This window comes from Strix uralensis, chromosome 24 (assembly GCF_047716275.1).
Source record: "Strix uralensis isolate ZFMK-TIS-50842 chromosome 24, bStrUra1, whole genome shotgun sequence".
Classification (NCBI taxonomy): domain Eukaryota; kingdom Metazoa; phylum Chordata; class Aves; order Strigiformes; family Strigidae; genus Strix; species Strix uralensis.
This window is the reverse complement of record NC_133995.1, coordinates 7,029,798-7,305,824: the sequence shown is the minus strand read 5'-3', so window position 1 is coordinate 7,305,824 and position 276,027 is coordinate 7,029,798. Positions and strand designations below refer to the sequence as shown.

Genomic DNA, 276,027 nt, shown 5'->3' with positions numbered 1-276,027 from the left:
CCAATTCCAGTGTGTTAACATGTTGCTGTGTTATATCCATAGCAACTTCCTTTTTTCCCCCTGCTTTGCAGCCACATCTACAGACCTGCCATTCTTCTGACAACAGTTACCCAAAGTAACATGTCTGTAGTTGTCCAGAGGTAGCAGCCTGCTAGCTTGCAGACCAGCTGATTTAGGGTCATGTGGGCCTGCTACATGATGGAGAAAAGGTCACATTCCACACCTGCATTTTCTAAAGAAAGCTCTGTTGCTGGCCTCTATTTCAAAGGGCTTGGTTTATTTTCAGCCACAAGTGACCATGGAGAGTTCAGGCACAGAGCTGGAGGAGAACTCAGGAACAAGGTGTTTATGAAGTTGTTTCCTCCAGCCTTGTGTTTGACACTTGTGTTCTTGGCTGATCTTTTGCCATTTTGTTTGGTATTTCGTGGAGCTGGTGAAATCCACTTTCTCAGGCAGGTGCTGTGAAATCTTCCCCACTCAGCTCAGCCCACGCCACCGAGCCCTGGTCTCATCAGTGCCATAGAGCCAGACGTCCACGGAGGAGTCAGGAGGCTGCTCAGTCGTAGCTGGCAGTACCCTTTGCCATTGTAGAGAAGCAGTCCTGACCTGTAACTGCTTAATCCTGACCTTCAGTGGTCTTCAGTGCTGCCTGCTGAACCCTGTTCTGGCCAGTGCATTCAGTCCTCATCCGCAGCTCCTGTGCAGAGCTTGCTAGCACTCTGAAACTTCTACAGACACGTTTGTCATTTTAGTCCCCAAATCCAGGCTCTCACAGTAACTCTTTAAAGAAGACCCATGAGGTCTCTAGTGCAGCATTGATAGTCACGTGCCAACATCTCTCCATGCCCATAGCAAGGCCTAGAGGCGTGCTGAAGTGCTGCCCAGGGAACTATTTTCCTTAACTGAACAGCACAGGGAAGGCCATGTGTCAACTGAGTTGCTGTGCAGGGGGCTTGGCTCTGCTTTCCGGTTCCACAGCTTCCCAGGGCAGCCGGGACGGCAGAGATAAAGAGCTCAGCATGGTGGGGAAGGGAGTGCCCTGCCTCGCTCGGGGGAGAGCGCTCTGAGCGATTTAAGAGCTGTGATGGTGGGCGCCAGGGGAAGCTGCGGTCAGTGCTCAGCAGGAAGGAAAATGACCACATGGAAGGGTGGTTAATGCAGGGGGTAGGGGACAAAGGGTAAATGCTCTTTGTCACTGATGGATTTACCTGTGAGTTGGTCACAGCCTGGGCTGTGGGGTATGAGAAGCAACATGCGAGTGATGTAGCGTATCCCAGGGGGCTTGTCACACATCTTTTAATTTATATTTTTAATCCAACACAATTGTATGGCTTATTGTAGCCCTGTAAATGCTCAGATCACTTGAACACTGTGCCTGATCTCGTGCTAGAAATGCAACCACATGGAGGGGCCTGGCTGCAGTTCAGCTATTTAACCAAGCAACCAAAAAAGCTCCTTCTAGTTCATGGCAGTAATCCTCTGCTCAGTGACTGTGCTGACTGCATGTCAGTACTGAGGCTCTCTACACGCTTTCTGTCCCGTTACCACAGCTACAACAGGTTATTTTCATGTTTTCTGTATGGTGAAGATGATTAGAGAAAGGCAGCAGTGGATTATCATCCATCACAGCTTGATCCAATGGCCAGAGTAAGGGATATGACCTCCTCCAGAAAGCCTGTAGGAGAAAACCTGAATTTTTTTCCAGATTCTAACTATTTTGGCTGTACTGCAGCCACTACATCTGGCATGTGCATATGTAAACTTTACACAGACTAGCTCGCCTACTGATCTTAGTCTAGCTTCTGTATAGGTCTGAGTTCCACCTACTTGACAAGCTGAGTAAGTACTCAGGAAGAATAATTATTATTTGCTCTGGAGCACTTTTATCCTTCCAAGTCCACATGGATTTTCAGATGTTGTTACTACAGCACTGCCTAGTTGTATAGAGACATCAGAAAAAGTTCATCCAATGTCCTCTTTGGGATTTTGGGAAGTGAGAGGGTTTTCATGGAGTAGGAAATAAAGGGGAGTTAAGAGGTGATTTTCACTGATACTTCTTTTAATATCAATCTCTGCTCAGATCAGCCTTGTGGTATTAATGCTTTCTTAGCCCAATTTCTGAATATAAAAGAATTCACAGCTTATATCTGGAGCAAAGCAGAAAGGTGAGGCATGTCCTCGGTGCCTCTGTGACAGGTGTCCCTGCTATCGCTGGGGCAGCAGCTGCTGACACAGGAACCACTGGCCGTGTGGAATGCAGGAAGCGAGGACCTTCCAGCTCCTCTCTGCCAGATGCTCTCACGTGGCAGAAAGCCCTGGGGATGTACCTGACCTGTGTTTGTCGCAGCAGGCACGGCACGTGGGTGACACATGAACACAGTTGGGAGCGGTAGTTGGACCTTGGAAAAAAGGATGGGGATGGTTTTGTTTGCTTCCAGGCTGGTAAAACAGAACTTCTGTGGTCCGTGTTTCTTCTCCCAGATTGGGACCAGATTAGCGTCAGGTGCTGAGGGTGTTGCCTGCCCTCATGAACTGCTTTTGCTCTGGACTGACGTCTGTAGGGGTAAGTCATTATCCATAACCTATTCAGTCTGAGTTTGCCTGTTGAGATTCCTGGTTACAAGTAAGGAAGAACGAGGTTCCCTCCGAATCCTTGGTCAAAGGCAGCTGGGACTCCGTTCAGATCAGTGTTTAGATGTGACAGACAGCAGTGGAGCTGGAACAGAGAGCAAAGGCTGTGACAAGACACTGTCAAATTCTGTGTTAGATGGGGTTTTTGCATGACTTTGGCCAAACCACTTCATTTTGCTGGATTCTTCTGTGAAAAGGGCAAAATCATCCTATACACATTGTGGCCTCCTAGGCCATTACTGAGTGCTTGCCCAGAGCCAGGCAGCTTGGTAGTGCTAAAGCCACGTGGCTGCTGTAAAACAGCCACGACATTCCATGATCTAGCGTAGCTCAGTGGTGAACTCTTTCCTTTCCAAGCATTTTGTTGCCTTTGGTACCTGCTACCCAGCAATTGGAAACCCATTTCCTGCCCTTTCATCCTCCGCCTTTCTGATCTCCGCGCGTCAGCGTTGCTGGTGGGGATTTTATCTATTTCTGTTTTCTTGTCTCAGGCGGCTTTTGTCTCTGCGCTTCCACTTCCTGAGGTGCAGCTGGCCGAACTGTTAATCAGCAAGGTCACCTTTTGGTGCGCGTTGTTTTTAGGGGGTTGGGGGAAGAATGGTTGTTCCGGGGGAGATATGGATTTTCCAAGTCAGGAAGGAAAGATGAAGGCGGAAAGAGAGCCTTACAGACCAGGTTTATTTGGACAAAGGAAAACGGAGGCTTGGGTTGGAGGCAGGATTTAGAACTCCACTCCCAGCTCGAGTGTGAGCTGTGCTTTAGTTATGACATCATCTCTGTCTCAAGTTTTCCTTGATGTCTCTTTGCCGGTGTCACAGCAGGAGATCCTGAGCATTAGTCGCGTGACTGCAGATGCTCATCACCCCTGGACACACTGGGCTCAAGTAGGCTGTGTAGCAGCAGTTGGGCACAAAACCCAGCGCACTTGGCCAGTTGCTGTATCACAGTGAAAGCAGCGCTCTGCTCACCTGCTGCAGAAATTCGACTTTCTTAGAAGAGACACATTTGCAAAGGTTTTTGGGCCTGAGAAAGTTAGAAGTCCTAAGTGGGTTTATCTGAGCTATCTTTGTGCTGCTTTATATCACGGTATGTCCTGCTCTGCTTCAAGTGTGCCAAGCCTTTTCTTCCAAAGCAACAAGTACTTCAGGAAAGGAAGCTCCCCATGCTCGATTTTTAATATGAGCAGAGAGAAAGGAGGTAGCACAGCCCACATCTTTAGAGGGGTCTCGATCACAATGGAGCTCTTGCTGCCGTTGACCGTGACTACCGTCGTTTCCTTATTTTAAGAAAATGAAGTCACCAGCTCTAGTCACGCTTGCCTCAGTGTATCTGGGGGGGAAACGCAGTTCCTGCGCTGCCCTCCCTCTTCCCCTCGCACGCATGCTGGTGTCACGGCGACCGTTATTGGCTCAAGACCTGTCTCCAAGGCATGGAGCTGGGGATCACGTAATTACTCTGGGTAATAACTTGCTGTTGGCTGTTTCCTGGGAGGAAAGGAAAGGCAGGAAGGAAAACCAACAACTGGTCCAAAGTTCCACTCGTGCAAAAAAGAGAAAAAAAAAAAAAAAAAGGAAATAAAAGGAAAACATGAATCAGAAGAGCTGGTTTCATTCAAGAATACAGAATTCTACAGAGCAACGAGGCACTGCCCTCTGTAGCAGGAGTTACTGCTTTTTTGTGTATGTGTTTGTTGTGGGACGGGTTGGTGTAAAGTGATCCAGAGTGAGTCCATGACACTATTCCTGATTTTCTTTGCTGAACGACCCCAGAGACACCTTGGAGTCTGGTGGGGAGGCCTGAAAGCCAGCGCATACCGCTTGTACTGCGTCGGTGCTCCTGGGCCTCGCTCCCAACATGACAGCCAATGTACCAAAGCTGTGCTTAGTTAACGATTTATAGAGTCAGAATGACAAAATGACAGACAATGTACCAAAGCTGTGCTTAGTTAACGATTTATAAAGTTAAAATGACAAAATGGTTTGCTGTTGTCGCAGCTCTGTGACCTGTGACACCCCTCTCCCCAGGTGGGGAGGACACCTCCCGGCAGAGCGACGGCGGGGAGAAGGACGTTCGGAGCCTTTCCTTCGCGCACCGCGCCCCAGGCAGAGCCAGCAGCGCCCCGGGGAACGCCCCGAGGCCGGCGCGGGGACCGGAGGGCGCGATGGCGGCCGCCCCGCCGCTCCATGTGGGCTCCGCCACACGTGACCCTGCGCGGGGGCGGGGCCTCGCCGCTCCCCCGCCGCTGCGTGGGCAGCGCGCCCCTTACGGAGAGGGCGGGGCCAGGCGTGACGCCACGCGCGCCTGGCCAATGGGAGCGCCGCGCGGCGCGCTGGGCAGGGCCACCATTGGCGGGCGGTGATGTCAGGGCGGTGCGGGGCAGCCCGCAGCGGGTCCGGCGCAGCGCGGAGCGGAGCGGGCAGCGGGCGGCTCCGCGGGTGCGCAGCGGTGAGATGCCCGGTGCGCCGGGAGGGCGCGCGGCGGTACCGCGGGGGGCCGGGGCCGCGGCGGGGGGCCGCGGCAGCGCCGTGCGGCAGGGAGGGGGCCGGCGGCCGCGGTAGCTCCGCTCCGCGCTGTGCCCGGGGCCGCTGTCCGCGCCGGCGGGGCTGGGCCTCGGCCGGGGCCGCTCCAGAGGTGGTGGCTTTTGGGGATACGCGGGTGCGGGCCGCCCGCTCCCCCCCGCGCGCTCGCCCGGCAGCGCTTCCACCGCGCACGGGGCTCTGCGGCACACGGAGAGGGGACGGAGCCGCGGTTGTGCCCGGTGGCTCCGTGCGGGGCTTTGGCCTCCGGGCAGGATCCCGAAGGACCCTCCTGGGTTCTTGTTTCTGGGGTACGGGGAGCAGAAAGCGGCTCTTCCTCTCCCCCCCCCCGCATGACGCAGCCCCCCTGAGGTGCACGAAGGGTTGTGAAGGAAGGTTTAAAGAGTCAAGGGGTAGTACGGCTGGTGGCTGTACCTTCAGTGTATGTAGGGGGAAAATATTGTTGAATGAACTAGTTGTTACGCTGACTGCCACGAGACCCAATAGAATATTGGTTTTCCTCCCATGTATTTCAGGTGAAAGACAAGTTTTTGGAGAGTGACATTAAATCTAAGGCTGTCCAAATGCCAGCTCCCACCCTACAGCCTGTGCAGCTCAGTAAGTAACCTTAACGGAGAACTTGCTGTGACTTTAAATAAGAACTGTCGTTGCCTCATGCTGTAAGGTGAGAAATTCTTCTGGAAGACGAGGACGACAGTGACACTTGGAGCTTGCTGGTATTGCTGGCCGTTTGGCAGAGAGCACGAAACAGGCTGAAACAGAGCAAAAGCCCGCAGGAACCTTCAGACTCAAATTCTGCAGAGGGACAGTGCCACTGGAGAAAGTGACAAAGCCCTGGTAGTAAGAAGAGCTTTTCTGGATTTTATCATCCCTAAAAGCCAGTCCCTCTTGTATCTACTCTCTGCTGCCTCATCCCTTTAAGCTTCTGTCTTATTCAGTGGTCTTCATCTGGTTTTCTCTGCCTTGTGTGCCCCATCACAGCAGTGGTGCTGCTGGAAGAAGACCTGCAGAAAGATGCACTAAAGTGTCATACATCAAAGAAGAAAACTTGGATCCTGTCGTGGTGGCTGCTGTACCGCACAGTGCTGGAGAGGAAGAGAACCAGAGTGAATTTGCTGTAGTTCCCAATTCCAGCAGTGTTCCCTGCTAGCTCAGTGGTTGGTGTCCAACACTCCTGGACTTTGCTTGATGGGGATCTCTGCTGCAGGAGCAGTCTCTGCACTCAAAGGCAGGCGAGCGGGGATAGGAGAGGTCATCTCTAGATGCCGGAAAGGCCATTTTTATAAGCTTTTGGCAGAAGATCTTTTCTGGAACAGCTGCTGGCTGTAGGCCCACCAAGCTAAGGGTCAGGATAGCCTCTCTGCAGCATGTCTTCCAAGCCAGAGCAGAAGGAGACCCACCAGGCCAATGGGGCTGTGCTGCCCATTGTGCCCGTGGACTGCCTCACCAGTCCGGACCGGGGGCAAATGGTGGAGCCCTCGAATTTCCTGGGACCTGATGGTGACAGGGTAGAAGTGGTGGTGTTGGAGTCCCGTGCCAATGCTAAAGGGGTGCGAGAAGAAGACGCCTTGCTGGAAAATGGCAGCCAGAGCAATGAAAGTGATGACACCAGCACAGACCGAGGTCCTGAGCCAGCCTCACCTCTCAAGGAGACCTCCTTTTCCATTGGGCTGCAAGTCCTCTTTCCGTTCCTCCTGGCAGGCTTTGGGACAGTTGCTGCTGGAATGGTGCTAGACGTTGTGCAGGTAAGATTGATACTTCCCTGGCACGGCTCTGGGCTCTGAATCTGGTCTCTGTAGACCATGGCTTGATCCCAAGTCAGGAGGGACTCGAATGCCAAGGCTAGTTCAGCAGATAGCAACTATGAGGGGAGGAGATCAGTTACCTCGTGTGCTGGTTGGGGTCAGGGGAGACGGGGGGAGACCTCGGTGATGTCTGGAGTGAGGGGAGAAGAGGCTGCGGGCACCCCTGCCCTCCAGCTGCCCTGCTCCAGCTCAGAGCAGGAGGGTGCAGCTGGCACACGTGCAGCCAGAGCATCTACCTGGGAACTGAGACTGCCCTGTGCATCACAGCTTGAAATAAAGCATTTCCCTGATGGTGGCTGTAGACATCCCAGACACTAGTTCCACAGGTCCTGTGTCACTTTTTCATCTTTGATGGTTGCTGCACTGTCCCAGCACGCCGGGCTCGTGCCAGCCGGGTTAATGATTCTCCTGTCGTGGTGTGTGCGGGAAGCTGCACGGTGGCTCGCTCTGAAGGTCAAAGGCTGCCTCAGCAGCCCCTACGCTGCCTCCTCTTGCTCTTGAAGTGGCCAGGGGCAACTGGGCTAATAGTGGTTCCTCCCAAGAGGTGTGTGGAGGTGATTCTTAGGAAAGGCCAGCCAGAGAGCTGGCTGTTACCTCTGGGTAAAAACTGATGTGTTACCAGATGTGATCTCTCATTAGGTTTCGTGGCAGGTGACACTGGGAACCCAGCAGCCGTGCAGCTTGTTTAGGCTTTTTTGTGGGAAACGTGCCTTCACAAAGCGTGGCTCCTGCGCCAGTCTCTCTAGCATGTGTTCTCCAAACGTGTGTCTCCAGCAGCACATCAGCTGCTTAACCTCTTCTCCTTTGCTCTGAAAGACAGGCAGCACAGAGTTGTCTTGATACCCAGCCCAAAACGGTGACTGAGGCACAAAGCTCGATCATCTGTGCAGTGTAGGTTTATGAAACTATTTGGATGGAGGAGGCAGCCATTTTGGAGCTGTGGTCAACCAAAAATGCTCTGCTTGAAGCTCCTCTGTTTGCTTAAGTGGGGTAAACAAGCCCTCGTAGTGTTGGCATAGAAAGACTCACATGTCAGTCACTTGTCTGTGTTGCTGGCAGTTACGATCATCTCCGCCCGAGCTGTGTGCCAGTAGGGTAAATCAGGCTTTTTCTGTATTTGTGGGTGGTCAAGCAGACACTTCTCTTGCTTTCTTGCCCCTAATGGCTATTTCCCTGCATGCCTTTGCACGCTGGTCATCCTTACGGTTTCTCTTGATGCAGCCTGTTGAGAGAGCTGTGAAGTGACTCAACAGGAAAGGCTGGCTACGCTAGATGAATCCGAGAGAGATTTACTGGAATAATTTTCTTAAGCAGAAAGACATTTCAAGCATGTTTCCCTTCACGAAGTCCCTGTAAACTCATCCATGGCTCTTCTGGCAGTTTCCCAGGGCCAGTGATTTGAACCCGACCTAAAGCCTTTCCTGGAGAAGGAACAGCCCTTCTGGCCAGGGGGAGCAGGGCAGAGGTGCAATACTGCGGCAGAGTGCTGCGTTCTCCTGCCTTTTTTTTTTTAATAGAAATAAAGCTTCATAATTCCTCTGTCCCACAGCAGCTCAGCATGTGGCTGTGCAGCTTGTCCTGCCAACTCTAACTCCCTTTAGCCTTGGGATTAAATGAGGTATCTGAATGCCATAGGGTGGAAAAGGGGGATGGGAAGCGTGCGGTCTCGGCTTGCTTGCCTGCAGAGTCTGGGGAGCTGATTTTGATAACTGGTTTCCCAGCGACTCAGAGCCTTGGATGAAAAGAGGAAAGCATGTGGAGTGGGTAACTGGTGCACTGGGGCGGACTGGAGTCCCATTGCTTTGGATGTAGCCGTGGTTTGCAGTGGTTGGAGGGCTCCATACACTCCATTTCCTCTGTTTTGGATAAACAGACTAATCAGCCAGCTGTAATTGGTCTCCCCACTGTGAAAACAAGCAGCCCTGGCCTCTGGCCGTGCTGGCCCATTAATGTATCCCTATGAATTTGCCTCTCAGGAGAAGAGTTGGCCTCTGTTCCCTTTGGGATTGGAGAGACCTCTGGGCCAGGTGACCTGTGAGCATACCAGCTGCTTTTTTGTGTGCAGTAGAGGACTACTGGCACAGTCCCTCTCCCAGCAGAGCCCCAATTGTTGTCTTCCAGACTTGTCTGTTCCCTGGAGATTCTTCAGATGGGATGGACAGTGTTCCGTATGGAGGAGGGAATCTGCTCGTTCTCCTGCCTGAGCACCTCTGGTGTTAACATCCCTCTGGGGCGGGTGGGGAGTGCCAGCCCTGGAGCTGGGGCTCTCCTGTTAAGGCCGCTTGTTCCTTGGCATTTTGGAGGGAGGGTGCTGGCAGAAGGGCAGCGTGCGAAGCAGCCGCGCCAAGGCAGCCATAGCTCCAACCTGCAGCGCATCCCTCCCCTCCGAGCTGTCATGAATCACCATCCCGCTATAATCTGAGCGAAACCACGCTGTTACTCATAACTCGTGTAAGCCTTAACTTTGCACGTAGTGACTAAAAATGACAGCAGCTGAGTGGCAGCTGTTACCCTGGAAGTATCAGTTGTCTGCAGGTGCAAAGCTACTGAAAGGCGGCAAGCCTGGAGGAAACTGCAAAACACCACCTGGGGTTTGAAGTTTCTTCCAGAATCTGTGGCAGGTCAGGGTCTGATCTTCCCCCTCCAGTGCTGCACGGGAGAGACCAGCGTCTGGTGGCTCTGGTATCTGGGCAGATTTGTGTTCAAAGGGACCGCAGGCTTAGTAGAAAATGAAGCTGAAATAAATGAAACCTAGATTGCTTACAGTCTCCCTGCTCCCCCTCCCCAGAGGGCAGGGAGGAGGCGCTGGAGATGAAGTGCCTCTCCCTGTCATTCTCTTCCACAGCTCTGCTGAAAGCCAGCCGGGACCCCCCTTGCTCCCCAGTGCAGGGCGTTCCCCTTTGCACGGAGCAGACTGGACGATCTGGGAGAATCTTGTGTGCTGTGTTAGCCTCTGTCCTCGCTCTGAAAACAGCCTATTTCTGTGCTTGTCAGAGGGGCTGTTACAGGGGGGAAAGGGATTTTAACAGCTTCACGTCCTGAAGTTAAATTCATATTTCCTCTTCTCTTTCCCTTTTTTGTCTTCCCCAAACAGTCTGGCTCTGGTTCTTCCCTCGGAGCCACATTGTGGGCACACGGCTCTGCGGGAGCTTTCTTCTCTGCCGGAGCCAGGGAGGCCTTCGAGACGTACTGAATGCCCGTAGACCAGTGTTGTATAACATCTTATATTAAGAAAGTTGGCAGGAGCCCATGGGTCCTGCTCTTTGCAGTGAGCAAGCTGCTGATGTCTGCAGAAATCTCCTTGTTTTCCTTCCCTGAAGATGGTTTTTATTCCTTTATCCAGGAACACCCCTGTCTTGCTCAGGGAGCTGCTCTGGTTACAGCAGCTTCGGGCACCAGCTTGCAGTGCAGCCTCCTTTAAAGGTTAATTTACAAATCCAGGGTTGGGACAAGGTGAGGGAGGGCTGTGAACTTGTTCTAGCTATTGCCTGATCCTGCCTCTACTTCCACAGAAAGAGCCAGGAAACTTTTGCACAACACTTCCAGCCTGCGGTCTGACTAATGACGATGTTCCTTTCGTTAAGTGATTTTGGTGACACCCAGCGTGTCCTGGGAAGTGGGAGCGTGGTGCTTGTTGACTGAATTCTAGATACTGCCGAGGGAAGTCGTAGCAAAGGATTCACCGGTACAAGCAGCAGCAAAACAATCATAATGCTTGCCTAAAAATAGACCAAGGAGAGCCGAGCTTGCCTGTTCCTAGATGTGACCTTAAAGGAAGCACAGCCTGATGTGCTGCTGTGTCGGATGAAGTATTTCAGACTGATTCTCCCTCCTGCCCTGCTCAGCAGTGAGCACTGAACTCAAATATCCCCTGCTCGGAGAGTCGTGCCGAGCTGAACCCCTTCAGAGTGCCTCTGGCTGCTGTGGAAAGGTCTCCCAGGTCAGGTTCACTGGTGCAGGGTGGTTGGACCATGGTGGTTTCCTTAGGTACTGCCCGTCACAGCAACAGGGAAAGGACTGCTCATTGCACGAGGAGAGTCTGGAAACTGGGTATTCTCAGGAGCCTCGTCCTCCAGCAGAGAGGGGGTTGTGGCTGTGCCTCAAACAGCTGAGCAGCTTTCCTCTCTGCGCCTGGGAGCTGGAGAGCGTGGCTAGTTTGTCTTACCAAGCTGTCAGAAACGTTAAGGGGATTTTTATTGACTGGAAAACAGTTTTTTCCCTTTGAGGAAAAACGGTCCCAGTTCATCCATCGCAAACACTTAACCTGCCAGGAGGCAGGTGCTCACAGTTTTCTCACAAATCGGTTTTTCAAGTGAGCGCGGCTCGGATGTGGTATTGCAAAGGACCTGGCAGGAAACTGGAATTTGTTGGCTTGGTGGTGAAGGCAAGCAACACAAAGGATGGAAAAATAAACAAAAATCACTGAAGTCCTTCCCCACAGGAAGGTATTGGTCATGCAGGTAGAGTGACTTGTATTAGCTGTAAGTTGTTGGCCAATAGTTTTCCTTGTCCTGGAAAGAAATACATGTCCTGCGGGCCAGTGAGCCTGATGGTCTGACAGTGCCGAGGAGAGCGCTGCGAGGGATGGAGCCCGTGGCAGGTAACGTTTGCAGGAAAAAAGCTGCGAGAGCCGGGACTGTTAACATGTTCAGCGCAGCAGCCAGCTGTTGAGAGTGCGATTCCAGCTGTGCTCAGTGTCCTTTAAGAGTGTGGCAGTCAGGCAATGTGGGAAGCAGGAGTTATTTTGGACACAATGCCTTCTTGCAAAACATTCACTAAAATAAAGAATCGGGCAATGAGGTTTGTGTAGCTTGCAGGGTTTTTTTTAAATGCGGTTGTGAGGTTTTTCAGGGTGGTTTTGTGTTTTCATGGAAGCCAGCTGCTCTCCTGTAAGACTGCTCACCCTGCAATTACTCTTCCTTTTCTCCTAAATAACCATGGCTGCCTCTTCTGCCTCACACCCAAGGGAGCTGACTTGGCTGTAGAGAGAGTAGTCAGTAAATCTGTCAGTGATGTAGGTGCCAGGGGAGGGAGGGCACGCACCTCCTCGGGGAGGTAGGGTGGAACAGAGGCCACGGTGAGCTGCTTTTTGGAGCTGGCAGGATCAGGGAGCAGCAGTGCCTTGCTCCAGAATGTATCTGTAAGACACACACGTAGGGAATGGCTCTGAGCTGAGACTGACCGAATTTCAGTACTCAGTTCTGCCAAAAACTGGAAGTTTGGGGCAAAGTCTCTTCATCTTTTTCTATTTTGGCCTCTGTATGCATAAACATTTTGTCAGTGGTTAATCTTTGGGGGATTTTTAACTGAAAGCTGCAGGCTGAGATCCGGTTTTTAAGCTCAGCAGGAACGTGTGGTCACTGCTACACAAATGTCAAAAGCAGTAAAATTGCTGCAAAATTCAAAGTGTGGCACCAGAAGGGGAACAGGGTTGTCTCCTCAGGGCCGCACACGGGCAGTGCCAGGTGGCAAAAGCGGATGAGTAAGTGACGCTCAGTCCAAAGCCATGATTATTTTTTAATGGTCTGTCTTTGGTTTAATCTTGCAGCACTGGGATGTCTTCAAATACGTGACGGAGGTATTTATCTTAGTACCTGCATTACTGGGCCTGAAGGGGAACCTGGAGATGACTCTGGCGTCTCGCCTGTCGACAGCTGTGAGTATCCAGGGAGTGGAGGGAGGGAGCAGGATACTGCTTTGGGAAGGGGGGTGTGTGTGTGGTGGCTGGGCAGACAAAACTGTCCCAGCCAGTGACCCCAGAAACCAGAGCCTGGAGTTTAGCGTGCTGGGCAGGTGTGTTCATCCCACTGGACTGATCAGATTTGAAGGCTTAATAGTCCTTAAGCTTTGCTGACAGTTCACTTCCTAGTCGCGGCTGCTCGTGGGCCCTGAGGGCACGGTGCGTGAGCTGGCTGTGGCAGTTTAATGTCTGGAGTGCTCGGATCTAGTTTTCTTCATGAGGAAGCTGGGTGTGGGCGTGTTATCAAAGCAGGCTAAAACAAGCCAGGTTCAGGAAGGCTGGGTGATGAGAGAGCCTGAAGAGAGCTGTACAGCAAAGGCCAAAACGAAGGGGACCTTGCAGTGAGAGCGAGCAGGTGGATTGACAGCCTCTTGAAGTTGATGGAGAGGCATGGCTGGGCATTTCTCTTGCTAGAATTCAGTCCGATTCCTGTGAAACAGTGAGCTCCCTGTGAGAGATGGGGGCAGGCTCTGTTAGCGCCTCAGAATACTGTGTTAGTCCAACTGTAAATGAATTGCTTTGTGTTTAAATGTTTCTATAACACAGCAGTCTGTCTCTGGAGCTGAGCAGCACTGGAGAGAGACTGACATCCTCTCCTAACAGGGATAATAACACTCCTTCCTTCTGCAAAGCATCTTCTGCTTGAGCATGACAGCAAGCGACTGCCTGATGTTTCTGTGTTTCCCATGATGGGAGTACATACAGCTTTGAATCTTACATCTGCAAGGTGTTAGCTGCCTGCTGGCAGGCTTTTAACTCTGCTGTGCATTGCTGGAAGAGAGAGCCCTTGCAGCAAGCAGCCTGGTCTTGGCCTTGACAGTGCAGAGGAGCTGATGCACCTTGGCCCGAGGGAGGTGCTGGCTGAGATGTAGGGATGGAGGAGTCCTGCCTGGGTGGTAGCAGCAGGCGTAGCTAGCAGCGAGCTGCTTCTCAACATGCTCCCTTCCTCTCAGCCTTCCCCTTACTGGTGGCTGCAGGAGAAAGCACAGGAGAGTGCTGAAAAGGTCTCTCTGTATCTGCTCTCCTGGGTCCTTTCTTGTTCCTCCATCTTGAGCAACAGGGTGATGCCAGCTGTGACTCTGCTCCTCAGTAGCTTCCTGTTGGCCCCTGTGGCCCCAGGTTTCTGGTGCATTCCTGGATGGCAGCAGAGCCAACGTTTTGAGCTGCTCATCCAGCCCATGTCACCGGCAGCCCCTCTTGTCCCTCATGCAGTAGCTCCCTGTGGGTACCCTAAAGGATGCTGTGCTCCTCTGCTGAACTGGTGGCACTTTGACATCGTAATCTGTGGAGTCTGAGGTGGTCCCTGCAGTCCCTGGGGAGCAGGAAGGCCACCAGCATTTCCCTGGACTAGCCCTTGGCTTGGCCTCTGCACCCCAGCCCCTGCCTGCCGATTCCTGCCGACTCTGGGGACCATCTTCTCCTTGGATTCAGCCCTTGCCCGTCGATCTCTGAAGGAGCAGGGTGCTGAGCTGCCTGAGGGGTGGCCGTGCCAGCATTACCTGGCAATAGCTGGACTGTGCCTGCTCCCCCTCGGTGCTGGTCTCCTCTCCCCAGGCGCTGGGGGGAGGACAGAGCTGCTGGGAGGCTTCGCGCTGCCCTGGCCCAGCTGTGCTCGGGTGCCAGGGCTTGCGGGGACAGAGGCCGAGCGCTGCAGCTTGTGTTGCAGGCTGAGCTTTGTTTGCTCCTTCATTCTGGGAAACAAATCCCTTTGTTTTATTCCCTCTCTATTGTTTGGATCATGTCAGGATCCTTACTGTCCCAGACACGGGCTGTTCTCCCTCTTGACCTTGGCCAGCCTGCACTCTCTGAGCGTGGGCTGATCAGGGTGAGCGCTTGGCTCTCCTGGGACAAAGGCAGCACAGCACTTCTCCATCCTCTCCCTGTATGGGGCTGGCATGGAGCAACGTTGGGGCAGGCTTGGCAGAGAAACGAGACTGTGCAGAAAGTCACAGGAATGCAAAACTTTCCCCTATCTGCTCTGGTGGCTGCAGCAGCATCACCAGGGAACTGGTGCAGAGAGCACCCGTCCAGTTCTCCTGCCCGTCTGTGCCGAGCGGCGTTGGTGTCCTCGTGCCTCCTTCTGCCCCTCAGCTGACGACTGGGGGGTGGCATTAGCCTGGTGGGCCAACACCCAGGCTTTGTCCTCTGCTGTCCTTTGCCCTGGCAGGAGAGAAGGCTGTGCTGCCTCCACACGAACTCTAGCCTTGAGCTCTACCTCCTCGTATCTGTGCATAGTGGGGTAGGATGATCTCTTGGGTTTTCCTTTTTTTTTCTTGCTCTCTTCCCTCAGCGTGGGGGACCCACGTGCAGGTGTGCGGAGGGAGCTCCCCCCTGCCTAGGGCTTCATGGCGTGAGTCTCGTGCTCTCTCCACAGGAAAGCAGCCTGGAGTGGTTTCTCAGACCGCAGGTTTCTAATTAGTGCTGCATTAAGGCACCTCAGAAATTCCTTTCACAATTAAGAAGCAAAACTCTCCCATTAGTTAAAGGATTAAACTCCTGTTGCCAGTGACTACAGCTAGGTTATGTTAATCCCAACCTAATTGCCATGTGGCTGGAATTTTAAGGTCAGGCTTCATATGGAGCTCAAATTCCCATGCTGGATGTGCTCAGTGCTACTCCAGTCAACTTTTTGTTGGTTTTCCCCCATTCCTTCCTCCTCGCCACTAAACTGACCCAAATAATTCACTCTAGAGATGGGCACATCTCAGTGCTGGTTGAAAAGAGCTGGCAGTTCTCTCAAACGCATGCAGTAAGGAGAGCAGAAGGATTATTGATCACTGACTTCTTGGGTTTTTTGGAGACCAGCAAGGAAATTGCTGCTGTATTGTTGTGCAGAAGTTTTGAGTTTGACGCTGGCAGCCAGTAACTCCAGCATCCATTTACTGCTTCAGACTGTTCGAGCCTCCCCCTTGTTTCCTCCTCGTGTTCATCAGTGTCTAATAACACAAGACTGGATGTAAGCTTATACCCTCTGCTCGTCCATTCTTCCAATTTCCCATAAAGACCCAGAAGGTGCTGGGGAAGAGCAGGACCCTGATGCTCTGCCATAACCAGCAACCTGCAGCGATTCTGCTGGGTTATTTTGGATCATCCACCAGGGAATTAAAGCAACTTTCCATCTCTCCTGGTTAGTCTGATTAGCATCTCCCGCAGTTGTAGCGGTGCCAGATGACCCGTGTGCCATGGCTGCTTCCCGCTACTCGCTAGGTCTCCACGTGGCATTAGCCTTGTTTACTCAGCTTTTAACTGAAACAGTAATTCTTGCTGCCAGCTTCCTCTGCCCACGTGATGCTACTCTGGCCTTGGTCCGTGTCGGAGCTGGGGCACACAGCTGACCCGAGGGTCAGTGCCCCCCTATTTCCCTCCTGGCTGGCTGACCTGAGGGGCTGCATGACCCAACTGGGCCTGAGCCAGGCTTGGCTTAATCACCAGCGGAGTGAATTCAATGAGTAAATAAGCAGCGGTGCGTGACTCTGCGCGGGGACAAAGTATATCTTGTTGCTTTTGCAAGATTTTCATCAGACGTTCTGTTGACGTCGATTCCCCTTTACACTCCCTTCAAAACCCCCTCTGTAGTGGGTCTGGCTCCGCTCCTGCCGCGGGGGAGAGTGTCAGCCCGTTCCCGCAGCTGGAAAGGAGAAGGTGCTGCAGCTGAAACTGGGAACAGCTTTGGAGTACGAGACCAGAGTTAACTTGGAAGTGGCACTGTATTTACACAGGGTGTATCTAGCCCGAGTGACAGTCACAGACTGAGGTGTTACCGCAGAGCTGCGCCCCAGCTGTACACACTACGTGCAAACACAGACGCAGGCGCCTTTTCTACTGAATTGCTCTCCTGTAAGAGCTAAGGACTTGAGGTCATTGTTCTCTCCTGCTCCTGGCACAAACTTGCGTAGCTGGGAGGCAGGAATTTGACTGTTAGCAAGTGCAAAATGCTGTCAGTCTTCAGTGACATTGCCATGTCCTCTTGCAGGCTAATATTGGCCAAATGGATACACCCAAAGAGCTCTGGAGGATGATAACAGGGAACATGGCTCTGATACAGGTAAGAAAAAGTGAAAGGAGCAGAAAGTGGAAATACTGGTAGTTGGTTCAAGCCCAACTATGACAAGTGTCAGAAGGTCTAAATGCCTGGGGTTTGCTATCGACTGTCAATATTGCATGTCTAATGGGGAGGCAAATGCCACTTTTTTTGTCCCACAGTCATCTCGCCATAATGGTTTGTCCTATAGGTTAAACTTGGTGTTTCCCCACTGGATGTTAATCCACCTGAAATGGTACCCTGGGTGGTGTTTCCCTCTTCCCTCACCCCGGGACCATTTTGCTCTCTAGTCCTCTTGGTGACTCTCTAGTTTTTATTTGCAGGTTCAGGCTACTGTGGTTGGCTTCCTGGCCTCGATCGCAGCAGTGGTATTCGGGTGGATCCCAGATGGGCACTTCAGCATTGACCATGCTGTCCTGCTTTGTGCCAGCAGCGTGGCTACTGCTTTTATTGCTTCCCTTGTTCTGGGTGAGAGACAGACCCTACACACCCTCCACGCACCTCTTCCTAAAATGCTGGGCTCCCCTTGGCCTCATCCTGTTTTCTTCCTCTTTTTTGCTCTAGGCATGATTATGATTGGGGTCATCATCGGATCCAGGAAGATGGGGATCAACCCTGATAACGTTGCCACACCGATTGCTGCCAGCCTGGGGGATCTCATCACCCTGGCTCTGCTTTCAGGAATCAGCTGGGGCTTGTACAAAGAGCTGGGTGAGGAGCGACAAAAGGGTTTTGCCTCTCCCTGGTCCTTCCACGTGCTGCTGCATCTCCCTCTCATTTCACCCTCTTCCTTTACCCTTTCTGTTCTTGGGGTGTATAGGATGCCTGGCCTGGAAGCTACCTCAGTTAGTGAGACCTAGTCAGAACTGATAAGGGAAGGAAACGGACGTTCTTACTGCCTTGTAGCTGCAGACAGTCTTGGCAGTGATCTGCATACTTCCTTCTCACCAGGTAAAGTGGTAAGGGAGAGGTTGTCCCCTTCCAAGTGCCAGGGGCTTGACTGTGGCTAAAGCAGTGGGAGAAGGCAGCTTTGGATTTCATCTTTTGTACCGTCAGCACCAGCTGGGGATCCTCAGTGCAGAGCTGCAGCTGTAGACTCTAGACTTCCTCCTCCCTCCCCTCCACCTTCCTTCCCTGCAGCTGGGATGCAGGGGATGCGACTCAGCCAGGTTCAGCCAAAGGTGAAGCAGCACTGGGAGGTCTTGCCCAGGGAAGTGGGAATAAGCAGTTGAAATGGAAGAGATCTCACTTGGATCTGTCGATAAAGCCCCTGTGAGGACACCAGGAGAAGGAAATACCATGTCCTGCAGAGCTGAGGCTGGGCTGGTCTAGTTTGCCTTCCCTTACCGGAGTTTGTGACTCCAGGGGTGACAGCAGTCTGTAAGGCAGACTTGAGCTCAGCTGAAGTAGCACCCCGCCCCCCTGCAGCCGGATGTGGCCTTGCTATGTTGCTTCTGCTTATTTTTCCCCTCAGAGAGCAAAGCCTACGTGAATCCTTTGGTATGCGCCTTCTTCATAGCTCTGCTGCCCATCTGGATCATCATTGCCAAGAAGAACGCAGCGACTCGGGAGGTGCTGTACTCTGGCTGGGAGCCAGTCATTATCGCCATGGCAATTAGCAGGTAGGAGGGCGTGGAGGAGCTCCTCTCCCCCAGACACACATGATTCACCCTTGCCCCCAGCCCCTTCAGCCTCTTCGCCCTTGGTAGAATCCCAGAATCCTCTTGGTTGGAAATGACCTTGAAGATCCTCCAGTCCAACCATGAACCTCACCCTGACTGTTCCCAACTCCACCAGATCCCTCAGCGCTGGCTCAACCCGACTCTTCAACCCCTCCAGGGATGGGGACTCCCCCCCTGCCCTGGGCAGCCCATTCCAACGCCCAACAACCCCTTCTGCAAAGAAATCCTTCCTAAGAGCCAGTCTGACCCTGCCCTGGCGCAGCTTGAGGCCATTCCCTCTTGTCCTGGCACTTGTTCCTTGGCTCAAGAGACTCATCCCCCCTCTCTGCACCCTCCTTTCAGGGAGTTGTAGAGGGCCATGAGGTCTCCCCTCAGTCTCCTCTTCTCCAGACTAAACCCCCCCAATTCCCTCAGCCGCTCCCCATCAGACCTGTGCTCCAGACCCTGCACCAGCTTCATTGCCACTAACACCTGGTAGATTCTGGAACAAGAGGGAACCAAACCTCTTCTGCATCCCCAGTCCAGACTGCCAGGAAACTGGAGGTCATTCTGTGTTTTCTAGACAAAGACACGGGGTTCTAGATACTGAGGCACAGGAGTGATTAAGCACCTTCCTGCTGGAATCCAGGGCCTCAGCAGTGTCCCAGCTGCTGCCCAGGGAGGCTCTGGTATGGCCACGGAGTAAACACAGATCCCGTTGGGCAGTCCTCTGCACAGGAGCCCTCTCTGCCCTCTGAAGGGCAGGATTCCTTTTGATGACTATGTTGCCGTAAACTACATCAGGGAGTGTGTAGTCTTTGATGGGTTTTAGCAGCAATGAGACAAGATCCTGCTCAAACTGTCTTCTGTTATCAAATATTGAGGCTTAAAATCACGTGCGACAGCCGCAGCCATAGGTGCACGTTAGCAGGTGTATGTATCACCCTTGGGTGTGCACAGTTCACCAGAGAGAACCCTTGGTGCTCCCTGTGAGTGTTTCCTAACGAGCTTTCAGCACTGACCTCTCTCCCTCTGCAGTGTTGGGGGTTTAATTTTGGACAGAACGGTCTCAGATCCAAACTTTGCTGGGATGGCTGTCTTCACACCGGTTATTAATGGTGAGTTCCTTTCCCCTGTGGTATTGCAGCTCTTGGAGACTCTTGGCAAACAGTGGAATTGTCCTGTGTGCCTTATTTCAGGCAGATTAAGGAGACTAATTCCCTTTTGATTGCCAGTGAGAGGCAGTGGTTTGACTCAAGCTTACAGCAGCGCGGCTCCCCCTGGTGCCAACCTTCCACGGGAGGGCGACTGGCCTGGGAGGCTGTTGCTTAAAAGACACGTTTTCCAGGGGCCCAACAAAAACTGCCTTAATTTCCTGATTCCTCCTGGCTGGTGGAAGACCCCCATCTTCCAGGATATGTGTCTTGTGGCACCTGGTGACATAAAGCTTTGGATTTGCAACTCAGAGTCAGGAAATCTAGTTGCTTCTGGTATAAAGTTTTGACCTGCTTTCTGCCTAATGAACCAGAGAAACTTTTATTACTTTTTGCAATATGTAGAGTTAATTCTGAGCCAGTGCATCTTGTGCTAGTGGGTTCCACAGTTTTCATTATGCCTCGTGCAAAAAATACTTTTAAACTTCCTGTATCTGTTTTGGTGGCTGACTCATCATTTTTTTGTTTCACATATTTCTTCCAATCAAAGCTGTGGTAATAGAATTGCATCTGTTTTACTAAGGGGCCTAAGGGGAAACCATAGAACAGTGTGCTTTGTCTCAGCCCTTTACATCCTGCAAAAGTGGAGTTCAGGTCAAAAATAGACTGTCCTACATTATTCCAGCACCTGGCAATTCCAGATCTGCTGGCTGTTGAAAATAGCTCTTTCTCTTCAAAGTGTTTGAAGAGAAAGACATCATCTTACCGCTCTCTCCTCCTCTGCAGGTGTGGGTGGCAACCTGGTGGCAGTGCAGGCCAGTCGCATCTCCACGTACCTGCACATGAGTGGGATGCCTGGAGAGAGCTCTGAAGCAGCCCCCCGCAAGTGCCCCAGCCCTTGCAGCACTTTCTTCAGCTCAGGTATGCGAGTCGGGTGTTGAAATATATCGACTTCTGCCAGAGGCAGTTGGTGCCATTGGCTGAATAAACTTGTCTGGGACAGTCCCTGGAGCCCTGTCGCAGGAAATGGTGGCTGAAGTCTGCTGGGAGGCAGCTGGCAGCTCGCGGATGTGCTGGTGCTCTGCCCTGGCCTGCCCTCTAGAGACGGTCAGACTGGAGCAGAGCTGCAGTGTGACAGCACAGCTCTGCTGGAGGAGGAAAATGTGCTGTGCAAGTCCCATGCCCTGACTGTCTAATACTGTAAATCCTCCACCCTCTAAATCTTTTCCAGATGTGTCCAGGATACTGAAACCTGCCTCGAGGCTGCTCGAGTGTCGCAGCTCTGCTGGGCTTTTAGAGCTGCAGTTACAGAAAGCTTCTCACTTACAAAGGCATCCTAGCAGCTCTGTTATTTGTGGCAGTTGTGGGGCAGAGCACAGCCCAAACTCGCATTCCAGCACAGAGTGTGGGCAGAGGCTGTTACTCTCCAGACTTTCTAGAGAGGCTTGACAGCCTGCAGCCAGGTCCCGGCCTTCTGGGCCAAGGCTGTCCCTGAAGAGCAGGGAGGGGTGAGAGGTCTCCAGCGTGGTGGTGATCTGTTCAAAAACTGATCACCAGACAAGGTACAGACAGAGCTGTGAGGAAATTCAGTGTTCACAGTAAATTCCTGACAGCAATGTCAAGAGGTGGGACGTGAGTCCTTTGGGCAGCTGAGGTCTGAGAACAGCTTTTGCTCTGGGGACAGAATTAAGCTCTCCTACTAGGCTTGGTACAAAGAGTCCTTGGGCATCCTGACAGTCGGGTCATCGCCCAGGGTGCTGCCTTCCAGCCTAAATCTGCTTCTGATTTGGCCGCCTTGTCCCCTGGAGCCCAGGGGGGCCGCAGAGTTGCTGTGTTCAAATCCATCGTAAGCCTGAACTCCATCTTTGTTTCCTTGCAGATGTGAATTCCCGCTCTGCTCGTGTGCTCTTTCTTCTGGTGGTGCCTGGACACTTGGTTTTTCTTTACACCATCAGCTCCATGCAAGGCGGACACACTACGCTCACCCTGATTTTCATCGTCTTCTACATGACGGCTGCACTTCTCCAGGTAAGCTGGAGCCCCCCCCGGGCCGTGACCCCTCAGGTGGGAAGAAGGGGACGCTGCCGTGTCCTCTGCAGCGGGGCCCCGTTCAGCCACTCGAGCTGTAGTTACGTTGCTGAAGGCAGAGCGATACACCCTGTCCCTAAGTAAGAGATGTATGTGCTGGGGAGAGGTGTGCCAGGTAGATTGTATTTGTCAAATAAGCCGGTATCAAATTGAATAAACCCCTCTTTGTTGATACCTGTACACACACTTTTTCCTTCCTACCATTCTTGGCAAGTTTTGAATCTGTCTTTTGTCTCTTATAAGTCCTTCTGATAGCAGAAGCATTTACCTCGTGTGTGTTAATCTATCCTATAAGGTGCTTTAGCAATTTTAAAGCTGCTGGTGAGCAAAACAGGATGTGACATTTGCAGGGCTCCTGTGCCTGGCGTGGCTTGTGCTGCCCTTGCCCTGCCTCCCCCTGCGGCCGCTCTCGCCGGGGCCGTGTGAGCCCACCCCAGCGGTGGCTGCTCTGAGGGTCCTGCGCAGACCAGGGTGTTCATGCTGCAGAAATCCAGCGGCCGCTCGCCTGGCTGCCTGCGTCGGAGGGCAGGAAAGTCACTCGGGTTTGGGAGGTTCCTGCTGAGCCCAGCCACGCTCCCCCTGCTCACCCCCTCCGCTTGTGGAAGCTGTGCCTGGTTTCGGTGTCCCCTAAAATCAACAACCGAAGCCGGCGTGAGGAAATGAGTCAGAGCGTCCATCAGAGGCGAGAGCAGAGCGCTGTCATCCAGGAGGCTAAATTTAGGTGGTGAACTCCTGCGGGGTGCTTGGGCCCTTGGCGGGGGCTTCCGCTCTGCCGTGCGCAGGCCGCAGCCTCGGGAGCCGCCGGAGCAGGAGCTGGCAGCCGCGGGGCCACCGTGGGCCGACTGCCGCTGGCCTGAGCTCTGCTGCAGCCCGAGCGAGACCCTCCCAGCCCCGCAGACACCAGAGGCGTTAGCCACAGGCCTGTGGCCACTTCAAATCCTCATCCCAGACCTCAGGCTTGAGAGGATCCAAGGCAGATTTCTTGTGTCTGTAGATACTGATACGAGCCTCTCACAGCGTTGAAGCAGGCGGGGGAGAACGTCACACGGGTAGTTTCAGCTGCTGGGCTGTTGCTCTTTTATTTCTGGAAGCCGGGCGTTCTGTCCCAGCCCCAGCATCCTGCGTGCTTCCGAGCCCTCTCTTTGCCCCATATCTCTTCAAGCTTATTCCAATTAGATCTGAAAACCAAGATGCAAAATTTAGACGTTTGGGTGCTGGAGTTCTCCCTTCTAAGCCTAAATTTGATGGTGACATGTGAAGCTAAAGAAGGACAGGGCAGAGGCTCTTCAGGACAGGCTGTTGCTTAAACTGCAACAGGGGAGGTTCAGACTGGACACGAGGAAAAAATGTTTCCCAGAAAGAGTGGTCAGAGAGTGGAATAGGCTGCCCAGGGAGGGGGTGGAGTCCCCATCCCTGGGTGTGTTTAAGGGTCCTTTGGATGAGCTGTTGGGGGATGTGGGGTAGGGGAGAACTTTGTAGAGTCGGGCTGATGGTTGGACTCGATGATCCCGAGGGTCTTTTCCAACCTGAATGATTCTGTGACACAGGGGATTTGGATGCCCAGGGGCCCACCAAAACTCTCCAGGTTCCTCTTTGTGCTGTCCCAGTTGCTTTGGGGATGCAGCCCCCACTAAATGCCTGGAACATGGCGCCCAGCAAGGTGGTTCTGACCCCCCACCAGCCCCACTCCTCGGGGTGGGATTTTGCCTCTCTGAGCCCGACCTGCCCAGCTGGAGTCACCCCAGCTGATGCTCCACGAAGACTGGGCTCGCCGAGGTCAGGATCGGTGGCTGATGTGGCTCTTTTCTTCCTGCCTCCCAGGTTCTCATTCTCCTGTACATTGCTGACTGGATGGTGCACTGGATGTGGGGCAGGGACCTCGATCCTGACAACTTCTCCATCCCATACTTGACAGCGCTGGGGGACCTCATTGGAACAGGTCTCCTCGCTCTCAGCTTTCACGTCCTCTGGCTCATCGGTGACCGGGACTCTGATGTGGGAGACTAGCTCTCCCTGCTGCCCCCCTTCTCACAGCTCTCCTCCTCCTCCTCCTTTCATTTTGTTGTTGTTTCTTCTCCTCCACCCTTGCTCTTCTTTGCTTCCTCCCCCACCCTGTCTCTCTTGAGACTTCATCTTTGATACTGGATTCTCATTATTTTCAATGGGAAATTTATGTGGTTTATATTTCAAGCCAAGTTTGTACAGAAAATAAATCTAGTTTTAGGAAGGACAAAAAAAAAGTGTAATGAGACAATCACCAAGTGCAATTTCATAGCAGTTATGTCTGAACCAAGGCTACAGTGAAGATACTGATCAGTCAGATCATGCAGGGAGCCCACCCTGTCCCTGTCACTAGAGGTGCAGGGCTGCTTTTTTCGCTTCATAAGCGTTTTAAAAACTGGAGGTAAGGTTCAGATTTATTTTACTGAACAGGCACCTTCTAGCAAAGTACAACCTCATGGAGGAGGGCATGGGGTAACTCCTGTCTTCTCTGCCCTGTCGCCCTCTGCCCTTGTGTTCACCCTCTGAATCCCCTGCCCGTGCCGAGCACCCAAAGCACGCGAGTCTCTGGTAGAGGGATTAGCCGAGATGGTGAGGGAGGGTCCTCTGTGCCGAAACACCCATCCCTGTGTGCCCGCAAGGACAGTGAGTGATCTCGGGTTTGAGGGCTGCGGAGCCCTGAAATCTGGCTGTGAGCAGGCTGGTCTCTGCTGACAGATCTGGGCTCCTTTCGCCCACCCTCCAGCGGCATCTCAAACTTGTTCTGCCTCTCGCCGGGAGCCGGGTTCAGCTGCTGCTGCGTGCAGAGGGCAACGCTCTGCGCTCTGAGCAGGCCGTGAGCTCTCCCCATCCGTCCCTCTTCTCCCCTGCTGCTGGCCGCTCTCTGCCGGAGGATGCGCTGCAGCCGGCGTGGCAGCTGCGTGCATGGAGGCTGCAGCCTCTGCTTTGTGCTGGTGTGGGCACAGCACTATTCTCATGGCAGCCTGCTCAGTTCAGTTCATTTTCCTTTCCTGGAGGGGTGGATGGAAAAATACATCCTGTCTTGTGCGCTAAGATTTTTCAGTTGCTGAGTGCTGCTGACGGGCCCATTGCAGCTGGGAAGAAGCCACCTAATACCTCGCCCAGCTGAGCCTGGGGCAGTCAAACTTGGGAGCGTTAGGTTCTTGGTGTCTCTTAGAAGAGGGAATCCATGTCCAGCCACTGGATTTCTCTGCGTAGGCATCAGCTGGAAAACAGCTCAGCAGGCGCAGTCGGATTTCCGAAGCCCTGGTTTGTGGTGCAGCTCTGTACGGGGCTGGAACCCGCTTGCCCTTGAGCAGGCCTGTAAAGCTGGTGTCAGGGTTAGAGCCCAGCTTGTGAGCGCTGGCCGAGCGTGGGGTTCCCCGCCCTGTTTCCCCTCTGCTTTTTGTGCGTTTCAGCTCGGTGATGGCTGGGGTGCCTTCTCATCCACTGCTAGTGCGTGCTGGCAGGGCTCTTGTGCAGTCTGCAGCGGCGTGATGACAGAAAGCCTGGTTGGGTGATTAAGGCGTTTGGAAACCATCTTCCTGAACGCTGTCAGCACTCAACGCTTTTTAGTTTTCCCATTTGGATATAAATCAGTTCAGTAAACTGAGTGCAGTTTGATGTAAGCAGGTCTTAGTGACTTGGAAACTTCACCCAGTTACCAAGTTTAAATGATGTGCTCAGGCAGACAGCGCCATTAAACAGGCTCTAATGCACCAGTATAAACTGAACACGTGAGCGTGCATGGGGGGAGAGCTCTTAACATCTGTCAAGCGTGGGGAAAATCCAGTATATCCCATGGAGCCTAATGTCAGCGCTGCACTGCGCACAGCTTGGGGAGCTGCCCGTGTCTTCCCAAACGCCGGGGGAATGCCCGCGGTGTTCGGGGTCAGGATGCAAGGTGCTGCTGCGCTGAAGGGACAGCGAGGCTCTCGGTTTAGCTGGCTGCACAGGCCCGGGGTGCTGCCGCTCTGCTCCTGGTCTGGACACTGCCTGTCCTACTTATTTGCAGCTCCAGAACACCACCTGAAAGCTGCTGGATTTGTGGTTGTCTGCTGCTCCTCTTGCTTTAAGTGTTCCTCACAGCAGAACACGACCGTCCTGGATTGATTGGCCTAATTTCCGCCTTTAGGTTAACTTCTGTATTTCTCAGACAAACCAATGCTTGTCTTTTCCTTCTGGCTTTCTGTCCCCACAACGTTGGGCAGCGCTGCTCGGCGGGCAGACGTGGTGCTGGGAACACTGATCTTCATCTGAAATAAGGCTGGGCTGGGAGATCTGTCTGTTACTCTGCACGATGCTTGAACTGGCTGAGCTTTACAAAGCCCTGCCTAAGTGCAGACAGTTTTGCTTTTTGGGTGAGGAGCAATTCCTTGGGAACAGTTCCTGCCTCCCCCCAGAAAAGAGCTGAATGCCCCTTGTGGGCCAAGTCAAGACCAAAGTTAGTCTGGGATGGGGCATTGTCCCAACCTAGAGATCTGGTGGCAGAGCTGGTCCTTACTCTGGAGACGAGCGTGTTGGAAAGGAAGGTCGGGATTAGGGAGTGGGAAACCCGTTCCAGAAAGCCACGGGAGCAGATGTATCCAAACCAAACGGCCAGCAGGCTCTTGGCTCTCGAGCTCTCTGGGGTTGCAGGAGGCTCCTCTCCCCCTTCAGGGGCTGCGAGCTGAGCGCTGCTGCTGCTGCCTGCGCTGTTCACGGCGCTCGGGGGCAGAGACAGGACCCGGGCCCTGTCAGGCTGCTCCTCTCAGCCCCTCTGAAGAGCAGAGACATTATTTTTGAGATGGCTTTCCCCTTGCTGCCTCGCTAATGTAACGTCAGGCTTGCTTCCCCTTCCCGTCCCCCGCGGCAGCAGCTCTGAACTCGCGCTCTCCACCCTGGTGACGGGGCTTCTCGCAGATCTCGTTTGGCCAAAGCTCTGTTCAAAAACAGAACACAAAACCCTGCTGTACTGAAGTCTCAGCCCAGGGACTTCAGGAGTATTCTCTGCTGCTCACCTCATTTCTCTGCCTAACGTTGAGGAATAGATACGAGATTCCTTCCATTAACACTTAAGCTTTTATGTATATATATGAGAAACTCTCCTGGCCTTTTAGGTGTCACATCACTATTTAGTTCCCCGAGAAAAGATTCCCCAGGGGAAGAAGCTACCGCTCGTGTAAAATGAAGACCCAGAGGTGATTGAGAGCCGTCACGCTGCTGGGCTGGTGGTGTCCCTACATTTATAGAAGGTTTAAGGTGTGTGTGGGGAATAGGTCAGGGAAGAATCTAATTTAAAATTGAAGAATATTGATGGTCAAAAACTTTTCCCACCGGTTGCACTCAAATGCATGCCTACTATACAGCTGACTGCAAATGAAAAATACTGGTTTACTCTTTTTATTAAAGGAAAAAGACTGTCTTAATTATTTATAGTTCCTATAACTGAATTGACAGATGTCAACTTAACTGATAAATTATATTTGGTTAAATAAAGATGACATTTATTTATGTGGACTGTGGTGTCTTTCCTTCACACGCCTCTACTTGATTAAAGGTCTCTCTTCCACATTTTGCAGCTTATTTTAGTTTATGCTGAAACTCCTTTGATACACAGTGGAATGAGAATTAAGAAAATCAACTAAATTGCTGTTCCTGAAGCAAACGGGGCTCAGTATAAAGGGCAGATTTCTGGCTGGCTGGGGCTCTGCCCTTGCCTGGATCCCGGCAGGAACCGCAGGCGTTTGTCCTGGGCCGCTGGCTGCCTGCGGGAGCCCAGCCCTGGCTGGGACGTGGCCTCTGCCTGCGCCGGTTGGTAAAGGTACGTGGGGCAGGAGGGTCCTGCACGCTCTTGGGGGCACACGAAGTCCCTAAATTTGCAGGAATTAGTGGCCGTGGAAGGACTCCCCCCCCGCCTCCCGACCCAGCTGCAGGTTGTCCTGGTGTGGACAGTTTTCCAGCAGGGCCGGGGCTCCTGGCTGCTCCCCCAAACAGGGAGTGTGGGGGCAGAGTCCTAAACCCTAAACCAAAGCCCCAGCGAGGCCGGGGCCGAGGGAGCAGCCACCGAGGCTCTAACTCCTCCTCAGGACCCGTCGTTGTGGGTCCTTTCCCACCCCTGCTGAGTATCGGGGTGCTGAGGTGTGTTTGACTTTTCTGGGTGGGGGAAAGAGCAACGGGGGAAGCTACAGAGCGCGTGTTGCAGAGAGAAACGTTCTGGCATCACTGGACACCTTGAAGATGTCCCCGTGGTGTGGCATTGCTTTGAAATAGATACGGGGCGGGGGGGGGGGGGGGGGGGGGGTGTTGTCGGGGGTTCTTTTGATTTGCCTGCTGGTTGCAAAGGGGCTGGGGGGGGCAGAGGGCAGGGCCTGGGGCGCAGGGGTGCAGAGGACTGGGTCCGGGGGGCGCAGGGGTACATGGGGAAGGGTCCAGGAGTGCATGGGATGGGGTCTGGGGGTGCAGGGGTGCATGGAGCAGGGTGCAGGGGTGTGTGGGGCTGGAGCTGGGAGTGCATGGGACAGGGTTTGGGGGTGCGGGGATACAGAGAGCAGGGTCTGGGGGTGCAGAGGTGCATGGGATGGGGTCTGGGGGTGCGGAGAGCAGGGTCCAGGGCACATGGGGCAGACCCTGGGGGTGCAGGGGTGCAGAGGGCAGGGTCTGGGGGTGTCTGGGGCAGGGGCCAGGGGTGCAGGGGTGCATGGCGCCGGGCGGGGCAGGCAGGGGCAGGCAGGAGCAGGCAGGGGCAGGCAGGAGCAGGCCCCGGCGGAGCGGACTACAGGTCCCGGCAGCCCCGCTGCGGGCAGCGGTTCCGCCGCCGCCTCCCCCTGACCCTCACATGACCGCGGCGGGGCCGGGGCCGGGGCCGGGATGGGGCAGCGCGATCGCATGTTCAAGGTGCTGGTGGTGGGGGACGCCACGGTGGGAAAAACGTCGCTGGTGCAGCGTTACGCGAACGACAGCTTCAACCGGCACTACAAGTCCACGGTGGGGGGTGAGCGGGGCCCGGGGGGGGCCGGGGCGGGGGGCCGGGGCTCGCTCCTCTCCTTCCCCTCAGGCGTGGAAGCAAGAATTTGTGAAAGAAAGGGTATTTCGCAGCTCCTGGTGTGCTCGCAGCCCGCGTTCAGCGAGCCCCGGGGACCAGCCGGGGACTTCTGTCCCTCTCGGCTCAGGCTCGGGGTGCCCCAGTGTCCCCCCCACCCCCTCCCCCACCCCCGGGAACAGCCCCCCCAGCAGCGTTAACCGGGAGGGTTTGAGATGAGTCTCCGCTCTCCCGAGCAAAACCAGCAGCGTTGTTCCGAGGTCTGGTTAACGGCCGTGAAACCGCCGCTGGAGTATCGGGGGTGCTCCGGAGAGATGATGGGGGGAGCAGCAGCTTTGTGACAAGGAGGCTGGGAACAAGATCAAGCGGGATCGGTGGTTCTTTGTTTAACATCGGTGTAAATGAATAACCTGAAAGGAGCGGGAGGTGCCAAGGCATCACCCAGAAAATAAATCTCCCTGAGGACCCAAAATAGTGGGGGCCGAGCCTGGTTCCTTAAATCTTCTTATTCATGAATAAGAGGGGATGAATTAGAAGTTGAAAACACCGGAGAGGCACATCCCACTGGGGCAGAGCGCTTGGGCTGTGCCTGTACAGTCACTCCCAGCAGCAGGAGCTGCAGATGTTTTTATTTTTATTTTTATTTTGCTTTTTTTTAATTAGTTCCTGGCTTCGGTAAGTTCCAGCGCTGTTGAGCACGGCTGGCAGCGTAGCTGGACAGTTTTCCCCCTGCAGTGAAAACCTGATGCGTCATAATCTGAGAAAGACGCAGCGTTTCCCCTTTCGACTGCCTGCACCGGTTACAGCTGAGGTGTCGGTGGTGGGACGCGGCGGGTGTGGAGGAGACACGGGGCTCCACAGACCAGGGGCTGAACGGTTCAGGCAGCACAAAGACGGGTGACAGCACCAAATCCAACATTTTACTGGCATTTAGAGTCGGGTGAGGGAAAGCTCTCCAAGCTCTCCAAGCACTGAGGTTTCCAGCGGTTGTTCGGGGTTATGTGCTGGAGGAATTCTTACTCCTGAGCATTTTAATTTCTGCTTCCTTATCTCTTGGTTAGTGTGTCCAGTGCCGGGGTTGCAACTCCAGAGATCAGGAATGGGTGTCTGAGCTCCCTGCTGCGAACAGGGAGCTGTGCGTGGGGTGGTTACAGACCCTGGTGCTCCAGGATCCTGAAAAGCCCCATCATTCGGGGCAGTGGGGTCCACCCAACGCTGCGTTGGCTGGAAAAATTCCACCTTGCTCTGCTTCTGCCTGAAGAATTGCAGAGCAGCATCTCTGCTGCCCTTCGTGAGGGCTCTGACAGCAGACCTGCCAGGCTGGGCTTTGCAAGCCAGGGAGGAATGCTGCTCCATTCGCTGGGTTATTTAACTCTTAATCTGAAGTGCAGGAAGGGACAAGCCCAGCGCAGCATCCTGGGGAGGGATGAGATGCTGATAACGCGCTTGACTTCTGGTTATCTGAAGACATTTTGTGTGCGTGTGGTCATCCCCGCCGCAGGGCCTGGAGCGGACAGTCTGTGGAGCTCCTCTGGATTTAACACTTATTTTTCAGCTTTCTGCAGTGGAAGAGAGGGGTCAGCACTCGCAGCCCCTCCTGCTCTGGGTCTGGTCTGTGCTGGGGCGGGTGATGGTCCGGTACAAACTGCCGTGGCTGCGGGAGTGGTTGCTGGGTTGGGCTGTGCTGCTGTGGAGGAACAAGCCTCGTGGTGCAGAATGCCCCTAATTAGGTTTCCTTTCTTTTCGGGGGATTCTCTAGTGGATTTTGCTCTGAAGGTGGTCCAGTGGTCGGAATCGGAGACGGTGCGACTTCAGCTCTGGGACATTGCAGGTATGTTCACACGGACCACGAAGCTGCTCAGGAGCAGAATTTAAAGCTCTCAATGGCTTGGCCTTTCTTCTTTTTCTTTTTCTTTCTGTAGGAGTCTGCTACAAAATCAGTCCTAAAAGCATGTTGATTCAAGGGCTGGCTTTAGTGCTGTCTCTAGTTTGCACTAGTAATTTAAATATTTAATCAGAAGCCCACCTGCAAAGGACGCAGCAGCACAGATGATAAATCCTATCGAGCCTTTCTTTTCCATTTCAAAGCCAGAGCAGAGTGAATGGGGAAACGGGCTCATTTGTGGCTGGATATGTGACTTCTCAGCTCAGAGTCTTCTGTTCAAATCCTGATTTCTGACATGAGAGCCGGGAATGCCCGATCCTTGCGTGGAGCAGCTCCAGTGACCTCACGCTGCTCCGGCTGCGGGGATCGAGGGTGTGATCTGGCTGCTCAGTGACCGGTGCAGAGCCAGTGGATCCCTCGGGAGCCGTCACGGCAAGAGGAGACTGTTGGGTGCCCCCGAGGTGGTGGGGCTGGGTCGGCAGTGGGGCACGCGCCGCGGGACAGCGTTATGTGAGGTGAAGTGGAGGGAGGAGCACCCACTCCGGAGGGGCACAGAGGAACACGGTTCCCCAGACTCCCCAGCACCAGAAGACAGGTCGGTGCAGTAGCATCTTTAAAATGGCACCTCTGGATCTGGAGGGGCGAGGAAAACAGGGTTATGGTTTCCTCCGGTTTCACAGCTCAGACGCGTGCGTCTGGAATCCTTAAAAAGAAAACAGGAAGGAGAAGTTTGAAGCAAGAGGGTTGCAGCAAGAAACTGATTTCAATTTCAGCCCCGAAAAGGAGTTTTAAGATTTGGAAAGGAGAGGGGCCGCGCTGGTGACGGTGCTCTTGTGCCCTGAGCAGGAGGGGACACAAGTGTCGCCTGCTGCCTGCAGCGATGGTCCGACGGCTTGAGGTAACTCAGAGCTCTCAGATCTCGATGGTTTCAGAACCAAAAAGCCTGTTGACCAGCTCCAGGGCTGCATGGGAGCCCACGGTGAAGTCTCACCCATGTCAGAAGTGCTGGTTTTCACCGTGCCCCCAGCCCGTGTGACGCGATGCGGATGCTCTGCGGCGCGTCCCCGTCTGCACGAGCACAGTCACACCACGCAGCTGCACGGTGGAGTTACTCTCTGGAGGCAGTTCTGGTTACTCCAGGCAGGCCGTAAGGTGTAAACACTAATAACAGCGTACCTGAGCTGTGATGCTTTCTGTTCAGTATCGCATTTTTCTCTCCGGAGAGGCTGGTCTGTCGCGCTGTGCCCACACAGGCAGCAGGATGTGACAGTGCTGGTGGCACGGTCCTGCCGGCGCAGGGACGCTGGTGTGGTCGGGGACACCACATTTAAATTGTTACACCAGGAGTAACACTTGTGGGAATCTGAGTGCCTGGGTCAGAGCTGCCCAGTTTGTTCCAGCCCTGTGGCTGCAATGCTGAGGTGCCCCAGGCAGGACGCATCTCAGCGCCTGTATTTCCTCATTATTTAGGTGGAGATTGTTAGCGTCAAGCTAGAAAATGGTGTGCCATGATAAACATGTTGTTTGCATGAACAAATCTAAAAATGGTAATTCTGGAGGGTAAATTTTTCTCCTTTTGATCCCAAAGGGCAGGAACGCTTCACGTCCATGACGCGGCTGTACTACAGGGAGGCGTCAGCCTGCGTTATCATGTTTGATGTCACCAACATCAGCACGTTCAGCAACAGCCAGAAGTGGAAGCAGGATTTGGACAGCAAGCTCATGCTGCCAGACGGCAACCCGGTGCCTTGCCTGCTGCTGGCAAACAAAGTGAGCAGCTCTGGCCACGCTCTGTGTGTTTGTACGTGTGCACGTGTGGGTGCGTGGGAGTGCAGAATGGAACGAGACACCTTTAACACTCAGCCTTGCCTAGAGCTGTCCCGTAGCCTGCGGTCTTTTTAATCCTTTTCTTAACTCTCCTTGAATTTTCTTTCTCTAGCAAGGATTCTCCTCCGTAACTCAGACACTGGTAGGACTTAACGCGTGGATGGCGTAAGGAGATGTTAACAACTGCTCTGTCCTAGGACACAGGGCCTTGTGCCGTGCTGTCGGAGCTCGAGCTCTGTAGCTGCTGGATTATACAGCTTTTCTTTTTCTTTTTTTGGTCTTTAACTTGCAGTAGCCTGGGAAGGCTGTGTATGACACTGTAAAGTTTCTGTTCAGAGCTGCCAGAGGGATGTCTAGTTTTCATTTGGATGCAGCGTCAAGTTTCACCGTGTAGATTGGTTGCTGCCTTTTAATGATTTTTTTTTTTTTTCCATTTAAAAACTACCTTGATGTTCTTCATGTGCCAACATTGGCTCAGCAGCCCTTTCCAGATTCAGTTTGAGACTTGCCTGGTTTGAGAAAGCCTAAAACTGGAGATGACTCAAAAATGTGATGGGTGGGCAGCAGAGTGGCTTTTCTTCTCCACTTCTTCACAAGTAATGCTCTCCCCCGATAGCTGTTTTAAGGTACCGGGTTTGCCTGCATTAGGGAACTCTGTGTGACTGTACACACTGCAGTCGCACTAATACAAGCTGTTATGGGACAGGTTTTCTCACTGCCTCTTCGTACGTCCCGTCGGCATCAGCGTGGCTGCCTCGGTGGCACCACACCGGTAACACGTTTCCTTGCTGCTGAGAGGCTGGGCAAATTTTGGATGAGTGACAGTGCTTTTGTGTCCTGTGCTGGATTGAACCTCCATTCCGTGCGTGCTTGACTGAGGTGTGTCAGTATCTCAGATGAGATAAATATATTGTTGCTTGCAACATCCCATTAACAACCTTGCCCTAAGAGCTCTCTATCAGCTTGTGATCTGGGAGATGTGGAGGGCTGAGCCTACCTGCTGCCTGCCTGCCTGCCTGCCTGCACACGGGCAACAACTGGCTGAGGGGGAGAATTCCCCTCCCAGCTTAAAAATTAAAAGGCTAAACTTAAAGTGACTAATTCTTGTTTTACAGTGTGACCTTTCCCCATGGGCAGTGACAAGAGACGAAGTGGATCGGTTCAGCAAAGAAAACGGCTTTTCTGGCTGGGTGGAGACGTCTGTCAAGGAAAATAAGAATATTAATGAGTCCATGAGGTAGGCACCATGACTGGTGATACATCTAAGAGTTAATTCCCTCTTTCAGACACAGCCATCTTTGAGGTGAGGGGAGTAACAAATAGCAGCAATAATGCACAAGTAAATCTCCTGAAGGGAAACTGAATTCTGAAAGGTCAGAAGTTTTTCTCTCCTTGGTTAAGCTCTGACGTGCTTTTGGAAACAGAAATTCTTTGAGCAATACCAGGGGTGTTTTTTCATCTGCTGGCCTCTACCAGGAGGATGGGACTTCTTGTGCAAAGATATTAGAAATTCTTTTGTGATGCACCAATCCTTTGATGGAGAATTTGGCCTTTTCTGAAATGTATTAGACTGGGTATTCGCACCTGATCTTGAGCTTGGGCAGTTGATACCTAGGAAGCCTGTTGCAGTGTCCCAGTCCTAACCTGGACCTGAGGTGAGGTGGTTGCAGTAGGTGTTGTTAGTTATCCAGTCACTGCAGAGTCTTCTGATGCTGCCAGGTAATAGCAGTAATGCTGCTGTCAGTGCTACGAAGTTCCTTAACCTGATTTTTTTAGTCTTTAAAGTTCTGGCTTTTTGTGTCCTTCTAGAATGCATTGCTGTTTCTTTTTTGTACTGCTGAAAAACCATGTGGCCCAATGCTGCTTCTTTAAAAAAAACCAAACAAACACACAAAACAAACTCACATATGTTTGTCTTCTAGAGTCCTGATTGAAAAGATGATGTCCTCATCCACTGGTGATGGAAGTTCCTCTGCTGCTGGGAGTGGGGATTATATTAACATAAAAGAGACAACCCCACCAGGCTGGGCTTGCTGTTAGATGCACTGACTACACCATCTGCCTTGGGTCTAGCAGCAATGTCTTTTTATTATCATCATTTTTTCCTAAATTGGCTGTCACAGGTTTTTGGGGGGTTTTTTCATGTGATCGTGGACTGCCTTCTGTTTAGTGCATATTTGTCCTCAGCAGAGCATTGCTACAATGACTTGGGGTGAGGAGTGGAAAGAAGGGAGGAGTGAGAAGATTCCTTTCTTCCAGTGTAGTAGCAACTGGGAGCTCTGCTGCTAGTCATGTAGCACGGTCCGTGTTCAAGCACGTGGCTTGGATTAATTTTTTTTTTAAATTTTGAGCACTTCTTCTGACATGTGATGGCCTGTCTCAGGCAGGGCGAAGGATGTCGAAGGTATATTTTTAATATTGTTGCACCTTTCATTCCCCACCGCCTGCACCCACCATACACAGAGGCACCAGTCCAAAGCATTAGAGTGACCCTCATTTGATGCACACAGAGTTCAAGCGGTCTCTCCATGCCTGTGGATTCCAGGGTGGGAATACAGCAAACTCTTTACGTTATGCTCTGGAACTATAGACCTCTGCTCGCATGTCCTGGAGAGACCAACACATCCCGTCACTGCCACTGACCGTCCTTAAGATGTGAAGCCAGATGTGGATTAGCACAGTGTCCCATGTAACCAGACCTGTAAAATTATCTATGTGAATTTGAGAAATGGTGTAGCACAGCCCTTGCTGTCGTGTGTACTGTCTGTGGTGCTTAACAGCAGAGACTTCAAGTTTTTGTCAAGAATTGCCCAGTTGCCTTCTGTTCGTTCCTTCTCACTCACCCTCTCTCTAGCACAATCCTATGTATTCTGTTCTGCTGCCACTTTATTAGGGCACGGAGTGCTGAATGAGGAATAGGTTGTAAACTCCTTTGTATGACAGAACAACAGTCCTTTTCACTTTTTGAACACCCTGTATCCTACCATCTCAAATAGCTTTGCAGTTGCTGATGAATTGCCTCCCCACAATTATTCTGTAGCGATGAGTGAATTTGGTGGCAGGGATGGTGCAGGAGAGGCAGCGCTCCCAAAGCCAACCTCTGGGTTTAGTGGTGCGAGGGGGGAGCAAAGGAGAAGACTTTGCAGGACGAAAGGAAAGGAAGAGAACCGCTCCCCACCTGCCTCTTGGTGCCTGCTTTCCCTAGCACGTCCTCAGGTACTCCTTGGTGAGAATGGTTCTTGCCAACAACAAAAAAAACCTGGTAAAAGCACTCTAGATAGTTATCTCAGGAGAGTTAATAGGAAACTCAGTCTGTAGGGCTGGACTTACTGAGCGCTGTATGTGGTTTATTTAAGCGTTTGTGCTGTAGAATTGTCTTGCCCGTGTTTTATGTTAGGATTTGAACACGTGGTCTTCAATAACATTTTCCCCTTCTTGAGTAGTTTAATTTGAAAACAGGACTATAAATTGGTTTGTCCTGATTCCCGCTCGATTAGAACCGCTTTTCTTTGGCAAAGTATTCCTTCTGTCTGTCTTTTCTTACTTTATATAATCAGTGGAGGGAGAAGGTGGTAGGAACGGGAACTGCTTTCACTAAACACAAAAAATCCTGAGTTTTCATTCTCCGGAGTTGCAAAGGATTGATAAGTAAACAGTAAGGGCTAAGAAATTTAGAACTAGTGTTGTTGCATTCCACTGTTTTAATTAAAAGCTAAAATGTCGGGGCTAGGATTCTGTTGTGCAAATATTGCTAAATTCGGTTTTATAGGCACTTAAATATCCCCTTTTCTGTGCTGATGGGATTCACTGTAGAAACGTGTGAGGCATGTAGAACTGGTTAGCAACAAAATTGAACTGTCTTGTTGAATTTTACTTACTAAACACTGTGTTTAAAAAAAAAATGTTTTTTTAATCCTATAAATACTTCTAGTTCTTTATGGAACATGGAGAGAAGGGTCTAATGTTTTAAAGGATCTATCACAAAACCACAAAAATTCATGTGTTATTTATTGATTTCTGCACCTCAGAGCGTTTCAGCAAAGAGGTCAAGTGTTAGAGCTTGGAGAAACCGAGGCACGCAGTAGGAATCTCTGCCCAGGACCAACTAACCACTCAAGTCAGTAGGAGCTTGGCACTGAAAGGAGAATTTCTGTTTCGATGGCCCAGCTGCGAGGCCACGCATCTTTTGCGTGTCAGTTTGATAGGTACCAGTGCCTCTTTGGTGTCTGGACCCCTTAATCTGGACCTCTTTTTCATAAGTGCCTTTCAGAAACAAGCAAAAAGCCAAAGCAAGATCTTTGAAGGTTTTCTTCTATTATACATCATTTCTGTTCTGCCCAGTGGTTTCCGGTACCGGTGTGTGCCTTGGGGGGGTTTTTTCCACACTGCTTACTGCTTGTTAACATCTTAATAGATGCAGTAGACAAATGTCAAAAAACAAGCCTGCACAACAGAAACAGTCGTTGCTTGAGATGGGTATAAAAACCCAAACAGACAGGAAAACGATTTTACTGTGCAGATGTGTGTGTTTTTTCAGAGCTTGCTCTGTGACACATAAGGTGCTTAAAATAGCAAAGCAAAACAAAAAAACAACCCCTTGATTTAGTCCTGTAAACCAAACTGATTCAAAAGCCCGATCTAAACACGCTCTTTGCTGGGATAGGCAGTGTGAAAAGAACGGTCGCCTGTGAAATTGATTGTGCCCAGCTTGTGCTAGCTGAAATAATTCTAATTTTTAAAACAACCGAAAGGGAAAAGCCAACTTGAGTGAAGCGGTTTATGAGAAATATTTTAAACAAAGTCTTGTTCACGCAGACCGATCAAAACTTGAATCTTTCAAATATGAATCAGAAAAGCTTCGTCTTTATTCTGATGAACTATGATTCACTGGTGTTTTGGTCAGGAATGACCTGTTTTGAAAATGAAGGGACTTGATTTTCCCTTCTGCAGTGCCTACTTTGACTTTGTACTCTTAGTGTGACTCTGGGCCAACTGTACCTATTTCCCTCTCTTCCACGTGTTGTTTCTCATTCCTGTAACTTTAATTTGTGGTCATGGGCCTCAAAACCACATGAAGTTTAACGGTGTATTTTATATGTTGATGACAGCACACTATGGGTCCGCACAGCTGAAAATTTTTACTGCAATAGAATTTGAAAGCATGAGGGCAGACTATAGTTCAGAAGTAAGTCAATGATATCAAAACTTAGCTTTTTTTAAAAAAAAAAACTGCTTGCAGGTATGCAGAAGTATTTTAGAGACAGGGTTCTGATTGCTGTAAAGTTGCAGTATTACCATGTTTATATAAAGAGAAGAAACTGCTGGGAGGTTTTTCTCCATATCAATCAGTAACTAATGCAGTATTGCAAAAGTCTGAAATAAAAGTTTGACATTGCTTGTGTAGTAGTAGTTGTCGTTTTCCTGTCTCAACAGTCCTAACAAAGGGGTTCACAAGTTCAAACTAGAAACCGGCGTGCAGTCAGTAACAGGGAATGTGTAAAGCATACAGTGTGAACTGCCCTGTATTGCCAGCAAAACAAATTAGGTGCTTTTTTCACTGAAACATCTTGCCATCTCCATTATTGTAGCCTTACTGACCTACAAGCGGGACATAAGCATGCAAAACTTTCGCATCTGGCAGTGAGTCATAGTGGCTTTTAATCCAATATATCCAGCTAAGAGGAGAAAGAAAAGAATTCCTTGATGTGGTTGTTTGTTAATACACCTTCCTCCTTATGGCTCATTAATTCACAGTGTATTTTGGGGCTGGCTATGCAGGCAGGCAGTTGCTCTGAATGCCCCTCTTTCTTTCCTGATCAGCTTGATTTTCATGAGTATTGACTTGCACGAAGGACAGGGCACATCTGAACTGATCACAAAAGTGGCAGTAATTCCAAAGGAGGCAAATTAAGTTCAAGCAGGGCATTAAATGAACTCGAGTTACTTTTATAATTAGGTAAAAAGCTGACCATATTTGTATTGTCAAACCAGTCTTCTCAGATAATCCGACCTAATAAAAAAAAATTTTAAGTACCACTTTTAATAAAATGGAGGAATAAGTCTCTCTAAAGATTCAAATGCAAAGCTGAAGTGACTTGCTGTTGCAGAAGCTGCCATTTTAGTGGGCTGTGGAATACATTTGATTTTTCCATGGCAAAAGCAGCTCCTTTTCTACAAAAAAAAAAAAAAGAGTGTTTTGGGTTTCTAGGGAATTTAAAGTCTAAAGAACTCAAAACTTTTGCGTAAATCTGCTGACTAGTTGAGGGAAAAGTGGTAATCAGTACTGATAATAAAATCTATACCTGCTGAAATTAATTTTCTGCATTTCTTCGTAAGAAAAATACTGAATTTAGGGCTGATTAATGTAACAAAAAAGTAATGTGCTGTGAAAATATGATGGTATGTAGATTGATGATAAATCCCATCGGACTGTGATCTAATGTAGCCCGGGGGCCCTCTCCGAGCACAGTTTGAGCCGAGGTGTCGGACTGTGAAGGAACGATGCAGTAAATGCAACAGAATTTCCTGATGTCCCTGTGTCAGGAGCTCGGTGTAAACAGAATTTCCTGATGTCCCTGTGTCAGGAGCTCGGTGTAAACCGCTCGGGGCGTTTGGTGTCTCTGGCAGGTCTCTGTCAGCCCCCGCGCGGCCCATCCTGAGGCTCTACCCGTTTGTGTATTCGCCCCCGGCAGCCCCCTCTGAAGTCTGGCCCTGAATGGCACCGCGCTTGCATGACAAAGGACCCGAGAGCAGAGGAAGGGCGCTGGGATCACCCTGCCGGGCCCTAACCTCGCTTCCTAACCGTGAGAGCCTCGGCGCACCTCGAGGGCACAGCAGGCCCGCGGCCCGGCTCCTGCCCCTGCAGACACCCCGGCCCCGCGGGCCAACGGTGGCCTGGGGCAGGCTGCGGGGCAGGGGAGCAGCCGGTCCCTCGCCCTCCTCACCCTGCCCCGAAAACGGGCCCACCCGAGGGGAGCCCCCACCCGGGGGCCCTGAGGGGAGCCGGCGGGCTGCAGGGCCCTGTAGGCCCCTACCCCCGGGGCCACGGGCCCGCCGCTGGGGCTCCGCGGGCCGGGCGGCCGCGGGAGGACTCCGCCGGGGGAGTGGCGCTGCCGGGCGGGCCCGGGGACGGCGCGGCGGGGCCCTCGACGCCCCCGGGGCCGCTGCGAGGCGGCGCGCCGCTTCCCCGCGTTTTCCCTCCAAAACCACGCCAGGCCCCGCGCGGCGAATCTGCCGGTCGGGCCCCGCCGCCCCGCCGGCCCCCGTGCGCCGCGGGGAAAATCCGAGGCGGGTACCGGCGGGGGCGGCGCGGGGCCGGTGGGGCGGGACGGGGCGGCCCGGCGGCGGGGGGGGCAATGGGAACCGGTGGCGAATCTGCCGGGAGCGCCGCGGTCCGCTCTGCCGCTCACAGCAGCTTGAGCGTGTGGAGCGTCCTCGCCCCCCTCCCCTCCCCGCGGGGAGAGTGGGCATGGTCTGCCCGCCGTGATGGTTCGAACTAGCCAATGGGAGGCGGCGAGGCGCCCGCCGCGGCCAATGAGCCGGGGAGGAGGTGGTGCCAGCGGGGTAGGCTGCACCGCCCCCCGCTCGCATCCTCTCGGCGGTGCGAACGCGACCATTTTGCGGGGGGGATCGGCGAGCGGCGGCGACCGCGGCGGCGGCGGAGCGGTGACCGGGGGCGGGGGGGGGCCGCGCGGCCCACGCAGAGGAGCGGGCGTCTCCCGCGGCGGGGCGCGGGCCGGCGGCGGCAGCGCCTGAGGGGGAAGAGGCGGCTCCGGAGGCGCGGCCTGAGGCGCTGGGCCCAGGGCTCCCGCTCACTCCGGGGAGGGGACGGGCGACGCCGAGCCTGCACCAGGCGACCGTTTTTTTTTCCCTCCTTCCCCTCAGCGCTGGGCGACGTCCCCCGGGCCGGGCCCGAACCGCCGGGGAAAATGTCCAGGCCTGTCAGGTGAGTCCTTGGCGGAGCGCGGAGGCCCCGCTCCCGCCTCTCCTCCCACCCGCGGCGCCAGCGCTGCCTCCTTCCCTCCCTCCTCCCGGGCCCGGCCCCCGGCCGGCGGTGTAGGCCCTCCCGCCCGCCCCGCACCAGGCCTCGCCGCAGGCCGTGCCCGGGGAAGGGACAGCCCGAGGCGAGGCGGGCCGGGCCCGGCCGAGCCCCCGCGGGGCGGGGAGGAGGGGGCAGGCGTGCGGCGGGGTTCCCGCGGGGCGAGGGGCGGCTGCGTGGCCGTGGGGAGGAGAGCGTGCGCGGCGGAGGGGGCAGGGAGGCCGCGCGGCTGCAGCATGAGCCGTTTTCTGCTGTATTTTCCCACCCCCCCTCCGCTTTTTTTTTTTTTTTCCCGCCTCCTCCCCCCCCTTAGAACTTTCAATATTTATTCCTTCGCAAGGCGCCTTGCCGCTGGCCTGGCGCAGGGCGATGGGTTGGGAATGGGGGAGCGGGGAGGCGGCAGCGCGTTCCGCTGCGCCGTGCCGGGGGTGCGAAGAGGCGGCCTCGAGCAAAGGCTGCGTGTGCTGCGTCCCACATTTTTGTTGTAACGGGGGGTGTGTGTGTGTGTGTGGGGGGGAGAAGTGAATCCTTGCGATCTACCGCGACCCACTTCGTGCGGAGCGGGCGGGCGGGAGGCGGTGCTCGCCAGCAGGCCTCTGCCGCAGCCCCCTGCACCCCCTTTTTTTGGGGGGGGGGGGGGGGGGAAGGCAGCTGAGCAGACCACGCCGCGCGGGTTGGGGGAGGGGACACGCATGCAATGTGCTGTGACCAGCGAGGGTCTGGAGGAGAGGGGCTGTGCATGCGAGTTCAACCACGTTTAGGGGAGGAGTTGGGAGGAGCCGCCCCCTCTGGTGGGAACGGCGCTGAACACACGCCCTTCTCCTCCTCTCGCCTGGTAGCTAACTGCTCTCGCAGCGTCCCTTTCCCACTGGTGTTTCCCCCCCGCCTCGAGAGGGCTGATTTTAGGCCGTGGGGAGGAGGAGGAAGGAAACCGCGGGCCGTTTAGCTAAACGGGCTGTATTCTCCCCAACAGTAAAGGAGGTAGGTCGTAGTGTTCGTGTCTTTAGTTAAACAGCGTTGGACCTGGAGCGTGGAGGTGCAGGGGAATCTTAACTACGATGTTGAATCGTGATAACTTCAAAAATCTATGGCATGGAGAACTTGCCATCTATCTGAAGGTTTACTGGGGGGGGGGAGGAGTATATTCTTTTTTACTTTTCTCTGGAAAGTACTCAGAGAGTGAACTTTATAGAAAAGGAAGAGGTTTCATAAGGTATTCTTTGAATGTACTGAAACTTTTTCATTCTCAAGATACTTTAACTGGTTGTACTTTTATTGCCAGTAAGCCTGATCTAGGGTGTGGATCCTAGGTATTTTGGATCTTTTGGAATAATAAATATGAAATTAATTGCGGCTATAAAACTTACGTATATACATTGATAGGTGATATCCTTCGTATATAAGTAACACCTCTAATACACGAGAGTTTAAAAAAATAAATGGAAACTGGGAGTACTTTGCGAAGTAGGGAGGTTTGGCACAGTGATTAGTGAAACAGTTGTTTTTCATAGCTCTTTTTTTGACCAATAGTGTCTTCCTGCATGCAAAGGTTAAGGGTAAATAGAGCTCGAAGTCCCAGTCTTAAGGAATCGTCTCGGGTCTGAAAGGTGGATTAATAGGACTGGGTATAGCCTGCTCTAAGGCATCAGGCTTTGGCCTTTTGCAAGGCAGGATGTTGGACTCGATGGACTAGTGGTCTGATCTTGAATGACAGTGCTTGTGTTCTGAAATACAGTGGTGATGTGTCTGTGCTGCTCAGGGTGACACTTCGGTGTGTTCTGCTGGTGATTTACTTGCCAGCACTGGAGTCTTGCTACAGGTAAGGAAAGTGTTGTATCTTTAAAGCATAGCTTCTAAGGCTTCAGGTGCTAAGTAACTCTGTAAGCAACCATTTCTAAAAAAATAATTAAAAAAAAAAAAAGTCTACAATCCTGCAGTGTTGTGAAAGATCTGACTTGTCTTACCCTCAGTTGTCAGGCACTGGTCTACAGGAAAATTAAGTGCCAAAGTCCAGCAGGCTGTTAGTGGCAGAAGACCTTTTGGCACATGTCAGGAATAGATCTAGCAGTCTGCTATCTAGCTGTATTTAATAGCCCTTTCAGGGGAAGAATTGTAAATATTCAGTGGCTAGCACGTTATATTGCTCTACTAGGTAACAACTGGAGAACTCTCCTAATAGATTTAAATCCAAAACTTTTAAAACTGTATAAATTATATTTTTTTTCTGGATATCTTAGCTTATTGTTGGTAATATGGAAGTCTGGTGAAAGGTTCCTCATCAGAATAAGATTTAGTGTTGGAAAAGTTTTCCTTAATTCAGTGGTCTTTGAATTAATTTATTATGCCTGTTAGTTTCTAGTGAATATATGTGCGCTTAAAACACTGAACTTAATAAAATCCAACACCTGTCCCCAGTTTCTATTCCACTTGTCAGTAGAAGACTGCCTTCAGACTGAGTCTGGTTGTTGAAGCCAGTTTTTTAAAATTGTTAAGGAGCAGTAATAAAGTCCCAATATTTCCAGGCTTCACGTGCCTGGCACTTAGAGCCAAGTACCTTCTACTCAACTGAACTTCTCCTGGGTGGATAATGATGGTATCTGTGCTGTTGTAAAAAGTAAAGGAACTACAGTTGTTGAACCTCTGCATCTTGTGACTAACTCTTCTGAAGGACTGCGAAGAGCATTTGTAGCTTGTGGCTACATTATTATGTCCCTATCTCTTCTTGAATACAAATGAAATAAAACATTTTGAGTCACTCTTTTTATATACAGCATCAATTACTGTGTTGTGAGTAAGAATTTTGACTCTAAATTGGATGAAGCTTGCTTCTGCTTTCCCTCACTAGTTGCTTTCACTTGCTGGTGCTCCTTTCCTGCAGGCACTGCAAAATGAAATGGTGTGGGCAAGCATGGAAATCACAGGGGTTTTTGTTTGTTCATTTTAAGATTAAAGCCAGTTATGAATTGAGGTAGCTCAGCACTTCAAGTCTTTACGTACTTAAATTTTCTTTATTAGTAGCTCTTGAATGCCGGTCTTGCATTGGCACTACAGTGGAAGGGTGGTCCTTTGAAATTGTACTTGCAGGAAAAAAAATATATTTATCTATTAAAGATAACTTGTTGCCAGTGTTGTGCCTGGACAATGTAAAGTATAAACGTTGTGATTCTGGAAAACTTCCATGGGGTAGCAGGAAAGCAACGCTTCCTTGGGGATTGGCGTTTAACTTGAGTAATAATGTGTGGTAGTGTCCAGAGATAAGCTATAGACGCTTTCCAGATAAGTAAAAAGATATGATCTTTGCTCTGAAAACTTTGAGTCTACAGAGAAACAGAGAGCAAGGTAGAGGTGCAATAAAAAAATCAAAATACCAGGAACAACACAGGTTGCAGAATTGATTTTTTTGTGTGTGTGTGTGTTCTAGGGTTTGTTTTTTTTCCCCCCTGCTCTGCATCAGAACATTTCTATACTGTATTTTAAAATCTTCTCAATTGTAGTTAGGTTCAAATAGAGAATGGGCACAAGGCTGCTTAAACTGTTGCTGCATAAATCATTTAATTGTTTTACGGAGTTTCAAGTCATGTGTATCCCTAAAAATTCTGCAGATACCATGAGCAGTGCCTAGTCTTACAGAAGTTTGGAGTTACACCAAGTCCAGACCCAAACAATGACCTCTGTAATTGGGAACCTCTAGTCGGTGAGTCTTGTCTGAGTACAGTTGTGCCAATTTTTAAATAGACTAACACCATAGTGACGTGGTTTTAGGTCCATAAGTGTCACTAGGCTTCGATGTTTCAACTTCTGGTGCATAATTGTAAGTGAATGTTCATTTAAGGCCTCAGTCTAGCACTGCGTATTTGTTTTGCACAACTTTGAAAATACCTGTAAGAAACATTTCCTATCTATCTTTTTTTCTTATCTATGTATAAAAAAGGCACCAAAGGGGAGCTTTTAATGGCGATATTTATTGATAACATGTTGACCTCGAAGGGGGCCGCCTTTCCCAACTGCAGTGAGAACCAGGAAGTGAAGCTGACTGCTCTGGCAGAGCCCCGCCAAGCCTTTCTGCTGAAGAAAGGTCCAGCACTTCTCACAAATGCTTAGTTTGATAGGTATATTGGTTAAATGCTGTAGTTAAAAACAAACAAACAAACAAAAAATCTGAGTAACCCATTTAATCTGTCATTCGTTTTACCTGCCGTACTGTATAAGAGGCTAGGTTTTTACTTTTGCTGCTAATCATTTGACCTAAACATTCCTCTCCAGTGCATGAGGACATCAGTTACTAGCTTTTTGAAGACTGTTTAGCATTGCTTTTTAGGAGTATTTTTATTTTTTTTTAAACTTGGACTTTATCTGTGGATTTTAATGCTTGTGGAAATATCTGGGGATCTAAGCATTCCCTTTTAAAAAACCAGAAGCTTTCTAACTGGTTTTTAGTTTGTGTTCTGACATGTTGACTTACAAAGACAGAGCGTTTAGGGACCTCGCTAGCTGGAAATGGGGTATACTGTACAACCCATATTCAGTTGTATAGGCATTTGGTGATCCTTTTAAATGTTAATATTGCTTTTCATCATTTCAAAATATCAGCTGGGTAGGCATCAAGTATGGGTTGTAAGAATTACTGTGCATTTCTGAGTTCTTATTAAATTACTTGAGTATTAGTTTGCTAAGTGAGTGCTTCCAGCGTAACGTGTTGATGGCTTACTAGATGAGTTACTCTTTATTCCAGAAATACTTGACTGACAGCTGTTACTAAAAAACTTATGCTATCAGGATGTCTCTCTACCTTTCCTCCCCCAGTTCCTTCTCACATGCACACTTTAAATGCTAAGCTGAATTAACAAGTAAGTTATCTTAAAATTTCAGTGCGTATTTTAAACCAGAATGAACAATATCCATCCCAGATGTCTACTAGACTGTCTTTTTATGCTCAATCTAACTGAATTTAACAAATAGTTTATTTTTATGTCTTGTTGCTTGCCTTAACATCTCCTAGTTTTTGCTAGTGGCAAAGAAATATTATTCATGGACAAAGCCAACAATACTTTTTTTTCTGACTCTTAACTCTAGTGAACTTACCTACTGTGTTTTTATCACCTTGGTGTAATAAAGCATGCAGTCTCTTTGCAAACTCGTAGTTATTAAGCATTGCACATCAGTGCTGTTGACAGTTCTGAAGGAAAACATAAGTTGATCTAAATGGAGTGAATGATGAGTATAGAGCGAGGAGAATGGCAGATGCAAGAGCAGTTTGTGTGATGTTTCTGCCCCTGTGAGCTCTGGTTCTGTTGGGAAGACTTGCAAGTTTGTTTCTTCAGTAATATCAGTGTAGATATTCCTTCTTTCCTCCACCCTTCTCCTTGCCCTGCAAAATAAGATACAGCAAGCCAAACAGCCATCTCTTGTTCTCTTCTGCCATAGTTATTTACTTTCTAGCTGAAAACATAGGGTACGGTGCTTAGAAAGAGGAAGTGTTTTCCTTAGGGACAATGTTTGTCGTTAATGTTTTATTTGACTTGACTGTGTTAGGTTTTCAGTACCTGATTTAATATGGATTTCTGACTGAAAAAAGCAAGATGAAGCTGTGTATGACCAACTTACTACAAGGTGGCAATATTGCAATTTCCATCTTGCTTGTTAGAAAAGTGACATCAGAAACCATTGTTTTACAAAGCTGCTAGAACAGAATACATGGCAATTCTACTTCCCCCCCCCCCCCCCCCCTTGTTTATGCTTTTAGAGGACAAAACCTGATACTTATAAATAAGATGTTTGATTTGGTTTTAACTTTATTGTTCTTCAGATGTTTGTGGGAATAAAATTAATGTTTTCACATGTGAGATGGGTTGGGAGGCAATCTTCAGGAAGACTACCTGTTGGAACAGGAATTTGAGTCCCCGGACAGTAGGCCATAACAAGCCTTGCCAGTAGTTGTGTTCCTAAACTGGAATTTTACCATATTCGGACTGCGAGCGAGCGAGCGCTGCTCTGTAGCACGTTGCCGTTGTACTTTGTTCCACTCACGCGTACTCTGAAGCTTGGATGGGATTCAACCTGTAGAAATCTAATGTCTGGTCTTGCTTTCCTCTTGTTTGCTTGTTTGGGTTTTTTTTGATGGGTTGGGGGGTTTTGGTTTTTTTTTTTTTTAAGAGGCTTGGTGCAGGGTTGAAATAAAATAACTTTGCTCCTTCATCTTTTGAAGGCTGCTGCTGTGAGCCGTGAATAGAGGTACTTGTGCAGGAGGGCCACTTATAATTGATCTCAAATGGATCAACAGCCAGAACACAACAATGACTTTTGGGGTATCTTTCAACTACACAGTCTTATCAGCAACGCAAGGTGTTAATCACAAAGTGCAGTTCAGTTATGGGAACTGGATGGGAAATCCAGCAGCCGCGCTCTGTGGAGCAGGAGAGGGGAAGGGCGTCGTGGCTCGTGCGCTGGATGGAGCCTGTCTTGGCTTCTCTTTGCAGTGGTCCTCAGTCTGATGCTGGGTAGGTCGCTTATTCTGTCTCTTGCCTGACTTTTCTAGCTGTGGAGTTGAGCTCACGTGATGGTTACTGCAAAATCAAGTTCATCGTTGGCTTTGGGTCAAAGGGAATGTAAAAAGTGTGTGTGGAGGGCTGTCTGAATCTTGGTGCCTTCTTCAGCTGTGCCTCCTCCCATTGCATGTCAGCCAGCAGAGGTGGGTGTTTGGAGTCTGAGTTTGACTGAGGTGTTATCAGCTAGAACTCAAATATAATTCAATTACGTAGCTGTCGTGGTTCACTCAAGTAGCTGTATTACAAGGCAGTTATGTCTTGTCAATAAAGCAGTTGGGATAGGTGCTGAGAAAATAGCTAACAATTATGTATATTTTGGTTTTTAAGTTTCGGTAAGTTAGAGAAACAGATCTAATTTTGTTGGCAAGTGGGGCATTAGTGTCAGTAACAGCTGCTTGTGTAGTTTAACTAATTTTGTCTAGAATTGGCCATTGCATTTGCACTGTTAAATGGTATCTCCTTGCCTGTGCTACTTTCAGTTTGGTTAGAGAGCAGAGAAGGTGCTGCTGAGGTAAAGAAAGTATGGGTTCGTGCTCATTCACTGTCCAGAAACATAGGTTGGGTGAAATGCATATTTTCTTTCATTGTTGTGCTTAGTGATACAGATAAGCATTGTAACAGCTGTCTTACATCTTGTTAGAGCATCAAAGTAACTAATTGAGAAAGCTCCGAGAAGTCCCTGGTGAAAACTTAAAATGTGTTAGAAACAGGGATCACATGGGAAAACAAAAATGTTGAGGAGAAAGTATGAGAGCAAGCATGATCATACTGAGCTGTGAGAAGCAGAAATTCAAAAAAGAGCAGTTTGGAAATGTTCATCTAATTCATCATCATACTTGCGTACTTATTTAAGGCTAGGATTCCAGATATAAAACATCACAGCTTTGAGACAGGGTGTTAGGGGGAGCTCTGGCTTAAAGCTCAGGCTGATGCATTCTGTAAATGCATCTTAGGTCTTGGGGTGCAGATACTGCTTTGAAACAGTGCTTTCAGTACTATAGTGGTATATAATGATAGATACATAGCTTTAATAATGAAAGAACCACGTAGCATAGGTTAAGATGGCTCTTCCTCACTGAAGTCATGAGGTGTAAGAGAGTGCGACTTATCAAAAAGCACTTTCAGATTCTGAGGGTGTAATCCAGTCTATTATAATGACTCCTCAGGAAAATGCGAGAATGTACTGTGTGTTCATTTCTGACTTCCAAGGTGTAGGTGGTTTATTTATGAGAGTTTTCTTGGGATGTTTTGGGGCTACAAGTCCTGCACTGGAAGCAAGGATATGGCACTTTCTTGTTACTTGAAGAAAGCTTTTGTATGTCTGAGATTATGAATTGCTAATTTTTTTTTTTTTTTTCCCCCTGCTTTTTAACAGGAACAGGAAGGTGGTCGATTACTCCCAGTTTCAGGAATCAGATGATGCTGGTAAATGACTTTTTTCTTAACAATATAATCTTGGGCTAGAGCAGTTCATTTATTGCTTTGCATATTAATTGCTTTGCTTCTAGTCTCATCTTAAATTCTAAGGAGTTTCTGCTCTTCACAGTCTCTGAACTGTTAATCAGTATTTGAAAATATAATGATTCTCATATGTTTTGTATTAAACAAACAATGGTGATAGAAATCTTATTATTTAATGCTTGTATTGTTGTAGCGCCTTGAGGCTGTTGGCAGCAACTGTCTTCCTTGGTCTATGTTATGGTCTGTGGCAGAATCTCCCTGATGCCACTCTTTTTCTACAGTAAAATATGTTTTCAATTTATTTTACTGGACTCTAGTTAATCCCATAATATCAGGCATTTTTGTGAATTGCATCTAAAAAAAAAATCTTTATGTTCTGTGTGAATTAACAAAGTCTTTCTGGAAGCCATAGGGAATATGTTTTGTGTTCTTAGAAAATAGACATATTGCTACTGTTTGCTAAGTGAGGTTGCACTGGTAATTATTGGAAACAAATATGTGTAGTTCTTAATTGCAGCCCTGTTACATTGTATAAGGTATTGTGTAATAGTTGAAAAAGTTACACCGTGAACTACTACATAACAACATACTTTTTCCCATCATAGGACAGTAAATAAAGTGTTTGCTGTTAAAAGCATGTAGAAATAGGTATGGATGTTAACTTTTAATAGGTTTGCATAATAACTCTGTTTCTGACTAGCTGTAAAATGAGATACTGTGTCCTCTTGTGAGGTTTTTTTCTATGTTTCCTAATACTCCTGTGTCAGACTTGATTGTGTGCAACATTTTTATTGTGCTGTTGGCAGAAGAAAAGGTAAATCACTAGTTTAAGACAGGACTTTGCTTCTATAAAGTTTTGTTTGAAGCTTTGTGATTTTTTTTTTTTTTTGAAGGGCTTCTTTTTGATGTGCATGAAATGGTCAGTTTAAGTTATAGCTGAGGAAGTCAGTTTGCTGGGAACTAGGAGTTTGATTCAAAACCATTTTGTACTGTCCCGTCCAGATGAAGATTATGGAAGAGATTCAGGTCCCCCATCCAAGAAAATCCGTTCGTCTCCCCGGGAGGCTAAAAATAAGAGGCGATCTGGGAAGAATTCTCAGGAGGACAGGTAAAAGAAGCACTTCATCTCTTACAAACATGTCTCCAAACCATGCCCTGTATGTGAGGAGTGGTATCTTCTAAAGAGGGATGGTTATAAGTGGAATTCAAGGCCTGCAGTGTGAGATACAGAGCTCTCAGTCACAAAGCTTGCATAACCAGCTTGGACGTTGAGGTGGTTCTTTCTTATCCGAGTAGACAGAGAAATCATGTGTAAAGTACTTGTCACTAGTACTTCATCATTAAAATAGCTTTCCAGAGCTAGACAGTTGGAATGGGAAGGAATGTGATCCGAATTACAAAAATTGGCAACTAGTGCAATTATCCAGGTAAGGTGGTGACAAGATGCATTTAATTTTCCGTGTTTTTTTCAGTATGCTCAGAGCATTCCTGTGGTTAAAGATTAAATGGGATGGTACAGTGGCAGTTAGGAGTAGGGGCCATTTGTTAGTTTTGTGGGTCTTTGTTTCTCATTTCTGGTTTTGTGTAATTCAGAAAAAAAGTAACTTGTTTTGATAACGGAGTTGGTGCAGCAGTGTGAAAGGACTCGGCTCTAAGTGACGCCCTACTGAATAGTGAAAGTCTTTCCAGTAGCGTGAAGGTATCTTCCTTTTTACAATAACTATGGTCAGCAAATGATTGCCATAAGACCTGTTAAGTCCATTGGCTGCTTTCATGACAGACATCAGCTTTGGGGATGGAGGTTCTGCCAGCTGGTTCTTGCTCTGTAAGCCCGAGGTGTTTCTTTATTCCGTTGCGCTGTTTGCTGGAATATAGGTAACTTCCCAGCAGGTCTGCGGAAGAGGCTTCCCCTCGTGCGCCTGTTCTGTAAGTTGAAAGCTGAATGTAGGCATGGGAGTATTTGCGTGGTCCACCTGCTATTGTGAACTGAGAGGGAGAGACTATTTTCAGCCTGGCAAATGCCTGTAACACCTGAAATAAAAAATTTAATGGGTATAACATAAAAAGAAATTGGGCTAGACAGCTCCCAAAGCAACTAAATAGTTCACCTTGATGTCCTATTAGCTTTCAGGATTTTTAAGTGTGTAAGAACATTTCTGTGGGTCACAAACATCAGAGAGCACTTGCATCTAAAACAAACTCCGGTATTTAAGTGATTGAAATCCACAGCTGTCTGTATAAGACTGAAAACATATGGCCTGAGAGACTGTAATGTGACAAGTTACCTAAACCATGACTATGAGAGTTCTTGAGAAGTAGTGTGTGTCAGCTCCAACTGCCAAATCTGAAAGTAGCAAAGGTTTGATCTGTTGTATTTCTTGACCTTGGCAAACTCTGCAGTTCAGCCATTCCTGCAGCGTATGTTGTACATCAGTGGCCCTCAATGGAGTATTCACCATTCCTGTTTAAAGCACTTGTTCACTCTGATTGGAGTGCGTGTTCTTACATGAGGGAAGGCAAACCCCTTCCAGACAGTGGTAATGACTAATGATGGGGGACTGGAGAAGGATGGAACATTAGTACCTGCTTGATGGAGATACCCTTTGGTGAGGATTGAAACCACTAGAAGGGAGCGGTGAAACTCTATCAGATATCAGATAATTTGAGAGATTGTAGACCAAATGTGTGTTGGTTAAGTGCTATCTGTACAGAGAATGGAAGAGTCCAGAGAAAACAATGACATAAAGACAAGTGATGACTATAAATCTATTCGGAGTAAAACTTTATTCTGTTTAGAAAGCCATGCATTAGCATATAAAGTTTAAAAATTCTAACTGTAAAATGGAAGACATCTGGATCATTGGTAGGTTTCAGAGTGAAGTGCGTGGTTCATCTCAACCTTATTATTTCCTGGTTGATTCACTTGATTCCATGTAAGTTTGTGATTCAGAGTTTGAACATTATCTTTCCAACCATGATAACTACATATACAGCTGGGTAATCCTGAAGTATAATGTGGTAATGTCCAGGAAAAGTGCATATTCCCAGCCTAGAGATCAGTTTGCTCTCTGAAAATTGCTATTTTGCATACAGCAGTGACTGAAACCAAAGTTTAAACAGCAGTCAAACCCTGTCTGTCTTTAATTTTCAGTGAGGATTCAGAAGAAAAAGATGTGAAGACTAAGAAGGATGATTCACACTCAGCAGGTAACTAACTACATTGTACTGAGAGTGTATCTTCAAAATAAAGACCAGTTTGTAAGTTACAGGAGTAGGATTAGACATAAGAAAGAAATTGTTCTGACTAGAGAAGCATGCACTCTTCTAAAAGACTTATCTTAAGCTGGATGCTGCTTCCACTGCTGGTACTTCCGGCCCTGGTTTGGGGTAACATATTTTTTTGTGTAATATGATGCTGCTATAAAGTTTGTCTTCACAGGTAGATAGATGTATGTTAATCTCTTCCCTGTAGTTCTTGCCTATATTTCAGAAGAATACAAGAAACCTCATTCCTACCTTTTCTTTCCAGATGAAGATTTTGGTAGTGAAGATGATGACTTAGGAGCAGATGATGGCAAAGCTGACAGTGATTATGAGAGCTCTCAAAAAAGCAAAAAAGGAAAAAAGGCTAAACCAGAAAAGAATAAGAGAGCAGCCTCCAAATCCAGGAAAAGGCCTGCAGGTAAGGAGAGGGAAAAAAAAAAAAAAAAGGTCTGCTAGTCTTTGCAGTGAAAGATACTGCACAGGATCATTGTTGGGTGACTGCAGAAATGTGCTTGTTAGGTTGAATGTGACTGTGTTCTCGCAGCTCAGTTATTCAACGAGTGTCTTGATTACCTTTCTTGTGAATGACTTGACCTTTGTCTTGCCCACATGCTACCTCAAGACGGTTAGGTGGTCTGTATTCTGTACCTTCATTGTAACTTGGTGACTTTTGCTGCAGAGGACAGTGAGGACGAGAAAGAAGACCACAAAAATGTGCGTCAGCAACGACAGGCAGCATCCAAAGCAGCTTCTAAACAACGAGAGATGCTTATGGATGATGTGGGTAGTGAGGAGGAAGAGCAAGAGGATGATGAGGCACAGTTCCAGGAGAGTGAGTAAATGGGATTGTAAAAAGTTAAAATCAATGTGACATGGTTTAGTACCAGACAGTGAGTTTATGGGTTTGACTAGACAGCAAAGGGAACAGTTTACTTTTTGGTTGTGAAGACATAAGTTGTCCTTCTTAGTAACTTATTTATTACTGCGTATCTGTCCCAACAGACCAAGCTTACATTTTTCACACCTAGAACTTTAGTTCGATGTTTGCAGCAAAGATGTATGTGTCTTTATAAGTAGCCCTAAAGGATTATTGTAAAGTCCTTAGTGCTTTTTCCTGCTTCTTGCTATCCCATTGGTTTTGAGGCACTGATGCCACTTTCAGATGATGTAAAAGTAATTTATCCTTGATTGATCAAAGTAGGACAGTTTGCTTTGTAAGAAGAGATGGGTTCAGCTGGTAATGAACTGCAGTAAGTTCCTGAAATACTGAGTGCAGACGTAATTTCAGAATGGAGTAAGAGTCCCATTGAAAAGATGATCTAACTTCTTTCCGTCGAGAGATTCTCTTTATTTTGAGATTGGTTACTTATTAAGGAGATAGAGCACATTTTGAGGACCTTGGAACACTTGCCTGTTTTGTCATACTAGTGCTTTATCCCTGTGAGTGTAAAATCTTCTGCTATGGCAAATTTCTTTAGCACAGCAGATAGGTGGAAGCTTGTAAGGTCATAGAGCCCTAGTTACCTGTCTCTGCAGTTTAACTGACAGATCTCTCAGCTGTATCTTCTGCTCCCTTTTGTCCCAAAACTTAAATTTCTTTGTGCTTTCAGCAGATTCAGGAAGTGATGAAGACTTCCTCATGGAAGATGATGATGATAGTGACTATGGCAGTTCAAAAAAGAAAAATAAGAAGGTCTCCAAGAAATCCAAGCCAGAGAGGAAAGAAAAGAAAATGCCAAAGCCCAGGCTAAAGGCTACAGGTGAGTCTATGCAAAGAAAGGTGTGCAGTTTGCTTTGGAGGCTAGTATTTTCTGTTTCTGCTATAGAAGACTTGGTAGAAATCTTGAGGTGAGTAGGCATTCACGTATAATGTTGAAGGGCTAATTCATGTAACGTGTGTCTTGTCAGCAAAAACTGCACAGATTGCAAAACCCTTCCCTGTTGAGATGCTGCAGTCTGACTTTCTGTGTGTTGTAGCCAAATGATATAATTGGTGGGTTTGTCTGGGACTCGTGGACTTTGTGATGTTTTCAGGGTGGAGGAAGGTGGAGAAATCTGAACCACAAGAAAACGTGATGGATTTCTGCAGGAGGTTCTAAAATCATAGTTTGACAAGAGGCTAGCTATGTTAGTTTATGATGTCATATCCAGTAATTAGTAGGACTTGCAATTAAATAGTTTTTAAATCTCGTTAGCTAACATTTCAGTTCAGCTTTACTAATATGGAGTGCAAAAACCTCTGTGTGTGTGGTATGGTCAAAGCAAAATGAAACCTGCTACTGAAGTGTCTCGTAAATCCTGTTTATGTAAAGCCATATGACTTTTTTGTCTTTGTTGCTGATCATAACTTTTATAAGCTTTTTCTTTTTTCAGTGACCCCCAGTCCAGTGAAAGGCAAAGGGAAGGCAGGCCGCCCCACAGCTTCCAAGGCAACAAAAGAAAAGACCCCATCCCCCAAAGAAGAGGATGAAGAGCCTGAAAGTCCCCCAGAAAAGAAAAAATCAGCCAGCCCTCCACCAGAGAAGTCGGGGGATGAGGGATCTGAAGATGAAGCACCCTCTGGTGAAGATTAAATGGCAGTTGAGGAAATCTTTGTTTAAAAAAAAAAAAAGCAAAAAAAGAAAAAGGAAAAGAAAACATACTTAGGGGTAGAACACGGTTTTGGCTGTGGCTTGACTCATGGGCTTTGAATGCTGTCTTTACTTTCAGCTGTTTAATACAGTGTATCCTTTTTTTAATAAGAGGAAACCCTTATACAGTAATATTTTGAAGTCAATGTTCTCTGTTGGCCATTCCGTTCTCCCTCCCCCACCAAATCTGAAAGCCATTTGAGACAAATTAACAGACCATTTAAATATATATTTTTTTCAAGGGATACTGCAGTTGTGAAGCAATAAGGTTTGAGACTGATACGTGGAAACCATACTTACAAATCGTTAAATAGAATAGATTTCCCACTCCTGGTAAGAGTTCTTTAAAACTATTATTCTGTATTTGAATATGTGGAAAAAAATGAACCTATGCTTTAACAGACTTTTGTTGATACAAGTTCACTCTCAGAAAAAATGTAGTTGATATGAATTCCAATTGAGGAAGAGGAAACACGGGGAGGAAACCTGTGTTTCTTGGATTCAGGCACGTTTTTCATGGAAAGCAATCAAGAGACTTGTAGACGGTCTACTGTCTTTTATTTAGAAAAGACCCTTCAATTAGGATGCGAGATCTTTTGTCTTTGCTGGATAGAATACTATTCTGCTTTAGGCAAATTGCAGTCCATTCTATACAAATTCAGATACACAACCTACAAGCTTCTCACATCCATTAACTATTTTATTTCTTCCAAGGTTGGCTATAGATGGGCAGAATAGGGAAGAGAAATTGAAAACCATTTTTAAAACTCTGGTTTCCATTTGGTATTGTGGAAAATGTCTTTAAAGTTTTTCCAAGGAAAAAGATTAATGGGTAGCGTAAACCTAAATTCTTTAGCTTTTGGGGCGAGGGATGTCCTTTTATAAATGTGAAGCAAAGGATTCCTGTAATGCTCTGGTCAGTCTCGGATCCCATGAGTCACGCTTAAGTGTTTCTCTTCTCTCCCTCCATCTGTCCTCAGAAAGGCAATGTAGTCATACCTCTCAGCCTCCAGCTACAGTGTTGGACAGCAGACTTCCATCGATAGTGAACATCACCACGAAACCACTTCCATTTCTTCATCCTTCCATCCTACAGTGTGGGAGGCTTTGCTCCCGCAGCGACATGTCTGCTTCTAGCTGTTGGTCATCATTCTGCTCCCTAAGCCTAACGAGCGCTGAGTAGGGAACTGTGTTCAAGGATGAAGCTGGGAGGAAGTGGAGTCTGGAAGCAGTGTAGCAGGGCTATCGTTTTATTATAAAAGCAGGATGTCCCTCTAAATGCAAGACACTTGAGATGTGTGTGGTGGCATTTTAATGTGTTTTTATCAAAGCAGCCATATCCTTTTTTTAAACTTTAATTAAAGTACCCAAGCCTTGGTTTTCAAACCCTAATACAGAGGTTGCTGCCATGTTTGTTGGTGGAAATATTGAAAACTGGACCTGCCATTTTTCTTCCTCTCTTTTTTCTTTTTTTCTTAAACCCTTTGTGCTTTCTGTATGTTGCTCACAGTTATCTTATAGCTGACAAGCTTTGCTTCTTTTTTTTGTCACAGAACTACACATTTTGTAACCAGCCTCTTGAAGGTAACATAAGGCAGCTAATTAGTTGGATTTCTGGTGCACGTGCTACCAGGTTTTTAATCCTGTTTGGATTTTAGAGAGCTTTTAGATGTGATACACTAATATGACCAGGAAGGACACTTGGCTGAATGGCATAGGGAGCCTGAAGATGCTGAGCACAGTGTGGAGCCTAAAATGTGGAACGGAATATTAATATAACAGCCGAGTGATTGTCTTGTGTGATTCATAGCCATGGATTTTTCTGAGGCTGGTAAATTACTTTACCTTGGCTTATAAAAATTTAAGTTCTCTAACATTCTTTACTATAATGAAACTACTGTTGCCGTTACAATAAAGATGATCGGTGTTTCCATTGTAAATCTTTTTAAGTGGTTTAATTTTGCAGAACAGCTTAAGGCTGGAGTCTTGAAAAAGAAGTGAATGTAATCCCCTCTCCTCTCCCACACCTCGTCCCACCTTCCAGATTTCTGGGAGAGCAGAGTCTCTTGCATTCCCTCCACGCCTAGTCTGGTGCTTCTTGGGTAATACGGGAAAATAAATGGCCAAGTTTTAAAAAACGTTTGGATTAAATTTGGGGGTAGCATACACTTTTGTGAATGTCTGGTCCACATAGTTGATCCCCTTCAGTCCAGACTATGTTTCAAGCTATTCTTGTCTCTTGGGTTTTTTTGGTATTAAAATGAACAATTAAACGTAGAATACCTCTAGCTGATCTGGTCAAACAGCTGTTTCCTTACCCGCTAGACCAGACTTTTTTTGAAGAGAGTATTTTGTAAGTTCCACTTAAAATATATTTTTGGGTTTTTTTCTAACACAGTTAACTGAAGTTAAGGCTGTGAAAAATACGGTTCCATTGTTCTTGGTTCAGGTTTTGGACTGGATTATTTTATGCCTGGCAATTTTGGCCCTTTATCTTACAAAACTGTTCTGCTTTCTCATTTGTTCATCTCTCATGGCTGTTACAGGCTGCATGATACTTATTTTTGAGTTTGTCACAACCCAAACACTATGTAAATCCTGCACTACTACTGGGATTTTGTAACTTTTTCTATATCTTACGGTTTTGCTGATTTGTGCAAACACTAAGCCCTAACGATCTCTTGGTTACTCTGTTAGAAATACAGCAGTTTACATTTTTACAGATAGAAGAAAATTGCAAAGGTTAATACTTTTTTTAATTTTATTTTTTTTGGTACACATTTTTCAGTAGCAGCAGACTTAACATTTTTAAATGTCCTTTTTAATTGTATTAAGCATTCTGATTTCTTGAAGGAAAGCTGTAAAAATGCCTTTCTTTAGGAGCATGAATAGTTCTTCACGGAGCAGAAAGTTTCATTCACAGAAGAAGGCTTTGAAAAGATTGTCTTCTGTTACACAGCTGTAGTTTCGGAGCCTTTGCAGAGAGGTAAATGGATTTATTCCAAAATTCAGTTAATCTAGTGCTCTGCCCTGGTCTTACTCTTAAAATGGTAGTTCATAACTAACTTCCATTATATATCCTTTTGTACGTTCTGTTTCTGAATCCACACCACCACATTCAGTTTTGCAGTTATATGCCAATAGTACTGCCTTTAACTGGCCACAAGGCTTGATCAGTAAAAATCTGCGATTTCAGTTGGAGTTTCATACTAAAGATGATTTGCTTCAGTTTCTGTTTGATCAGCATGAGAATGCCAAACATGCCAAGCTAAATGGGTTTCAGAATGGATTGTGGGTGAGAGCAAGACTTAGAAATGGGGCAGCCAAGAAGGTTTTAATTTTGTTGTTTTAACTTCATCAAAGCAGAATTGTGTGTGGGGAGAGAAGCGGCACACCTGGGTGACTTCTGCTAGGGAACCTCACCAATGCCAGGTAATGGTCTGAGCGTGCTCAGCTCCTGTGCCACCACACAGCCGCGTCCGCAGGTGATGGACTACCACGGCAGTGGCAGAAGATGCGCTTGAATTCCTTTATTTCTTTTTTCTTTTTTTTTTTTTTTTTTTTTTTCCCCTCCGCTGGTGATGGTCACAAAGGTACAATAGACACTGAGGCACCCAGGTTAAGGAGGGAGGGAAGTAAACTGTAACATGCTGGAAGCTTTTGAGCTGTAGAAACTGGTGCTTTGCTTTATGTAATTTGTTTGTGAAGTGTTTATTTTTATAACAGATCATATTGTTGAACACATGGTTCTTAAAAACTACAAACTGATCCATGAGTTTAATATTTGAGAAGTGGACGTTCATCTGTTGGGGGAGGCAGGATATGAAAATGTAAGCAGATAGATATTTAAAGGGGCACTGTCACAAAATAGCTGCTGACATACAGGATATGTTAGTTTGGGTTGGGGGGGTCACATCTATATGTGGAAATTATGTATTCTATATGTATATGATCAAATAGAAAATTTTCCCTGAACTTTGAATATTTTCCTACAGTTTTGGGAGGTTTAAATGCAAGTTCTGCTAATGAAACCAGGAAGCAAAACTAACTGTTCTGCTCTTACTGTCCAAGATCAGGTTTTTTTCAAGTATTATGAGGAATATCAGAGCTCTGAAAGATGACAGTGTCCTTTCGAGACCTCCCCAAATCAAGTGTATCCTCGTTTTAGACTTCCCACTTCAGTAGGTGACTGGCATTTGAATGTCTTTTCATTGAACTCTTTCTATTAAAAACAAAACACAAATATTTCTTAAGTCTAGTCCAGTTCTCACCATGTGCTGACTCTTGTGTATCAACCACTATTGGAAGCGACTCTCTAGACTGCCTGCCCCCTCCAGCCGCGGTGAATCGAGTGGGTCCATCGGTCTGAGCATGCTCAGTGTGACTGCAAAACACCATTGTGCATATGCTTTGTATATTGGGGCAAGGGTTTTTTATATATATATTTTGGGAGGGGTAGTGGGTGGGATGGAGAAATACTCAATCAGCTTAAGCCAGAATAATGTGTGTAAAAGCCCCTGAAGTATTTTGTGTGTGAGTGCGCGGGTGTGAGTGCGCGCATGGGAGTGTCTGACATCTTATTCCCTTTGTGTTCTGAAGATTTGTGAGTTTTACTTTTTTTTTTTTTCCTGCAGAAGCAATTGTTACAAAAAATTGTAAATAAGAGCTACATAATTTTTGTTTAACCATGAACATCATGTCACAGCAAACCCTGAATAATCACTTTGAAGGTAGAGGAGGAGACTCCAGGTAGGGCCTTGGGCCTTTGGCTATCAGCGAGGCATCATTCTATGGTATGCAGTGAATATTTGTCTTGAGTATTTGCAAACCCCTGTTGAGCTTTTCTAAAAATCAGGCTCTTTGCAGTTCCCCTCCCCATCCCTTTTAATTTTTTTTTTTTTTTTTTTTTTAAAAATCTCAAGAGCGGACAGAAAAAGGGGCAGCTGCAAAGCGTGTTCAGTGCTGCTGGCCCCTGCTCGGGGGGTGTGTGCAGACGTGGCTGTCATCACTGGGCCCGACGGGGTTGGCGACTCTTGCAATACCTTGACAATACTGAGATCTACCGCATGGTACTAGGAGTTAAGTCTGAATGTAACATTAATGCTTTATTTAAAATAAAAACAACACTTTTTTTTTTAAGGGGTTGAAGTGAACATGACTGTTGACCATGTTCGTGAATTTATAGATGCAACATTCATTGGTAGAATTGTGTGATGGTCTTTTGTGCTACTTAATTTTACATATTCCAGTCTCTGTATGTACCTGCAAAGAAAGAAAAAAAAAAAAATAACAAAACCCTGCTTTGCTTTTATTGAAAGGGTTCCCAGGACTGCATACCTGCTCCTGAGCTCTGTTTTAAGTATGTGTATCCTTCGCTTGTATTTTGTATTAAAAAAAAACACAAGGAAAAAGAACCCTTTATTGTTCAGCATGTTGGAATTGTGTCCCCTCTTTTATTTTTCTCCTTTTTGGAATATATTAAGCAACTCATTCTTCTGTATCTTTTATTTTCTTTTGTAAACTTTTTGGTTTTGTTTAAAAATGGCTTTATAAAAGGGCTTTTATAACCCGTAAACATGACTTGTGTAGTTTTTCTGCTATTCAAAAGTATTCTTCTACGGTTGCTTTTTTGTTTTGTGAATGATAGTGAGCTGGAAAAACGTGTTCACCTTTCATGATGTCTGATGGTTTGGGGATTAATTCCTTTGCAGAGCTCGTGCATTCTCTGAGGAGGGGAAGTCAGGTTTTGGCCAGAACAGTTTTGGGAAGTACAACCTTCCCATTACTACCTATGAATTAAGGGGAAGATTTAAAGAATTAAGTCATGTTGGCTGTAAAGAACATAATCCTTGGTTTGACAGGCTCTTCCGTGAGAGTTGTGAGTTGAGGTTTTCAGGCTCCAAACCAATTACAGAAAGCGAGGATGGAGAGCCAAAGCCTTTTACTTGTCACGCCTCCATGAGCTTTCCCTCAGCAGTCGATAACCTTTCTATTTTGTCATACGTGTCCCAGCAGTGACAGAAAATGCCGCCTGTTGCCTGTGGGCACCCTCTGAGTGAGGGTGACCGTTCCTCGGGAGCCCGTGGGAAACCCCCGGCGGCGGGTCGCCGTTCCCGGTGCAGAGGAATCGAGGCGGGTGCAGGTCGCTTTCTCCCGGCGCTGTCCCGTGCGCGGAGAAGGTGCCACACAGCGGGTTGGCGCTTGGACGAGCCCGGTCCCGGCGGATCCCGGCCCGTTGCCCGCGGGCTCGGTGCTGCCGCCCGGCCGGTCCCGGGTCCACGCTGTGCCGGCAGGGGGCGCCGCGCCCCCGGGGTGAGGCGGGAACCGCCGCGGCCTTTGCCCGGTGTCAGTGGCGTCCTCGGCGCGAGAAGCCCTCAGATTTGGGCTCAAGCTCGTGTTTTGCTGGCGTGCGCCTGTCTGTGTGTTTAAAACCTTCCGGATGAGCACCTGAAAGGGGTTTGTTTCTCGTGGGGTTTAGGATGAAGCTGCTTCCGGGGTGCTGAGGGACCTGGTTTCCATCAGGGTTCGGTGTGGCAGAACACTCGTGACCTTACGAAGCGAGTAACTTTGGTGTGTCTGGCACTTGCCCCAGCTCAGCAGCACACTCGCCCATAGCGAAACAGCGGTTTCCGAGCCATTTGGTGCCGATACAAGCGGTTGCCGTTGCCCCCGGTTGCAGCCCAGGACGGTTCATGCTTTTGTTTTCGGAGGTGGGTTGGTCCTTGGTGAAATGCCGAATCCTGGTGCCCAGCGCAAAGCCCCGACACTTACTGACAGCCGTAAGCTGGTGCCTGACTGCGTGTTCTGCTTCTCTACCTGCTCTGTTTGGTTAATTCCATAGTGTAGAAAATGAGATTATGTAACGTAGGTATGCTTGGGGTTGGATACTGCTGTTGGCAACAATGCTCCGGGGTTCTGGAATGGAGTGGTTTAATAATGCAGCTTATGGCATTCCTCTCTTTCCTTTTTAAACATACCAGCCAATTAACCTTGACAGGTATTTCTACCTCACTGCTATGGCATCTGCATGGGTTCTTCATCTGGAGCAGCTGTGGAGTTACCTTCAGGTACTGCTACACTACTGCAGTATTAGGATTAATTAGTAGTTAGCAGGTGTGGCACTTCTTGTGTCTGCAGAAGTAAACATTACTCTAAGAAATGGTGCAATACTAGGAACTCTTTTTCAAGAGCTACTCTCTTTTTTTTTTCCCACTGCCACCAGTCTTTGACCATCCTATTAGTTTATGCAGCCTTTGGCTGCTTTTCTCCTCAGTATTGCTCCTTTGAACCCAGTGTATCTACTGACTGCTCAGTCCCGTAGGGAGATGCTCTGCCAGTGTAAGTTAAAAATTCCCATTGGCTTTGCAGTAGTACTTACAGGGAAGTAATACCAGAAACAAATGATTTGTTTTCACATTTAATGGATGTGCATCTGAGAAGTGGACACACATCGGGTTTTGTAACTACAGCAAGCGCTGCCAAACTGCGAGGGGGGGGGGGATAAGATTCCCTTGGCAAGGAGTATTAGCTGTCAAGTTTTAATCTAGCAGAGCTTTGCCTCAGGAATATCCTGTTTGTGTTTGTTTTGGTAGTATTTTGTTATAGGATGGAAATAAAGTCAGAAGGTAGAATTCAAGATTAGATCTGTTTTCTGCAGTACAGCTTGTTATGGGCCCTATAGGTGGCTTGAAAGAGTAAGTAAATGGGACAAAGTTGATTTAAAGAGCTGCTGTTCTGTTCTTGCCCGTCTTGCGTGTTGAAGGAAACCTAGAAAAATTGTGGCAATGGAGAGATTTCCCTGCGAATTCCCTGTACTTTAAAAGCATATTTTTATGTACAGTTTTGATGCAGCAAAGCACAAAGTGAACAGGTTTTTTTTTTTTAGTTCTTTCACTGGTATTGGGGGTCTACATACCATGCAACGTGATAAATCAAGATCTCACTAATAACCCAAACTCCTGTGGAGTTGGTACAAAGGCTATCCCGGGGGTGCAGGGTAAGGAGAAGGTAGAGCTCTGAAAGGTGTCTGTTCATTGTGCATTGATTGAAAAGCACTAAACATCTGTAACGTGCGATACGTTACACTTGAATTTGATCCGGGAGTGCTGCTTGTTAGTTCATAACCACATCCTGGGCTAACACACATCTCCAGCTTCAGAGTTTTATGTAGACCAGGAAATGGTTTTGTGTGTTTTGGGTTTTTTTTTTCCTCTTTCCATAGATGCAGGTCAAGTTCAAGTGCTGTTATCCCACTGTGGGCAAGCATCGGAATGCACTCTCCCCCCATGAATGAAAAGAGCAGCAAGAGATAGCTCCTTTTTAAAGTCAATGCTGAATTAAAGTCTTTAGGTCAAATTCAGCCCTTGGCCTTAAACTGTGGTTGCAGTTTGGTCTCCTGTGTCTGCATATTTTTTGATGGACAACAAATGAAAACAATCTTGCACAAAGTCAAAGCCATTTCCTATTCTGTCTCTTCAATACTAGTTCATTTACCCTTCAAAATTATAAGTTTTGTTTTCTATTCAAGGGTTTGCTTTGTATTTGCTTGCGAATTCTGGAGTTTGAAGAGAGGCTGGTGTTTTATTTGAATAATCTCATGTCTTTCAGATTGAATAACATTTGTGTTTTGAGTAGATAAGATAACAGTTCCAGCAGCAATAAATTTCCTGTTGTCACACTATCTTTTTTTCCTTAAGCATTTCTAACTAAGCAGTTGGCCTTGTTAGGAGGTTTCAGTTAGCATTATCAATTAGTGGCTTTCCTTAACAGTGGGGTCTGTTAGCTTTGTTCATTACAAACATTTTCAAACATTTTTGATTAATTGCAGTGTTTTATGTCTGAGAACTGTCCCCTTGTGAGATGAAGTTAGTACTGATTTTTTTTTTTTTTAAATTGTCTCTTTCTGCTTGGATTTTTTTTCTTTTTAGCTAAATGGTCTTCTGAATGTTTTATAAAGAGGATATTATTGTAGTCTCTCCTAAAGCATGTGCTGTGTTTCTGCTTCACTTCCTGAGAAATGAATGAAGGGAAGGAATAGTTTGAGTATAATCCTATTTATTACATAAAGCCATAATTTCTTTTTCTCTGAACTGGCTTTTTTTTTTTCCATTTGACTTCACTGCTGATTACGATATTGCATTTGAAACAGTTCTTTCTGTTCCCAGAAACAGTTCAGTACATTAGTTTTAAACTAATACGTGACACATTTCTCAAAAGCAAACTAGGTCTCATATTTGGAAGTGACTCAGGTTCTTTCAGTCTCATTCACATTGAACTGTTTTTGCACCTTTAAATGCGTAATACCACTTAAATGACTTTTTAAACATTTTTCCCATTTCCTTCTTTTGTTGAGCAAGGGTGCCAGAAAGAAAAAGAAAATATCCTTGGGTGCAAGTCCTTGTTCTCACTCTTGCATCTCCTTCTCCCCACACCACCAAGGGCTTTTAAGTGTAAAAGGCCAAGTTGCAGAGTTTAATAATTTGTCTTACCTCTTACATTTCATTTTCCCAAGACAATTAAATGCTCACATAAATATTCTTAATGTGAATAGATCACTTTGAAAAAGAGAATTGTTATGTGAGTGCTAAATATTGCTATCTTGGCTCAGATCTAAGGTGAGCTTGTTGGATATTTGTTTCTTTCCAGAAATATGTCTTTGTCTGCTTTAAATTCAGGGACTCTGCCTTCCGCTGGCCAGGTCTCTGCTGGACAGCTGTGCCGAGGGTAGGTGAGGAGGACAACTATGAAGTCAGCTTTAAAAGGGGCCCAAGCTGTGTTACAGCTTGGACCCTAAGACAATTTGGGGTGAAGAAACCATCTCCCTTACCCCCTGGCACATCTGGCTGGCCGAAGGATAGCTCTCTGCCTCTTAGTATTGTTCCCCAGGTAGAGCTTTATGTGGATGGCTGGAAAGAACAACTGAGACCAGTATGCCCAGCGAGTGCAGCGTGGGAAGTAGGCTGTAGGGAATGATTCTCTGTGCACATTCAGTCATTTTAGTTCAAACCCAACAAGGAAGAGGTGTGATCTGAATGTAGAACGCTGTACTAATTAAAAATTCCTAAGATTTTAAATGCTTGAAGGTGTTGCTGACACCAAAACGAATAACCAAGCTTTAAACATAAACCCGGTCTATCTGGTAGCGCTGGCAGAATAGCTGTTGGCATAACATACTTTAAAAAAAAAAAGAAGCTGCCACCTCCTTTTCCTCACTGATACCACAACGTTTCTCAAAACTGACTTTGATCTCCAGGCTTTTCTCTAAAGTACATGGACCTACAACAAGGAAGGGCTGGGAAATGCCATCTCTAGGCACATGTTGCATCTGCTCTAGGAGACTGTGCTTGCATAGCAGGTGAAAATCTTCTTAGTGTAGACAGAGTTTGTCCTGGTGTGTAGTGAGCCCTGATAATAAACTTGGACTCAACCTGCTGCTAATTACAGCACATTTCTTGCTGGAATGTGTCTGAAGTTACTGTGACAATAAAAAAATAAGAAAAAGGAGAAAGCCAGTTGAAACCAATTACTTGTGTTCTTGGGAATCTTCTCCACCTAACTGAGGAACAGACTTAATGTCAGACCCCTGCAGCCCTACCCTTTTGCTACAGCTAAATGAGCGAGAAGCTGCTCTCTTTCTTTGGAGCTGGGGGTCATGTGGTGGAAAAGTTGAGAAATGTTGTATAAAAGTCAGGAAAAGGAGGAAGAACCTCAAGGAGACTTGTCCTCATGAAGCTGACTCAGTTGCTGTCTGAATCATGTGCACCTCTCAGCATGTGTCTTGTCCCTGTACACAGCTGGAGCACTTGAAGACGTTCCTTCTGAATTTTACTGAGAAGTGGCCGTGGCCTATCAGCTGGTGACTTCTGAGCTGCCCTGCTGTAGAGGAGGCATGGTGACGAGCAGCGCTGTGTTAATTCTGGTGGCAAGGCTGGCTGATCTTTTCCAGCTCTCATGTTTAGGCTTCTGCAAGAGAAAAATTCCCCTATAAAAATTAAGGCAAGTGACAGCTAAATCCACTCCAGAAGAGGTTTCTCAGCTCCTTAAAAAAAAAAAAAAAGGGGGAATAAGGGGGGGTAATAGATCGCCCTCTGTAGTTGATCCCATTCTGACAGCACTCATTACATCAGATTTGAGCACTCACTCTACCATATGGAAAAAGGGGGGACTCTGTCTAGGACCACTGCTGGGGAAAGTCTCCAGTGATGTTTGTGTGTCTTGACCCCAGGCAATTCTTCCATTCTTCCTTTGTTAAACAAGTGATTTGTTGAATGCCAGTGACCCCTTAGTAAGTCTGAAGCTGCTGGGGCTGGGAGCGACACAGAATTGTCAATAATAATATCTGGTAGGGTTCACCATGGAACAATTTTTAACATTCAGGTCAAAGTCATCCCTAGGATTTACAATAGTGAGGCTGATTAGGAGGTGAATTACAGAGTTATCAATGCATGCTCACTATTAATTTTTTTTTTTTTTTTTTGTGTGGGAATAGCAGAAGCAAAGGAGCTGATGCCTTGGCTGGTTCTAGGGTACCTCCTTCCTGACTCCCAGTACTGTGAATAGTAATAAAAATTCTACAGGAATGTGACACAGAACGAAAAATAGCTTTTAGAGAGATTAAAGGGAGAGAAGGGCAAGACCTGTGAAGACACAAAAACCTGGGATGATGGTAAGCAAATGAGAGCGCCATGTTTGCCCTGTTCTGTCATTGTGAGATTTGAATGGAAAACTCTCTTATTATTCTTTCGATGATCCCTTTCTTCTAATTAGTGAAAAAGAATCAAGGTTCTCCCAGTCCTACAGGATCACTTTCATGTTTCTTCGCAGACAGGTGTATGGCCTCATTCTTCTCCATCTCTAGTATCTCAGTTCCGCTAAGGCAGGATTCATCATCCAGCTTATCTAACAGCTGCTTCCACCCAGTGCTTTGGAAAGGAGCATAGCTTGGGTGTCTTTCTTCTGCAATCACTTCCTGTCTGTACAATACAAGTATTTCAGAATAAACATGCTAGGAAATATTTGCACTGTGTGCTATAAACAGGGTGCACATTGTTTACCTGAAGCAAATATCTGCCCATCAATTGTGTAATAAAATAGTCAAGAAAAGGGAAATTTAAATCTTGTAAAGTTTCATAGATAATTAATCAGCTGGTTTGACAAGAAATTTATTTTTCAGTGAATACGGCTGGGGTGGTTTCTGTAAATACAGTTATTTTCTATTTCAGGTTTCCTGCTCCATCCAATAATGATGAATTGTGGCAGTTCTCTGCCTTCTTTATACTGCTCTTAACAGCCGAGCTGCTGGAGCAAATACCCCTGGAAATCTCTCCATTCTGGCAGTATCCACAACAATGCATAGTTCCTCAGCTCACAGATGGAGTCTGATCTCAGTTTAGACTGTAAAATTTATATTTAGACATATATATAATTTCCTACAGCTCGGTCAGGCTGGAGCTCAGGCCTCGTTCAGCGTGGCAGGCTGAAAGCTGGGGAGTGGGTTTGTGTCGGCGCGTAGTGTGCCCCGTATGGGCACGGGGACGTCTGCGTGGCTGCTGCAGTACCAGCCAGGGTCTTGCAGGTCAGTTGGCAGGGATGAGAAGCGTGAGTGCTGTCTGAACGTGGCGTGTTTCACTCAGGCAATCTGACTTTCTTGGCTAGAAGGTACCTGTTCCTCTGCTGGAGGGGTGAGTCTTCCTCTCGGCCTGTAGGCCACCATGTGGGCAAACTTGCCTCCTTCTTGTTTGTTTTACTCCCATCTGTCCTATCTCCTCCTATGATGTCAAGATCTAGGCCTAGGACCACCTTTTTGTTTTCTGTTGGGATATCTGCAGGGGGGTGCCAGCCTGTGATGGAGCCAAAGAATTACTCTGAATGAATTGACTCCCAAGTTCTCCACAAAACTCTCTGGCAAAGCTAAGAACTGTCATGCAAGCAGCAGGGCTTGCTGATGCACAAGCTAAGGACATCGTCTGGAGGAGTTGTGGCTATGTGAGAGAACCAGAGATGGGAAGAAAAATATTAGAGTGGGGCAGAAAAGCCAAGGGCAGTGTCCGAGTCTTGGGACACCTCAAGTGTGAGCTGAGTGCTGTGGCATGAGGTACTGCCTGGAGAAAGGGTTTGGATTTATCATCAGAGAAGGCATTTCTCATTGTTTAGGCCTTGCTTTATTCAATGAAATGGAACTTCTTATGTCGCTTTGCAAATAAGTAGAATTTCCTTAAAGAAATGAAAAGGCCCCCAGCTGGAACAAACCGCAAGACCTGCTTTTTCATCTAGTTGTCCTTGTTCAAGAGGGACTTGTGTTAGTGAGTTATTGTTCAGTCAAGGTCATCAGCCTCTTGCATACCAGGGCCCCTGGTTTCATCTGTTACCCACTTAACGTCCCAGGCTCCCCTGGCCACCGTGCGCTGCTGAGGCTGTCCTGGGAAATGGACTGGATGGCTCATGGGGCGCAGCATTTGCAAGCGGCTGAGCAAATGTGTTGCAGGGAATGGCTTGGAGACTGAATGGGAGCTGACAGTTTCCTTGGCACCCGAACCAGAAAGAAATCCGTCGCTTTGTCTCTAGCTTAGCAGAACTAAAGGGCAGCAAGGCGCAAGAGTAGCTTTAAGTTGCAGGTACCAAACACGCAGGGTGGGAACGAGCTCAATCTGTAGGCAGCTTTCTCTAACCAGATTTGAATCAAAATAGGCTATTTCACAAGGAAGACCCACAAATCTTACCCTGCGAGCTGGAAATCGTAAACTGACCCCAGAGTTGTCTGTTTTGCCCCATGACAGTGTGAGTCTGGGCTCCAGTGAAATAAAATTTACCCCCTTGGGGTAAGAGGGGGAAGGAAGAGGGCAGGATGGTGGGGAATGCTTGAGCTACATCAGAGGACAGTGGGATCCTTCCTGACCTGGCATCTGCCAGGCTGTTGCTGAACATACTGGCCAGGAAATTCTTTCCTGCCGCATTTGTAGGACTGAGGTGGGTGAGGAGTGATAGATTAGGGGAGGAGAGGCTGAGTGGTATCAGAGATGTGCTCTAGGTTGTAGAGTAAGGTGGTGCAAAGTGATCCTTGACTTGACAGTGGCCTTCCTAAGTGGCGCCTGGCTGTCCTTGGGGTGCAGAGGGTTAAAGAGCCTGGGGACAGGGGGGCTGTGCAATGCTAAGGATTAAAGTTCACAGTAGCCAGAGGTTCAGAGAGCTGGAGCTGCACTCCTGGAGTCTGTGGCTGCTGTCAGGTAGGGGACTGAAACAGAGCTGCGCTGCCTTTTCACGCAGGGGAAATTTGGGCTTACCTGCAGACCGGAGGTGACAGCACAAAAAAATAAAAAGCAAAGCAACAACGGAGGGAAGAGGATTCAGCAGAGCCGTTGTTCAGTTCCTCTCTAACTTCCCCTTAGTGAAGCTGTCTGGATTTTGTGCTGCTGTTGTGGTTGGCTGTTTGTCCTTGTACATTGGTAGCAAGGACGTCCCTCCCTGCCAGGTTCTGCAGTTTCCTCCTGGCCGGGCAAGGGGCAGCCACAGCTCGCTTGGCGGGTGGCACAGTTCAAAACTCTGGCTACGTTCTGAAAGGCAGGGAAGGCAACTGAGCACGTCATGCTGTGTACGGGGAAAGGAGGTTGGCTAGAAGAGGCAGAGGTTAAGAATGCAGCCCAGGGAACAGCAGGGGGAATGCTAAAATGTTTGTCCTGCACTCTGTAAATATAGCAGATATGCCCAGATTTCAAACCCGGTTTAGCAACGCTCGCATACACACAGTTTCACGGACAGCTTCTTTATTTCTGCATCGCCTGCAGGGACAGTAACGTTGACACTAAGCGGCAAACAGTGGGAGCCGTTCCAGTATCAATATGGATTTTGATGAGGGAGCAAGTTTGTTTGCTTGGCTGTAAAGGCCTTGGAATCCAGTAAGTGGTACACAGTGACCCCATCTCCCTACCAAACAAGAAAATCTCTCTAACCAAATACAGCCTTTCCCGTATGAGACAGGCTTCGCAGAGTCTCAGAAATCATGAGATTGTTTAAGTCTTGAGACTCCCAATTAAAAAAAAAAGAATAAATTAATTGCCTTCTGGTTTTGGCAGTTTATGGCTAATCGTGTTTCCAGGCTTTTCTCTACAACCAAAAGATGTGGAAATTGATCTTTTTCAAAAGAAAAAATGACAAAAAACCCCACCTCACTGAATCCATGACTCCAAGTGCTTTGAGACTAAATATCGTGGCACTTACGGCAAAACTGGAGGTGCTAAAAATTGTGCAAAGCCAGTATAGTGCTGATAGTGTCTTCCCTGCAGTTTTACCCAGAGAAAACCAGCTGCTGGCACCATTAGTTGGGGATAATGGTGCTAAGCAAGGAGGTAGTAAACCTGTGGGATGTTGCAGCTTTGCTGTCGGAGAGGAAGCAGGAACGTGTGCTGTTCTCTTCAGTCTTCAGGAGCAGGCACCTTCCAGGCTGGCACTACTCCCGCCGGAGGCAATGCCTCTACCAAGGAACCTCTATTGCCATAGAAAAGGCAATTTCTGTAGTTTCCCTGCCCCAGATTCTCCCTCCTCAATTACGCTGACTGTGGCAGTTTGTGCAAGCACAACAGCTGATGTGGTAGCCCTGCTTACATCCCTTGATTTTCCTACAGCTGATGTGTTGGAGGAGCCCTGGTGTGCAGCAGAGCTGGCGACCTGGCCCTGCAAAGTTCCTCTCGTGGTTCGAGGCGATGCCCCTGCTGTTCTGGGTACCCACCCACCTTGTCTCAGGTCTCGTGAGGGAGTTGAAATGCTCATTTTTGGCAGCCCACATTCTGAAAGTTTTAGCCTGGTGGCTTCTCCTGAAATGCTTGAGACAAAAATACATTTCCTGTTTAGAAAGAGAGTGAAGATAAGCCCTAAAGTGCAGCCGCCTGCTCTGGCTACCTCAAGTATAAACAGCCTGCGCAGCCGGGCGCTGCTTTTGTTTGTTCTAGTGGCTTTTTCTCTTTAAAGGTGCATTAGACAGAATTATACAAAGTCCATCTTCTGGCAGCATCACTCCCGACTGTCACGAGAGGCTGTCAGCTTTTCGGGAAAGATCCTTCTAAAAGCTCCAAATGTTCACCATGAATTCCCACCTTTGTTCTCGAGACAACAGCACTAAGCGCCACCAAAGTGTGTTTCTGCTTTGCATTTCCCTAACACTTTTCCACCTCGGTATCTGAGTGCTCTGTAAATAGTCACTCCTAACCTCCTTGGGTGGGGTGCTGAGGACGGGTTTATTTTCTGCTCGCAGAGAGCAAAAGGTTTGCATTGTGAGTCAGCAGACAGCCTGCAATCAAGTTCAGGACTCATGTTTTCTGTAATTAAGCACAAAATGGGTTTAAAGCTGCCTTTGGCCAATCTGGGGCTGTGGTGGCTTCCAGAGTAAATCAGAGCATCCATGAAATCCCTCTGTGCAGCAAGATTAAGATCTGTAGAGGAGATCAGGATTGTGCATTCTCTCTCTGCGTAGCTGCAGCAGAAGAGTCTGAGCCCAGGGTAAAGCTGAGATGGTCTCCTGCTCTCTGGCTCCTCGTTTTATTTGCCACATGCGACAGTGCCTAACCCCTGTCAATATTCTAGCTGATACCATGAGCTCCACTTGGCTGGGTACATGAGATTTAGATAAAACCAGGGCAAATCTATGCTGTGATCTAATCAGGCATGAGCAGCTGAGATGGCAGTTGACTCCGTGTTTCCCCCTTTTGATAAATTAATCTAGTTTGCAGATTCCCATGATGGCTCAATCCTGCAATGTTCTAAACCTTCTAGTCCTACTTCAACAAAATTATTAAATCCATTTATAAGCCCAGGGCTGGATCTACTGAAACCAGTAGCATAAACAACGTCAAGCTCTTATTGCCACGTTTAGGTATATGGTCTAAATTTTTGGAGTTACTGATCCCACAAAAGATCCCACCAGGCCCTTGCCAGCGTGCTGCTGGGAGCTAGGACTGGGATCCTCAGTAGCTGTCAGCGTGGAGCCCTGCATCAGGAAAGTGTATAATGTGCTCTGAAATCCCTGGTTGGTTGGCAGATGAGTTACAGGAGCACATAAGGCGGCTCAGGAAACGCCTGGTCTTTTGGTCTTGCCCACTTGTGGGGAGTTGTTGTCTGGTAGATGCGAGGTCTGTAAAGCTGTAGTGGAAGGAAGGAGGGCCTGAGCAGGGAGGAGTGGAAGTTCCACCAGCGCGTGGCTGTATTTTACTTCTCGTGGTGACACGTGCCTTCTTACCCTCTGGTAACGGTTGTGAAATGATGGTGGAAGGCCTCAGCTGAGGCCCTGTGGGCAAGCACCGGTGTTTTGGAAATCGGCACTCAAACACTGCATAGATGCATGAGCTGGTGAGAGGGTGTAGAGGGGAAAAGCTGCCCTTGCAGCTGTCCCTGCTGTGTTGGGGACCATGAAACTCAAATTTGTGCTCACTCACAGCTATGTAAGTGCCATCCCTATGCGCTGCCACCTCAGTCTCTCTTGTATATGTCTCTGGCTGTAACTTCCAGTGCTTGCTTCTCCAGAGGGGAGTCATTTTTGTTCATTTTTGTTTTCTTCTTTATCTACGCAGGACTGGTACCTTGCTGTCAGCTTAGGAAAAAGCATGGCCTTGTCCCAAAGAATCATCATGAGCAGGAGGCAGTAAATGAAAGCAGTGACGTTGTGGAGAGGAAGGGGCAAAAGTTGTGGAAAGAAAAACCATGTAGCAGAGCTCAGGGTTCCCTCGGCACTCCTTGTACCAGGAACTAATACAGGACATAGAAGTTCAGCAGGGAGCTAGTCCTGTACAGCAGAAGCCAGGTGAGATGAAGGCGTGCTTTGAGCAAAGTGTGAAAATGCCCCGCTGAAGAGGGAGGAACTAGAGCTGTGTTTTACCTGCAGCTGGAACCCACAGATGCTTTCCACTGAGGGGCGGAGTGTCTGGCTGGAATTTGAAGAGATTGTTGCAGTAAAGCTACATTGCACCAACTGGAGCCTTTGTCAACAAGTTGCCAAGTGCTTGTCAGAGTGCGTAAATATTGTTATCACTGCTTTATTAAAGGGAAAATGAGAGGAGAGATGGGAAGGGTGAAATGTTTGAGTAGCACCTAACTTTTATAGCGCCTCAATTTAAAAGGTCATAGGCGCTAGGAATATAAGGAAAGTAGGAATGAACTAGTATTTGATGTAGCAGAGTATCAGTTGTCCTAATCTGCTCTCTTAGCCATAGTTAAACCCACTTGCTGTCTGGTAAATCAAGAAAGTGTCATCTGCCTGTTAACAGTGCAAGTTCCCCTGCCTCTGGTCTGGACCACTTCTGAACAACCCCCGTCTGTCTCCAGGAGATATTGGTCTTTTGTACGGGTACAGAACTGTAAATGTTAATCTAGCTCATGCCTTTTGAGAGCAACAAGCGAGACTTTCTGTGACCTGCCCTGTCTCCTGCTGTTAGTACAGATGATACGTGGAGCTGCTGTTTTCCTCTCTGAGTCGCAGAGCTTCGCAGAACTCCCGGCCCGTTGAAACAGTGCCAGCACGCTGTGGCCTTCAGAGAAACGAGCAGAGCCTCCTCTTAGTGACAGCCCAGGAGCATCCACCACCACAGCCTGCAATTTCTGTTTTAAAACTGGCTGCTTGTGCCTGAACCAAGATCACACAGTGAGTCAGAACCAGGAATAGATTGGAAACTCAAGTTCATGCTGCTAGTCTAACCACTGAGCCCTGCAAAGGCGAGCTCCTCCAGCTCGGTGTAGGCACAGCATTTGGGAATCCACCTAGTGAGGGTCATACGCTCCAGTGCAAAAGAGGGAAGAAAAAAAGAAAAAGCAGCACTAATAAGTATTTAATTGCTTGTGAACTTCCCTGACTAGAAATCAGGAGCAGTTCTCCCCACCCAAATTTGGACTCTGGCGCTTTACCAACTTAGGTCATAGCCTAGCTCTTCAGCATTTTTTGTTGGGTTTGTTTTGGGTTTTTTTAGTGAGTTCCTAGCTGCATCTGGAGTGCCAAAAACCTTTTTTTCAGGAAACAGCAGTGACATTTCTCCTTGTCAGCCACCCCAGTGAGGGAGTTTTCTCATCAGTTCAAGTGACAACAAATGCAGGTGCTTCTCTGCTTTTCCTATGTAGGGTGAGTCCTTTCAGCAAACTTTGGGAGGGAACAGCTGCTCACAGTGAAAACAAGACTATCCTGCTGATCCAAGCTGAAATGTGACATGGAAATGGGATTTTTGACCTTGAGCGGTACAAAGTTGCTCAAAGGAGGGACCCTGTGAAGATTAAAAATAATTAGATCTTTCTAATGCTTCTGCAACTAGTAGAGCTGGATCAATACATTGCAAAACAGAGGGCCAGATCTTTAAATAGTACAAACCAGTACAAGTCTTTTGATGACTTATCGGCTGAAGAACTGGCCCAAGCTTTTGCAAATATTAATTTAAGAACAGCTGGTTTTGTCGACTGCATTCTTGTCTCATTTTTCCTATCCTCTGCTCATGAGTGGTCACACAAAGAATGGTATTTGTTGATGCAGATGTTTAAGGGAGGCTGTTACTTTCTGAGGCTTCTCAAGGGCTGGATGGATGAATAAGAGTATTCATTTTTCCTCAACTCAGGGTTCTGTTCTGCTATTGTTAGAGCAGTTAGATACCACTATAATGTCTAGATCTCTCTCTATAAGCATATATAGTCTGTCTCCCTCACATGCACGCACGCCATGTGATTTTAAGCAGTCATCTACCATGAATAATGTCCAGGGGCCAGGTCACAAGCTTCCCATAGCATGGAATCCATTTGCATACAATCCGCGCAATTACAAGTAATGAATAGATTAGTAAAACCAAACAAAACAAGAAACTATTCATACTGTGAGTAATTCTCGAGCAGAAAGAAGGGAGGGGGGAAAAAAGTAAAAAGAAAAAAAAAAAAAGCAGGGCTTTTTTAAAAAAGCGAGTTATTCGCCTTGAACGCCTGGTTCCCTCTGAATGACCGACCCGGGAGGGGGGCGGCCCCGGTGAGGGGCTGGGGCGAGCGGTGGCCGCTCGGCGGGCGAGGGGCTGCCGTCCCCAGCGGGGGGGCGGCCCGGGGCGGCCCCGCTCCGCCCGCGGCAGCGCATGCTCCCTGCCGGGCCCCAACCTGCCCATTTAACCGGCGGCGGAGGCGCGTTGGGCCGGGCTGAGCCCCGGCCGCCGCCGAGGTAGGGCTGGGGAGGGGGTGCGGGGGGGGGGGGGGCTCCGCGCCCCGCGGAGGGTCGCGGGGGAGCCCGAGCCGCGGCGGGCGGGGATGCGGCTGCCAAGTTCGGAGCGGGAGCGGGTCCCCCTTGGACGGGGCGGGGGGTGCCGGGGCGGCTCGGGGGGGTCAGAGCCGCGCTTGTGCTCGCAGCCGGGAAGAGAGCGCGGCTCTGCGCGGAGGAGGCGGCTGCACGCTCCGCTTTGGTCCTGCTGATGCTCCCGGCCGCCCGGCGCTAGCTTTGCTGTGGGAAAACAAAACAAACAAAAAAAACCCCAAAAAACCCGCGCATCGAGAAGCAGAGCAAGAGTGGCTGCAGGTAGGGCTGCCGGGCGGTGCGTGCTGCACCTTTTCGGGGCTCCCTGAGCTGTGTTCGTGCGTGGATGTGGCATGAATTTCTTCCGTACTTGTCCCTGTTACAGAGACATCTGCTGCGGCCAAGTTCGTTTTAAAGATTATTGAACAGGAAAAGAGTTTGCGAAGCGTGATGTGAGTGTGGACTTCCAGAAACCCTGAGGACTTGCGGGGACAGGTCAGTGAATCCTTAGGATCAAAGGGAAGTTTTCATTGCACCTAACTGTAGGCTCTGCTTAGGTTTGCTGCCAGGTTAACCTGTGTCCCCCCTTCAGCTGTAGCAGGAGTTTGAGGAGGCTTCTTAAAAGTGGTACCAAAATGTCATAATGTAGATATTCCATCGATGACTGACTTTGGCATGACTAGAGACTTTGGTGGTAAAATGCCTTAGTTGTTTATGTTAACATAAGCTAAAAGACTATTTGGTCTTCCAGCAGATGACAGCTTTAGGAGGAAAATAAAAACGCTAGAATAAACTAATACTTTTATGCTGGTCATAGGCAGACTTGGCAAGACGTTTGACTTTCATGCTTGTGTCTTAAAAATAAAAAACAATTGGAAGGGAAACATATCAGGAACAGCTTTCCTGGTCCTCGTCTAGATCTGTCAGACTCATGAGCAGCACAGAGAAAGTGCCCAGGCTTAAACCATATCCCATTCTGGCACTGTTCTAGTTCTAGATGTGGGCTCAAGAGAGCAGCGTTTGTATGTGTAACATGAGAAAACTAGAAATTTATAAAAATAGAACATGAGTAAGAACTTCAAAAGTACCCAAATGACCTGGGCATTGAAGTCATGCAGGCACTCCTGAAAAACGTGTACCAGCCTTTAAACTTTTTCTATTATTCACCCTACCTGCAATTTTCTTTCTTTTTTTTAAAATGTGTGATGCTACCTGGACTTTCTTGCATCATCCGTAGCTACTACCCTTCCAGTCGGTGGGGAGTGGCTGTGGTGGCGGAGCCAGGAATGCCAGATTCCCAGCCCCATGCTTGGATTCAAGGCAGTGCCTTAAACTCTGGAACTTATTACCACAAAATATTGTGGAAGCCAAGAGTGCTTGGCTTATGGGATTTGAAAAAAGGATTAGAAATTTGATATGGATAACAAGAATCTCCAGAATTAATAGCAAATTAAATGAGAGCTTTACAAGGAACATAAATCCCTGTATTTTAGGGTATAAACCAATCTTAGGATTTAGTAGGAAACTTCTCCTTGTAGGGAGATTTTTCTTGCACTCTCTGCTGGGGGTATATTCCCCTACAGCTTGTTACGTACGTAGCCTGCACAGCGTCATCGGTGAGAGCGTCTCGTCTTCTTGAAGAGGTTCTGATTAAAGTACCTGAACCTCAAGGTGTTCCCCAACACCGAGGTGTTGCTAGAAGGCCCATTTGTGTAGAAGCTGCCTAGAGATAATGGCAGCATTATCTGTGAACAAAGCAGTAGTCTTACAAGCTCTAAGATTGTCATCACTGTAATATCATGGAGTGGTGGTAGATACTGCGGTGTGCTCCGGACACACTCCACCGGCAGCATCTTTTTGAAGGTGCACAGTCAATTTTTGTTGGCAGAGAGACGTGCTATATCCATAGTGTGAGAGATTAAATCACTGGACTGATCACTGAGTTAGAAAATACAGCCTTTGGTCTGCTTTATCTTTGCCAGAGTCCCTAGAAAATATAGATGTCTAGCGTAAACTGTTGCTAACCTTTTCCCCAAACTGTTTATTTCGCTGGAGCACTTGAGTGGCAGTGTTCAGGGGGTGTGGGGGTGTTGGTTTTTGGGTTTCCCCCTAAGTTACACATCCCTGCTCTTTGACTAAAGCCTCCATATGGAATTTAGGGTGATGGCTAGACTCTTGTGGCTGGTGCCATTGTGGGTTCGTGCTCTTTAAAAAAAAAAAAAAAAAAAAATAACCTTAGCTGCCCAGTTTTGTAATGAAGCTGCTAGTAGAAGCTTTGTTCAGAGTATGGCCCAAAAAAGTTGGTCCTAAAAGCATCAAATCTGTTGTATGATGAAGTGACAGGGCAAAAACTGCTCTTCGAACGTAATCATGTGGGTCTCCTTGTGTGTCTTTTTGCAAAGCCTTTTTGGGAATATTGACCTGTCTCAGTGCCTGCATGACTCTGAAAGTCTTAACCCAGAGCCTTTTGCGTGGGATCTCCATGAAGCTCTGAGGGTTTGCAGATTACTTCTGAGGAATGTACAAAAGCAAAGAAGGACGTCATCGATGCTCTGTAAAAGTAGTCTTTATACGTGATATACTGTATCACGTATAAGTGATACTCTAGCTGATTACTCTCGATCTCTGGCTTCCGTAGTGCTACACTGACAAAAAAACAGTGTGAAAAGTTACGCCTGTGGCAGTTTCCTGAGTGCTCCCTTTCGAACTCCCATCGCTGCAGACAGTGATGTGGCAGAGAGCTTCAGAGTCCTGTTGGGTTTGTGTATCCTTCCCTGGACATGACTAGTGGCTGGTTTGATTCAAGCTGCCTGTTAGTCTGTCAGGTCTGGTACCAGGCTAGACCAGTGCTTAAATGACAAAAAAAACCACATGGCCAACCTGGCAAAGTGATTTGCTGACGGTCTCTCGTTTTCTCGGTGGCGACGTATGCTCGGGCAATTTAAGCATATTTCATACACAGCAAATGGCTGTGGTGCTAAGGCACTCCTCTGACTTCAGTCTCTTCAGAGGCTTGTACCACTTTGTCACAGTGGGGTTATAGAGCTTTTCAGAGGAGCTCTAAGTGGTGTGAGTAACGTCTGTTTGTGTTTTTTATCCCCCACCTTTCTCTGTGTTGCAGCAGTTCAGCCAAGGAGTGTCTTGTTTTGGTAGTTGACTGTTTTGGGTTCTCTTTAATGTGTGTGTTGCTGTCTCCTTATCTTGGCTAAGGCAACATCTAAACAAAACACTTGACCCATTGGGTGAAAGATGTGGAGGTTTGTGATGGGTTCGAGGCTGCGAGGGAGCAGGAACAAAAGGACCAGAGGGGTGGGGAGGAGAGCAGCTGCAGGCAGTGGTAGGGGCGACCAGGCAATAGTAGTTGTAAAGCCTTGTACCTCAAGAGAGGTATGGGTGGAGAGAAGTAAGATGGTATGGAGAGGGATACGCAGAAACCAAGAAGAGTTACATCTGGTGAATCTCCGTTCGCTTCTGCTGTTGCAAATAATTCCATCGTATGATCGTGACCTGTGGCTTCTGCAGGAGGTGGGAGGCAGTCAGCGTAAGACAGCTACTTTTAACTAAAACTTACCCTGGACAGCCAACCTGCGGAGGGAGTCTCGTGATCCTTCAGCCGTGCAGTTAAACTTGTGACCAAGGTTGTGCTATGAGTGGGGCAAGGGAGTCATGAGAAGCTTGTGAGCAGCTGTCAGTTATTTTCAATGTTTACTTGATTTCTGAATACTTAGTATCAGACATCCGTGTGAAAACAGGAAACTAGGGCTCAGCTGAGAAAGGGGACAGAGACCCTCATGGAGGAATCCTTGATTTTAAAAAACGGGGAAACTTTGAAACAGTCTCTGCGAGGTAGTCAAGTAGTATATTTGCTCATAGAAGGCTGCCTGTAAACATGGGTCTGCATAACATGAGGGAAATCTTTCACTCACCACAAACAAAAGAATAGGAAGATAGTAAACCAAAGGATTATGTTTGCAGCTCTGTGTCCTGATGCTTGTATTGTTCAGTCAAACCGCATTTATCTCTATCTAAGACTAACAATTGAATCCATACAGCCCTTGAAACCTGTTCTATTTCTTGTGCTGCTGTTGCTCTTCACTGCTGTTAGAATGTGCGTCTGATCTTGTATTACAGAACTGCAGGAAGTTGTTGATGTGTCCACCAACTAAGCTATCGAGTTGCTTGTTCAAAAAACATAACTAAGTGGAACTACAAAGTCACCATTTTATTATTATTTGTATGCATGCTGTTCCTTGGAGGTCCTCAAATTTGTGCCCTTCCTCCTTGTTTTCATATCCTAAAATGTCAGTTCCTCTTGCAGTTCAAAAATATTTGTTTAACATTTTGCCAGCCTGCATAAGAGGAGAAACAGACCCCCGTGAATATTGTCTGGCAAAATAAGAAATGTAATGTAGGAATGTGGTCCGAATGGCTTCTTTGTCTCAGTGCTGGAGGGTGGCTGGAACACACACAGCAAGAAGCAGGTGCTTGATTTGCAGCTCTGAACAGTTTTTCTCTCACCAGTACATGCACTAAAAGGAACTGCTGCTAGTCCAGATTTCAGGGACCTGGCCCTGTCTTAGGGAAACCTTGTTTGAGTAACACATGAAATCAGCTCTATCCATTTCAGAAAGAACCAGCTTCTGGTGACTTGCAGATGAATTCTCGTAATTGCCAGGTTTTGAGTACTCAGAGGGTGTAAGGATGGCCTCTGGCAAAATAATGAGGTTTATTTGAAAAAAGAAACTTAAAACAATGACGGGCATTGGGTTTGGCTTGTGAGGTCTAAGGTTGTTCTCTTCAATCAAGGGAGCAGATTTTTTTCCACCTTCATGTTCTTGGAAGCTAAAGTTCTCTCTGGTGGTTTGTCTCCAGGAGCTAGGACTTCAAGAAAAATGCAAATATAATGAGTGCAGTGACTCAAATCCATGCAAGTTGTCAGCACTCAAAAGGCATTAATGTTCTTGCAGAGCAGGCTAGAGCCAACTTCAGGAATTATGTGCACATAGTTGTGGATAACATCTAAATCTTGCTTTAGATTTATGGGTTAGGACTTCTGGTGAAATGGTGCATGCAATAAAATCCGTGGATCATACTTTCTTTACCAAACATTAGGAGTGATTCCTGCTGGGGTCTGACCTGCTACATCAAAGAGACCAGGGCAGTGATCAAACCTCAAATCTAACCCTATTCTGCCTTCTCTCAATTGCCTGCTTCTAATTTAGGAGCAATGGGCAGAGCTGGCTCTTCAGTTTGATTCGAAGTGGATAAGTGAACTCACTCAGTTCTCTGTCCTCTCTGCAGAGAGACCAAAAGCCTCTACGTCCCTCTGGAACCTGTGCGTGAGTTCCCTGCTGGTGATTTTGTGCTTTTTCCATCAGTGCTCTGTCTGGAAACGCTGGGCTGTACTCTGCCTCTGGAAAAGCATCTGCCACTGACCTGGGATGTTACGCTGCTCTCTTTCCCCTCTGCCCAGGGCCGGAGTGCCACTTCTGTTGTGATCTTCCCTTTGGAGAGGGGGTATCCAAAACGTTTCGGTGATCTATGAGGCCTGAGCTGATGGTGCTGTTGCTGCGTGCCCTCTGTTAGTGCTCTCCCTGCCCCTGTTGTGTACTAGTTACCACTGTGCTACCTGGGTCTGGATTCTGGAAAAAAATTCTTCCTTTGCTTAGAGCTGTGCAAACAGAATAAAGGATTGTTCTGGTTGCAGAGAGAGCTTCCTTGTAGGTCTGTGGCGAGAGGCAGTTCATAAATACAAAGAGATGGAGCACAAAGGAGCAATGAGATGACAGTGGCTTTCCAAGGCAGCAGTCTGTGCGTACCAGGTACTGGCTCTTGGCATGACAGGGGAGGGCTTTGTGCGGGCACTGTTGCTGTTGGACTCCAGAGGTGCGTTTGGGAATGTTTATGACAAACGACTCCTGTGTGCGAGGGGCGGTGGGAGCAGCTGGAGCAATGCTAGAACAAAAGGCTGCTGTGCTACAGCCAAGGCCGACTGAGCAATTAATGGGCCTGGAAGGGTGGCTTTTCATGAGAATTGACTAAAGCTAGGTTTAGGAGAGTGGCTAAATGTAGCTGGAGAGGATCTGACCATGCATATAAAAAGGGGAGCACAGGAATTACACAGGGGATAACTGGAGGGAAGGAAGGAAGGAAGGACACTTCCCAGCTATTAAATCTCTTAGCCCATGGATATTGTTTCAAGGGAAATTCTTGCAACCTCAGTGCTCAAGATCCATCCATCCAGGCTGGACAAATCACTGGAGAATGCGCTGTTGGGAGCAGTCCTGCAGCAGCCCCAGGGAAGATGATTCAACAGGGCCTCTTTCATCTTTGATTTCTGTGAACACAGTCTACATTTGTGCTGCCCCCAGATCCTCCCATTCATCACTGTCTGTGGCCAATGTTGATAGCAGCGTATAAGCCTTTTGGGCAAGAGCAGGGAATGCTAGCTATCCCCTCTGCTAACAGAAGACTGTAGCTGAGGCTAGTTAGCACATGCCGATGCACAGCCAGAATGGCCCGGGACGGTGCTGGTGATAAGCCTTTTCCCAGCTCTCACTGGGCAAAGCCAGCACTGTGCCTGCCCGAGGTGCCCTGGCTGTTTGCCCAAGGCAGCCTGGAGCGTGTTGCGGAAATATCAGAGGTCTTTCTGCTTCATTTGTAGCTTACTGAACTTTACCCCAGTAAATATGGGCAAGAGAGAGCCCAGCGTGGAGGGAAAATCCTGCTTCTACTCAGAGTCTGAAATGCATAAACTTCCATTTATCCTTTGCCATTACAGCAGACTTTTTCAGCGAGCACTAAGTAACTTCAGCACTCAGACAGCTTTCCTGCCTGTCCTCCGTGATAGATGCAGTCTGTATTGGAGCAAGAAACCAACCACGTGCAACAAAAAGCCTGAGCGCCCCTGCTCAGAGGGCTCTGCAAAATCCAGGGAGCTTTGAACCTGAACTCCATGCTTAATTACTAAAAAGCTAATAATTTAGGGCTGATGTCTTTCCAGGGCTCAAAACAGAAGTTAGGTTCCTGCTCATAAGGAGAGATGGGGTGGGGAGTGAGGGGGGTGGTAAAACTGCCTCACTCCGTTCACCTCCTGTAGAAATGGCAGCTTTGAGCCTTGTCTTTTGCAAAGTGGAAAACTCCCCTTCCAGATATTCTGTGCTGCTGTGTGTTCTGTGTGAACAGCTACAGCTTAATGTTAAATCCCTGCACGTTCGGAGTCCATAACACATGGTGGTGAGAATGGGGAAAGGAAAAGGTGTCTTAAGTTTCCTAGAAAGATCTTCAAGTGAAACTTATCTGCCTTAAAAAATAACATCTGATTGCTTCTTATCTTTGCAATTACCCAGACAATTTCAGGCAGAAGTGAAATCATAGAATCTCATGTTTTCAGACGCAGGCCTCATGACTGGTCTGTCATGATAAGGAAAAGACTCTCCGCTCCGGCAGCGATCTGCGGGCCCTCCTTAACACAGAGAAGTCGGTGTGCTGCAGGCAGAAGTCAGAGCTTGTGCAGTTTTTGCTGCTCTAGACACGTAAAACTGCTGTCCTTATAAGAAAGATCTTGGGACTTTTGACCTTAAAGCACCCCAGAGAAATCCTGTTATTCCCCGCACACATGCTCTTCACCTGTCCCTTTGGCAGAGGGTGCTGGCCCGTGGCTGGTGTGACAGAAGGTGCCTTGCTGACAGGCTGGCATAAACCCACCTCTGCTGGCCGCTGAGGGCCAGGGCTAGACTGGGAACACAGGTGGCTGGGGAGCCTGCAGCCAGGGTGGGAATGGCAACTCTGCCAGAGGGGCAGGCGGCAGGGACAGCGGCATCTTACAGCAACTCCCAGTCCAAAGTTTTTGGAGAGTTTTACTTTATTCCCTCCTGCTTTGAATGCTCCCACCATGGGTGGCTGCCTGTTCCACGCCCGCTCTTGCACCAGCTCTGATACGAGGAGTTGCACGATCTCTTCTCTCTTCTCAGAGCAGGGGGGTAAAACCCAGCCGTTCCCAGGAGAGCTGCGGGCTGCTGCCCAGCTCGCTTGCCTCTCATTGCACTCAGGGTCTGATGTGACTGATGGGGGTTCTGTGCTCACAGCTGTCTTGGGGCTATTCCTCACGCTGCAAAGGCTCTTTGTCTCATTCAAAGCCATGACCTCATTTTAGAGACAGAAAACAGAGAGGGAGAAACCCACCAACCTGCCAGCGAAGGTCAAAGGGCTTGCTGAGAGATATGTTAGCATCAAACTTCTCCGGCAGGGACACAAATAACTGGAATTGCAGACCAGAAAATTACCATGAAAAAATGGACTAACTACCATGTGATTACAAAAGAGCCCATTAGTTCTGTGTGTGTCTAGGATTCAAAGTATATCCTTTGAGGAAGAGCACAAGGTCATGCTCCCAAAACTTTTAAGTGAAAGGGACTGTGAAGTCTGTGCCTGTTGCCTGATGCTCTCCAAGGACTGCCATGTGTGGAGTTTTAGCTGGTTGCTCTCCTCCCTCTTTCGTAGGCCCAGACCTTGGCAAACGTTACTTCTGGCTAAATGGGGGAAGGTTAGATTTCAGTGTTAGGTCGCAGCAGCTCCCGCTGTGGTTAAATTTGTCAGACCTCTCACTGCTACTTTTTAATCAGGCTGTTGGGGTACTCTTTGGGCTAATGAACATCCCTTCAGCTCTCCTGCTGGGGCTTGGCAGTTGGTTTCTGCAGAGCTCCTGGCCACTGCTGGCCTGGGATCCGTGGTTCATGGTCTGGATTTGCAGTCTCATGTGTCAGTGCAGCTGTGGCCTTTGCTTTGGCCCGTGGTTTTTGCTGGAACTGTCCTCTCCACCCCAAGACTGGTCCTGACACTCAGCTGGCCCCATGACTGTCACAGTTTTCCAAATAAAGCCAGAAATAGTGAAGCTCTATCATGGGGTAAAAGTCCTAGAGCTGCCTTGGAGCCACAGTGTGCCGGAGGCAGGAGGAGCTGAAGTGCGGCGTTGGCTTGCCAAGGAGTCAGGCGTCCCGTTCTGCAGCATTTGTGCTTTGGTTGGAAACAAGAAGTTCCAATTTCACTTCCCATTTTCCCAGCCCTGTGAACAGGCACTGCGAAGTGGACACAATAAAGCAGCTGGGGTTCTGCCTTCCCATCTCTTCTGTGTAACAGATGGGGAACTTCTTCTCCTTGAACTCCGCACTAGCGATTAAAACTCAGAAGTTGTGTGTCACTGTTTTCAGTGTTAAGGTGACCCGTGTAGCGTGCAGTGGGACAGCCATGTCTTCTCTGTACATGGTAACAACCTCCCACCGGAGCTGGTTTGCTCTTCTCCTTGCCAGTTCCACTGTGTTGGGGTAAGTGCTTTACTATCTGCTTTCCCTGTTTCACTCCCGGTGATCGTTTCTCCCTAAGGAGGATTACAGTAACGAAACCTATGAAATCCCATGTGCTTGCTTGGGCAGGGCTGGTGGACAGACGACTTCATAGCTCAGAGTAGGGCAGTGATGACCAGCACAAAAGTTGATGTGCAATTTAGGTAGCTGCAGTGGAGGAAAATGCAGATACAGTGTCCAGGTCACAGAGTTTTGGGGAGCATGGTCTGTCTTTGGCTTTGCTTTGCATGTGGGGGAACCAGTGAAGGGCTTTAGACAAGCCCGATGTCTGTGCTGGGTGTTCTGAGGGGTTCTGAAGGACTGTCCGGCTGCTGGGCTCTGGGGACTCTGTGAGTAGCAGAGGGTTGGGGGCTCCTCCACGGCGGGGTGTGGACTCTGCCTTTGCAAGCCTCGCCTCGGATGAGGACATGTCCGTGAGTCCGTCCGGGCACAGCAAACGCATCCCAGAGCCTCCCTGCATGGGGGAGCAGCGCCGGCGCTATCGGGCAGCTCTGCTGCGGGGTCCCGGGAGCAGGGGGGGCTCAGCCACCTGTGGGAGTTTCAGACATGGGGAGGCTGCTGCCCTTTTTAACAGCGTCCGTCTCTTTTTCCTTGCCCCTCGCTTCCCGGTATTCCCTTTACAACCAGCCCATTGTGCTGTGGGCTACAGCAGCTGGGTGGAGTGTTTCAGGCTCAAGTGTAATTTCAGTGCCTTTAAAAGCCTTTGGAGGGCTTTTTTTTTTTTTTTTTTTTTTTTTTTTTTTCTGAAGAGGACAGCAACGCCAACAAGGGATAATTTGATGGATTACTCTGCGGGGCTGAGGGGCTCTCCTTAATCCCCTTTGTGGGCCTGTTTGACTAGACGCGTAGCAGAAGCCCCCAGCCTCAGGCAGAGAAAAGGCAGCTCAGCAGGGTAGGTTTTACACACTGACATATAAATACGGGTCCTGGTCATGTGGTGCCGGATATAATCTGTGCCCGTTACCACGCTGCGGAGAAGGGGGGCACCTGGAGGGGGCTTATTTTTTCCCTTTCCAGTTCAATTTACATTTTTATTCTTCTGCTAAAAATAATAAAAAAAGAAGAGGGGGTGGGGGAGAGGCTGACTCAGACCAAATGCCAGGGTAATGGGCACAGTATTTAAACACCACAAATGAGCTCAAGTGAAAAGCAGAACCAGATCATCTCTCATTTCCCCTCCCGCTTCAAAACAGGGGCTCCTCTCATGAATAAAAGCAAGAGCTTGGGTCATGCAGTAGCAAAGCAAAGCTGTAGCTCTGATGTAGAGCCAGCCAACCTTGTCTGGAGGTCTTGAGTTGTTTATAGCAGGCCTGACGCCGACTCAGGAAAGGGTGACTAGAAGTAGAGAGGCTCTTGAGAGTGGAGGCTAAAAATGCTGCTTCTTTGGTTGCGTTGTGTATGTTTAGGAGCGCGTAGGCTGCATGTGTGCTTCCTGAAGCTTGGTGATGAGATGCTGGTCCTGCGCAGGTAAAACGCTGCAAGACCATCCTACCCTGTGGCGGGCACAAGCAGTCCTGTTGCGGTTCCTTCGGCACATCTGAAGATCCCTCTGCAGCTGAGCTCGGCTGTGGGTTATTTACTGGAGCGCTCAGTCCTTCATCACATCACAGCTGAACTTGGCCCTCCTGTGCAGTAGTTTTTTGCCGTGTCCCTGATGGAAACGGGGCTGAGCTACAGACCAGCAAGGCAAGGTTTGAGCCCTTCAGCCTCAGAAGACTCAGTGCTCAGCTCTCTGCGTCCTGTCTTATCTTGGCCAGGGTTCTCCTAGTGTGGACTGAGCAGGATCCCCCGGGCAGGCTGATGCCTGTTGCTGCCGCTGGGTTAACGTGGCGGTGACGCCTGCCAACTGCAGGAGAGTTAACGACACCCGCTGGCATCGCGGTGTGTGCTGGGCTGATGTCTGTCCCTTTGAGAAGCGTGGCAAGCTCTGAAAGTGTCAGTGTGGCCTCCGCTGAGTCAGTGACCTTGTTAGTCAGACAGGCGGTTCCTGTTTGTAACGGCGAGGGGAGGAGGAGGAGGACAGGCTGGAACTGGCCACTCTTTGCTGCTCTATCTTTTCTGCTGGTCAAACAGGCAGGCACGGGAGCTAAGGCAGCCAAAGCCTGGGAGAAAGCCTCCTGCCAGGAGCAATTCCTTTGCCAGAGGAAGAAGCAGGTTGTGGGACAGGAGGTCAGCGGAGCCTGTGGGCTGCCCTGCTGTCTGTTTGATGTTCGTGTTGCAGATAAAGCGTCCACAGAGCTATTGGCATGGCTCCTGAAAGGAGTGTGAGATACCAGAGATGTGCAGGGTGAAGGGCAAACGGGACAGACCTTTCTCCACTCTGGAAGGCATCCTCTCTGTGTGATAGGCAGAGCGAGGACAGTGCTTATAGCCTGCCGGGCTGGGAAAGCATCCTTTCCTAACTCCCATTCTTAATATATATTTTGACCTTCTCATCCGTCTCTTAGGGACCTTCATTTGCCTTTTCCTGGTGCCTTTGCTTTATCCCATTGTTGACTGTGGGACAAACAGTGACCTGTTCCACATGCCCTTGCTGCTTACTCTAAAACTCGGAAGACACTCGACGTTCACTTGCACTCACAGATGCGCCTTTACCTGAAGGAACCACTGATATCAGAAAAAAAGCCTCCCAAAGCTTCTGCAGGTGTCAACCAGTCCCTTGGGCTGGCTCTGGAACAGCCCATCCCTGCTAACCCTCAGGACTAACCAACCTCCCAGGTCAGGAGGGCCAAAGGTAGCGAGAAGGTCACTGGGTGGCTTGTGCCCCACCTCTGCTCCCTGGCAGTCACGGATATATCCTGGTCGCTCTGAAATGACTGGCACTCTGTGGCTGCAGCAGCAGGAACTGGGCAGGACCTGAGATTGCATCTCAAACTCCATCTCGGTGAGCCCAGCCATCTGCAGGGAAGGTGAGTGGCTCGGTGGTTATGGGAGACAAGACCTTTGCTCAGCGTCTGGATGGGTGCAGTCTGGTTTAGTGGCCCACAGAAAGAGGGAGGTGCAGCCCCCTGAAAATCAGCTGCTAGCTGCAGGGGCTTAAAACTTGGCCCCTTCTCTCTTTGGCTTCTTACTGTCAATTCACAAAATGGAGATGGTAGGGAACTGCCTTCAGTGTCAGCACATCTGTCTGTTGGGCCAGGGATCGGTCTGTGCATCAGGAGAGCAGCGAGCACAAAAGGGCCTGAACTAAGCTCTGGCTTTTCGATAGCCCTGAAAGCAGGACAACTGCGTTGAAGGTGCTGCAACGAAGCAATTGCAGCCTGGCAGGAAAGAACCGACCCCCAGTCCTGACAAATTCAAATGTCTCCCTTTGAACCAAACTGTGTGGAAGGTCTTGTGAGCTGCTGTGGGGACCAGCCCCTTCCCGTAACTCTGGATGCATCTGTAACATTTGTCCTGGATTAATATACCCTGGTGTCTGGGCTGCTGGGCGCTGCACTGCGGGGTGAGGGAGGGAATTTCAAATGGACTGGGGCACCCGGGTCTTCCTTCTGAGGGGATTTCCACCCGCTGCTGCTCTTTCCCTAAGCCGAGCTGCCGAGGCCGATATAATGGAGCCCCTGAGCTCAAAGGAAACGCAGAGTTAATTCAGAGAGACTAAATAAATCGCCGTTCTCCCATCCCTGCTTAATGACCACTCCTCTCTCTCCACACTGTGAATGGGGTCAAGGAGATTTGGGAGGGGAGGGGGAAGGGGAGAGGGTCAGGAGAGGTCAGGTGAGTTTTCCATTTCATCCCGCGCGAGCCTGCCAGAGCTATTCTCCATGGTGTATTTCCCATTCAGCTGTGGTGAATGGACACTGATAGCTGTGAAAGGATCTGGCACTGCATGAACAGCCCTTCCCCAAGCACTTGCTCTTGTGCTCTCTCCCACCCTTTCTTCCAAAGGGCTTCTAGGGAGCGGGGAATTAATAACGTTCATAAAGAGCCCCTTGGAAGGTTGGAAATGTAACGTTGTGGTTATGAATGGAAACCCAACAGCTAGCAATACCCTTCGCCCTCCCCTCTCTCTGCTGCCCGGTGGGACAATAGGTCTCTGCATCCAACCTGCCGTGCTGTGGGGAGGGAAGGTGCAGGCTCATATCACCTGGGAACTGCTGGACCAGAGCAGCTCCCGCGGGGCTCCCCGCACAGCACCACCTCCTGCCTCCAGCGCTGGCCAGTACCAGCTGCCTCGGATGCTTCTCCAAAAAATAAGGCCTTGACTTTGCTAAGGCAAAGGCTCTCGTGGGGTGACTTTCTTCTCATATTTGACAGGGTTCAGGTTATTACAGAGCCCTGACAGATCACAGATAGTTGATGAATCTAATTCTCTGTTGTCTGATCATTACTGTGGCTGTTTGTTGAACTGTGGGGTAGTGCGTGACCATCATAAATCAGAGAGGCTGCTACCACATTTAATAACATCTCTTGTCCCTTCTGCACCCACATGAGAGACTGGAAGGATTATGGAGCAGCAGGATATGGATTCTTCTGAGGAATAGATGTGTTTTTCTCTGCCATGGAACTATACCCAAATTTTATTTTTAAAATGTCCGTCCTTCAGTGTCTTAAGCACTGTTTAGATGCAATTCCTTCTCAGCTCCTATATTGGAAAGACTTGAGGAGATTGAGAGGAGGAGAGACTTCTTTCAGCCTTTGCTTGTGCATGTCCATCAGCGCCCTGCACGTAGGACACTGTCCTCATGTGTCTGGGGTTTTTTTTTCTTGTAAAAGCAAAAGGTGTGGTTCAAAGTCCGTTGGCGAGGGCACACAGAGCAACGTCTGCGCCGGCTGAGAGAAAGGAAGTGGGAAGTGAACTTGTACTGGCAATGGTGTTGCTTTGTGTAAATGAGTCCGTACACCTGACAGCAGCAGTAAATTCAGTCCTGTTTCCATGTGCCTGTCTGTGCACTTGCTGGTGCTTTTCTCAAATTCAGATCGTGGGTTTCCTCAAGCAGGGCCTTGCTGCATCTCTGTACCACATCGAGCACAGGAAGACGTTTGTCAGAACTTATCCTATAGCCTGTGAACAGAGAACAAACTCTGAGTAGGGGGAATGTGTGAATCCAATGTGCTGGCTGAGAAATGGACTCTCAGAAGCCGCTTTCCCTGGCTTCATCCCTGCTCCATCCCCTTGCTCCCTGGTAGCGCTGCTAAGGGAGTTGCGCTCCGCAGAGGCAGACTGCCTGCCTTCCTCCCTGTCCTTTGGGGAGCTTAAGTGGGAGAGGGGAGGGAGGGCAGGAGACGCCAGGACTGCAGGAGATGCAATCCTTTCTGCTTTGGTTGCCATTGCTGAAAAGGCTCCTGTCCCCAGGTGGGTGGTAGAGAGCCCTCTCCTCTGGGGCTGCCTTTGTCCGGCAGTGTGCTGCTTTGCTCCTGCCCCCAGGACCCGCCCTCCTACCTGCCTGCCAGGTGAACCAGCCTCTCGGAGTTGATCTGTTGTTTCTCTGCAGAGGAAGGAAAGGAAAAGTTTGGTTTGCAAGCTTAAAAGTAAAACAGAAACCCTGAGTTTAAAGATGCTTTAGTTCTCCTTGGGGAGGGAGAGGAAGAGCAGAGAGAGCCTTAATCCTCAGCAGCAGATAATGTCCCCATGGCACGAAGGCTCCATGAGCAGCTGTGAAAAAGCCCCACATGTGGCTCCCTTCTGTGTGCAGGGAACCTTACACAGAAGGGCTGGTATGCCCCTTTTTGGGGGGCTGGCTGTTACCCTTGGCAAGGTGCTTGGCACTGTTCTCCGTAGGGAAGGACAAATACTGTCCCCATTGTAGAAGTTTGGGGAAACTGAGGCCAGAGGGCAAGAAGTGCCAGCTGTCACGCAGCTTTTTGGACCAGCCACCCCCTGTCTGACTGTGAAAGGTCTCCCCATCACAAATTCCAAATCCCCCTGGGCTGGACAGGCTGTGCCAGCTCACTTGAGTGTGATGTAAATGTTGCTGTTAGACCAGGATCTCCCAGCTAGGAGGTGGTTTGCCTAACTGACTGCTTCCACATCAGCACAAAGGTATAGAGCACCAGACCCAAACCAGTCCTTCTGCATAGCCTGCCAGATAAATCGTCCTGGAAGAGATTAACAGTTTAAATGAAGTGTTTGGTCTTGCTTCTGGGACTGTTATTTAGAGCCAGACTGTTACCTGCAAAACTGCAGGGAATATCTCATTGTCTTTAAAAAGAAAATAATAACCCCATGTCCTAAATCTCTCTCTGCTGGCTATTCGTGACGTACCAGCAGGTCAGCAAGGGGAAGGTGACAAATGTTAACATCAGGGCAGGGCTTTGGGCAAAGGTCAGGTGTGAGTTCAGACCTGGAGCTCCCTTTGGAGGTGGTTTGGGGGAGCAGTGGCCAAGCACCCCGCGAGCAGCAGGATCACAGGGCTGGTTCACAGCCCGTGTTTGCTCCGCACTTGCGCGAGGGGCCCAGGCACAGGTGTGGTGCTAATAACACACCAGAGCTCCGCGTTATCGGGAGACAGGGAGGGCCCTGAAACCAAACCCGCGTGTGTACCTGCGGCTCGGTTCCACCTCTGCTTGCCTGCGAACTACTGCGGTAGCTTTTCCTGAATGCTGTGTGCCAGGGCTGGGCTGGCTTTGGGGAGCGCAGCTTGGCGGAGCCGCAGGGATCCCCTCTCACTGCTCTGCCCGGAGGAGGTGAGTCCTGGCTTCTGGCTCCTGCGAGCCTCCCAAATCTTCCTTCTCCATCCCTCTGCCACTGTCCTTACAGATCAACGGTTCAAATGATTTTCCTCCTCTGCACGGGCATTTCCTTCCAGCTAAGCCGATCCATCTCTCTGTATTTTGTGAACAAAATAAAGTAATTGATGGGTACTGGGATAAAATGCAATTTAAACAGAAAAGGGTTCATATGACTTGATTGCTGTTGACAACTTCTCATCTCTGGCTGTGCGTGAGTATTGCCTCTGGGTACACCGGGATTTATTTGTTCGTTAAAGCCCTCTGAGGCTGTGGAGGGGGGAAGAAACAGATCTTCTTTTACCTACTGATACGAAATTCAGCCTCTCTGCCTCAGTCTGAGATTCTCAGGCAGTCAGGGAGATGTACAGATTCCTGCTTCCTCCCCAGTGCTAGAGATGTCACTGTGATAAAAGGGAGGAAAAATATTTTTTTTTCTTTGTGCGTGTGTGTGAGATGTCTTTTACTTAATGTTTGGGGTTTACCCTGGGATAAGTCCCCTTCTGTAAGCCCTCCAGACCCTGCACTACAGCAGTGGACATTACATCTCCCCTCCAGCTCTAGCTCTGAGTGTTGGTGGCTCAGTTAATTTTGTCATGTGAGTCTGCTTTCTGTAGCTAACAGCACCAAGGCTTGTGCTGCTGGAGCTGTAGGGCTGCAGCTTAAATTCCTGTCCCAAGGCTGTCAGCCAGCTGGGCACCCATCATAAACGAACAGGGCTGAGACATCCTGTGTCTAGCCCACATCTAAGAAAGGTGGTTGCTGCCCCCAGTTGCTTCCTTGCTGATCGAGTGCATCTGAAGTAATGCTGAGTGTATCTGGGGCCTCTGAGTATTCCTTTGAAGCCTTGTCTAGTGATTAAAGGAAAACTGTTGCTGTTCCCCCTCTGCCGTTAGCTTGCTATTTGACCTTGGGCAAGTCATTGAAATGTTCACAGTTGTTAAAAGGAGATATCTTTTGTGACAGTCCAGGTCTAAGTGAGTGTGGAGGGGGAAGGTGAGGGATCCTGGAAGGAAAATAATCTGTACTTATTGTGTGTAATTGGCAGCCCGTCAGCGCCTCAGCTCAGGAGTGCTGCCTCTCCTCTGCAGCTGCAAGAGGTGGAGAGCAATGCTGGCATCTTTGTAAAAACCTCATCGCCACGCTTTGAGCTTCACCCAGTCATCTGCATGTGGGTTATTTGTCTGGTGGAAAGAGGGGAAGAGAGGGAAAAGCGAGAACGCAGAAACTGTCCTGACTATACCAGTTACAAACACTTGTGCAGTGATGGAGGTCAAATGCCTGTGCTGTGAAGTTAGGGAACACTAATTTGCACCATGTTTGGTGGTAACGGGGAGTTTTATCTCTGCCCAGTGCAGCTGTGGTAAGGCTGTGGTCCAGCACGCGGCGGGTTCAGCAGCTCCTGCGTGCAGGCTTCGCATCCCGCTCCAGCTCTGCCAGGTCTGACCCTCTCTGGCACGGCCTGGCACGGCCTCCAGCACCGCTGCTGAGGAGGGAGGCGAGTGTTGGCCTGGAGATGTTCCCTGTAGGAGTCTTCTCTCCCCCGTAGTCAAGGCAACGAATTTAGAGGGGGACGGGGCTGCAAATCTGGATTTTAACCTCGTTTCTTCTGATGGCTTCACTCTCTGCAGTTTAACAAGGGAAAGTCTGCACCAGCTAGCTGCTCTGGCACGGAGGGGGTGTCAGGCAGGCAGGTATGCAGTTACAGCTTTCCCGCAGCCAGGGAGGGAGCAAGCGGAGATAAACTCCTCCGCCTGCGTGTCTCACATTCTGTTCAGCCTCCTTCATCCAAAGGACCCGAAGCACTGGGGGGCTGCGCTGTGGTGGGACAGGAGGCAGAACCTTCTGTGCAAATTCAGAGCACACTGCACAGTCCAGAAACGACTCATAAGCTGAAGCACATTCAGGCCAGTGGGACCTGTTACGCCTTGTCCCCACAGAGAAACTCGGTGGTGGCTTATTTAGGGTGAGAAGTTAGACCATGTGAATCCTGAGAATTAGACTGCGGTTTGTTTTACTTCTAAATCAATGTCTGTGCAGGAGCTTAATGTCACCCTTCTTGCTAACTCATTCTGCTTTTCCCAACGTAACTACAGTCCACCTTCCCGAGACGCTTTTAGGAAAACAGCAGCCTAAATGCTGCTAACCTTGCAGGATTTCTCACATTTGTAGACTGACATAGTGACAGGCTCGTAACAGGTTACTAAGAGGCATCTGCTTACTCTTGCCTTAGCTGCTTTAGCCCCTGTCCTGATGTGGTGGCCTCTCCCCTCTGAAGAAGGCTGGAGAGAGGGAGCATGTTACAGGGCAAATAAATGACTCAGACTAATGAGTAAGGTAATTGCTGTTCGCTGTTAGATGAGGCTAAAGTGGGTCAGGTTTGTTTGTGAAACTCCATGGAGGCACCATCTGTTCTCTGTGCCCTGTCTCAGGGGTTGGAGACAGGATTTGGGTGAAACTGCTTCTCTGGGAGCCTGCGGAGCAGCATGGAGGACGCCCCGGTCATTAGGCAGTGGCCTGGGTCTCTAGAGATGACCCTGTGTGACTGCAGGCGAGTGCCTGCAGCCCTCATCCTCAAAGGGGACTCTTAATTGATTTCACTGGGAGAGGGGACCCTAAATCCTAAATCCCCAACTGCCATCTATAAGATGAGGCTGGACAGGACACTGAGAGGTCATTAGACCTCCCTTAGCCCGAAGGCGGGATTGGATTTTCCCAAACCATGTGTGACAGGTGCCTGTCTCACCTGTCACAAGCCCTTGGAGAGAAACCTGGCACCAGTGCAGTCCGTGTCTTTTAACCCTGCCCCTCCCGCAGATGTCCCCTCTTCATCTTCCGGTGCCTGTCGGGGTGGGGACTGTCTCTTTTGGTGATGGTGTGTCTGTGTGGTACCGGGTTTTAGCCCTTTCCCCTGACCCGGACCCCGCTGTGTCTAACAAGCTCTCTCTTCTCTCAGACCACGGCATGTGAGCAGAAGGGGAAGCCTGGAGTGGGATCCCTGCCTGCCCACGCCCGGACTCGACACTGCTGGGGCCACATCTTGCACTAAGAGGAAGAGGAAAAGACGGTTCATTCCCTGTTGCTAAAAATGGGAGGCAGCATCTGTCCAGCAGACCAGGAAGGGAAGCTCCAGACCTTGCCTGTGGGGCATCCCTGGGAGCGTGGCAGCGACACAGCCCTTGGTCAGTAAGGGGTGTCGGGGCGGCGTGGCTCGCAGAGCCGGGGCAGCATGCTCTTCCACAACCGCAAGACCCAGCTCCTGCTGGTCAACTCCCTGACGTTCGGCCTGGAGGTCTGCCTGGCTGCAGGGATAACCTACGTGCCTCCGCTGCTGCTGGAAGTGGGTGTGGAGGAGAAGTTCATGACCATGGTTTTGGGTAGGCAGTTTTTCTCTCATCTTCGAGGTGCTTGTTTCCCCTTCGAATCTGGAAGGCAGGGGCAAATAAGGGCACGGAGGCTTGTCTCTGCGGGGTGGTTGTAGTGCTACTGTTATGTCAAGAGCAGCCTTGTGTTTGGAGGAGGGGGCTGTGACCCAGTGAAGCTTACTGAAACATCCCAGGCTTTTTTTGCAGCGCATACAGACCAGTGTCCTCCAGAGCTGTCCCCCTAACACTGCTTCTTTCTCTTTTCCAGGGATAGGACCTGTCCTTGGCTTGGTTTTCGTCCCGCTGATTGGATCCGCCAGCGACCACTGGCACAGCAGCTATGGCCGAAGGCGACCTTTCATCTGGATGCTTTGCCTGGGAGTCCTGCTGAGCCTCTTCGTTATCCCCCACGCCAGCAGCCTGGCCAGCCTGTTTGCCCTCAACACTCGCCCGCTGGAGATTGCCTTCCTCATCCTGGGCATCGGGCTACTGGATTTCTGCGGCCAGGTCTGCTTCACTCCGCTGGAGGCCCTGCTCTCAGACCTCTTCCAGGAGCCAGACAACTGCCGCCAGGCCTTCTCCCTCTACGCCTTCATGATCAGCCTGGGGGGCTGCATTGGTTACCTGCTTCCAGCCATTGACTGGGGTGGCAGCTTTCTGGCCCCCTACCTGGGAGGGCAGGAGACCTGCCTCTTCAGCCTCCTGGCCATCATTTTCCTCGGCTGTGTGCTGGCCACACTCTTTGTGACCGAGGAGGCAGCCACCCAGGCAGATGTTCTGGATGGCCCAGTGCTGAAGGACACTCCCCCTAAGCCCTCACCTCCAGCCTGCTGCTCTTGCCAGCTCTCCAGGAGCTCGTGTCTCCTGCAGGCCAGGCACATGACGCAGGCCCTGAGAAACCTCTGCACGCTGCTGCCGCGGCTTCACAGCCTCTACTGCCGCATCCCCAAGGTCATCCGGCGCCTGTTCGTGGCCGAGCTCTGCAGCTGGATGGCACTCATGACTTTCATGCTGTTCTACACAGACTTTGTTGGGGAGGGGCTGTACCACGGCATCCCCAGAGCCAAGCCGGGCACGGATGCCAGACGCCACTACGATGAAGGTGAGAAGTGAACCAGCTGCTCTGCGCCTGTTCCCTAGGACAGGAGCGTTTAGTGGGAGCTAGGAATGGGCTCAGTGCTGCTAGTAATGCCAGAAAACATTACAGGAGACTAGACTTTCTGCAGATGGATCAGGAAAAAATGTTCCCCCATGGCCCGCAGAGCATTGCACAGTGGACCAAATAGGGAAACACCTCTTTGTCCTCAGAGCTACCCAGCACAGAGCTAGAACTGGCAGTGCAGCCCTGGCCCGGGGCTGAATTGTGAAGTGGCAGAATGGTCTGGCAGGTTGCATGCTGAACAGGACTGATCCGGCTCTGCAAGCTGCGGTTGCCTGTGCCAGGTCCTTTCACTGCTCTTCCCTCCTTTTTAAACACAGGGTGATGGTGCTCCCCATCTCTTGGACAGCAGGGTCTGGAAAGCCAGGACGTGCTCAGTGGCAGTGAGGTGGGCTTTGCTGCCGTCTTCCTTTCATACTACTGTGAGAATCCCATCTCACATCTGTATCTGGAGAGCCCTCGAGCAGCCTCCACAGTTGTCACCCCTGTCTCCAGTGCTCTCTGACAGTGCTCACCGCTGGAGTCTGTAGCTGCCACGTCCCCATCATGGGATACTGCTCACTGCAGCGCGTTACCTGCTCACTGCTCTCCCCTCCTGTCCTATTTTGGCTGCTGTGCTGGGCCAGAGCCCTGACTCACTGCCTAGGCTTTCTTTTCCTCTCCCTGATCTAAGTCTTTTATTCTTGGAGGCACCTTCCTGGCCCTCCTCCTCCAGCTGTACATCTTGCCCTCTGAGTTTTCCACTGGCTGCCTCCGTGAGCTCTGCAGTACACTGCCTCTTTGTGCTGAGTGTCTGTTTAACTTAGAGGGAGCTTAATTATTATTTAACACTTGCGCTGTATAGCTTCCAGCAGGTCAGGACTCCATTGTGCTAGCTGTCATAGAAACATGTGTTGAGTAATGATCCTTGCTCCAAAGAGTTAATGGTTTTAATTCCCTGAAATCTGATAGATCTTTGCAAAGGGTAAGGTCCGGATTGCTACCGGATAATGCAGTCATTTAGTGGATGTTGTATACTTTACCTTGGCTTAAGCACAATTCTTTGTTCCTTGTGTTCTGTGGCTGGTTTCGGCATCAGATGACAACAGATCCTGGTTCATGAGCAGGTGACAGATCCTGGGTCAAGAGTAGAAAGGTGTGAACAACAACTTCCAAAGACAAGAGCAGCATTTGGATTTCTATCTCCTGTTGCCCCTCTGGTTAGACTGGGGTGCGCAGCAGCACGTGTAGGAGATACTCACTGCTGGTGGGGACGGTGGGAGCTGCAGTCTGGCTGGAGCAACCCTGGGGTACGTTAGGTGATGCTGCTCTGCCTCCTGACCCAGCCATGGGGTTGTCAGGGCTGTTTGTGGCTGTGCCACACTCTGCGTGGACTGTACTGAGTTGGGCGCTGCAGGAGAGGGAGGGAGGCCCAGAGGTTGTATAAAGCCTGGGTGCTGTCAGGGCAGTGTCTGTCACTGCCTCTGCTTACCTGCAGGTGTCCGGATGGGCAGTTTGGGCCTCTTCCTGCAGTGCATCACATCCATCTTCTTCTCGACAATCATGGACCGGATGGTGAAGCAGTTTGGGACGCGGGCGGTCTACCTGGCCAGCGTGGTGTTCTTCCCCGTGGCTGCCTTCGTCATGTGCCTTTCCCACAGCGTCATCATTGTTACCATCTCTGCTGCTCTGACAGGCTTCACCTTCTCTGCACTCCAGATCCTGCCCTACACGCTGGCATCACTGTATCATCATGAAAAACAGGTAGGGATCTGCTCCAGAGGGCTTTGGGCCAGGTGAGGACAGCCTGGCCAGCCTCTCTTGCCACATGTAGCTGGTACAGTCAGTTCAGCCCGTGGAAGAAAAAGACATGCCTATGTGCAAAGGTTTTCCCCACATGCTTCTTGTCTCAGGCTGTGTCTTCTCTGAAGATTCACCTGAAATGGAGGAGATAAGAGAGTTCAGCATCTCCTTCCTTAGGCATCCCCTGCTCACAACAAACATTATGCAATTTTAAAAAGTGGGGAGTGGCTAAGATGGGAGAAATCGGCTAGGATTGGTGTATCAAAAGGGATGTCCTGTGCTCATCTGCGTTCTGCATATTTTTAGGGAACCTGGTGCAGGTTAGTTATACCTGTGTGCGTTCTGCAACCGAGTCACATCTGCAGCACTGCCAACCAGAGGCGCTAAAAAACTCAAGACTTTTCAGCCCTTAGAGGTCCTGCTTTTCAATTTTTGTCCATAGCATGAAGATCAGTAAAATGAAAACCGAGGTTCTTCCTATTCCCCTAGCTCCAAGAAAAATAAACGCTGTGAAACTTTTGACACCAACACAAAAGCTAGTAATCCTGTCCCACAGATGTTATCCTTGTGGAGGAGTCCTAGGAGGTTCCTGAGTTGCACACTGGATTAATAGGAGTTTTTCTTGTGCTGCAAATGCAAAATTAATTTGTGGTTTGAGAGCAGCTCTTTCATCCCGATGGCAGGCGGTTCGCTATGCAGTGAAATAAGTAGGAGTTTTTACCACAGGCATCCAGATGTTCACATTGAACAGATACTTCTGACCAACCCATCCCAATCTGCACCAGACACCCTGTCAAAATAGGGGTACGAGGGAGTGTTCTGCTTTGCAAAAACTTCAGTTCAGCAGGGATCTCCCATGGACGTAATATCAACAGAATGAAAGCCAAACTCCACAGGCTGGGAATGTGAAGGCCACATGCCCGACTGTTTGCCAAAGGCCTGACGGGGAAACGCTCTTAGTACAATGAGGTGTGGGGTATAGCTGGGTTTGGTCTCTCTGTTGCCCTAACTTGAAAGTTCCTCCTTCGTTTACCAACTGCTTTGCAGCAGGCTGCAGGGAGACCCCCCAAGAAGTAGTCCCTAAAATGCCCTTTGCAGAAAAATCTCCATCTTCCCCATTTCTGTTCTCTTCTTTTTTCTTACCGTTGAAATCTGTCATCATTTTTGTTTGCCTTCCCTCGCTTCTGCTTCCTCTCTGCTCTCCGTTTTTAAATTTTTTTTTTTAAACTTTAAACACCCCTCCTGAAGCGAACCAGCAGAAGGAGCATCCAGAGTGACTGTTGCTTCCACCCTGCGCGGGATCGTTGGCGAAAGCCTGCGAGGCCGCCTCGGCTGGAGGTCCTTGCTCTGCATGGGCTCTGTAAGTCTCTCTGTTCTCCTGCGTGCCCTCCCATCTTCGTGTGGCCACTAAACCTAGTCTAGAACAGGAGGGATAGATCTGCGTGTTCTAACAGAGCCTGGAAGCTCGGCAGAGGCGAGGGGCACGGTGGGCAGTCACACCTCCTGCGGGAGATCAGGGAGAGCTGGGTTCCTCATTCCCACCACTCCCCATCAGCTACAGAGGGAGATTTGAGGCACCAGTGACTCCTGTGGTTGTATCCTGTGTTCCAAGGGGTGATTTTAAAGCGTAAGCTCTCACTAAGCTCATTCCTGTGAGTATGTGTTTAAGTCATTTTCTCTAGACTTAAACTCTCCACACTAGGTGGAGAAAGAAAACATCCCTGCCAGAACTCCCAGCTCTGCAGTCCTGGCCTGGGTCAGCCTAGAAACCAAGAAAATGTGGTGTGTGCCTTCAGGGCAGCTGAGCAGGCTTCTGGGAACGTCAGTGTGAAACACGAAGGGCTGGAACTGTGGGGGACATCCTAGTTCGGCTCACACAATGCCCTTTCTGTGCTGGGTTTTGAGTTGCTTTGAAGTCTGATGGCAATAGGAGGCACTTGGCAGGATTTTTAAGCTCCATGTAAGATAAGTGATGTCCCAGATTGATTCATTCAAGCGTAAATCGATGAGCTTAGGCAGAATTGAGGAGTTGAAGGGTATAGTGAGCAGCTGAGCAGAGCCCAGGTAAAGCTTTTGGAAGCCGATTGCTCTTTAGTGAAGTTCTTCTCTTCTGGTTTCTCTTCTCCGATTGAATCTGAAACTGTTTGTGCTACGGATCTGCAGCCATGGCCTGGGGCAGCGTGAACAGAGCGGGCTGGTGCTGACACACACTAGGGCAGGGCTGGGTGTAGCTGGGTGGCTGCCAGGACTGCTGAAAGCCTCACGATGGCCACAACAGAGCCCAAGTGCCCACGCTCCTGCACCAGTGGCTCCCTCCTGTTCATCTGTGCCCGGGTCCCTCCTGCAAAAGGAGGGATAGCTCAGGCAGGCCCCTCTGAGCCCTGCAGCTGGATACAGCGCTCTCTGCTCTCAAACAGGTGCTCTTTTTGCCTTCTCATTTTCTTTGTTTATTCAATCTCACCATGCAGATAATGGATTAACATGTCCTTCGTTATCTGCTCTACCTCATGCAGACCAGTGGTTGTGCATAATTGCAAATGCCCTGGAGTTTTAAAGCTGGAGCTCTGCAGAATTTTCACTGTCTGCACATGACTGCCCATTATTTGTTGGCATTAACCTGGAGAGCTTTTTGATCCAAATACTCCGTGTGAATACTGCTTGAGTGAGCCGTGCCCCAGAGATCTCACAGCTTGAGCAGAGCAAGGCAAAAAAGGGGTGAGGAGAAAAAGATTTTAAAATTTCTCTTCTTCCTGCCCCTCTTTTCTATCCTGAGTGAGGAGGCTTAGGTCAGGCAGATGAAGCAGCTCAGTTGAGGTCATGTATGCACGGTCTGCTGCAGAGCTGAGAAAAGAGCTCTTGCTGAGTTCCCAGCGCTGTGCCATCTCAGCTGGTGTCACTTTTACGTATCCCAGACATTAAGAAGCAGCCATGCATCCAGGGCTCTGAACTGTTTGTCTGCCCCTTGGGCTCTTCTGGTTTTGGGTTGCCAGCAGACACTTTATGAACACTTCTGTTTGCGCTGGAGTGGACTGTCTGGCTTTGTGATATGTCCAGAGTGGGCTCTGGCCCTTCACTCCTGCCCTGCAAGTGTGTATCGGCTGATTTCAGGATGGGCTGAGCTGTAGTTGGTGCCCAGATTCCCTGGGTGAGGAGGTGACAACCCAGGGCTCAGTGCAAAATGTCTCCAGGCAGAGCCTGGGCTGGCTTTGGGGTGCAGAGGTCTGCTGAGCCCCAGAGCTTCAGCGCAACAAAGGCACCACTTGGCCACATTCCCCCGGTGAGTCAGGGTTGCTTTGAATCCCGTGCCAGTTGGGAAGAGCCAGGCTGGCTCCTGGAGGCCATCTCACGTGGGCCAGGCTCACTGCGGGCGCTCCCCACCTCTAACAGCCTGACCCGACACACACAAAGCACAGAATGGTTTTGCTCTCTTGCACAAAAACCAGGGCCCCCTCTCCCCCGACCTCGCTTGCTGGGCTCCACCCTACCCACTCATTCCTCACGTGCCCTCCTTCTTTCCCCTAGGTATTCTTGCATAAATATAAGAGCAAAGAGGAGGAAGATGCAGCTCGATTGGACAAGAAATCAGCCTTCTCGAAAGGCCTCCTTTCCAGCCAGAAGCTTCCTTACCAGAATGGACATGCTGGGAGCCTCTTCTCCTCTTCCTCTTCTTCCTCCTCACCTCCAGCCGCCAGCTCGGCTCTGTGCGTCAGCTCCTCCTGCGACGTCTCGCTCATGATGATGGTGGGAGAACCGGACTCAGTGCCTCCTGGCCGAGGGATCTGCCTGGACCTGGCTATTTTGGACAGTGCTTTCCTCCTCTCTCAGGTTGTCCCCTCCCTCTTCATGGGGTCCATCGTCCAGTTTACGCAGTCAGTGACTGCCTACATGGTGTCAGCTGCCGGCTTTGGCCTGGTAGCCATTTACTTTGCAACCAAAGTTGTCTTTGATAAGAGTGACATGGCGAAATATTCCGTGTGACGTGGAAGGCATGAGGGCAGCGCACGGGTGCCTGCACGTGGCAAAACGAGATGTGTGTGTGTGTTCACGTGGCCGCTTGTGGGAAGCCTCGTGTGGCCCCTGCTCTCGCCACGCCGTTGCTGTGGCCCTGGGGGGTAGTTCTGGGGCTGGGGGCAGGAGAGATGCAGCAGGGCTAATCTCAGGTGTAAATATGAGGCATCGGGGCATTGCGCTTCGGGCCATCAGTGCTTTCCAAAGGTGCCTTTATCAAAAGAAAGCACTGCACAGCCAGCACCAAAGGGGGTTATACAGGGGAGAGAAAGGAAATGGGCTTTTCCTTTAATAACGGGTCATGTTTCTGAGCAGGAGAGACGGTGGTACGGGAAGGGGAGGGAAGAAATCATTGGCTCTCCCGTTTTCCAGTTATAGCTGTCTCCTCTTCCCCTGCTTGTTGTAGTTTTACTCAACTTCTTGAGCAATACTTCTGCAAATAGGACACTGGGAGGAGATTTCCTTGGAAAAAAAAAAGATGGGTGGCTAAGGTTTGGCCACGGAGCAAAGGGGGTTCATATGTGTGCACGCACGTTTCCGTCCTTCCCCACCTCTGTTCTGACTGGGAGAAACCATTTAGGAGAAAAGTTACTATGTCTTGTTTTGGAAAAACAAGTAACGTTTCATTAGGACCAATTCCAAAAGGTGACTTATCTTTTACCTATGTACCAAGTTGCATCAGATAGAAAGGACTTCTTAACTTTTTTTTTTTAATGATTGTTTTTAGCTTTCCTCACACAGTTCTCAGCAGCTCTGACCTCCCACTCCTCAGCACTCAGAACTGCCGCCTGCTCTCTCCCCTAACAGATCTAGACCGTTGTGCCTCTTCCACACCTGGCCCCCAAAAGATGCTGCCATATCCCAAGGAAAATCTATTCTTGGAGGGTTTTCAGTCCTGTGACAGTGAAGTAGAACAGGAAGAGCTCTCCTGCAAGGCTACGGGGGGACAAGAGTACCAGGCCTGAGGAACTGCCTGTCCGCTGACCACTAGTTGAACTCCGCAGCAGTCACTACCGTAGCAGTTACCTGGAGTTGGTCGCTGACTGTGTCTGTTTTCCCTCAAAGACATGTCCCCAAAGCAACCTTCTAGACCAGACTCTTCTTTCCAGACAGACAGGCTTTCGGCTGTGCTGGCGGGCGGGCAGGAGCGCACCTCGCAGAGCGCGCTGCACCCCGGTACCCAGCACGGTGCCTGAGTTCACAGATTGCCAGCAGAGGCTGCTGGAAACAGCAGCGTAAACAGGAGGTGGGCAGGGTGAAATGTGCCTGCAGCCACTCTGGCAGGGGCTCACAGAGCAGGGTAAGCCTTCTTCTTGGTGTGCTGGACAAAAGGAACAGGACAGACACTCTTGATGCTGTTTGTGCCTCTGCTTTGCCAATCCAGATTACATATTTAATATGCTATACTTGTTTGGGCTTTTTAAAATTTATTTTATTCCCAGCCAGGAGTCAAGACTCTTACCGAGGCACAGTATGAACAGAGTTACCTGTTAGAGCGAGGCAGGGTGCCTCTTGCTCCCGTAGCACTGGGTTGTTCAGACTGTTCAGCTCCCAGGTGTGAGTCCCCTTCCACTGGCAGAAGAGTGGCTGCAGCTGCGTGTCCTTCTGGCCAGTCCCATTCCCCACAGGAGCGGACCAGCTGGAATAATTCTGCTGGGGGCAGATGTCTACCACTCCAAGACTACCCTACACCAAGTAGGAGTCAAGGTTCTGGCCCACAGTCAGCTCTTAGACTTTGAAATGATCCAAATTCTGCCTACAATGCATAGAGGAAAGCAGCTTTGGAGGCTAGGCTGGGAGTACACAGGAGTTCAACAGTCCTTAACTTTGGCTGGTCTAAACAAAGTGTTTGTGACTAATTTTCTGTGGAGGTGTGTGGGCAGTGAAATGCTCTTTTGAGGTTCGGCAGAAGGGCAAAATGTTGCTATTTTTCCAAGGTCTTGTCAGACGATTTCTTGGCAAGGTCACTCCCCTGCTGTCTGCAGACGGGTCCAGAGAAGGCTTCTCCTAAGTTTTTTAAACATTTCTTTCCCGTACAGGGTCACTGTTTTTGTTTTATTTCTTCTCAAATTATATGCCTACCAGCCTCCCTTTCCCACAGCAAGGTTTGTGTGCTGAAACACAGCTGCTTTGGGGATGGATTTGGCAGCTGTTTAACAGCCTACGGAAACAGTTTTTCATCTGTACTTCCTACCCTGGTCTCTGTCCACTTCAGGCTTCAGGAGGAAGTCTTTGAGGCAAAATATTATTGCCAGAGGTTGGATGTTTCTTGGATGAATGTTCCTAGTGATCAGTAACCTCTGACCCGAGAGTTTTCAAACAGGTCTCTACCTGAGTGCTGAAGAATCCTTAATTATTTTTTTTCTTACATAAAGTGTGGGGAACCTTCACACATGGAGGCTGCTACAATGATAAGTGCTTTTGATAATTGAGCCATTTACTTAAGTGCCTAAAGAGTACTTCCACACCAGACTTGAGGTGTACAGGTTTGATGATAAAGGCCTTGAATGCTTCATTACAGACATCCAAGTGATAAAGCAGTGGGCTGGAGACAGCCTTGGTTTACAATGTCCTTTGGTTTGGAATGTGAAAGAACAAGATGCTGCAGTTCTTGATGCATAATTGTATCTGTCCCTCAAGAGGAGAAGACTTAAGCCTGCCAGATACCCCGACTGACCTGCCCTCCACCCGCTGAGGTGGCTTTGGTGTGGCTATAGCCCGGCTGTAGCTGGTGGACATGAGTAGGTTTGGGCTCACGGCACGTGCAGCAGGCTCTGTCTTGGCTGAGCTGAAGGGCTGGGGATTAGTCAGTGCAGGTTGGGTCTCAGGCCTGTCCTCCATTGACAGATCGAGCATGTCTTCGGCCTCCCTGTTCCTCCATCCCCATCACTGCACTGGATCAGGGATTTGGCACCCAGATCTCCTCAGCAAATCTGCTGTCTGCATCCAGAGTGTTGGCTCTGATCTGGTCCTAGGAGAGGGCAGGCTGGCTTTGTCCTGTTCTCTCCTAATTCAGATACGCTTCCCTTGATTATCCACCAAGAGACTCTTGGATTTCTCCTCTCCCCCTGGCACCCTTCTTCCCATCTCTCCATCTGGAGTGAAACCCAGCGAATTCAGGAATTGCTCCTTTCCTTCTTCCCCTCCTGTTACACCAGGAGAAGATTGGGGCCGTTTGCCCCGAGAGCGTGGCTGTTTGCAGGAGGGGAGGGAACACCAGTCGGGTCCTGGGCAGGTGGGGGACCAGGGGAGCCGCTTTGTGTGTAAGAGTTCAGCGAGGAGGGAAGACAAGGCAGCAGTGTCAGAGAATGGGGAGAGATCAGGGCGAGGGAGCGGGGGGAAGAGGGGGTTCAGGGGAAATCGGAGGCCTGTAGATGGGAGGGTATGGGGCACTGGCTGGAATGGGCTGGCTCTGCCCTGGACGTGGCCCTTTGGACTGCGCTGCCCGGGCGGCGGGTGGGAGCGAGCCCCTCGCTGCGGCCTTGCCCTGTCCGTAAAGCACCTCATAACCCTTCCTGCCTGCAGCCTCACGCCAGCACCGTCCCGGCTGCGTCGCAGGAGCTGGCTGGGCGGCCTGAGCTCAGGCTGGAGCTGGGCCCTTGGCACCTGCCTTCCCCCGGCCCGGAAGGGATGTTGCATTTGTCGTCACCGCAGTGGCCCTGTCCGTGTGCTCTGTTCCTACCAAAAGCTTTTCTTCCTAGTTGAGGCTGGTGCTGGGGCTGACAGGCATTTTCCAGAGTGTCTGTTGAGAAACTCCTTTCTTGGTGAGATTGTCCTTTCTGACTAACCTGGTGTGCTTCTGCTAGGGACAGCTGCTCTGTCGGAGTCACATACTGACCAGCAAGTTCAGGTAAGCGCATCCCCTCCACGCTGTTACTGATACAACCTGTGTGAGCATAAAAGTCTCTCCAGGACGTGATAATACCGTGCAGCTTACAGGGACAAGCTCTGCAGAGGCGGTGACCGTCGGGTGGTAGGTGCGCTTCCGCTTTCTTCTCACGGGTGAATCATGCTGGGCCTCTCCTTCCCTTCTGCAAGATTTGGAGAGATGGGGAGCAGAGGGGAGAAGGGAGAATGTCTTTTTAATGTGCGACTGGTGTGAGTCTCTAGGGAGGGTGTCTGGATGCTGTTTCTTCTTTTGAGATCACGTGCTGTCTGCAAGATGTTCGTGTTTTATTTATTCGGTAGAGTAAATATTTTGTATACAATGTAAGAGGAAGGCTATTATAAATTTTTATGAAAAGGAGGAAATAAAAGGTGTTTAAACGGGACAAGGGCGTGTGTCGCTGAAGGAGCGGTGGGGCGGGGCGATGGGCGGGGCGCGGAGGACTCTCGGCTGTGAGGCGCCTCCTCGTGGCGGAGCGCGGAGGGACACACGCAGAGCGTCTGCGCCGGCGTGGGGAGGACGGGGGGGGGCGCCGGTCCTGGTCCCTGTCCCGGTTCCCTGCCCCTGCCAGCACCGGCCCCGTGGGCAGGGGGGTGCCGAGCTGCCGGCTGCTGCCTGCGGCTCCCGGGCGCCCCCCCCCCGCCAGGCAGCCCGAGGGGAAGGACTGCTGCCTGCTGTGACCCCCAGCGATTCTGTGACATGGTGCCGGTCACAGCCCTGGGTGCTCGGACCCTGCACTAGCCAGTGCCGGAGGATTCTGAAGAGCCAAGACTTTCCCAGTCCCGACAAGGACTTTAAATATTCTTGGCGCTTACGCTAAAGGCCCTGACACAGACACGGGGCGAGGGGCACCCCGGCTCAGCAGTCGGACTGCCCTTTCCAAGGGACCGTGCACCTTCATGGTTGGCGTTTTTTATTGGTTTTCAAATGTGAAGCTTTGCTCCGGTCCAGGAGGTTTTGTTCAGGCTCAAAATCTCACGGTTCTTACAAAGCAGAGAAACTGCACTCCCTCCCTCAGGTTTGCGGGGCTCCGTGTAAGAGAAACTCCCTTCACCCACAGGGACACCGCCTGCCTCAGAATTGTCCCTCTGCTTGGAAATATCAACCCCAAACCGGTGTCACCGTCAAACCCTACAAGTGGTTTGAGAGAGCAGAGGTAAACGTGATTCCTCACTCCGGTCACTGTTTGCCCTGCGCACGGCGCAGCACGCTGTCGTTTTTCTCACTCTCGTGCTTTTTTCTGTCACAGGGCTCCGGTGACACCGAGAGGAACACGAGGTGCTTTAGAGTGACCCCACCAGAGGATGGCTCCCAGCATCCTGCGAGTCTGCTGCTTGCATGGTTCCGTGGGGCTCAGCCTAAACCATCCTAAAGCTCAGCCTTGTAGGGCCTCCCCTGGGAAGCCACGAGGAGACCTCACGCAGCCCCTTATCGCAGCAGCGTCAGGACGCTACGGCCCTGCCAAAACTGTTCCTGTGCAAGTGAAAACCGGTGTCCCAATGGATGCCGGTGGCCTGCCAGGACTTTTTTTCCTGAACTGCTGGAGAAATCTGGACTTTCCAGTGTACGTTAACGGCAAAGTGCGGCGGGGCCCAAGGACCCGCTCCAGCCGCCGGACAGGGCAGCAGACCCGGGACAACCTGAATCCAGGTGGCCCGTGGGCCCTTCCCGGGCCGGGGGGGCTCTGGGGGCTGCCCCAGTGGGTAGCCAGCGGGGCCCAGTGCCGGGCCCAGTGGGGGAACTGGTGCAGGTCCCGGTGGGGTCCCTGTGCAGGTCCCCGTGGGGTCCCGGTGTGGAGCCCAGTGCCAGCCCGGTGGGGACCTGCTGGTGTCCCGGTGGTGTCTTGGTGCAGGTCCCGGTGGTGTCCCCGTGCAGGTCCCCGTTGGGTCCTGGTGGGAGCCCGGTGGGGTCCTGGTACGAAGCCTGGTGCCGGTCCGGTGATGTCCCGGTACGGGTCCCAGTGGTGTCCCGGTGCGGGTCCCGGTGATGTCCCGGTGGTGTCTCGGTGCAGGTCCCGGTGGTGTCCCGATGCCGGTCAGGTGATGTCCCGGTACGGGTCCCGGTGGTGTCCCGGTGCGGGTCCCGGTGATGTCCCGGTGGTGTCCCGATGCCGGTCAGGTGATGTCCCGGTACGGGTCCCGGTGGTGTCCCGGTGCGGGTCCCGGTGATGTCTCGATGGTATCTCGGTGCAGGTCCCGGTGGTGTCCCGATGCTGGTCAGGTGATGTCCCGGTACGGGTCCCAGTGGTGTCCCGGTGCGGGTCCCGGTGATGTCCCGGTGGTGTCCCGATGCCGGTCAGGTGATGTCCCGGTACGGGTCCCGGTGGTGTCCCGGTGCGGGTCCCGGTGATGTCTCGATGGTATCTCGGTGCAGGTCCCGGTGGTGTCCCGGTGCCGGTCAGGTGATGTCCCGGTACGGGTCCCGGTGGTGTCTCGGTGCGGGTCCCGGTGATGTCCCGGTGCCGGCCCGGTGGGGGCCCGGCGCTGGCCGCCAATGGGACCGGCGGCCGGAGCCGAGCCCTCGGCGGGGCGGGGCGGGCCGGGAGCCGCCCCCGCGCTGCGGGAGCCGCGGTGCCAGCATGGACCGGAGCCGGGTAAGGGGGTGCGGCGGGCGCGGGGGGGGGGACACCCGCCCCGCTGCGCTCCCCGGGGGGCTGCCCGCGGCGGCGGAGGGGCGGCTCGGCGGGGGCAAGGTCGCCCTGGGGCGGGGTGTTTTTTGGGGTTTTGTTTGTTTTGGGTTTTTTCCCTCCCCCCGGGGATGAAGGGAGCCGCCGGGCCGGGCTCGGTCTCCTCGGCCCGGGGGGCTTCCAGCCTGCTCCTGGCTCCGTTCCCCGCGGTGGGGTCTGGGGGCAGCGGTTGCTTTGCTCACACGTGCTTGTCCTTGGCCGGGTGGGAGCGTGGGGCGTCCCTTTATCCCTACACGTGGCGTGGGCTGCCAGTGGCTGACTTGGCGTGGTGTGGTTGTCCTGAAAGGCTTCGTGAGCCCAGGTTCTGCACGGACACCCTGAATGTAATCCACGGCTCTGAAGAGGTTACAGGTGTTTGTTCGTGTTGTTCAGTCACGAGAGGAGAGTCGTAACCCTCGGCTGAGTTCCCAGCTCCTGCTTGTTGGCTGACCTTGAGCAAATTACTTTTTCTCTGTGTGCTCAAACTGCACATCTGCTGATTTCGTACGGTAATTGAGTGCTCTTAGGGATCGGAAAAACTGTAGGAGTAGAAATACAAAGTGAAGCTCGAAAACGACGTTGACCTTGCCTTGCAGTGTGCTTCGCTGAAGGCCAAAGTCAGGTCTCCATTTTCTTGCAGTAGCTTCTCTGGGATGACAGCACCGCTGACGTGCATTTTGCAGAAATGCCTTGGATTGACAAGGCACTGACATCTGTAACGAGTGTCTGCAAAGGCTGTAAGAATCGGAGCACACCTCCAGGTTACACATTTCCCCTTAGCACCGCTCTGCCAGGTAGGACCTTACTAGTACCCCGCTTAGATGGGAAATTGAGGACCAGAGCGTGCCAACAACTACCCCAAGGTCACACGAGAAGTCTGCAGTGGAGCAGGAGACCCTGCTCAGATCTCCTCAGTCCCAAACCAGCAGCTTAACCACAGGACCTTCCTGCCCTCTGGTTGTGCTTTTCTCTGTGTTGTTGGTTCAACAGAACTGTTCACTCTGAATTTACAAGGTATGCACTAAATGAGGCTCCTGAGCTGAGGAGTTCATAGTTTAATTCAGTTGTCCTGCAGGCATGCTGATGGGATGGAGAGTTCCTGAGCTGCTCTTTGAGGAGACCTTGTTGGAAAATCAGGTTTTAAGACCTTCTGGAAGAGGTAAACAGAAGTGTTTGGTAGCCAGAGGGGGAAGGCTTTTCTAGCCTGTAGAAAGAGGAGACGAGAGTCAGAGAAGCAGAGATCAGAAAGAGATCATAACATTGGTGTGGAGGAAGGAGTGGAATTGTGTGCTGCCTTGAAGGTGGTGGTTCAGAGCACGGATTTGTGTTGTGATGAAAACTGGAAGCCTGAAGGTTGAGGTTGGCCCAGACACCTTTCTTACCTCACGTGTCAGCAGCGATGGTCTCTGCTCATCAGGACTTGTTGATGCAGAGTTGTGCTGGAGCCAGGCTGTGGGCAGCACTGCAAATGGCCCCCAGCAATGTGGCGTCCTGCTCTTCGCAGATTTTGAACAATGTGGGGATTATTTCTTTTTAAGGGGAAGAGCCTTTATATCACATCCAGGCTGCTTCTCAAAATTTCCCTTTCCCAGCTCTCAGGACCCTGAGGAAGCACTGATAACAAGGACTGGCTTGACTGGTTTGCAGCTCTGCAGAAATCTCCTGGACTTACTCTGGAAAAGGTCCATGAGGGGCTTTGGCACAGGTGTTTTTTCTCTTGGAAACTCACTTTCTGCATTTAAGGTAAAAAGCAGAAAGCTCCTGCCCTCCTGGGCAGTTTAGGCGTGGCCAGAGCAGGGTGCAGCCTCGGGGCTGCCCTCTCGCAGGGGCAGGGACGGTGCACGGCCGGGCCTCTGGGGTTTGGCGGGTTGAAGTCACCTTCTGGAGACTGCACGGGTCTGACCTGGAGATACTGTGCTATTTCTTGCCTATTTTGAAAGGTGGTGTTTGTGTCCTCGAGGGCCCTGTGAGCTGACCCCAGACAGTCTGTCTGCGATGCTTTCTGGCGGTGTGACTGAGCTTGGGCAGACCTGCCTGAACTGGCTTTAAACTCGCCCGCTCGGGCGCCGGTAACCAGCGTAACCACAGCAGCGGGGTTGCTGGTGAATGCTCACCAGAGCCCCAAGCAGTTTGGCAGCAGCCACTCTCGTGTCTCGTTACCTGTTCCCCAACTAGTTAGCTTTAATCCAGCCATGATAGGTCTGTGTCAGGTTGTGGTTGTACCAACATTTGCAGTGTGGAGGAACCAGCACCCTCTCTTGGCTTTCAATTAACTCCTAGTTGTAAGCCACAAGTCATCCCCTCTGCCATCTAGCAGCACACATGTGCCCTCTGGCGTAGGTAGAAGAGGGATGAAGAGTTTCATTGTGTATTTTTACCTTAACAAACTCCCCGGAGAAGTTTGCTTCTGGGGGGAATCTAGCTCTTTGCAGCCTGTTAGCATCCTGCATAGGAAAATGGTTAGCACGTGTTTTTTTGAGCAACAGACTCTTTAAAAACAAAGGCCACTGACTAGTTTTGATGTTTTCTTTCTAATGCACAGTCTGTTTTATTCAAAGGTTGAGGTTTTCTTGTTTGCTTTTTAATTTGGAAATAACCTTGGTGGTGTTCCCTTGTAGGTGAACGAAGACTTCCCCAGCCTCAGGAGCTCCAGCTGAGCTCTTACCGAGGCTCCTGATCCAGCTGAGCCGAGAGCTTTGTGTGGGTAGAGAACGTGAGTCAACAAATGGTCTCTGTGAGTCACCAGGAGCTGCTGCCCTCCTTGACCAGCTCTTCCCTGCTAGAGAGCTCTGCCAGCGCTCTGCAACGCAGCATGCCACCATCCCTTCTGCCGGGGCACGGCGGGGAGAGGGTGTCCGGCCACCCCGAAGGCTCTGGCCATCTCCTTGCTGGCAGCACTAGCCACTCGGAAGGCACCTCGCTCCCCCTGTCTGGCACGAAGGGGGAAGACACAAAACCCTCAGTCGCTGTCTGCGAGGCTCACCTCAGGCTGCCTGACTTCTGCAGCAGCCTCTCCCAGGACTTCATTCCCACCCTGGAGGAGATTGAGGAGTTCCTCAGGGAGAAGGCTGAGTTCCTCAAAGATGAAGCAAGTGAGCTTCACCCAGCTGGAGGGAAGGTCGAGATCAAATCTGAGATCAGCTTAGGTAGCTCTGAGGGACAGCCTGTCTCCAGCGTGGCTCAAGAAGATGTCTCAAATGCTGCTCAGCCTGCAGGGACAGCGGATGGTTGTGACCGGGCAGTAGCCGCTGGGAGCATTCCTGTAGTCCTCCAAATCCAGCCTCTGCAGATGGACAGTGGCAGCCCGCTAGCGCAGAGTGCTACAGCTGGTGTCAGGGTGGCCCAGCTGGTAATCAGCTTGCAGGGCCAAAACCTGTCTCTCCTCCCTCAGGTCCAGCCCCCTGTGACCATCATGGACCAGAAATATGTCAAAATTGCCCCCCTGCCAGTCACCATGAGGCCAGGGGGGCCGGGGGATGTGCAAGAGGTGGAGGCAACCCCCAAGTATCAGAAAGCCCCCCCTTCCCTCGTCCGCATCCACAAGTGCTCGCACCCGGGCTGCGGCAAGATGTACACCAAGAGTTCCCACCTCAAGGCTCACTTCCGTCGGCACACCGGCGAGAAACCCTACACGTGTGCTTGGCCCAACTGTGGCTGGCGGTAAGTGGGAGCTGTGGGACTGTGCGAATGGGTGTCCCTGCCAGAGGCCTGCCATTGCTTGCCAAGATGCAGGAGAGCTCTTGGCTAGTGAAAATCCAGGATAAAATCACAAGTTTTCTTTGCCGAGTGAGTTATAGGTGAGAGTTGGAAGGAAGCCTGGAGGAGTAAAGTTTGTCGAGCGCTTTGGGCAGTTTTCACTCAGTCCAAAAGTGCTGAAAACCTCCAGCTGGGAAAGCGTAGCTGACACTCTCTGCAACACCTCAAATCCCCCTTGAACTGGATGCCTAAACACCCTCTGGCAATAGAGCTTTTCCAAGTGATGTTGTAATTTTGCAAGCTTTCTCTGTCTAGTTCAGGACAGAGTTGGGCTACAAAAAACGGCTTTTCCCATTAACATTTGTCCCAGGAAACAGGACTCTTGCTGCTTCCTCAGGAGCCAGCACATAGTTCTGTGTTTGTTCAGCAACTCTTTGCTTTCTCGTGCTGCTTGCCTGCCCTGGCTGCTTGTATCCCTCAGACACCTGTGGGCCTGTAGCATATCTCCATGTTGCAGTTACTTTTGTTTGCTCTGCACATGATGGTGGTTATCGTTTTCTTTCATCTGTGTTCCCTAAATTAACCTTGCTTTTTAATCTTGCTACACTTCTCTGATTATTATTCTGCTGTTGTGTTCTCTTCCTGGTACCGTGTACTTGTCCTGGGGGACAGGATGCTCAGTACAGCCTTTGGCAAGAAGGGCTAATAATCCTCAGGTCTTGCGTAGCACTTTTCATCAGCAGATCTCAAAGCATATCACAAAGAAAACTGGTGCTGGCAGCACTGAGCTTTCCTGGTTTCTTATGCAATGCTTTGGCATATGCCCGCTGCCTTGTTTCGCCGGATGGTGCGTTTTGGCTTCTGTCTCAGGGTGGTGAAACTCTGGAAGGTATGAGACTAAATGCCAATTTTGGGACTCCCTCTTGCCAAGCTGCTGTCCCTTTGCCATCAGCAATTGTCCCTCCATTTCATTACAACTGCAGTGCATGTTTATAGGCATCGGCTCCTTTTCCAGTACCACCCAGTACCACTAAACCCTCCCACACCTGATGCTCAGAACCTGGGGATGAGGAAGGGGACAACTGCAACCCCCTCAAGCAGCACTTTTCCTCCTGGGAAGGAGGAAAGGGATGGTGCCAGCCTGTTCGGTGGCATCCTGGGGGCTGGCCACTGAGCCGCTGTGCTCCGCTTCGCTTGCTGCCCTGCCCTCCCCCTCCGTGGGAGCAGTTACGCTGTCAAGTGATGTGCTCAGCTGGGGCTGGGGTTCTCCGGGCCATGCTCCCTTTTCTAGATGTGGCCCTAACTGTAAATACATCTGTCATTTCTCCTGTCCCTGCTTTCTGTGAGGAGCTGAGACCTTGAAACTCGCTTCTCACAATAAAGCTGGGGAAGAAGTCAGTGGTTTGCAGGGAAGACCTGAGGAAGGCCTTGGGACAGAGTTTGTTTTCACAGAGCCTTTTGTGAGCAGCCACAGTATTTACTGTACCAGGTGTGAGCTTGAAATCCTATCGCTGGGAGTCTGGGGTTACATCTGAAGTTCCCTGCTTTGTGCTTCTTTGCGTGGGCATGTTTCAGCCAGATGGAAAAACCCTTCCATCCTGATACTCCTGCCATCTGTGTTGGCTCCTTAGAGGCAGAACAGGAGTAAATCCTGTCCGGTCCTCCTCTCCAGCACTCCCCTGACACTTGGACATGCCAAGCTTGCTGCAGTCACGCCAGCTCCCAGGCCTTGTTGAGACCTTGGAGGTGGCACTCACAAACCAGCTGTGGGCCAACTTGCTGCAGGTGCCCCCGGGGCTGGATCTGTGTGTGCCAGGTGGAAAAAAGGAGGGAGAATTAAGCGGGGACGTGCATGTGGTTGAAGGGACTTTCCAGGCTGTTCAGCTGATCTGCCCCAGGTGTGGGAATCACACAGACAAGCAGTCTGAACACTGGGTATTCCTGTGGTCCCTGTCAACAGCAGTTTGCTTCAGCATGGAGACCTCGGCTCCTGTGCTCCAGGCTGGGTGCATTTGCTTTTCCTCCCTTGGGCTCGTATTGAAACCAGCTCACAGGCAGCTTCTCTCTCCCCAGCTCCCAATCCAGCCCAGGCTGACAGTGAAAACTCACTTCTGAGCAAGAAGGGGATGCTCAGAGTTTGCAGGGAGAACCTGTGCTCTCCCAGGAAAAACAAGCCTCCTCTCAACAGCGATGCTCTTGGTTGGATGTGGGAGTTACATCCCAAGCCTTTCCACCCAGGCTCCTGGGCAGGGTCCTTTAGTCACTGCCAGCCTGGGCTGATGCCCCAAAAAGCATCTGGCCTTGGGGCTGTCAGGTCCCAAAAGGCTGCAGCGAGTCTAAAATAAATTAAGTGGACATTGTCCTTTAAGAGCAGTGGAAAGAAATGAAGATCTCAGTGGGTGAATTCTTTTCCTCTTTCCTATCTCTGAGTCACCCCTTGGAGGGGTTTATTTCCTTCCATTCCTCCAGCCTGGGGTAGCTGTGCCTCGCTGGGCAATGGGATGGAGCAGAGCAGAACTGACCCGTCTAGGGTCACCCCAAGGGGCTGTGGCAGACACAGACCTCCGCCTCCCGTGTGCCAGGGTGCTCAAATTCCCTGTCCTGTTGAGCAGCGAAGGCTGGGTCCACCGTGCTTCCCTTCTCCTGCAGGTTCTCCCGGTCGGATGAGCTCTCCCGTCACAAGCGCTCCCACTCGGGTGTCAAACCGTACCAGTGTGCCGCCTGCGAGAAGAAGTTTGCCCGCAGTGACCACTTAGCCAAACACGTGAAGATCCACCGGGGCCAGCCGTGCAGCCAGCGGACGCTTCAGGGCAGCAGCAGAAGTTAAGTCTTTGCTGCTCGTCCTTGCAAGGCTGAGTCCAGGAGGCCCTGAAGCTGGGCAAACAGTGCAAAAACCACTACACTAATGACGAGGGGGAAATGACTCTCTTTAACAAATTATAGGAGATCCAGTGTTATCTGGGTGACCTGCGTTCACAGCCTGTTTCTGGTACTACTGTCCCTCTCTTAAATACAGGTGATGGAAACCTGAGTTGATTGAGGGTGAGTGTGTGTGTGTAGGAGCGTGGGGCTGGGGTAGAGGACAAGCTTTACAAGATCCCTTTGCACAGCGCGTAGGTGTCACCTCCACCCGTGCTCACAGCTCTCCAGCCCCGCCGTGAGGCATCCCCGGGGCTGCTGCAGAGTCACACCGGCCTCCCGAGACACCAGCAGCACTTCAGAGACAGCCAGAGAGGATTTTTGTTCTGGCCGGACTCGCTCAGAAACCCGGGTGTGTGAGCCCACCTGGCAGAACCGGGGATGGACGGGGGGTGTTTGGGTGTGGTGTGGGGGCTGAAGGCAGACGTTGGGGGTGGCTTTTCTGCTGTGGTTGAGGTGGTTGTGTTGTCCCTAACACTGCTTTTCTGTGCTGGTGGTTTTTCACCTGACTGGCGCTGGGTGCGCTGGCGTTGTTGGGGAGTGTGACGTCGCGGCTACGGGCGGGAAACGCATCTGTTCAGCTCGCTCAACGGTGTGCGTTGAAAGGGGATCAGGAGACATGTCAGCAGCCCCAGAAAAGTCCTTTTTTACATGCTGGCGTGAAAGAACAGCAGTATGGAGAGACACCGACTTGCACAGACCCACGGAGGAGCTGTACGCTCCGGGCAGGGGGAGCAGCGCAGCTCACAGGTTGCTTACGTCCTTTTTGTATTTGATTTCTGGTTAATTAAAGGCCAACTCCTTGCTACTGTGCCAACTTCCCGAGCTTTTGCAAACATCTGGGAGGGAATTAGGCGCTTGTACAAACAAAGAATAAGCGTCAGGAGTTTGAGCTAGGCAGCGTGCCCTTTCTACGTGACTTTGCCAGCATGTCTCAAGCTGATATTTAGCGCCTCCAGGCTCTTTTCAGCTCAGGTGTGCTCATGCTGTTCTGCTGTTACCCCAACGCTCTTCCAGAGTAGGACTTCACGCACTTGTCTCAAGCTGCCCTTGAGCTGGCTTTAGTGAGGAGTGTTGGGTTGTACCCAAAATAAAGATGGGGAAATGAGCTAAACCATTTTTCCCTGCCCTGTGGAGGGCCTGTTTGTACAGCAAAGAGGTTGTTCTTCGGTCCCTGCAGCCCTTTTCGAGTGATGACTCTGGGGAAGCAAAAAGCCAGACTGGTGGGGATGGATATGGTGTCCTGCTCTAAGGGTTGGTACAAACATCTCTGGATGAGACACCAAACTTCTGTGCAAGAAACACAAGCTTGTAAAGCAATCCATCCCAGGTACAGCATCGTCTGGCTGGAGGTGTTTGCTGCTGGTGACTGCTCCTTCCTCAGCACCTCTTCCAGCTTTGTTGAGAAGCTGCTGCAGTGTGACTTCAGGGAAAGAAGGAGCAAGGGAGCTGAAACTCCTGGATTTATTCTTAGTCTAGAATATTTGGGGATGCTCTTGAAGGAGATGCTGCTGCTGCGGAGATTGGAGATGGATGGGGTAGGGCACCTTCCACCATGGAGTTTCTCTGGTGCACTCAGGGCGCACAATGAACTTGTTTCTCCTGCTGTTTGTTGTTCCAGTGCTGCAGGGCCACGGTCCAGCCCAGGACCTGATGCTACGGGTCGCTATACAAGCACCAGAGAGAAGGGTCCTCTGCCCCCAGGCCTTTGGCCCCTATAAATGGCAAAAGTTTCTCTAAATTCAAAGCTGCAGCGTGCAGGAATGATGTTTCCGCGGAGGAGAAACGTTACTAAAGCTGGCTTGGGGTTTGGATTCTTCATTGTGAAAACAAGCAGGCCAGCAGCTGAAGGAAGGCTTGCTGGCCAGCTTCCAGCCGCAGCAGAGCGGGGAACCGACGTGTGGCTCGCCCAGCTGCACGGCTGCAGCGTGAGCCGTGGCTAATGGATCTGCTGTTGGGTTTCCAAAGAGCTGGCGTGCCCGGGTTGCGTGTTTCTGGGAGAACACCTGCATGATTTGCTTTCCCAGTCCCCAGGCGGGAGGGCAGGGTTTACAGCAGAACTAGCTGGAGCCACCGCTGCTTGACTTCAGATCCAAACTTTCCCCAAAGGTCTGCGACTGCTGGTTTCTGGATCCCAGCTTAAACTCCTTCATCCTTAGCCCGTAAGTGGGTAGGTGTGGGTAGGCTGAATGGAAAGTCGCTGCCTGCAGCAGTGGGGTTTCTTTCCTCTGTGTGCAAGTGGAAGTGTGTAAGAGCTGCAGCCCTCCTGTTGACTCTCTGGAGCGAGCTCTCCCCTCCGGGGGAGGAAGGCAGCTTTTGCAATGATTAGCTGGAGATCTGGGCCTGCCTCGGGGAGCGAGCGCTCTCCCAACGCACTGTGAGTGCTCCCACCTCTGCCCTGGCCTGGCCACGCGTGACCAGATGCCAGCAAGAAACACAGCCCGAGTTCATGTGATGCTGAACCTTTAACGGTGGGCCAGAGGAGACAGGTATGCAAGAGCCTATTTTGGGTTGCCTTTTGTTTTAGTGGACTTTTGCCTGACTAGGAATTTACTTCACACCCCCTTTGCTTGAGGGCTCTCTTCGGAGGCCACACGCCAACATGACTCATGCCCGTCTTGTGCTTTTATCTGTCCCCCTTCGCTCTTCTCCCTCACTCCAGACTCTTTCAGAGCACTCCCTGTTCATTTTGGACCTGCCCCATCCTGCCTCCCTCCGCTCTCAGCCGAAGGCAACTGCAGAGATTGCATGTTTCCAGACTGTGGAGCAAGAAGAGCTGTGCCTCATCGTTAGTCCGAGGCCCTTCTCTGTTCTCCAGCAGCTTATCTGGAGAACAGCTCCCACAGAGTCCACATTGGTCCTGGGCTGGATCTGCCACGGCAGACAGGGCTGGGAGCGCTGGCAGTGGTGACTTGCAGCGTACCTGGGTTGTTTTGCCATTCCTTTTAAACAAACCACAAAGGGAGGGGAGAGATTTTTATAAAATAAAATACCCTAGATACGTATCTCTTGAGCAATGCGTATTATAGTCTCACCTGCTTCCCTCTGGGGACTTTGGATGAGTGGCTTAAAAAGTTTACCGAAGGCTCTGTAATTACCTATCCTTTACTCCAGTGAGGATATTACTCCACAGCAGAAACATTTGTGGTGGAAGTACAGATGGATCTGTGGCATCAGGAGGGACGTGGGCCCTTCTGTCTTCCCAGGAACAAAAATACACTGGAGTTGCCAAGAGGTGACACAAACTGCCCTCGTGTCAGCGGGGCTGCTGGGTTGTTATAACCCCGGCTCCGTCTCAGACGGTGCCGTTAAGCGAACGGGGCCATGTGCCTGCCATGGTTTCCCTGTTGGAGGAGGAATGGGAGGAACTGGTTGCCTTGTGCTCGAAGTGAAAAGGCTGTCAGGTTGCTAAGCAGTGCTTTTTAAGAAATGAAATGCAAGCAGACAGGAGTTGTAGCAGGGCAGGACGTGGGAGAGCACAAAGAGAAATTCAGGCAATTCTAAATTTGCAGCTGGGGCTCTGGATATAGCAGTACGCAGTGCAGAGCCCTCCATCTTCGGCAGCGTGACAGCACTGACATCCCCAAGCTGCAGCCCACGTGGAGCTCGTGCTGGCTGCTCATCTGCTGAGATGAGATAAGGGCCAGCACAAATCCACGGCTTGGTTTAAGGCCCCTGTGGAAATATATCTCCGAGATGGATCATTAGGTTTCTCCTTTTTTTGCCCCAATAAAATCAGAATTGGATTTTTATTAATGATTCTTCCTTCTAGAATCCAGTTTTATTTGGGTCAAATGTAATTTTTGGCGTAGTTTCTCTTTTTCCTGGTGGTTAAGCAGCAGAAGCTGGCTTGGGGCAGGGAGCAGACCGGGGGCTGGAGTTTTCCCAGGACAGGAAAGGGCCTTTGTGGGTCTGGGACCGCACAGGCTGGAAAACAGGCAAACATTTGCAAGAGCAGAGAGGGTCAGTTGAGCGTTCCTCTGCTGCCTTGCCAGCTAGCCACCAGCTGGGCCAGATCCTGGCCCTGAGTAAGGAAAGGTGGGAGCTGGAAATGGGAAATGGGTGGAGGAGGTTTGCAGCCCTGCCAGCAAGGCACGAACCCTCGGGTGGCTCAGCAGCACTTCTGGGGCCTGAAGCTCGAAGCAAAAAGCCCAGGAGCCCCTTGCTAGTTTGCGTGTGTCCCAGGACGTGGTTCAAGCTCTTCTGGAGCCACGACTAAGCACAAAAAGCAGTTTCCTTGCAAAGAAGTGGGGTATATCACGGCCTTGTGCTGCAGCTGAGGCAATAGCTCACCCCTGATGCTCTGCTCGCCTCCCCTCGCTGTCAGCCGGTGAGCAGGCTCTGGGGGAGCTCCTGCCCTGGGAACAGAGGGGTTAAGGGCACAGCGAAGCTTAGTGAACAAAAGAGCTAAATTAAAACAGCTGCCTGCCTTGACTTGGCCTGGCCATGCTGGATGACTTACCGTCTCATAATCAGCTTTCTAAGGAGGCACCAGTCCGCTGGCAGGGCGGTAGGAACAGGGCAGAACATCTCTGGGTAGGAATAAGGCTCATGAGCGATCGGCTTTTGTTGGTCGCTTGCCCCGCGGGGCTCAGTGATCCTAACCCCAGGCTGGACGCTTGTTTTTAGCATGGACTTTGGACAGATTGTTTGCAGGGATGCACCTTTCCTAGGAGCTGCTCTCCGCTGCCTATGCAGGTAAAACACTTTGCTTTTTCTGGTGTTTTCTCCCAGCTGCCTTGCTGGGGGAAGGTTCTCGGCTGATGTGATAAATTCCCTGGCTGGAGCCCTGTGGGAGAGGATGGGGGTGACTATCTGGTCAGCTGTGCCATTTCTTGTCGTTTGATCCAGGAACTGGGCAGTGATACAGAAAGGGCTTATCCTTTCCAGCTTTCCTGGAAAATCCACCCAGATAAAGCCTTTTTTTAGCTTAGAAAGTATGTGGTGGGAGAGGGGGGGAAATCAGATATGTGATTTGACATCCACAGATCTGTGTTCGCTTTTGGAAACGTTGGCTTTTCTCTGTGAACTACACCAATCTCTCCCCAACTGCAGTTTCACAGCTCCTTGCTAAGAAAGCTGAGCGCACTGCAGTCTGCTTCTCACCTCTTCTATTTCAGACCTTGGGTTGTTTGCACAAACAACAGGCTCTGAAATGAAATTCTAGATGTCATTTAAATGGTCGCGATGGGTCCTGACTTTGCCCTGTTGTTACCAGCTGTGATGGTGCTGTTGGGTCGGGCCAGGAGGAGAACCAGTGAGGTTTTTAAGAGTTGTATTCAGGAATTTTATTCAGGATGTGGGAACTTCACAAGGGGAATTGTGCTTTTAGGAGGAGAAGGACTGTGTAGATAACATGGTGGAAACTAGTTTGGCAACGTTGTGTAATAACCAGAGATCCCCTGGTGCACGACTTTAGGGCTTAACTTCCACAAGCACCTGACGCCTCCTCCAAGCCTACCTGAGTCAGTGAAAAAACCCCAGCCTTTCTCCTACTGCATCCAGTTCCTCACTGTGTAGTGAAGTTCTCATGCAACTGGGAAATTCTGCTTTTTCCTGTAATGAAATACTGAGTGTTCCTTTGAATATTAGCAGCTGTTGTATGATGGGGGCATTGCACATCCTGTTCAGCAAAGTATTTAACTCTAGAGCAGTGAACTCCCCTCTGTGGCTGCCTGCTGAGGAGCCTCGGCCTTGCCCCAGTCATATATCTCCTGGGGGAGTGGAGATGGAGGCTCGTGGCCTGGATTAGCCACCCAGTGCCTGCTGTAGGGTGCTGAACTTCCTCTCTGCCTCTTATCTACCCTGAGCGTGCAGATTGCCGGGTCCTCGAGGCAGGGGCTCTTGCATTCACAGCCTCAGAAATAACAAGGGCTTGAAACCAGTGTGAATCTGTGGCTTTTTGAGAGCATCAGCAAACACCAAAGCAGAGGCAGAGCTGCTCTCTGCAGAGGAAACCCGGAGAGCTGAAAAGCCAGAGTGCACAAAGGCTTTATCAGGTCTGAGAAATACGAGATCATTAGCAGCCTGGGTGTGAAAGCGAACACGAGGTTGGGAACTGAGTTACTTCTCCATCTTCCTGTGCTCCTTTTAGCTTCAGCAAAGGCAGCCGGTATTTGTGGGCCCCTCTGTGCCTTGTAATACTCCGTGGGCATCCTGCAGCGTCTCTGGGACCTCTGTGAAGTGACGACTTCCCGCATGAGCAAGTGCCACCACGTTCTGGGACGCTGGGGTGGCGTCTCTACGAAGAGCGTTACGTTCACCTGGGTGGCAAAGCTTTGCCGTGGGTTGTGAGCGGGGTGGGAAGCTGCTCTGAACCAAGTGACAGCAGATTTCCTGCTGTAAATTTGTCAGTTGATGACTAGCACCATCTAGGCCTCGTAGGCAAACTAGCACTCATGCCCACTTTTTGGTAGAGCTTCTGTAGGGTAAGGGGGCAGCTGGCAGCCCCAGAGCCAGACCGTCCCGCTGCGAATCCGTGCTGCTACGGGACTTGTGCTGCTCCTGCTGCCTGTGACCAGCAACCCGGCTTTCTCACAGGTGCTTCTCAAAGCGAGCGGGGGGCTTGCCTTCCCCCCCTTCCCCTCCAAGGATGTCTTAGGAGCTGTGGTCTAAGGCGCTAATATTGGTAACTGAAGCCGTGGTGATCCGAGAAGGCGCTGAACATTAAGCTTCCTGAGAGCATCTCTCGAGAGAGCAACGAGTGGATTTTCATTGTGAAGCTTTAAAAACAACCAACCAACCCTTCCTTGATCTAAAGGCTTTTCCCTTGTGAATGTATCCTCTCACTAATGAGGCACGAAACCTCTCACAGCGGTTCTGCTTATTTCACGACTTTTGGATTCCCAGGACTCCTGCAAAGCTCGGTCTCAGAGTTGGGAGCTGTATTAAAATAGCACCTCCATATTCTGGAGCGAGGCCTCGTTAGGGTCTGATTAGCTGTTGCATAATTTTCTGGCTTTCCTGGTGCCTGTGCTTCCCTGCTCCCTCCCGTCACTCTCCCAAGCCATGATCACGTGATGGCAATGTCAGAACCTTGCAGTAAGATTTCTCTTTTTTGAGAAGTCAGTGCTTTTAGAAATCTCTGCGCTTTTCTGACTGACTTGTCCTGCATTTTCCTAGAACTGGCAGTTACGTATCACTTCATGACTTTGTCCTTGCCTCAGAACTTGCAAAATCTATTTCTAGGTGCTGCCATCTGATTAACCTTCACCAGAAATCCCAACTGAAATGTATTTGTTTGACTTCCTTTTTCTGCTGCCTCTTTCTCTTTAAAATGCCTTTGTGTGTGAGCTGCTTTTTTAAAAGGTCTTTGCGTATGAGCTTTTTCCAAATCCTGCCTTGTTGCCTGCTTGATTTTATTCCATCCCTTTGTCTGTCCTATATTTTTTCCCTTGTGATGTTGTCTAAGATAGGAACAAGCCCACGCTGGATTGCAAACCCACGGCAGGGGAAGCAGAACAAAGTGAGAGTTGCACAAAGTAGGAAATTTATTATCCGTCTAAAAAAGATGCTTTGATTGTCAGTGGAATTACCCCAGCTGATACAGCTGTAGCTGAAGCCCTTTAGGTCCTTTGGCTACTGGGGGTGGAGTGGGGTTGGTTTTTGTGTGCTGTCCCTCTTCCGCGGCAGCCTGCACTGGATTTTTGGGTTCAGCTCATGCATTGTTTCCTAACTGAGTGCTAAGGAAATATGAAGTTTTTGGGTGTGCTGGTAGATTTTGCTGATGGCAAGTAGAAACAAAGCCAGGGAAGAATCTGGAGTTGTGGTGGTGCGCTCAGAGAAGGAGCTCTGCTGTTTGCCTTGCAAAACATGTTCGGACCCCACTCGAGTCTGGCACGCGTGCTGAAACACCGGGTTTGTGTGATCACATATCTTGTGAAATGTTCCTTGTCGGAGCTGTATCATTCTCCCACTTTGCAAGTAAGTGATGCTCGGTGCCAAAGGAGGAAAAGATACTCAAAGAAACGGCATGGCGTGCGCCAGTCCCGTAGGTTGTTCATCGCCGCAAAGGCTGCAGGAGCTCTCGGAGAAACCAGCTGGGTTCAGGAGCACTCCCTGAGCGTGTTGGGCAAACCCAGGTGCTGATCCTTTCCCAGGGAAATGGATTTAGCTCTGTTTGAGGTACACACACGCAGATGTTGGCAAACCTCCCACGTGTGACTCTACAGGAAGAGTCTGAGAGAGCACAGGGCTTTTCTTTATTTTCCTCTTTGTTTTTTGATTCGGTGTGGGAGGAGAGAGTCCAAGCTCTAAACAGAGCAAGAGGTTAGGATGGAGCACAGCAGAAGAAGATAAGACGGATGGGTGCAGGGAAATGCTTGACCCAAGGCTTGTGGTGTTTGTTAGCAAGTCTGGCTCACCCGTGGAGCGTTAGTTGTGTTTGAGTCATCTGCAGTGCAGAGGATCAGGTAGAGGTGAAGAGGCTCCTGCTCAGTGCCATGGGAAAAGGGCCTCCTGAGCTCCGGACCTTTGTTCCTGGCTCAGTGCCTCCTGGCTTGGGCATTCCCAAGGGAAGAGCAGTACTGATAAGGTGAAGTGCTCTGTGGATATAATGACCGATGCTTTCCACAGGAAAAAGAAAACAGCACATGCTTTCATTTCAAAGGGGCTTTAATTATTTTGAAAGCTGAAGAAACTGACTCTGGACTTTTATGGAGGATTTTCTTGTCCTTTTTCCTTTCCTTCCCTTCCCCTCTCTGCCCAGTTTATCTTTTTTTTTTTTTTTTTTTTTTTGAAAGTGGAGGTGGGAAAACCAGAAACCATTCTCTTAATTTGATTTTAAAATGTGGTAGTTAACTTCTGAAAATAAATAAATAATGGTCAGCTTGGTTGAAAACTTCTTCTCTCCCCATGACAGAGAGCATGCTTTGGGCAAAAAGCCTGTACTTCTTCCCTGCAATTAAAAGGCATCTCAATTCCCTAAACTTCCTTGCTTTCTCTGCTTTCATCTCCCTTCTGATCCCCTGTGAGTGTGCAGTAAGTGCTGATAAAGGGTTATTTAAAGGTATTGTGCAATGCAACACTTTGTTCCCTCGTCTTGCTCCCTTTCACTTCATTTGATTGTCACTTGGCTCCATGAAACGGGACCAGCTGAAGGAGATGACATGGTAACGATACAGAATTTGCCTTCATAGAAACAGCATTAATTGCAGCTGGAGCTGCTCAGGGTTTAACCAGGCTCTGAGCTACAACTTGTGTGTTTGGGGATGATGGTACTCGCCCAACAAAAACGTACCTGGCTGCGTAGTGCTTTGGCTTGTCCCCCCTGTATCGAGCAGGACTCAGGTTTGTTGGAAGGCGGTTGGGTGCAATGTGCAGAGAAGACTTTGCTCTAACGCAAGGTAACCTTTTACCGGCATGTGTCTAGGAAACCGAAAGCTGCGTGTTTTGGCATGTGCAGTGTTTGACAGTGAAGCGCTGCTTAAATTTTTTTTTTTTTTTTTTCTCCTCTGCCAATGGGTGGGAATCTGATGGCGAGGCAGCGAGGGCTGTTTGCTCATCGGAGGGAAGTGGGAGAGTGCTGCCTTCTCGGCGCTTCACCTTCTGCTCCCGATGCCTGATCCAATGCAAAATAACTCAGCTCTCAACCTGGTACGAAGAGTGGCTTTTTTTAGCAGATCCCTCAGGACTGAGACTCCTCATCTGTCGGCCAAGGCAGCGTACCTTAGCGATAAACAACCTGACCGTGGAAGAGCGGTTTCCTGGCCCCTCGCGTGTGAGCATGGGCCGCTTTAATGAGCTTCAGTGTGATTAAGGCTCCTGCTGTGTGTGCAGTCTCCTGCAGCCAGCCCGGGGTTGCCTCTCCCCCTGCTCCGTCTGGGGGGAGCGCGAAGGCGTCGTGCCTTTGGCCACCGGCGCGTTGGGAGCAGCCGAGCCATGGAAAAGCTCCCGGGTCAGAGAACGTCCACCGCGCCTCGGCTGAGCCCCGCGGCCTTCTGCGGGGAGTCCATCCAGGTGGGTTTCTGGAACCAAGTGGCCTGGTGCCACCACGTTCCCCAGGGAGGGGACAAGCGCATGGTGGTGCCTTTCTCCTGGGAAGAAATATTTTTATGTGCAAGTTTCTCAGTGTAGGACAAATGAGGGAGCTCTGCTCATGAGAGCACGTGCCAGCGTCTGGAAGGTGATGGTGTTGGGTTGTCCCCTCTCCTCCCTCGCTTTCACCTTGCTTTGCCTGAGAAACTCCCCGGTTTTGCAGGATTTCTCTTTTTAATTTTTAAAAACATTTTACTGTTCTGCAGCTCGCTTCGTCCGGACCCCCTGCCCCTCCCGTGACGTGGCCCTCGCTGTGACGGGACCCCGCCGCTGCGCAGCCCCACTCCTCCTCCACGCACACGCACACCCCCTCCGCGGGCCGCAGCGCGGGGGCTTCCGTGCGACCCGTGACCCGCGTCCAAACGTCCCCCCGGGCGCAGCGCACGCTCCGGGCTCCCGGGGCCGCCCGCGCCGAGCGGGGCCGGGCCGGGCCGCGGGCACATGGCTGCGAGCGGCCCGGGCGGGCGCTAGGCCCCCGCGGACTACCCGTCCCAGCGGGCTTTGCGAGCGGTGGGCGGGCGCCGCCTCCCCATTGGTCGGCGGCGACCCCGGTCCGCGCGGGGATTGGCCGCCGTCCTCGAGCGCCCCGCGCCCCTGCGGGGCCGTGGGCGGAAGTGTGGGCTACGGCGGCCGCGGAGGCTCCGCGGCGGAGGGACTGGCGCTGCGCGTCCCGCCATGTAACGCGCCGCCGTTCCGCGCCCCCCCGCCCGCCGCCGCCTCCGCGCCGCTGCCCTTCGCTGCTCGCCCGGCTCCTCCCGCCCGGGATGGGGGCCCGGCGCCCGGCCCGCCGGGGGGGCGCCCGGCCATGAAGGGCGGCGGGGGAGCCGCTCCCAGCACCTGCCCGCCGCGAGGGGACCGCGACGCCCGGGCACCGGCGGGGCTCCTCCTCGGTGAGCGGGGGCGGCCGGGCACGGCGGGGCGGCGGTTTCCGGCCCGGGAGCGAACGGGCTCCGTCCTGCGCGGGGGAGGGACCGGAGCGGGACCCTGCGGGGGGGCGGCGGGCTCTGAGGGGGATCCCGGAGGAGGGGGCCGGGGGCAGCTCCGGGAAGTCGCCGCCTCGGGGGTTTCTCTCGGCGGAGGGGCCGGGAGGGCCCCCCCGTGATGGGGGGGGGGGTGCGTGGGGGCTTCGCCTGTGTCAGGAAGCCGAGAAACGAAAGCGGCGGCTTCGAAGGGCGGCCCCGGGACTTTGATCTGCGGCGCGGCCCGGGGCCTTCCCCCCCCTGCCGCCCTCCCCAGCCCCCGCGGTGCCCCCCGGGCTCCCCGCTCGGCGCTGCAGACGCCTCCCACGCAGGGCCGGAGGAGGGAGAAGCCTCCCCCGGGGCCCCTCGCCGTGTGCCGGTGTCTTCGTGGCTTGATCTCGGGTTTGAGCAGGCGAGCGGCGCTCGGGAGGGGTCTGAGCGCGGCCGGAGGGGTGTCCCCCGAGCTGTCGCCGTTCGGGACTGACTGACTTTGCCTCTCCCTGCTGATGGGAGAGAGCGAGAGACGGAGATCAAGTGGTTGGTTGTTTTTTTTTTTTTTCTTCCCGACTCTGCTGCTATTTTTTTAAATACTTGTGTACTCTTTGCGAAATGGGTGGATGCCTACCCACATCAATAAGTGAGTCCATGGAGAAAGTATGCAAATGCATGCTGTTACACTTTTATTATTTTATATGCATATACACACATCTATACGTGTACCTGTGTGCTACTTTCACAATACTCACCTTATTTTCACAGACTGACTTCTAATGGGCTGCTGCCTGCCCCGTTGTGTGTGTGGGGGATCTGGAGTTCTGGCTTCTGGGGTGTTGTTTTTAAGTAGCAGCTCCTGAGAAATACAGGAATCGCTTTGTAGGCAAGGGTTCTGTTCAGTGGGTGCAGAATCGAGTCATTAGCATTTCTTTATCTTCATCATATTCAGAACAAACACGATCCCTGCACCAGGCACAGCCTGCCTGACAAAGCTGCGTGTTCGTGATTTTTGTCGGCCTGTTTATTTTTAGGGTCTTAGCGCCTGTTTGTAGAGAATAGTTGTTCCATCGTCATAGCAACCAGGCTGAGTGTATTATAAACATTATTAAAGGAAACCTTTTCCATCTTAAATGAGACTTCCTTTTCATAATAAAGTTAGGATCAACATGAAGCATTTAACCTTTTGCTCAGGGTTTACTCCATAGTGTGATGCAGAGACCTGACCCCTTACTCTTAAACAAGGATGCTTTTACTTTCAGCAGAGGCATTGTGCCTATTGAAGCTGATTTTATCTGCTGTTGGTAAACATTCCCCTTAGCCCATTGTGGTGGCAGATAAGGAGGAAGCAAGTGTAATCTACTTAAGAGAGCAACTTCCAGGGAAATAAGTGTTTTTAAGGTTTACTCAGAAACAATCAGTGTCAGAAACCAACCCAGTAACTGTTCAAAGGCATTTCATTCTATTTGTCCTAAACCTTCCCATGTTCTCTTCGGTCTTAAAAGGGAGAAGTAGAAAAGGGAGACTCATCATCAAAGTACAGAAAAGCAGGGAAATGAGGTGTGCTGTCCATAAAGCCAGCTGCGCTGGGATGTCAGTCATCCTCGGCCAGGGATGGAGGATCAAAATGTTTGTAGCAGCTGAAGAAAGTACATGGACTGTGCTTTGAAACCCCTCTATTGGCTGCGTTCAAAGAGGTCAAACATTTTTAAGGCTCAGGGTGTGCTAGTCAAAGCCATATTAGATAACAAAGTGGGCACCATTGTCTCTATCAAGATTCAAAAACTGAAAAAACTGTTTGACTCATCTACTACCAACTTCTTCAGCCACAAGTGCGATGGGAATCCCGATGCTGCTGTTCTCCTTCATGGCTTGTTTGCTAATACAGAGAGGTGGACAAGACGAGAAAATGCTTACGAAGAAAAGGAAATACTCATTTCTCAGACAGGACTTAAAAAGCTGAAACAGTTTTCTCCTAAACCCCAAAATATTTGCTAACCCCTTAATTTCATGTAAAGTAACTTGATTTCTGAGCCAAGAACCCAAAATCTATTGCAGTGTTTGTTTTAGTAAGTAAAACTGTCAAACTTGGAGTGGGATTTAGGCAGTGAAAACTCTGGAGCAGCTCTTATCACGAGGACATCCTCCAGCATTTCCTTCCAAGGAGCTTCCTGCCTTGATAACATGGTTTTTCCTTCAGAACAAGCTGATTTTCCTGACTGGTTTGGAAACAACGCTGTGGTGAATGCTAGAGCCAAGGGGGAAGACAAGAATTTATTGGAGTTGAGGGTGGTTTTTTTCTTATTCTTGCCTGATTTTAGTATTCAGAGAAGGTATAATTTGTTTACCACTGTTACCAGCTGTCAGGGTTTGGAATTTAACAGTGGTGTTGCAGATGTAGAAGTCTGAATCTTTAGTTTAATTCCTTGTAAATAGTAACTTTGTTTTACACGCATAACAGGCTTTTAACTGGTAATTCACCTGTCTTTGGGAAGTCAGCTAACAAAACGAGTGTGACAGTAGTTGAAGTATTTTTACAATGCTCTGTGTGGTCTGGAAAAGGACTAAATACCCTTACAGGCTTCCCACCGTGTCAGAGTATGTCAGTAGTTAGTTACTAGCACCCCGAAGAGGCTGGTTTTTGGACAGTAGGTTTCATGTGTGTTGGGTAGCAGGCTTTTTCTAAAATGAATCAAAATTGATAAAATCCTAAAAGTAAAAATCCTAAAAGTTCGGGTGAATTGCAGTCCCAGGAGCTCGAAAATATTTTAGGAAAGGTTTGTTAGTAATGGGACATTTCATGTGCTGTGCTAATGAAACAGGTGGTTGGTTGTGTGTTGATAACCACGGAGTTAGATACTTCATCAGCAGTGTTACACCTCTTTGTCCCTGTACTAAAATAAAAGGAATAGGGCAGCCATTTCTTTATATAGTCGCCTGGACAAAGACACGATAAAGCCTGATCTGACTTTGAGGTTAACCCTGCTTTGAACGAGGCCTGTGACCTCCAAAAATCTCCTTCAACCGAAGTTATTTTGTTGTTTATTTTCCTGGAACAACTATCAAGGCCTTGTGTCCACAGGAATATTGCACAATGTAGGAGGAGTTATTGTCTACGAATTCCTTCTGTTCACACACCATGGCCGTCTTAAACTATAAAGAAACCATGGGAATGGTTTTGCACAGTAAAGTCTAAACAGCTCAGCTTTGCTGTGCGTCTGCGGAGTGCTCGTGTGCTGTACTCGCAGCAAGTCTGGTTTTCCTGGAATTGTGCAAAGACTTAAATTTGCTCACCTGCTGAACATCAGACTTGCACCATTAAGTGTGAGGTCCCCAAGACCATCTCCCAGTTACTGTTGCTGCTGTTTATGTTTGTTTTTTGTTGTGGTTGTTTTTTTAAGCGAAGTGTTTGTGGTCTGAGGTTTCTGTGTCACTCTGTGTTTACCTCTGTGCTGCTTCCAGAGTCATCCTTTGAGATGTCACTTCTGTGTCGATACCTGGACAGCTGTAACCCTGCCATTTAAATACGTGGTAGTGATGATTTTGTCCTCGCTGTGCAATGTCTGGGTGACATCCTTTCTGTCCTTTGCACCATCCCTTGTTTCTGTGTGGGTTCTGACGAGGCTGTAGACCTGACTGCTTGATTCAGTCCATCTGCAGAAGTCATCAGGCTGCAGATGCTTATAAGAGGCTGTTGGAACAAATTGAGGTGAAAGATGACTCGAGCTCTTCTTGGTGTTGAGTCAAAGCACAGGAAGTCTGCCAGAAGACCTTGAAGACAGGGATTAGGGCAGACCCCCCCCTGCCCTGGTCCTGCCTCTGCTGCCTTCTCAGGGCCTGGCTGGCTGCTGCCTTGCTGGGGCACAGTGAGGTGGCCCCTCTCCTTTCAGAGCACAAAGGGGTGAACCCTTGAGTGAGTTTTGCAGTAGTAAGTATAGCTGCTGGCCACGGGAAAGTAATTACCATATGCCACTTCCTAAACTGCTCTCCTGTCTGCTCTGCCACCCAGCGATTGCGCACTCTCCTTCCACAGAAGATGCAAAGCCTTGAGGCTCTGTAATCAAACGGGTTGCGTGGAGCACGTTGTGGCACAGACGCATGAGGAGAAGTCATCGGAAAAGATACATATCTCGTGTCCTGGCTTTTTGGTGAACTCAAGGCTTTGTGAAGTCAAGGCCTAAAACAAAGCTGCAGCAACATGAGAAAGCTCAAGTTTGCAGCGCTTGTATTTAGAGTACTGCAGCCAAATTCTGTCAGCTACTCAGTATACTTCAAGGGTCATCTGTAGGCGTCAGAGAAGATCTCAAGACAATAATAGTGCTCTATTTTAGCATACTCATTACAAAGTATAACTGCCCTCTGCCTCTAGCAACTATTTTTTCCTCGTACTCAAATGGTGCAGAAGTGGAAAGGCCGTCGTCATAAGCAGCAGTATTGCCTCTCCGCTTAATTCCCTCATTGTCTTTTCAAATTAGACCTTTTTCTTCCTCCATAGACTCTTATAAGGAAAATAACCTTCAGCAAAAAGATGGTTTGCTGTGTTGTGCTTGTAATTATTGGTGTATTCATCTTGAAGAAAAAGCAATCAAACTACTAGGCTTTTTATGCTGACGGGAAGCTGTACTAGGAGATTGATGCCTTTTCATGAAAGGAGTCGTAGTTTTGAAAGAAGTTGAAATGCTGTTTAGAAATTGTGAGAGAAGTAACATCTCACTATTGTTAGTGCCGAGTAGGAGTGGGACAGTGGGTTCCTGTCCTCATCCTGATTTCTTTAGTTTCTCTAACTAGTGGGCCTGTAACGTCTCTGAAGAGTGTGGGCTTTGCTGTATGCCTGAATAAAAAGGACAAGAGGATCTTCAGAATTCCTTCCAGTGTCAACGCAGGAGTGGGATGCTTTTTGAGTATGTGGCCCTGAGAATGGCTGTGGTGTGGACAGGAGCCTCTCTAACAGCTGGTCCCCCCCGTGCCAGGGCAGCTGAAGATGTTCTGCAAAACGTGGGTAGCGCGAGGAGCCTGAACCGCTGCTCAGCCCCTGTGGTTGCAAGGTAAAGGCTCATGAAAGGCATCCGCCGCCTTCTGCCCCAGGTGCTGAAGAAGGAAGAACCTTTTTAACATGCTAGTCGGTTCTTCTTGAACAAAGAGAACTGCGCATCTCGCCTATACTGGTTTTAATTTTACATCTTGTGTGATGTTTTTTTTTATTCTGCTTTTTCCCGAAGAAGCAACAGTTCTTTGATGTATTCTTGTGCCGTATCAAAGCAACTTTAATAAAAAAGTTAAATGAGATGTCTCGATTCATGATACAACGTTGTCTCCTGTATACATATTATACTTTCCCAGTTACAGCTTACTCCTGGACTCTGAAGGGGCAAGACCCACCTGTGGGCCCATTGCTTTGACCAATTTGGAGGGTTATTTTCAGGCCTTCCCTTTGTCTGTGCATAATCTTCAGAAAAACTCTCTGCTCCCAGTTCCGTTATCTCTCCATTGCTTCCTGTAGATGCGCGCAATAAATATTTAATAAAGAGGGACGTTAATTCTCTCATATGCAATAGAACCTATCCATTAACAATTCCAGAGTGCTCTCCGCTCCCGTTCTACGCCAGCCAAGGAATAAATGAAACTTTTCCACCCTGTTGTTAATGTGTGACATAAGACTTTTTAAAGTAGAGGGTGCTGAGGATATGCAATGTATCCACCAAATGATGGACGGAATCATGACAGCCATAAAGCCTGTAAATACCAGAACTATCGGGAGTAACTTGATCAATCTAACACCCTCATCCAGTCTGTAACTGCCCTTGGGAGAAGGATCCTTCCAGCCAGAAAGCTGCGGTATTTGGGATTAAGGCAGCATGAACTCTTGTGGGGTTTTTTGTTTTGGTGGTTTTTTTTGTTGTTGTTGGGTTTTTTGGGTGTTGTTTTTTTTTTTTTGGCAAATGCTCTTCAGAACAACACAGCTCATCCCTGGGAAAGGTGATTTTTTTAAAAAAAAAAAAAAAAAATTTGTATCTTCCATCATTTTGGTCACTCCACACGTTCCCTGTACTGCTGAACTTCGTGCTGTCCGAGTGCTGGTGTCTCAGCATTGTGCCTCTCCAGCTCGATTCAAACCCAGCTCTGACCTAGGCAGTAACGCCTGGCTGCCGCAGAGGTGGGTGAGCTTTGAGATAGCAGCGAGGTACTTCTTGCTGAAGGGAAGCAGCCCAGTGAAATAATAGCATTTAAATTCTGGGGTGAAATCTGCATGGAATTTTAGGAGGAGGAAAAAAAAAAAAAGCCTTTGCCACTCTGAAATTCTGCTGCTAATCTAATTTCGATGTGATTGCCTCCCATTGCATCAGTCAGCGCTATTTGGTGCAGTGCTGCTTATGGGTTTTGAAAGTGCTGTAGATAAATGTAGCGTGGGAATAATCACTCAACTTCATTTTCCTGCTCTTTCTCTGTTAACACATATCACCAGTATTGACAGCTCTGCAGAATGGTAGAATCAAGTCCTTATGTCTACACAACACCCCATGCATGTGCATCATCCTGACAGGATAATGAGGCTCCGCTTGCGATGCTCCGTGGCGTGCACGTCCTCTGCGTTGCCAGTAGGCAGATATGAAATGTTATTGGCAAATGCGAATACGAGTCGGAGGAGAAGTCCTGGAAGAGTTTCAATGTGGTTGCCTGGCCCCGAGTTCCCGTACGGTTCAGCTGGCGTGCCACGGTGCAGTGTGGGAAGAGTCTCAAAGCACAGTGTTCAGCAGCTGATATTTTCTTGGGAGTACCCAGCAATTAATTTGGGCAAGCATGGAGTTGTATGCATACGGTAATTAACAAGGAAAGCACCTTAGGCCAGCATAACAAGGTGGTGTGGGTGTCCTTCATTTTGAGATTGTTCCTTGTAATTGCAGCAATTTAACTGACTTGATCAATGTAACATCCCTGTGTAGTCATGTAAGCACGCCATTAGGCAGGTATTCTTAAAAATAGGTTAAATGCAGTGGGCTGTGCCCAAAAAAGTACCTGCCCTAGGGCACCTTATTTAAATAAGAATGTGCAGTCCTGTGTAAACTGTCAGCAGTAATCCTTTTACAGGGCTGACTAAATGCTGAAGCTCTGACATGTAGACCGTTCTCTTCCTTATATAGGGCTGGATAAGTGCTGGGCAGTAATGAGATTGGAATAAAAGGCTTTGGGAACGAAGATGAACTGGCAGTCCCGACTGAATCTTAAACTTATCCATCCCTGCGTATACAGGGACTTCAAACAATACGGGCGTGGGGCCTGCTTGCTGAAGTTGGACTTGATGCCTCTTGTTTTGGAGCTTCTGCTTGTGAATAGCATTTGGTCGCTCGGGCTGCAGATTCGCCCCGATGGAAATCCCTGTACTCCTTAGGTTTGCCTTTATTGAGGTTTGACTGTGTAGGGGGAGGAAAAAAAAAACCAACCAACAGTCCAGCAGTTACACACATCAGAACATTTTTGGTGTAATTCATCGCGATGGTTCTTATTCCAGAGTGGCTGGGTTTGTTTTTATTTCATTGGAGGAAGTCTAAGCTGCATTAATAGAAGCTGTTCTGTTCTGGAATAAAAGAATCTGTATGGGATACTGAATTAGTATAATTTTATCAGGTTTAATTCACAGTGTATCTTATATTTCCCTTGTGCAGACAAGATTATTAGTATTCTGCTTAAAAATATCTGTGGAAGTACTGTTTTGTGTAATTAGATATGGTCAAGGAAAAATGTTATTTCTGCTGCCTTGTCTGTCCTTGATGAATTTATACATCGGCAGCTTCAGTGCAAGAAAACCACGCTGGAAGTGCATGAATCAACTGACAGATACTAGTCCTAGAAAGTCTCAGCCTAAATGACTGATGTAGGTAAGACATGGCAGGAATCAAGAGAAAAGCAAAGGCAGCGTTTGAAATCATTTTGTTTTCTAAGAGAGTGAACAGGAAAGTGAAGACAGGGATGATATCTGGAAAAGAAAGATTTGAAAGAGAGGAGACTGGGGGTTGATTGAGAGGACTGCTTACAAAGGAGCGGTAGAAATATGAACTGGAGCAAAATTGAGTTGTTCTGCACTGGCGTCTTCACGTAGCTGAAGCAGTTACTTGATCTGCTCTGTTTTCTTGAAGATACCCAGCTTGGAGGCGGGTGCAGGTAAGGAAAGGAGGAGGCGAGTGGGTGGTTTGATTTTTACCTGGGTGTACCTGAGCTCTTTCTCATAAAGCAGTACAAGTCAGAGTGGGTGAACATGGAACAACTTAGAAAAAATTTTTTTTGGATAGTGACTCATTGCAACTTACCCAAAGTGACCTGATTTAGTTAAATGAGGCTAAATATAACCCATGTGAAAAGTACTGACATGTGGGAGGAGACGACAGCAGTTGGCTCTCAGCCTCTCTGTTCTGCAGGGAACATCTTTCACGACTGGTGACTAATAATTTTTACTCTTGCTGGCTTTGGAAATAACATCTCTGCTCCATTACCCCCTTCTAGGGAGACGAAGAAAATGTGCTGTTCCTAATCTGTTGCCTCTTATCTGCCTTTCTGAATTTCAGCTTACTGCTATGGACAGTGCTATCACCCTGTGGCAGTTCCTCCTCCAACTCCTCCAAGAGCCTCAGAACAAGAATATCATCTGTTGGACCTCCAACGACGGGGAGTTCAAACTGCTGCAGGCAGAGGAGGTGGCCAGACTCTGGGGAATCCGCAAGAACAAGCCCAGTATGAACTACGATAAACTCAGCCGTGCTCTCAGATACTATTATGTGAAGGTAACAAAGTCTGTAAATCCACCTCAGATCCTTATCCATCTTACCAGCTTCTGCCTAATGAGCTTTGCTTCCTTTTTCCTTCTCTTCAAGGGGATAGGTGTCACTTCTGTCTCCCAGACTTAAGTAAGGTGTACTAGTTTATGTTTAGAGGGCTTTTTCTTCCATTTATCATTGTGCTGCATTTCCTCCCCAGTGGTTATTTTGTAAGGTTCGAGATAGCTTTGTGCAAAATTTTATCTTCTTTGATTTATGTCTTTGCTAATACAACTTTGTCTTTGAATACTAATCCCCTTTCCAAAAATATGCGCCCTTGCAAGGGTTAAAATCCTCAGCACTCCAGTTTAAGCAACAGAATGATGATTGAGATGGTGGATATTGCACCACTTTGAGCTCCTTTCTGCAGTTGTCTCCACGAAGGGGCTATCAAACTAAGGATTTTCAGTGAAGCAGCCCAAAGTATTTTTCTTTTTCTCCATGTAGTCAGAATTGCACTTCTAATGGGGTCAGCAAGCTTAGTCCAGCACAGTAAGATCTTCTCTTGTTTAGCTAATGTCTTCTAATAACTTGCGAGAGCCTTTCATTAGTGCACAGGTAGTGTCAAAAAGCTGAACTAGAACCACAGTGTGGGACTCTTACCTTTGTTTCAATGAGCCATTTATCCCACAACTGTTACTGTGTGGGTGTACGAGAGAAAAAATAAAACAGAGTTTCTGAGGAACCTGTCAGCCTGTAGCAGGTGGTATGTTGCTTGGGGTTTATTATTGGGTGACACAAACCTGACTTTGTACTGAGAGGTCTCAGCAATAATAATCGTACGATAAATAAAAATCTTCTTAGATCCAAATTGTGTGTGGCATTTCACTTAGGAGCAAAACAAGTTTGACATATGCTATTTTGTGGTATTGAAATAGCTGATTAGCCTACATTCTGCTGACTCGTTCAGCCACTCATCTTATTAAGAATAAAGGTAGTTTGATTTGAAGTACTGGCTCTGAATTCTGCAAACCTGTAAGCTTTGATTCTGCAGGTTCTCCTGTTAGATTACACTTACTGTACCCAGGTCAGTGATCTTTGATGGGGGCAGTTTGTATTTTTTTGTTTCTTCTTCTTAAACAGAATTGCTTGGCAGTTTTAAGGCTGTTGTTAGTATATTTAATGTCAAGTTAAGTTCACCTGTTTTAGTGTTTTGTCTGCGAGACCTGGAAATGATACTTTGGGAGCTTAACTGAATTACAAGAATGCAGTGGGTTTTTAAAAAAGAAAAAAGAAACAATTTTTGATGAAAGATTACAGACTATAATTCCTCAGTCTATTTTAGGCAGTGTTTGTAGGAAGAAAATTAATCTGAAGAAGGTCTAAATATATGTATCTTCTTACCCACAGAATATCATTAAAAAAGTGAATGGTAAGAAGTTTGTGTACAAGTTTGTTTCTTATCCGGAGATTTTAAATATGGATCCACTTGTTGTGGGCCGTATAGAAGGAGACCCTGAAGTGACTGGTTTTGCAGAAGTTAGCAGTGCTCCAAAGGACGTGGAAAACTGCGGGAAGGAGAAGTCTCAGACGTGTGCTAAATCCTCCAGCCGCAATGACTATATCCACTCAGGCTTGTACTCCTCTTTTACTCTGAACTCCCTGAACTCTTCCAGCGTAAAACTCTTCAGGTCCATCAAGATTGAGAATCCAGCTGAGAAGCTGTCAGAGAAGAAACCTGCTCAGGATCCAACACCGTCTGTCATCAAGTTTGTAACCATGCCCTCCAAAAAGCCTCCATCTGTCCCCCTGGTCTCTACCACTTCAACAGTTCCTGCCACTTCCACTGCTTCTGCCACTTCAACCGCATCCTCTCTTCCCATGGGATCGGAAGAAACTCTCCAGACCTTGGAGACGCTTGTTCTGCCCAAGTTAACTGTCCCTGAAGCTCCAGCACCTTTGCCAAACTTAACCACCAGCTTCACCCCAACTCCACCCATATCCTCAGTTTCTCCCACTCTGCAAGTTCCTTCCACACCCCCCTCGCCGCCCCTGAGCTCTAATCCTGACCTGGACATTGACACGGACATAGAGTCCGTGACTTCTCAGCAGCTGGAGCAGGCTCAGAGCCTTCAGCACCAATCCCCAGAGCCCAAAGAGCAGGATTCATCTGTGCTGGAGAAGGAATTTGCCAATCACCTCTCCAGATCTAAAAAACCCAAAGGGCTGGAGTTGGCTCCTACCCTCGTCATTACAGGCAGCGATCCAAGTCCGCTGGGGATTCTGAGTCCTTCTCTCCCAACTGCTTCTCTTACTCCAGCACTTTTCTCTCAGGTAACCTGATTCCCTTCCTGTTTGGTTTTTTTTAAGTAACAATAGTGGTTATGTTGTATTTTAAAACAGTAAAGGCAGGCAAGTGGAAAATGAATAGTTGGTAGATTCGTATTTGGAGTTCTGAAACTCAGGATGTCACTCCCATTTTTTTAATAAAACATAAATTTTACTCATAATCGGAATTAGCTTCCACCCCAAAGTGTGCCCAAGTGGTACGTCAGCTGTACACGTGGGTACAGTGTTAGCATGTGGAGGCAAAACCCAAATCAGCAACAGCAGGATCCTTTGTAAATCTTGCCAGGGTGATACTGAATTATTTCAAAACCCCTAAACCCTGCCCTTATCCTTCAGGCTGATTCTGAAAATGCTTTACAAACAGAGAACCACAAAGGTGTCTGTGTAGCAGCTTTCTTTTGCTTGATTTAGTAGCCGTTTACTTAAGACCAGAGTATAGTGATTTAACAGCAATAGGAACAGCTGCTTAATTTGGTTGTTATCTTTGTGTGGGAAGGGAAAGCTTTTATGCCTCATGGAAAATTTGGAAGAGAACTGAATCCAACTAGGCTGTTAAATTGTTCTGTATATATTTAATCTTTTTCCTGTAATAAATTGGAATTAGAGAGAAACTGGAGGGAAACTGCTGATTGAAAACTGAAATGGCTGAAGGTGGGGAAAAAAAATCAAGGGGAGTTGCTCTTTTGGCACCCTGTGCAGTGTTTGGCCCGTGAACCTGGAACATCCGGAGTATTCCGAAGCTGGATGTAGATGTCTTTTATTGTGGCTTACGTTGTCAGTGTCGCCCAGACCGTGTGTGTGTACCCACTGTCTGCTCTTTTTAAATTCATAGACTTGAGTTTTCCGAAGTCCCTTGCAGGTGCTGTGCAGTGGATTGCAGGAGGAGCTGGTTTGCTGTGGGTTACAGCGGGATCTGGCAGCTGCTGGCAAGCAAGAGCCAGTTGCTCAGCGAGGGGAGGGAGAGCCCGGTCTGCTGGGGGCTTTGAAGGGAGGAGGAGGAGGAGGGAGGAGGCGGAAGGAGGCAATGGGAGTTCCTGAAATTTGGAGCCAGCCCTCCGCAGCTGTAGGGGCTGAGATTACTGCGGCTGGATTTACATGTGCTCTGTGTTATTTACGGTGCAGGTTTCCCACAGCTGAGTATCTTCCTGTGTTTTGCAGACTCCCATCTTGCTGACCCCGAGTCCCTTGCTCTCCAGTATTCACTTCTGGAGTACGCTAAGCCCAGTTGCTCCTCTCAGTCCTGCAAGGTTGCAAGGTGCTAACACACTCTTTCAGGTAAGTTCCAGCAAGTTTAGCCAATCTCTCTGTGCTTTTCAGTACCTTCCTCAGTAGACCTGCAGGAATCAGTTAGCCCAAATACTGATGTAGAAGCAAAATAGTGATCGTTATTTTCTATCCCCTCTTTTAGCTTTTGAGAGTGTTTAACTTCAGTGTTTATCCAGTTTTATTTAAGGGTATAGTAAATGTTGGTTTTTCAGAAATGTTTTAAATTAATAGCAGTCTGTGCTGTAGTTAGATTATATTTTTTTCGGTCTGTCCTTCCTGTAAAACTTGCCTCCCTGTAACTTTACTGGTTGAAATTTTCTGGAAATTGAATTTTGCTATGGTATTGGTGGCTTTAATCGTTTGTTAACAGTCTCTTCCGTTGAAAGACATAAATTAAACGTCACCACTAGTAAGAAGGAAGATGGTGTTTGTGATCTCTGTGGCAATACATAGCACAGTTCTTTATGATCTCTATGTGGTGTCTTCTGTTGTTTGGAAATTCTCAGCTTCACTGTTTTTAATAGACAGTGACATTAGACTGGACATTAGGAAAAAATGTTTCACAGAAAGAGTGGTCAGACAGTGGAATAGGCTGCCCAGGGAGGGGGTGGAGTCACCATCCCTGGATGTGTTTAAGGGTCGTTTAGATGAGCTGTTGGGGGATGTGGTGTAGGGGAGAACTTTAGAGTCGCGCTGAGGGTTGGACTCGATGATCCCGAGGGGCTTTTCCAACCTCTATGATTCTATGATTCTAATAAATATTTTTGTTTAACTAATATATTAGAAAAAAATTCCCCTATATTTTAAAAAAATATATCCTTAAGTTGTAATTACTCGTGCTCTTCCTTCACCTTCCACTTTGGAATTGGAATAACCGCATCTGTTGCCTGAGTCTGCTTAGGCAGGGGGTAAAATTTAACTAGTTGCCTTTTGGGATTGTATCTGTCATCTCCATGGAGATGAAGGAAGTAGCTTATATGTACCGTGAGAATAGGAAATAAACAAGTAGGTCTGAAAAGATGCTGGATGTTTTTCTCTATAAATAGCTGATAATTAACTGAGGAACAATTTAGACCATGGTTTCCCAACAACCTGTATTAAAGTCACTTATTAGTTCAGGACCTAGGCAGTGCTCAGTGCGGAGGTTACAGGCGGGGCCCTGGTGATGCTGGTTGTAGTAGCTGCATGGCTGCAGTCTGTGTGATGCCGTGGCATTTAAAAAGTGAATTACTTGGGGGAAGCCAAGAAGATTCTTTGAATGTTTAGGGTTTTTTTTCTTTGTTGTGTTTTGTGTTGGGGTTTTTTTTGTGAGGGAGCTCCTACATGCACAGGTATGAGAGGAACAGTAAATTAAAATTGCCTCTTCCCTAATCATTTTTGTTTTGTCTCTTAGTTTCCATCAGTGCTGAACAGTCATGGCCCATTTACTCTGTCTGGACTGGATGGACCCTCTACCCCTGGCCCGTTTTCCCCTGATCTACAGAAGACATAGCACATGAACTCATGGAAAGGACGTATTGGCAAGCAAGGGAAAGATATGACACTTATATTTAACCATGTTTTTTAAATGAGCAATTTATAATTCCACAGAGATTATCAACAATCATAGTTTTTGCCATTCCCAAATAAAATGCCTTTTTTGCAGAATTCCCTTTTTTGAAGACCCAGGTTGGGAATGTATATGCAAACGCCTTAATAGGAGCTGAAGCTCCAGTCTCTCCTCTTCCCTCCTTGGTTTGGAAGACTTCACTATGGTTAAAGGGAGTTTCAGTTGGTGTTGCAGTAACTGAGTCTGCACTGATTGCAGTAAACCCTGTCAGAGAAGTCTTTTCTCTGTGACTCTTGGAAAAACCCTCTGTTCTTCTGCTTCCTGTGCTTGGCAAGAAGAAATCTAATCATGAAAGAAGCTGGCATTCCAGGAAATGCTTGGGAAAGGGGTGTGTGCACTCAGCTTTGCCTTGGGGCCTGATAACTTCTGCAGCAACAAAACAGCCCGCGTCTTTTCTGCTGTAAAAACATCTTGTCTTTTTGCAGGGAGAAATTTTCAAGGAATATTCAATGTTTGTGTTACTGAGATACGGACAATTTTTGAGTGGCATTGCCTACCGACAGTCCAGCCCCTCCGAGAAGTGGCCTGGTTAGCTTCTGGGTGCTTCCCCGCCCTCCCTTCGCTGAGGAGGCGAGGTCTGGAGACGAATGAATGGTGGGATTGGTTCCTTTCAGTTCTCAGAAAGTTTGAATGCTGAAGTCCAAACATTTCTTGTGCCAGAGACCTGTTACAAAGCCTGTAATCTCACTGCTAGAAGATTGGCAGGATGGTGGATTTTACATGCGGTTTTGAGGGTGTGTCTGTATTTGGTGAGGTTGCTGCCTGATGCTGGAGTTTCAGCCCCAAACGGTGGGTGAGAACACTAACGTCCGAGCATTAGCGTTACTGCTCTTTTCCCACAGTTGAAGTGGAGAAGCGTCTCTTCTACCAGCTCTTATCTCAAGTTTTGCATTAGATCTATTGCTTTTTTAATTTGAGGAGGCACTCAGATCCAAAATAAGTAAGGCTCAGTGTGTACAGCTACCCGAGAGGGGTACCACAGCGTATCAACCTTACTGTAAATTTGTGCTTTGCATTCCTTTTCTTGGTGGCTGTGTGTGCAGGTTAATACAAGTTTCCAGAGCCATTTGAATCACTGATGAAATGAAATTTGTAGTTAGATTTTTACAATTCAGGAGGCCTTTTAAGAGAACTGAGGAATGAAAGGAGAGAGACTTTCCTCTCACGGCCCCTCAGAGGCTGGATGACTCTCGTGGTCGGTGGGTGCTGGGCCGTGTGCCCTTCCACTTTGGGCATCTGGTGTCAGGCAGCAACTTCTGTTTGCTACTGTGTACATTGAGTTGGTGACGTAAGATAATCTTCTCTGTAAAACACCCACTAGAAAAGAGATGGTGACCCTCTCTCTGCTTTGGCAACCTCACTGGCTGTCTTCAAAGTTTTAATGAGCAGAGGAAGATTGTACCTTTACAGCAAGAGGAGCTGACAGTGTACGCTGTATATATTGCACCTGTTTTATGGATAAGTGGTGAACTCGAGCTTTCCCGAGTTTTCCTTTTGCCACTTTTGCAGACTCTGAATTCACTTTAAAGCGTATGACAATACCCAAGACTTAATTTACTGCCGTGATGTTATCTTTCTATATTCTAGCATTGAAATATGTAAACCACTTAGTATGTTCCTGACATGACATCCGAGACAGGGGGGGTGTAACGGAGTTGCTTTTTTGGGCATTGTTTATCCAGAAAGTCCCCTGCCCGGTGGGAGATGGGAGAAGAGAGTATGCCTTCTTCTGGTGGAGGTAGCAGGGAGCGAGCTCATGGCGTGAACTGCCTTCCTGTTCGGATACGTCGGAGGCATAATACTGCTTCGCATTTTAGACATCAGCAGATGCAGGGTAAAGTTCCTGTGCCAGCGGCTCTTAAATGACAATGTGCAATATTGACCTTTTTTTTTTTTTTTTTTTTTAAAATGCAGAAAGCAAGCTGCAGATCATAATTAAGAGCAGGCATCTGGAATTTTCTGGTTTGCATGATGGCTTATTAGTCTGGTCTAGAAAATATATATAGCTATATATAAATAGCAGCACTTTTAATGGTTGTTTTAGGTTGGCCAATTTTATGCCCACCAAGTGTGTGGACTTGAGAGCAACATTGCAGACTAGGATTAGAGTTTAAAAATAATTAATGAGCACTAAAGACTTGCAATTTAATTGCTTCCCTTTCCTTGTCCCCTATGGAGAAAAGCCAAGTTTTATTTGTTTAAAAGTTGTGTATGTGCACACATGCACTTAATTATTTGTAAACTTTTTCACTTTCAGCATAGGTATGCAAGAGAACCAAATGCTGACATAGCTTGTCAGCTGTGCTTGGCCTGGTTTCACGCTCTTCTCCAAGTAGCTTTGTGAGATTGCAGTGCCAGAGCTGGTTGATGAGACACACGGTCGCCTTCGGGAGTCGCTTCTTCCGAGACAGTTAGCGTGGAAGAGCAGCCCGTGTGTGTTGGTTTCAATCTGGTAATAGCCAACTTCCCGACAGATAGCACTGAGGAGATGATTGCTTTTGCTTCTTAAGCACCTGCCTAGGAAAATAAAAGTCCCATATAGGATGATAATCTCAGGAGGCATTGGGAAAGCAAGCTGAAAGGGGAGGGGAGGTGGGAGAGGAGCGGCTTGCTCGCCTTTTCTCCATTACAGCTTTCAGGCCACTTAAGGTAATGTTATCTTGTATATATGCTGCTTCATTAAACACACATTTACTAACAAGTGTATAACTGCCAGCTTTTTTGGATCACATTCCTGACAGAGCACAGTGTCGCTGTGACTTCTTGGAGCTTGGTTATGTGAATTGCTGGTACTCACTTCAGGAGCAGTTTGCAGCTCGTTGCAACTTGTTTTTAATTTAGTGTAGGGAAAGTGGGGGTTAATATAGGCTCATTTTTAATTATCATGGTAGCAGTCTGTAATATGGGTATAGTACCGTGTTGGTTTAAAAAAGTAATAATGCAGCATTACAGAAACATTTTATTACATTACAATTGGTGTTGCTGAAGTAGCCATGGTATTGTTGAATGCTTGATAATATTTGCATCGGTTAATTCATAGATGGTGGTAGGATTAGACTGGATGAGCATGGAAGCTGAACATCTGTCTTGCTTCTGGAAATCTCTCTTACATGTCACTGCTGCTGTATAATAGTACTGCAGAGCTAGACACCTTGCACTGCTGTTGCTGTGTGTGCTATGTCTGGCTTTTTTTTTTGAGATCCTGAACTGTCAGGATGCCACTAGCAACACGTGCTGCTAGCAGAAACAGTCCATGGAAAGCAGAAATGTGTTAATAATACCCTCCGGTTATAGAACCATACTTGTTCTGTCTTACCTGTTTTCAGAGAATGTGATCCTCATAATGAGGGTGGTGGAGGAAGGTTGTTTTGGGGTTTTTTTGTTAACAGCAGCTTAAGATCTTTGTTTCAGAAATCGGTCTTCAGCAGTGGTGGCTGAATGTAATTCCTATGCACTGTCTTTGGCACATTCGAGTTGGGTTTTGCAATAGGTCAGGAAGTAATAAAATTCCTTGAATTTGAGAATTCATTGTTTTAACTTAGAGCATCCTAAGACTTCAGTATCCATATACTTTGGTATAGCGGAGCATGCATTGTAATACGAAAGGCTTTGGTTGTTCAGTGATTGGTTTGGGATAATTTCTCCCTCCGATATGTTTTCAAACCTCAGATATCTAGCAAATAGATTCTTCTTGTTTTTCATAGCGTTCATCTTACCCACAGCGAAGGCTGCTGACGCGCGTGTGTCCCTTTACACGGCTTTTCCAAAGGCAGCGAGATGCGTTCAGGCCGGATTCCCGCCCGACCTCGGCTGGCGCGCGCGGACGCCGGCCGGTTGCGCGGGGAGGGCAGGGCAGGGCAGGGCGAGCCTCGCGCGTTGCTGCGGGTTCTCAGGGGAGCGCAGGCGCAGAGCTGTGACCCGCTTCTGTAGCGTTTTTCTAGTGCTGAGGTCAGAACCCCCCCGTTCTGACAGTCCGGTGGCTACCCATGGTTTATTCGCCTATCTTTTAGTTACCTTTTGCTACCGTTTTATAGCATTTTTGTATGTACTCATGTTTTACTATACGATTTAACCTCTTCCATTTTGAATGCGTAATTGTTTACAAGACACATCTCAGTGTTGTATCAAGAGGCTATCTTGGTATTGTCAGCTATGAAAATTAACTACATCAGTAGTTAAGGAACATTGTCAAAGGTGACAGGTATTTTAAAACTTGATGTTTGAGTTTTGGGCGTCCATAACAATTTTGTTCTGTTTCGTTCCTTAGTTCTCCTGTGTAAGAAATACACGTACCTTCTGGCCTCTGAGGTCGTGGGTACGGACAGTTTATTTTGTCTCAATAATCACAGAGCATGGTGTGGCAAACAAACAGCCCGAGCCCCACAGGATCTTACACTTGGCAGATAAGCTGAAAATCATTAGAATTGTAATCATGTTGCTTAGAAGCTATTTGGGATGTTTTAATGAGATATAGTATGTCTTGCCTAAACAGGAATTTTTATGGTTTGATTTGAATTTAATTAAACAGTAATTGGCAATGGCTGCATTTAGTCTGAACAGTATTAGCAAATCTGCTTAATGTGGAGGCCTTTAGCTATTGCCATCGAGTTGAGTGGTGGTTAATATATGACCTGCTAAAGTTGATCTGCTGAAATCAGAAGCTGTCAGATGAAGATTAAAAGATAAAATGCAGTGACAGTTGTTTTACACCATCCTTCAGGACTATTACTGCAAAGGCTTTGTCTTGGACCGACGTCCGTGGACACGGCATTCCACTTTGTTTGAGCGAGTAGTATTGACTGCGTAGGAGCCCTTTGTAAAAGCTGATTCTGGACAGAGAATAATTTTTGAAAATAGAACTAAATCTTTTCTCCATAGCCTGCTTTTAGTCATAAGGATGTAACATAGGAGCTACAAAGCTGCAGTCATGGCAGTGCTGCCCTATTTCTGCAATCTGTGTTTATCATCAACAGACCTTCTATTGAAATTTCCTGACTGTCTTGGTGCCATCTAAAGCAGAAAGGCTAAGCTTTGGTTTGGGGTGGCTAGTGGATCTCGAACTGAGGAATATTGTTCTTGCCTTTGTACAAAAAACAAACAAAAATAAGGGAGAATATGTTCACTGCAGAACGTTGATTCTTTTTGGAGGATGCAGCTTTGCCGACTGTAACCATGCTTTGCAAAAAAAAATGTGACCTGCAAGGTAAGAAAGCTGGGCAGGGCCCAGTGTTTCTTCTTGAATGTGTGTGCTAATGTATTTCCCTTTTGGGATAGCAAGATTTCTGCTTCGTATAAATTATTCTATGAAAAAAAAAAAAAAAGTAAAACTGACTAGAATTTATTTTTGTTTACCCCCTCCCAAAGAATGTAGTAAAAGACTTTGACTGTGGAGCTGTTCCAGACATCTGATAAAAAGCATACTTTGAGAGCTGAAAACTTGTTTTTCGATGCATGGTTTAGCTGAGACTGGACTAGCTCTCTTCACGTGAACACACGTGTGTACACACGCTCGCTGCCCGGGAGGGTGTGTGTTCCTCACGCAGGTGGGCTCCCAGAGGTGTATAAATGCAACGCTTACCGTCTACACTCAGATACTGCACTGGGCAGTTGCCACTTTTAAATGTTTTGCACATGCTGGTGAGCTTTCCCAGAGCTTTTGTTTTTTGTTTTTTTAGAGTACTCAAATCAATTATACCACAGTGTGGACTAATTAGTTGCCAAAGGTTATTTTTAAATGCATTGGACGTTGTTGTATGCCGCATCTTAAATCTGTGTCTTCATGTGTCTTTGAATAGTTTTATGTTCATGGAACAAAAGTTTGGACTTCTTTTTTTTACTTAAAACACTTGCTTCTCTGTTGAGACCATGTGTTGCAGAAGGTTTTCATCTCAAAGTAGGGTTTTTGGCAGGAGGTGTAACAGGATAATTATGAACCTTCGGAAAACAGGGGTCTTTTACTGGAGACACTGAACGAACTGTAAAGCAGCGCAGTGAGGAGAGGGGAGGAGAGCTTGGAAGGGATGTGTTCGGAGCCCATTTCAGTCCTTGAGCAGTACATGCAGCAGTGCTGTGCTAATAACTGGAAGCTGTTGTTTTTTGGGTTTATTTTTGTTTGGGTTTTTTTTTTTCTTTTTCTTTCATTTGTGAACACAGGAAGGCTTTGAGGATGGCCTCTGCATGGTTCCTAGTGTGTGCTGTGTGCTGGGGGGGGGGGGGGGGCGGGGGGGGTTACAATACCTGGGTTTGCTCTAGGCTCCTTGAGATGTGTTGTGTTTTTTTTGGCTAGCATGTCTTAAATCTTCAGGCTTTGAAACTGCTTTATAGAATTGTGTTGACTTTTTGTTCTGCTGTTGTTCAGTTGCACAGAGTTTTATATAGATGATGTACTAGTTTTAACGTTAATTCTCTGTGAACAGGGTTGAGATTATTCATTGTAGTTAAAAAAAAAAAAAAAAAAAAAAGGTTGTTATTCTAAAACTCCCTTTTAAGATCTTGTTTGTATTCTGTTGCAGTGTTACCAGATGGCCTTATGTACGTCACAGTGTTTTGTGATAAGTACAGTAGCACATTTAATGCTTATCTCCCCCCCCCCCTCTGTTTTTATAGCTGAGAAGTATATTCTTAATAATAGAGATGAATAAATGGGAAAATTCTAGCAACGCGTACGGTAAGGATAATGGTTGTCTCCTCTAATGTATATTAGGACAGCTGGAATTAATCTGGGACTGAAACGACTCTGAACAGGGATCGTTAACCAGCATGAGACTTTGTCTTGGGAATGCTGAGAATCTCCGAGCCAGCCGATGGGAGTCGCATGCCAGAGGCTTGTAAATCAGATCTGTTGGCTTCGCCGCAACTGGTCCAGCTTCCACCGGCTGAGAATCTGGTCTTTGCAGCTTCTCGTCTGTGGCTCAGAGAGAGTCGGGGGAGGGAAGCTTGACTTAAATTTTAGAGAATTTAAGCAACCTAATCAGCTGTGGTAACGTGTGACAGTTGTTCTGTTTATTTTTAAAGTGCACATCTGTTTTGGAAAGTGACTTTCTGATGCCTTTAGTGTTTACTCCTCAATGGAATTTTTAAGTTAACCTGGGTTTTTTGCACATCAGCAAGATGATGTCTGTTATGCTACAGCAGCCCTGACATCTCTGCTTGGGGCAGACTGAGCAGACATTCATGTCAGTTAACTTACTCTTTATTGCTGGAATGGATTCCATTTTACTTCCCTGTAATTTTAGAAGAACCATCAGTGGTAAGAAGTGCATTGAAAGCAGCAGAGAGAACATTTTCAGCTACTCTTTCCAGAACAGAATTGCATTTTTTTAATATATATATATGTGTGTGTGTATATATATAGCACAAAGTCAAGAGACAAAGCAAGTTATGTTGTAGTGAGTGTCTTAACTTCCTACACTGGAGACTTTTTCTAGACGTGGTCTTTTAGAGACAACTGTAATCTTACACCGCTTTGGTGCTCTCATTACAGTTGGGTAAACTTGCCTGGGAGAGAATAGCTTCTCAGTCTAACTTTTTGAAAGTAATACCTTATAATAAGAGTATCTTAATGCCATTGTGTTTTAAAAAAAATGCTGGTATGTAATGCAAGTACATAAATAGCCAAAGTTTTCAGTAATTGTTCAGTGTTACTAAATTTGCTTTTATTTAACCTTCCAAGGTAACATATTAGGAAGACCTTCAGCATGTTGATATCATATTGGAAAAAAAGTCTGATCAACTTGATTATAGCAGATATGCAGTTATTTGAACACATTTCAGGTTTGAATACAATTTGGAGGCGAAGTTCGAAGATGCAAAACTTACTTTGGAGGAAGTGCACTGTAATGACACTTCAGAGTAACAAAAGCTGCTTTTACAGAGTGGCGTATTGGCAGTTGTTATTCAAACATAATGAAGGTCTTTCCTGAGAAATCAGGTGACTTTTTCTATTGCTTCAATTTTTGTGCAAAAAAAAAAAAAAAAAAATCAATGTATTGCAATCTTTTTTAAAAATGGGGTGGGAATAGTTAAAGAAAACTATTTTATGTAAGAACTGACAGAGGGATTTGCTTTGTATAATGCAAGCTGGCTTTAAAAAAGCATTGTAGCAAATTATTCAAGTCAATCATATGTTAATAGTTATGTGCAACCAGACATGCAAAACAATTGTATTTTTTTAAATAAATATTTTTAACAAAGTTTCTGATCTTTTGACTGCTTTTTTTGGTAGAGGAAATCGAAAGTTCCAGCTGCAGGGCAGCTCACTGTGTGACGAGGGGGGGGAGTTCATCAGCCCTTGCACTGACCTGTCTGTCCCCAGCAGCACAGGCACCCTCCCATCTCGCTCGAATGGAGACAGAGGGAGTCACTGGTGGGAGCTGCCTAGTGCTGCACCGTCGTTTTGCCAAAGCAGGTGCTATTCTCTCCTACTGAAAATTCCCTTTGGTGGGTAGCTCCAGTCTATATATAGTGCTGAGAGCAAGGCAGAGATTCGAATTGTCGAGTACACGTCTAACAAAAGAAATATTACTCTGGCACTAGCATTTAGCTCTGTGTTATCAATCTGCAAGGACATACTAAGATACTTTTTTTTAAATAGCTGTCAGTCCCTGGTGTGATATATATGTAATCTGAGTAGACTTCTTTCAAAATAAACTCCCTCATCGTAGTGTTTCGTGCTCGTTTCCTCTGTACAGGAATGGAGAGAATGCTGTCATGGTGGGAGGGGCTCTAGTCATGACAGATTGGGGTTTTTGCTGCAAATGGGGTTTGCAGTACACCCTTTTTTCATTCTGGGTATCTCAAAGAGAGTAACAGTGGCATCCTGTGGTGCTGGAGAAGAATTACAGCACATACTGCACAGGATGTGAGGCAGGAGGGCTTCTGAAGTCCCTGGATGAGCTCAGCCCAGAATTCAGCTGCATTGACCTCCCTCCTACATTGGCCTGATGTTCACACAGCTTTAGGTGTACAAAGTCAATCCTACAAGTCTACTCTCTTGAGACTTTTTCTACAGAGCTACCCCTGGGAGCTTGTGAAGATATATCATGGAAGGTAAGATCCACTACTTGGAAAAATAGAAATGCCAAAACCAGGTTAAGCTAAAGAGCTGTTTGATGCAGTCTGAGTTAAGCTAGAACTGGGGAAGGTAGTAGCTGATCATCTTGGCCAGAAACAGCTGAAGTTACCCAAGTCGAGTCATGCTGAGAATCTAGCAATCAATCACCTTTAATTAAACACTGCTTTATATACACACGTACATATGTACATCCACATACAGCAGTTAAAGCATAAAGTACATGTCCAATCACTCACTGAAGAAATAGATGTACGTAGCTTTACACTCTTCTAAAGCCAGTCCTTTCTTCATAGCTTGTAACAGGTCATGCGTGGGGAATGAGAGTACCTTACGGAAGGCACCTGGTATAATAAGTATTGCACAGGTTAAGCAGCTGGAGGCTGGCTCCCAAATACCTCTGTTTAAGCTTCAACTGGAAGCTAGAAATAAAACCACCCTAAGAGACACTGCAACTGTAGCAGCTAAACTAGTGACTTAAAGCAAAACAAACCATCGCAACTCATTCTTGACTCAAAAAAAAAAAAGCTAATGATTTTAATAATCAAGAGACCCTAGCATGCTGAGTAAGACACTGTCTTAGTGAACATATCTGATACTGTGTAATATACAGGAATCAACTGTGCAAAGAGAGAGAGGTCCTGCTACTGCTGCGCACTGGTGGGTTCTACCAATTGCGTCATTTTTCCCCTTCAGAAGTGTGCATGGAGGTGACAGACTCGAGTTAGGTGTTGCACAAAAATGAATCCAAATCCGGTATTGTGCTGTAAATTGTAGGGGCTCTGCACGTTAGAGGCCAAAAGAAAAAAATCTGTTAAGTTCAATGACTAGGCCAGGAGCTGTTCAGTCTTACATTCGGAAGAGAGAGAACCTCTTCCTGCCCCCCCCTCCATCCTGAATCCGTAAGGAAGTTCATCTGCAGGAGTAACTGTTCTCCCATCATCCCTGCCACAGCCTGTAGCCTTTCAGGCACAGGGTCTGCCTGATGCTTACAGTCATCTTTTTGGTGACACGGGCAACTTGTGCTTAGCTTGATGCAGTGTTTTAGGATGTTTTCTTGATTCTGACTTACCCAATCTAATGTGCTTTTGATTGCAGAAAACTTGCATGATTCAGTCATTAAATGTGAAATCATCCTCAATAGTAACGCTTAATTGTGTGTCGGTTTATTGCTTGTCTAGAGCTTGGCCACTTCTTTAGCGCTGATACTGTCCGGTGTCGTCCGTTACTGCTGGTTTGGCAGGTGAGGCATCATCCAGATCTGCAAAATTGACACTAGGTGTTTCATCTGAAGGTACTGATGCTATTGAGCTTTAAAGGGAAGGTGCATGAGCTCTCCCAAACACGAATGTTGCTGTTCTATCACCCACCCCACTACAGCTTGTTCACTTGGCTGGTCAGGGAAGAAAAGCCTCCATTTCAGGAACCTGGACAAGTTTTTTTGCCTGTCATGCAGCGCTCCTCTTGTTAAAGGTGCTTATAAAAACAAATAGCACAGGCAGACTGAGGTGAGAGGCAAGAGAAATCCTTTCTCAGCGAGGCTTTTCTCAAGAGCCCGACAGCTGCCTTTGGATGGCAGACCCATCGTTCCCTGGATTTCAGCCAGGGAACCGCATCGGGAAGCTTGTGCGGTCTGTGCAGTAGCAGGGTAGTGCTTTCACACGAGCCTGCTCTGTGGTTTACAGTTCCTCTGTGATCCACAGACCATTCCTACTTTTTCCCCTGCTTCTCCAGCAGAAAAGAAAGCAAACCCTGAGTTGTGGCTGCCAAGGCTTTGTGGGCAAGTCAAAGCAGGAAGAGGGGACAGGAAGCAGCAGTAAAATAAACATTTCCTTGCATTTTGCTGAAGTGCTGCACCCTGGTTATGTATTGGTGCAGATGCCACTCTTCCTCTCTTTATAAAGCAGGGCTGAGTGCTGGTGCTTTCTTACCTGATGAGGGCTTGGGGTACATCCTGTGGAAAAACAAGAGGAAAGCGTAGAAGGTAAAGGCCAAGCCTCCAAAGATCATCCCACAGACCAGGAAACTGTAGCTGCCCTGATCATGTATAATCTGCAATTGGAGGGGGAAAAAAGAAAGCAGATGTGTCATCATAGCACTCAAATACCTAATTAGCATTCAGTAAGAGCTTTAGTGTTTGATAGCTCAAGGGTAACGCAGGGCTTTTTCCCAGCAGCTGTCCAAAACCAGGACCAAGATTCCTACTTAAAAGTTCCAGTCAGTTTTTGGCATGCCTGGTCTCTCCTTTGCCTACACTTACCGATCCCACCAGTAACTGTAGTACCATCTCTCCAATTCCAGCTCCGGTCACTAACACGGTTGTGGCACAGCCTGTAAAGAAATGGTGCAAGTGATGTTGGCAGGGAACGGGTGAAACCACCAGCAGGATCAGCCTGTAGCTTCTTTAAACTGCTCTTTCACGGCTCTCTCCGTACAGGATTTACAAACACTCATGTGTGTTCCCATCTAGTGTTGAGAACGCCTCTTCTAACCTGCAGCAGTGCAGAAAGGTAAAAGCTTAAGCCAGAAAGCCATCTCCTGTTGTCTCTGTTGGCAGAGGTGATGTTGCTTCTTGCTGGAAAGGTTTTCTTTCTTCTGTATCACTGCCCCAGAGACGGAGGTTGGCAGAGACCTCCTGTAAGAGCTGGCCAGACTCTAGGATTTTCAGTTCACTGATAATCTGGGTGATGTTTTCAAAACTAGCTCCCTGTAAGCCTCTCAAGGAGACATTCTTGTCAGCCCTGAGAGCCCCACAGCTGCAGGAAACTAAGAACCAGCCTGGATCCCTGCCTCTAGAATTTATTAGTACAATGAAGCCGGGATTTGTGCAGTCTGGTTTTCTGACTACAAGCTTGAATAAACATTGTATTTGAAAGCAGATCCTTCTTCCAGGCACCCCTGCAGCGGGCAGGAGTTGCTAAGTGCGATGGTATCTGAGCTCTAGTCTCAAACACCCACCTGCTTTCAAAGCCTGCCAGGCGTGCCCGAATCCCTGCTCACCTTTGTACTGCAGGATGTCCTCAGTGTAGGCCAGCATGCTGGGGAACGTGCTGCTGAGGAACAGGCCCAGAGATGCTGTCCCCACAAACAGGAAAACAACGCTGTGGGAGAAAATCAGGAGCAGGAGGAAGCTTATCAGGACTCCAACCTGGGAACAACACACCCAGAGTCAGTAGGAAGGTAAATGCTGAGCTGTAATAGGCTCTAGATTTTAAGTTAATTTTTTTGGTAGAAAGGAGTCTGGAAAAGAAAATAAACTCTACTGAAAAAAAGGTTGCAATCTCTGAAAAACTGAACTGGCCAAGTAAAATCCATCTGCTTCTACCATAAAAAATTTGGTACTTTTTATAAGAGGACTTTATGACATAACTTGATACTTAAGCCTCAGCTTCATTAGGTAGAGACTTAAGATCCTATCTAAAAAAAAATACTTATTCTCTGCAGCTTTAAATACAATAACACTGCTACTTCCATAATAGTTACACGTCTCAATCACTAAGTCTTATTCAGCAGATTGAAGAATTGTCTCACTCTCAGTAATTGCTCAGAAACCAGTCACAGCAATAAAGCCAAAGACCCAACTAAACGTAAATAAACTTGCCCTCCCCTCTGGTTTGCCATAGTGTGCAAATAATAGAAAAAACACCCCCGGTGCACCGTTAGCCGTGGCACTGGGAGTCAGCAGAGGGAGCTCTGCAATACCAACACAAGTTACATTTTTAATTGTTTAGGCCCTGATTATGGGTGTGCGCGTGGACACAAGAGCAATTTGTATTCTAACGAAACTGAATTCAAACTGCAGTTTGCTCGAGTGCTGAAAGGACTCCAAGAGCTGCGGCACCAAGGAGCAAGCACTGCACGGAGGGCTCGGTGTCACCCAGGGCACTTTTTGTCCTTGGATGATACTGGATGTATCTATTTTGCCCTTGGATGATGCCTTTAAGGGGAAGTGAGAAGGCTGGAGGCTATTCCCTCTTCTCCCCAAACAGCAGCAGCAGCTACAGCAGAATCCTGCCCTCAGGTTTGTTCACAGAGCAGTTGTGCAGTTCAGAGAAGGGATTCAATCAAGGGGCTGCACGGGCCTGTCCACATCAGATAGCTGCGACGCATCTGGGGGTGCTGAGCCTTCCCTGCTCCCCTCCAAGCAGTGACCATGTGCTGAAGTAGGAGATTACGCTAATTTTAAAAACAATCATATTTCACTTGGCTGTATCTGTCAGTGTCTAAACGCAGTTTTTAAAGTGACCAGGAGCAAGATGCCGAGCCAGCTGCCTCACCGGCCTCCAAACATCAGCCTAAATCTTAAAAACATCCCAGTGTGAACCCTCACTCCTGTTCTCTCACCACCCTGTTATACATTCTTGGCCTCGCAATATTAACTGTGAAACCTGCTACCAAAATAACTTCTGCCTTAAATAAATTGTAAATTAACTTCCTTCTCACTTGTTTGGCTTTTTTTTTTTTTTTTTGTAAGAAGTGTGAATGTGAACAACTCCCTCCCTGTTGTCTGCCACATCCTTGCATGCATCTTTCTAACATATCCTTAAAGGATTCCTCCCCTTTGTTCAAGTCAGTGTGTTTTATTAATTTAAGCAACCTCACAGCACATCGGTTTCTTTGACAGCTGCTACAGTCTAAGCAGAGAATTTACTGAACTCTCTGCCTTCCCTTTCCCACGGCTAACACAGGCATTAATTTCCCTGTAGATGCCAGAGAAGCCACTGTGCCAAGTCAATAAAGTTGGCAGACACTTCACAAATCCAACGTTAGATTAACCGAGGAGCAAGCTCAGAGAAGCAGCGCTATCAAGTTGTACGTCCTGGCTACCTCGTGCATCGGCGTCAGCGCTGCAGAGGAAGGCTCAGGCGGCCCACGCTGGGCAGCTGCCTGGTGCAAACCTCCCCTGGGTACGGCCAGGGAGCAGCTGCAGCTCTGCACAAACCAAACCAGGCAGCACCTTGGAGGCAAGCAGAAGAAAAGCAAAGTAAAACCAGCCTTACCACATTGATGAAGACCATAGTTGCTGGCTTCATGCGGTAGGACACCGGGATGGAGATGAGCCTGCCCAGCGTGATGAATCCCCAGAAGAGGCTGGGCAGGTAGCCGGCCACTTTATGTACTACGGAGAGGGGCTCTTCCACCGCGTAGCTGTAAATGAAGCCCGAGTACTCTCCCTGCAGGGAAAACAAAAGAGCGTGTCACACTGATGTGATGACTTACAGGCTTTGCAACTTCAACTTCAACCTGTCCCTCAATCAGTCGCATTGTTGTGACAGTGCTGGAGAGCCCACCTATGGATTTGCTACCAAACCTCAATGAACCTTCTTCCCAAGGGTTTGCAGCTGGAGACAGGCTTCCACCAGAAGTAGAATACAGGACTTAAGCTCTCCTAAAAGGGCAAGACTTAACAGCATTCCCAGGTAAAATGCATGCTAAGCTCTTATCTGTCGAGACGCTCTCTTCCCTAGGGACTGTCTTGTCCTTTTGGAATCGCATACTCTCAAAACGTATCGCATTGAGAACTTGGAGTTGATCATCCTCGAAGATGGAGACCCTGGACAGTTCCCGTATCTGACAGCTGCTTTGTGTAACCCCGCTCATCTTTCAGGACCCTATTCAATGCCCTCGTAAGACCCAGCAGTATTTTACCATGAGGGGACTGACACAAAACTGTTGAAAGAAAAAGAACAGCCACTTGCTAGCCAAGAGCGAGCCTTCCTCGCCCGGACAGAAGTGCTACACACGGCGAAGCCCGAGTGACTGCGCCGGCCAGGGACATGCTGCCAGGCCACTGCACCATCCCCGCATGCTCTTGTCTTGGATTTTGAGGGCTCAGGAGACCCATCACACAAAGAGCCACCATTTCTTATGAAATAAAATGAAGCTGTTCTTGCCTCTTGGCTGAAGCGAGAAGAGACCTCCACTGTGTACAAGTAGACAACGTCACAACTCCAGCTCTAAACTGGCTAAGTTAGTAGCAGTAGCAATCTAGCTGCAACACCACAGAGACTAGGAGAAGCCACAAAACCCTCCCAAGAAGCGGGGCACGTATCAGCCCGACTGATTAGCTTTGAATGAGCTGCCTTTGGAACCAGACTGCTGCACCGGCAGACCCTCGGGTCCAGCCCACTGCACGCAGAGGACATGTGCTGGGTTTGGGCTGTTACAAGTGATTTGGAAGGAAGAAAGCCACAGAGCTTCGCTCAGACAAGATCCCTCTATCAGCTGAACTCACCACAATCCCATCAGTCATGAAGAGAACAAGAGCCCCAGTGATGTGGACTGCGAAGTAGGTGTAAGAAGCCCCTCTGAAGTTTTTGCTTTGGCAGCAGCTAAATAAGTCATCATGACCTGGTGAAAAACAATGCAAAGCAAACTTAGCTGGAACGTCCCCCTGGGGCTGGGTGGTTGCCAGCCCGCAATGGGGATTTGTTTTGTGCTCAGCTGCAGGACAGATTCATAGAGGACCGTGAAACACGTGGAGCACCGCTAACCTCTGCTGGCACCACCTCTGTCTTTACCTACCTCTAAACTTTGAGAAGGAAGACAGATATGCTTATGGGCTGCTGTCCACAGACTGGGATCCTAGCTCTCCAGGGTACTTGCTACTTCTCCTCCTGTAGTGCTTGTGCTCCTCTCTCCATTTAGGAGCTCTGTATTGCCGGCCCCGCTCTCACAGTCAATAGAAACAAGCCCATTCGACCATAGCACAGTGCTCAGAACCCCTTGTCCTTGGTACCACCACACAGGAGAGTCCTGCCCAGGAGAGCTCATGTTCCTCACATAAAGGTTACTTAACCAAATACACCAACTTTGGGAAAGAGAGCGATAAACAGACAGCTAGGGTCGCCTCCTCTGACTAGACCACTGGGAGCGACGGCCTGCCAAAGCTGGGGATCAGGACCCCAGGAATCCTTGACTCTCCTGTCCTCGTGCTCGTATCGCACCACTGTGGGACGTGCAAAGGGTTGGTGTTAAGGTAGCGGGAGTCCTGTGCAGGCTCCTGCGTGGGAAAGATGAAATTCTCACTACTTCTAGGGGGAGGGAAGGATTTTGCCAGCACAGACGTGTCTGTCAAAGATCGCAGCAGTCAGCATAGAGCCCTCCTGCTTCTCTAGGATTAATCTCAACTGCATTTAAGAGGAAGATGGAAATCTGAAGAACATGAAGCTCCAATGGGTTGTATGAAAACGGGCAGTTGGGTTGAGGAAAGAAACCATCAGTATCTTGGCTAAGGGAAGTGATATCAGATGAGCACCACCTTATCAGACTCCAGAGAACCCACTCCATTAGGGACACCTACGATCCTTCCCTGCAGCACCTCACCACATCTCTAACTGCTCCCCCCTTCAAGTATTCCCTAAAAATTCCTTTTATTGTTCAGGTAAAGCCATCTCCTCTGTAATAACACTAAACACTCCTCTGATAACCCTGAAATAGGATTACTTCCCAGATTCACTATTTCGCTGAAGAATTTACTTTGACACATTTCTCTTGGGTAGCAAAGAACAATGTTACTATTGTCCCCAAAACAGGGTGTAGTCACAAGTTCAAGAGCAAACTATTGCTGGAGTTTAACTTTTCCCCTCAAACAAGCGTGCTGTCCTTATTCCTTTCAGATTTATGAAAATCAGCGTTCTGCAGCGTGATGACCACTTTTAAACTGAACAGTCAGCGGAGCCAGCTTAAAACCTGGCTGAAAGCCAGAAGGAAACGAAGGGGCACAACTTTCAGGTGTGCTTAAACGACTTGGAAGCCCAGGTTTAGGTTTAGGACAGCTTAGAGAAAAGCAGCCTGGAGCCCCAACAGCAGGATACTAATCTCTGTCCATGGGTTACAGTCCCATCTAATCCAAGGGCAACTGGGCACCACATTGTCTGTTTGGGCACCTCTGGGTTACATTCACGTGTGCGTTTTTGGGAATTTTCCTCCTTAGACAATAGCAATGGATCTCACTAGTTAAACTCAGCAGACACACTCAGAAATACATCTTTTTCTCCCCCTGCTCACCCCCTCCCCGTTCCTCCAAACCCATAAGAGAGGTGCCTCCAGCTCACCTCCTGCTGCGTGGGGTCTCTGCACAGTGGTGGAGAGATCGTCCTTCTCCGCGGGCCGCGTCTCCATCGCCAGCTCATCGGCCGAGAGCAGCGGGTGGCTGCTGCTGTTGAAGCACGGCACCATCCGCTCCTTGTAGAGCAAGAAAAACACCGCGATGGGGACTGGCAGCTGGGGAGGAACAGAGACGGGCAGGTAAGCATGACAAGCCTCACACAAAACACTGTCTGCTTCCCCCCTGCAACAGCCTTTTAGGAAGCTGCACTCAGTATCCGCAATAGATGCGCCTGAATTAACCTCCAAGAGCAAGGACAGAGGCTGGCAATGGGGTAAGGAGCAGGAGAGATGGAGGCTTGTTAGGAGAGCTAGTAGGGAGGGGAGGAAAAAAGAAAAAAGCAAGTTGAGAGCAAAGACTCCTGATCCAAAGCACGGCTGGGACATCTCCCGCCAGTCCCTGGGGGATGCCAGGTGGGGTGGGGACCATTCACCTGGGACAGGGACACGAACAGAAGGCACCTAACTGCAGATCTCACAAAGCACCATACCAGCCCTGCAAACCCAAAATGTCCTGGTTTCCAAGCATTTGGCCACTTCTGCCCAAAGAATAAAATAATAAAGTAGCTTTTGCCTGTGGAGAGCAGAACAGTTTTAACAGGAGAGTTTCTGTGGCTGAAATTCTTTGTGAGGGAAGAGCAAGCTGCTCCAAGCCCTGCTTTGCCCACCTCCAGCCATTAGCAGAGGTTGCCCAGCATCTTGTAAGAGATGAGCTCGTGGTTCCCAGGCCAACAGCTACAGCACCGCTACAACCCAGCAGCTTCAAACAGCCCCTTGGTACCGCCTGTGCGGAGGGACCCGGGACTGCAGAGCATCCAGCTTCCAGGCACTGCCCTCTCGGCTGTCGCTGCCTTGGAGACCCCCGCTGCGGTCAGGGCTTCCTGCCTGGTGCTAACACACACGGTCCGTGGGCTTGTACCTGCCCACGGGATCCATCATGCAGCAGCCGCAGCATTGGACCCCCCCAGCACCACGCTCCCCCGCTGCCACACGCCTGGGGACGAGCCTACTCCCTGCGCACACCCACGACTCGGTGGTGCCTCCAAGCCCAGAGGGACTTGCTCTTTTTTTATTTTTTATTTTTTTTTTTTGAGAGAGAGAAAACAGAGGGAAGCAAATGAAGCCCTCGCCAGCCCTCTCTTCTCCTCCCACCGCAACCAAGTGGTGTTTATTCTGCAACAAACTGGGGTAGAAAGCCAGGAAATCCTAAGTGACAGCTCACTCTCCAGCCGCTGAGCGCTTGTTTTCTACATGTCTGTGAGCAAGTGTGAGCTCTAGCTCCAAATTTCCTGCCTTTTGTTGGCTCATGGCATGATTTAAATGTATGGAGAACTCCCCCCCCTCCCCGCCTCTCTTGCCTGAATTCGTTTACGAGGACTTCATTGTTCTGGAAACAATGGGAATAGGAACAGTTAGTTCGGTCCCATGGAAGAAAAACGCATTTGCTTGATAGTTCTAATCCTTCCGGAGGTCAGGACCAGATTTTATTCTTCTAAATTGCAGATTTTGCAAAAAATATACCCACGCAGAGGGACTGGCTGTACAGATAACGTCTCTGGGCACTTCCAGCCTTAAGGAGCACTCGGTGCCTATGTGGAAAAGGGCCCCAGCTCCAGCCTCCCCAAATTCCCAGTCAAACAATGGGCATATCCCTGCTCCCCAGATCCTCACCTCTAAAGCAAGCAGGTCCCTTTCTCTTTACCCAGACTGTACCATCTCGAAGCTGGCAGTACCTTGGGTGCACCAGTGCTCTGACCCCATCAGCCACGAGCTGCTTGCCAGCACTGGTCATTTCTGGTAGGAAACGCCCAAAAGCTGGAGACTCACCCATGGTCAAGTGCAGCCCTCACCCATGGGCTGCCACCACACCAAAGCAAACTCAGAGAAGTGGGGAAAAGCAAAAGATCAAGCTCAAGAGAAAGCAGGACCCAAGGGCTCCATCCTGAGCCAACCCTGTGTCCTGCACGCCAGCTGGCAAATAGCCTGGGGAGAGTCACCTGTGGCCACCCAGCCCCAGGAGAGGCCACCCATAAACCTGGGGTGTGTACAGGGGAGGGAGCATCCACGAAAGCAGTTCGGTTATTACACGGGCAGATGGAGAGGAGCAAACAGAGCCGAACACCAGAGCCCTGCCAGGGCACGTTTCACCAAGCAAAGGGACAAATCCACCCTGGAGGAGCAGCCTACCCTGACCACAGGACAAGGACAGCTCGAGGACTGTCCCTTCTGCTCCCCACATGAGCATGGCCGCTGCCGTGAGGTGCCGGGTGGGCGCTGAGCCCCTCTCCCCATCCACAGCTCCCATATACTCCAGCTGGAGAGGTGGGGTGGTGATCACGAGCCTCACTGGCCCCTGGACACGTGCCACAACACAGGGGCAGGGCCACCGTGCTTGGGACAGGATCTTGCTATGCGGCTCCTAAAGCAGCTTCGGTTTTCTTGGGACCGACACCCCGGCTGCTTGGCACGAGGCAGAGAGCTATCAAAGCTCACCCTGTGGGGAGCCCAAACAGCGAGAGCCCGAGATGAGCCACAGCCCCTAAAATAGGGACACGTGGTCCTCAAAGCACCTCCCTGCCCCACACCAGCCCCAGCCACACCAAGCTGGACACCCCCAGGCCCCAGCTCTGACCAGCCCTCCCTCTTGGGCAGGCAGAGGGTTTTGGTGCAATAACCATTTGCTCATGGGCTTTCCTCCCAGGGGAACCCTGCTTCGCCTTTTTCAGCAGAAGGTTTTTCTTTTTTCAAGGGGGACAGGGACATTCGAGGGTCCCCTGGGAGCCCGCACGGGTCGAAGGGCAAAGCGGGCAGTGAGAGCCCCACTGCCTGGGCCCGGTGCTCCAGCTCCCCTCAATGAATTCCCCGGGACAGTCCCCTCCCCCTGGCAGCTTTTAACCATTATTATAAACTCAACAAGTTGCTGCATCACGCAGTTAAGCGTGGGTATAATCCAGGCTCCTTCCCTCCAGTTTCTATTTCAGTCTCTCTCCCCAGGAGCACGGGACTGTTCCCTGCTATTGTACCCAGGCTACTTTTAAGCAACCTAAGCACAATGGAGTGTCCCGCACTTCCCCTGGGAAACCACCTTCCGGACAAACACATCCCTCTCGGAGGAACATTTTCCTGATTTCCAGCCCCTTGGAACGGGCTGGATGATGAAATTTCCGTTCTGTGGGAAACCGAATTTTAAAATATGTTTTTGTTCCAAATCTGGATGAAAAGCCAAAATTTTCTGTTAGAATGAAAAATTTTGGCCGGGAGTCATCCAAGCACTTCGTTTTGATAATACTGAACCACTTAATTTTACTAAAGCAAAACCATTTTGCTTCAATAACATTGAAACAACTATTCTGTCAGCTTTACACATTGCAGTTATGCCAAAGTCAAATTGAGACATTTAAACAAAGCAAGAAATTGAAATGAATCATTTCAGCTTGTGTCTTGTCAGAATACACACAGCCCTGTGGAAACTGGGATGGAAATGTCTTTTTCACCCTTTTATAACAAAGTTGCTGGTTTCCATCTCTACAGCTTACTCAGTTCGTCCACTTCCATGGGGTTTTAAATATCAATTATCATCGTCCTTCTCTGATGTTTATGCCTTAAAGAAGGGTCAGCAGTTCTGGAGCTGAGCTGCTCTCAGTATCTCCGGCCAGTGGGTTGGGTTATTTAGTTTAAACAAGGAATCAAGTCAGCTCCCTCAGCGAGGCTTTGGGGAAGACAATAAGCTCAGCTTTGGCAAGGGGACACGCTCAAGAGCTGCGTGTGCAGCGTGTGTCCAACTCCCTGCTCTGGTTTGTTATCTATCCCTCCTCCCCACACCCCCCAGTCTCCCCACACCCCCGGGGCTCCCTGCTGTGCTCCCGGTGAGCCTACACGTGTAAACCACCCACGTGTGCAAACAGCGCTTGAGCATGTAGTGATGCACAAACCCAGCTCCCGAGCTGCTGCTGGGCACAGCGGGACTCAGCCTAGGGGCCCATCCTGTGCCCAAAACGTCCAAGGGACACTGCTAGGAGCAGAGAGGGGTCTGGCAACCGCCCTCCCATCAGTGCTCCTGGTATCAGACACATTGTCATATTCAAAGCAGATATTAAACGCTGCCTTCCACACTAAATTAGTTTGCTCAGGATTGACTGGCAAAATAGATAACGCTCCGGTGTAATTAAAAGGACATTTCCCATGGCATCCGCAGAGTCAGAGGTAATTAAAGCCAGCTTCTCCTCCTGGGCAGGGAGCATTCTTTTGGTACTTCTGCAAAGCAGCTCATTATAGCACCTGCGCAGCTCTTTTGGTCACCTCTCCTCCTCACATCAGCAAGCTGCTGATGAAAGCCCCTGGATTGGGTGCACTGGGGTATGTTTTAGTTATTCAGCGAACGGGAAGACCAAGAGCACAAAGAAACCCGTTCCCTTTGCCTAGTGCGGACGGAGAGGTGGAAGAGCAAGGGCTGCTCGTTGGCCTGGGACAGGGAGAGGGAGCACCAGCGCATCCTTATTTTTGCAGAAGGGCAACAGCTAAACTTGCACAAGCAGGAGGGGTCCTTCTGACAGGACCACCCTTCACTTCTACCACAGGAGGTCTCCAGGTGAGTAAACGGGCCCCATCGTGGCAGTCCCTGCCCCAGTTTGGCTCTTTATTAGACAGACAATAGAGCCCCCTACGCAAAGGCTACTGCCCTGCTCACAGCAGGGGGGACCCAAACCCCCACCAGCGGGAGCTCCCACGCACGAGGCATAACCCAGCGCTCTGCAGGTTTCGAGCAGAGCTGCCCCCAGCACCCATCCCGGCAGGAAGGGCACCGCTCGCTGCAACAACATGCTCCGCTCTCATCGCTCCAGATCTACAGGGACAATTACACACACGCGCTCGCCGGGCTCCTGCCGCCGGGGAAAAGACAGCGGCGGCTCAGCAGAGGGACTGGGGATGGGCACGATGATGGCCACAGCCCAGCGAGGCCGCGCAAGGGAGCAGCGGTATTGAACCATGCTGGGATTTGGGTGTTAGCTGGGGGGAAGGAGCAGGGCTGCTTCTCCAAGAGCAGCTTGCTGGAGCTTTGGGACTCTGCAGGGCAGAGAAAGAGGATGGGCACTAAACCCCATCTCTGTCTGAAAGGGTGGGCCACAGGGCTTTTACATCTGCTGCAAATCACCAGGGAAACACAACAAACAGGCAGAGACATCCTGATCAAGCTTTTGGCTGCAGTAACTTGGCTCATCAGCGGACACTTTTCCACGAATATCGCTGCAAATCGCCCTCCCGTCAAAGCCACCCCCACACCACCGAGCTCCTCCCCAGACTGACCACGGAGGAAGACTCTGGGGCTCCGAGTGTAGCTGGCTGGTGTAACTCCTGCCCAGGGGGATGCTGGAGGTACAACCTGCTCCCAGAGAGATCAAACCCCCGCAGGACGGTACATTGACCCCATCATACCTGACGGTGCAGGGACCGCTGGCTCCGCTCCACCGAGCCCTGCCCTCCTGCCCCAGGAACCTGTCAGCAACTGGGCACTTGGCAAAAAATGAAGCTTTGCTGGGGACCAGCACAACCGTCCTCGTGCCTCCTTCCATCACTTGGGACCACCTCACAGGCACCAACACCCCCCAAACGCCACAGCCACCTGCAAAGCCAAGAAGCAGGGGTGTCCCCAGCAGCAGCAGCACTTACATTGATGAGGGCCATGATCCAGAAGGCGTAGGAGACACGTGTGACCACCATGCCTTTCATCGGCAGGTCGTAATGAGACAGGTTGCCTGGATGGTGCGGGACCAGGGACTTGCGGATGTGAGGGAGGTTGCTGGAGGCGTTGGCTGTGGAGTTTGAGAGGATGCAGTTGGTGTCCGAGAGGAAGGGGTCAGCTATCAGGGGGCTTAGCAGCGCTCCAAAGCCCACGAAGAAATGAAGGGCCTGCAAGAGACACGCAGGTAGAGCAGGGGGGTTTACTGCTCTTCTCTGCAGGGAGGCTGGCTGAGCCCCTCACTCCTCTTCCTCAGACAGAGGAGGAAGCACAGCCAGAGGGGACTCCACGCTCACCTGCAGGAAGATGGCCGAGTCCTTCTGGTAGATCTTCACCAGCTGCATGTTGGAGATGGTGTCGATGCAACCCATGGCCAGTCCTGCCACAGCCATGACCACAGCCAGGACCACCACATTGTGGCACAGAGGGATGATGGCAAAGACCAAGGAGATTGCCAGTGACGAGGCGAAGAGGGCAAACAAGGACTGAGCCAACCTGAGACAGGGAAAGAGGAAAGACAGAACAGAATTACTACCACAAGAACAGCATCCACACCATGGCCCTGCCTCCTGTTTCCAGCCCCAGGTCAGTCGGTGCTGCAGGCATTAGCAGAAGCACCCACAGGCTGGAGCTCCAACTACTGCAGCTCCAGCACATGCTCTGACAAGACAAGGGAGATGTTCCACACGCTGCACCCCCCTGCCTCCACATCACAGCCGTGGCCAGCCTAGGGCACTGCCATCTCCTGCACGGAGGGTGATGCCTCAAAGAGGCAGATCTTCCACCCAGCTTTCGTGGAGAAGAGTAACCACCCCTTCAAACCACTGTTCTGCACGTTTCAAGGCAGAATAAAGCCCGAGAACCTTCCCTTGTTAACTGGGCAGATCTGGGAACGGAAAGGGACGTGAGTACGTGCAGGTGAGGCCACATCATGACCTTTGAGCAGCTCCAGGGCATCTCTCACGCAGGGCTGTATCGCACAAGCAGGCATGAGAGCTGCTGGGCAACCCCAGTTCCCGGCAGGGAGAGAGCTGCTGGCATCCAGAGCTGCTGTGTCATCCCAGACCTGCCTGCATGCCCTGTCCTGCCTCACAGGCAGCACCAGGGAGCCGCTGTGGTTCCCTCTCCGTGCCCCGTGCTGTCTCTGTTTGATCAGCATCGTCCCTTCCCCAGCACGACAGGGCAGGACACAGCAGGGCTGCTGTTCCCGGCGCAGGCGGCCACTTTCCAAGCCACACGGTCCGTCGGAGAAGCCCAAGGGATGCGTGTGGTAGAGGTAAAGCTGGTGCATAACGTCTCGAGTCTGGCAGCGGCGCAGGCAGGCCTGCCTGAGCGGGGAGGCTGCTCCCGGGGCGAGCCGCGAGCCCAGGCTGGCACCGCGCTGCTCCGGAGCTGCCAAGTCTAAAGGCAGGAAGGAAGGAAGGAAACAGGGACCAGACAGCGAAGCACTGAAACCAGCAGAAAGATGGGACTACAGAGTCACAGCAGAGAGTAAGTAGCACAGGCACGTCCCTATCCCACTCTGGGCTCCCAAACCGTGTAGAAGCCTGTTGCAACAGCCAGCAGCTTGCTGTAATGAGTAGCTAATTAGCGATGGCAGGGCACAGCCATTCGTCCACAGCGAAGGACTGGCAATGCACGGGCACGTCCCCAGCACAGAGGCGTAACCAGCGAGCAAAACACCTACATCTCTGCTCCATGCTCTGCCCAGAGCAGGAGGAGAAGGGTTCGAGGCGGCCCAGGCTGGAGCTGCAGCAGAGAGCCTCTGCGCTGCACCACGCTGCCAGCCCTCCTGCCCTGACCGCTCGGCCAGAACGGCCCGGCCTTGGGCATGTCACTGCGTTTCTTCGTGGCCCTCATTCATCTGCAAACCCAGAGCGATCCGGCCCTCCGCATCCTGCTTGTTGCTTACACTGCACTTCAACGGCACCGGGGAGAAAAAACGGGCCAAGGGCACCGTCTCCTTTATTCTCCTGCCCAGTGGCACAAACCTGGCCGTAGCAGAGCCTTGGTGTGCTCGCATCGCCCAGCCCAGCCTCGCTCCCCCATCAGCCAGACCACGCTGGAGGAGACAATGTTTTGCAAAGCCGTAACTACTGATCTTTCTCTGACAGCAAAATGGGGAGCCAGCGTGGGATTTCTGGGGGAGGGAGGGAGCAAAGCAAGATGTGCACAGTCACAGCAGGAAAAACAACTAGCAAATAGAGAGAAGCAGCTCCGAGCCTGGGGAGACAAGGCAGCACTCCCCAGGGTACAGCAAGAGCCCGGCAGAAGGGAGAGAGGCAGAGGCACCAGCAGCTGGTGAATCCAAGGCCGGGAGCGACGGGAAAATGGGGAAAAGCAGACTGAGACATCCCAGAAACGCCTCTTCTCTTCTGCAGCCCTAGCAAAACAACCACAGCATCGCTTGTGCTTGGCCAGGGAGCACGTTCATTACTGGAGTTAAACATTAATTGCAGATGATGCTATGTCCTTAAAAAGCATTAAAAAAAGATCACCCCACTTTTCCCCAATGAGCAAGAATTCCCGCCTCCAGCCATAAGATGTTAATAACACAACTGCACCCCCCCCGCAAACACCCGCAGCCCACAGCCCAGGGTGGCACTGCAGCCCTGCTGCCCCCTTCCCTGGCTCTGGCATTAGGGGGGACCAAGAAATTGCTGGCTTCCCATGCCAGCTCCCCAAGATACAGTGGAAGGACACTGCTCAGCACCCAGGGAGGCACAAATGGGGATTTCTTCAGAAAAAAAAACCTGAAAGCATCCCTGAGGTACCCTGTGACTTTCAGAGGGGGTCCTGAGATTGCAAAACCAGTGCCCCCCTCCAAAGGGCTTAAAAAGCAACTCTGATGTTATGCCACAGTCCAGTTTCTGACCTCGCTGCCCTCCCCATCACTAACTGGTCCCCATGTCCCCAGCTGAGCAGACTGGGGGGGCAGCTGTGGCTGTGCCCAGCGCAGCCTCCGCTTCAGCAGCGTGTGAAACAAGTCTTGTAACATCATGGACTGTCTCGGGACCACCCAGAGCACATTTTGGCTCCATCACAAGGCTTGAGGGAAGGCCTGCAGCTCCCCGCAGAAGGTTTAGGCTGATCTCCTCCACAAGAGTAGGATGGTTAACGTTATCCTGTAGTCACAGCCAGCAAAGCTTCCCCTCTCCTTCCCTCACAGCATATACAAACCCCCACCTCGGTGTTCCTGTTGCAGCAGGCACCCTTCAACTTCAAGCATATTTTTCCTCACCCCAGGGAGCATTTTCTAAGTCCCTCACATCAAGAAGAAAAATGATAATCAGGCTAATTCAGACTTGCAAAACTGATAATTAAAAACCCAAAGCCCTAAGGGGACGAGGTGAGGACCTGTGGGGTAATCCATGCTGCCTTCTTCCTCCATCTGCCTTCAGGTACCTTTGTCTCCAGCAAAAAGCACTGGCTAGGCTTGGGGAGCATCACATCCCCCAAGGAGCTCACGCTCAAGTCACTCTGCTCTCTCAGCAACAAGAGGATTTATCTTCCCTCTGTGGTGAGAAGTGTCCTGCGTGCACCAGCCACGTGCTTGAACAGAAACCTTCAGAAGATGGGAGTCTGCAGGACAGGGAGAGAACAGGGTCACCCCCTCTCAGCTGACGTGCTGTGACATGCACAGGAGCCCAGGGGTGAAGAGGAAAGATGGGTGAAAGGGTCCCATCTCATCGGCCCTCCAGGTCCCAGCGTGGATCACTCCTTTGAGCAGAGGCAGCACAGCAACAGACCTACCAGCCCACTCCTCTCCTCTGCTAACACCAGCAGGAACAGCTCAGAGCTGACCTGAACATTGGGAGCAAAAGCAAAAAATACAGAAGGACACAAAAATGCAGTATCTGAATTTAAAAAAAAAAAACAAAACAAACAAAACCACCACACCGAGACACGGGTGCTCAGTTACTCTGGTGCTTCTGTCACAAACGTGTGTAGCACAACGGCGTGAGGGATTAAAATCCAATAAAATGGGAAAGGGGAAGGCAAGGGAAGCAAGAGGGAGAGCGGTGGGGGATGCAGGTGCCCAGAGCTCACCCCTGGAGGTTGCAGTGCCAGGTGCTCCACGGTGGGTTTACCCAAGAGCTCAGCTCCCACCTGGGTTTCTGGGTGTGGGCAGGGTTTTGAGTCCTCTCAGTGCTCCCACCCAACACTGCTGGCTGGATTCAGTCTCACAGCGTGTCAGGCGCTCTGAGAATCCAGCCCAGGTAATACCAGGAAACGAGAGTCTTCAGCACAGGGCATTAGGGAGGGCATCAGCTGCTGCCAGGGCTGTCTTTACTCGAGGAACCTCTACCAACACCACGGCAGCACCAGGGTGTGAGCCCAGGCACGCGCTCCACCTAACCCCAACCCCACTCACGCAAACACCCTGTAGAAAGCTGTATCCTCCTGAAGCACAGCTCGTAATTATGACCCAGCAAACCCCAAGGATGAGTTACCAGAGAGCAGCAGCTTGTTGTGAGCCCAAGCGTGAGCTTAAACACCGTGCCTTGCGGCTAGGCGGGGAGCTGCTCTTCCCACAGCTCCAGCTTTGCACCTCCCCACAAGCCAGGGAAGGACCACGAGGCAAACCCGGGTCTCCGGTGCAGAGCACCGCGGGCAGCAATTGCATGTCTACATCACCTGGGGAAAACTCGCAATGGCAAACTTTCTTCTTCCTTGAAATCTCGCACGAGAGGGAATTCTGGAGGTAGTTCTGGCAGTCCAGGCTCACACCGAGTTACAGAAGGGACAGATGCCATCATTCTGCTCTGTCCTCCCGGTGCTCCAGGACTCCAGCTGGGCCGAGAGAGCAGAGACTACGACCCGGCATTCAGCAACTTCTCTGGTGAGAGGAACCAAACCATTATTTAGGTCCCATCACCCGCTTCTGCCGCAGAACCCAGTAACAACACTGCTCTCCCTCACGAGTCCGTCATTCAGAGCAGACAGCTCAGACCAATACATATTTTAATTGAAAGCAAGCAACAAAATCTATGTTCCTCAGGCACTGGAAATTAAACGCAGCTTGCAGCCAGACTTTGGCTCGGCTGCCTTGCAGGCAGGCGACGCTTTGGGATCCTCTACCAGCAACTAACTGGAAAAGACGACCTGGCCAGTGCTCCTCCCTGCCCGGCACCAGCATAATTTGATTTGCAAACCCACAGCATGGCCCAGAATTAGAAAACCTTAGCAGGACAGCTCGATCTGTCCATCCCCGAGGAGGGGATAGCACAGGAGCTCTCAGAGTTAATATCCTCATCCAAACCCACACCTTGTACGCTGCACCGCTCAGAGTAACCTCCCCCCTAACGCTCACAAGCTACAACTATCTGAAACATGCCCTCCTGCCTGGCAGGGCTGCTGCTCCTCAGTGGGGCTCGCAGACAATTTGCAAAAGCCCGTTGCTCCAAGAGGCTGCGACCACAAACACATCCTGGTTCGTAACCACAGCGAGCAACAAATATGCTCTTTCCCCCAGCGTGCTGCTGCCGAGTTAGAAGTTTATAGGAGTCTCCGAGCACAAAACCTGAGGTGGGTCTGTGTAACCCACCGGCCAAGGGCAGGAGCTTTGGGTAGGAAGCTGACAGCAGGAAACAATTCTGCATTTTCCTTCACTGCTCCTTCAAACATATGTGAAGCAGACTGGGGGCTGGCAGAGGCACTGCCGGCTGACCCAGCAGTCTCAGATCCGTGTCAGACCCAGGGCAAAGCTCCCACGTGCCGTCCCCATGCACCCCACCTTGCATCTCCTCTCCCAGCACAGCCTGACAGAGAGCAGCTCCTGCTGCTCCACGAAGCCTCTGGGCTCTATCCGGACCAGGATGGCAATTTAACAGGTGCTCTAATGCCGTCTTCATTAGCCAACACTTGCCACGAGTCACAAGAGTTTAACAAAACATTTTTAAACGGGCGTTTTAAAGCAGCGAAGGATCCATGCAGCATTCTCTCATATACATGTTATACATATACATGACGTGGATATCAGAGACACGCGGAGCTGACACGTTACATCACTGCCTGAAGAATTAGTGACAATGTAAATATCAGCTGATTCTCAGCAGAGCATAGCTGTCATCAAGCCTCAAATCAAATGCCTGTTCGGCAATCTTTTGGATTGAGCCATCGCGTATTATTTATTTTAAACGCATCCTGGACAGAAGGTACACTGCAAATCCCCGTTGGGCTGTGCCCGGGGTTTCTCGCTGGCCCACGGGCTGCTGGCCCCGGCCACCCCGCACAGCTCAGGCACTGCCCCTGCCCTTGTCCCCCGCAGCAGCAAGACCACGAGGACCACTCGTGTTTGCCCAAACTCCCGGGGAGCACGGACAATGCCTCAATTTCTGACGCCGAGGTTATTAAAACAGGCTTCTAATAATATTTTTGCGACAAACAATCAGGTTAAGGAAAATACCCTCCGGGAAGTTCTGGCTGTAACTTCACGCTAAAGGCGCTGAGCTCCGGGGGAACTGGCAGCGTCTCTCCAAGGGTACAAAACCGGGGGGCAGCGGGGAGCAGCAGCCGGTTCCTGCCCTGGGAAGCCCCCCCCACTCTTTCCCAGCCACTCGGGCGAGTGGGGCTGTGGCCCCTCGGGACACGCAGGGAGCCCTTCACTCGGGCAGGGTTTTCCCACGCGGAGCAGCAGCATCCCAGCGCAGCCATGCAAACCCGGCGGGAGCGGGGAGAAGGGGGGGGGGGGGGGGGATGTTTGCGAGAGCTAAGCCCACCCGCGGGAGGTGCGATGAGTTTGCCAGGCGCCTTACGTCCTCTTGAAGACCCCTCCGAGGCAGCTGCCGAGCAGGAGGCAGAACTGCTGGGAGAAGAAGACCCAGGTGATCTGGGAAAGGGAGCTCTGGGTCTGGCAGCGCAGGTCCAGCAGCGTGGGCCCCAGGAAAGCGATGCAGAGGCCGAAGCTGAAGAAGACGCTCCAGTAGGTCAGGGTGGGCTGCAGGTTCCTCCGGAACCGCGCCGACACCCGCTCGTCCCACCACATCCTGGGCGGCCGCGGCGATGCGGCTCCCCCGGTTCCGGCGCCGCCCGGTCCCGCTCCGGATCCCGCTCCCGATCCCGATCCCTCCGTTGCGGGATGTGGCTCCGGAGCCCGCGGCGCCGCGCCGGGCGCTGGCTCCGCCTCCGGGACCGGGACCCACCGCCTCCTCCCGGGGCCGGGGCGGAGCCCCCCCCCCCGCCTTCATCCCCCGCTTCAGCGCATCCCTCCGGGGGCCCGAGCGCACCCCCAGACCCCCTCAGTGTCCCCCCACCCCCGGGGTTTGCATCATCCTGCTAAAAGTGGGGCAGCCCCCCCCCCGCCCCCCGCACAAGTGACACTGAGCTACGGCCACGGCAGCAAACCTGAGGCAACAGAGCCCAGGCACGGCGGCCCAGAAATCCCCTTTCTCTGCTGCTGACCCCCCTGGACCCATCAATAAGTGCAACAATTCCAGGCAAAATGCAATTAAAGTTGCCCCTTCCCTGGATGAGAAGCACAAGATGGCTTGGGGGGGGGGGTGTGCGCATGTTTTAAAGTCGGAGCGGTTGATGCTTACGCAAAAGGTCTCCTCTAGAGGATGGATTTATAAATATTTCACCTACTTTAGCTAGGAAAGACTGGCAATTTTTAGAACGCTCTTTCCAGGCAAAGCAGCATCGATGGAGCTCAGCCATGACAGGGCTGGCTCCAGGCCTGCACACCGGGTCCCCTCCCGTGCCAGCGGACCCGCACAGGTACTCACCCATCCTGTGACCCGTGCTGCAGGAATGCTGCTCCGGGGCTGGAGCTGCTCATTTCCACCTGGACATAGCTTAATGTTTAGCTAATCTAAATTACACCCGAGTCCTTGTTCTTCCCCGCCTGTGGCATCCGCTGGAGTCTTCCCAAAGTAAGGAGAACAGGATCACATCTTCTTCCACCCCCAAAGTGAACAAAGTGACCGTGAGCAATAGCTTAGAACAGGGGAGCAATAAAGCCCTGATTGCCCCTGAGGGAGAACTCCTGTGGCTGTCGGGCACCTGCACCTGAAAGCATTAAGCAATCAAAAAACCAGCTCAGCTGCCCGCAGGGCCGGAGCAATGTTGTTATTCTGTTCTATAGGGAAACTGAGGGCCAGAAAGGAATGAAGTGATTTACTTACAGACACGGAGTGAGTCAACAGCATGGCCGGAAATTGGGTTTTATCATTATGTGATAAACCATCTTCCTTAATAGCCTAGATGGCAGGATGGAGGGAGGGGAGGCTGATGCACAGGCCTGGGAGTCACAGCCTCAGGCTCTCCCTGCCAGGCAGTGAGTCGCTTTGAGAGGCCACACCACTGCAGACGACCTCAGCTTCTCTTTCCCCATCCCTAAGTGGGGACAAAACAGCACAAGGGAGGAAGGATTGTGACAGTAAAGGTCATCTCCTGCCCCGCTTTGTCCATACATCTCGTGCATGGAGCTGGAGTTACCTGATGAAACAGCAGATCCTTATCTTCCCCACACCAGGTGTCATGCCCCAAGAAAAGGGCTGACAGGGCTTTACCTGTGGTTCCCCTGGACCACATTCTTGATCTTGGTTCTCCCTTTACTGAGCAGGGAGTCGAGAGAGCTGCACTCTCCTCCTGGCTTCCATTACTGCACCACCATCACTTGATAGCATCAGCTCTCTGGGCCTTGACCTCCCCAACCACAAAATGGCTGAGCAATGCTTTCCCCACCCTCGCAGGTTCACTGCACCCACTCCCAGGTGAAAGGCAGCATCCAGGCACCAGAGGTTACCAATGTTAGTACAACCCCGACCCAGCTACAACAGCTGACCCCCCTTTGCTAAGCAATGGCCTGAATGCCAGCACACTTGCTTCCAGGAATATCAGGCCATTTTATCAGGGATAACACAAACCATGCAAGATATGCTTGCAAATAAGAAACGAAGCGTAGGTGGGTTAGTCACCATAAGAACACACAGATCCTTTCTGGCTCCACATACTGAAACCCAGATCCTCAGAGGTAGCTCATAAAAATGCAAGCCACAGGACTATGAGTATATGCAATACCAGAATTAGCTTCACGAGGAGGCACTTTAGGCTGTTTTCCAAACTGAAATCGATGTTGTACTTGCAATGAATTAAACACCCACATTTTTGCGCTTGCTGCAAACTGCAAAGTGAAATCATGAATGAAGGAATAGCAGAGCAGCATGATTAGAGGCAGCAGCGTCGGTCGGTGCGTGCCATTGCTGCTCAAAAAGATCCAACAAGCGTTTGAGAAACACTTTCCCCTTCTGCTTCCTGGGCCCTCGCACGTTCCTGGGGCAGCAAGAAGCACAACAGGGTTTTTTCACACTGTATCAGTTAATCTTTTCAGCTAGTGGAGCAATTACTTCCTTTAATATGAATAGTCCTGCTTTGCAGTGACTACTGCAAGGGGCTGCAACCTAGAAGCCAGATTTTGTTCAGGTTTGCTGTTGTGATGCTGACATCACTTCTCAATCTCAACACAGTGGGGAAATTCAATTCTAGTAGTAGGTTTTCTAAAGGTTTCCTCGGGGTGGAAACAGCTGAGGCCCCACACGTGGGCTTGGCACAGCAGGCGCCCGGGGACAGGCTCCTTCAAGGCTTTCGCCAGTGTTTGGGTTGGCAGCTGAGGCCAAGGGCCTGGGGCTGAGACACTGTCGAAGAGTTTTCTCCCTGTCCTCCATTTGCCAAGAGACCACAAAGGGCAAATCTGGGCTGACACCCTCTGAGACCCCAACACATTATCCCAGCAACCACACACGCCGGTGTGATGGGCCGAAGGGCTGCACGCACGTTTGGAGACGGGAGCACCCAACAGCTGTAACTCAGCCCAAAAACCCACCACCAAGCAAGCTGGAGCAGATAAGAAAATAACCACCTTGAACCACTAAACCTTACCGAGAAAAGGTGTGATGCTTCTTACAACAGAGGGTAAACTCTTCATAGGATGGGTTGGGTTATTCTAGGCTGTGTGTAAGACATTCAGCAACCTGGGCTGGGCAGCTGGAACTGCAGCACACAAGAGCTCTTCACCTCATGTATTTTGGGGTCAAGAGTTTCAAAACACACCGTGTGATTTGGAAAGCTTGGCTCCACTTCTAGGTCAAACATTAGCCTGAGATCTTGGCCCAGTTATTACAGATCCTGTAACACTTGTCTAAAAGGAGGAAGCACTCACCTACATGTTTTCCTACTGTCCAACTGAAATAATTCACACACCCACTGCGATTTAGCTGGGATCAATGTGCTTCCTCCTTTGCTGCTCTAGAACTGCGGCAGAGGAGGGCGGGAGGAGGCTGAGCCTCCTGAAACACACCTGTAATTACTGACACACAAATAATCTTGTTGAGGGCAGCAGAGATCGTCCCCACTTTGCAGATATACTGAGAGACCCGGGGAGCAATGGGTGACCTGGCTTGGGCATCCTTGTGAGGCAGGAAAACCCCCGTAAGGGACACGGGGCAGGAGGTCACGGCTATTTGGGTGGCTGGGAACATCCAGAAGCTGGTCGGGTCTGCGGGAGGGCTGGGACTGCTTGGTGACATTGCCCCGGCCCCAGCGCTGGCAGCTGCCACCGCCACCAGACTGGAGGAATGAGAGCGGCAGATGGAGGAACTGGTTTGGCAAACGGCTTGTTACTGGGGATCTGCCCACACCAGTGCCTGAATGTGACTCAGGCAGGCTGGGCGCTGGCTGGGGGTGCAGCCCGGGGAGGGGGATGAAGGGTGCAGCGCCCTTCCCTAAACCAGCCACCCATCGTCTGCGGGCCCACACCATGGCCCTGGCCCCAAAGATCCCACGGGTCCCCCCGTACCCCATCTCTGGCTCTTCCCAGGTCCCCGGACCCGGGCAGTGGTAGTTTCTCTTCAGCACTGATGGGCCAGAGGGCAGGAATATGTGAAGGGGGTTGCTGTGCTGAACAGCTCAGGGAGAGTTTCAGCTGTTAGAGCTGTGGGAAACAGGGCACCCCCGTCCCTTCCCCAGCTCTGCCCTTCAGCTGGTTTGCAACCATGGGCTGGGCATGTCGGCTCTGTGCTTTATTTGCCTGATAGGCTTATGGCAATATTTGTTTAGGGCCTTAGGATCCACACAAGGGACCACAGAAACATTTTCCTATTGTGCACCAAGTTTCTGAAGTCTCGTGTTTCAAGCCCCTGCAAAGGTCAGGTAGTGGGAAATTCCTTTTGTACTAAGTCTGCGTCTGGGAGTTGACTACAGCCAGCCAAAAAGTGCCCCGCTAGCAGGAGTGAAAAATGAAAGGCGTCCTGGAGCTGCACGGAAAGCAGCTGTGGGGAAAGACTCTGAGGGAGGGCACGAAGATGGCACGGCACGGCACAGGGTCCGGTAGCCTGACCCCCTGCACACCCACCACGGAGCAACACCACTCGGGAGCCTGCCAAGGGACCTGCGTGCCTCAGACATCAGTGCTACCTAACTGAAATTCGAAAACAAAGCAGATCCTTCTCCTACCAAAACAAGAGAAAAAATTATATCCTGTACAAAACTATCCTGTATTCAGTAAAGTTTATTGTCCAATGTTGGCTTTGGAGCGTTCACAATACAACTGTAATATAAGCCTTAGCAATAAAATGAGCACATCCACAAAATAGTCCATGTCACATCTGAAATACAAAAATTGAAATATTCTTATAAAACATTCAGACACAAGATTGATAGATGGATACAATCTTTTATTCTTTTTTTTTTTTTTTTTTTTTTTGTACCTTTCCATTTATTCCAGAAAAACTTTCTATAAAAAAATCATTGCTTCTTTTGGAATAAATCTTTAAAATCATTTCTTTTAAAATGCATCTTTCATTTGTACAACACTAGTTAAATATATTATTGGTATTCTGCAAATGAATCACACCAGAGAACATTCACAGTATGTGTATCCTGGCCGCTTGGATCTATTTTTCTTGCTGTAGGACAAGCACGATGCTGAGGGTGAGAGAAGGTGATGAAGAAGCCAGAAAGTGGGTTTTATAGTGTTTGTGCCCAGACATCGCTAGTGGGGGGTGCTAAGGGGACATTCAAATGAAGTTTTTACAAGACTCGAGCGTACAGAGACAGGACAGCGGTGCCAGGCCAGGCAGAGGCACAGCTTTGGGCAGGTGAGATCATGCCACTTTTATCCTCAGGGATTTCAGGATCAAGACCTGACGGCCCTGGCAGGACCCGCTCGGCCATCGCTGGCTCCGTGCTCTGCACAAACCCGGGCTCACGTGGCTGCACGACGCCGGATTTACGCAGGTGAAAGCAGAGTTTGGCCACGTAAGGCTGGGCAGGCTCCCACCCCCAGGTCCGGTCCCTTCCCCGTGCCCTGGGGCACCCACACTAAACCTTTTATATTACTCAGTCCAGTGGGTTAGACTCTCTCTAACCTGCCTGCTCCTAGCCTGCTCGGGGAGCTCTGGCTCCTTGTTTTATGCTCGCTTAATTTCTGACTGAAGAGTAGTCATGGGAAAAAAAAAAACAAAACATTTGAGAAGCTTGGGAAAATGGCCTTCTAATTCCTTTTTTTTTTTTTTTTTCATCATGTGTAAGGGAGAGGAAAAAAATCCACTTATTTTGTCCTTAGTCTCCAAGACACAATGTAGTTTTGTTATTTAAAATCTTAACACAGATCTGGCAATGGGTTGGGCCAGGAAAGGCGTGTGCATGTGTGTATAGAGAGAGTGAAATTAAATAGCTCTGCCTGTAAGTTTTATTGTCGCAGAACACAGACCTTGCTTTACACATATACTTACATTTCTTTAACTAGCTATCAGCTGGAGAGATGAAAGAATACAGCCTTTCCTGAGGGCACAGCCAAAACTCCATTTTCCACCAGAACTGGTAAAAAAAACCAAATTGCAAGAAAAATGTCTGGAAGACAAAGCAACAGTTTCCTTTTGTCAAAACTCCTCATCTGCAAGGAGGGCCAGCTACTCCGCAAAGCGGTGGATGGGAGAACCCAGGAAACGAAAAAAAATGCCGGAGAGCCACAGACATTCCTGGCATTTTCATTAGCGCTACTTTAAAAATCCAGCTTGGGAGCTGGCTGGCGCTCCAAGAACTGGGGAAAGCCTGCCCGGGGATGAGCTGCGGGAGCAGGCTGGGGGTGATGCCGACGCAGGGAGCGATGCCATCGGCAGTGGGAGCCCCGCTGCAGATTTCCTCCCCTTGCAGGCAGGGAGGAGCAGGCCCCCGCTCTGCTTGGGGCTTTTATAAACTGGGGCAGCCACGGGGTGTTGGTCCTCATAAACCCAGCTGGACCCCGCGGTCCTCGGGGGGACCATAACACCACCCAGGAGATGGAGAAGGGGGATTTGGCTCTGGGTTCTAATCGCTGCCAACCTGCGGCTCCTTTTCTTCGCAGCCGGGAAGGCTTTGGCGGGGAGCGTGCCGTGGGAGATCAGACGCTCGGGGCTCTGCCAGCTGACACGTGCAAGCACAGCACTGTAAATCAAACCTTGCTCAGTGGGGCACCAAATATTTACACACACTATCGCCCTCCGGAATAGGAATCAAATATCCACTAAATGCAGTGGAACAAAAGGGGTTATCTTAAATTTGGGCTGTTAGTAGAGCGCAGGGCTAATAAATAATAGTGTCTCCTTTAGGGAGGATTTGTAGGAGGAAAGGCAAAGGCTACGAAAGAATAAACAGCAGCTAACAGGCCCTTTGTCTTTGCTATCTGATCCCAGGTAAAACAGTCCTGTCTACACAGTCACTGCTAGGTCTTTTCCCCAATGTTTCTCCCCATAGGTGACCTTGACCTTCAGCAGGAATACTCTTATGGAGGGGGGGAGCTGAGACCACACCGATCTGGTCTGGCGTGGTCTGCCTCTGTCCTCCCAGCGTGAAAGCGGGACGGCTCAGCTGGGCACCCTCTGCCCCAGCGAGCTTTATGCCCAAGGCAATCTCAGTGGACGGGGATGGTAACCCCGAGCAAGAAAACTGCACGAAGACAGGTCAAACATGGCCTGAATGGGCTTCCAAGAGCAGGTGGAGGGGGTTCCTGCTCCCCTCCCGGTCCAATCTGTGCTCACAGACCGTGGAGGGGGCTCTGCCCGTCCCGGGCACACCAGCACTCTTTGCCCCGTGTACCTGAAGGTGCTGCCGCAGGGGCAGAGGAGCTGCTGTGAGCGGGTCTGCCTGCCTGCGAGCTGCTAATTCCTGCCGGGAGCTGGCTGCCCCGGGAAGTGCGAGTCTGCACCACAGAGCCCTGCCATGCCAAGGAAATTCCTGTGTAAAATGCCTTTGTGAAAGAAAAGATGCAAGTGCGAGAGTTCAGACTCACTCCAGCCAACACCTCCCTTTGTGAACCTCCCGACCGAAAAGCCCCACGCAGCAGGAGCCGGGCGTAGGAGACCGGGCAAAACGCTGCCCCGACACCAGGGTGAAATGCGTCACTGGTGGCTGATGGCGGTTCATGCTCTTCCCTATCAAATGGAAACAATTAATGAACTATTCAGCCTGCTGTATGCTGGACACACTGAGAAGGGAACTGAGCAGGGATGGGCAAACCTCAAACAATGCAGACGTCTGGATGCTTGTCTAGGACAAACCCGAATTAACAGCTTTGGTCTGATGGGGGAAGCTCAGAGGGAGCATCGCATCGAGCACTGGCACAAGGAGGAGTTGCCCCAGAAGCTTTGGGGAGCTCCAGGGTCTCCTCATTTATCCTCACGCTTTGTATTTTCTGAGTATCACAGAAGAAATGCTGCACAGCAAAGCAGAAAACAGAGCCCTCACTCCCTGCTCAACGGGGAAACAGCGGCACGGAGAGTTACCGTCCCCTGAGCAATGCCTCCCAGGCTGGGAGTGTGACGGGCTCAGACAGCAGTCCCAGTGCCAGGTGACAGTCACAGCACCTGCCAACTCCAGAATCTCCTGGCCACATCCACGGGCTGGAGGACCGGTGGGCGAGAGGACTAGTCATCCGGGACAGCCGAAAAAAGAATGTGAATATTATACAGTAGAGAGACTTCTTGCAACGCTCACACACTTGAAGACGTTTCAGGCTGTTTGCAGGCTGCGGGGGAGAAATGCAGCAGGGCCTCTTTGCTCGGGATGGATTTGGCACGTTCCTGGAGCGTACGGAGGGGAAAACGCACCAGGAGCAGACCTCAGCCAGCAAAGCACGCTCAGATCTAAGCACGCACCTTAGTCCCGCGGCATCGATCTGAGTCAGGGCTGGTACGATCTGATGCTGGCTACAAACGTAGAGGCCAGGCGACGAGGTTTGAGGGATGATTTGCTTCTCTCCGGGTCTATTTCTGGTCCCCACAGCTGAGCTGTGGGAGGTTTGGCACTTCTCCCCCTTCCTCTGGGTAGAAATGCACTGAGGTGGGTGTGTGCAACACTTTGGTACGGCGAGGCTGCGCGGCTCGGGCTCTGCCACGTCGCGTGGGGCTCAGTGCCGGGACGGGGGGGGAGATGCGCTCCCGAGATGCCGGCTGGGAACCGCATCCTGCCCCTTGTGACAATGGCAGAAAGGGTGGCGGGCTGGGGGGGTGACAGGCTCAGCGATGACAAAGGGGCTCCTCAATCGGTGCCTGGGAAAGGCTGGCCAAAGGGCTCGGCGCAGCAACGGGAGGCAGCACGGAGCCGATGCTCCTCTGCCTCCACTTCTGCGCAGCCCTCCCCGCAGGTACCTGCACCCTGGGGGGGTACGCCAGCCCTTGCTCTCAGCTCCTGGGGAGCAGCCAGCTGAGCAAATTTGGAAACACAATGGTGGCAAGGAAGGGAGATGCTGGGGGAAGCAATGGGAAGCCCCCTCCTCCCAGCTGCTCCATCCTTGTCAGGATTCAGGTACCAAAGATGAGGAGAGAAAAAGGGGTTGTGTAGGCAAATAAGGGAGGGCTGCCCCGGTTTCCGTGCTTCAGGTGCCAGGCTGGGTCATGCCCCTGACTCGTAACGTGGCTGCAGTGTCTCCCCAAGAAATAGGGGGTGCAGAGCAGGTTGTCTGAGCAAAGGTATGTTTTTCAGAAATGCCCACCTGGGCCAAACGCTACGATCCACAGCCCAGGTTTGGCGATAACCACTCTCTGCTCACAAACCCCCCGCCGTGCCCGGCTCCCCACCCTCCACCGAGGGCAGTTCCCTGGGGCAGCACACGATCCTGCGCTCCGGGCGATGCCCAGGGCGGTCCCTCACTAGAGCACCTGCACAGAGGGTGGCAGCTCACGTCTCATGGGGACAACATGAAAACAAGAGGGAGAAAAGGCCACAGGTCCATCAAGAGCAGCTGTTAGGGGCTGTGGTTGTGGGGACGGGCCGGGGAGAGCCTGCGGCCACGGGCGCTTCAGCATCGTCCTGCTCGAGTCAGTAATTCTGTGGTGGGTCAGGTGGGAGCGTGTTGCCGTCTCCTTTCTCAGTGCTTTGATCTCCATGGTGACAAGGGGAACACGAGATCCAAGTTTAAAATATACTCTGTCTCCTGTTCTTCCCTCGGGCTGAGGAAGAGAGAGAGAGAGATGGGTCAGAGAGGTTGGACAACAAGCGGCACTTTGCAGCGACGCTGAGCCCTGCGGTGCTCTGGGTTAGAAGGTTAATGAGCCCACGGCAACCACAGGGCACCTAGATGTGACTTTGGTACCATGGCAGGTGACAAGTGAGGACACCCCAGGGGTAACTCGTGGACTAAAGCAGGGAACAGGAACCAGGTTTGGCTTTTTCCTTCGTGGGACCCACTGATAGTAACCCCAGCGCCAGCGTGGTCTGTGGCACAACCTGGGAGAGGTCAGTGTGATTTTCCCCAGCCCTACCTGACTGCTGGAAGGCTGAGCCTCGGTAGCCAGGGTCCTTCTGAAGCTGGATCTCTTTCAGGGAGAAGATGGAGACGTCTAGGCAGAGGGGGCAGAGAGAGAGGGGTCAGCCCAGCTGGCTGAGCCGGCAGCGGTTGCAAACCCGGAGCCAGGAGGGACAGCACTGCACCTCGCCAGAGCTTTTCTTTCACACTCCTACTTCTACTCTACACTGTCCTACCCAAACTGTTTCTTGCTCTCACAGCCACCAAGCTCCCACCCCTCCCTGCTCCAGGAGCACCTCTGAGTGAGCAAAGACAAGAGGCCTCTGAAGAGACCTGGCTGCAAGCCATCACCCTCTGCAGAGCAGCTCTTTGCTCCACATCCCCCAGGCAAGAGGTCAGGGTGCACTTACTGTCAGGCAGGAGGTGCACCCGCTCTCCCAGGCTCTTGAAGTAAGCGTGCCGCAGGGCTGCCTCCGCCGAAATCCGGCCTTTGGCTTCGTACTGCACAAAGCCCCAGAGAAAGGCAATTACATCCAGTCTGCGCGTGCCAGACGGTGTTCAGCGGGCCCAGAGGCCCCGTACGGGGTGTGGGTGCATCCCTGCACCTCCGCACACGTAAGCGCCCAAGCGATTTCATGTGCTGCGGGGGTGACAGTGTGCCCAAACGCGGTGCACACCGCGGGGTGTGCCGGCAATTCCCAGTGCCATTTGCGTGGGCACAAGGCACAGCACACGCTGTATGACCGCAGGAGTGCACCAGACCTTATGGATCATCAGGTTTGTGTCCTCTCACTTGTGTGTGAGAGGACACAGGGTGAAGGATGGTTCACCGTCCTTAATGGGAGGTGGTTTGGGACAGCATCTACAAGGCTATAGCTGCAGGGCTGTGGCTTATTCTGCAGGCACAGCTCCCCTCCTGCCTGGTTCCACACCAGTGTGAGGGCAGGCAGAGTACCTTCACTTCAGCAAATCCCTTTGCCATCCACCTGGACTGCTCTACCACTCACCAGGAGGAGGTTCATCAGCAAGTCAATGCCTTCGGAGTCCAGCCTGAGAGAAGGAGGAAAGAAAAAAACGGAGCATTATTGCACCCAGAAGATGTTGCAGCCGTCCATGCAAAGGCCAAGTGGCAGCTGGGACCTCCAGTGCACAGCTGCATTCAGAAGCTGCCAGCACCACGAGGAGAAAATGAAATCGGTGTCCCCAGGCTCCCCTTTACAACCAGCGCAAGCCCACCATGACTTATGTGTCCCTGCTCGAGGAGGTACCTTGGGGCATGATTTATTAACGCCTGGGCTCGGTACTGCGTGAAATTGTAAGCCTTAAACTCCTCGTTGGATGTTATTCCAGGCCAGGTGTCTTCTGTTGGGGTTCCTGGGAGGGAGAGAGAGGGAAGCCTGTCATGCTCGTTTGGCACAGAGAGAAGAGCCTCCCACGTGCGAGTGTCCGTCCTGCCCAGGACAGAGGGCACGGATTTCCCCAGCGGGCTGGAATTTGCCTGCGCATCCCACGGGGCAGCCGCGGGGCAGCTCCTCGCCCTCGCACCTCTGCTGCCTGCATGCCTGGAGGGGGGCTGCAGGCAGCCCCTGCCCACGCCTGCCCACACCACTGCAAGGCTTTGCCAGCCAGGCTCCCTCCAGGCGCCCGAGGCTGCGCTTTGCCACCGCTCCTGCAGTCAGGCACTGCCCTCGCGTGGGGATCTGGGAGACAGCAGAAGACTCACCCAGCAGCCTGAAGATCAAATGCAGCTCCTCCTTCACCGTGGAGCCAGGGAACATGGGCCGGCCGGTGACCATCTCGTAGTGGATGCATCCAACACCCCTAGAACAGCAGCAGAGGATACTCTGGGATTAGGGAACTGGGCGGGGGTTTAGTCTGGAGAAGAGGAGGCTGAGGGGAGACCTCATCGCCCTCTACAACTCCCTGAAAGGAGAGTGCAGAGAGGGGGGATGAGTCTCTTGAGCCAAGGAACCAGCGCCAGGACAAGAGGGAATGGCCTCAAGCTGCGCCAGGGCAGGGTCAGACTGGCTCTTAGGAAGGATTTCTTTGCAGAAGGGGTTGTTGGGCGTTGGAATGGGCTGCCCAGGGCAGGGGGGGAGTCCCCATCCCTGGAGGGGTGGAAGAGTCGGGTTGACCCAGTGCTGAGGGATCTGGTGGAGTTGGGAATGGTCATGGTGAGGTTCATGGTTGGACTGGAGGAGCTTCAAGGGCTTTTCCAACCGAGATGATTCTGTGATTCTGTAGCAAAGGAGACGCCCTGTGGACACCCCACCACCCCTTGGCCAGGGCTGAGGTTTCTGGAGAGGGAAAGGAGCTCCAGGAGCTGTATCCCCTCTCTGCTACAGGTAACCACTCACCCCTGATGTGGGCAGCATCCTCCAAAGACCCTGAGCCCCAGGGGAGACAGAAAAGAGCTCTGGGAGAGCCCACCACCCTCTGGTGTAACCAACGCTGTGGGCATGTACGGTGCTGCACTGGCAGACAGATGGAAACGCCCAACCCACCGTCTCGGAGACCCCGGGAAGCTCAGTTTGGAGCTGTGGCTCACCACATGTCGATGGGTGTGGAATACTCGGTAGATCCCAGCAGGACGTCGGGGGGCCGGTACCACAGCGTGACCACTTCATTGGAATACGTTTTCGTAGGGACTGACTTGGCTCTGGCTAGTCCTGAGGACGAAAGGGATGGGCATCAAGGAGCTGCACCTTCTCGCAATGCCGCATCCTCCCCAGAGAGATCCACCTACCGAAGTCAGCCAGCTTGAGCTCTCCTCTCTCGTTGATGAGCAGGTTCTGGGGTTTGAGGTCTCGGTGCAGGATCTTTCTCCCGTGACAGTAAGCCAGACCACGCAGCAGCTGGAACATGAAGATCTGTGGGGAGGAGAAGGGGCTGGCATTTAGCACTGGGTCACGGGCACCAGAAATGAGCCTGTCTCAGGGGCTCTCAACTTCACGGCCAGGAAAGCCCCCTGGAAGCTGGCCTGGGGTGAGACGCACTGTAGACAAGTTCAGGCTCATCACCAGCAACCCAGAAAAGGGGCTGAACAAAGTCTGCATGGACAGTAATTTCATTTAGGGTGGCAGTGACTTGAGAAAAGCTGGTGGAGCATCAGAGCAGGCTGAGAAAGGTCAACGAAGAGTCAGAAAGCTGAACTGAAGAGAGAAGGGGTATCCAGCCTCACCCAACCCTGCAACACCCTGGACTGCCCTCGGGGTGAGCTCCCCACAGGCGGGGAGGGGCGGGGGCAGCACCACCTTACCTTCACGTTGTGCACACTCATGAGGTTCCCACAGTTATCGAGGTACTGTTTGAGGTCGTTGTCCTGCAACGGGGAGAACACGTCAGCCTGTCCTGCCCTCGGTCCCCACCACCCACCTGCAGAAAGGCAGCTGTCCTCACCGTTCCCACAGAAAGGCCCCCCCAAAACCCACCAGGTACTCGAAGACGAGGGTGAGGGAGCGCTCTGTGTGGATGATGTCGTGCAGGGTGACGATGTTGGCGTGTTTCAGGTTCTTCAGCAGCGACACTGCAAGGAGAGGAGACGGTTGGGGCAGCAGGACCTGGGGCTGCCCTCCGTGTGACCGCAGGTATCCGTGTCCTCCTGCACCACCCGACCCAAATCCCAGCATCGCTCAGGAAGTTTGTGATGGGGAAAAGCCCCTCCTGCCCTCACCTTCCCGTATGGCCGTGCACGGTGCCCCTTCCTCGTGCTCCAGGCGGATTTCCTTCAGGGCAACGAGGTTTTCGGTCAGTTTGCTGCGGCCCTTGAAGACAGTGGCATAAGTGCCCTGGGTGGGGAGAGAGAAAATACAAGCCATGCAGACCATTTACTGGGGTGGCACAACACTGATACACTCCATAACATTTGGAGGAAGGATCATTTGAAGCTACAGGGCCAAGTCTGAAATCCACAGAAAGACTTGGTCTACAGATTGCTAGATATTGAAGAAATTTGGCTACAGTCTGCCCTTTGCACTTCAAGCTGCCCTTCTAACTTAATTTAAATCCTTACAGGGGTTTCATAGTCTACTCACCTCTCCCAGTTTGTCCAGTTTAACATAGGTTTCCAGCTTCCCAAACCCAATATCTGACTGTAAGAGAGAAAGGAAAACATCACTGGGAGGGATCTCATCCAGGGATGACTTCACCTCTGGGGGGAAGATCGAGGACACTGGACAGTAACAGCTTTGGGGGCAGATCAGTCAAGGCAGGTGTTTGCATGCAGAAGCCCAGCTGATCTAATACATAAAGTCCATTACTTTCCTGGAGAAGCCGTGCAGGCGACCAGGCAATCAATCCATCAGAAAACCTTACAACCTCAAGCAGAGCCTGCCCGGCTGCCCCTTCCTGCTGCCAGCCCTGCAGTGCCCTCTCCTCTCACCCACCACCCCGACACAGGCCGAGTCGGACAGGAGCTGGGCTTTGCAGAGAGCCGATGCCCTCTCTGTGGGAGAAGTCTCGTGGGATCCTGGCCCAGCTCTTTTCTCGAGTGCTTCCCGACGTCCTGGTCTTTGCTGTGACTCCAGTCATTTCTCTGCCTGCTCTTCAAATCAAGCATGAAAGGGACATTTCCCCATTTGGAACAGTAACTCTTTAACACATTGCTGAGACCTGCTCTCGTGTGCCCAGTGAGAGAAGGGCAACCCCTGCACGGCCACAGATTTAGGTGTCACTCCTAGCAGAGCCCTGAAATTGTTCTGTGGGGACAGAGACACCCCCTCAGTTAGTTTGGATGATCTGTGCGCCAGCACAGAGGATGGTTGCCAGCACAACAGGGCCCAAGGCCCAGGGCCAATCTTTGCTCCTTAAGCTTAATAAACCAGTGTAAATCTCCCACGAAATATGTTTGCATCGGTGTAGCCCCCAGGCCAGCAGCCAGCTCTGACTCCAGCCCAGCGAGAGGCTCCCCCCAACCACCCCAACACAGCTCCTGTGATGCCGCTCGCCCTCCGCAGACGGAGCTGGATGTAGAGCTCGCAGTCAGCAGGTAAAGACACGGGCTGTGCAGGGAAAGGGTCCTGGGGGGAGGCCCTGAAGGAGCCCCCCGCACTGTGCCCAGGGCTCTGCCTGGAGAACCAGCAGCCCCAGGTCTGGGTGCTCTTGCAGCCCCTCCCTGCCCTCCAGATCTGCCCCACGGGGAGGCTTTCTCCTTGCCCCAGACACTGACCACACCACCAAGCTCTCACACGCTGCCACACGCAGCAGGGAAGCTGCTTTCTTGCTCACGCAGGCTGGATTTGGATCGGCAAATCCCAGTGGAACACAGTGGGTTTTTTAACTCCGTTTTGGCTTCCCCAAACCTTCTGTGTACTCTGGGAACAGATGTGTCCTGAGCAGGGAAATGTGGCTGCTGCTCTCTGAGGTGCTGTACACCCCCAGAGCCATACTGCGAGGTCTGCAGGAGCGTGCCTTATTCATGGTGGGGACCATGAATATTAACAGCACATTGCTCTGGCTGTGTCTGTTTTATTGATTAGGCAGAACAGGCAGGTAAATGCAAGCTCTCCTGGCCTCCTGCCTCCCCCTGAACAGGCACGCCAGAGCTGAAGACACCTGCTGAAACCTCGCTGTTGTATCTGCGTAGCACTGAGCACTCCTGGGCAGCAGGACACGTGCTTGCACATTTGTAAACAGGGCACCGGGTTTTTCCTCCTACATGTGCTGATGCTCTGCAGTAAAGAAACTGAAACGCCAACACTAATGCAAAGTCTAATGTATTATTTATCAGCATTTGCATTTCAACTAGCAGAGGCTCCAGCGCTTGCTAAACCACAGGAGGCTTTCCACCCCCTCTCCTCTGGAAGGAGCCAGGCCAAGAGGAAAGTCAGGTATGAGGTGAGTGAAGGAATGGGCAGGCCTGGGGATTTGCACAGCAGTATGCAGATGTGCATAGGAAGAGATGCAGATGTGCACGGTGGGGGGAATGTGTGCTGCTGGGAGTGGGCAGAAAGGGATCTGCACAAGCAGGGGAAGGGGATGTGCATCTCCACGACACAGGGGGACAAGGGAGCTGGCACAGCAGGGCATGGCTGCATGGGTGGGTGACAATCAGCAGATGCATCTGCTGCAGGGGACTTGTATGCACGAAGCAAGATGCTGGGCCCAGCCCTGCTTGCTCTGCACGATAAGACTTACGAGGGAAGCCCGTCGGGACATCCTGCTGAGGGGCTTGGGGAACTCCGGGCTCTCCATCTGCAGCTTCTGCAAGAACTCAGGGGGCAGGCGGATGTCCATGGGCAGGGAGAGACGTTTGCTGACATCCTGCGGAGAGGGCCAGAAGAGCGGGGGATGAAAGCATCTGATGAAAGGAGGCCTGTGAGGAGACGTTCAAGGGGAAGTGCTCTCTAACCAGAGCTGGTATTAACGGTGAAGCAATGCGGGCAGCATCTGTGGGACCCTTAGTCAAAGGAAAAGGGAAGGTGTGTGTGCACACGTGTGCATGGGGACGTGTGCTGGGCTTTGTCAGGTACCGTGGCAGTCATGCTGAGAGCACCCAAGAGGATGTCAGGGCTCGTGTCTGAGACTGCCAGGTCCACCCAAATCAAGCACCGGCTCCTCCAGCCAGCAGGCAGGTGACAGCCAGAACTTGCCACGTCCCTCCTGCCCGCTCCAGCCCGCAGCAGTACTTGCCTCCATGGAGAAGCGGCGCTGGTTGTTGTTGCGGTAGCGCACGGCCATCGGAGACTGGCCTTCCCCCTCGGAGGGGGAGAGGGGGCTGGTGTCTGCTCGGAAGTCCCTGCCCAGGTGTCCCAGTTGCAGGTGCCCTTGAGCCAGGTCTGAGGAGAAAGAGAAAGGGAGTGAGCTGCTGGAGGGGTAGCAGAAGTGCCAAGGCCCAAGGCACTTGCTTTGGAAGAAAAGAGAGTGAGAGCAGGGTGGTCCAGAGATGCCTGGGGCTGTGGGAAATCTTCTTCCTTCTCTCTATCCAGAAGGCAGAGGGAATACCTGCTTTTTGCTCCAGACTCCTGGTGCATTGCCACCCGCACAGCTCTGCTCAGCAGCCCCCCCAAAGCGCCCTCATGCAGCCCCCTGAAATGAGGGGGTGGACAGGGAGGGGGATGCAGAGAAGGAACTGCTTCACACCCAAACCTCCCACGTCCCAGTCCAGTGCTCAACCCGCCAGGCAGCACTGCCGAGCAGCTCACCCCTCCGCAGCAGCACCACGGGGTTTCACACGGGTGAGCATTCCTCTGAACTTCCCAGCCTTATCTCCACTAACGTCCCATTAGACAAAACACGATTTGCACTTTAGGAACACCTAGGCGCCTGGCCGTGGCTCTGGATCCCTCTGTGCTAGGTCTGTACAAAAGCAAAACAGAAAGAGAGCCCTGTCCCTGGGGAGCTTACAAACACACGTACCTCATCTGCCTCAGGAACCACCAAAACTAACAGACATCAGGGTGCTTTCCTCCACGGATGTGACCGTTTCTCAAAAGGTGTTTGGGATTAAAGGCTGCAGAGTCACTTACTGCAAAACAAAACACTCCAGGCTTCCCTGCCCCAACCTGCTGCACTTAGCCAAACGCGCAGTCCTGAGAAGCACAAAAGCTCTCTTGAAAACCAAAGCGGCTCAGAAAAATAACTCTTCTCTCGGGAGCCCAGGTGTGAAGCCTCACTGAGCCCAAGAAACCCTGAGAAATCAGAACAAAATAAGCCATTGAGCTCCCTCTGGTCTCCAGTTTGAGGCTTGCACCTCCTCACTCTCTAATTAACAACTGGTTGGTAGGAGTAGTTTGGCACGCACAGACCCGGGCAGCAGCACAGCAAAACACTGACAAGTTCAACGCAGGTCGCCTGGACCCCAGCGAAGTGGATTCCCCCGATTCACACGGATGCTGTTTCCACGGAGCCGTTCAGAAGGAGGCAGCGCTAACTGGGTGTGCTGGGAGAGAGGAGAACCACCTCCCCAAGGGAAGGATGCATCTCCCTCTGAACAGGTGTGGGGCCGAGCAGGGATGACCGCTTTGTCCCCTTGCCGGTGGCCACACAGCTCTCACCCTTCTTGTCTAAACTTTGCAGCTACGCTCCAAGTTAGCAAGGCCTGCAGGGTCCAGGGGCTCTGCCATAAAGCACCGGAGTCCTCCATGCATCCAGACACCCTGCAGTTATTTCCACAGAGCAAGGAGGAACACTGCAGGAGGGAACCCCCCCAAGGAGGACCTGTGATGCCTCAGGCTGAGCCACTGAGCCCTGCCCCTTGCCAAGCCCTTTTCCCTGAGCTGCACAGAGATGATCCCCTGCTCTGCCTAACACAGATTTCTGCACACCCATCCCCGTGTGCTCCGGCAGCCAGCGATGATCTCATTGCTGAAGACTGGAGAGGCAGGGCTGGCTTTCACGGGGTGGTGAGCAGGGCTGGGACCTGGCTGCAGTTTGCTCATCTGATGGATGAGAGGTGGCAGGCAAGTGACCTGGGAAAAGATGCGGTTTCATGCCATGGTCACTGGGGGACCAGGGGACCCGTGAGCTAAGGGACACGGGGTGTCCTCGATGGACAGCCTGCACCCAACGGATGGGCTCAGCCCACACCACTGGGCTCGGGAGCATCTGAAACCGTGCCAGGAGTTTTTGGGCAGACAGGCAAGAACAAGGCACAGAGTCACCCCTTCTCCCAGGACCGCTGCGGGACTCTGGTCCCTGTCCCTTTCTGGCCATCTGTTTGTGCAGGAACAGTGAGGAAACGTACCCCGAATTAACCACAGGTATGACATCAACGTGGATCAATTAAACTGGATCAAATCTTTTTAACTTTCTCACTTCCTAAGCAAATTATCTGGAAAAAAACCCAGAGCCATTTAAAATCTGACTGAACGGAGATCAACTAATCCACTTTAAATGATAGTTTGGGTGAATTTGTGCCGGTTCCCATAGATAAATGTGCCCAAAGTCCTGCAGCCTGCTCTGAAAGGTGCAAACCAGCAGCACTGTCTCTCTGAACCAGCAAAAAACCAGGTAGATTAGTGTCAACCTCTCATCTACAAGAGCATCAGATGTAAGGCCAGAGGTAAAGCGACAACCTGGACATTGTAGCGCTTGCAAAGGGGAATGGGATACACCAAAGATGTGAACTACCACAGGATGGGAAAAGCACGTGAAAATACACAGAAGACTTGCAGAGAGGAGGGAAAAGGTGTTTTGGCTGCCCTGAGGCCAGTAAGGGCCCAGTCCATCCTGTGCTGTCACAAGGTGCCCACAGCACCCGGAGATACCGGGTCCCGCAGAGATGCTCTCGCAGGGCTGAGGTTGCCCCCAGGCTTGGAGGATCTTGCTGGGTGCTCATGGGAGAAGACATGAAGCTGTGGGCGTGCAAACGTGAGGGCCTGTTTGATTCTGCTCGGTATTTCATGTGGATTACGGTGAGCCCTGACACTCTGCAAATAATGAGGCTGCATGGGATATCAAAGCAAATTAAAGTGAGACCGCAGACACGACGGCTGCCTTTGACGAGCCTCCTGCCTTTTTTTATAAATATATTTAAACATTGCCTCTGCCAAAACAAGCTTTGATGTCCCAAGGAAAGGGGCCAGAACCCTTCACTGCCTGCCTGACTTATAACTTTTAATTACTTTGCTAAGTGTGAACTCTCCTCTCAAAGCTCTGTTACGCTCACGAGGCAGGGCTACACTCAGATCTTGGATTATTCATCCTCCTTCCTCTCCCTCATCATCACTTCTTTGTGGCCCTGCACTCCAAAGGCCAGATCTGGCACTGATTTCTGCCATCCCTAACTGGGAGTTACACAGGCTTTGCAGCCCAAATACTGAGATATTTGGCCCTGGAGGACAGAGCGGGTAGTAGCTGTTTTGGGGCAAAGCCTTGGCATGGGTACGAGCTGCTGCTGAATGCCACCAGCTCTTATCAAAGCAAACGGGAGACAGCAAGACCTGATAGCTCTGAAAATCTGGAGTATGGAGAGCAATGGGTGACTGGGGAAGCCCAGGAGGAAAGGAAGGAGCCTCCCTGCCTACAGCCTTAATGTGAGGCTGGAGCAGCCGTGGAGAAGTTTCCCTGTCTCCGAGGATGTGGAGATGGTGCTGGTCTTTGTCAAAGGTATCGGATATTGCAGAGCCCAGCCTGGGCTCTCCTTATCCCAGGGGCTGTCTTCCACCTCTGCTCCTGCAGCCGAGCAGCTGCCACGGCCGAGGAAAGGCTGTGCTGCCCGGGAAGGGATGCACGCAGGGTGGAGGGACATCGGACCCCCCCGAGGCAGCCTGCAAGGAAATTGGGCTCTGACCACAGGCACCCCCTCTCCCCTCTGCATTGTCAGACTCCGCCAAGGTGACATTGCCTGTGATGGGATGTGTCCAGGCTGGAAAGCTGTTTGTTTTTCCATTTGCCAGCTCTGCTTCTCTCAGGCCTTGTTTTATCAGCCTCTGTGGGTGAGGTCATGAGAATTACGGGATGGAGAGGACAGAGCTGGGGATTTCCCACCACACCACCAACAGACGAGGCAGGTTTCTACCCACGAGAAGGCCTTGCCTTGTCCTGTTGCCAGAGTCAGAGCAGCTCTGCACACGCTTGTGGAGCATCTACTGAAAATGTCTTCTGGCCTCTGCATCACCCTCCTCCCCAAGGACAGGCGGAGGCACTCACAGCCACCAAAGTGTAAGATTTGCAGCCTGCCATGACCTGTGAATGCTGATAACCTGTGATTTCTGATGCTGGAGGGAAAATAAAAACTGCAAGCAATTCCCCCAGGAGCTGTGTGAGGTGATGAAAGAAGAAATGATGTGCTGATCTCTGCTGTGATTAGCACTCTTTTCTGGAGCCAGTGATCACAATGCCTGAACTCTCACGGGTCATCTGCTCTCCAGGAGAGAAAAGACCACTGCAGGCAAGGCTGCCTGCCATGCAGACTGCAGAAACAGCTCCAGGGGCACATCTGGAGATCCTGAGCAAGGGAGGTGAAACCCGAAGCAAAGCTGTTTCATGGGGAAGAGAAGCAGCACAAAAGTGACTGCCGTGGCTCTAGTCTCAGCTCTGCTTTCTGCACAACTGTAGCATTTTGCCTCTCTGCACTTTGATTTCTCCATCTGTAAAAGGGAGGAGACCAACACCCCAAAGAGAGCTAAAGTCAGAGCCCTCTCCAGCCCAGGCAGCTGCCACGAGGTCCAAACCTCACCACCCAACCCTGCAAAAGAGCAACTTGCACATGAACCCCCTTCTCATCCCCTCCAGCACCACCGAAACGCTCCTGTCCCCCTACACCTCTGCAGCACCGTGCTCCCACGCCATGCCCGAACGCCTCCTCACCCTGGGGTGCTGGGGCTCGTGCCCCGCCGCTCTGTCCCCCTCCACCTTCCCTCTGCTGAGCCCCTGACAAGTCTTCTTGGCACAGGGCTTGTGGGCAAAGAGCTCCCAGCCAGGGGGGTTTATTAAACGGCTGAAGAGATGCCTCAGACAAATGTGGTTGTCAGGGCTCTTCATAAACAGCCGCCGCAGCCTGCGGGAGATGGAGATTAAGGGCACTGTGGAGGTGACTTCTCGGGGTTGTTTACAATCCTCAAGGGAAACTTAATCAAGAGATCTCGGGCAGGAGGGAGCAGGCTCGGGGTGGTGGGTACGGCGGGGACAGCGCGTTTTGCCTGTCCGGCGTGGGAGAGGGCTCGGGTGCAAGCTGGGAACCGTGCGCCGGGGAGCGGCGGGACCAGGGAGGGGAAGCTGGGGCAGGGGGCCAGGATGTGCCGCATCCAGGACGTACCGGCTGGTGGGGGCTGGCACTGGGGCGTCTCGCAGCAGCCCATGAGGAGCTGTACCCCCCAGGGTGGTGCTGGCAGACCCCGAGCCCCTGATGCATCCCCAGGTCCAGGCAGGAGGATCTCCTAATCATACCACAGCACAGTCTAGTACTGGTCCAGCCTCCACCCACGGGGTCGGGAACACCCTCGGTTCTGGCCCCAGGCTCAGTCTGCTCTGACTTTGCTCTTATTCTCTCCTGGCTACCTCAGGATCGAGACTAAAAGCTGGGCAGGGAGGAGGGGGGGATAGGCAGATGCTGCTTGCACTGGTTTGCCATTCAAGGGCAAAGGAAGAACCGTGACCGAGGCTTCATTAAAGCAGAAGAACGGGGAAATCGCCTCTCCGACAAAGCCTCGGTTTGGACGGTGGAGATAACAAGCCCTGGCTCAGACATCCCAGAGCAGAGGTCCCCCAAGGAAGGCAACATCAGGAGCAGCTGTCAGCGCCCTTAGCCTTGCACCATTTTATCCCCACAGCTTCTGCACACCTAATTAAGGGCTCAAGTCTAATTATAGCCCTCACTGGTTGCTAGGGTGTGAGGGGCGGGGTGTGTGTGTAGGAGCAGGGACGGAGGTGGCGAAGAGATGCTGTTCAGGGGAGCCTGGGTGTCTGGAGGGGTAAAGAAGAGCATCAGGAGCTGCAGGAGTGAGGAAAGCCAGCTCTAAATTGGGTTACTGCATCTCTTCTTTCAAGCAGGTTAGCTGGCAAAGAGATGGTTCCTCCCTGCTGAGGCAGATGTGAGTGCCAGGCAATTACATCATGGCCTAGCCCCTGCTTGCAGCAAAAGTTTCTAGAAATTGTGGCTCCAGGGTGAGGGGAAAAAGAGTTCGAACATGACCTGAGTGGAGCTGAGGGCACCAACACGTGAACGGGCTGGCCTGTGGCAAAGCGAGTTGTTTTGGGAGGAGGCAGCAGCAAACGCGTGACATGATCGCCAGGAGCGGGTCAGCCTTGCACCCGCAGCAGCGAATTTACCCTTGGATGCATCAAGTCTAACTTTATCAGGTTCCCAAACGCCTGCCTGACAGCAGCTCTGCCTGCTTGTCCGTGCACGGCTGGGAGCTGCTCCCGGTTTATGCCCCGAGCGTCGCCTCTCCCTGGATATGCCCATAGCGCAGACAGCAGGGCCTGCCCCAGCCTGCCGGAGGCAGCTGCTCTGTTTGCAGAAGGGATGTGCCCTGTTCTGCTCATGGAGGCGTTAACCCTAAACCTCCCGGCTCCCTGGGACCTTGAAAACTGCGCCCCAGGAGAAGGCAGCGGATCCAGCAGGAAGGGACGGTTCAGCGAGCCCCAGATGCTCCCCAGAGCAGAGCGAGCTGCCCCTTTGGCTTCAGCCTGTAGCCCTGGGGAGGGCTCAAACACCGCTGTCGCTTTTGGGCAGGAGATCCCACACTTTCCCACCCTACCTTAACCACAGATGTGTCATTCCTCTCCGTTTTGTGCAAATACCTTTCCCTCCTCTAAGGCTTTCCTTATGCAAGTATAAATCTCTCTTCAGAGCAAATTTAATGACAAGGTGTTATTAATCCTGCTGGATAGATGGCGGAAGCAACGCAGGCAAAGGGGCAGTAACTTTCCACTCATCAACCCACCCAGAGAAAGGCTGGGGGGGCTGGAGTGGAGATGCTTGGTGGCAGTTCTGACCCCAGATACTCCTGACCAGCCCCAGCACCGCGGTGGGGGCCCGGGGGCTTCTTACCTTCATTCCTGCGGTTGTTGAGCTGGTTGAACTGCTCTGTGAACTCCGTCAGTGACTCCTCGATGGTCTCTGTCCGAGGAACTGAGAGGGAAAACCTCCTCTTGAAGTTTTTCATCTTGTTCATTTTACCTTGTGCTGCGAGGGACAGCAGAGCCCTGCGGGGAAGGGGAATAGAGCAGACTGAGAGGGCTGGATGGGCACAGGACAGCCCCCCCAGCCCCCCAGCTCTTTGGGGCTGGCAGCACCCTGACCCGAATTTCCCCAGAGGGGTTCCTGGGGATTGCTGCTGTGTCAGAGCAAAAGAGGAGCCCATGTCACCAGGAGAACCCAGTTCCTCATGTCTTTAAGAGCTGACTGTGGCCAAGAGGTGCAGGGGGCTTTTTCTGAGCGAGTTATCAGAGATGAGCCCAGGGCAGGGCTGTGCACAATCAGTCACAAGTACCAAGACAGGCTGCGCCTTGCAGCATCCTTGGAAACTCCAGAAACAGGGAAAAGCAGGGGAGAAATAGAAGCAAAGCAAGAAAGATTAAACAGTGATGGATGGAAAAGATTCAATACCACACTCCTCCCTGGACAAGGAGGAACCTCCCTCCTGGCAATTTGGTCTCTGCTTTGCCCTCAGAAGAAAGACTACCTGAGCCCGCAGCAAAATGCTGAGTGGGGCCAGTAGCAGCCGCGGGGATCCCCAAGAGCCACAGCAAGGGGCGATGCTTCAAGCTCACAAGCTCTTGAATGACTCATCCTGTGCGGGCATTAGAATCGCCTTAGCTGGGGATCTGATTAAAGCAGTAAAACCCTTAAAGGAAGGAAACCCTCAAGGGGCACATGGCGAAGCGTGCTGAGTCTGAGCAGCCACACGAGCAGGCTGAGGGAGCTTGCTCTGGGTGTCTCGGAGCCACATGCCACTTTGCCTTGCCTACTTTGGCTCTTGCCAGTCCCGTCTGTAGCTCAGCAGCGCAGATGGGACCCGGCTGCACGAGCTGTCTGGGCACGGCTTGGCCTTTAGCACCAGCCCCGCTGCACGCGGGCGTAATTCTTCCTGCCAAGCACAGACCTAGCAAACAGCCGACGCTCCCTGCTCCCTGGGTGTGCAGACACCAGCGGCTCACCCAGAACCAGCCACAGCTCTGCCCATCCCAGTCCTGGGCTCACAGAGGTTTGGGTCTATCCCTCTCCCCTTCCCAATCTGACGAGCGTAGGGCTGCTCCTCTACCAACCTTTATCGTCTCGACCCTCTAACCTGTCTGGCGGGGGATTTTCCATTAACAGCACTGGGCTCCTTTAACGCTACTCTCACCCGCCAGCCCAAGGAGGGATCTGAAGGGGAAAATCATCCCTTGGTACCAAACAGGCACCAACAGCTCCACAGAGCAGCTCATTCCCACACCGACACACACATCCCACCACGCGACTTCTCCTGCATCCCTGGAGCAGGTCGGCCCCCCTACTCCTGGGTGTCCCTCTGAGCAGCCCTCCTCCCTGGCTCTCCCCACTCCCTCCCAGCCCCCTCCGGGGCTTATCAGCACAAACAAACGGTGATCACATTCCAGACTGATGCGAACAGACACAGCATCCGGGAGCTAATGCATCGCGTCGCCAGGGCAACGGGAACACTTGGGTTGACATGCCTGCATCTGAAAGCTTAAAAGATTATCCGTCAGCAATATAAACACTCCGTTTGGGTGTCTGCCAGGCTCTGCTGTGAGGCATGGCACCCTGCTGTGGGTGCAATCCCCTGAAAATCCCTGGGATTCACCTGAATGCTGGGGACTCACACCCCTCAGCCATCCCCACTCAGCTCCCACCTTTAATGCTGCAAAACCCTAAAGCTGAGGGCTGGCCAGCGATGCTTGTGCTCCTGGAATCGGGGCTGGGGTACTTGGCCGGGGGTGGGAGGGGCGGCTGGAGGCTGCTTTGAGTTGCAAAGCGAGGCAGGGGGATGCTAGACACATCCACTTCAGGCTTCAGACATTTAAATGTTTTCTCAGCACTACAGAAACATGCTTTGACAACAAAGATGCTGGCACTAGGGAATGCTGCATTAACAAAGTCTCCATGCTGGTGCTTTCTTCACAGCCAAGAATAAAGTCTCCAAGCAGTGCTGTTCCTTCTGAAGAGAAGGCAAAGCTCGATACTTACTTTGGAGACCATTTTCCCAGCCCATGGCTCTGATCTGGCTCCCCACCTCGCAAGCTAAGCAAGTTTTAACCGAGGCACTGCTGGCGTGTGGAAACGCCGCCAGTGTTGCAGGCACCCGAGGAACTGAACCGACCTGCAGTGTTTTGCTCCAGCTGTGCGTGCTGACACTGCTGAAGTGGCACTAGGAAAAGCTACAGAGGCTCCTGTGCTTGGCACTGTTTTACTCCCAAACAGGAAACAGGAGCTCAGGGGAAATCCGTGATGCTCCCAGCAGGTACACCAGAGGCTCAAACAAAAGACAATCTTTCCTCATTAATGTTAAGATAAGCCCCAGTGATTATTCTTTCAAAGGAGAGCATAAGCAGGTTTCCACGAATCTCTGGTGAAGGTTACACTGCTGAACAGCACTCCGGTAGCATCCCGAGCCACCCCTGCACATGTCCATAACACAGCAAGTGCAAGGACACGCTCGCAGCAGCAAGCGCTGCAATTACTTGACTTCAAACCCACCTGAAGATACCAGGTTGCCTTCACCAGAAACTGTCAGGGAAGAGAGAAAGAGCTGCATGAGACTGCCCCTTGCCAGTCCCCCAAGGCGCTCAAATCACACCTTGGAGAGGAAGGCTCTGTGTTTCAAGAGAGATTGAGCAGTGCTGTGCACCCCTAACAGTGGGTGAAAGAAGTGTACCCACATGGTGGATAACACACTTGCAGGATCAAGGAGAACAGATCCCAACTCTGAGCATGATCCCCTTTCCTTCCCTTTCGGAAAGGGCACCCCACCTGGGACTGGGAGGGACTGGGATGGAGGGCTGGGGGCTGCTGCAGAGCTGCTCAACCCACCACCCCACCTGCCATGCCCAAAGGACAGCGGTCACCCTGCTGCGCTGGGGACAAAGTGCCACCCTGGCAGGGAGTGGCACGGGATGGTCAGGACAGCAAGCCACACCGCAGGCCCTGAAGGTCACGGGAAGGTGCTGAGCGTGAGCTGCTGAGCAATTCCTGCTCTGACAATGCCCCACCAAGCCAATCCATAACCTCCAGAAGGGCCCTGGACTCCAGGACCAGGAAAGATACAGGGAACATAAAAGATGCTCCACCTTCAGGTGAATGAGGAAGCGGAGGAAGGGAAGGGGTCTTTCTTTCCACCCCGCTCCCTGTCCACTCACCCTCCTCAAAACCGCACAAATGGTTTAGCAGGCAAACAGCTTCGCACCGACAAAAATCTGTGCTCCGCAAATCGCAGTCCAAATCCATCCCCTCCTTGCCACCAACTGGAGTGCCAGCAGCTCCAGGCTGCTAAATATAAACCTCCTCGGAGAGGAAGTGGGGTGGGGGTAAAAATAGCACCGACACTGCTAGCTACCTCTCCTGCTATGCACAAGCCTGCCCTGTGCTCGTTATCTTTATGGCTTTGTGCAATTGTGGCTGTTTTTTCCAGCTACACCTGGACCTGCTTGGCATCTGGTGATGGAGTTCACATTAAAGTGTTTTGTCAGCTGGAATTTATGGGACTGTTCTTGTCCTCAGCCCTCCGCTCCTCCTGGAGAGGATTTTGTCCCGCCCTGAGTGGCCATTTGGATCCAGGTGCCCTCCAGCTGGGATTTGCTCCCCTCCTGCGAGCACAGCACCCCACAACTTGCAGCACAGCGCAGGGGGCAGGGCTGTGGTGGGTACCCCTCCCTGCACACCGCCCTGGGCAGCACCCCGGGGTGCAAGGGGCTTCGTCCACCCTCCGGCTGCATTTCTTCTGAGGGAAGGCAACTCCTTTTTACAGCTAAACAGAGCAGCCCAGCCCTCTCCCCTGGCATGGATTTCACAGGAAGAATTGCTAGCGACTGCCTGTTGTTTTCCACCCTTTTGTGCACTAAAGGAAGTGGAGGCATTTATTGACTTTCTGAGAGAAAGTGCCACTCGCTAAGCAAAGCAATGACATCACTTGTTTTACAGCCTGAAGGATCTTGAAGGGAATTACAGCAACCCCTGAACTGCAGTCATCTCTGGGATGGAAGAAGCCGGCTGATTACCATGCAGAAACATGACGTCGCACGGCAGAACACGACGGGAAGACGCAGTCAGAAATGGCATTAAGGAATTTTTGCATCAACAGGCAAAAACGAAATCACTCGGGTTGGAATTTGGCCAAGGAACAGGGATTAAAGCCAGAAGTGTGAATGATCTGCATTTACTGTAATATAGTCAGATAGTAAATACTTGGCTAAAACACTTCAAAGAGCCCAAAGCTGAATCCCGTCAGGAAAGCTCATCACATGATCGGGACAAGATGTTAACGATCCTTTAAACACTGCGTTCAAAGGCTGCGCTAGCAATAACCGCGCTATTTTTCAGCGAACAATTCCCATAGGCATTTGGGCTGTGACTATCCACATGAATCTCTCTTGCATTTGTACAGCGAAACCTGCTGGCTCTCTGCTGTGGAATTCAAGAGACAGGTATTTTAGGCACAGACAAGCCATCATCAGCGTACGAAACTGTCCCCTTTCTCCTTCAGCATATTGTAGGGGCTCGGAAGCAAGGCTTTCAAGCAATAACCACTTTATTGCTTTTCACAAATGATAAGTGGCTCCATTTTTTTTCTTACCATTTTAACAGACTCCTGCCCGCATTTTCCAGCTGAAAGGGTGGAAGGCTTGGAGGGAATAGCATGCTTTTTTTAAGCTTTTTTTTTTTTTTAAAATCCCCAGAGAGATTAACAGTTGTGTTTACAAGGCAAAATGAACAGTCCTATTCAGCAGTTACGGCTCATGCTTCTAGCTATTAGGTAGCATTGATTCACTCCTGCAAGTATCAGAGAAATGGTGAATTCTGCTCATAGAGCCTTATTTGCTCTGCAAACACAGCTATCATGCAACGCTGCATGTGGCTACGGGGCTAAACAAACAACGAATCGAGGCACCGGTTGAATACGTGCCCCTCCTCACATCGCAAGGCGTGGGGACAAAAGTCAGACCCAACAAAGCTCCCCAGAGTGGCCCACGTGCCAAGCAGCCCTCTCTGCTGGCCAGCAGCGGGTCTCTTCTGGCCAGCTGATGTGCTCCCTCCCCAGCTCCAGCGCAGAGGAGAGGCAGAGAAAAGTACCATGAGCTGCCAAGACTGCAGCGTGCAGGCGATGGGAAAGATTTCGGCCCCTCCACGGTGCACATTCCTGTGCAAACAGGAGCTCAGCACAAGCTGAATTCCTCCTCTGCTCCGAATTTCCTCGGCAGGGCCAGAGCTGGGTCCTCGGGCGGTGTACGGAGGGGGACGGGGAGAGATCTGGGGCTGTGCTGGGGAGTCAGAGGGAAATCACAGCGTGCTGGGGATGACTCTAACATACACCAGGGGCGATGCTGAATTTTCTGCAGCAGCTGGGAATCCTACTGCGGCAAGGTCAGAGGGGCAGGGAAGGATGTCAGCCCCCAACCACCAAATGAATGTCTCTGGGGCTGCTCAGCTGTTGGCATGAAACCCTCCCTGGGGTAACAAGCTCCCAGTTGCTCCCTCCCCATGACAGATGCTGCAAAGCACCGTCCGAGTGCCCGGGTCGATTAGTTCAGATGGACAGAGGCTGCTCTGAGCTGCAGCAAGGACTGGCACGGCCCTAAGAGCCAGGAGCACGTTCTGCTGAGCAGACCCTGCCCATCAGACAGAGCTGTTTGCACAATTACTCTCCCCAAAAGGTGAGGGATGAGGGGAAGAGAGCAAGGCCAGTTCTCCTCCCTCCACATCTGCCTCCCACTCAGGGGGTCTGACATTTTCCTCCTACACAGGGAGCAAAGCCCCTGCCAGGCAGTCTAGATCCTGCAGGGAAGGGAGCACAATCAATTCCTATTAATCTACTGGAGCCCCGTAGCAACAGCAAGACCATCATCCCAGGGAGCGACCGCGCTGGCCATGACTGAACAGGGAACTTTGGGTCGGTCTATCCTCATGCTGCAATTTTCTTTCTTCTGTACTACTGGCTTCCATGATTACAACAAATGCAGCACACCAGGAATGTGATTATGGCAGCCAGGAGATCACTGTCCTCCCTGCACATGTCTGCAGTTCAGAGGAGGCCTGGGAGGAAAAATGATCCTGTAGCAAATGTGCAAGTCTGGCTTCCACTCCGGCTCTGACCCTCTTGGCATGCCTTGGTTTCCCCAGCTATAAATCAAGACTGGTGACGCATCCTCCCTCCCAGTTTGTTTGCATTTGTGAGACCCTTGGAGGCAGAAGCCTGGTTTGTGGGGTGTACAGCGCCCAGCACGGCAGGGTTCTATCCCTCATTTCAGCACTGCAATTATGGCCATGGCAAACTGTTGTTAAGAAACGACGATGCAGGCAAAGCACAAGCCACGTGGAGCACATACAGATCTCTGAGACTCAGACACGAAGACAGCCTGGGAAGGGTGAATGCTATGGAAAACTTCCTGCAAGCCCAGCCTCTGGAGACGTTATAACCTGTACTTGATGCACAGGTGAGAGTGGGAAGGAAAGTCATTTTGCTAGATGTGCATTTCCACTGTCGGTCATCCCAGTCCTGACAATGAGCCCAGTAACAAGAGCACACAAAGGAGGTTTGTTCTGCCTTTGTATATTTTGCCTTTCTCTGTGTCCACAGCCCTGTGCAGTGCAGTCAGCAGTTCTCACTTGGCTCTTCCCTTCCTGGCTCTTGGTGAGATCAGGGCAGCTCTGAGGAAAGCATTAAAATGATGGTCATTATTCCAGCAGCCTCAAAACACTAGGCACTTATTCGTCAGCCGATACTAACCTGAGAAAAGTGTCCAGTGTTCAGCTGGAACAACAATAGACTGCTAATAGCCAGTTTGTCCACCACAGACATCCCAGTCATGGGTGGGAGCTCAGTGCCCACATTGTCTGCTGTGCAGAATGTCACCTGAAGGTGATGGTGTCAGTGCTTCTATGGTACGTTCATCATCTTCAGGGGATGAGTGGTCGGGACTCGCAGCTGCTGTTGATCAGCAGATCCCCTGCTCCCACCCATCCATCACTGCTGCTCTGCACCAGAAGGGCAGGCAGCGGGAAATGAGTCTCAGCAAAAGCGCACGGCTTTTCCCCCTGGAGCCCAACACAACTGCGTTTGGCTCGGAGACAGCCACTCCCTTTGATACTCAATTTTCCTACGGCAGCTCTCTAAGTTATCGAGCCTGAATTTAGGGTCGCTCGGGAGTTCAGGGCACGTGTCCCACTGGCAGCGTTCACCGTGACGGCAGCACTGTCTCGCTCATCCGGCGGTGCCAGACCACGACCCAGAGACCTGGGCTCTAATGTGACGCTTGGGAGCAAAGAGCTGTGCTGGGATTGTCGGGGCAGCAGCCCTTTACAGCTCAGGTGTGAGGGGCTGCTCCTTGACTGCATGATATTTAGCCGTTCTCTCCCCTTTTCTGTGACTCACTTCCTCCCTTCACCCTTTTATTACACAGCAGGCACAAGCAGCATGTGATACCAAGCTCCTAGCACAGTGAGTAGCTACTGCAATATCAACACACGTAATTACCGAAGAGGAACATTACCAGCAAAAGCCAGCCTGGTCCTTGCCTTTTATGACACTCAAACGATTACTGACAATTAACTAACGCAATCCAAGCTGCATCCGAGGCAGATTGGCTCTTCCTGCTACACGGCAGGGACCTCGCGGGGAAGCCCGCCTGCTCTTCACAAACCCCCCCGGAGACCCGATGTCCTGTGCTGCCCTCTCCCAGCATCACCTCCCGGTTACCTGGCTGGCAAGTCACGCCCCAAAAGTGACAGAGGCTCAAGCACAACCAAGAACATGCTCACGGATCCCGCTGAATGAAAGACACTCCGGAAAGACAAACCAAGCACTGTCATCCCCGCAGCTGGCAGCCGGCGTTCCCAGGTGGCTGGGAAAGACAGCGAAGAGGGTGCCAGCTTCCAGCTGCCAAAAAAAGTCATTCCCAGCAACACAAAGCCGCTTATTTTCTTTCGCAGGAGTGTTTAACCTGTGGCTGAGGCTGTCAGCACCTGCCCTCCCTTTATTGGTAGATGGAAGGAGGATCCACCGTTACGGGAGAAGATCCCTGGTGCAGGAGAGACCAAGTCCCACAGAGCCTCTCCCCCAGCCATGTCCCCAGCACACCCCGTGAAGCTGTGCGAGGCTGTCATCCACACGCCCACACAGCATGGGGTATGTAGAGTCTGCTGCCTTCTTAATTGCTATTTTCTTTCCTCCTTTTCCTTTTTTTTTTTTTTTTTTTTTTTTTGTAATTAGAGCTTTCGTTCTTTCTCCAGCCCACACAATGCTCCCAGAGCTGCAAGCTCGCCTGTGATTGCCATGCAGACAAGAGCTCACGGAAAGCCAGGATTCACTTTCCCTGCAGTGGTCAGGAGGAGCCAGGAGAGGTTGTCTCCCTTTCTCTTTAACAGAAAATGCTGGAATTTTCCTCCTGTGACCCATGATTTCATCTTCCACCCAAGGCCTCTCTTTCTGGCACGTGAGAACAAGGCTGAAAGGAGGGTATTAGTGTGAAATGAGGACTGGGGGTAATTCATTTCTTCAGCTGCGATGTGGAAGGCAGACCCAGGAGTCAGCTTTGAGCTGCTGCCCAGGGGTGTGATCACAGCTCGGCGGGCATCACGCTGCCTCAGCTCCGCAGGGACAGCTGAGCAGAGGGATCGCACAGCCCTGCTGCCCGGGTCCCCTTTCTGAAAGCATTCCTAGGGAGGGTATTTAAAGAAACAGAAATTACATCCCGTACACCTGATAGTCGCGTGGAATTTGTGAAATGCAGCTACCTCTGGTGCAAAGAAAAGGAGGGGGACAGCAACCAGCACACAACGAAAAGGTGAAGAGAAGAAATGAAAGCCAGATCCTCATGAAAAGTCTTACCAGAGGGACCCTGGTATCAAAGGATCTTGACAGGACTGAATTTCCCAGAAAAACAGAAAACGGTTTTAATATAAACAGAAGCACAACATTTATAAGAAGCAGCACCACCACAAGCACTCAAAGCAATTAAGAGCTCGGCTCTTTGCCACGCATTTTCTACGAGACTAGAAATGCACGGAGTCCAGCTTGCCTTGCTCTACCCTGATAAACCGCACTTACGAAAGGGCTGAGGCCTCTCCCAGTTGTGCTCTACAATCCGTAGATACCTGGATTTCTATGCCACCCGGCCCTGGCAATGGGAGGATGAGCTGGAGAGACTGTGCAGACAGCTGCATACGGGATTAACGCTCCTTCCTTCCCCAGCAAGCTCCCAGCTCAGATCCAGCAGCTCCTTGGAGCTGACACTGCAAGTAAACCAGCCCCCCACCACCCTTGGACAGATCTTTCTGCAGCAACAGGAAAAGCCATGAATGAAAGGGGACGGTGTTCCTGACCTACTTCTCCCCACTCCAGCAGAGTTCACAGTACCAGCTACGGGCTGGGTTTCTCCCCAGGACTGTGCTCTGGAGCAGCGGTACCACTGTTCGGCATTAGGCACATAAAACTCTTTGCAGCAGGGTTTTAAATCTGTTTTATTTAAAGCTCTGGTATAGTCACATGGTGGTAAGGTAGTGAGCAAACACTGCAAGTCTACTTCCCTGCCAGGGATTGCACTAATCTGGTATTTAATCTTAAACCAGTCGTGCACCCATCCTTGGAGGGCTTTGCGCACGTGTGTGTAAGTATTTCTCCCTCAGATGTGAGGGAATTGCAGCCACACAGGTAGGGAGCATGACGAGCCAACGCTTGAGGAATCAGAGGATTTCAAAGCACAGCACAAACTGTAATTACTTCTGGCATCCCCAGCTCCCCCATAATGGGAAGGGTAACGCTGCAATATCTTTTATCCAGACTCTTCCTTATCACGATTCCCGCAGTGGTGCGCAGAGCCCCAGCCAGGGCTGCGATGTGCAGGTGGGCAGCCCTGTGATCTCTCTGGCTTGGCTTTGCTTTCACCTCACCCTCGCGATGGGAGAGGGGATTGATTGCTCAAGTCCTCGCTCCAGCTGGCGATCAGGGACTTCTGCTCTACTAAGCTGCTGTCAAGGCTGGAGGAAGGCAGAAGATTTAAAAAAACCTCCTGAGCCAAGAGGTGGCTGCCAGGGATCCCAGGGTGATAAGAGCGCTGTTCTGAGGCAGCAAACTTGGCACTGGCAAGAGCTCCGTGTTGCTGCCGAGATGCCAGGCTTTGAGACAGCCTCACACCAGCACGAACAGCCCCCAGGGATGGTTCTCGCTTGCTGCAGGGATGGTTCTCCCTTGCCTGTGCACATGCACTACCGTGAAAGCCGACCGTGCTTTGCACGACTTGTGCCCTGCTGCTGCAAACTCTTAAAGCTGCTCCTGTACAGACAGATTTCACCTGCTCTCCCATCCCCTGTGCTCTCTCTCCATTTCAGTGTCTGAGTTTTTCTCCATAATCCGAAAGGACCCAAGTGCCCCTGCCATTCCTCCTCTGACTTCTCAGATCCCAGCGCCGATACCGCCGCCAGTAACACTACACTCCTTATTTCTGCACATGAAGCACTTCCATTTTGCAAAGAGCCAGAGGTTAGGCAACACACTGAAAACCAGACATTGTCTGGGCCACATGCAGGGAAGGAATAATGCAGAAACAAACACCAAAAGAGATTTTCACAGTAGCAAATGTCTCAGGGAACCACTAGCGAAAGCAAATGAAGCGGATCCTCAAACAGTCCTTCAGTTTTGACTAGCACAACCAGCATTAAATGAGGGACTCCCCCAGATGTATGGCAGCTCCTGAGATCCGGGGGTTGCCAACCAGCTTGGACGTGTGCCCATATGGCAAAAACCTTCTCAGTAACTGTCTTGCCTCCTCCACCAGCTTCCTTAGAAAGAGCTGGGAGAGCAGAAAGACAGGAGGCTGGTCTGAGATGCAGAGACACTCCCTCCCCTTCGCTCCTCATCCTGACACCCTCGGCTGTACCTCCCTCCCCTGGGCAGCCCGGGACAGGGATCTGCTTGCAGATCAGACTGTCCTGCTATGTCTGTGCTGCACCTCCTCTGCTCAAGAAGCTCTTTATCAGGTATTTTGCACCAGCAGCACCATTTTCCATAAACACAGGGATGCTACAAGGAGGCTGTGGGATTGCCCAAGAGCCCAGCCCAGGCCCTGTGATGGTGCAAGCTCACCAGGATCCCAAACCCAGTGAGATGCTGCCTTCCAGGAAACCTCTTTTCCTGAGAGAGCAGCACATGCTTGCAGGGCATCCTCAGCCATCCTGCCTGGAGACACCCACCTCCCTAATATCCCCACCCCGCCACAGCTGAGCACCACCACGACTACAACGTTTTCATGTTAAACCAAACACGGACACGTCTGGATACCAAATGGAGATATCCTAGATGAAACATGTATAAACAGATTAAGCATGCCTCAGTGCCTGCAAACCTCACTTCCCTATGGAGGGCAACATTTCATGCATATCTGGGAACTCGGCAAGCACACACTGTTTAGATAAACCTTGTTCCTTGTTAAACTGTAAATAACATCTGTTTCGCCAAGCCAAGCCCCAGCTCGCTGCTCGGTGTCCTGAAAGTTGCAATGTCAGTCATGGGAATGGCAGACAGAGCAAGTATATTTGGTGGGTTTTAAAATAAAGAATTTATCTCTTTTTAATTTTTTTAAAGTTCATTTCTCCCCTTCTGTCTGCACTCCCAACCCACCTCCCCCCTGCACGTTAACAACTATCGCAACCCTCACTGCATACTGGTTGAGTCCCCCCCGCAGCTCTGCTGTCCTTGACAAGCTTGATGGGTTTCTGCACAAGCCTTGGAAGCTGGGGGAGATAACAGAGCCCAGCGTGAGATAAACAGAGTGCAAGAGAGCGAGGGCGAGCAATCTCTCGCAGGGAAACACACGGTTGGACTCACCAGTCCTTGGACACTGTTAGGAGGAGATAGGTGCTGGGCTGCAACACGCGCTGACCACGGCCTGCAGCCCACTGCCCTTTGGTACGACATCAGAAACACGCCTGGAAATAATTTCAAATATAGCCCCCGCCCCCAAATCAAAACACAGGCGTATTTCCATGTGGTTTTCAGTAACAGGCCACGAGAGTCAAGGAGACAAAGCTCAGAAAGCGGGATGAAAAGGGACTACATCAAGCAGGGCTGTTCAAAGCCCACTTGATTGTCTTCAATTCTACTCCTCTCCTGCCTCGCAAGCTGATAAGCTGTATGCTTCATAGGAAATGCTCGAGATAAGAAAGGATTATAATCCTGAGACCCAAAGAGACAAGAGATTTGGCCTACGTTCACACAGCAGAGCATCACGGCTGAGCTGAGGTGCCCCCCCTCTCACCACCACACCAAATTCTTATCTGGTTTAATACTGGTGGGGTTGCTTGTACACACTGCAACGAACTGCACTTGCAATGCTGCTATCATAGTGCGATTAGTTGCACAATTAATCGTTAATAAGAAGGGATTGAAAGGGATTAAGTACTTAAATAGAACACATGCTGCTAATGGTAATTTATAAAAACACGCCTTCTCCCTCAGATACTGTGTCATGTTTTCCTGGAATGAAAATGACTCAATCGAACCTTTTCTCTGCACCTCCTGCACAGAGGAAATACCTGTTTCCATCGCTGCGCAGCTGCAGCCGGGGTCTGAGAGGAATTCAGCAGCAGGACGGGCACCTCTGCGCCTCCCAGCCACGGCTCTCTAGGGACCGGGCAGCAACAAGAGTGATGGGAAAGCTCCTCACGGCTGCTGCTCTTTCCAGGGGCTTTGAGAGGTACTGCGAAAGCAGGAGGGTGACGGTGGAAGGGAGGGACGCGAAGGTGGTACTGGGAGGTGTGTGCTGGAGTGTTGTGATGGTTCCTTTCATGGAGAGAGCAGTTTGGGGACGGAGAGGCACTCTCTGCATCTTTGTCTTTTGGACAAGACACAGAACAACCCCTGGGTATGACCAAAAAGAGCATTAAACCCACTAGTTCTCCTTCCCCCTCAGACTCCCAGGCAGGTAATATTGCTTCTCTGTCCCACACACACCAATTTACATTGCAAATGGTGTTTGCAAACTCCTGCCTAAAACCCAGGTCCTAGGAAGGCTGCCCAGGTGCAGCCAGACCATCCGCAGCCTTTCTGGGACCCTTCCAAAGAGCTGAAATGGCTCTGGGGCGCCTGGTCCACACAAGGAGCGCTGGGCTCAAACTACCACTCCTGCAGCTTCAGGTCCCCGTGTCCCCGTCTGCCTTCAGCTACAGGCACAGCAGCAGCTCTTGATGCAGATGATGATTTGTGATGGCCCCGACAGCCCATCCTCCCCCACCTCAGACCCACGTCAGAGATGTTTTCTGCCTTGAATCAAAAACCAAACCGGCGGAAAAACAAACCCCTTGGCTCCTCTGACCAGGGCAGTCTCAGGCATCCCTTAGAGGTTTCTTGCCTCGACCACACAAGCCTACAGTGAGACTTGGCCCTGCAGAGGTTTCCGCTGCGCTGGGCAGCATTTCAGACTCTAGCTCTTCCTTGAAAAAGAAAATACGCCAGCTGATGGACTGAGGTGCTGTTCTTCGCTCTGTCTGAGGCGCTGTGAGGGGTGACATGGGCTCTGCACTGTCCCCCGGGTCCCACAGACCCCCAACAACAGTCAGCTCTGCTCAGCACACCCACCCCGAACGGGCCACGGGGACCGACTCCATCAGCTCCCGCGCAGGAGGTCCCTCAGTCCACGGCACGGCGGAGCGGCACGGCTGGCAGAGCGGCTCCCCGGGCTGTGCCGAACCTGCTCCTGGGATAAACAGAGGCTTTCAGTCTCCAGGGTTGCTAATTCACCTCCTCCGGCCAGTGCCACGCTCAGGAAATGCACAGTCTCAATGCCTGGATTGTGGAGGCAGATGGCGAGGGCTGCAAAGGCTCGCCCCTAGATGTGGTCTCCTCCAAGCAGGACGGGGAACATTGGCAGACCTGCAAGAGAGGTTCTCCTCGCAGCCACAGTCCGGGATGGAGCTGTGCCCTGTTCTGGACTAACACTGGCCTTCAGTCCCCTAAATGCAAACATGAAAAGCAAACAGAGCCCAGGAGTATCCAGCCACAGGCTGACTTGTTATGTCCCGTCCGAGAGCCCGATGGGCAGGGCTGTTAAGTCAGATACCACCACGATGGCTAAAATACAAAGGACAGATAAGAAAAGGCTGGGATTTGTGAGATACGGCTTGTTCCCGACTGCCTATACTTCCTGTATCCTGCGGCACACTGATTACTGTGCAGTAATTAGTTAATAATTACAAGCTGACCAACCCTCAGGAGTATCTGTAGCAGAAGGAGCAATACATGCTTTAGGCTGAACGCAGATTTTCCTTACTGCTTCTCCCTTGCCCTTAAATCACTGCTCCAATTTGAGGCAGGGAGAACAGATGCCAGAGAGGTTATTATGCCTACAGTAACACAGGAACAGTTCCTGGCCCTTCTGTGATCACTGTTTGTTCAAGGATAGCCAAGCATTTCACTAATACCAACTGTACCTCAGCCTAGCTGTGAATTTGGCTACTATCCCCCCTCCAAGACGGGAAAAACAGAAGCACAGAGACAGGATGGGACTCACCCAAGGTCAAATAGCAAGTCAATGGCACAGCCAGGAAAAGAATCGAGGAGATCTGGCCCTGGATCCTACCTCCAAACCACTCCTGCAGCACCGTTTCCTTCAGTCTGGTGTTTATAGATCACTGCTGCCCGGATCTACTGGATCGGGACTGGATCCTGAATTTCTGAAGCACGCTCTCTGCCAGGTCACTGGCGATGCTGGTGCTGCAGAAATGAGTGGTAGTTTCTAGTTCCCTGTGTTATCAGGGTGACAGCAGAGATGACACAAGCACATATTACAGAAGAGATCCTACTACAAAACCAGAGAGGATTTGTGACACTCGCAACCTTGGCTGGTGACAAAACCGCCGTGTCTTGTGCTGCTGCATGTCCACTGACTTCAGCGGAGCAGTGCTGATTTATACCATTTGAGCATCTGGTGAAGTAAGGCAGAAAGTGGAATTTAACCTACTAACGTGGGCAGATGCAATAGGAGGACGCATTTTCTGGGTGAAAAGAGATCACTTCAACTGCTATTATACTCTTCAAACCGTATTTTTAAAGTCCAAAATAAAAGAAACCACAACAAAGTGCTGTTGAATACCCCTGTAGGTCCCTGGCTGCATCTTTGGGTATCTACAGCTCAGCAGCATTTGCTCCAGCACAGGCTCGGTGCATAAGCTGCCACTCTAAGAGGCTTTCCACCAAATAATTCAAGTCATGCTAGAAGGCATAAAACCAAGCTCCAGGTGATATTCCATGCTGGAACACAGAAAAAAACCCACCACCGACGAATTGATATGCATGTGCATGTTCACAAGCGCAGAGTTAACGCTCTTGTTCACAAACCTTGTCAGGTTTAGCCACTAAAAAAAGATGCAGCTTCAAGAGTGGGCAGTGCTGGGGAGAAGCGGGTGCAAGGGAAAAGCAACAGTGGGGGGGCTGCAGCTAAATCTAACTGGGATCATGAATCATAACCCCCGAGTGACCAACATATTAACACTTACAAATAATCAAATAGACTGAGTAAAAATAAACTATTTAAATCAAAGCAGAGAAGTAACAGAAATAAATGGAACGTTTGGAATGTTTCTGCTTCCCAAAAAAGGGACATTTTTATTTCTTCAGAGGTTTCAGTGTTTATGGTCAGCTTCAACAGCCTCTCCTTTTTAATTCAGCAATTCAATTAAAAGTCACCAAAACAACAGCAGCACCCCATGAAACTGGTCAAATCCAGCCCCCTGCCCCACTCTGAGGTCCCCAGCTGGGGAAATTTGGGTTGTTTTAAAGGAAACAGCTGAGCTTTTCAGAGGTTGGGGAAGAAAGAGAAGGAGGGGGAGAGGGTTCATGGAGAAGTCTTCAGTAATAAAAACATTACTGCATGGCAGGTCATGAGCAAAAACTGAAAGGGTGCCCAAAAGACAAATAGAATTCGTGTCACCCCAAACCACAGTGAGAGACGGGCTGTTAGCTACACAAAACAGCACATGTTGAGAGAGTATTAGACCTCAGGTTTGAGAGCCAGTGCCATCAGTGATGGGACCTTGCCAACACCAGGAATATGCTCCTTGCCTCAGTTTCCCACCCGATAAATTCAGATGATAGTACTAGCTCAAGGGTGGTGTGAGGGTGAATTGTTTGGGTGTAATTAACAAAATTAAAAAGTAACAAAATAATTGGATTGAACGCACCATTATTTGGCAATGAAGTGTCTTCACTAGCAGCGCCCTTCCTTCCCCATGCACTAAGGAGAGTAAACCCAAGAGCACTCCGACCTGTCTGCTGCCTTCTCTGTGCAGCCCAAGCAGTAGCAGCTCTGATGACACCCTGTGTCCCTGCAGCGCTGGCAGAGGTGACTGGTACCAGGCACTGTATCAGAAATTCGCTACTCAAATAATTTATTATTTTTGTTATGGTACTGCCTGCTGGCCCCAGAGATTGAAGACTCGCTATGTAATGAGAAATTGTTCCTGCTTCAAAATGCCCCCGATTTAAATCCACAAAGGAAGGTAAAAGGGAAGCAGAATACAGTGCCAGGCTCACAGCGGGTCAGCATCAGACCCAGGCTGTCTGAGATGCTCTGAAATGTCTCCACCTGAGCTGCTCTGCGAGACCTGGCTCCCAAAAAGCAGTGAGCATCCATCTTTGAAAGCAGCAGGTCAAACACCCCTCCGTTCCACAGTGTGAACACTTTCAGAGTCATTTATCCTCCCAGCACCCTGGTGCAGGAGGGACGGTACCTGGTATAAGACAGGAGCACAGAAAAGCCACAAACAAAAACAAGAGCTGGTGCTGGCATCTGAATCCAACTCTCTGAAGCAAGTGCCCCAAAGCCTGGAGCATCCTTCCACTTCGTGAGCTGTATTCCTGCAGGTCCTACCTACACTTGAAATTGTGGTGCATTATGCATTCAGCACACGAGTGAGAATTTTATCAAGAGGCCAGCTGCTGCTCAGGTGTGAAAAGAAACAGTCAGATTTTCAGCAGAGATCAGCCCAGTGGGCAGGCATGCTGTGCTGAAGATACATGGACATTTCCCAGTGGGAATGTGGCGTGCCTAGCCTGCCTGCAAAAATCTGCCCTTAATTGTGGTGGCTTGGATCTCATCTCTAAAACAGCGAGGAAACCCAGCAGGCAAGAGAATACAGATCTCAAGTTGTGATTGGAGATACAGCAAGAATAAGCCGCACGAAAGGAGGGAGGCAAAGAAAGAACAAGAGAGATGAGAGATTGCGGCGTTGTCAGAAGCACAGATGAAGCCCGGCCATCTCTGGAGGCTTGCTAGCTCTGCTCTGTGGCTTGAGAATCATTTCACACCAGCTTCTTTTCCAGCCAGGCTGCCTAGACAAAGATACGAGCTGAGACTGTGAGCTACTGAGCAAACAAGCAGCAGATGAGCAACACTGGCTGCAGGCAAAATGCTACCTGAAAAGAAACCTTGATTAGAAATGTAAAGAGAGAGCAAAAGATGCTCCATCTGATTACAGATCACTCTGCAAAGTTGATTGTTCACCAGATTGTAATCTGGGCTTTCGCATCTACGTTAATCAACAGGTTGCTTTCTACTATCAGTTTTCCCTTTACAAACAGCAGAAGCAAGTTAATTTAGAGAAAAGCAAACCCGGCAGGTCAAACCTCTGCGTGGTCAGAGTTTGCTGAAAGCAGCTGAAGGGCCTTTTTAAAATAGAGACTGTTTACTGTTTTTCTACCTGTAAAGATGTAAACCAAGACCACGCCATCAAGCAGAGCTGACCTTTCAGGGTTTCAGTACACTAATTACACAGAGCAGAACTCACCCCAGGCTGTGTTGGGATCTTTTCTGAACTCTGTAGCTGGCCCCGGAGTCAAGACCCCCTGTCCTCTTGCCTGGAGAAGCTGCTTTAAGTTTGCCTCAATTTCCCTGAGCATGGAAGGAGAATTTGGGAGGCTCTAACTGAATATAAACCCTCCTGGAAACTCTTACTATTATTTGGACATGACTCTAAACACGTGTCCCAGATTTTCTGGAGATTCTCAGACCTCCTGGCCCAAACCTCAGGTCTGTATGGAAGCCAGAGGAATGTCTCAGGGTTACAAGGATTGACCAAACATTCATTTCTCTCCAGAAGGCCAGACCAAGGGGATGGTCTCAGTGGAAACTGCAACGTGGATATTTTAACGTGTACACAACAGAGGGAAAGTACATACGCAGGTTTCTGTCTCCCCAAGTGGCAGGGCGCAGCACAAAGGACAGCGGGAACGGAGGGATCCTCATGGACTCGGGAGGTCAAAACTCAATTCCCTCTGCTACCACAGGCTCCCTGGAGCCCCTTGAGCAAGGCATTTTCTTTCCGCTTTCCCATATGCAAAATGAAGCTGCCTTCATCTATCTTGTCTAGTTACAGTGCCAGCAACAGAAGGCAAAAGCTGCTCCTCCCGCACCCGTGCTCTTGGCACAGCAGGGCCATACCCCAGCCTGTGCCTAACTGTGAAAAACAAGACAGCAACAATGGCAATAAATGCATACGAAAGGCAGCAGCTAAAGATTTAAAGCTGCTAGTTTGGAAGCCAGGAAAAAGCAGCCGGGCGCGTCAGCTGCATTTCGGTCACCTGTAACGTATGAATACGTGACACCATCACTTCAGTCTTTGTCACTGGTTTGCCAGCGCAGCCTGAAGGGTCCATTCAGGGCACCACAAAGAGCGTTTGTTTAGGGAAAGGGGCCTGCGCAGCATCGAGACAAGTATTTGAGTGCGTCCCCGCCTATCTCTGCCCGCATCCCAAAGCTCTACAGATCTCTGGGAGCAAACCTCTGAGAACAAAGCAAGGTCAAGTGTTAACAGATGGGGGAACTCAGCCACGGGGATATGGTGATGTGTCCAAGGTCAGATAGGATCCGTGGCAAGGCCAGGGACAGATCTCCAGAATCCTGTTCTTTAGTTATAAAATTCCCTCTCTTTTCCAAGCAGGGTAAGAGAGGAGGAACTCCCAGCCATTGCTGGGGAGGTTGTTCCACTACTCATGTATTAATTGCCCTCATTTGGACATAGTACCAATACTTTCTTGCATTAATGAGCAAGTCTGGGCTCTTGGAAACAAATCTGTGAAATCTGCAAAACCTCCCATCGAAAATGGTCCTGCCTGGAGAATGGGCACCAAAACTTGCACAGCAGTCTTCTGGCATGACAAAGAGAGTCTAAAAATCAACAAAGTGGGAGCTGGAAGCCTCACACACACGCACACAGATGAAGTTTCGTGGATGGGGTGCCAGCTGGTGAACCAGGTGCCCTCCTCCTATTCCTGCCTCTGTTCCTTCTTTGCATCAGGCTCTTGGACATGTCACGTCCCATCGATGTATCTTCTCCAGGGAGGAAAGGATGCTCTAGACGACAAACACACTTTGAGATCTCAGCATGCCACCACTGCTGAGTTCCCGCTGACACTAACTGACCAGTTACCTAATGGCCTGGTGTTTGCACCAAGGGAACCTTTTCAGAATCACGGGAACTGGTTTTCATGACCTCTCCACAGATGGGGTGACCCAGCTGCCCCGTCAGTGCCTTGTGAGGCTGGAAAACAAGACTCTGCTTGCATTTCCCACGTTTCAGCTCTGTGTTAGCACACGTTGCAGATCTACATGTTGCCCCATTACACCACCGAGGAGGAAATTAATCCTATTTCCACGCAGGAAGAGGGTCCTGTCCAAAAGCACTTGCCCTTTCACAAATCTCATCCGGAGGCACTAACTTTCAGCGTGCCGCTCATTCAGAGCGATTCCCCTTCAGGCGCCTTCTCCAACCCCCAGCACGCATCGCATCGTTCATTTGGTTGATGCAGAGCACAAAAAAACCAACGCCAGCAGCCCCAGGCCTGACCCTGATGCTTTCTTCTTTTCAGAGCTAATGCCACCATTGTGCCCACCAGCCAGCATGCTCATTCCGGTTTGTTTTCACGGAAAGAAGAGCCAGTTTATTAAAGCCTGACTTTACAGGAGCTAGTGTTGGCGTGGCAGGGAGACCCGCTCTTAACGGGCGCTCTTGTCTGGGGAGCTCTTTGCCAGCGAGGAGGGGGCCAGGCGTCCTGGGGGCAAGTTTTCCACACCCCTGGGAACTTGTCAGAGCAACAGGCATGTTGGGGAGATGTAGCTGATACCGACAGCCACAAAAAAATGCAGTGCAAGGAGAATGCCATGCTGCCGGCCAGCCAGCAGCAGGGCTCCAGCCTGAGCTGGGGAACCCACCAGCCAGACCCTGGGTGTCTGCAACCCCCCTGGGAGCTTTCAGGCTGGAGACAGAAGGGCCCCCCCAGGTTCTTCACAGAGGGACCCCAAGCCAGGGGCATCTAAGGGCACGTGTTGAAGTTGATAGTGAGTGAAGGGTTGACCAGGGCTCCCTAAACCACGTTTAGGACCAAAAGACACCAAATAGCGAACAGACAGGTATAAATTCTGGCTGCGCTTGGTACAGCGCTGAACCCTCCCTCACCGATTCCCCAACTTCAGCTCTCCCCTGCCCGAGCACTTGCTGCCCAAACAGTCCCCAAAAGGCAGCGGCAGTCCCCGACCAGGCGCTGCCGGGCCGGCGGGGCTGCGGGAGGGGAGGGCAGGGCAGGGGGTCCCCCAGCCCCCGCCGCCGCCCTCACCCCGGCACTCACCGGCCGCCGAGCAGGTCTCGCCGCCCGCCTTCCTCCTTCCTGCCGCCGCCGCGCCGGGTCCCGGGGAAGGGCAGGGGCGGCGCTCCGGGGCCGCACCGGGGACGGGGCGGGAGCGGGGCCGGGGCTGGAGCAGAAGCGGGGCCGGAGAGGGGCTGGGGCGGTACCAGCGCCGGAGCGGGGCCGCGGCCGGAAGGGGTCAGAGCGGGGCCGGTGCCGGAGCGGGTGCGGTGCCGGTGCGGGACGCGGCGCGGTGCCGGTTCCGGTGCCGGAGCAGACGCGGGGCCGGGGCCGGACGGGGTTGGAGCGGTGCCGGGGCCGGTGCGGGACCCGGCGCGGTGCCGGAGCAGAAGCGGTGCCGGTGCCGGAGCCGGTGCGGGTGCGGTGCCGGAGCAGAAGCGGTGCCGGAACCGGTGCGGGACCCGGCGCGGTGCCGGAGCAGAAGCGGTGCCGGTGCGGTGCCGGTGCGGGACCCGGCGCGGCGCTGGCTCCTCCCCGCCGCAGCCCCGGGGCTGAGGAGCCCGCTCGGTCCTCGCAGCCGGGCCGGGGCCGTACCGGGAGCGCTGCGGGCAGCCCCCGGCCCCGCTCAGGCTGCGCGGCGGAGAGCCCGGCTGCTCTGCGGGCTGGGGGAGCCGCGCACCCCCCGATCCCAGCCCCAGCACACGAGTCAGGGGAGTTCCCTCCCGCAGCTCTTCCTCCTCCTCCTCCTCCTCCTCCTCCTCCTCCTCCTCCTCCTCCTCCTCCTCCTCCTCCTCCTCCTTTTCCTTGAGGCTCCCGGCAGATGCGGGGGCCGCCCGTGAAACCGGGGCCACACTCGGGACCCGGCAGGGACCCGCGTCCCGTGGGCAGCCGTGGAAATACCAGCCCCTGTCACTCCAGCGAGGTTACGGATTTAGCAGCCGCTTTACCACCGTCCATTCCAGCTATTTATTGTCTTATATTTAGCCAAACATTCTCAGTTTGCCAAAAATAGACCAGCCATGGAAATAAATCAGGCAGACTGGAGGTGCCAACATTGTCTGTCTGAAACTAATTAATTTCTTATATTCCCAGCTATATTAATCCTCGCCTTCCCTCTACAGACCATCCTGTCAGTAGTTTTTGTAATTAGTGGGTATTATGCCTAAATCTGGGGGATGTGCAGGAGGTTCAGTGTGGCGGGGGAAGGCAGAGGGATGCCAGCAGCAGAACTGGGCAGGGAAGGCACAAAATCTGGCTAACCCAGAGTGTGGAGAGCGGGAACCTGGAGGATGCAGCAGAGCTGGTGAGGAGGAGAAAAGGCAGCACAAGCTCTCGGGGGAAATCCTAGTTCAGGGAAGCATATAGGATCTTCTCCTTTCCAGACATCTGAGATTCCACAAGACCGTCCAGAAGACACAAATTCAGGCTTTCTTAGTTCTGCTGCTGACAGAAGTCCTTTTTACCCCTTTTTGAATGTGGGAGTCTCAGGGGACTTACTGACTGTCATTTCTTATCTTAGAACCTGTTCAAGCTTGCTGGGAGGCACTTCGAGGAACAGGGAAGTGGTTCACAGATGGAATTGCAGAAGTGTAAAAGCTGAGCCCCCGTGGAGAAAAGGAGTGTTTCACCAGGATCCATTTTGTTTGTTCACTTTAGCCATCCCATGGCAACACCTAGCCAAGACCTTGAGCCCTTGGTAATGCTTCTCTGCTCTGAGTGGGGTAAAACATTCGACACCAGCTCTTCAGTCACCTCATCTAGTGAGCACGTGAGCTAAGACTCGTCTGAGCACACGGGGCTGAACGAACGGGCTCTGAACTGGAACTGCCCCTCCAGAAGCAGACGTGGAGTTCAAGTTTGAGGCACATTGCCCCAGCTGGGGCGTGATGGCTTTGCAGCAGGGGTAAGACCCAGTTCTCCACGACACAGGGCGAGGAGCTTGTTTCTCACTGCCCTCAGCAGCTTGTTTCTCACCTGCATCATGGGGATTTGCATCCTTCGCTCTGCAGGGCTCAGGGAGGAGCAGCAGAGGATAAGACCCAGAGGCATGATGTGCAGGCTGGCCCTTGGCTCACGTGAACGACTGCCCTCCCCTAACCCCTGGTCAATGAGTACCTGGTCATGTGGGCTGCAAAGTCAGCGGCAGCTCCATGTGACATTAGCCATCATGCTCCCTTTATGCCACTGGTGGCAGAAACTGGCACATTTTCCGCAGCCCGGCGGTCCTGCCAGGCTCTGGCATGCCTCTGACTTCCATACTCACCCGTCTCCTCTGTTTAAAGGGGAGATGTCTCCCGGAGGAGAGATGTCTCAGCCACTTATGTGCCATTCCCAGCACAGTGCAGCCCTCGGCATAACAACCACTGCCACACTGCCGTGCCACAGCTGTGAGACCACCTAGCTGTAAATCCATCTTAAAACAGAATGCAAAGGAGATCCCCAGCAAAAACTGTGGCTAATGAAGGAGAGGAAGCCCCCAAATTGGAGATGGACAGAGAAACTGGCTCTAAGAGAAAGTGATGTGCAAGGAGCAAGAACATTATAAGTAATTAGTGGACAGAGACACGAGCTCAGTGGCTGTGTCACACAAGCTGCTCATTGGTGTGTAATATTCCTCATAAACATAAATTACAATAATCAACATGCCAAGGAAGGGATTGCTGTAAGCCTGACAGGGCTGGTTGTGGGAGGAGGATGTGGAGAGGCAAAGCAGGCAGCTGCTGCAGGCAGGGATTCCTGGACACGTGTGTTGGAAGACTGGGTGGGAGCGGAGCTGCATTACGGCATGATGGATGCTCACCAGCACGTGGGACAAGAGCACAGCCCATCTCCCTGGCAGCCCGACCTGGTACTAACGAGACTCTACACTGTGTAATGAGGCTGGGTCCGTTCCACCAATAACAGCCCAAAGCAAACTGTCCCTTAATGTGTGCTCTGTGAAGGGCAACACGGGCTGAGGTCGCTGGTGTTGAACTTGGCACCCGCCAGCCGATGCCTCTGCAACAGCGAGCAGTGGATTTGCAAGGCAGTGCCTGCAGGGCGTTCTTCAAACATGCCAACTGAATGGCTGAGCAGAAGGCAGGCCTGCTTGTCTTTTGTGATTTTTTTTTCCAAAATTACTTTGGGTTCTGGGGTTGTTTTTTCCCTTTTGTTTTGTTCTGGTGAAATCACATAGCCTCGTGGAGCTCCAGGGGAAATCAGGTGTCAAAATGGGCTCATTATAGTTGAGAGTAATTTTTTAAAAAATAGCTCTGGCTGGGAAACTACAAGACTTTGTGGAAGTCCATGGTTGTGATCACTTCAGCTCATGCTGGGGGAGACTTTGCTCAGCAAATCCTTGTCCTGCTCCTCCAGTTACACAATTCCTAGCGTGTCCCTTGCCTGGTGCAGCCAGCGGAGTGCTGGGCTGCGGCCCACAGCTGCTCTCCCTTTTCATATAAATCACCTCTTTTGAAGATACACAGGCTGTGCTTCCTCACCCAGGGCCTGTTTGCTGTCACCTTCCTGCAAACAGCACCTCAACCCAGCTCCACATTTGGCCAGAGGGAGGGAAGAAGGGAAAGGTGTGATGGAGAGAAGGCTGCAGCAAGCAGAGGGTCGAGGCCTGACGGAGACTTGGGGGCTCACGTCTGCCTCCATCCAGGGGACACGGCCGGCTGGGTGCTGCAGCCGAGCAGGGCTGGGGTGCACATAACCTGGGGTGATGGCTCTGAGCACAGTCCTAGGACTTCCTCCAGGTAGAAGCAATCCTGGTTCTGCTGTACACCAGGAGATCACGCACCCTCCTTGCCCCTCCTGAAGAGCCACCCCAAAACCACAGCGGCCAGAGCTGCTGAGCCGGGCTCTTTTGCTAAGCCAGGCGAGAAGGGTACCTCTCCTTCACAGCAGCATGCAGGCTGGAGTCATTTTCAGGAGCAGCAGGGAAGGCAGCAGCATCCTGAGCAGCATTTTAATCACAGACCCAAGGGGTTTGCTAGGGCTGCTCCTCTCCAGAACCTTCCTTGTCAGCAAACACCACTGCAGAGATGGGAGAGAGGGGCCGTGGGGTGCCGAGGGGTCAGCGCAGCCTCGGGGTGGTGGGGAGAGCAATCCCAGTCCCATGGCCAACACAAGGGCAAGCACAGGGTGCGAGAGAGGTCACTGTGCACCCCTTGTCCCTGTGCAAAGCTGTTGGAGGACGGGGCTCTGGGAGCACTGCATGGACTGACACAGAGCTAGAGCAGGTCTTGTAAAACTGTGCCCTGCCCCAGGCTTGCTCCCTGCGTGGCTCCTGGCCAGACACATTAAATCCTCCCGTTTCTCCCTCACATGGTGAGGCCCCGATGGGGATGCTCCATCCAGTCCGGGCACCAGCTTGGGGAGAGAAGAGGGAGAGTGCCCATGGTGGCTGTGGGGACAGCCAGAGGGCTGGCAGACCCGCCTCGGGAGGGGGCTAAGGCACTTCAGGCTGTTTAGCCTCGAGGACGAAAAGCTGAGCAGAGGTGATAGCAGCCTCCGAATGCATAAAAGTGGAAGGAGCAGCCTGTCCTCTGTTACAGCCGTGCCAAGCGTCCTTTGCAGACAGGTATAAGGACACATGAATTTTGCCGTAAGCTGCCAGCCCCCCTTTAGCACCCATCCCCGGCTTGGGGCAGCCCTGCCCGCCTGTCCCACTCCAGGAGCTCACCTACACCGTCCCCAGGCTGGAGGGGCTGGACTCAAAGCCCAAGTGGGGATCCTTTGGATGTGCTTAGCAGGGAGCCGAATGGAACAAAGATGTCAAAACGCACTAAGCAATGACATGCCAGGCCCAGTAAGAGCTAGTTAAGAAAGATGCGGCCTCCGAACCGTGCTCTACGCAGTAGGCATCACTGTCTCCCTAGAGAGGTCCGGAGCTCCAATCTGCAACCCAGCACTCTCACATAAGAGTCCTGGCAATCCCAGTACATATAGGATGTATATTAAACCTGACAGCTTGGACCGGAGCATTAGAGAAACGGCAGCAACATGAATGAGCTTGACTTCTCAGGGAAACGCAGCTCCAGGGGGGTTTCACCTGTTTTCTTCCTGCAGCTCCCTCTGCCTCGTTCCTCTGCCGCACAGAGCAGTGTCTGAGTTGCAGATCCCTCCCCATCCCCAGCAGCTCACAGGCACGTTTTCTCTGCTGCTAAACTCACATGGACATGCATGTGTGCTGCTCCAAGGCAAGCGGCTGTGTGTGGGTCTGCGGGGAATATTTTACAGTCACTGCATCCAGGCAGCAGTTCCCTTCCCCACTGCCCTGACATTCAATAGTAACACAGGCACCGACTCATGGAAAGAAAATGTGTTCAATGCCTCCCCTGCCCGTGGACAGTTCTCCCTTGTACACACGCAGGCATGTGGAAATCATTGCCCGGAGACCAGAGCTGCATTTCAGCAACAATCAGAATGCTTCAGTTTAAAGGCTGGCTGCTAAGTTGAGGAAAACTGGCAAATGGACCCATTGCTTGACTGCCCAGCCTGGCACGTCAGGATCTGCTCACAGCGAGTGCTGGAGAGGCCAAATGCACCCACTGCCGTCGCTGGGAGGGTGCTGCTGCGGCATCGCAAGGCTCAGCGTGTGCCTGTGCCTGTGCACGGTGCTAACAAGGGGGGACATGGCTGTAGATCACCCTTATTTAACAGCACCCCCAACAAGTTACGTCTCTGTTGGGCATCTGCAACTCCACCGATTCAAAATGCAAACGGGCAAGACGGAAGGAATATTGTTATTCCCATTTTACAGGTAAGTGAACTGAGGAGCAGGAGAAATGGCGACAAGTTCAGATCTCCTTGTTAACGCCGACTAGAGCTTGTTCCCAGAGTTCCTCAAGGTCCCACAGCAAATCTCCAACAACATTCATAACCGATCCCAGATGAACTACTACTCTTGTCCCACGCAAGAGTTGACTATCTGTGAACATCAATCACCCTGAAACTAATCTCAGTGTAAATCGCTGCATAAATCAAAGTGCTACATGCAAAATAACGTCGCCATCCACAAAGTGCAGTTGGCCAAAGCACGGCTGACCATGGCAACCATCAGGCCAATTCCAAACTGGTGAATCCAGCAGCAGCTCCTCTTACTTTTGCCCATGGAGCATCACCATAACAACAGATCCACCAATCCACACCAGAGATTCATGCACTTAGCAACCAGGAGCTGCCAAATTATAAAAAAAAGTAAAAATTATGCACAAAGTATTTCCTCCACGATGCTGCTGTAGGTGTGCAGAACTCCAGCAGCACAGTGGGCAAAGCCAGAAAAATGCACAGAGTGCGATGGATACCAAAACTTCTCCCCCAGCAAGTAGCTCTGGAGCAAAAGCATCACTGGAAGGTGAGCTGGGCTTCTGGTTTTGGTGTTTCACTTAGGGCTGCGTGCACCCTCCTCCCTGTTACACAGCAGAGAGGGGAAGCCTCAGTGCAAAGGTAAGGCTGGCACGCAGAACCGGGGCTGGCACCCACTAACACCACTGATCTTCACCCAGCCGTGGGACCTGGAGAAACCAAGCAAGACTGTGCTGTGTTAGAAGGTTTCCAGGGGGGTTTAGCAGTTGCTTCACAGGGGTCAAAGCATCTCAGCTCTGCAAAGAGGAGCCCAGGCACCAGCGCTGCTGTTCAGAAGTAACCGAACGCTGTCCCCAAAGGAGTTTGCTCCTGTGAGCGGACCTTGTCCTTCGTCACCCTGTGTGAAGCAAGCGTGGGGAGGAGATAAGTTATTTTTTCAGAGAACAATCCACCTCTCTCCCACTGACTCACTGACAAGCTTCCCCTTTCCAAGGCAGTTCACGGGGTGAGCTGTAGGCTGAACAGTCAGTCCTCTCTACTGGAAAGAGGTGAGTAAGTGCACCAAGGGCTTAAATCTCTGCTTCCTCATGGGAGCAAGGAGCACCGGGGTTAAAGTACTGTAGGGGAATGTGCCTGGGCAAACCGAACAGACCAGATGCTTCTCTTTGCCAGCGTACACCAGAAACACCAGCAAAACGTCTGGTGCTTTCCTGCTGACAGAAAGTGGGAGTCCCTACTTGGACCAAGACCAGATGTACAAGAAATACCCAGTGATTAAGAACAGAGCACCAGATGGGGTTTTCCAGCCCAAACCAGTAAGACCCCTATTAGCAGGATGCAATCCTTTGGCCTAGGCAGTGCTGGAGGTCTGGCTGGAGAATAATAAGGACTCTCTATCCACAGGGATGGATGGAAAGGGAGGAGCCATGGCAGCGGGCTGGCACTATTCATCAAGAACAGCTTGGGTGGCACCAGAAAGGGACTCCCTCACTGCTGACTATGACAGCCTCAGGATGCTAAGCCAGGATTTGCTGCTTGCCTCACAGTCTGTTAGCTATTTTCAGCCCAAATGAGGAATCCAGCCCAGCTTTGGCTTCCTAAAACATTGATGCAGGCAGAGACTTCAGCGGGCGTTGGAGAGATGATAAATGCAAGAACATTTCCAAAAAAAAGAGCCAAGAAAGGGCTTGAACTGCAATGCTGGACAGACGCACAGTGCAGCACAGAGCAAAGCATCCCTGAGAGGGCAGGAGTGGAAGGGCTATGCCCAAGAAAGATGCTTGGCTTAGCTGGGAGTGGAGTGGGCGCAGTCCCACCTTCACGCATATGCTGGCCCTTGTGCCAGCCGAGCCCACGGGTCTATCGAGGCTGCTGGAGCTGATGTTCACCCCACACCGCCTGCTAACCAGTCTGACATCCCCCACCGCTGCTGTTATAATTAGGGAATGGGAGCAGATGGCAGCAGAGTTAGCTGAAAAGAGGAAAATCTCATACACAGCTGCCACTTGCTGTGCGCAAGTCCTTCCCTCTTAGGCATGTCAGGAGGATGACAGCTCCTGTGATCTGAGGTGCTGGGGCACGGTGCTGCAGCAGCAACATCCCCAAAATACTCCCAACTGGGGGCTGGGGGGGCTGGGAGGGCAGCCACGAGCCGCGTGGGCCTGGGGTGTGAACCACAGCGCGGTCAGTGACCAGGCAGCGGTGGAGGGGCCGTGGGAGCTCCCGCAGGTCCCTGCTCCTCAGCGGCAGCTCCTGGCTTGGTCCCAGGCGGCTTTGTGGAAACCTGCACTTGAATGCAACGCTGCTCCAGTCTTCTGCCTCCGCCATCAACATTTGCACGCTGCTCTGTGCTGCTTCTCCCCTGGGAGAAAACTAAACTGGCTGGTGCAGGCAGGGCAGGCGAGGACCTTGCCCCCTCCTTCCCAGCTAGCAAACACACGTGCATCAGCAGCGAAGGTTATGATGGGCAGAGAGACATTCCTGGAGGTGAGACTCGTGGGAAAGCATTGCAGGACAGCCTGCACCCCAGGGAAAACCCCAGGCATCCCAGGGATAGCACAGAGCACCCTGCAGGCACAGCACAGGTCCTGCTCCTGGCTCTGCGGGGAGGGGAGATAGGCTGCCCTCCCCCACCGGGGAAGGGCTCTCAGGGTGCAGCCCAGAACTTGCTTTAACTGGTGCTGAGGCATCTGCTCAGGAGAAAACCCCCAGCGGGCTGGTGGCAGGCAGCTCCCTGCAAGGCCGCCTCTGGGGAGAATCTACAGCACAAGCCTCTTGCTAGCTGAATGCACCTATTATTTCATTAGCGCTGTTAATTCCCCAGCCAGTCAGTGCTCTGATGGCATGTTGAGTCTCCTCTTCTGCTCACACGCTGCACACCTGCTATAAACACAGCCTGAAATCATCTTCCCTGACAGGCTGCAGAGAAACTTTCCCGCTGACTTCTTCTGCCTGGAAGAGGCTCGAGATTCATTCTGACAGATGCTGAGCGCTCTGTGGACAGGGCGGCCGCAGCCCAGCATGCTCCACGGATCCCAGCCTGATCCTGCCCTCAGCTGGTCTGGTGTTTCTGAGCGCTGAGCCTCCACAGTGTAGGGAAATCCTCGGTGTCTGCACAGCACGCCTGGGAGCTGGGGCTGCTCACCCCATCACCCCGTCCACAGCATCACCAAAGGGCTCCCGGGTAGGGAAACGCTGCCTTTGCAGACATTTCTAGCTCTGGGGTAAAGCACGAGGTCGTTCTGCTGTGCACCACCCCTGTGTACCAAATAACTTGACCAGAAGCCTTTCCAAATCCTGAAGCTCAGACAAAGGGCTCTGGAGGTTCATCCACTCATGGTGCTTCATACAATCTAAACGCTCTGAACCAGAGCAGGGTGCCCTAGGACTGGAGCCTGCACTTGGTCACTTAAAGCCCTGCAATACAGGCAAAGAGCCCAGCTCTCCCCAGGCTCCAGCAGCACCCATGAGGCCTCACAGCAGGACTTCAAAGCACCCCACATCTCCTTTGGCAGATGGAGAGCGCTGGAAGCCGCAATGGGATGGTATGTGCGTGACCCCGTAAGGCCTCACTGCCAGCGCAGCTCTCAGGAGGTTTCAGAAATCAGAACAACCCCAGGGCTGCATTTTGCTCCCCCCTCCCCTGTGCCGTGCCCTGGAGAGATCCAGCACTGACCCACCATCTGCCAGCACAGGCGTTCCTGCAGGCCTGATGCCACCACTTTTGACTAAGTAAGGCACTTCCAGAAGAAAAAAAAGCAAAATACAGGTTTAAGGCAGGACTGTTCTGGATAAATCTGCTCTCTTGTTGTCTCACAGATTAAATCAATTAGCACCACAGAAGAGGTCTGCATTTGCAGATGCTGAGGCTGATTCTCCTTGTGCTCATGCTGATTCAAGTTGGGAATAAATAAAGTCCATAAAACGACTTTGATGTAGAACGGAGAGTGAGAGGAAAATACCAGTTCTGTTACTCAGCATACAGCCTTCACTCTCTTGGTTTAGTGCTACTCAAAAGCCCCTTGGGTATAACCAACTTATTTTTAGCTGTTTACTTATTAAACAAACACAAGGGAAGGCTAAATGTCAAGGCATTTTTGCATACCGAGCTGGACTCTGCACATTTATTCTGTCAGGGATGCTGGAGCAAACTACTTCTTTGCTCTGGAGCTGGGGGTGGAGCAGAGCCAGCCAAGGCATGTGGGTCCTGCCTAGAAGCTGGTGCTGCTTGTAACCCCCCCAAACATCTGGAAGCCAAGCACCTCCTGACTGTGAGATCATCTGTCAAAGGAGTGCAGTACACATTCAGCTGGCTGTATATATGATCTCCTCCCTGGTTTTTACCATATTTATCGCCTCCACACCCGCAGCGAACAAGGAAACATCCAGCTCCAGTGTCACAAGCGGAGGAGAGGTGAAGGGACTTGCCCAAGGTTGACGGGATCGTGTGGCGGAGCGGAGCACTGAACAGGAGCCCTCCACAGCTGTTTCACTGCTGCTAAGTCCTTTATCCTCTCCATGCCTCACTTCTAAAATATTTCAGGGCACTGTGTGCTTTCAGCACAGGCACCAAGGTTTTGCAGGAGAGCGGGGTACCAGTGCGTAGGCGGGTGGCCATAAGGAATGATCTTCACGGGGGCTCTGTCCCCAGCCTGCTTTGTGCCAGACCCTGGCTGAGAGCGGCTGAGCTCTCTCGGCTGGGGAAGCACCAGCCGGCGTCTCCCATGAGCCGAGACAAGCTCCCGGCAGGCTGGTGCCGGCGTTCAGCAGCGTGCCAGGGATTCCTGCGGGGCCAGGAGGGCTCACCGGGCCAGATAAGGCACAGCTGATCGGCCGTGACTCAGCACCCCGAGCCCGTGTCAAGCATGATGAACAAGGGCTGAGCGCAACGCCATGCCAAGGGGCAAACCCTGCTCCTGGCTGTGTTACCTGGCCACGGCCAAGCCCACAGGGAAGCACTGGTCCTCCCAAGCAGGCAGAGGCAGGTCTGGCCAGACTTGCAGCCCTGGGGCTACTGGTTGGACTCACTGGCTGTGAGCAACAGGACTTGGTGCGTGGGGAGAGAGATAGACGAGCATCAGGAGATCTGTGTTAGCCCTCCTCTGAAAGGGGAGTGGGCTGCACGGAGCTGCCACAAATCCACGTGTCCAGGAGCTTTGTTTAGAGGAGGGAAAAGAGGAACCCAGTCATCTCTCCAGGACGTCTGGGCTCAGCATCTGGGGTGCAGAAGTTACACACAAATGCCTGCCAGGCAGACTATCTGCATGGAGCAAGCATGAGCGGTCCAGAGCATGGTGCATGGCCCTGGGCGGTCTGTTCTCCTGCATTTCTGCCCCTGAGGTGCAGAACACAAGACATTTTTCCCTGGGTAGTGGGCAGCTACCATCATGGATAATTATAGGAGCCTTTTTCCTGGAGAAGGGGATTTTACCCTTGTGACCTGTGCCCCTACTTGAACCCTTCTCGGCTCTTTTCTCCACGACACAGCCAGCTCCTTGGCTGTCCTGTCCCCCCTGCTGAAGTCAGAGGCAGGTTGCCCCCACGCTCCGAGGTCATCGCAGGAGTTTTTGGAAAATGCTTCCACCTCGTGGCCCTCTGGAGAAATGACTGGCTGGGAAATGCCGGGCTGCACCCATGGAACCCAGCTGAGACAGGCAGAAACAAGGCCATGCCACCCTTTCTGCTCGCTCTATTGCCTTCACCCAGGCTGAACTGGGGCTCCCAGTACCTCTGCTCAGCCCTGGCACTGCCTGGGTGCTGCTGGCAGCGCAGACCACCCTCCAGCCATGCACACACCAGGCAGGGTGCAGGCAGCGGAGCCCAGGCTTCCCAGCACCCAGGGACCAGCACTGGTGTATCCCGCAGGATAAGCATGGACTTCTCCAGGGCTGAGGAGGAGCTAAAGCAGCCCACGGTCTGTTAAAACACTGTCCTCGCAGCCCACGCGTGCACACACGAAGACACACAAGTGTTTGAAAAGCTCAACCTGGGGCACTGCAGCTGCCAAAGCAGTTCTGCCCGGGGACAGCATCACCACTCCTGCTTCCCCCCCAGAGCCCGCCTGCTCAGGCAGGTGGGGTGGGGAAGGAGTGGAAAAGCCTTGAGCTCACTTTGGTAAGCGCCGGGCACCTTGTGACATTCAGGGCTTCACCACACAATCTGCCCTGGCCCATGGGAAACGCTGCAGGGAGGGGGCATGACACCCCGGGGGGGGGTCCCCATCCTGCTTCTGCCACGAACACCCTCTGAAACTCTGGGCAAGTCCCTGCTGCTCCGCTGCGGGAGCTACCTGGGCTTTAATGCTCCAGGAAAAAATCCTCAGCTCGCACACACATTTCCTGCTGGGACACAGAGGTTTTGGCTGGTTATTGCACAGGATCAGGATGAAACATCTGCAGTTTTCTTCTGGGCCACAACTGTTACACTCGACATTAAATGTTTCTAAGACAAACGATCCTTCTCTTGCAATTCTTGGGCGACATCTCATTTCTCCCATAAACCGCCTCTCGTCCTGCTGCCCGCTAGCGGGTGGATTTTGGAAAAACACAAACCTGGCAGTGCTTCCCCCCACGCTGCTACAGGAACCAGGTGGGCCTTTGGAAGAACACTGTGGTTTAGGGCAGCTGTATCTCTCTGAAATATCCCCACGGATGGACAACTATCCCTCATTTCTGCCTTCTCAGCAAGTGCTATAGAAATCCAACTCAATATGTGTATTTTAGAGGATGCAACTCCTCTTCTAGAAACAGTTTTCTCAAAATTAACTATAGCTGAGCTGCAACTCTCCTGTAGCTTGCAAGGCTGTAAAACTCCTGCAGGTGGGGATGCATTGCTCGACTGCCTGTCCAGCAGCAGACACGGTATAACCACGTTATCAGTCACACGAGCATCAGATTTCTTGCATTACACTGCAGTTTTGCAGGAACTCACCATACTGTTCATCCAAGCGCTGTGCTAATGGGATCTGTCCCTCACGAGCAGCATCAGAAACGCCTGTTTCTCAGCTTTACCTCTTCTTGGAGGTTTGCCTCTAGCCAGGGCACCAAGGTTTTTAACTCCAGGAAGCAGTGTCCCAGGTCCAGAGGTGCTGCCAAAATCTTCATCCTGTGCATGAAACTAATATCAAAGTCCTTAGTTCCCACACAGCTAACGTGATGCTCTTGCAACCTCGGGGTCTACTGAAGAGCAAAACAAATAGGATTTCTCTGGTGGCATCTGCTGTCCTAATGATCCCCTCTCTGCCTGAACAAAGGTGAATGATTGAGTGTTTGCTAGGCATGGGCGAGACTCAGCTTTGTTTTGTAACAGCAGCAGCGTAAAGTGATTACATTTTTAGTAGTTTTTGCTTTTGTTAAAAAACAAAGCCCATGAAGACAGCAAATCCATTTGCCATGCTCCTTCTGTGCAAAATGCAACGTGATTGTTCCTCCTAATGCCAGCGAGAGGACCGGAGTGCCATGGCGATGCTGCAGTGAGGCGGCAGAGCTGGATTTAGAGGTCGGAAGCACAAGCACATCCTCACCGAGGCAGCAGCTGCCTCTCTGCAATCACCCACCCACCACAAGCTGTCAGGCGAGGGGCTCCCCACTCTCCGGTCTGCCCCTGCACCCAGGACCACACGCAGAAGCGGTGGGGCCTTGCTGACACGAGGTGGGGTTACAGCAGTGACGTTCCTGCTGCGCACAGTAGAAGCCTTTCAGCAGAAGAGACAACCAGGCTGCTTGTTGCCTGTCTGTGTTCAAACCATCCTGCCCCAGCCTCAGTTTGAACAGTCTGCAGAGTGAAAGCTCTTCCCGCAAAGAATCCGTAATTAATGCAGAAGAGTGAATAAACCTGCGGCTGATCTGCAAGCACAATAAATGTTGTTGGAAATGGTCTCTGTAACCCAAGAGACACAGCGTGGCAGGGATTTGTCAAAGGGGTGGAATAATTTCTCATGTTATTAGGGACCTCAAATTTTGTAAGAAAAGTGGCTGGGGTTGCAGAGAAAGCTTTCCCAGCAGAATCCAAGTGAAACTCCGCGACTCCACCTGTGTTTGCAGAGAGCCTGAGAGCGCGGCCTGGCAGAAAAGCTGGATTCTCATGTTGCCACTGATTTAAACATTCAGCTATTTCACTTGGCAAGATCAATCCTGCACGGGGCTGACATGTAACAGGTAGGCAGGGTTTGAAAAGGGATTATAGCCCGGCTCCTCTTCCCAGCAACAGATCTCACCTGCCATAATGTGGGGAGAGGCAGCTTTAAAGGCAGGATGCCGATGTCTCTGTCCTGGCTGGGGCTCAACCGAAGAGCTCCCCGTTAATGAGAAGGAAGTAGGGAGCGGTGGAATCGGGAAATGCTTTGTTCAGCCCATACGGACAGTTGGCACGTAAGGATCTACCGGGGGTTAATCAAAGGCCTGCTAAAGCGCGATGAGAAACCTGCCAGTCGCCATACGAACCGCCGTCCTGAGGAAATTAAAAATCGCGCACCATATGCCGCGCGGCACGGGGAGGGAGCGGGGTGTCTCGGGCAGCGTCTGCATCTGCCCGAGCGGCCCCGCGGGGGGGCCGGTGCGATGTGCGCTGCCACGGGGAGGGTCATAACCCAGCAATAACTCGCCGCCTTCCCCCGCCTTCCCGGCACCGAGCGGGGAAGGACAGTGACGGGGAAATAAGGGGAACCGAGGGGAAGGATGACACAAGTTCAGCCCAACCCAGTGGCAGAGCAGCCGGAGAGGCAGAGCCAATAGCTGCTTTTCATGCTCAGTGAGTCCGTCCACCTCCACCCCCCCTTGAGTCCTTAAGTTGCAGCTTTTAACTACCTCGGTGTTCAAAGAAAATATGATGCTCAGCGTGAACAGAAGGAAGAGCCTGCTGACAGGTAGACAGCATGGACACTGATCCTGGCAGGGCCGGCTGCTGAGAGAGGTACGTGCCTTCCAAGGCAGGGATCCGAAAGCAATCACATTTGGGATGCAAACTCAGAGCAGACTTTAATTTTCCAGCAGGGGGAATATGGAAATCTGGCTCCCTCGAAATGATTCATCCCCCCTTCCCACCACCGCCACCTCCCCTCCCCCTGCATCCTCTCCCCATCCCTCCCAGCACAAAGCACTTTGCTGCAGTCTTTCCATCTGGGTGCCTTCATGTTGGGTGTCTTAGTGTTCCCGCAGGTGCCGAAGTCGGGAGCGGAGGCTGAGCGGCACCCGGGGAGAGCGGCAGGAGAGAGCGGGTGGTACCCACGGGGTTGGTGGGCTCTGGACCCGGGGCACTGGCGGGTTGGCTTGTGCCAGACGCTGAGCAGGGATCCCGGCTGGTAAGAACCATCCCTGGTGAGCCAGGCACTGCCCTGCTCAGCATGCGATGCTCGGGATGCCACCAGGGGCTGGCCCGAATGGGTGCTGTTGCCCCTGACAAGTTTTGGGGATCCCAGGGGAGGGAGGGGAGCAGGGGGAGGGAGTGAAGCAGAGTTGGGGTCCCCCTCCTGGGGCTTTACACTCAAAGAGAACCCTGAGCCAGCACCGCGGTCATCTCAGCTGAGGCCCCTGCTCTGAGCAGGCACCGGTTTGGGGAGAGGGGAGGAAGAGAGGCCTGGCTGCCTCTTTGATGTGCTATTGCTGGTTGCACGAGCCGGGGCTGCTGTGCGCTGTGTCGGGGGACACCCTCTCCTTTTGGCTGGGAGGGCATCCCACCTGCTGCGGGGCTATTGCGGCTGAAGGGTCGCCGGCAAATGTCTGGTGGCACCTCTGTGGGGAGGCAGAGGGAGGTGGAGATAACACCGGGGTGGCAAAATCCCTTGTCTGGTGGTAGAAGAAAGTCGCTTCTCTCCCATCGCTGTGGGGGAGGTGTTCGGGGCTTGCTGCCCCTAAGATTTCTGTGCAATTCGGTCTCACGTTCGTAAACACAGACCTGTTTTCTCAGGCATGTCAAGGAGAATTAAAAAGGGGGGAGCTGTGGGGATCCCCCAGCCAGGATCTGCCTTCCTCCTGCACAGCTCAGAAGAACTTTCTGTGGCCTTGAGAAGAAGAGAGCAGCCAGTGCGTGCGTTCGCTGAGCTCAGCTTTGGTCTGCCCCATCCTGGGGAGGGGCAGGGTGCTGAGACCAGGGCTGCCCTCAGCCCTATTTTCCTTTTCCACCCTCCCTGGTGCCGGAGCTGGTTCCCGTGGCTGTGCTGGGATAAATATTGTCTAAGAAACCCTTTCTGGAGATGATGCCATCAGGTGGCGCTTGGGAATAGGCAGCGGCACGGTGGGAGTCCGGAGAGCGAACACTTGTTGCTGTGAGCTGCACATTGCAAGGGCCATGGGCAAACGGGGCACCCAGAGCCACTGGCCACCCAAGCCCACGCCTCCGGCCCCGCCGTCTGCCGGGAAGCAACAGAGAAAGGGAGGAAAGACTTTCTGCAGGTGCTGGGAGGGATACGCAGAGCGGTCGTGGCTGTGGAGATGGGAGGGTGAGCGTGAAAAGCTCTTTCACTCAGCTCTGGCACTGAAAAGTGTGATTTTAATTATAGACTATTTCTTCAGATTTAGCCTTGTCTGGCGTGTGACTTCAGCCCTGTAACCTCCTTGGCAGGCTTTGCTTGTGCAAGTGGCTCCATGCACACGGTGTGACACGGGTCTCTGGAGAAGGCTGCGCGAGGTAAAAGTTTCTGTGCTGTCTAGAGAGCTTTTGTACGCTCAGGAACACTTTCATGGTCAGCCAGCTGCAGGCGGTGCAGAGCAGAACGTACCTCTTTTGTCTCGATAAACGTGCTGCTCCTGGAGTGGGGCTGCCCCAACCCTATAACGCCCAGAACAAAACCTTCAGCTGGGCCATCCCGAAGGTCAGAGCAGAGCTGGGCATGGGCACCCGCCCGTCCCAGGGCACAAAGTGAAGTTCTCCAGGAAGGGCTGTACCTAGCAAGGTCCAGTGCGGAGCTCCCCGGGCTGGCACCGGCTGTGGGAGCCCGCAGCGAGGCACAGCGCTGCCCAGACTTACCCGCTCCATCCCACATTCCACCTCCCCGCACCACGGGAGAGAATTGGCCCCGCTGCTTGGGGACAGTGTCGGGCAGAGGCAGCGGGGTGGCAACCAGGACCGAAGCAGGTGGCCACCTTCCTGGCTGGTGATCTCTGGCTTCCAGGGTCACCAGGGGTTTGCCACCACCCCAGGGCAGACGCAGCCCGGAGCACAGCCCGGCCCTCCCAGCCTCAAGGATAACCCTCCCGCTGGCCTCAAAGGCAAGGCGTGCTTGGGAGGACAAAGAGCAGCATTGTAACAGATCATGCCTAGAGACATTATTAGGTACATAAGTTGTTTTTGGAGATCCCAAATGCAGTAACATTTTTGCAGCCTAACTTAAGTGTACAGAGAACAGACAGAAGTTGAGGAAGAAAAGAGCTGCTCAGGCTAAAGTAAGAGCATCCACACCAGGGTTTGCATCCAGTTTCACTAAACTAGATCCAACGCAACTTCCACTTGGAGACAAAAAAATCACAGGCGCGATCCCAGCTCAGAGACTAGATGAGACAGCGGGAACGAGAGGCTTGTCTGCCACAGCCAAGCTGTGCAGCCCCCGAACCAGCACCTTTCGGTGCTCTCGGTGTGGTTCAAGCCACAGGGCAAGGCTGCCTTGCTCAGGCAGCTCTCGTGGATCTCCAACCCCTCCGGCGTGGCAGGCGGCTCATCCCATGGGTGCGAGCGGGCTGGCGGCACCGCCCGGGCTCTCTGCGGGGTGCGATGTTACCAGCAGCAGCCCCGGTTCCAGCACAAGGGAGCACGTCCCCTGTTAATCAGCATTTAATTAAAGGACATGCTGACATTTGGAAATCAGAAACAACTCTCCTGTGTGGGCTGCCTCTTTCTGCTGCTCGCCTCTTCTCTGAATCACTCCCTGACATTTTGCCAGATTAGGATGTGACTCTCTCTCTCCCTCCTTCCTTATAAAAATAAATTGAAAAGGAGATGCAAAGCCACCGCTGCTCCTGAGGGAGAGGACTTAGGGGACGGGGTTTCGCTGGGGAAAAACTCCCATTATTAATGATGCTACAGTGGTGTCCTACAAAGACCCTGCCTGTGGGGCAAGTTTTGTGTGGCAGGTTTTGTGTGGCAGGCGCTGCAGGGAAGCTGAGGCAGGGGGTACTCACCGTGCTGGCATGGGGGAACTGGTTCCCCCTCTCCAAAACCACGCGGAGAGTGGTGCAGGCACCTCAGGTCTCCACACCAGCCCCGGGTGATTTGCCTGAAGGAACCAGAAGCAGAGGGTGTGAATGTTCTGCAGGGAAACAGGGAGTCCCTGCAGCAGCTGCCCAGTGGGAGCAGGGGGGACCCACAGGTGGGACAGGACGGAAAGCTGGGCTCAGGGAGAGGTTCAGCATCTCGGCCTCGGAGCTGCTCTGCTGACAGTGTCGCTGCTCAGAGCAGGAGTGAGCAAACCCAGGCTGAGGGCAGGACCCCTGTGGCCTGGCATGTCTCCATAGGGAGCCCCGGGCACCCCCTCCTCTTGCAGCCAGGCCTGGGGGACCCCTCTCCCCATGTACAGATCCCCAGGTGGGACCCCCCTTCCCCTCACGTTTCCACCCACCTGCCCCTCACAGCCAGACCCATGTGCAACCCCCCCGTGCCTCCTGTGTGCACCCTGTGTGCACCCCCCATGTACCCCCCCTCCACGTGCTGCCCCCCCACCGCACAGGGTGGGTGAGTGGGGCAGCGGTGTCCCCCAGCCCGGGGTCCCTTCCTTGCCCTGGATCCAGGGATGGGGGGCGATCCCTCGCCCATCCCTCGCCCCTCGCATTACAGGAGCTGTAGCAGAGCAGCATCCCGCCTGCGCCGAGGTGCCCCCCGCCTCCCGCACCTTCTGCTGCTCTTGAAACGGGGCCAGCGATTCTGTTTATCTGTTAGCCCATGCCAGAGCTGGTAAAATGCAAACAGCAGTGAGGGATGGGGGAGGAGGAGGGGTAGTGGGGGGGAACCCTCACCGTTCGCTTCCCCTTGGCTGCTCATTTCAACCTTCTTTCAAGCAGAAATTACTCACATTAATCAAGAGTGAGAATGTGTTTGCAGCCCTGCAGATTTGGCAGCACAGAATCAAATTCCATCAGTAGCAGCAGGAGGACGGGAGCCTGTATCTCTGCTGTGCACAGCCTAATAGAGCCATTGCCAGAGGAAATTGGATCTGAGAGCTCCCCTAAATTAATCTACCCTTTAAAAAAATGCCAGGAGATCTACATGACAAATGAGCGTTTGCAATGGAAACTGATGCAAACATCCAGCACATCAGATCAGGATGGATCTGCCCCTCGGCCAACATCTGCACAGGGAAGAGGCACACGAGCAACCCCAATGACTATGGGCTCCCTGCAGCCAGGTGGAGGAGCCCGGCTGGGCAATTAGGGCCACGAGAGCTGCTGGGACAGGGGAGAGGTGCGAAGCGAAGGCAGGAGAGGTGCCAGAGGTGCAGAGCTGAGCGGGGCAGCCAGGAGCATCTCTGGAGAAGCCCAGCGAGGCAGGGCCGGGGTCTGGGAGGAGCGTGGGGCAGTACCGGGTGCTGCCGTGCCAGCTCCTGCCGCCATCACGCCGCGATGCGGGGCCGGTAGATGCTCCCGGGCTTCTGGCTCTGGCGTGCCGTGGAGCTGGGGCTCAGGTGCCTGGGCTCGCTCCGCTTTAATAGAGCTGCTGCTGCTCCAAGGTGATTGCTACTTTATTGGCTTATTTTTAGCCGCGCGGCCAGGCTGAGAGTAAGATGGATGGGTCTTGTGTTGGGCGAGACTTTTGCTTGAAGTAGGAGCCTGGGCACGGGGCGGGAGCGACTGCTTTGGAAGCTGCCTTGAAAACAGCCAGGGCGAAGCTCCTTGGTGCAGAGCAGGGAGTTTGCTGGGCCCCTGATCCTGCCCCAGGAACAGGCTGTAGGGTGGGCACAGGCTGGGCCGGGCTGGGTGCGAGGCTGGTATGAGTTAGTGCGGGCTGCCTGCTGCTGGGCCGTCACCTCCAATGAGGGTCCCACAACACACTTTGCTTGAAACATCCCCCGGTAAAATCGAAAGACCCAAGTGGTGGTCAGGGTCTTGTCTGCCCTGAGGGTCTCCCATCCCAGGGGTCTGTCTCCTCACCGGTGTTTCTCAGGAGGAATCAGAGAGCAGGAATTTAGGTGTTTAGGTGCAGTCAGAAGCTCCCCGGGGAAGGGCTGATCCCTGCAGCCGGGCCAGGCAGTGCCGATCAGGTTAACCCCTCTGCATCTCCCACCCCTCGCTCTCCAACAGCCCTGCTCCCACAGGCATGTCCCCTGCACCCCTCTGTCATTTTTTAACCATGGACTATTGAAAGCCTTAGCATCTCTGCTCTGCTCTCAGCAGCACCCGATGATTGAATCTTGACCTTTATTTCCCAGGTTTATTAACTCCCTGCCCCTGTACGTGTGGACTGAGCAGGGCCAGGCGGCGATGAGACAAGGAGCATTTCCAGTGCTGCCTCGGGACTGCCGGGAGTTTGCACCAGAGCAAAGCAATGCCCGGCTGGGCTGGGTGTGAGGGCTGGCTGCGTTGAGGGCTGGCTACTGAGCACTTTGGCCAAGCTGGTCCAAACTGTTGAGGAGCCAAGCAATGTTCGTAGCACACCCCGTCGCTTCTCTCGCTCTAGAGGAATGTCCCTGCGGAGGGAAGTGCCTTGCTCTGTGCACAGGACACCGCATGAGAGTTAAGTTTGCAATCTAAGTGGGGTTGTGTGATTGCAGCTGGGCAAATAAGGCTTTCCACGGTGATTTCTGCTTCCTGAATAGATTCACTTCCGTGGGGTTTTGTTGCAGGAGGTTTGTTCGGTTGTCTACAGAAAACAAGTGGCCAGGTGTCAAGATATTATGGCAAGGGGAAAATGAAATACCTGGGTAGCCAGCTAAGAAAGAGTGTGAACTCATTTAAAAAATCATCAAGCATGGGCAGAGAGTGTGTGGCAATAACTGGGTGTCTCTGCTCCCCGCAGCACCACGGGGACCCGTGCTGCCCGGGGAGCTGTGCCCGGGGTGCCAGCGCTTGTGTGTGGCACACAGCCCGGTGTGCCAGCGTGCCCCGGTGCCCACCCTGCCTGCGTGGCTGCCTGCCAGCGTGGTGGGAGCTGCGGCCAGCGAGGCCGCAGGGAATATTGATTAGTTTTACAGTGTAACCTGACAGAGCCTATTCTGGTGATGTAATGAAGACGGATGATCCCATCCCCTGGCCGCGGCGCTTTGGGGAAGGGGAAAATTATTCGCTGCATCCTGGAGGGATGCTCTGCGGTCCTCCATGCCTCACTCCTGTACCTCATCTAATTTCCACCTCTCTCACTGGTTTTTCCTTCTTTCCATCCTTACGGCTCTCTGCCTTCCCTTGTCCCAGCACCCCACTGCCTCACCCCACTGCACAGATCTGGTGCTCAGGCTGGGAGGCAGCTGAGCCCGGTCCAGACCATCAGGGGTGCAGACCTCACCGCTGGGACAAACTGGGAGAGGACTTGTTGCAGATCTCAGCTGCCCGCTGTGGAAAGCTCTGCCGCTGGGGCTCAGCACAGCCAGAGGCATGATCCAGCCTTACACCACAGCTCACCTCTCCCTCCTCCTCTGCTTTTGTTCCCTGTTTCTCGTTCTTCACCCCCTGCCTTTGCTTCCCCCACGAGCACCCATCTGCACGTGCGTCTCCTCCTGGGGGCTGCTGCCACAGACGAAGCAGCCCAGCAGCCCCGAGCATCCCGGCTGCCCACCCAGCCTGCTGCAAACACATCCCACCTCCAAGATGGGGGGAGACCTCCACAGAGCCACCCCACCAGGAAACCCTGTGCATGAACCCAAAGCCTCATCCCAGGACCTGTTAAATGTCAATTAAGTGCAGCTCTGCGAGGTTGATGAGCTCCTTTCACAGCCTGATCTGGGCATTTTGGAAACCACAGGCTGTGCTTTTTCCTCTGCTGACCAGCAGTTGTGAATCCATCTTTACAGTAACACCAGGCACAAGCATTCACATGCCAGAAGGCAGTTATGTACAGTCATAAAAATGATTTAAAATTGGTCGGGGTTTTAAAAGGAAAAAAAAGAAAGCTCATATATTATCAGGTCTTTATTTCTCTTCTAGCTTTTACCCTTTAGGATTCATGTTTTCAGGTTTTTCTCAACAAACAACACAGTTGGAAATGCTAAAGCGTTTTTATGTAAGAGCTGAGAATCCTCCAGAATCACAGGGCTGCGGGAAGAAAAAAAAGTACCAACTGCTGTAATGCACGAGATATGATCTCCAGCGCTGCCAGCACCCTCTGCAAAGTAACCATCTCTACTACATCTTCAGAAACCTAACGAGTCGCATCGCTATCTTCCGTCAGACCCAAACCCCATCTCTTCACAGACCCGATGTTCGGACGGGATCCGCTGCTCTGACCGACACGGGGGTGATGCCCAGCGGCTCCCTCACTTCCAGCTGAGCTCCAGCCTAGGAAAACCCTCAGTCCTGGAGTGAAGATTTCCAGGGATGCAGAGCCCCAGTGATATTTGCAGCCTCTGTTTTAAAACTTTGAGCCTGTTAAGGCTGTTTTGGGGTGGGATCTCTGGCGTTCCCATCTATGCCCCGTGCACCATCCGGCCAAGTTCTTTGAGGTGATAAATAAATTCTTGTAAAACCAAGGGGGAAATCATTCTGAAGCAAACATGTGGCACCTTTCCAGCCTCATGAGTCTGCTTGGATATTCACAGCAGAGCTATTACTCTTTTTCTCAGCTAAGGGAACTAATTTCATAAGTAGTGCAACTGCACCGTGAGCAGAGAGCTGGCCGTGCTGTTAGGGAGGAAAGGAAACCACAGTGCCCTGTAATTTTGAAGAAAATACATCTAAAAATAAGGCACACCAGACACCTGCCTGGCTGTTACTGGATACAAACACGCTAAAAACACAATGATGAACCTTTTTTGCACTCTGCAGTCCTTCCACTGGCACTTCACCAGCTGCTTTTGGGATGACTTTTGGGGCAGAGCTTTGGAGGGCCCATGGAGGCCAAACCCCAGGCAGTGAGGAGCACATCCTCACGTTTCACAGCCACCTTCTCCTCCGGCTCCCAGCTCATGACTTCAGCCTAACATCTGGCAAAGTTGCGTACCACGGGCAAAGCGAACATCGCTGCTTATGGTAGGCCAGGCTGACAGTTCCTGTGAGATCAACCCCGCGAGCATCATTTCTCGGTGATAGCTCGCTCACAAAGGAAAGAAATGGAAGCAAATCTTACATGACACATTTATTTTTGTCATCTATTTATTAGCTCAGAGCAAAAGTCCTGCTGCGCTGCATTATGGGGATTATGCAAATGAAGGACATCAAGACAATTAAAAAAAAGCCCAAGTGAGCACAATGTCAGAGCTGAGCAGATGCTGAGAGAGGGCGCAGCCCTCCCTGGCCGCTCCTGACCTGCTGCAGCCCAGCAGCATGGCTGGACCACCAGCTCGGGCAGCCCCATGCCCAGATCCAACGTGTCTCCCTGCGCAGATGCTCCTGCTCCTCCTCCAGCTTGCGCAGACAACGCAGCCGAGCAGGTCATTAGGCCCGTCAGTTAATGAGCTGCCCGGCACATCTCCCAGCGTGCTGCCCTCCCATGGCGCTTCGTCTACTGCCCCTTCCCTGTTCGGGGTAAGGATGCGCGGGGTGGATGCTGCTGCATCCTCATCCCATTGCAGGCGCTCGCTGCTCTCACCTAGACCGATGCAGCCAAAATCAGTGGTTGGACTAATCCCAGGCAGAATTTGGATTTATGGCGTTGCTGAGGGGGCTACCCACAGGGCAGAGAGCATCCTTGCCCCCTGCAAGGGACCTCCCAGCTCCCCAAGGGAGAGCAGCCCAATGCCCCACGTCCCGGCAAGAGGGGACCCGGCATGGGGTGAGGTAATGCCGTGCTCACATTCAGTCAGGCGCTGCCACGGGAGGAGGATCTGGTTCGCTCCACGGGTCTGAAGCCTGGCTAAATCCCCACTGAATCACCCGTTGTTACACTGACAGCTTGGGATTTATGAGAGCTAAAGTGGATGGATAGCAACGAGCAGGGGGGAAAAAAAAAATGTCCCAAATCTGACTTGTCTTTGCTTCTGCAAACCCTAGAGGACTTGGGATGTGAGTTTGGGGATTTAATCCTGTCTGCACCCCTCTATTTTGAGACAGAGATGGAGGGAGAGCTCAAGGCAGCTGAAGTGCATGTTGATAGCTGCAGCCAAGCGCAGCTCCTGCCCCGGCAGCTCCTGGAAGTGGAAAAAAGCCGTTTCCCAAATGCTTGTGGAAGAGCACAGGCAGGCTGGTGCTTGGAGACATGGAAAGATGCAGGGAACAGCCAGGGAAACACACTTCCATCCTCACTCTGCTAATTACACTCATTAGAGAAGGAATGTTGCCTCCGATTTTGAGCTATACCAGCTATTTTTAATTTCCCTGCCTGCTGAAAGCGCACACCGGAGCACTCGGGTGTTCTTTTTTTTTCTTTTTTCTGGAAACGGGTATTTCTCCTCCCAGGTCAGAGGCTCTTTTGTGTCTGCCTGGCTGGGAGATGGGGCGAAGACAAAGCAGAAAGGAGAAAGCGGGAGAGAGGCGAGATGGGGAGAAGCAGCACCCCTGCCCCGGCGGGGGGCACGCGGGGGGCCGTGGGTACCCGGCATCGGCGGTGGGTCGTGCGGGGAATGGGAAGCTGTCGGCGGAGCGGAGCAGCGGGGATGCAGACGTGTGCGTGGCTCCGCGACCCAATGGGGAAAGCGCGAGAGACGGGAGATAATTTATGCACTAACCTCAGATTGGGGTTGCGGGCGGCCGTCCCCAGCCGGCGTGGGAGGGAGGCCTCTTCCCATCGCCCCTTCCACCCGCCTCCTCCCACCCTGCAACCACACACAGCCACACAATCCCCTTACAATTAGGAAGACACCTATTCAGCACCGCTCTGGCATTGCTGGGCTTTTGTTCCTTCTCTTCTCTGCTGGCAAAGCTCTTCTTCCCCTCCGCACGGCTGTGTGCAGCGCTCGGCGGTTTGTTAAGTTGCTTTTCATAATCTCCACCAAAGAATTGCAGTCCCGCTGAAGTCCCGCGATTGAGGCGGCGGGGAGGAGAGAGGAGCAAAAAAAAAAAAAAAGGAGGAAAAAAGTAAGACAGCATTTTTTCTCTTTCTTTCTTTGTTTGAAGTCTTGCCTGGAGGAGTTGTGTGTGTGAGAGAGCGAGGCAGTGAATAGGAGTGGGGGCAGAGGCTGCATGCTCAGTGTACGTTGGGCATTTGTAATGAGCCCCCCCCCCGCCGACACCGGCATCCCTCAGCTCCCCTGTGCATGCCTTACCTGCACAGCTCCCCCCGGGACTGAAACTCTGCGGGCAATGCCTGCGTGTGAGCATCCCGAAGCAACTCAAGTCCTTTATCTGTTTATTCTGTATGCTGGAAATGCGTTAGTGCGTGTGGATGTGAATATATATATATTTACATCTGTTCACACTGTGTTGTAGCTAATGTGTGGCGTTTGCTTGCAGTTGTTATATTGTGGGTATATATGTGATTAGCTGAAAAAACCTAAATCTCTTTGTTTTAGGTGAGAATAATCACCAACTGGTCAAAATTCATCACTATATGAATGTTTGTGAAGATGTGTGTATATATACTCATGTGCATTCACATGACTTACGTTGACACACAATTACATGCAGCACATGTTAACGTACTTATCGGCTAAATTACACGTGAGCTCTTTAACTGTTGGATTTCAAGATGAAGTGTGCACTTGTATGAGTGTTCTGGTATATGAATATATCTTTGTGTACATATGTGATAAGTTTTTTGTCTTACTCAAGTGCCACACATGAAGCGGGGGTGTTTTTGTAGGACTGGGGGGGGGGATGTGTGTGTGTGTGTGCAAACACTTTTGCAGTGTTTATAATGTGTATAAAAATCTGTGCATCAGCCCCCGATTGCAGGCAGAGAAACTCCGCCTGGTGCAGAAGTGTATTTTTCTTTCTGTTGAGTGTGAACTGAAGGGCGAAGAGCAGATTTGTTAGTGCTTGTGCTTTGCTGGATATCACCGAATCCTGTAAGAAAAGAGCATGAAGTGCCGGTGTGGTCGGAAGAGCTGGGTGTGCTGGTGGAACTGCATCTGAGCAATCCTTCCTCCGGCTGCAAACTTGCAGCTCCAACACCAGTGCTGGTATTCGGCAGGGCGGAGAGGGAGGCTCTCTGGGCTCTCTCCGATGAGGTAATCCCAAAGAGAGATAAGGGAAGTGCTGCATGTATTAACCTGAACGGTGATGTCAGCGAGGGGAAAGGAAATTAATTAGTTTGAGATAGGAATTGCCTTGATTTCAGTGTCATTTGATTCTTGCTGTTATTTCAGGCGTGCTGGGGTACTGAAACCGAAGGGACTCCGGGGATGGGGTCCTGCAGGCTGGCAGGGTCTGGGGAGACCGAACGGTTCCCAGGGGCTTGGGCAGTGATTTGGGTGCTGGTGTACAGAGACTCTGTGTGTGTCTGTGAGTGTGTGTGTGTAAGTGCCTGGGTGCACTCGTGTGTCTGGGCTGCGATAGCCTGTTAAGGAGAATAATCATTTTTCTCTGCTGGAAGCATCAGCGACAGCAAGGAGAGGGGAGGGTGGCAGAGCCTCCCAGCCCCCCTCCAAGGAGCAGGCTGGGGGTGCCCGGAGGGACCTCAGGGATGTCCCCTCCTGGTTTTTGCCGGTCTGTGTGTCCCCAGGGAGCGGTGGCAGACCGTCAGCAGCAGGGCTGGGTGGGACCAGGGCTGGGACAGCTCCAGGCAGAGAGAACAGGCTTGGGGCACCTCACTGCTCTTATGGGTCTCCCCATGGGGTTCGTCTTCCCTCCAGGTGTGATGGTCCCTTGGGAGGGAGCAATGGGACTCTGGTGTCCCGTCCCGCGGGGTGTGCAATGGAGGAAATGTCTCCAAAGTAGAAAAGAGACACTTTCTCCACCCAAATTTCTCCTTATGCTAATAGATGTCACATTATGTCACAAGTCCCGGATGACTTGTCAGCAGAACATGACAAATCACTGGTAACAGCAAACAACAGGGCCAGCAGCAGTCGAAACACAAACATCTCACGTCTGCATCACCTTGGACCTGACACGGAGGATGCATCCACAATGCTCCCCTACCCCGCAGGTATAAACCTGCCTCTAGGCATGGATGCCACCGTTCCCTCTCCAGGGGCTAATCCATGCACTGTCTCTTATTCCAGTCCCACATTTCCTACTCACAGGGTGCTCTGCCCTTGCACACCGCTTGTTGCACCGAGCTGCCAACGACGGCAGAGGACAACCCACGAGCCGGGATCAGCCCGAGCTCGGCTTTCAGGAGATCTTCCCTCTGGGGCTGCCAGCTCAGGACGACCATGGCAGAGACCCCGCAAAGCCCAAAGCAAGAGCGAGCTTGACCTCTCAGTGCCTAAACATGGTTTACCAAACCCCAGAAGGGCACGAATAGCTGCGTGAGGCTTAACCACCTTTCTGCCTGGCACACACACAGGCGCACAATGGCAGTTCCCACTTGAGTAGAGCATCAACCCGTCCTGTTTCCATCCCAGTCACCTCAGCTCTGGCTAATCCTCTCTAGCCAGCAATGGGGAGCATCAGCGGGGACACGCTGGGAGGCTGACCCCAGCCCCACAGCTCTGCCAGCATCTTCTGCCTTCATCTGCCACCTCTCCTTGCCCCACCGGCCTCACTCGTGCAGCCAGAGGGGAATCCCCAGTGGGAAGCCCACCAGTGTCCCACATTGCAGCCAGACGGGGTTGCACAGGACAGCCTGGATGGGAATATCTGCCAGGAATCCTCCGTTTCATGCGCAGGTTAATTCAGGGGGGCTCTGGGGGGTCAGTGCAGCCGCTGGGCGAGTGCAGGGATCACACTGTGGGGCAGCGATGTTTGTAAAGGAGGTTGCAATTTCTCATCTTTGTGCCAGTGCAAATCCCCCGTGCCAGTGAGGAACAGGAGCCTCGGTGGAGATGGGTGGGTGAACCCTCTTCCAACACGGTGTGAAGCTGCGGTGTGAATCCCAGCTGGGCGCTGGTGGCTGTCTCTGCTTCTGTCCCAGGAGGCAGGCGGGTCTGTGGCTTTATAGGAGCTGTTTGAGCTTGTGCGTGTGATGCAAAGCCACATGCAAAGGGGGTTTGAGGTCTGGTCTGTGAGGGGAGAGGGAGAGCACCTGAGCACGTCCGCTTCCCTGTCATGGTGGCCTGTTGTTAGTGGTTTCAGCCCTGATTTATGATGGTGGGAGACTGGTTGATCTCTTTTCTTCCCAAGCTTGTGCCCAGGGTGATGTCCCTGAAGTCACTGGAGTCACCTGAGGCAGGTCTGAGCTCAGGGAGGAGGCTCCCCAGGGGGGTTGAAGGGGCCGCGCTGGTGCAGAGGTGATGGTTATCCTGCCTTTGCTTTCTACCTCTGGACAAAGTGCCCTGTAACCCCATGGGGCTCTTTCCTCACCTCCCCCCTCTAATTCCTCCATGTCTTTGTTCCCTCTCTCAAGTCACTGAACTATCCCCTTCAGCCCATCGGTTTCCCTCTCCCTCCATTACCAAGTCCAAGTTGTTGGAGATCCAAGGGGAGCAGCGCTCGCCCTCCTCACATGCCTCCGAGTGAGGGACCAGCCCCTGGGCTGTGCAGGGTGGCTCATGCTGCAGCCCCCACCTCAGCCCCTGCCTTAGAGAGACCGTTGCTCATCAGCCCTCCACTCCTCCGGCAAATCTAGACAAATTCCCCCCTGGCTTCTGCAGCATCTCCTGCCTCACAGCCTAGACTTAATTACAGCTGGGGCTGCGGGAGCTGAAATATCTGTGACCAGGAATGTGCTAAAAGGCCCGGGAGGATCTTGTTAGCGAGTGACTTACCTGGATTCCCGAGCTGCATTTGCCCTCTCTTAATGGGCTGTGTGGCAAATTGATGGCTAGTTTGCAGGAACAGATCTGGGTCATTATCTCGTCCCTTCCTTCTCTGCCTCTCTCATCCATCCACCCTGAAAAAAAGCTGGAGGAAAGAGCAATGCTCCCTGGCACGCAGTGGGGCTGAGCGGAGGGGTTTGGGGTTTGGCAGGATCATAGGGGCTGTGACCTGGGACACACAGGGAACGGTCTCAGGGTCCTGGGGCCAGACGTGTCCTCCAAGGGTCACTCGGCTCAGGTGCAGGTCCTCTGCTGAGGACTGATTTGTTGCTTTGCAGAGCACAGGAGCACCAAGGGGTCAAGCCAAAATGAATTTATTCTTACTTTTTTCAGCAAGCCGAGAAACAAAATCATTTAGGGTTGGAGAACATTTTGTTTCACCCAGAGAAAAACCTTTCATTACATTTCCAGTCACCTAAAATACATATTTTTGGTAAGAACGAAGGAGAGCTGGAAGTGGCATGCTGTTCCAAATGGAAAAGTGGGAAGGAAACACTGCAACTTCTCAGAGCTGGTTTTGTACCCAAAGCCGACTGGTACAAACAAACTGGATTTGCAAAATATTCCTCCTGGCTCAAACTAGCCTGTTTCAGTGAGAACATTTCTGCTCGCTAAAGCAACCTCAGGCACCCACGGAAAAGCCAGACCTGTGGGATCCCGGTGCTGGGCTGAGCCTTGCCAGGGCAGCTGGAGCCCAGCTCTGCACGCCCCATTCCCCTCGGCACCTCGCCAGCCCCAGTTTTCCTACACACGTCCCTGCGTTAGGGAAGCTCCAGTTTTCCCGCACATGTCCCTGCTTTAGGGAAAGCCAGACCCTGGAGCTCTGGTACCCACTGGAAGGGAAAAACACATCTCCTGGACTGTCAGGGTGTCGGGGAGAGGCTGCGTGAGCAACGCCTGCTGCTCTGGAGAGGTGGGCTGAGCATCCCCATGGGCATAAAGCAAAGTGCAAAAGTAGCCAGAAAATTAAAGGATTTCTTTTCTCTCCTTAAAACAAAGCAGACCAGGTTTATACTGTATTCTGCATTTCGGAAGGAGCATGTGATTGCGTGTGCGCCTGCAAAATTAGGACTATTTTGGCCCTTCCCGAGCCTGTGGATTTTCCGTGGCTGCCAGCGCATCCTGTGCAGGCAGCCCAGGCTCCGTCTGGTCCCTCCTTAACGCAACGCTGCAGCGCCCGCAGCCGAGCGGCAGCTGCTGTGCGCGGGCTGCGACGCTGCGACTGCTGCTGGTGCTGCAAACAGGGATTTGTTGAACGCATCTCTCCGGCAGGTCTTGAGAAGGGTGTTGTAGACAGTGGGGTCTCATCGTCAGACGCCTGCTTTGGGGAGCGGCAGGGAAGCGGGTCGGCGGGGCTTTCCTGAGCTCACCGTTAAGGATGCGCTGCGTGATCTGGGGTGCTGCTCAGCTTACCTGGCCTCCCTTTTTATTGCCTGTTAGAGTTGGGGGATTTATATAGCATTCTGGAAAGATTTGGGTTGTATCTGTTTTGATAAAGCAGCTATCAACACAAAATCAGGCGATGAGAAAGCTGATTAAAATCCATAAATAAACCCAGCATTACCCTATCCATGGGACGTACAAGTGACAGACAGCGTGCACCTTTATCAGCACAGAGCACAGGTACAACAAATGCTTTTGAGCCTCCTCTTCCCCAAGTAGCTGTTTCTGTAAAGCCAAAAAGTCCAACCGTAATGACTTGGAGGACAAAGTAATGCACGCTGAAGGCTGGGAAATGACATTGTTACAATGACAAATATTCTCCGAATACCCAATTCATGATCCTGGGCGCCTTATAAATGTGATTAGTAGATCTAATCTCGCTGTGCTGGAGCCAGTTGTCAAGACAGCTTGAAAATGGATCGTTGCCCAACTCTGACTTCAACTGCTCCCCAAGTTCTAACAGTTAATGTTTAAAAACTAAACAAGAGTTGGGTCCCGCACGCCCTGCCCTGGGGCATGAGCCAGCCTGTAGCTGGGGAGAGAGGGGCTGGGGAGGGGCGAACAGCAGATGATCCCCTAAAAGAAAGGCTGATTGCAACTTCTTGGGGTGCAACTAGTACGGATCTCTGTAGAAAACAAAAATCCTTCAGGTGTACCCAGCTTGGTCAGTCTCTGTTCTTGAGTATCTGTCCATCTGCCTGTCCATCTGTCCATCTACCCTTTCTGTTTCAGTTGTCGGGTATATATTGTTTCTCTCCACCTTGCAGCGGGGATGGAGGCAGCCCCAGAGAGGCTCTGTGCATGTCTCAGCTCTCCCCGCACCCGAGACACGGGCAGGGAGCTGGGGAAGGAGGGGATGAGCCCTGGGAGAAGACAAAGCAATGCCAAGAGCCCTTGGCTGTGGGGAGGCTTCCTCTTGTGCTTTAATTTTGGGTACTTCCACTTTGGGTACTGTCATGCGGGCACCCCAGGGGCCTGCCTGCTCCCAGGGCGATGTCCACACACGTCTCTGGGTGCCGGTGGGAGCTGCCAGGCGCAGGGTTTTCTGCAAACCAGCTGGAAAGGCAGGAGAATTAAGATTTCCAAAAGCACTCAAGTGCTTTTGGGTAGCTGGGATGGTTTCCAGCCAGGTTGTCACAGCATCCCAGTGCCCCCCTGGACTGGCAAAACCAGGCTAAGCCCCCAGTGTCCCTGGCTCCCCGGGGGAGCTGAAGGCAGCAAAGCACTTGTTAAAGCCCTACTCTAAGTACCATCTCTAAGGTGCGTTTGATGCCCTTACCCCGAATTTTCTGGGGGATCCCGGTGGGGACACAGTTTCAGAACAAGCTGGTGCTGCTCAAGCTTTTGCATTTTTGGGGCAGCCTGGCTGGGGCGAAGGCTGCGGGGACATCGTGAGAGAGTCCCCAAGCTCCCGCCCGCCTTCCCCACCGCCCAACCTGCCCAAAGAGCCCCCAGCTCCTGCAAACCAGCCCCTGGGACGAACAGCACGGGGGAGGCTTTGAGCGTATCCAAGATACAGCGGATTTGGGCACCCTGTCAAATGTTCTCATTGTCTGACCCTTGTCCAGACGCCAGTAAAACCCTTTGGGAAATTCCCCCTCCACCCAGTGCACCGGCTTTAATTACAGAAGAGGAATGCGAGGCGCAGAGCTCTGCTCCTCCCGCCTCTACACTTGGCTGAGCGCTGGGCACCCGCACATATCCCCCAAGAGTTTGGGGTCTGGGAGGGTGGCGGGGTTGGGGGACAGAGGGGGGGGTGCAGAGGGGCTGTAGGGAAGGACAGCAGTGAGGGTGGGCGCTGGGTGCTCCTGCCTTGTGCCGGTGGGACGCTTCCCAAACCCGGGGTGAGGAGCGGGGGGTTGTCCCCCCCGTCCCACTCTGGCAGCAGTACCCGAGCAGCAGGACATGAGTAATATACATCCCACTGGGGGAGTTAGATCAAAGGCAGTGAAGTAGATACAAGAGGTTTCTGCTTCACAGACCAGAGAGGCTGCAGTTCAATAGCGCCTTTGTTACCGGCTCTCCGGAGCTGGGGATGGAGAAATACCTGACCCCCCGCTCCCTCCCTCCGCTCCCGGCCCCTCGGTGCACAACCATTTCAAGTATGTGACCGCGCAGCGAGGCTCGGCGGGGACGTGGGGACGGGGCCATGGGGATGGCAGCGGGAGCAGCCAGCAAGGGAGGGGTCGAGGCTTCGAAAATGAGAACCCCCCCCATAGCCAGCCAGGGCTTGGAGGCGGTGGGGGCAGCCACCCCAGGCAGCGCCGGGCACCCGCTTCCCTGAGCATCCCTGCGGCACCCGGGTTTTGCTGGCGGTGGCCAGGGCGGCGCGGGGAGGAGAGGACGGTGCAGGCGATGCCACGGCGGCTGCCATCCCCAGGCCCGTGCCGGCTGGCGTGGTGCCCTTCCCGCGGAGAGGATGCCGTGCTGCCAAAGGTGAGGTCAGCCGCGCTCGGCCGGCGGCTCCGGGCTCTCCTTGGGTCCCTGTGGTGTGGTGTGGGGCTGGTGGCCCCCTGATGGGCACGTGCCCTCGTGCTCCAATGCTGGGGAGAGCAGCCTGGCACGGGAGCTGACCTGCGTTGGGTGCAGCCTCCTTGGGAAGGTCTTGGCTGCCGAAGCAGAGCCACAGGGCCATACCCCAAAGAGGCGCTAAGTTTGGCTGGACAGATTTACCCCTCAAATGTGCGATGCACAATGAAATTGGGATTGTCTCATTCATGCACCCCCGGGACAAGGGGGTGGGTTGGTGCCAGAGCCGGGGGGCAGAGACTCACGCGGGGCTCCTGGCATTCACGCAGCAGGGTGTTTGCTGGCAGACCCCCCCTGCATGATGCCTGCACCCAAAGGTGTTACGCCAGGGCCAAACGATGCTCCTGCAGAGCTCGGTGCGCAGGGCTGCCCGCGGCTGCACTGTCCTGTGGCTGCCACCCACAGAGCAAAGGGCTGAGAAGGGAGCGTGAGTGTGTCAGAAGGTGGGGCACACGGTGGCCTTTTTTTTCTCGCCATTCATATATGGGAGTTAAAAGAGGAAAGACCTTGGGAAAACGCGACTTCAGAGCTACCTGTGTGCTTCAGAAGTTTGGTTTGTAGGTCAAAGACATGTTCACTGCTATTACGAACCGCAGGGTGCAAAATCCTTCCTACTTCCAAACCTGGTTGCTGTATAGTTATAGAAACATTGAATTTCCCAAGGCTTCTTGCTAGGATAACAAGAAAGGGAGTTTCCTAGACTCTATAGCAGAGCTGACCTCATCAGCTCCTGGCAATTAACAGTCACTGTTGCTGAACTAGCCGGTGTCCTGGCAGGGGAAGAGAATAAAGGCAGAGGCCAGTGCTTTCCCAGGGACAACCTGGGCAGCTCTGGTGCCACCGGAGGAGCTCCCCCAGGTGCAGGGAGGTGCAGAGGCTTTTGCTAAAGAATAAGGTTTGTGTCTGGCTCTCAGAGAAGCTGCTGGAGCAGCTGCTCCCCATGAAACACATCACCTTGTCCTGAGATGCCTCTTTTGTGGGTACAGAGACGAAGGTTCCCTTGAAAAGGCAACGGGGGAAGGCAACAGCGGGGGAAGCGATCAGGAGGCGAGTTTGCAGCCAGACCTTTCTTTAAGCCCTTTGTCTCGGCCGACAAAGGCGGGTCTGTTGGATGCACCTCTCGCAGCTGAGCATCCGCCGCCTCTGCAGCCAGGTGAGCTGCGGGGGCAGCGGGGCCAAGGGAAGGTTTTCGGTTCCCAGTTCTGCCACTGAGCAACTCTGTGACTGTGGGCAAGTCCCTCGGTGGCCCAAAGGGTCAGATTTTCAACACAGCTACAGGGCAGGGTACAGCCAGACCCCAAGGCGAGTCCTTTCCCCCCTTGCAAAAGGGATTTACCCTGTGGGCTCCTGGGCTGCTCCCGGGGAAGCTGCCAAACAGCGAGGTGGTCCTTTACAGAAAGGCACAGTCACTCTGCTGGTGTAAAGTCATGCTGCTCCATTTCCAACCAGAGCGACTACCTGTTTTATAACTCAAGGTTTATCAGGTCTACTGGGATCCTTAAAAGCAGCACCAAAAAGATGTGATGGGGAGTAACACCTTACTGACAGAGATAAGGTGTAGCTGTGGCCAGGACATGGGGAGAGTAAAAAAAACCCGTTTCATTGCCTGCTCCTTGGGCATGCTGCCATTGATTCAGGCTATGGCATGTTGCCTTTTAAGCATCACCTCTGCTGCAAGAGACTGTTGTCCCTGCAATCACAGTTCATTACAGCGGTTGGAGCAGAAAAGGCAGGGCGCTGGGTCCTCCTCCCAGGGTCAGGCCACCACGCTGGCAGGTTACTGCTGAGGGGACAGACATGGCAGGTTTGGCTCTCTCCTTCCTGACCCAGGGGTAACCCAGGAGAAAGCACCCTGCGATGCCGTGGTGCTGAGGGGTGCTCTGGGTGGGAGGTTCCCCTATTTTTGGGGTCCCCATGTGAGGAAGGAGCTGGTCGTGCTCCCAGCTGGGCACAGGGAGGGAGGGCAACTTAGATGGAAGGGTTACTAATTTTTCCCCCCTCCTTTCCCCTTTTCCTTTTCTTTCCCCAAAGACTGCTGGCTTATCCTGGGTAAGCCCTCTGCTGTGGTCTATGGCTTTTTATTCCTATGTGATTGCTTTTCCTAACTCATGTAGGGCGAAAAGCCATGGGCTACACAGAGGAGGGACTCCACCTTCCAGGCACCTCTGCAAACCGCACGGACTCCTGATCCCTTTTTAATCACCCATATTTATTTGGTAACAAATAACAAGTGAAAGGGGGCATTGAAGCCTTGCAGGGCCTTAGAGGTTTAGCAAGACGGATGGGGCAGGGGGTGGCGAGCAGAGGGAGAGACAAAGGGGGACGGGGATGGCGGGGGGCACGGCCTTTCAGGCGCCGTTGTCCCCATTCAGAGCTGAAAGGGCGCTCGGCGGCGCCGGGTGCCGGCGAAGGGGGCTGCGAGGGCGGTGGGAGCGGCTTTTCTTTGGCAGCGAGCTTTTCTCACACGGTTCAAAGCATCCCCACCTGCAGCCCTGCAGAACAAAAGCGTCAGGCGGAGACCAAGGGCATTTCCAAGGGCCGTGGCTGCTGCCTTAACCCGGCACCGAAACGGCTGCCAGGTGATGGCAGGAGCCCTTCTTGCTGTTGGCTCTCCCGAGCTGGGGCTCACAGGGGGCTGAGAAAAGCGCGGGCACCTCCAGCCCCATCTCCCCACCACACCGTGCCCCTGCCAGGGATGCCGCAGACACAGCGGGTTGCACAGAGCTTGGAGCCACCCAGTTTGCACCAGGCAGGATCCGTCCCTGCAGCGCCCACGAGGCCACGGCCAGCCCGGTGCCACAAGGACATCGGTGGCTGGGAGCACGTGAGGAGGACAGGTTCGATTATACAGCGAGACTTGGGAAATTTGTGCTTTTTAAATGTGAGCACAGCAGCCTGGGAGAGCTGGGCTGGACGGGGTGGGAGAAGAGGATGCTGCTGCAGACCCCATTGCTGCAAGACCCCACCATCACAGACCCCACCACCGCAGACCCCGCTGCCTCCGTCAGCACCTGAACAACAGTGGGGGGGGTTACAAACCTCCCTTGCCAAGCAGGAAGCGAGCAATTTCTCTATTCTTTTTTTTTTTTTTTTCCTCACTTCCTGAGCTTTGAGTCATTAGGTGTCAGGCTTTCAAGTTTATTTCACCAGCCTGGAATGCATCTTTAAAAATAATAGTCATTGAAAAAAATGAAAGCTGAGATTCAGCTGTAATCCCATGACTCAAGGAGGTGTGGAAGGAAGAAAATCATGAAATCCCCCGAGTTCCAACAATGAAAGCATGAGAGCTGGCAAGACTGTGGCACATAAATCATCAAAACTAAACACCATCAGTCAAAATGAAAGGAATTAAGCCAATCTCACCAGGCTGTTTTAATTATTTTTTAATGAGGATTTGCTCATTCAGAAAATTCACCCATGACAATGGCTGCCCCGAGCCATTCACGCCGAGCAGGGCCCGTCGGACACGCATGGTGTGGCCCCGTCGCTCCCGCCCCGGGGCTGCTCCGGACCCCGCGCAGGGTCAGGGATGGGGAGCCCGGAGCGAGGGTGCCGTTACCCGCCAAGGAGGGGAGAACAGGGCGAATTAACCAAAAATACAGGAGGAGTCCAGATTTTGCCATTCGCTTTGTTGTAACCCAAAATGTTGAGGTGGGGGAGTAATAAGTAAAATGCTCTCTGGCTGGTGCCGGTGGGGCAGCGGGTGCGGCGCTGCGGTGGGTCCCCGAGGGGGGCACAGCCCTGAGCCCCCCTGCAAAGCCTCTGCCATCGCCACAAGCATCCCTGCAAACACTGAGGGAAGGAGCTATCGGGGAGTGGGGATGCTGGTGCGGGGGTACAGACATCGCCTGTCGTGAAGAGACCGCGGAGAGATGCAAACACCTGCGCTGGAGAGGCAGCAGCCCCCATTAATATTTCGGTGGCTGTTGGGCAAGCTGCTCAGAGCAGGATTATTGGCAGCCTGTCTGCACTACACCGACGAGATACTCCACCCCTGAGACCTGCTCTCACTACCCTTTATGCTATTGATTTTTCTTTTAGCAAGGCAGGCATTAAACAGGGAAGAAACAGAAGGAGCACGAGCCACCGTGTTTCTGCAGTGCCGTGTTCAAGAGCCGCCGGCACAGGAGAAAATCGAGTGGGCACGTTGGTCGGGGAGCCAGGGCTGGTGACTTTCTGCCAAATCTCTTTCTCGTCCTGGTTTGTCCAGCTCCGGTACCCCCTGGCAATGCACAAGGGCTTAAGCAGCGAGATTTGACTTGTGGTTTTCAGTCTGTCTGATCCTCAGGGGCACACCCAACCGGGGCTTGCAGGAGGCGAGGGGGGAGATGCACGGGACAAGTGTTTCGATGAAAGCCCTGCCGTCCAGAAGGCATTGGCAGGGACCGCTGGAAAAGGTCCATCGTGAAGAGGAGACGCTGCCAGCGTCAGGTGAGCTCTCAGCTTGTCTGGCATCCACCTCCCAGCAGCAGCTCCAGTCACCTTTCAATTAGCGCAGCCTCTGCCTGCGGCCCCGTGCGGCTGCGATTACTGCCCACGTCCAGGGCCAGGCAAAGCAAAAACCCTCATAAAACATTCACAGCATTAAATAAAACAGTAGATCAGGTTGGCGTTTTCAAAGCATCTTTGAGAACTTAGGCACACACCTATTTTTAAAAAGGCAGCAATCGAAATCCCATCCCTGAGAAGCGAGCTCGAGGAAAAGCTGCTGCAAAGGTGCTCCCAGGCAGCTCCGTCTCCAAAATCACCCGGCGAAGGAAGATGCTGGAGCAGTTGGACCCTCCCAGCAGTCCCGGATCCTTCCTGAGCTCCCTGGAGCGAATGTGCAGAGCAGGACAAGCTGCTAATTACAGATAATAACTGCCATTTATGAATGAGGCATCCACCATCCCCGGCTTCCTCCAGGAGCTGGGTGTGGAGCTCCCGTATCCCAAAGCTGGCGGTGGGAGAGGCACAGGCTTGTCCTGCGCTGCCCTGCAGCGAGGGAAATCGCAGCTGCGTGCCCCAACACAGAGGCCCCACGCTGCCCCCCCGGACATCCCTCGTGGGGTTTTGGCTTCAGGCATGTGAGGGCCACCCGGCTCGTGAACGGGGCAGCAGCTCCCAAATACCATGGGGGCGAGCAGGCCTTTCACCCCCCCCGGGCTGGGGTCACTGCCCGCTGCTGCCTGCGCAGGGCTCGGGGTGGGCTTTGCAGAACCAGCACCAGCTTCTTGCTGGGTCCGCTCAGCCCCGTGGATGTTGGTCCCAGGGAATAACTGAGGGAGAGAGTGCCAATGATTAATATTTTAATTACAGCCAGATGATAATGAACTGGAAAGCTTGGGGTTTTTAATCAAAGCGGTGACAGCACCCAGCCCAAATGGGACACAGCGGGACGCCCAGCACCTCACTGACAGCACCCGGCTCCTGGGAGGGTCGGTGCTGGTACGGGGCTGCGGCACTGGGACCTTCAGCAGAGGGGATGATGCTCAGCAGGAGATTTTAAAGCTCAGCCCTTGCACGGGATGCTCAGAGAAGGACCAGGGTGTTAAAAACCACACTGCAGCCCACGTCCCCAACGGGCAGACCCATCCCCGCGTGGGTTTGTGCTTTGCATGAACGGCTTCCCCGGGGTTTGAGCCGTGACATTATCGTTGGGTATTTACCCACCCTTTGCATCAGAGGGTTCAGTTCCTCGAGCGCCAGTCCCACACGAAATCCAGGTCACTTGGCTGCACCAGTGCTTTTGAGAAAACCTGCCCCCGGTTAGCTGGCGGAGAGCTGGAGGAGGTTTGCACGGACAATTCACCAACAAGACAAAAAGAGACAAATCCGGGACTTGCCAGGAATTATTTATTCAGCTCTGCTCTCGGTGGGGAATTACAGATGTGCCGGTTGTGCCACAGAGCACCTTCCTCCTCCCGTCTGCTTGGAAATGGGTTATTTAGTAACTGGTGAGGCCACCGGTGCTGAGTCAGCCCACAGCTAATGAACACCCTGGCTGCCCATTTGAAATTTATTGCACCTATTAATTACAACCATTAGCTGCAGCCAGTGAAATTTTTATAATGAGGACCCTTGCGACTTTGCCTTCCTAGCAGCAAATTAACTGTGTGGGGGGAAGAATCAATGGGATCAGCATACTTTACAGAAGCGATGTTTTAATTAGCGATTCTCTGCAAACATGCCAAGCAACAGCTTCTCCGTTCATTATCTCTCCTTAAAGGGATGGTGCTTCTTTTCAGGTTAGTTTTATCCCAGTCTTGTCTCCTCTGTTGTTGGGTTTCTAATGCACTGCTGCTCATTATAGAAACCGCTTTGAAGTTGGTTTTATCTTAGGTCTGGTTGTAAGCAGTGAGATGTCCAAGGTTTGGGGGGGGGAAAAAAAAAAAAAAAGCAACCCTAGGAAATAATGATTTTGAAAGCTTGGCTGAAAAATAGCTAAATTGGATGGATCCTGTGGCTGTGAGGAGGAGGGAGCTCGGGAGTGTGGGAAAGGGTTGTGTCCCCTCAAGGACAGGCTGCCCCGGCAGAGAGCCCTGGGGATGTAGGACCTGCACCTCTGATGCTTAAAAAAGAAAGGACCAAAAGTCCCAGGCAAGGCTCCTCCGTGCAGGGAGCGTCTGCACGGCGCAGAGCTGCCATGCTTCAGGAGAAAGTCTCTGCAAATCTCGTGAGCAAAGAGCTGCCACCCCAGGTGCTTCTCCAGGGACTTTTCCGAGGTTGTCTGCTCAGTGGATTTTAGAAAACCAGGCTGGTGATCCCCAAATCATCATCCACTCCTGGAAATCTTGGCTGTAGGGGTGGATGGACTAGCTATCGTGAAAGGTAAATGAAATGAAATTTCTGGGAACTTTTCTACATTTCATTACAAATCATTTAATTCCATTCGGTTCCCTGCAAAAATATGGGACCAATTTCCATTGCAAATGATCTCATTTCCCAGGAAAAAAGCGACACGCTGGCAGCAAAAGGCAGCTTTGAAATTCAGGGTTTAAAATGCAAAACTTAATGTTGTTTTTTCCAACCAAGTAGCTAAAAGTTAATTCAACGGCGTTTCTCAGAAATAGAAAAGCTGAGGCAGAGTAAGAAAATAGGCTGAAAAGAAAGCTCCCGGGGCCTGAGCAGCCCTTCCCTGGGTCCGGTGGCTACTGGTGACACTTGGCAGCCCCAGCCCGTGCCTGCAGCACCTGCACCCCTGCCTGCACCCCTGCCTGCTCCCCTGCCTGCACCAGGACCTGGCCTGTGTCAGCTGCCGGCCAGGCTGCTGAGAGCAGCGAAGCCCAGGGAAATGGGTAATTGCTGGGCTAAGGAATGGGCTCTGGCCAGCTGGTTCAGAAAGACATTTTTTAGGGCTCAGGGAAAGTGACATTATTAAAGTGAGCATGCTGATTCCAGACAGCTCCCAATTCATCACTGTGACAGTGACAAACATGGCCTGGGGTTATGCAGTTGACTAAAGAGAATTCTCTAGCTTTACATTTTTAATGCTCCTCGCATTTTCTCTGCTGCAGTGGAGTTTTATCCAAAGGATCTTCTCCCTTGAATAGAAAGGGCAGCACGGGTCTGTGAAGCATGCCCAGCCCTTGCAAATCAGGCAGGGCTTCTGTCATCACTGCCCAAGCCAGTTCATTTATTTTTTAATTATTCCTTGCTCCTTCAGGATCCTTTTTCTACCTTTTCAAGAAGAACAGGAGCGTCAGCCTCAGCTGGGCTGCCTCTATTCTCCAGGGCTCATTCATCATTGTCTGTCGCCTGAATGGGAGGCAGAGGGTCAGCCTGAAAAGCCTCCGCGTTACAAGCTCCTCTAAATATATCAATAGGTCCCTAATAGACGCTGGGGTCCCAGCCGGACCGCCCAGGCTCTCGGGCCAGCTTTGTGTCTGCGAGGGGGGACAGCCAGGACGGGCACGGGGGGGACGTGGGGTGGCACGGGACAGCGGGGACGGGCACCCACGGGGACCCGAGGCTGCCTGGGAGGTCTGGTGCCGTGTTTGCCTGGTTAATACAGAGAGTGTTAAACAGCGGGGACCAGCGCTGGGTGGGAGCCCTGCACGGGCGAGGAGGGTGTTTGTCAAATCTGGGTTTGGCAGTGCCGGGTCAGACCCAGGGTGACAAACCAGGGTGACAGCTCTCAGAGTCTTCTTCTCCCTTCCCGTTGTCCCTTCCCCGCTGAAGCTGTGCAAAGCCGGGAGGGCGCAGGGGCTGGGAGGTGAGCGGCCCCCTACCCCAGCGGGCTGGCCCCTCCGCACCAGCCATTCCCTCCAAAATCCCATTCTCAGGCTGGTAACAAAAAGCAGCAGCACAAAGAGAGACGCGGAGACCTGCCGCTACGCTGAGAAGCCATTCAGAACGGGAGACTCATTAAAGAGCCTGTTGTCATTATTTGTGAGCTCCAGAGGTAGCCTTATTTAATTTGGGAGCGACTAGACAGGTACCCAGATGGCTGGGGAGGGGGGGCAGCGGCAGAAGTGAATTAAATGTGATGCCTCTTGCTGCTGCCGTTCGCTTTGTGCTGCAGCTGGGCCCCTTGGAAAGGGGGAAAGTGGGAAGGCAGGGAGGTGGCATCACCCCCCTGCAACATCACCGCTGGCGAAGAGTGTGTAGAGATGGGGGGCCATGGGCCCCACCTGCTTTGGCTTTTTTCCCTGTGGTTAATTTTCTCCCAGCTGTCCTTGCTGTGAATTAGGGCTGATCCAAACTCTGCCTGGCGCTGTGGGCTGCAGGCAGCAGGCTGGGGGCTCTCAGTAGTACCTGGCCGTTGGGGGTGTCACTCTTTACTTGCTACTGTTGGTAGCTGTGAGCCTCAGGAGGTGACAGTACCTCCTGCACTGAGATTTCCCTCACAGCTTGAGCATTGCGCCCATTTCACAGATGGGTAAACTGAGGCCCCAAGATGGTCCTTGTCCGCGCTGGTGCTGACAGGGAACAAAACGCCGAGTTGAGGCTCTGCAGGGAGCCCCGTGCTGTGGGTGCTGAGGTCCCTCTGCTCGCTGCATGGCTGTGGGATGCCACAGTCGTGGTGGTGAGGATGAGACTTGCCGGACGGTGCGGCGCTGCGTGGGTTGGGCATGGCTCGCTCTGAGCACCAGCACTGCCTCTTCTGGGGCAGAATTAGAGCTGGTCCTCTGCAAACTGTACAAAAGCTAAAAATTAAAGTAGGGAGAAAATGAAGGTTTCGTTTCAGATAGTATTTCAGATAGAATATTTGTTATTTATTTAAAATAAACCCCACAGCATTCATTTGCATAATTACATTTTGCAGCTGTTGGGCCATAATGTGGGCTGCGCTTTGGGGCATTATTTTATCTGTTGAAAATGGACACAAAGAGAGTGAACTCCGCTCTCAGCTGTGCCTCATTGTGCCGTAACCGCTGGTGGTGCCTCTGCGCTGGGGCGCTCCCAGGGCACCTCACCTCCCGGGGCCTCGAATATGCATTAGGCGCTGCAAGCTGTCCCCACGTCTGTCCCGATTGTTCCCCGCTTTTGAGGAGAGGGGCTGGGGGGGGGAGTTTTAATCTCCTTGTCTTTGGCTGGATGGAGAATCTGGGAGTGCGTGGCTGGAGGCCTCGGATGCAGGGAAGGAGGGGGAAGGGAGATGTGTGTCGGTGCAGGGTGATGTTCTGTGATTTTGGGGGATCTGTCCTACACCCTCCGTCCTGCCCGTGCATCTCCGTACATCTGCCCTGAGTCCTCTCCCTGTCCCCATCCAGGTCTCCTGGGGGTGCTCCCACACCTCTCCTGCTCCAGGTGATGCCCCAATTCACCTTTGCTTGCTTCTGCGGGCTCCATGGCTTCTGCAAGATGAAGAGGAAGAAAGAAGAGTCCAGCGCGGAGCAGGAGACAGCGGTGTGAGGAGCAGACTCGTGCGTGTGCCCTGCTGAGCTGTGCCTCGGGACCCGTCCCCTTCCCATCGGTACGCTGGGACTGCTGGGAGGGAATTTGCTGCCTCCTTTCTTCTTGCCTCTCCAAGGACCAGCTCCCCACCAGGCATCACTCTCTGTCTGCACAGTCTCGGGGTGTCTCAGGGAGCTGGGGGGCTGCTTGGCTGATGGGCCTGGGATGGTGCTTGGCAGGGGAAGGGGAGCCTGCGGCAGAGCAAGGGGTTTGCTCATCGATTGCAGCAGCGGGCTGGGGAGAGCAGCTGGTTAATCTGCTCTAGCACACTTATCCTGCAGCTTCTCTCATTTTCTCTCCCCTCCTTCTTCCCAGATACTTGCGTGGCCAGGCGAGAGCCGAAGCACGGGAATGACCTTGCCGAGAGGCAGAAGCAGATGCTGTGGACGTGATCCAGCTGCTGCAGCAATTCTGCCCAGACACCCAGCCCGGTCGGGTGCTGAGCCCTCAGGACCCAAGCAGCCAGTGTCAGAGGGACCCTGCGTCCCAGCGGGGCAGAGATTTCCCTCCTGAGCGAGCCAACCTGCCCTCGCTCCAACGAGTCTCAACAGACAGACCCTGGAGGGAACCAAAAGCCGGGGCCAGACCTTGTCCTTCCTGGAGTCATAGTGCCGGAGAGGCTGGCCCCTGGCTGGTAAGTTGTCCTGCTGCTGCAGAATTGGCTGAACGTAAAAACCAAGCTGGTTTTGAGTTTGTGTTTGGTTTTTTTTAAATCTGTCTCAAGCAAATGTCTGTGACTCCAAGAAGCCATTCTCCATGCCTCTGCCCTGCCTGGTCCCATGGGTGCAGCACACCAGAGTGTTTTGGAGGCACCAGACACACCAACCCTCCTCAGACGCTGCTCCCTGTGTGACTGGTGTGGACTGGGAGCTCCTGCACCACAGGTTGGGGGACACCTTGGTGCGTGTCCCCCACCCCCTGCACACCTGAGCAATGATGCTCAGCAGGAGGTTGTTCTTGTGTGGCAAACGGGCCAAAACCCCTGAGCTTGGGGCACCCGAGAGTCACTCCAGGGACATTTCTAGCATAAACATGTCCTCTGGAGCAGAAATCCTTAAATTTTTCCATACTGTGCTTCCCTTCTCCATATGAGACCTCCTGTGCCTGGGGCCAGAAGCGCTTCCCGGGGCTGTCGGGCAGGAGCCGCTTGTCCCCAGTGTTAGTCCTGCTCCTGCCACCACCTCCTCCCGTGCTGCGTGGCCATCCCCACAGTCGCCCTCTCTCCCCCACCCTGTCTGTGCGTCCTTCTCACCCACCGCTGAAGCCATACGGGATCTCCCTTCATGCTGTGCCTTCCCGGAGGCTCCTCAGACAGACACCCCAGCTCAGACACCCTCCAAACAGCCCCAGGCTCTGCACACTGGCGAGTGTCAGTGAGCCAGGGTCCCCTCGGGTTTGGGGACCGCTGCTCAGGTCTCAGTGCCTGGTTCCCCGTTCCTGGATGCAGCCGCCATTCGAGATCTCATTTGAGGAACCAGCAGCTGCAATGGCCCCAGTGCTCCCGATGCTGGAGAGCAGCAGGAACAGCCCCTAGGAAGGGGTAAATGCTCGGGGGCAGCCGTGCCCACTGCCCATCTGCACAGGGAGGGTATTGACTTGAGCAGATTGACACCCCCAAGGAGCCCCCACCGCGGGGGACAAACACACTCGGAGAACAAATCTTCCCCTCGTGATTAACTGGCTTGACCTTTGCAGGGTTTGCCCAGTGCTCCCAGACCAGATTTGCACTCGACAAACAGAGCTGTATGTGCCACTGACAGCTCCCCTTCGGAGGAGATTTGTTGGCTCAGCCAACATCCCGAACCAACACAGCTATTATTTTATTTTCTTATCCAAAGGATTTAGCACAAAAACCTGAGCCTGGCCAGGAGCACCAATAACACGAGGTGCAGCTGAGGAGCTTTAAATCCTCTCTGCTGGGTGCCCGTTGTCCGGGCTGCGGTGGGAAGCAGCTGACTGGTGTGGGATGCTCTGCTCAGAGCCAGCTCGGAGGTGGCAGCCAGCCAGGACCGGGCACGGGGGCACAGACTGTGCGTGGTCTCTGTGTCTCAGACCCCGGGGTCGGGAGGCTCAGGGCACTTTGTTTTTTCCCCTTTTTAAGCCCAAACGATGTGAGCTGTGGGATCCAGCCCCCGGGCAGTGTTCCCAGCCAGGTATTTCCCAGCTGGGCTCCAGGTTTCAGCACTGGAGAGGGCACACAGTGGCACATGCGGTGCCCTGCGAGGGGCCAGCCAGGAGAGCGGTCCGGCTTCCCTGTCATTTGTCACCGTCGAGCTCAGCAGATTTCAGCCTGGCATGCACAGATCGGTGGAAAACACTGCGGTTAGTGCCGGCTGTAATGTCTCCTCTGGGACCTCTGGGGCTGCATCAACCTTTTACTTAGGCAGCACAAGAGGAGCTGCTTCGCTGAGGCACTGAGGGTGGCTGGATGCACCCATGTTTTGGCCTGGTTGATGGTGGCCCATTCATGGGGGGACACAAGCTGGGTCCCTGCTAATGATGATCTGAGCAGGCATCACCCTTGTGAGCGCAGTGCGGAGAGCTGGGGCTGTTCAGGCAGCGGGCACATGCTCCAGAGAGACCATCAAAACCAGAGGTTTGGGGTAAATCATGGGCAGCTTTGCTCAGTCAGGCTTTACAGAAGCTAAATTATTATGGTGGGGTTGAGGGGGGTTGGCCCAGTTCATTACTGTGTAACCTTTGCTGCTAAACCTCTTGGATTACAGATCCATCACGGTTTGGCAGTTAAAGATGCACAGCCAACAGCCGCCCTGAGATTTCATGTCTAGGTGGAGGCTCGGCGTTGCACCTAGAGCAGCCCTGGAGATGGGGCTGGTGCTTCAGGGGCTCCCAGGTGTGGTGGGAGTCCCCCTGGCCAGTCTGGGATGAGCTGGGAGCTCTGCTGGAAACACCCCGTGGGCGCGCGGCAGCTCTGCTCAGCTTTTCCCTGTGTCTCAAATATTCCTGTCTCCAGTGAGGGGTCCCCAAGCCAGGTGTTTAATGAATGTAGCACGTACAATTGAGACAGGCAGACACTCCCCCCCCCCTCCATTATATGTGCGTTTGAAAACACAATAAATGAACCAAGTGCAGTATGAATGTTAAAGCGCTCCAGCTACAGTTATTTTTAAAGAGAACTTTCCACCTCCCTGGATGGATGTAGCTCTCAAAGCAACAATATGTTTTCCACCATGGCTCCGAGCAAAATGGTTTGCTCCTGGATTGACCTCTATTGTGTTCATAAATGGCTTGTGGTGCTTTTTGATTCCCCCATCATAATGACTTGACCTCTAGATTTATGGCTGAAGGTCCTTTCATCTGCACATTGTTTCCCACCAGACTCCAGCCTGGCGCTTTTCTGTAGCAAACCTGCCAAGAGCTGAGCCCCGCGCCGCTCGCCCCTCCGAGTTGCCCAGCCAGCTTCCACTGACAAATTTGCAGTGGGCAAAAGCAAATGTTTTTTTCTTTTTTTTTTTTTTGTTCTCTCTTTCCAGTGGCTGCATTTTAATAGGGCAGCGTATGCTTCTGAGACTGCGAAGGCTGGGAAGTTGACAGCTCTTGTCACAGTACAAACACTCTTTCCCTGTCTTTCTTTCTCTCTTCCCCCATGTTTGCACAACCCCTGGCATTTTTATAAACTAAGAGTCTGCTTATTGTTCAGGATTTCCTCTTGCCCTCCCAAGTTCAGACACACTGCCTTTGATTATTCCACCCCACTTTTGCTTCTCTACTCCAGAAGCAACTGCACCTGAGCAATACTGTAGTACATAAATCTTACTGATGTCGGTGGCAACGAGCTATAAGCTGGAGTTGTCCATCCAGTGGTTTCCAAGTGCTTTTCCGAGGCTTTTCCATCCTCTGGAAAGAGGAAGGGAGGCGCAGGGAGCCCCCATGGCTGAGCAGTGAGACTGAATCTGAGGCTGCAAAAATCTCCCGTGTCCTGGCTGCTCACAGGCATCTTTGGAGTAAAGGGTGCAGTAAAATGTGCGAGATGCAACTTGCCCTGTCCGTTGCAGATCTGGCTCCGTGTTCAGCTGGGCTTTCTGCAGATCCCCCATTACAACATGAGCCTTATCTGCACCATGGGTTCCCAGGGTTTGTGGAGAGAGCCTCCACCTCCATCTCTCCTCAGGAAGAGGAGAGCTGTGCTCCCGAAAGATGCATTTGTTCCCACCAGCAATAATCCTTCTTTAATCCTATTACACTAAGGAAAGCATCCAACTTCCCTCGAAGCGGATGGTGGGATGCAGGGAGGAAGGCAGTTCCTCTCCCCGCAGGCTGCCCTGGCGGGGTCCCCGCTGGGGCTCTGGGAGGGGGATGGACCATGGCTCGGCCCCTTCCCCTGCGCCCTGAGCTTTTCCTCCAGTGCCAAAGAGCTGGAGTGAAGCTGGTGGTGACACCCCTGCACCAGCCCTGGGGATGGAGAAGTAACATTGTCTGAAAAAAGGAGCTGCCTGTACCAAGGGTTCAGGGTCTAGAGCTGGTGCTGGAGTGTCAGGAAAAATCAGTTTTAATGATCAAAATAACCAAAGCATCGCCTCAGGCTCACTTCCAAGATAGGCAGTGTAGCCCCTTTGTAAATATTGGCTTACTCAGGAGCGAGGGAGCCTACAGATGTTTATTTGCATGACAATGGCCGGGATGGGGACCAAAACGTGGGTGTGCGGGGGCGCGGGGCGCAGGCTCCATCGGCAGACGGGCTGGTGACGGAGGTGGTGCTGCCAGGGGAGCTTGTGCTGCGCTGATCTGAGATGAAGAAATGTTTGTGCAGTGAGCTGGAAGGGTACGCGCACACATTGTAGGAGGCAAGCCAAGAGAAAAAGCTGCAGCTTGAACTCCTGTCTTGTAACACGTTCTTAAAGGTTTCACTGGAGATGTGAAAAAGGACCAGGGAATAACCCCGGCGGTCCCAAGGCAGACGCTCTGCAGCAGGACAGACGGCTGCCACCCAAACGCCCCGCGAGCATCGCCTTGACGTAGCACACTGGATTTAAGATGAGTGCCGTGTTTGCTACAGGCAGGGCAATTTCTGCATCCCAGGTGGTAACCAAGAGAAAAACGCCTTTATTTTTTTTTTTTTTTTCAGAAATCACCTGGTCAAAGCCACCCTTTCTCCCTCACATGGGCAAGGTTTTCTTCCAGCTGCTCGACATTCCCGCGCTGCCCCGCTGCCCTCCTGTTAGCCAGCGCTGGGGGATTGCGCAGAGAAATATCTCCAGCAGCCTGATAAAATCCACAGTTCACGGTCAGGCTCGATCCTCCCAACCTGTGCCTGCTCGCCTCCCTGTGCGTCTGTCTTCCCATAGTTCAAAACACAACCATTCTTCGTGGCTGCCCCAAAACACCGCGTTTTTCAGAAGGTTACTTTGAGGACAAAGTACAGGCAGTTTCAGGCAGCTCCAGGTGGGCACGGGGAAGCACACGTTGTTTTGGGAAAATGCTGACCTTGTTCTGTTCCTATTTTTGCACATCAGCACAGCCTCCTGAATTCAGGGATTGCAGCCCCAGTGCTGTCCTTGGCGAGGACCTTTGGATTTATCTTTGGGCCAAAAAAAAAAAAAAAAAGTCAGTGGAATACAAAGTGTATTTCTTGAATGTAACTTTTTGCACGGTCCCCCTGTAACGTGCGGGGACCACACGAGTGATGCACTTGTGGACTTAAACCACCACGGATTGATCACTGCTCTGGAGTTTATTACAAGTGTAAAGATACGGGTCAAATTCAACCTTTGTTTTATGCCAGTATAAATCCAGAGAGACGGTCTGTATACTGAGGTGTCTACAAAAATATTAATTACACAGAAATGAGCTTGGACCGGACCCCAACACTCAGATGTCTCCTAAGTGTGTCTCAGCTCTATCCCTATGCAAAAGCACATAAACAACAAGCACAAGCAGGCAAAGACAGGCTTACAGCGGGCACACGCTAAGGAAGCCCTGACTCAACAAAGCCCTGCTTAAATGCTTTGGGATTTTGCTCGATCCAATAAATTTGCCAAATTCCACCCTAATAAACCTGTATCGATCCTTGCAGAAGTGTGCAAGGACCAAGCAGAGGGAAAGGCACAGGACCATCCTTGCAGCAGCTCCCTAATGCTGCCTAACGAGGATCAAAGCATTAAACCTCTTTTTATTGTCCTTTTCTTTTATCCCACTGTCTGGATTTCATCATGAAGGGACCTACCCAGACATGTTCCTCAGGAGTCTCCCAGCCCCAGTAGCCATAGAAACCAGCTATTTTTAGTCTGTTTTCATGATGCCAGTAAATGACTTTTTCTCTACTTTGGAGAGACAGAAGAGCAGGTCAGCCTTGCGTGCTGGCGGATGGTAAATGAGCGTCTCTGGCAAGGCAGGCGTCCTCTCCCGTACAGTACTGTACGCTTGAGAAAATAAATGTGGCATTTGTAAATAAGCGCACGTATCTACACACAGAGCAGATTTCTTCCTATAGTATTTCCTACACTAGAGAAAATATTTATAAGAATTTTTAGAGTATGGATTTTATAGACGTTTGGAGATCAGGGTTTTTGGTATATGACAAGCTTCCTCCTTTTCTGAGCTGGTTCTTCAAAAGACCCTGTAATACAAATTACCAGTGTTTGGAAATGCAATCAATGCGGGTAAGAGCACAGTGGTACTTAAAGCATAAATCAGCCCCACAACAATGCCTTTCATTCCTGGGATATCAGTAAGACTCGCAGCCAAAGGCTTTTGAAGTCAGATGGAAAAACACATTTGTCTGAGTAATTATTGGGCTACATGCTAGCGAGCAACGCTGGCCGGGTAACTCAGCACGACAGAAAGGAGCTGGGGCAGAGCATCATGTTCCTGGAGGGTTTTCTTAAAACACCCATCATCTCCCAGGATGTTCCCCCTTCCCGGCAGCCCTGCGGCAGGATCTGACCCACCGGGGCATCTCCCCAGCTGCTCCCTGCCTTCCTCGGGGGTACTGGGCAGACGCTGGGGCAGCTCCTGGGGGTGCAGGAACATCCCAGCGGGCGCCGTGTCCTCGGGGAGCACCGTGGGAAGGGATCAGCAAACCTCTGCCAAGCGGAGACGATGGAGACCATTTCCTTTTAATGCTTGCCAGGTATCCTGGAGCTGTAAATACACCGAGCCCGATGGCTTCTGCTGTAACATATCCAGTTTACAAGATTGTACTATAAATTATAGATGCATATCATGACTGCGGTTTGCACTGAGAGACTTGCCTATTGATCTGTCTCCTGCTGGTTAATATTCGGGACTGCCAAGGCCCTGCTTTCGGAAGCGGTGTGCTCTAGCGGGTCGTTTGTACATCCCTCCGTCTGCACTCGGAGCAAGCACTTTCCTGGCCCGACTGTACGAGCACCCGGGGAAGCAGCTACGGCAGCTGCTGTAATAAACCGGCTTTACGATACCCCTCTGAGAAATGGGTTTAATTTTGTGTGTGCTGCTTGAGGCCCTGAGCTGGGGTGGGAGCAGAAGGGGAGGTGGGTTTGGTTGGGAAATGGACTTCCCCAAGCCCTGGACACAGCTAGAGAGTCGCGCTGCAGTCCCTCATTTACACGCACACGGGGCTGGTGCAAAGCAGAATTTGCAGTAAAATCCCGTGGTAACAGCTCTAGTAATATTTAATAAAGCGACTGTTGGGATGGGTTCCCAAATCCCACGGTGACCGTGGATATACACAAAAGTGACACTCATAAGGGCAGTGAAAATTGTTTGAACTTTAACAGATGCACGTTGGAATATGGGATGGTCGTGGGACTGAGGCAGCAGAACCATAGTCCAGGGGAAGAGCAGCATATACATGGCTTGTGTCAGCCATAGCGTGGCCAGCAGGGACAGGGAAGGGATCTCACCCCTGTGCTCGGCACTGGCGAGGCCGCCCCTCGATGAGTGGGTTCAGTTTTGGGCCCCTCACTCCAAAAAGGCCATTGAATGACTCGAGCGTGTCCAGAGAAGGGCAACGGAGCTGGTGCAGGGTCTGGAGCACAGGTCTGATGGGGAGCGGCTGAGGGAACTGGGGGGGTTTAGTCTGGAGAAGAGGAGGCTGAGGGGAGACCTCATGGCCCTCTACAACTCCCTGAAAGGAGGGTGCAGAGAGGGGGGATGAGTCTCTTGAGCCAAGGACCCAGCGCCAGGACAAGAGGGAATGGCCTCAAGCTGCGCCAGGGCAGGGTCAGACTGGCTCTTAGGAAGGATTTCTTTGCAGAAGGGGTTGTTGGGCGTTGGAATGGGCTGCCCAGGGCAGGGGGGGAGTCCCCATCCCTGGAGGGGTTGAAGAGTCGGGTTGACCCAGCGCTGAGGGATCTGGTGGAGTTGGGAACGGTCATGGTGAGGTTCATGGTTGGACTGGAGGATCTTCAAGGGCTTTTCCAACCGAGAGGATTCCGGGATTCTGGGATATACACCACTTTACGGCTACAGGCAGAGCTCCAGCTGAGGACAGCCGCGCGGCCTCTCCCGGGGCTGGGGCCCTTTAAATCTGGGGGTGCCGGGGCTGGGACAGACCAAAGGGGGTGGGATGGGGGGGTCCCTCGCCGGGACCGCGGCAGGGACGGACTCAGGTGGGCTCTGCCAGGTGGCGCGGGGCAACCCCCCCCCGGCGGTGGTACAACCCACGGCGGGGCGTGGCCGACCGAGGCCGGCGGGCGACTCGAAAGCCGTTAGGCGGCCTGGCGTGAGGCGCTGCGGCCTGCTCCGCCGCTACCGGCACCGGGCCGGGGGGAGCCCCGGGGCGGCCTAAGAGCCCCGGGCGACCCGTCGGGGCTCGCTGAGGCTGCGCGGAGCGGCCCGCGAGGCGGTGCGGAGAGATCCGTCGGGCCGCGCATGCGCGGGGCGGCGCGCAGGCTCTTGCAGGCAGGCCGGGACTGGCACTGCCGAGACCTCGTGGCGCAACGGTAGCGCGTCTGACTCCAGATCAGAAGGCTGCGTGTTCGAATCACGTCGGGGTCACGGCTCCCTTCGGGGTTCCCTTTTGCGGCGAGCGGGGCGACCCCGGAGGGCACCGGCCGGGGAAGCTGCGGGGTGTCGGGGTGGTGGAGCTACAGGCTCGGGGGCGAAGGGAGGTGGCAGTGAGGGGCAAGGCCTGGCGGCCCCTCCTCGCCTCTAATTCTTGCTCTGCGGGGTGGGGGGGGGGGGTTGAGGCGCCCCAGTGACCTCCCGGGGTGCCACAGCCCAGCGCAGGGGCCTGGCAGACCTAGAATTCACAGAACAGAAACACGGGTGTGCTTCACCCCGCTTCAACTGAGCGGGTGCTTCAGCCGGGGTGGGAGAGGGAGGCAGAGCGCTGGGAGAGGCAGCGGCACGGCCTCGGGAGGGTTTGGGGGTGCTGTGGGTGTGGGGTTCCCCCAGCGACCTCCTATGCCGCAGGGCAGCGGCACCTTGGTGTCCAACTGATTGCAAACAGGAGGTGGTTGCTTTGCCCGTTTGGGTAACTTAACAGTGCGTGCTCTTTGTAAAACGTAGCAAAGGAATTAGCAACATAAAATAACTCCGGATACTGGGGGTGAACAGTAGAAGTGACCTAAGTCTGCTGTTAGGGGCATAACTAAAGCAACTTTGGGTGACAGAGTATTTCACTACGATATTTTTTCTAAGTGCAGGCGCTACGCTCAAGGAATAATTTTTCAAAGTTGGTGGAGTTCAAGTGCGCTGATGCCATTGGGAAGCACCCAGTCTTTTCAATATACTGATCGTACACAGATGTGACCCCAAAGTGATATTGGGTCCCGGGGGATGCTGGAGTACCACGTGTGTGGGTGAGGAGTGATCCGGGGAGACGGCATCTGCTGGGATCCTCTTGCCCGTGTAAGTAATCTTTTAGAAATGTTTCTGTCTTTAGGCGCTTGCGTTGTACCAACTCGGTGGGAACTTTGGCGACAGGCTTTGAGAGGATAAACAGACCTGAACCGCCAGTAACCGGAGCACAGCTTCTAAACAATCCTGGGTGCTGATGCTTGTCTCCTGTGATGCTACGTGAGGTAAGTGGTGCCTTTCTTTTTGCTAAGAAACCCCAGCAGTAGCTGAATGAGGTCTGCTTGGAGTGAAATGTAACACACACTGCTCCATACATAACTTCTTTCCTGCCTTTAGAACAGTAGAAGTAGCTCTAGCTTTGACTCAGACATGCACTTTGTTATTTTAAACTCTTTTACATTTGGAAGGAACAATAAAGGCAAAGTCTAATCTGGAGGATGGGTAAATCTTCTAAGTGGTCATTAACTTTAACTGCTTTAACCTGTTCAGCAGATGATGGGTTGTGTACACCTGGGTTCCTGTAGTCTTGATCTCTTTCCATTAAAATGGCTTTTGTCTTGACTAGCTGCTCTTTTGAACTTCATTGCTTTATAATAGCACATAGGAATGATGCTTTGAGCTTCTGTTGCCACAAAGATTACCTTTATGTTGAAAAATAGCACTGGACTAAAAGAAATAGAAATTGAGTCTTTATTGCCCTGCACTGCCTTCACTGATAGAAGTTTAATTAAGGAAAAACAGCTGGGCGAAGAATACCTCATATCTGGAAGTATATATCCACAGTGATGTGCTCTCTGAAATGTGTGATATTGAAGCTGTTCCTAAGGTGACAGCAGGATATGTTTAAACCTTGCTCTGGAAGCTTGAATAAATATATTGCATGTGTTTGCTATGTGGCTACTAATTAAAACACGTGTAATTGGTTTGGGATTTAACTGCTGTGGGAAGGGATGGATGGACTTCAAGTGACTAGAACTCCTTAAAAGGATAACTTGTAGAATTTGAGTATTTGTCTTTTCTCTTTTCAGTGTTCTGTTACTATTTAATAGTTAATTTTTTTTTTTTTTCTAAAAAGCCCTTCAGGTTGCTGTTAAATGTTTTTTCCTTTGATGGGACAACGGCTTTTTTCAAAAGACAGTCGTTTAATGAGAATTTCCTGAGGAAGATATCACTCATGGCTTGATGACTAACGTTTGTTTTGATCTAAATACCAAATGTGATACCAAAATACCTGGGTCTTGTTTGCATATTTCACGCATGTGTTTGTGAAACAAGGAACATGTCCTGGAGCTGCTGTGCCTTTGGTCAAGGTCTTCACTGAAGTGTTCAAAGCTGAGTGAACAGGATGTCTTAATACAATGGAAAATGGAAGTTAGAGTAACTACTCAGTATTTAAAAATGTAATTGCAATGAAAAGGCTTCTGTGTGCATGTACTTTTTAATGCCAAGTGCTTAGTAAATGCTTTTTTCTCTTTAGAAATTACATCTGCCTGTTTCAGGGTAAAAATACCTCTAATGAATTCTGCAGAAAGTATCTCTTCCTAGTATTTCCTCACTTAAATCTGTTCTAATACGAGCTAGCTCTAGCGAGCTTGGGTACTACACAGCTGAGGGAGTATCAGTGCTTCAGAAGAGCTTTCCATGCTCTATTTCCTCTCTTTTAATGTTTTAAATTGAATAGGTATACAGCACTGCTGTGATTTTACTCCATCAGTTGACGGTATGATGGTGCAAACATCTTTCCTCTCATGTGATCGTCAGGAATCAATTTTGTTCCTTAAAGGTTTTAAGCATAGGGTCTGTCTTTTTTTTTTTTTTTTTTTTTTTTTTTTGGAAAGACTCTTTGTAATCAATCCGAAAGAATTTCTTTACAGTCATCCTGTTCTACTCTACATTCTCACCTCCCTTCACCTTGCCATCTTAATAAATCCCCCTTTTTAAATTATTTTTGATGCTCTCCCGTGTCCCCCTGCCCTTGCTGGCCAGGCAGGGGATCCTGGTAGCTGCAGCTCAGGAACCAGCTCATGTTCCAGTTTCCTTGTGGTGTCACACAGGTTTACCTCTCCTCCTTCTGCAAGACAGTTTTTCCTTTTGTCCTTGAAAAAAACCAAAGCCCAAACAAAAAAATACTAGCACTTATGTCAGTTTTGCCTATGGATACATCAACTTGCACTTCTTCCAGAAATTACTGGTTGTATCTTTCCAATTTTGCTCCCAAAAAAGACAAGGATTAGCTTTTTCTTGGATAAACTTGCTTAAATTTTATGAAATGTCATCAGAATCACATGAGCTTAAATATAAAAGCTACACTTCCAACTTTTTACTCTTCCAGGAGAAGGATTTTCTCCATCTAAGTGAAATTTCTTTCCAATTGACTTCACTACCAGCTGTCATGGGAAGTTATGACATCACAGAGTGGTTGCTAACACGGAACAACGGGGTAAGGGAAAGGACACCCTTCCAGCCCCCTCCCTCACTTCTTTAAGCAGCCATCAGGACTCCAGCTGATCCCGTGAGGAGGTAAGTGGTTTCCTCTGAAATACTGGAACTTCTTATTTTGGATAAATTTCCCCTCTGGGCGGGTGTGGGCACAGCTGAGGTCTGTGGGCCAGCAGAGCTGCAGCGGTGGCCATGGACTTTCCCCACTGGCCAGGGCAAAGTCGTGACCACTTGGAGCTGAAGTGGGCTGTTAGAGAGTGGTTATGTGACTAAGCTTGGTAGAATCTAAATATTTTGTGAAAGAATGACACCAGTGGGACAGAACTTTTTGTGGAAGTCAAATGTACTGTCTTACGCGATTTTTATTTCTCTTTAGTCTTACCAGAGAGAAATGAAATGGGAAGGTAAGTATGGACTGTGACACGATCTCCTGGAATCTACGTTGTCTGTTCCCGCCGTGATCTGTGGGGGGCAGTGCCCATCTTTCTTCTTTCCTCCCATATTTTGTCGGCTGATTATAAATCAAGGTCCCTGAGCCAGTGCTGGGGGTGAACAGCTTCGCCGCTGTGATGCGGACTCGCCTGCCGGCCTTTCCTGGGCTGCTCCTGAGGCTTCCTGCAGACTTTCATTAGGAGATGTTGAGAAATTAAATGGGAAAATCTCCAATACTTGGCGAGGCCCTAATGAAGGCAGTGCTGATCTCAAGGGGCTTTGTTTGTATAAAACCTCATCTTTCTAAACCACCGTTCATCTGAGTATTTGCTAGTGATGTTTGTCTCTACCCGTGACTTGGATTTTGTGTCCTTTGAGACAGGTACCTGCCACTCACTAGCCACGCAGAAATAGAAACAAAGACTCTGAATGTCGCTGAGGTCCTTTCATTTTATCTTGTCCCAATTGCTTTACTCACTAGTGCAGAGTGAGGAAAGAGTATTGTTCCAGAAAACAATCTAGAAAGGCATTAAAGAGCACATCTGAAGGCTCTTTCCTTTTAAGGGGAAGCAAATGAGGTGTGGCTTTAGGCAACTTTGCTCCTTAAACAGTCTCTGATCTCTGGAGTTTTTTATTCCCCCCCCTAATCAGGATGGCAAATGTTATAATCAAAGCCAGGTCACTAGAGACCAACGCATGAAGGAGCAGCTGTTGCATGCAGTCGTGCACAATATTTCTGCGCTACAAATGATTCATTTAGTCTGTGTAATATATATGGAAATGTGCTGCGGGAGCATTGCTGAAAATAACCTATTGTATTCCTACAGCCCTAACAGCTGATCTTGGATTTGTGGATTTTACATGCCTCTTCCCTCTTTTTGATATGTCAAATAAACGTAGGCAATCTACTTTTTAGTTAGGTAGCATTACTTGACTGTACTTAATCTGTATGTATATGCTTCTTTTAGACTGACATGTCTGAACGCAATATCTTCAGCACTGAAAGCATAAACTAAATGAAGGCTCCGGCAGGGAATCGTGTGGAGAGAAAATCAAATCCTGCTGCAGAACCACTCTGGATGAACAGATAAAGGAAGCGGAATGAAGAGAATGAAGTGGGGGAACCATTTCAGAGGTCTTGTAATATTCCAAAAAATCTGAGCTGAAAGGGATTTTTACTCTTTTTACTCAAGTAGAACATTCTGTGTTTTAATCTCAAAAAGCCTTTTGGGGAGTTCCTTAGTACTAAAAGCTGTTTTGCCCCCACCTTTCCTTTATTGCAATGTCCTTTGAAGTTCTCTTCAAAGATGAAGCCAAACTTCCCATTTATTCTACAGACTGTAATGAATATCCAGCTTTGTTTAAGCAATTAGCTTGGTGGGGTGATTTCTGTTGCTGTTTAAAAAAAGTTCCAAAATCCTGAGCGGTTTAGACATGTTTTGAAAAAACACTAAGCCAACAGCTGTGCATTGGACTAATCTGACAGTATAGCAGCTGTCATAACAAAAGCAGAGCTGGTTCAAACACAGCTTCTTTGTATAGTGATTGAAAATGATTTAAAGGAAAAGATTATTTACTGGTTCTACTGTGCTGAGCTGTGGGGCTGGATAAGTGACTGTTCACTTGTTTTTGGTATGTGATCCCCAACAGATGAATGGGCTCTTAACCACTTCTTTACTCTAGCTTAGAGACTCAAACGCGTTGCGTTTTGATACTCAGCTCTGCTTCTCGCCGCTGCCTTTGTTTGCAGACCCTCTGTTTCTAGAACCATGTTGCGTAGGTGCCTGGATGCTGCTGGGCTGATGGCAAGCCATTTCAGCATGCACACAAACCACATCTGGAAGCACAGAGAATGCTCCAGTGAATGCACAGGAGGATAATTAAGCGATGTGATTTGTAAAGATGGCCTGAACTGTAGCTTTTTTTAAAGTATCGTATTGTGCAACCTGGTACAGATATTTCAGGCTTATCGCTTGTATTTTAAGGCCCTTTTTACCCCTTTCTCCTCATTCAGACAGAAGTACTGGAGTAACCTTTGAAACAAAAGACTTCAAAGTGACAGCAGCCTATGCCTCTGGCTATACTGAAGTAAGTAATCTACTAATGCATGAATATTTTATGTATCTACAGCTAAATGACGGAAATTGCAAGTTGATATAAACTGATGTTCTTTGTATTAGCTCATGACAAATGCAGCAATTACCTCCAATCAGTTAATTATAGCATCCTTCTCTGGCCTGCCTTCCACTTTCTTGAGCTTTCTTTTGTAAGAGGAGTGAATGTTTGTTAAACTCGCAGTTCTTCTGTAGCTATTTCACTGAAGAAGTAATTTCTCATTGTGCTGTTGGAAAATACATTGACCTTTAATACCGTAGTGAAAGTCTTTGGTGTTTCCTCAGTCCATCTTGCTGCTCTCTCTTTTGTTTATAGTCTTCACACCGGGAAGTGTCTGAATATCGTGTGAAGCTTCTCTTGCCTGATGCAGATTACAGCTGTGCTGAGATAATAGCAAAGGGAAGTATCTGTACCTGTAACACATTAATTTTGTTATGTCTTTGCATCTAGCAATCCCTAAATCTAGAAATGAATTTAAATTGGACTTCTATCACTGTTTTGCTGTCTCCGAATTCTGACTTTGTAGCAATGACTATTAAAGGAAGCCAGGTTAAATTTGTGTCAATGGAACATTAAACAGTTTAGTTGTACTTCGTCTATTTGGACGATCTAGTAGCTTTCAACGTGTACTAGATATGTTCATAAGAATAATTGTGAAACTAGTGACTAACAGAAATGAAAATTGGTGCCATTTTATGGTGGGTCATCTCCCTCTCACATATATTTGATTTTTAAACATAAAAGAATTAGATAAAGGATTGCTAATTTAGAATCGGGTACATCTCAGATGACTAATTGGTGATAAAGTACAAGCTATCTTGAGGATTGCTTCTCACTTACAGAATGTAATTTATCTCAGGCTTTTAGTTACATATGTTTAAATCCACTTTGCATTGTAACTGTATGTGTAGACTTGTCAGGTGGAAAGATTGTAAGAAGTTTCTTGTTTAAATCAGTATGAATAACGAGAACATGGTCTGTGTTGTATGGCATTCAGGACTTTGTGGTAACTCACGATGAGAGGTTTTAATTACATGCCCACAGCCTGCATTAATGAGCCTGACTTGAAATATTAACAGGTAGGACAAATATTGCCGGAGGATGAATTGCCGATGGACCAGATGCAGGGACGGGGGAGATCAGCTGGCAGCAGACCCCACGGCGGTTTCAAGGCTGTTTGCAGGAAAAAGGTATTATGGCATTTTGAGTTTACTATAGTCAGCTGTCTGCACTTCCTCTGGGCACAAAAGACTTCCAAGGCACAGCCCTCCGACTAGTGCCCCATCCAAATGATACAGTGAGTCATGGAATCTTATTTCACTTACTGATACAGCAGCCCAGAAGCACATCCTTGGTCTCTTAGTCAGTCTTAAGCTTAGAAATCTTCCATCTTATCTGAATTTATCTAGCATGCACTTCACAGTGCAGTGTGAGGATCCTGAGTCAACTCTAAGCAAATGAGCTTGCTCATACCAGAGGAATTCTGGCAGGGTAGCCAGATGTTCCCCTCGAGGCATTCCACTTCTGTCTCAGCATAGCTGTAACCTAGAAGATGGCTATCTTCAAGAAGATGACGTTCCCTTTTGAAGAGAATATTTAGGAGAACTTTTTGATGTACTTGAAGGATAAATTCCACTTAGCATTTAAAATTCAGCCATGGATCATCTTGAAACGGGAGACTGAGTGGATCTTTTTGCCCGAGCACTTGCATGTGTAATATTAGATGTAAGTAATCTGTTGAAAAGTTTTGGCTTCAGCCCTAGAAATGGACCCTGTTTCATAATGTTAAAGATGAAATGGTGGCTAAATCATGGCAGGGCATGGCCGTTGGTCTGTTTGGCACCAGATTTCTGCCTCTTGGTGGCACCCAGCACAATGGGACTCGAGCCCTGAGGGAGCCCTTGGAGCATTAATGTAACAGGGATGTTGGTTATAGCACCGTTTTCCTTGCAATGCAGATGAGTTTGTTGAGCTTCTGTGATTAGATGATGTGTCCGGAGGCAAAATACTGTTTATTGTGTATTACTCAATGACTTGTGCAGTAAATCAGTTTAAAGTAGTATTTATTTTTCCAGCAGGATGAGAAAATGGTGGACAAGAGTACAAGGATATACTGATACCAATTAATATTCCAGAGGCGTCCATGTTAGACAAAGTAGACTGCCAGCAACCAGCCTTTATTTTAACTTAATCTCTTGGTGATTTTAAGTACTTCCCAAAGGTTTATTTTCTTTGCTACCTGCAGAAGAACAATCTACTTTAAATGAGATTATTTCAAGGCAGCTTCCATTCACTGAATCGCTTCTCATCAAGCAGTAACATGGTGTTTCTCATGTCTGGGCACCATCCCTATTAGACTCCTGTGATCGTTGACATGCGTTCACTCTTCCTCATTAGTCTTGTTCTGATAACACCAGGACCTCAAAAGATGAAGCATCCTCCCCCTTGAAATTAAGGTGGCCTTGCTCTAGTAATCTGCAGCTTGTTTGGTGGCTTTGCTTTTGTCCAGAGAAGGGCAACGAAGCTGGTGAAGGGTCTGGAGCACATGTCGTATGAGGAGCGGCTGAGGGAACTGGGGTTGTTTAGTCTGGAGAAGAGGAGGCTGAGGGGAGAATTCATTGCCCTCTACAACTGCCTGAAAGGAGGTTGCAGAGAGCTGGGGATGAGCCTCTTTAACCAAGTAATGAGTGATAAGACAAGAGGTAATGGCCTCAAGTTGCGCCAGGGAAGGTTTGGACTGGATATTAGGAAGTATTTCTTTCCAGAAGGGGTTGTTAGGTGTTGGAATGGGCTGCCCAGGGAGGTGGTGGAGTCCCCATCCCTGGAGGTGTTTAAGAGTAGGGTTGACCCAGCGCTGAGGGATCTGGTGTAGTTGGAAACTGCCAATGCTACGTTAACGGTTGGACTAGATGATCTTCAAGGTCCTTTCCAACCTAGATGATTCTGTGATTCTGTGCTTTCTAGAAATGAAAATCTTACGCATTAAGCTCATCGAATTTCTCACCGTACTTTCTTTTTTTTAATCAGGTGAGTGGAACATCTAGTGATGGAACTCATGAAGATGACCAAGGTGAAACTTTGTCTCCCGGAGGAATCGGGTACTGTGCATTTAACCTGTCTCTTCCTCTTGTGATCAACCACCATTCCTTTGGCTTGGTTTCCTATTTTGGAGAAGTTCCCTCATGGTTATCTGCAGATTCACATCTTTGAAAGCATTTATGGAAATTCTTGCTTAGAAAAGAAAGCTTTAGCGGAGAAATTTCTGGAACTAGATAAAAAAGACTTTCTAAAGAGTGCCTTAAGTGCAACATTTGAGTTTCACCTGGGATTCCTCTGAGCCCATTGCCACATGATTATAACTGCAAAGAAACTGCATTGCACTACGGAATCTGCCAGACCATCCTGCACCACCTGCCCTTCCCCGCAGCCCAGCAAAACCAACACTTGTGTGGTTGTGCAGAGTCGTAACGGCACTTTCTGATGCTCAGGAAACCTGGTTTCCTATAAAGGTGTTGTCTGGCTGCTGAGATACCGTTTCAATAAACCTGTTTCAAGGGCATGTTGAAGTGAGATACCAACGAGTGGTGCAGGGGAAGAGGGCCGCTTCCTTTAATGGATGAACTTCAGGTAGGGTGTAAGTGGAGGTGGCCTTTTTACAATTTCCTGCATAGATACTGAAATCAGAGTAGTCTCCACAGACTCCGTAGAGTCTCTTTCAGGTTTGAGCTCCTTTTTACAGCTTTGTAAAAATACACTCCCATTCTTCAGAGTTTTACATGGACAGAAGAGTGAACCCTGGGAGACTGTTTCCTGCTGCTGTTAGAAAATCATGAAAGTTTGGGGTTTGTTTTCTTTCTTGCATGGGAATACACGAATCAAAAGGGGTCCTGACCTGTAGGTCTTGCTTCAGCTAGAGACTACCCAGAAAAGTGTATGTCTAGTGCTACTTTGCTATCAGTTCTGCAGCAGCAGATAGCAGCATGTCCCAGAATGCCAATTTTGTAATTCCTTGCATGCTATATCCTTTCCTTTCCCCAGGCACAGGAGGTGTCCAGTATTGGGTTGAACAGCACTGGGTTATCCCTCTGTGCCAGCTGCACGAAGGTGGTGCTGGGGTTAATTTCAGGAGATTGTTGTTTTATAACCAGAAGATTTGGTTTGTGTTTGGTTTTTTGTTTTGTTTAATTTTTGTTTTACTCTGCCCTAATTGCAAGATTCTGTTCTCACTTAATAGTAGGTTTCTATTTCTAAAAGATGACAGATGTTCCCTCTGTAAGGTCAGTGTGATTTCAGGTTACCCGAAACAACTTTTTATTTTCCCTCATAGATCCAGCAGGAAAAGGCCAAAGAAAGAGAAGAGGCAGCCACCAGCTCAGAAGAATATGAAGACAGCTGAAGTGGTAAAAGAGACATTGATGCTGGAAAACGGGAAGAACCAAGCAGAAATAGCCCAGGAAGAGACCACTCAAAGTCTGATACCCACGCCTGTGAGGATTGTGATGTTTGCCATCTTTGTGTTTGTGATCTTTGTGCATGTAATTAACAGGCTAATACAAGTGGTCTGCTCGTAAGCCTCATCCTGGGAAGAAAATAAAAGCACTGTCCTGATGACATAAGCAGTGTGTAGTGGTGACTGCGAAACTGAAGAATGCACATTTTTCTCCCTGCTACTTGTGAACAAGCTCTTCAGGCAGTGAATTAAAAGGCTAGTAGGAGGGTGAAAACAGCCTGTGAGTTGTCTCTGCCTGGTGTTCACTGTATACAGTAGCTCCTAACTCTTGGAAATGGGACTTGCTATACTGTTTCTCCTTTGCTGAAGCCAAGTTTGCACAATTTGTGCCCCAGCTAGAGTTTATTCGCTCGGAGGCGTTGGAGTTCTGCATGGCTTGTTTTTTCCTAAGCTGTCTGTGGCTGGGATTACTGCACTGTTGAGAATTTACAGCTTCTCTGCGCTCTGGTTATCTTGTATTTTGAGAAACACCAGACATAAATTGAGGGAACAAATTGCTTGCCTATCTGGCAAGATGAGTAATGGGTCTAGCATAATACAAGCAATGACAGATCAAGGGAGGAGTTACTATATCTTAACCACTTCTGGAAAAATGTTCTTGCCTCTTCGAGTCTGTAAATGTTACTGAAAAGGGGGGAATGGTCGGAGTGAGGATCTCCCATTGTTGGCCTGCCACGCTGCATCTGAAGAGGACCTAATTTTGTGTGCAATGTTCTCATAAATCATGCCACTTAAATTTAAATGACTTACAGGTTAAGATTGAGCCGAGGCCCTTCAGTATCTTTCCCAGGAGAAATGCAGAACTTTGAGCCCGGCACGTAATCTGAAAAAAAGCACTGCAGCACCCTAAAATCGCTAAAGGAATTTGATTTAAAAACCTGCAGTTTTATTCCTGTTGTCTGTACCAGCTTTGCCAAGAAAGAAAATAACCATATCCTTAGATTTGACACTGTTTGGTTTAAGAGGAAAATCCTCCCTGTGTAAGTCATAACAGAGTAAGCTAGTGGTATGAGATACTGAATGGTTTCCTTAAAACTTCTAAGATATTTTGCTTCATCTCTGGGATGTATGCACTTTGTAATCTTTACCTTATCTCTTGGGGATGGGTTTAATGTAAGGTAAGAGGTTACCTTGTTTTCTAAGTAGAATAAATGGTAAATGAAAAAGGGGAGTTTGACTCCTGTAACAGTCTAAGTAAGTGGAATTAAGGCATCTGGCTTTCCACCAAGGTGTGGTGTTAGCTCTCTCTTCTCAAATGTTTCCTGCTTTTTGAAGCTCATTTTCCAGTTTAGCAAGTGCGATGGAAGCTGGAATGTGCTATGTCTTTGCTTGATGTTGCATTCATAGGAAAATAATTTTTAGCTGCTCCAAATTGCTACGTAAATACCATCGCTTCCCTGTTAAGTAACTGATAGACCCTGTCAGTTCTACTTCACACTTGGAGGCTT

At 51.0% G+C, this 276,027-nt stretch overlaps 10 protein-coding genes, 1 long non-coding RNA gene and 1 other non-coding gene across 31 annotated transcripts; 9 read left to right on the top strand and 3 right to left on the bottom strand.

Annotated features, from left to right (window-relative positions):
- Positions 1 to 4,986: 4,986 nt before the first annotated feature.
- SLC41A1 (solute carrier family 41 member 1) lies at positions 4,987 to 27,151 on the top strand. The gene is made up of 11 exons (XM_074893611.1): positions 4,987 to 5,076; positions 5,684 to 6,913; positions 12,522 to 12,629; positions 16,687 to 16,758; positions 17,079 to 17,223; positions 17,320 to 17,466; positions 18,230 to 18,377; positions 19,455 to 19,534; positions 20,357 to 20,491; positions 21,450 to 21,598; positions 23,480 to 27,151. The coding sequence occupies exons 2-11, from the start codon at positions 6,536 to 6,538 to the stop codon at positions 23,663 to 23,665; spliced, it is 1,548 nt and encodes a 515-aa protein (XP_074749712.1). The 5' UTR covers positions 4,987 to 5,076; positions 5,684 to 6,535; the 3' UTR covers positions 23,666 to 27,151.
- Positions 27,152 to 28,489: 1,338 nt separating this feature from the next.
- RAB29 (RAB29, member RAS oncogene family) lies at positions 28,490 to 37,794 on the top strand. Of its 3 annotated transcripts, none has more exons than XM_074893640.1 (5): positions 28,490 to 28,631; positions 30,439 to 30,510; positions 32,153 to 32,334; positions 33,507 to 33,628; positions 34,314 to 37,794. In XM_074893640.1, the coding sequence occupies exons 1-5, from the start codon at positions 28,508 to 28,510 to the stop codon at positions 34,429 to 34,431; spliced, it is 618 nt and encodes a 205-aa protein (XP_074749741.1). In that variant the 5' UTR covers positions 28,490 to 28,507; the 3' UTR covers positions 34,432 to 37,794. The 3 variants fall into 3 exon arrangements, with proteins under 3 accessions (XP_074749741.1, XP_074749739.1, XP_074749740.1); XM_074893638.1 differs by having other exon boundaries at positions 28,563 to 28,624; XM_074893639.1 differs by lacking the exon at positions 28,490 to 28,631 and adding an exon at positions 28,844 to 29,619.
- Positions 37,795 to 40,021: 2,227 nt separating this feature from the next.
- NUCKS1 (nuclear casein kinase and cyclin dependent kinase substrate 1) lies at positions 40,022 to 59,904 on the top strand. Of its 2 annotated transcripts, none has more exons than XM_074893334.1 (8): positions 40,022 to 40,336; positions 48,350 to 48,399; positions 49,438 to 49,543; positions 51,587 to 51,642; positions 51,965 to 52,117; positions 52,379 to 52,531; positions 53,310 to 53,459; positions 54,073 to 59,904. In XM_074893334.1, exons 1-8 carry the CDS (start codon positions 40,320 to 40,322, stop codon positions 54,270 to 54,272), a joined length of 885 nt encoding a protein of 294 aa, XP_074749435.1. In that variant the 5' UTR covers positions 40,022 to 40,319; the 3' UTR covers positions 54,273 to 59,904. The 2 variants fall into 2 exon arrangements, with proteins under 2 accessions (XP_074749435.1, XP_074749436.1); XM_074893335.1 differs by having other exon boundaries at positions 40,026 to 40,336; positions 53,313 to 53,459.
- Positions 59,905 to 74,404: 14,500 nt separating this feature from the next.
- SLC45A3 (solute carrier family 45 member 3) lies at positions 74,405 to 106,150 on the top strand. 3 transcript variants are annotated; one of them, XM_074893596.1, is made up of 7 exons: positions 74,405 to 74,487; positions 74,942 to 75,051; positions 93,544 to 93,964; positions 94,221 to 95,054; positions 96,589 to 96,854; positions 98,142 to 98,253; positions 100,416 to 100,556. In XM_074893596.1, the coding sequence occupies exons 3-7, from the start codon at positions 93,817 to 93,819 to the stop codon at positions 100,427 to 100,429; spliced, it is 1,374 nt and encodes a 457-aa protein (XP_074749697.1). In that variant the 5' UTR covers positions 74,405 to 74,487; positions 74,942 to 75,051; positions 93,544 to 93,816; the 3' UTR covers positions 100,430 to 100,556. The 3 variants fall into 3 exon arrangements, with proteins under 3 accessions (XP_074749697.1, XP_074749695.1, XP_074749696.1); XM_074893594.1 differs by lacking the exon at positions 98,142 to 98,253 and having other exon boundaries at positions 100,416 to 106,150; XM_074893595.1 differs by lacking the exons at positions 74,405 to 74,487; positions 98,142 to 98,253 and adding an exon at positions 74,662 to 74,838 and having other exon boundaries at positions 100,416 to 106,150.
- LOC141954262 (uncharacterized) lies at positions 88,302 to 96,719 on the bottom strand. The gene is made up of 4 exons (XR_012632137.1): positions 96,583 to 96,719; positions 96,134 to 96,227; positions 89,302 to 89,347; positions 88,302 to 88,923 (listed from the first exon to the last, which is right to left on the bottom strand). It is a non-coding gene; the product is annotated as an uncharacterized LOC141954262 (long non-coding RNA).
- Positions 106,151 to 107,324: 1,174 nt separating the features above from the next.
- Positions 107,325 to 114,179, top strand: LOC141954379 (Krueppel-like factor 15). Of its 3 annotated transcripts, none has more exons than XM_074893819.1 (3): positions 107,325 to 107,380; positions 110,071 to 111,112; positions 113,798 to 114,179. In XM_074893819.1, exons 2-3 carry the CDS (start codon positions 110,178 to 110,180, stop codon positions 113,973 to 113,975), a joined length of 1,113 nt encoding a protein of 370 aa, XP_074749920.1. In that variant the 5' UTR covers positions 107,325 to 107,380; positions 110,071 to 110,177; the 3' UTR covers positions 113,976 to 114,179. The 3 variants fall into 3 exon arrangements, with proteins under 3 accessions (XP_074749920.1, XP_074749922.1, XP_074749921.1); XM_074893821.1 differs by lacking the exon at positions 107,325 to 107,380 and adding an exon at positions 108,213 to 108,246; XM_074893820.1 differs by lacking the exon at positions 107,325 to 107,380 and adding an exon at positions 108,308 to 109,195.
- A 9,671-nt stretch (positions 114,180 to 123,850) lies between these two features.
- Positions 123,851 to 147,215, top strand: ELK4 (ETS transcription factor ELK4). 5 transcript variants are annotated; one of them, XM_074893972.1, is made up of 6 exons: positions 124,741 to 124,992; positions 129,841 to 132,926; positions 133,611 to 133,826; positions 135,210 to 136,133; positions 137,307 to 137,423; positions 138,808 to 147,215. In XM_074893972.1, the coding sequence occupies exons 3-6, from the start codon at positions 133,620 to 133,622 to the stop codon at positions 138,904 to 138,906; spliced, it is 1,347 nt and encodes a 448-aa protein (XP_074750073.1). In that variant the 5' UTR covers positions 124,741 to 124,992; positions 129,841 to 132,926; positions 133,611 to 133,619; the 3' UTR covers positions 138,907 to 147,215. The 5 variants fall into 5 exon arrangements, with proteins under 5 accessions (XP_074750070.1, XP_074750073.1, XP_074750072.1 ...); XM_074893971.1 differs by having other exon boundaries at positions 129,828 to 132,926; XM_074893969.1 differs by lacking the exons at positions 124,741 to 124,992; positions 129,841 to 132,926 and adding an exon at positions 123,851 to 124,024.
- A 1,006-nt stretch (positions 147,216 to 148,221) lies between these two features.
- On the bottom strand, positions 148,222 to 169,005 carry MFSD4A (major facilitator superfamily domain containing 4A). 2 transcript variants are annotated; one of them, XR_012632186.1, is made up of 11 exons: positions 168,698 to 169,005; positions 162,236 to 162,434; positions 161,870 to 162,109; positions 156,151 to 156,319; positions 154,329 to 154,444; positions 153,094 to 153,267; positions 151,094 to 151,241; positions 150,354 to 150,424; positions 150,025 to 150,145; positions 149,166 to 149,354; positions 148,222 to 148,875 (listed from the first exon to the last, which is right to left on the bottom strand). XR_012632186.1 is itself a non-coding variant. In XM_074893968.1 (10 exons), the coding sequence occupies exons 1-10, from the start codon at positions 168,925 to 168,927 to the stop codon at positions 149,290 to 149,292; spliced, it is 1,533 nt and encodes a 510-aa protein (XP_074750069.1). In that variant the 5' UTR covers positions 168,928 to 169,005; the 3' UTR covers positions 148,222 to 149,289. The 2 variants fall into 2 exon arrangements, 1 of the variants encoding a protein (XP_074750069.1); XM_074893968.1 differs by having other exon boundaries at positions 148,222 to 149,354.
- A 4,425-nt stretch (positions 169,006 to 173,430) lies between these two features.
- CDK18 (cyclin dependent kinase 18) lies at positions 173,431 to 213,516 on the bottom strand. 2 transcript variants are annotated; one of them, XM_074893597.1, is made up of 16 exons: positions 212,874 to 213,516; positions 192,098 to 192,252; positions 185,293 to 185,438; positions 184,798 to 184,923; positions 182,697 to 182,753; positions 182,336 to 182,450; positions 182,094 to 182,188; positions 181,922 to 181,984; positions 181,409 to 181,532; positions 181,211 to 181,331; positions 180,386 to 180,483; positions 179,931 to 180,036; positions 179,670 to 179,712; positions 179,073 to 179,163; positions 178,679 to 178,756; positions 173,431 to 178,366 (listed from the first exon to the last, which is right to left on the bottom strand). In XM_074893597.1, exons 2-16 carry the CDS (start codon positions 192,219 to 192,221, stop codon positions 178,332 to 178,334), a joined length of 1,422 nt encoding a protein of 473 aa, XP_074749698.1. In that variant the 5' UTR covers positions 192,222 to 192,252; positions 212,874 to 213,516; the 3' UTR covers positions 173,431 to 178,331. The 2 variants fall into 2 exon arrangements, with proteins under 2 accessions (XP_074749698.1, XP_074749699.1); XM_074893598.1 differs by lacking the exon at positions 212,874 to 213,516 and adding an exon at positions 205,833 to 205,876.
- Positions 213,517 to 227,416: 13,900 nt separating this feature from the next.
- BLACAT1 (BLACAT1 overlapping LEMD1 locus) lies at positions 227,417 to 262,738 on the top strand. Of its 5 annotated transcripts, none has more exons than XM_074893802.1 (4): positions 227,417 to 227,531; positions 255,156 to 255,358; positions 255,655 to 255,973; positions 260,426 to 262,738. In XM_074893802.1, the coding sequence occupies exon 2, from the start codon at positions 255,196 to 255,198 to the stop codon at positions 255,295 to 255,297; it is 102 nt and encodes a 33-aa protein (XP_074749903.1). In that variant the 5' UTR covers positions 227,417 to 227,531; positions 255,156 to 255,195; the 3' UTR covers positions 255,298 to 255,358; positions 255,655 to 255,973; positions 260,426 to 262,738. The 5 variants fall into 5 exon arrangements, with proteins under 5 accessions (XP_074749903.1, XP_074749904.1, XP_074749902.1 ...); XM_074893803.1 differs by lacking the exon at positions 227,417 to 227,531 and adding an exon at positions 227,825 to 227,919; XM_074893801.1 differs by lacking the exon at positions 227,417 to 227,531 and adding an exon at positions 236,174 to 237,703.
- Positions 262,739 to 264,207: 1,469 nt separating this feature from the next.
- TRNAW-CCA (transfer RNA tryptophan (anticodon CCA)) lies at positions 264,208 to 264,279 on the top strand. Its single transcript has one exon. It is a non-coding gene; the product is annotated as a tRNA-Trp (tRNA).
- A 671-nt stretch (positions 264,280 to 264,950) lies between these two features.
- Positions 264,951 to 275,745, top strand: LOC141954278 (uncharacterized). Of its 3 annotated transcripts, XM_074893625.1 has the most exons (9): positions 264,951 to 265,085; positions 265,169 to 265,307; positions 267,416 to 267,603; positions 268,923 to 269,089; positions 269,969 to 270,042; positions 270,385 to 270,472; positions 271,153 to 271,259; positions 273,097 to 273,167; positions 274,397 to 275,745. In XM_074893625.1, exons 4-9 carry the CDS (start codon positions 269,056 to 269,058, stop codon positions 274,638 to 274,640), a joined length of 618 nt encoding a protein of 205 aa, XP_074749726.1. In that variant the 5' UTR covers positions 264,951 to 265,085; positions 265,169 to 265,307; positions 267,416 to 267,603; positions 268,923 to 269,055; the 3' UTR covers positions 274,641 to 275,745. The 3 variants fall into 3 exon arrangements, with proteins under 3 accessions (XP_074749726.1, XP_074749727.1, XP_074749728.1); XM_074893626.1 differs by having other exon boundaries at positions 264,962 to 265,307; positions 270,385 to 270,469; positions 271,150 to 271,259; XM_074893627.1 differs by lacking the exons at positions 264,951 to 265,085; positions 265,169 to 265,307 and adding an exon at positions 266,529 to 266,583.
- Positions 275,746 to 276,027: the final 282 nt, after the last annotated feature.

Excerpts from the sequence above, each read along its gene's own strand:
- ELK4 (XM_074893969.1), top strand. The coding sequence starts at position 123,947 with ATGGAAAAGCTCCCGGGTCAGAGAACGTCCACCGCGCCTCGGCTGAGC. Across the intron at positions 124,025-133,610 it reads TCTGCGGGGAGTCCATCCAG|CTTACTGCTATGGACAGTGC; the intron begins GTGGGTTTCTGG and ends TCTGAATTTCAG. Across the intron at positions 133,827-135,209 it reads TCAGATACTATTATGTGAAG|AATATCATTAAAAAAGTGAA; the intron begins GTAACAAAGTCT and ends TCTTACCCACAG.
- LOC141954278 (XM_074893625.1), top strand. The coding sequence starts at position 269,056 with ATGAAGAGAATGAAGTGGGGGAACCATTTCAGAG. Across the intron at positions 270,043-270,384 it reads ATGCCTCTGGCTATACTGAA|TCTTCACACCGGGAAGTGTC; the intron begins GTAAGTAATCTA and ends TTTTGTTTATAG. Across the intron at positions 271,260-273,096 it reads AGGCTGTTTGCAGGAAAAAG|GTGAGTGGAACATCTAGTGA; the intron begins GTATTATGGCAT and ends TTTTTTAATCAG.
- LOC141954379 (XM_074893819.1), top strand. The coding sequence starts at position 110,178 with ATGGTCTCTGTGAGTCACCAGGAGCTGCTGCCCTCCTTGACCAGCTCT. Across the intron at positions 111,113-113,797 it reads TGGCCCAACTGTGGCTGGCG|GTTCTCCCGGTCGGATGAGC; the intron begins GTAAGTGGGAGC and ends CTTCTCCTGCAG.
- SLC41A1 (XM_074893611.1), top strand. The coding sequence starts at position 6,536 with ATGTCTTCCAAGCCAGAGCAGAAGGAGACCCACCAGGCCAATGGGGCT. Across the intron at positions 16,759-17,078 it reads GGAACATGGCTCTGATACAG|GTTCAGGCTACTGTGGTTGG; the intron begins GTAAGAAAAAGT and ends TTTTATTTGCAG. Across the intron at positions 17,467-18,229 it reads GGGCTTGTACAAAGAGCTGG|AGAGCAAAGCCTACGTGAAT; the intron begins GTGAGGAGCGAC and ends TTTTCCCCTCAG.
- MFSD4A (XM_074893968.1), bottom strand. The coding sequence starts at position 168,927 with ATGTGGTGGGACGAGCGGGTGTCGGCGCGGTTCCGGAGGAACCTGCAG. Across the intron at positions 153,268-154,328 it reads TCATGACTGATGGGATTGTG|GGAGAGTACTCGGGCTTCAT; the intron begins GTGAGTTCAGCT and ends TTTTCCCTGCAG. Across the intron at positions 150,146-150,353 it reads TACAGTTACTGGTGGGATCG|ATTATACATGATCAGGGCAG; the intron begins GTAAGTGTAGGC and ends CTCCAATTGCAG.
- NUCKS1 (XM_074893334.1), top strand. Across the intron at positions 52,118-52,378 it reads ATCCAGGAAAAGGCCTGCAG|AGGACAGTGAGGACGAGAAA; the intron begins GTAAGGAGAGGG and ends CTTTTGCTGCAG. Across the intron at positions 52,532-53,309 it reads TGAGGCACAGTTCCAGGAGA|CAGATTCAGGAAGTGATGAA; the intron begins GTGAGTAAATGG and ends TTGTGCTTTCAG.
- RAB29 (XM_074893640.1), top strand. The coding sequence starts at position 28,508 with ATGGGGCAGCGCGATCGCATGTTCAAGGTGCTGGTGGTGGGGGACGCC. Across the intron at positions 32,335-33,506 it reads GCCTGCTGCTGGCAAACAAA|TGTGACCTTTCCCCATGGGC; the intron begins GTGAGCAGCTCT and ends CTTGTTTTACAG. Across the intron at positions 33,629-34,313 it reads AATATTAATGAGTCCATGAG|AGTCCTGATTGAAAAGATGA; the intron begins GTAGGCACCATG and ends TTTGTCTTCTAG.
- SLC45A3 (XM_074893594.1), top strand. The coding sequence starts at position 93,817 with ATGCTCTTCCACAACCGCAAGACCCAGCTCCTGCTGGTCAACTCCCTG. Across the intron at positions 93,965-94,220 it reads GTTCATGACCATGGTTTTGG|GGATAGGACCTGTCCTTGGC; the intron begins GTAGGCAGTTTT and ends TCTCTTTTCCAG. Across the intron at positions 96,855-100,415 it reads TGTATCATCATGAAAAACAG|GTATTCTTGCATAAATATAA; the intron begins GTAGGGATCTGC and ends TCTTTCCCCTAG.
- CDK18 (XM_074893598.1), bottom strand. The coding sequence starts at position 205,861 with ATGGAGTCGGTCCCCGTGGCCCGTTCGGG. Across the intron at positions 185,439-192,097 it reads CAACAACCGCAGGAATGAAG|ACCTGGCTCAAGGGCACCTG; the intron begins GTAAGAAGCCCC and ends CTTTCTCCTCAG. Across the intron at positions 181,533-181,921 it reads TGAGTGTGCACAACGTGAAG|ATCTTCATGTTCCAGCTGCT; the intron begins GTAAGGTGGTGC and ends TCCTCCCCACAG.